General features: G+C 31.7%; 9 protein-coding genes across 17 annotated transcripts; 4 read left to right on the forward strand and 5 right to left on the reverse strand.

The window, feature by feature from the left end:
- The first annotated feature begins 22,078 nt into the window (after positions 1 to 22,078).
- Positions 22,079 to 25,692, forward strand: LOC134711314 (toll-like receptor 4). The gene is made up of 2 exons (XM_063571846.1): positions 22,079 to 22,149; positions 22,530 to 25,692. Exon 2 carries the CDS (start codon positions 22,546 to 22,548, stop codon positions 24,697 to 24,699), a length of 2,154 nt encoding a protein of 717 aa, XP_063427916.1. The 5' UTR covers positions 22,079 to 22,149; positions 22,530 to 22,545; the 3' UTR covers positions 24,700 to 25,692.
- Positions 25,693 to 29,792: 4,100 nt separating this feature from the next.
- On the reverse strand, positions 29,793 to 58,986 carry LOC134710711 (dermokine-like). The gene is made up of 9 exons (XM_063571103.1): positions 58,557 to 58,986; positions 41,665 to 41,712; positions 41,096 to 41,211; positions 39,289 to 39,470; positions 39,031 to 39,058; positions 36,995 to 37,133; positions 36,129 to 36,146; positions 35,345 to 35,398; positions 29,793 to 31,978 (listed from the first exon to the last, which is right to left on the reverse strand). The coding sequence occupies exons 1-9, from the start codon at positions 58,591 to 58,593 to the stop codon at positions 31,524 to 31,526; spliced, it is 1,077 nt and encodes a 358-aa protein (XP_063427173.1). The 5' UTR covers positions 58,594 to 58,986; the 3' UTR covers positions 29,793 to 31,523.
- A 4,351-nt stretch (positions 58,987 to 63,337) lies between these two features.
- LOC134710712 (uncharacterized) lies at positions 63,338 to 79,416 on the reverse strand. Its single transcript, XM_063571104.1, has 11 exons — positions 79,275 to 79,416; positions 72,365 to 72,412; positions 71,621 to 71,736; positions 70,616 to 70,797; positions 70,057 to 70,084; positions 69,243 to 69,381; positions 68,138 to 68,152; positions 66,662 to 66,724; positions 65,135 to 65,221; positions 63,520 to 63,777; positions 63,338 to 63,438 (listed from the first exon to the last, which is right to left on the reverse strand). The coding sequence occupies exons 1-11, from the start codon at positions 79,309 to 79,311 to the stop codon at positions 63,338 to 63,340; spliced, it is 1,074 nt and encodes a 357-aa protein (XP_063427174.1). The 5' UTR covers positions 79,312 to 79,416.
- A 4,943-nt stretch (positions 79,417 to 84,359) lies between these two features.
- LOC134711315 (neutral alpha-glucosidase AB-like) lies at positions 84,360 to 109,214 on the forward strand. Of its 3 annotated transcripts, none has more exons than XM_063571847.1 (21): positions 84,360 to 84,414; positions 86,721 to 86,822; positions 87,669 to 87,911; positions 88,435 to 88,602; positions 89,978 to 90,089; positions 90,574 to 90,688; positions 91,141 to 91,237; positions 91,461 to 91,562; positions 92,467 to 92,545; positions 93,325 to 93,498; positions 95,227 to 95,288; positions 95,626 to 95,703; positions 96,144 to 96,570; positions 100,763 to 100,859; positions 101,700 to 101,860; positions 102,450 to 102,699; positions 103,099 to 103,175; positions 103,781 to 103,969; positions 104,323 to 104,432; positions 105,005 to 105,105; positions 106,247 to 109,214. In XM_063571847.1, the coding sequence occupies exons 1-21, from the start codon at positions 84,395 to 84,397 to the stop codon at positions 106,354 to 106,356; spliced, it is 2,874 nt and encodes a 957-aa protein (XP_063427917.1). In that variant the 5' UTR covers positions 84,360 to 84,394; the 3' UTR covers positions 106,357 to 109,214. The 3 variants fall into 3 exon arrangements, with proteins under 3 accessions (XP_063427917.1, XP_063427920.1, XP_063427918.1); XM_063571850.1 differs by having other exon boundaries at positions 90,035 to 90,089; XM_063571848.1 differs by lacking the exon at positions 84,360 to 84,414 and adding an exon at positions 84,541 to 84,751.
- A 3,611-nt stretch (positions 109,215 to 112,825) lies between these two features.
- Positions 112,826 to 144,981, reverse strand: LOC134711317 (protein phosphatase 1 regulatory subunit 14B-like). 2 transcript variants are annotated; one of them, XM_063571852.1, is made up of 5 exons: positions 144,918 to 144,981; positions 138,439 to 138,766; positions 128,032 to 128,118; positions 116,414 to 116,455; positions 112,826 to 115,731 (listed from the first exon to the last, which is right to left on the reverse strand). In XM_063571852.1, coding segments are annotated over exons 1-5 (501 nt in total). In that variant the 5' UTR covers positions 144,920 to 144,981; the 3' UTR covers positions 112,826 to 115,689. The 2 variants fall into 2 exon arrangements, with proteins under 2 accessions (XP_063427922.1, XP_063427923.1); XM_063571853.1 differs by lacking the exon at positions 144,918 to 144,981 and adding an exon at positions 138,874 to 138,892.
- Positions 142,318 to 157,223, forward strand: LOC134711316 (probable WRKY transcription factor protein 1). 2 transcript variants are annotated; one of them, XR_010106165.1, is made up of 9 exons: positions 142,318 to 142,901; positions 143,505 to 143,724; positions 145,340 to 145,459; positions 145,959 to 146,108; positions 147,181 to 148,644; positions 150,383 to 150,424; positions 152,370 to 152,468; positions 153,866 to 157,008; positions 157,049 to 157,223. XR_010106165.1 is itself a non-coding variant. In XM_063571851.1 (8 exons), exons 1-8 carry the CDS (start codon positions 142,380 to 142,382, stop codon positions 154,243 to 154,245), a joined length of 2,997 nt encoding a protein of 998 aa, XP_063427921.1. In that variant the 5' UTR covers positions 142,318 to 142,379; the 3' UTR covers positions 154,246 to 157,223. The 2 variants fall into 2 exon arrangements, 1 of the variants encoding a protein (XP_063427921.1); XM_063571851.1 differs by having other exon boundaries at positions 153,866 to 157,223.
- A 4,332-nt stretch (positions 157,224 to 161,555) lies between these two features.
- On the reverse strand, positions 161,556 to 174,685 carry LOC134711318 (protein-L-isoaspartate(D-aspartate) O-methyltransferase-like). 2 transcript variants are annotated; one of them, XM_063571855.1, is made up of 6 exons: positions 174,354 to 174,685; positions 172,833 to 172,969; positions 172,306 to 172,410; positions 165,360 to 165,572; positions 164,256 to 164,468; positions 161,556 to 163,064 (listed from the first exon to the last, which is right to left on the reverse strand). In XM_063571855.1, exons 1-5 carry the CDS (start codon positions 174,493 to 174,495, stop codon positions 164,292 to 164,294), a joined length of 774 nt encoding a protein of 257 aa, XP_063427925.1. In that variant the 5' UTR covers positions 174,496 to 174,685; the 3' UTR covers positions 161,556 to 163,064; positions 164,256 to 164,291. The 2 variants fall into 2 exon arrangements, with proteins under 2 accessions (XP_063427925.1, XP_063427924.1); XM_063571854.1 differs by having other exon boundaries at positions 162,289 to 163,064; positions 164,299 to 164,468; positions 174,354 to 174,683.
- A 2,230-nt stretch (positions 174,686 to 176,915) lies between these two features.
- LOC134711327 (serine/threonine-protein kinase VRK1-like) lies at positions 176,916 to 196,221 on the reverse strand. 4 transcript variants are annotated; one of them, XM_063571869.1, is made up of 14 exons: positions 195,762 to 195,974; positions 194,190 to 194,220; positions 192,114 to 192,254; positions 188,504 to 188,550; positions 188,061 to 188,130; positions 187,281 to 187,477; positions 186,259 to 186,363; positions 185,131 to 185,263; positions 184,209 to 184,329; positions 183,541 to 183,599; positions 182,177 to 182,331; positions 179,892 to 180,069; positions 179,688 to 179,858; positions 176,917 to 178,558 (listed from the first exon to the last, which is right to left on the reverse strand). In XM_063571869.1, exons 2-14 carry the CDS (start codon positions 194,215 to 194,217, stop codon positions 178,452 to 178,454), a joined length of 1,512 nt encoding a protein of 503 aa, XP_063427939.1. In that variant the 5' UTR covers positions 194,218 to 194,220; positions 195,762 to 195,974; the 3' UTR covers positions 176,917 to 178,451. The 4 variants fall into 4 exon arrangements, with proteins under 4 accessions (XP_063427938.1, XP_063427939.1, XP_063427937.1 ...); XM_063571868.1 differs by lacking the exon at positions 195,762 to 195,974 and adding an exon at positions 196,165 to 196,221 and having other exon boundaries at positions 176,916 to 178,558; positions 179,688 to 180,069; XM_063571867.1 differs by having other exon boundaries at positions 179,688 to 180,069; positions 185,131 to 185,266; positions 186,262 to 186,363.
- Positions 195,966 to 240,008, forward strand: LOC134710713 (protein phosphatase 1 regulatory subunit 37-like). Its single transcript, XM_063571105.1, has 25 exons — positions 195,966 to 196,362; positions 197,845 to 197,942; positions 198,532 to 198,577; positions 198,893 to 198,993; positions 199,499 to 199,618; positions 200,156 to 200,306; positions 200,826 to 200,971; positions 212,903 to 213,028; positions 214,035 to 214,176; positions 215,108 to 215,274; positions 216,010 to 217,168; positions 217,609 to 217,689; positions 229,097 to 229,205; positions 230,430 to 230,502; positions 232,275 to 232,354; positions 232,777 to 232,885; positions 233,267 to 233,374; positions 233,909 to 233,976; positions 234,380 to 234,456; positions 234,864 to 234,899; positions 235,372 to 235,451; positions 236,242 to 236,315; positions 237,663 to 237,744; positions 238,431 to 238,632; positions 239,244 to 240,008. The coding sequence occupies exons 1-25, from the start codon at positions 196,080 to 196,082 to the stop codon at positions 239,354 to 239,356; spliced, it is 3,831 nt and encodes a 1,276-aa protein (XP_063427175.1). The 5' UTR covers positions 195,966 to 196,079; the 3' UTR covers positions 239,357 to 240,008.
- The last annotated feature ends 22,381 nt before the right edge of the window (positions 240,009 to 262,389 follow it).

Consider the following 262,389-nt stretch of genomic DNA (forward strand, 5'->3'; position numbering starts at 1 on the left):
ACGTTACAACTTTGATAAAGCTGTCGGAAAAAGTATAAAGAAAAAACAAAATATCTTATTAAATGTTAAGTGTATTCGAGAAGTCAGTTATTCAAAATATTGAGTGTTTCTATCCTTAATGGTGAAAATCTCGTTTTAGCTTAATAACATTAAAATGGCGAATTTATATTTGCACCTCGTACTCATTTCCACATTAAATGTCTCTTCTGTGCTACTTGAGGCCCTAGCATTAAAAAAAATCTTACACTTATTAAAAATTGAAGAGCTGATAAAAAAAAGTCTGAAACCTCTGAACATCTAACATACAGCATTTCACTTGGGTGAAAAAAAATAACAAGGTCACTGTTCAATTTCAATTACAAATTATGTATCATTTTTATGTGTTTGTTATTTCTACTGATTATTAGAAATATATTATACTATTTGAGGTCTCTAACTTAACATTCTATGGTAATTGTTGCTGATTAACATTTAATTTAAAACTTTGAGAAAGTTAACAATTTCTAACTATTTATATCTTTTATTAGAAGACAGATTATATGTTGACTGGGAAGTTTTGACTATATTAGTGTAGCCGAGGCTAGGGTGATTTGTTTTCGCTTTGCATATTGTAATCTTCCAGACTGTATGCAACTATTCATTATACAGTTTGAAACCCTACTTAAAAGGCTTGTGGTTGTATATTTAACGCATCAATGTAAATATAACGGAATTTGATGAGACTGTCATCAAAGTGAGAGGGTAAGCGCTATAGAACCAGGTTAAATCCACCTTTTTCTACATTTGAAAATGCCTGTGCCAAGTCAGGAATATGACAGTTCTTGTCCATTCGTTTTTGATGCGTTTTGTTATTTGATTTTGCCATGGGATTATGGATTTTCCGAATTGATTTTCCTCTAAGGTCAGTATTTTTGTGATTTTACCTTTTGCATCAGAACAATCAGTATAAGACAATATGATATTGACCATCATGACCTTTATTTAACTTCTTATCTCATGTAAAAATAATTACTTCTATTTATATGCCTTGGTCAGTAATGTATTATCTATTAGTGTATACCTTTTTGGGAAGTAGGTGCATCAACATATGTCATTGTTTAATAGACCAATAACCTCAGCACCAACAAATAACTGGTATCTATGATGAGTTTACTTAATCGTTGATTTAAAGTTCATTTTTTCAACTGAAATATCTGTTTTCACATGAGTTTACTCCCGGTTTTACGTGGAGTTCGTTTTGTTTCTTATTTGTTATTTTTAACTGTTGATGTAAATGTTCTTTGTTTTTTTGTATTTTTAGTCTTTGTGAACTCCTTGGTTTTGAGTGTTACTGTCTGTTGACATAGACTCATTTGCGTGGAGATTTAACACCGCTTCAATACGATTTGTCATATTTAAACATACTTAAAATTTGAGAATTGGCACCAAGGCCAAATTATTATCATATTTTTTTACATAGGGGCATGAGTCCAGAACTTAAGCTATTGGCGGAAACGTATGATTTTTTCCTTAAAAATGTATATTTTAACAAAACGCATTTGACTAACAGTCCGAACAACTGATGTTCTGAAACCCTGCTGACTGTCATTGGCGATTGCCAAATAAATTGATCATGAAATGTAACAAAATGGATCTTAATATTAGTTTAATACCAAACAGAAAACAATAATGTTGCAGAAAAGATGGTATGCCACAAACATAAGGTTTCAAAATGTGGTCACCATATCCAGATTTCGACAATTAATATCTCTTCAGTGATGTTACGGATCAAAACGGTATTTGGAAGGCCATAAGATTTACCTCAACTGCGGATACACTCTTGAATTTTAAAGAGTCGAAATAGAATGAACAGATCATATGTATTAACTCGAAAGAAAATTCAACACAAACACAAACGAAAAAAATTAAATAAGTCTAAATTCAAAACAACGTTCAAACCTATGTTGGCGTTGGTTAAAAACCGCAATTTGTACACGTGTACATGTGAAATAAGTTTCTTGGTAAAGATGTCGAACGCATTTGACAACAGATCGAAAAACGCATGTTCCTAAATCCTGCTGACTGCCATTGGCGATTTCCATATAGATATGTAAGTCATATAATTTGGACCTACATGTATGTACTAATATAATATGGTAATGTACGAATATGATGTTATAACATCGTGTTGATAAATGCATATATATATCACTGGTGGTAAGCGGATGGCCGTAACTAAAAGTTACGACCATCCCGATATGGGAGACAACTTTAGTGATAAGTTTTTCTTATCCGAATTTCACGCAGTAAAAGGTTTATTTGAGCAAAACCGCTTGTCCCATACATACTATTCGGCAGTTCGGTGATATTGATACCAAATTTGATGCATTTAGACATTCCAATTTTCATAAAATGGTCATTCAAAAATTCGAGCATGATGGTCGTTACTTAAAAAACAAAAATGATAAGGATGGTCGTAACGTAAAATTTTGATGGTCGTAACTCTGTTGTAAATAAGACCGAATAAGGTCAGTCAAGAGTTTTAAACGTGTCTTTTCTTATATGCACTATATTATACGATACATTTATGAAGATTGTTTTTATTTGTACATGCAACGTATAATAAAGCAATTTCAATCCGGGTCACAATTTTATTAAGTTTTCAAATATTAGTTTGGGGGGAATTTTGATTTAAAATTCTATTATTTTAAAAATGTTTTGGACCAAACAATGCAAGTAAAAAGTTTTAAACATTTCTTTTGTTCATTTTCATAGTACATGTACCTTCTGATATGTGTTTTTTTTTGTCTCTCAACATATATATATATGTCGTGTACAAGTTGTGATTTTGTACATGTTATAACCTGTACAAAATACTGCTTAAAAATGGTTTTAACTTGTACAAAGTTTAAGATAAATCTTAATGAAGTAAAATATACATTTAAATTCATCAAGGTATAAAGAACAAAAATAAATAGGCCAGAACGTGTCTTTTTCTTAAGAGGACAATGATCACAAAATTTAAGAAATACTAGTATATGTTTTATGACTTATGTTGACAAAATGTGTTTTCATGTAATTGTATGTTTGATGCAGTCCATCATGGCTTAAATAAGTGTGACACTATTTACTAAAAGCTTGCATTTCCTCAATGACAATTACATTAGATACTAGTAACAAAATTCATTTGTACATTTGTACATCAAAAGTACATGTTATAACCTGTACAAAATTGTAACTTGTCACGACATATATATTTCCTAATAATTTAGTCAACCATGTTCGTCAAAGTTTCATATAATTACTCGCCAAAACGTAATACTAAAAATAAATTAAAGACTGAAAGTATATATACATAATATTTATGTTATATGAATTTAAGGCGCAATTACTTCATAAGTAAGCCGCCTTCCAAAACCAATAACAACAATCTTTTGTTAGTTTTACAGATGTTTTAATAGAAGCTGCATGTGTAACAGCTTTTTTCGGGTTTTTAAGATGTGGTGAATTTTCTGTTCATGATATCAAAAAATTTGATCATGAATCAAATTTGTGTCTGAGTGATGTTCAAATATCAAATGATTGTATTTTTGTGCACCTTAAGAAATCTAAGACTGATCCTTTTAGGTATTGTATTACTATTCCTTTGTTCAAAAACTATACAGATATATGTCCTGTAGTTGTACTTCAAAAATACTATAGACTCAGAATGAGTATTTTTAGCAATTCTGAGTCCTTTTTTATTACTAATAAAGATGATTCTTTGTCAAGAATTTTTTTCATTTCTCATGTAAAATGTACATTAGACAAATTAGGATTATCCAGCAAAAAGTAAAATGTTCATTCATTCAGAAGTGGTGCTGCAACTACTGCACACAAAGCACGACTGGAAGATCATCTTATTCAAACTTTGGGACGATGGTCCTCAGATTGTTATACCAAATATATTCATACCTCTCCAGATGTACTTAGACAAGCTGAAATTCAAATGACCTCTACTTTGAACAATTAAAATTTGTACTGACAGCAAGGAGTGATTTGATTTTTATCCTTCCCATTATTTCAACTTGGGGCTACAGCTGCAAGCATCTGTATTTGGCTATTTCGATACAAAATTTTTAGTCAATCTATGAAAAATTATCTCAATTCCAAGTTTCAAGATTTAGTTAGAGTTATCTCCCTTTGCATATGGAGATAGAACATTATACAATATTGGTTTTTAATTGCTGTATAAGTCCCCAGTTGCCATATTGTAAATAAATGCATATACTTTAAGATTCTTGAATAAATAATAGTTTAGTACTTAGTTTATATGTATATTAATATACTTCTCATCACACTTACAGTTTATTACAAACTTCAGACATTTGTCCTTTAGAAATTGAGGATTGGGTTTATGCTTATGAGACAACAACTCAAGGCATTATTATCATTTCTGTGTTAAAGAGTGTATGGGTGAACAAATAGACAATAATTGGTATTAGATATAACCACTGATAATAAATCAAGAACAAGTGAAGTCATAAATTAAATTTAACCAAGAGGCAAATAGTTGAATTAATGTAAGCGGTTGAATTCATTAACAATGTTAATTTCTCAAAAGTGGAGAATTCATTTTAAAACAAGAACACAGCTCTCTCTGGTTGTGACAATTCTTAGCTAGAAATAAAAAGCACGAAATGTATCAAATCATGTGTTAGTTACAAAATAAATGATTAGATTTTACATTTATTGAAAAGATAAACGTTTTTAAAACTTTTTGAGGATGTACCTACAAGGTGGATTTTTTTGAAAATCTACAATTTAAAATTGATACATTGAGTCGAAAATTCATTAGTAAGGAGTCAAAATAATCCAAAAATATTGATAGGTTATGACGGTCGTTATCGAGAGTAGACCATACCCGCAAATTCGGAGGTCCGTACCTGATTTAAAGAACATAAGCTTTATCTTAAGCCTGGATTTTTAGAAGACTTATTGTTTCTCAATTTTATTATTGTGGTTTGGTTAAATCAAGCTGATAATAAGGTGCACATTTATTTCCAATGACGAAGTCCATAAGTAGCCTGTAGCCATTCATACAATATAAATTTATAACATACACATAATTTTCAACCTGCATACCGGGGTATGTATGTGATAGTTGCCGCAGTATATTTAGTTCTACCTAATTCCTTGTAATATGATCCTTGCTACACGCTTAAGCCTTACTACAACAAGCATTTGGTTTTACTCTAAAGCGTGTAACAGTGTAAAATCTATATCAAAAAGATTCCTACTTTCGAAGTTAATACAATGTTCATTGCGACTCGAAAAATTCAGTGTTCATTCCGAACCAATACTTAGAACTAATATCAATGATATACTGCTATATAATCGTCATGTAATCAATGAAAAATAAAGACAACACTTTAAAAAATCCAGGACTCCGAGGTGCATTTGTGAATATAATTCCTCATGAATGACCAAAAGCCGAATATGTGAAGGCCAATAGTATATATAAGAACTGCAATAGCTGATCAAAAGATGAAGATGATTGTTCAGAATTGTACGTTTTATTATTTCATGTGCCGACATGATTGCAGATAATGAAAAAAAAAAAACAACTAAAACAAATATGAAGGAATACATGTGCAGTAAATCATTTTACGCCTTAACGTAAAGTAAAAAATGTATTGAAACTCAACCCTAACATACTTTTTGGCTTAATGCGAGTTGATAAGTTTTCACTGTTGCTCCTAAATGATGAGCGTTTGGAATACATCAGAACTGTCTATGTTTAATAATTCTTTAACTTAATTTCTGCATACCATTATCAGAGTAAAAAATAATATTGTTTGTAGCAAATCATATATGACATCTGAGTATATTACTTTTACTTTTAAAATACTTTAATAAACATTTGTCTAAATACTAGAGTTACGGTCATCTTTCAAAGTTACGACCATATTGTGTCGGTTACAAACATCATCCAAAATACTATAGTTGAATTTACGACCATCATGCTCGAATTTTTGTACGACTGTTTAACGAAAATCAGAATGATTTTATCTAACAAATTTGATTTCAATATCAACGCACTCACGATAAGTGTATATAAGACAAGCAGTTTTGCTCAAGTGAACTTTTTACTACACGGAAAATCGGAAAAGAAAAACTTATCCCTAGAGTTGTCTCCCATCTCCGGATGGTCGTAACTTTTAGTTACGACCATCCGCTTACCACAAGTGATATATATATGTATATATTTAAAATGAACGAATAAATAGTCAACGAATCATAAAGGGCGATGGTTTATGTAATATGATTCTGTACACTACCAAATATAATATATAACAAGTCAAAAAGAGTACAACATCACCATTTAATAACTATAAAATTAACAAATATTAGATATTTCAGATAACAGATATCCTTCTTCGGTAATAGCACGATGTCAAATGCAGCATGTCAATATATTCAAATTGAGACAATATATATATTATCGCTATATATGAATGTATTAAATACAATCATTACCTTGTTGACAGTTGGTGTTACAGCAAATGCTATGAGTTGGTAGGTAAAGACTTAAATATTTTGTTAGCTTGCTTGCCGATTGAACCACGAAGTTATCAAAATTAAGGTTTATTACCCTTCATCAAGAGTAGACTAGTCCGACAGATAACCAATATATACTGAGCCAAAAAGGTTTAGCAACACTTTTTTTTTATATATTTTTTTTATTGTTTTTGGAAAAAAATTATTCAAACATCATTGATATAATCCTTAGTTTTACCTGTAAATTAAAACAGTCGTACTTTTTTCCTGCTGTTTGATTTCGCGCCATTTCAGCTTTGCACGTGTAAATGATGTTTTATCTTCTGTGTCTGTACTTTTAAAACAATATTAAAAATTTCTTTTTCACTAACGTTCAGAAACACACCATTGGTAAGAAAAACACAAACACCTTTGAAAAAATTGCATGGGGAGTCAACCAGGCCTCCCCGAAAATGACAGTCAGAAAGGTCTTGAAATGGTTGATGCCGGAATGAGGTTTGCTGACATTATGGCTCGATATTATGTGCAAAAGGCAACAGTTTAGAGTCTAACACACAGATATCAACAAATTACAACTGCACAGGATAGGTCGATATCTCGTAGACAAAAAAAAACTATCGTCAAGGGAGGAGCGATTCCTTCGCTTTAAATCAACACGTGACAAGGTTTTTCCGGCTAAAAAAGTAGTGCATTGACTAAGGGAAGCTGCTAGTGTGCCTGCCAATCATTCATTGGTGCACTTAGGGCATGACTCAAAAAAATGATTTTGAGAAACACTTTACTCATTTACGCATTTTGACCCTCCCGCGCTCCATACAAAGAAAATCCTAATGAATGTGAGTGATAAACATTCATGTTGCTTCTGACATATCATAATTTCATTTTTTTATTATTTGATTTATGTGTTATCATGATTTTGTAATAAAATAAAATTTCACATTTTTGTTGCTCTCGGTATATATGTCTGTAGGAATAGGCTACTCCGAAGGGTAGTTTAGTTAACCTTTTAAAAAATAACTTTACGGTTCAGCTAACAAGCAAGCTAGACAAAAATAGTACCTTTACCTACACACTCAATGATGTAACCGTAAAGACAATTAATAACTTATTCGATATTTTGACACTTAGGTGAAACATCAGTAGCTTAAATATGACATACTATACACAGTCTACATTGTTATTAGAAACTGTCGACCTTATTCCTTTTTCATACAGCCATTATTGCAACAAATTTATGTTTTAGTTGGATAATGCAATAATAGTTTCCTTGATCAAATAATTTCCTTGGTTTCAATGACACCGAACAATGAATATCTGACAGATATTTGTAAATTATCAAAATAAAAAAAACTAATTTGCATGTAATTTATAATTTTGTGTTAGTCGTTAGTCTAATATGTGAGTAAATAATTCTAATATTTCGTCAACAGCGGTAAGAACTATCTGCATGCACTTTACATTTCATAAGTTGAGGACCTGGTTGTGCCATACCTTGTACATGTATATAGAAGACTTGTTTTAAGAAAAATTCGTCAGCCAAATAAGTTCGGATGATAGAAAAACTATTGAATACACAATCAATATTTATCAGTCAATGTATTGTGTCTCAGGAAATTCCTATCAAATAAAATGAAGCCAACTGAGAAATATTGTATAAATGTATGTATTTTAAATTTACTAAGGCATATTAACTGATAAAAACGACGTTCCCATGCTTTTCAAAATCTAATAAAACAAATACGTTTCCTAATATTCTCTCAATGATAGGAAGAAGGAAAAATAAACTATTATCGTTTCCGTGTATTTAAATGCAAAATGCGATTAGTACTTAAAATCAGTCGACGAATTTATCAGGTGAGTGTATCTTAAGGGGTTTTTGGTTGCTTTTTGCATGTTTGATAAATTCTAACGTTTAATTGTGAAAATATTAATATCTTTTTACTTCACAGTATATCATAATTACTTATTTGATTCAGTGACAAAAGATAATACCACATTTTAATCATTTTACAGACATGTTTCTCTCAAAATTATACGACTGGGAATACAAAATGAAAACAGACACAGGAAAAGTTATCCACTTGAGCATAAGGTTGTTTTCGGAGTTTTTAATTTCGTTTTTCTGTGTTTGCTGCATTACTGTTTGTTTTTGTTGCACTTCCTTTTTTGCTTTTCCTTATTTTTTTCTTATAATTGATGTGTTTTCCGCGTTTTCAGTTTGTAACCCGTCAATCCATTTATGACTTTTGAATAACGGTATACTACTGTTGTCGTTATTAAATACCTCAAAATGTAAAGCGTAAGTTCTAGTGGATAATGTAACTTGTAAAAAGTATTATAAACTTGTTAAATAGAATCCCAATGTTCATAAGACATAACTCTGTCTATCATTAGTATTTATATTTTTATGAATTTTGACCAACATATTTTAAAAATAATTTTTTTTTGGACTTCACACTTTTTGGATTTATTATTTAGTGAAAACTCCTATATATAGCCCTATTTGAGATAGTGACATCGTTATTTGGATATGAGAAAAGGCTCTCCCAAAAAATATGCTTGCTACAAGATTTATTTTACCAATATGTGAAATATATATTTGTGATTTGCTCATACGTATTCTGACCAAAATCTATCGCAGGTGCTTTTGATACTGACCTACTTGCATGGACCTCTTTTCTATATATTATTTTTTTCGGGTTATTTTTGTTAAAGTACATTTTCTTGAATAATTTCTATTTCAATAAGAATAGGTTTTTTTTTCTATTGTGCCCTCTATTTAAAAAAATCTCCACGTGAACAATAAGAATAGTTGGACGTCATTTATAAAACTACTGTTATTGTTATATCATATGTGTAATAGCCAAAACACATTAACGGTTAAGAACTATTACAGATTATTGTTGATCTTCTCAACGAGATTGATTTTCTCGCTTGAACCGGTACGGCTTAAGCGAGAAAAGCAATAAAGTTCAGATGACCAGTGATTATCTGTTTATTGCTATTGTACCTTTGACGAGGTTGTCAATTTCATATCAATTTCATTAGCAACGCCACGTGCTACATGAGTTTCAAGCGATAACTTTCATACCACTGGACTCAGCTGAGAAAGGAAATTATCAGTCAGCAAAGGAAAATTTTATAAACTAGCAATTATAAGAAATATCAAAGAATATAACAAAAGAAAACAAAACAAGAGCAAAAAAGAAATCTATAGAAAATAGAAGGCCCATTCCCCAAGAGCATGAGAAAACATGTGTTAAAAAATTGAACTTTATGTCATATCTAACAATTCTGACATGTTTATAACACGAAAGTGACACCACATGTTTCTCCTCTTTGTACCAATTGTCAAGATAATATCAAACGTATCATATGAAAATGAATACCTTATTTTGAAAGGCTTGAATTATTCAGAACATGTTAAAACAAAACACTCTTACACCAACTATTCAATAAAACTTTCCAGAATTAGTCATGCATGTGTACAATAACCAAAGATAGTCTTTTTGCATTTTTTTGTGTTGTTGTATTAAATTTTAAAGTTTCTATCATATTTTTTCGGATGTTTGCTTGATTCATAGAGTCATTCTGGTTCATTTTGACTATTCAGTTAGTTTACTAGTATATAATTTTACGTGTATCAAAGAATAAATAACGTATCGCTTATTGTGTGCAATCCTATGACTGTCCATACTCTTGAATTACTTTCTATTCAAGTGTTTACATTATTACATATATCCAAGGGACAACTGCCGTCAAACTGATGTAGGTGCCTGTACATAACCAATAACACGAGAAATAATTCTATAGAAATTAAGCCTACATGTTGCGGGTGTAATATACACATAACTTAGAATAAGGCCATTGTATACAAGTTTCATAACAACAAAAAACAAGTCGTCGAACCCTTTTTTGAACATGGTATTATATGTAACAAATGCAGTCAACAACAATTTTGTCGCACAATCACAAACTGTAAAGATACTAGTACTGAAATGTTTACCACCGTATATACACGTATATTCAATCGTGATTGTAGGTAAAACATTAAGAAGTTGTTGCATCTGTATCAAAACGAAGGGCCGATTTTAAAATTACAGAAAAGGCAATAAAACATGCAGTAGTAACACATGGTGATCTATGACCAGCTGATGTAAGATGTTCTCCGGTTATAATATATACATGTACATGTATTTTCTTGTCTTATCTTATAGACGATAAAACCTTAAAAGTCCAGGACAAATACTGTGTAACAGGTATACATATTCAGAATGAGAAAATCACGATTTGAATTAGTTCGATATTATTTGGCTCCTTGACAAGTTACATGGTATGGCACCTTGCATAAAGAATGTTAATGATAAAATAAAATCAATATCAAAACATCAATAGTCATGGCCTTGCTTTTGTAGGAATACCTGTTCAAGGTATGAAAATAAATGATGTGACGTATTTTTATTTACTATAATTAGCATCTATCGGGCTATTTAAAACATGATTTACCTATCTTATCGAATGAAACAAATTGCCGGCAAATTGTCCCTACCTCTTTTGTCGGAGTCCCGTTTACAATTGTGTTGTTCAAACCTGAAATGCCAGTGAACCGTGACGCCTAGATTTCACTGAATGAGGATCAAAGGATTAGAATTACATTATGCTAATCTTTTAATTACCTTGAGTTAACCTACGCATTCAAAATTCTTTAGGTGTCACAAAACAATACACATTTTATTTCCACCGTACAAGCAAGTGAAAATTTTTGCTGTAATGAAGCAAAAACGTCAGAATACAAACATGTATTTTTAATACACTATTGATCATGTCAATTTCATATGTTTGTTTAAAGTATTTGTACAAAACAAATCATAAAAATGTTCTATGTATGAATTAATTTTATTATTAAAATTCGTTTTAAAATATCCACACGATCTAATTTTAAAAGTTGCATGGCTATCACTTATTTTTCGTTGGTTAATAGCTACACCAAAAGTCGTCGATGCGCTTTAAATCGCGTAAATAGATTGTTAACGAACAAGACTTAAATGAGATATTTTCACTCCCGGCATGCATCAAAGACTTAAACTACGTCACATAAGTCAGGAAGCTTCAAGAAATAAAATTAATAATTCCCAATTTTCTTCTTTATTAGATTTCATATCAAAATAAAACTTGAATATGTTTTTTATGGTATTATGAACATAATAAGATGAAAAGTGAAAAATCGCGAATTATCCCTTTAAGTAATTAAATATAAAATGGTTTACGCATGATCTTAGAACTACTAAAATTCCTATATTTTTGTATAGTGCTTTAAGGAAAATTGAAATACAAACATTTAAACAGATTTGTGTAGGTCAATTTGGGCGAAAAAGAAAAAGAACATTAAAAAAAATCCAAAAAACAAACAAACTACCCCAAATTATAATATTCAATAAATACAGAGATTCATTTTAAGAACATGTTGAAATGGAAAAAGAAGTATAACAAAAATATAAAAGAACTCAAAAAATTATGTAATCTATAAAAACTGACAAAATCAAAAGTTATGAACCAACGTAACAAGTGTAAACTAATTGTCACATTCCTAACATGGTACACACATTCACCGAGGTATGTCATGGTTTGTATGTTATTTATTCATGACCAAGACAAATGTTTACATACCATTACCATATTTCATAAATTTAATATACCCAATTTAATTTAATGAGGAAAAATAATAAGCATATTTAAGCCATTGCACTTTAATGTTTTCAATGACTACTTTTGCCAAGTAGGATACGTAATTGTTAATAAATAAATGGATGATCAGTGGACATCAATAAAATTAATTTGAGGTTGCTCTTAGAAGGCTTTCATAACGTTACATTTGGAACATATTTTTTAATGTGTACATTCTTTTCTTTTCAGATCATCGAAAATGCAGTCTTTTCTAAGAATAATACGTATTTTGTTATACACATATATATGCTTACAAATTGGACTAACAGCTCCGTGCAAATTTGACGAGCGATGTCAGTGTAGTAAGACGAAAGATGGATATGTAGATGTGGATTGTTCGTGGAAAAACATAACAAAAATTCCAAATTTACCTGAGTCTACCGTATTTTTAAACGTATCACACAATTTGATTGAACGCATTAGCAAAGTTACATTCGAAGCTGCTAACCATCTCTTGACACTAGACTTGTCATTTTATAGATTGTCATCTATAAACCTCACAACATTTGCTGACCTCAAGAGATTACGTTACCTTTCTCTAGACAATAATGAACTTGTTTACAGCAACCGCACTTTTCCAGCAGGAATCTTTAAACACTTGAAATCTCTTTCACATTTAAGTTTGAAAAATAACAATCTTTGGTCTTCATGCTGTAACAGTTTTCCAGATAAAACAATTTCAGATTTATCTGATCTAGAAACACTGGAATTAGATGTACCTCCAATTAAAGTGAACAATACTTTCGGGATAGGATATAGTAACCTAACTAAACTGAAATCGTTGGTATTAGGGAACAATCTTCTCTTTGACATGACAAAAACCACATTCAGAAATACCAGATATCTGCAAAATATTTCACTTCATGGGATTTCCGGAATATCATTTTTAAATGGAACATTCCGAAGTTTAAGATACCTTAAGCATCTCGAAATTACGTTCGATTCAAAAGTAGTAGATGGAATAAAGTCGCCGATAGAGAATATGGCGGAAGATCTACCATACACCTCAATCGAAACGTTAAAACTGGGCCGGTCATTACTACCTTTGAGCAAATTTCCTTTGTGTATTCTTAATAAAAAATTGTATACTACAAACATAACTGAAATATACATCACAGACAACGTAGAATCCGCAGGATACTCTAAGAATTGTTTTGATGCTCCGTCGCCAAGTCTAAAAATTTTAGATTTAACAAACAATGGTCTTAATCAATTTATATTTGATATAAGAACCATTACTCGACTCAACTTAAAACAAAATTTACTAGGTGCATTTTTATCGAAGCATACTTATTATGGTTATAAAAGGAAATCTTCCAGCATTGAGTATATTGATATATCTCAAAACGATATAAAAGAACTTTCACCTTTCACTTTTGATAATCAGCCATCTTTAAAACATATTGATTTAAGTAACAACAAAATACAACACATCACATTTAGATTGTCCCATTTGGAGGAACTCCAATTTCTGAATCTCTCTTGTAATGAAATCAAGAATTTTGATACGAGAACTATGCGTGTTATGAACAAATTATTTGTAAACAAACCGCTTACTATAGACCTTTCTAAAAATACATTGCAATGTACATGCAAGACCATTTCTTTTTTACGGTGGATGATAGAAAGTAATGTTATATTTTTTGACCTTCAAGAATCTACCTGTACTTTAGAGGATAGTAGCATAATAAGGATGAATCCGTTTCAACACAAAGTCCTTCAGTTAGAGAAATCGTGTAAATCGTACTTAGGACTGATAATTGGTGTATCAATGGCACTCATAGCTGCTATTATGACTGTCATAACAAGTTTAGTGTATCGATATCGTTGGAAAATACGTTACATGTATTATATGACAAAAGGAAAGTACAGTTATCAGAAAATAATGCCCGATGATGACGGTGAATATACGTATGACGCATTTATATCATACTCCGATGATGACTGAAGCTTCGTCCTTAAAGACTGCCTTGCTAAACTTGAAAAAGAAGAAAACTTCAGGCTATGCATACATCAACGTGATTTTATGCCCGGACAAGACATCACTGTTAACATAACAAATTGCATCCACACTAGCAGAACAACGGTTTGTCTTATAACAAGAAAGTTTCTCGAGTCATATTACTGCATGTTTGAATTCAACATGGCACGCATGGAAAGTATTTATTCACGAAATGGAAGGAATATTTTATTTCTTGTATTTTTTTAACAGCTAGAACCTAAAGAACTTCCACTTGTCATGCTAGAACTAGTCCAGAAAGAGTCTTACATTGAATACCCTAATGACGAACAAGGAAATGTTGTTTTCTGGGAGAAAATTAAAGAAACGTTGAGGACAAACGTTCGGGCATGAGTTAAGCGACATATGCGAACAGCAAGGTTCATGTTTCATTTTGCTATCAATTGATTAAGTCATCGTCTCGTTCAGATTTATTGTTTTGTTCTTTTCTTCTAAGTTATGTAAATTGCACTCTGTTTAGAAGGTGTTTATTTGGATTTTTATTTTTGTAAAATATTATCTTTTTTTCTCCTCTTATTCAACTGTATGATACCAGTAGTTTATTATGACAAGACAACAAAGCCAAATATAAGTATGAACTAAAATTAACACCAACACAGGATGCATAGACTAATGATTTAGTTTTACTGTGTATGTATAATGTAAGTTGGTAGTCGCAAAGAAAAGAATAATCGTACAGATTACATTGAAAGTTAAAGTTGTAGCTATATGTTCAATTGTTTTTCATATATTTTTTTGGTACGTTCATTGAAGTGTTATTTATTTATCTTTTTTTATGAGAAATGTTTAATTTGGATCTTTCTATTCAAACTTTACAAATCCTGTAAATAAAGGTCTGAGTAAAATGACTTTTCTACCAAGAATTTCAGACATTTGTTCGAATATTCCTTATTTACTATTTAACCAAATGGTTGTATTGATAGTTTTTGTGATAAATATCGATTCGTTAAAACAATGTACATAGTTTTAAAAAAAATGTTGGTTTTTGTTTTTCTGCATTAAAATTCGTTATAAAACAGAAGATTGAAGGTTATTGATATGGATAACTTTGTTGTATATTTAAAGAACAAACATAATTAAAAGACTGTCTAATAATCAAAAGCTATCCCTCAGATGAACAACCTGGCTTCAGACAAGAAAGAATATACCATATTTACTATTTGACCGAACCATTCACCGTTACAACTGGGGTACGTCAAGGTTGTTGTCTCTCTCCTGTCTTTTTTTCTAAAAGTAGTTGAGTGCGTTGGTAAATCAGCCTTCAAAGATCCGAAAGACATTAGATGAACTCTCACAACACATCTTGAAGACCTACAATTTGCTGATGACATTTGTACTTATCCCAGGAATAGATTACCTTAGCTGTATTTGCCACAACTTTTTGAATTTGGAGTCCTCAAAGCTCTTCAACTGTGTACTTGTTTGGCTTTATAACTATTTTGATCTCAGCGTCACTGATATGTTTTATGTAGACGAAACGCGCGTTTAGCGTATTAAGTTTTAATCCTGGTACCTTTGATAACTATTGTGCACTATCCCATCGCTTTCAAGATGCAAAACATCAGACTAAAAGTCTTAAAACAGTAGCAAAACAAACAGGCCTATACATGAACGCTCAGGAAACTAAATCAATGAGGTTTAATATAAACTAGCAAGATTGACTTAAGATCGACGACTCTTATGTTGAAGATGTACAACAATTCACTTACCTTGGAAGTCTTATCAGCACACCAGGAAATACAGACGAAGACATATTAGCGATAAAAATGAAGGAAGCACAACAGGTATTTTCCATGCTTAAACCTGTTTAGAGGAGTAATGCTTTAAGAACTAGCACAAAAGAACAATCTGTTCACAATAAACAATAATTTAATCATAAACAGTAAATTTTTTAAAAACAATTGTATTGTTCCTATTGAAATTTTTATTTTTTTTATTTTTTGTATAGTTGATGATATCTTTTAAGAAGGCCTTAATATAAACAACGCCATTTTAGGGTTTTTCGATAAAGCACACACAAAAATATTTTGAATTAGGAACAATGTTGAAAAATTTGTAAATCAACTTTTATTAATGTTTGAATCACTGTTTACATTCAACAGATTGAATATATATTATTGATATTGAACAAATACCAACTCAGGCAGGTTTTTTTTAATCTTAAACATGTTATTTCTATCTATTTAGCAGATATTTTTTACTGAAATTATATCAATGATTAATATATTTCTCTTAGAAGAAATTTAAAGGTCCCAGTGAATAAATAACACAGAGAACAATTTGGATATTCACCTTTTCAACGGGCAATGATTGTATATTGTATTTGTTCGATGGGACAAAATAACTGCCACAAGTTTTAATGGACAAGTAACTATCAAGTGAATCTTTGGAAAAATGTCATTGGGTTCGCAATAGTAATTTTATGTTTGCTTCGTCAGCAAGAATGCTAACTCGTTAATCACCCAAATTACTAAAAAGGTTCAAACTAGTCATCAAAAAGAACAATGTGAATATTAGGTGTCCATTATCGATAAAAACAACAAACAACTGAGTCATTATTGTTAAAATTATATCTTCTTTGGTCTTCCTGTTTTTGGCAAAGGTCTAAAGGAATTTCTGTGAATAAACTTAGCTTCAAAGATCTGCTTCGTTTTGAAATACACTTGTTTGAATAAATAAAATTTGTATTATGAAAAGGAAGTATCTCCGTATATCTACCAAAAAAAGGTAAACAAATAAGGTAAAGCTGTCTGAAAAGGTTATAAAGGAAAAACAAGAAATTTCAGATTGATTTTATTGGAAGTTTATTAGAGGTCTAAGTTGATTTTTGTACGCTTAACATACTTTTTCCATGCGCAATTCAATTAACATTACTCCCGCGTCTTATAAATTTGTTGTTAAACATCTATGGTGTATGTTTGCTAAGTACAGACTGTGACTATTCCTGAATATGGCTGTTTTACCGAGGGTTAAATGATTAAAGAATCATGCCCTTAAAATGAAGATTTGAGAATAACGGGGAAAAAATGAAGATTATAGAAAAAAGGGGTTAATTTTTTGAAGATTAGAGAAAAAGGGATTATTTTTTTTAAGATAAGGGATAAAATGGGTGAAAACTGAATGTTTACCGAATAATGTGTTGGTGTTTGTTTTTGTTGCAAATCGATGTTTATGTTGTTCCTCTGACGTTAAGAAGAAACCGCCTTAATAGGATATATTTGGTGTTACTTTTAGTCCGTCTGTTCAATCTAATTTTATTAAGAAATTAACTTAAAAACATGAACGTTGCTATTTTTTTATCAAGCTGATTGATTTTATGGTAACTTTAGCAATGTTGTCATGATTAGTTTTATTAAGTCAAGGGTTTGATGAATTACTTATTGTTATGTGTTTTTTGCTTTCACACAATTGTGTAATACTGTTAATTATAAAACTATGATAATTTTACTCGGAACAATCACCATGAGACCATCATGACAGACACTTGATTTTTTTATCTCAATTTCAGATTATTAAATGTTTACAGGAAAACTGCCATTAAAATTAGATAATACGTAACATTTGATGACCTAACCCATCCATATTACTGTTGATAACGTTTATACTTATTGCTTCCTCCTACAGTCGTACCTGTCACTAAATATTTTAGTTGACTAATGCACTAACAGTTTCCTTTTTGAGGAAGTGAAACACATTGCAACATGTGAAATCATTTTCCTTGTTTTGTTTGAAATAAATATTGAAAATCAAATAATTTGTGACAATTTATAAAAAAATCATTTTTTTCTCGCATTTGTTTTCTAAGAGCTTACATTTTTGTTTGTCGAAAATTTGACTAAAATCAAAAATTAAAAATACTATCTTTGTTAAGAGTACAAGAGAGTTTTCTGGCACTGGTTACTCGCGGAATGGTATTTTGGATTCTAAAAGAAAACGCTGAAAATGTATCAATGAAAACGGCATTTTGTTGATAGTGAACTTGAGGGTAACACCTACTACACAGAGGAATAAGTGATCAGTTTGCTTGAGTTTCTGATTGACAACATATTTGTTTAATTGTACAGATAAGCTTGTATTGTATACAATGGGTTTCCTTCTGACCAACCTTCATTATGCTTGATTTTTCCCTAGCAAATAGTATAGGGGTCTTCGTAATCTCGGAAGGTCTTTAACATTGTTCGTTGTCTGATTTTTATTCTCAAAACGACTTATTGTGGATGGTGATGACCAACAATACGTGCAATTGCCCCAGCGACATACCTGCTTTTCTCATACTGATAATCTGCCATCTTGCTGCAAGTGTTGAAACCAATAAGGATTAAACATCTGTTTTGTTGTTTACGGGTACAGGAGTCGCATGTGCAGATAAGAAATTATCGAGTCGATAGTGATTGATAAAACTCAGGTGATATTTAGATAATGTTTAACCATTTCTATTTCAACAAAAATGAGTGTTTTTTTTAACTTGAATTTCAATTTGGTGTTGCAATACTTTTTGTCCATGTGTATATAAGTATCACTTTCGGTGACAATGAATAACAGCAGCATCAAATACGATCAAATGCGACGTTCTATTTTACCTATGTGACATATGAGCCAACGGAGTCAGTTGTCATTTGCGATGTTCCGTGGTGATTTTTTTAAAGGTACGACTCATTGGAGATTATTGAAAATCGTGCTACAAATATATCTGTTTGTTCAAAACTCAAAAATATTGATGTCTATCATTTTGATTTAATAATTGGTAGACAGTATTTGATTGTTATGGCGCTTGCCTAATTGCTTTGTATCCCAATGTGAATCGTTTAGTCTTAATCGATACCTTGCCATCTTATGAAATTATTACTAAGCTACAGTCAGTTGTTACTTGGTGTGACTTAGTATCTGTTGACTTGAATCAGTTATAGAGGTCGGGGTACGTCAGGAGAGGAGAAGAATCCTATACGGGTGGTCGGACAGTATTGGTATTCGAGACCCGATAGGATAAATATGTTGTTATAGGGATATTCGCTGATAATCAAAAATGATGCATTTGCAATTGAGCATTTGACATGCTTTTATCTGTATTTCACACAATAGGTTTTATTTCCATTACAGTCTTATAACGCTGCGTGACGTATGCTGTCAATATCGCATCATTAGTGTATATAATGAACGAACTTGATAGCAATGATCAAATATATACTGAACGACTTTAGAAACGCAACAATAGATTATTTAGTGTTATTTTTAATAAATGTGTCAACATCAAAAGCGATGACTGCCTGTTACTAACGCCAAAATTATTGTCAGAAAGGTCAACAAATTCTATCTGACATTTTTGGGGTTCTGTTTTACACCTTCTGATTTTGCATTTGTTCAACTCATTAATTGGTTTTGGCAATTATGCGGTTGGAACTTGAGGGCTTTACATGTTTTCCTTCAGTCAATTCTTTGGCAATGCAGTTCATGGGAAACATTTATGGCATGAATCTGTACTCAATGGCACTCGGTAGTTTGGTTAGCAGTTGACGTTGCGGCCGTAAACATAATTGGCAAATTACGTTGCATAATCAAATTCTGTTGATGTTTAATTGTCACTACACGTTGATCTGTTCATTGATGGCCAGCAACAAATCTTGTCTACTTGTATCGTTGTCGGAGGGACAGTAGAACGAGTTTCTGAAGTCATACGGTACAGTTGCAGCACATTTATGTTTTCATGTTTGCAGTATTCTTAAGGGCTAATTCAGTTCCTTGTTTTTTTTACTTCTCAGACTTGGCAAAATGGAGATGCAACATTTCAAAAAAAAGTAAGTAAGGCAAAGGATTGAAAGAACTGTTCTACAAAGCAAAAAAACTGAAACAATCTTTCATGGGACCAAAATTTCGCTTTAAGAAATTCGTGCGACTTCAAAAATTCGGTATGTTCAATAACCACAGGTAAGTCAGATTTTTATTTTTTGTAAGGAGAAAGAAGCATGATAAGCATGAAAAGTAGTTGTAAGAGAATCAAAAAAGATTTGTTAAAAAAAATCAACAAAATGAGTGTTGCGTTTCTAAAGTCGTTCAGTATATGTTTACTTGATGCTGACTAATATACAATTATAAGATATTCATTTGAAGTAGTTTCTTAAATTATTAGATTATAAAATTTGCAAAAATCTACGTTACAGTGTTCATTCGAACTGAAGGACTAATTTATGGGTTATTCACGCTGTGTACTTTTGAAAAGCGCGTCTATTGGATTAAACTGTAATCCAGGTACCTTTGACAGCTATTGATAAAATCAAGAAGATGCGAAATGACAACCTCCTTTGTTTGATGAATAATATGTTAGTTTAACTATTGAATGTGAAATATTTTACTTTTGCTCTTTTCACTTATGTGAGTGACCACCAGAAAGGAGCATATTGCCTACAAGGCCAAATTTTGCATCATATAAGAGATTTCTTTTTTGGACAAACATAAAACTCAAACGCGAAGTACTCCAAACCAAATTGGAAATGTTAACCATGGGAAAACGTGTAAAATTTGGTTATGGTAGGAGGTGAGCACTATATAAGTTATGTAGCATATCATTTAGAAGATTGCCAGGTAGCACCCCAATAGACCCTTAAAAGAACATGTAGTTTCAGGTGCATGCCGTAGGACGGAATGGTTTCCAAAAATATTTTTTTCAACCTAATTGCAGAATTGGAGAAAAAAATGAAAGCATAAAACGGCTGCATTTGAAAGCACGTTCTTACGAAAATCTGAAATAGTCAAACATGTATTCCTATGAACGCGTTTGTGTTAAGACTTGAAACGACAATTTTATACTATTCAGCACATAAAACAAGGTATATGAAAATATACTTGTGAACAAAAGAAACGATACACGACTTTGGGATAACAATTATCAAAAAGTTTAAAACATAAAAGAAAATAAGGTACCCTTTTTCGAAAGGCTTTCATTTGCAATGTAGGCACATATGATAATGAGAATCAGAACATGTCGGAAGGTAACTAAGTTCCGTGCATACGATTCATAGGGTGTAATTAAATTTTGCGGAAAGTTAAATGAAAAATTGACACACAATTTTCTAATTACTAAATGAATTTTCAAATTTGTTTTGAAATATTCAATATGCTTATCAAGTCATGTTTTTAGTTGTAACTAATAGGTTGACGTATTGTTTTTTTTTAATTTTTGGTAAACAAAATTGTTACATGTATTTGAAATCTCAAAAAATGTAAAAAAAAAATTTTTGGTTTTTGTTTCATATCAATACGTTAAATATGAAAACAACACACTATGAATTTGAAACCTTTCGGATAAGTTTTAAGATTGTTACCGTTTTTTTAATTTCACTTTACGCATACTGTCTATTATGGTAAATCAATTGATTATGCATACATTTTAATGATTTCTTGTGTGGCCGAACTTTGCTTTACAAATAAAAGAAGAAACTGTATGATTTTTTCAAAAAGAATTGATGGCAAACATTGTCTTTACCTTTAAATGAGAGATTGTCATCATTAGTTGGAATTTCTGTTTTAAAAATTGTCGTTTAATGTAAATTTTATCCAAAAAAAATAAAAATCGCCAAAAAACGTCATGAAAGCAAAATTTTTTTTTTCAAAACGGATTTATATTTCCATAGTTATTAAGTATTATTACCTTCAATATTGGTCCTATAAATTGAAAACTGAATCTTTAATTTAAAAAAAAAGTCGTGTTTTGTTTCTTTTGTTGACTAGTATAGTTTCCGTATTCAATTTTAAACAGGAAGACAGACACTTTAAGTAAATATTGTTTCCTTGTATGTAAAACTGTAATTTTCCCAGGGTAATATTGGATGGCCAATTAATCAGATGAGTGTATATAAAAGGTGTTGTGTTACTGTTGCTTGATAATTGTTAAGGTTAGTAAATGACAAAACACTTCAAAAACCAATTTTGATACTTTGATGTTAAACTGTGAATGAATATTTATCATTATTCGTAATCGATTAAATGGAAGATACAAAGCTGTGCATGTTATTATAATATGACTATTAAGACAAATGTTTATGCACAATAATCATATTTCATGTGTTTGATATAACTAATTAAGGATAGGTTAAAAAAATATTTGAGCCAGTGCACTATCGTGGTTGCAAAGTTCAGTTTTGTTCATAGGGAATGAAGCTTTTGAAATTGGAACTTCAGTAAACATTATCTAAATGAATTTTCGATTTGCTTTATAAGAGGCTTAAATTTGGAAGTTTTTTTGTTTTTTTTAAATATGTTCGTATTTTTTCAGATTACAAACCAAAAAAATGTTGTTTTTATTAAGAGCTATGTGTGCTTTGTTATACATACATTTAAACTTACAAATTGGACAAACATCTCCGTGTAAATTTGACGAGCGATGTCAGTGTAGCAAAACGATTAAAGGATATGTAGCTGTGGATTGTTCGTGGAAAAACATAACAAAAATCCAGAATTTACCGGAGTCTATCGTATTTCTAAACGTATCACATAATTTGATCAAACGCATCAGCAAAGGAACATTCGAAGCAGCTAAACATCTCTTAACACTAGACTTGTCATTCAATAGATTGTCATCAATAACTGTCGATACATTCAATGGCCTCATGAAATTACGCTACCTTTCTCTTGACAATAATAAACTGATTTACAGCAACCGTACTTTTCCTACAAAAATCTTTAGTCAAGTGGAATTTCTTTCCCATTTAAGTTTGAAAAATAACAATAATAGGTCTTCATCTTGTAAAAGTTTTCCGGATAAAACAATTGAAGATTTGCTTTTTCTAAAAACGCTGGAATTAGATGCAAGTGAATGTGGAAACAATTTTCTCGGAAAAGGATTTCGTGCCCTGCTGAAATTAAATTCATTGGTATTAGGGAACAGTTTACGCTTTTCAATGTCAAAATTCACATTCATGAATACTAAGTATTTGCAAAATATTGTACTGCATTCGATCGATGAAATATCATTTAAAAGAAAAACATTCCGAAAATTATATCACCTCAAGCACCTGGAATTTTCTGTCGATTCAAAAAAAGGTGGAATAATGTCACCATTTGAGAGACTGGCGAGTGATTTAAGATTCACTTCAATTGAAACTTTAAAACTGGGTCACTCGACAATGGATTTACAAACATTCCCTTTGTACATTTTTAATAGTGAACTGTATACAAAAAATATTACTGAAATATACCTAACAGACAACTCGGGCAATGCAGGACACTTTCCAGTATCTATTGGTGCTCCACCACCAACTCTTCATATTTTGGATTTATCAAACAACAGACTAACTCGATTTATACTTGATATAAAAAATATTACTCGTCTTATTCTAAAACAAAATGTATTAGGGGATTTCTTATCGACGAAATCATATTTTGAAAAGAAAACTGAAGAGTATTTCAGTGTGATTGAAATTATTGATATATCTCAAAATGACATAAAAGAACTTGCACCATTCACCTTTTATTCTCAACCCTTATTATATCATATTGATTTAAGTAACAATAAAATACAAGACATCACATTCGATTTGTCCTGTTTGTTGGCACTCGATTTTCTGAATCTATCGAATAATAGAATCAAGTATTTTAATGAAAGTGTTATGCGCACTATCAACACAATAGTGATTAACAAACAGCTTACTATAGATCTTTCTAAAAATGTATTGGAATGCACATGCAAGACAATCCCCTTTTTACGATGGATGATCGAAAGTAATGTCTTATTTGTTAACCTTCATGAGTACAGCTGTACATCAGAGGATGGTAGCATAACAAGCATGGATCCGTTCGAATACAAAGTCCTTCAGTTAGAAAAAAACTGCAAATCGTACCTCGGAATAATAATAGGTGTATCGTTGGCACTATTAGTTGTTATTATGACTGTTATCACAAGTTTAGTGTATCGATATCGGTGGAAAATACGATACATGTATTATATGACAAAAGGAAAGTACAGCTATCAGAAAATATCGCCCGATGATGACGATGAATATACGTATGACGCATTTATATCATACTCTAGTGGTGATAGAAGATTTGTCTTTAAAGACTGCATTGACAAACTTGAAAAAGAAGAAAACTTAAAGCTATGCATACATCAACGTAATTTTATGCCTGGACAAGACATCACTGTAAACATAACAAATTGCATCCACACAAGTAGAACCACAGTTTGTCTTATAACAAGAAAGTTTCTCGAGTCATATTACTGCATGTTCGAATTCAACATGGCACGCATGGAAAGTATCTATTCACGAAATGGAAGGAATATTTTATTTCTTGTATTTTACGAACAGCTAGAACCTAAAGAACTTCCACTTGTCATGCTAGAACTAGTCCAAAAAGAGTCTTACATTGAATACCCTAATGACGAACAAGGAAATGTTGTATTCTGGGAGAAAATGAAAGAAACGTTGAGGACAAATGTTCGGGCATGAGTTTTGCGACAAATGAAAAGAGCAAGATTCGTGTTTCATTTTGCTATCAATTGAATGCGTCATCGTCTCGTTAAGATTTATTGTTTTGTTCTAAGTTATGTAAACTGAATTCTGGTAAGAAGGTGTTTATTTGTGTTTTTATTATTGTAAAAAATTATTGTTTTTTTTTTAAATTGTTAGTTTTACTTGTATAATACCAGTGGTTTTTAATGACTAGGCAACAAAGCCAGGGTCATATACGCCAAATATTAGTACGAACTAAAATTAACCTCGTCGATTTTTTTTAGTCCACAGAATTTAAATTAAGAAAATATCTACACCGAATGCCTAGGCTATTGCTTTTATGTTTGCCAAAGAAGAAAAACGACGTATGTATAATGCAATTTGGTAGTCGCGAAGTTAAGAAAAAATTGTAGCGATTACAATAGAAGTAAACGTTGTAGCTATAAATTCAATGTTTGTTGTATTTTCCGTTTATTTAAGTGTTATTTCTATCTATTGTTTAAAACAAATGTATTGGTTTTTTTTCGATTTTTGCAAAGAGTGTAAATTAAGGTGTGAATGAAATAATTTGTCTAACAAAACTTTAAGACTTATGTAGCAATATGTTCGAATATTCATTATTTTGTAAGAGGGAGAAAAGAATAGTAATTATGAAAATGCATAACCATATTTCGAATAACGGCTCAATGGACAGGCGTTAGTTCTTTAACAGGATACAACTTGCCATCAGGGTTTATGGTATCTTTTTGTGTTTGCTGCTTTTGAAGTTCGGCTTTCTTTCCGTTGTTGTCCTTTTATATAGTTAATGTGTTTCCCTCAGATTTGGGTTGCTTAATCCAATTATGAATATTCAATAGCGGTAAAGTACTACAGTTTTATATATACCTGTATATAGTCTGTATTTAAGTGTCCTTCGGCTGTTTAGTAATACTTTGATCGGGTTGTTGTCTCTTTGACACATTCCCTATATCTATTTTCAATTTCAGTACATTAAATAGAGTGGTGAGAATATTATAAAATATTTGTATTTGAAATGTTTTTATCTTCTATCATAGAGAAATGTTAAGAAAGGTAAAATTTCGTCTAAAAGGTTGCTAAACTTTCCCCGTGTAATCAAATGGTCTTCATTTGTAATTTTTGTGAATAAATATTAGTATTAAATATCTTATCAATAGTTTAAATAAATATTTGTTTCTGTTGTTTTTTTGCATTGAAATATGTTATTCAAACATAAGTTATTGTTGCAGATAACTTTGTTGTATAGATAAAGATAATCAAAAGCCATTCCTCAGTTAAACATTGATAAACGAGCCAACCAAAATCTTAGCTATTAAATATGAATATATTTCTAGTCCTTAACGCTTTTTTTCTACTGTAAACGATTGCCTCTACAAATATTTTCGAATAAGTTCAATTTGTAAAAAGTTAAAAAAAATCACTTTTTGTTCTTCGGAACTCTACACGGATACTTACCATGCAGAATTAAAGGATCGACAACTTCGTCTCATGAAACACAGCAATTTCTACAAAAGTAAATATTCATTTCTCCGAAGATGATGTTATCAACATTTATTTGACAACATAATAGTTGAGCTAAAAGAATATCAATGGTATCACCAGCCCAGTATTCAGCACTTCGGTGTTGGCATGAATATCAATTACATGGTGATTTTTTTTATATAAATTTCATGTTTACAAAACTTTGAATTTTTCAAAAAACTAAGCATTTTCTTATCCCAGGCATAGATTTAATACCTTAGACGTATTTGACTCAATATTTTGGAATTTTTTATCCTCAATGCTCTTCAACTTTGTACTTGTTTGGTCTTATACACATTTTGAAATGAGCGTCAATGATGATTCCCATGCAGACAAAACGCGTGTCTGGCGTATAAAATTATAATCATGGAACTATTTACACCACTGGGTCGATGCCAATGCTTGTGGAAGTTTTGACCCCGAGGGTATCACCAGCCCAGTTGTCAGCACTTCGGTGTTGACATAATATCAATTATATGGTCAGTTTTTTTTTATAAATTTCCTGTTTACAAAACATTGAATTTTTTGAAAAACTAAGGATTTTCTTATCCCAGGCATAGATTACCTTAGCCGTATTTGGCACAACTTTTTGGAATTTTGGATCATCAATGCTCTTCAACTTGGTATTTGTGTGGCTTTATAAATATTTTGATATGAGCGTCACTAATGAGTCTTATGTAGACGAAACGCGCGTCTGGCGTAATAAATTATAATCCTGGTACCTTTGATAACTATTTACACCACTGGGTCGATGCCACTGCTGGTGGACGTTTCGTCCCCGAGGGTATCACCAGCCCAGTAGTCAAAACTTCGGTGTTGACATGAATATCAATTACATGGTCATTATCGAATTATGAATATTTAAAAGCGGTAAAGTACCACAGTTCTATATATACCAGTCTGTATATAAGTGGCCTTCGGCTGTTTATTAATAGTTTGATCGGGTTGTTATCTCTTTGGCACATTCCCTATATCTATGCTCAATTTCAGTACATTAAATGTTTAGCTCATAATTCTTTTAAGAGTTGCTCTCATTGTTTTAAATTATAATCGTGATTACATCAAGTAATGTATAAAGTTGTGTAAATAGAGTGGTGAGATTATTATAAAATATTTGTATTTGCAATGTTATTATCTTCTTTCATAGAGAAATGATGGGGAAGGTAAAATTTCGTTTAAAAGGTTGCTAAACTTTCCCCGTGTAATCAAATGGTCTTCATTGGTAATTTTTGTGATGAATATCAAATCCCTAATCCATAGTTTATTAAAACACTGTTTGTGTTTTTTATTATTTTTTTTGCATTGAAATTCCTTTAACAAACATTTAAAAAAAAAGTAAATGTACTCAAACACATCAAACAAATGAATAACAAATGTAATATTCCTGACATGGTACGAGCACTTTCTTATGTAGATAATCGGGATTAAACCTGGTTTTATAGCTAGCTAAATCTTTCGATTGTATGACAGTTGCATAACATTCCATTTTATTGACAAAAATGTGTGAACAAACAAATCAGACATAATCGGTAAAAATATCAAAATAGAGGTATAGTTGTCAGCATTGTGTAACTATCTTTATCACTACATAAACAAACAAATATGTACCAAAGCAGCACAAATAGGCATATAGATAAAGCACATTAGCAAAAATGAAAGACAAGAATATAAAAAATACCATAGCACAATAACACAATGACGGGATGTATAAGTACAGAGCCACGCCGTATGTAAAAAAAAAAAGAAACACAAAAAGGCATATAGACAATATACATTAGTAAAAATGAAAGATAATATTACAAAAATGTTTAACATAGAACAAGGACGGGATGAAAGTTATTGCTACAGATAACTTTGTTGTATCGTTAAAGAATAAATAGAATTAAAAGATTGTCTAATAACCAAACACTATTCCTCAGTGTTCTATTGATAAACTAATCAACCACTATCTTAATTGTTCAATATGAATATAATTTTAGTCCTTTACACTATTTTTCTGCTGTAAAAGATGGCCTCTTAAAATATTTTCGAATGAGTTAAAATCATCTATTGGGTAAAATTCAGATTTGGATTCTAAAAAAGTAAATCTACCCCAAAATCTCCAATTACCAACTTTTCAATTTTGCAGTAAATAAACGCTTCATAGGCACGATACCAGGATTTAATTTTTTATTTGCAAGGTGTAATGTCAAATTGTTTTATTTTCTGAACTCTACACTGATACTCCCCATGCAGAATTAAAAGATCGATAACATCGTCTCATGAAACATAGCATGTATTTCACCGAAGATGATGTTATCAAAATTTAATTGAAATTAACAACATAATCATTGAGCTTAGAGGATTGATAGTTGAAAAATAGACGGTATTCTAATAAGTACTATTGTTACGCCCTCTGTTTTTTTTTTTGCACCGATACGAAGCAAAATGAATACAGGGCCTTCTCAAAGAAAAAAAAATCTTGTAAAGTTCTTTAAAATCACTATATAACTATATAAACCATATTTCAGAGATATTCTACATCTCATAAATCCTAGTGAACTTGAAATTAAGGAGAGTACAGTAACTAGAAGATCGGCTTTATATCTGGATATTGCCTTCGAAATTGAACCAGATAGACGACTTCAAATTAGAATCTATTACAAAAGTGCTGATTTCACCTTTCACTTTATCAGCTTCCCATGTCATAACATTGAAATACCTTCTGCGTTTATCCTATAGCATTTACATAGCTCATTTGAAACGCTACGCTCATGCATGTTCACAGTATACGGATATCAATAACAATTCAATTCTTTATTTACACTCAGACACAAAATATGTGTTACATGAGGACAAATTACAAATCAAATACAATAAATTACAGAATAGAAAGGTAACTATTAACAAAAGTGTAATTTCTAAAGATAATAAAACTTCTAAGATACATGCATCTTTCTAAATGAAGGTAGACAGCTTCTTGATAAATATAGCTAGATTATACAATAACTGACAGTGACACAATGACAGCATATTTTGCATTTTCAGTACAGATGGGTATCTATAATATTAAAATTACGAGGTCCAATTTGTCAGCCGTCATCACGTAAAAACGATGAATCACAGAATTCAACTTTATATATAACTAATATAGTACAAAGGTGTTGATTAAAAATTACGAGGTCCAATTTGTCAGCCGTCATCACGTAAAAACGATGAATCACAGAATTCAACTTTATATATAACTAATATAGTACAAAGGTGTTGATTAAAAATTACACCACTCCAGGCCCCTTTGTTTTCCACATAATTAATATTGCCAATAATTAAGAAGTTCCGGATCGAGTCCGACACCGATACCAATAGTATATTCACCTGTTACCTGTTACCTTATCTGTACGTTCCACATCTGACAGGCGCACCACCAAACGGCGTATTTAGAATTTTGCTGTATACTGTTGAGTAAAAAATAATCCATTCCAGGCCCTTTTGTTTTCCAAATTATAAATTTTACCAATAATTGATAGGTTCCAGGTCGACGGGTTCAAACAGAAAGATTTTGAAAGCAGAGAAAACTGTGCGTCTTTTATACCAATACTAAAATAAGGCATACGCTTAGTTATATACATTAATTCAGTCACGGACCCGCGATATCACGGGTGTGTTCTAGTGTTGTATAATATTTCGGTACATATTTCTTCCGAAGTTCAGTAATAGTACTATTATTACATACATATAAATAATGATATTCATCACCAATACATGATTCATTACATAAGGTACATATGCGATCTGTTCTAGCGATGCTGTACCATCTGCCAGTTTCCATAGGAATGTTTAGGTTACATGTTCTCAGTTATCAAATCCAGATTCTTTTATCCTCTGGAAGACGTAATAGATAATTTTCCAGGCCAAACTGAGATTTAAATAACTTATAACATTCGCCACGAGACGAGTTATCGATATTACTGAACCACTTTTGAAGAAACTGATCTTGAAAAATCTGTTTTATAACGGGTTTGATAGTTGAATAATCAATGTATTGGTTGAAAAACATATAACCTATTCCTGAGTTGTCAAATATAGATTTTACAAATGACACCCATTTAAATTCACAAATACCATCATCATGTAATTTGAAAATAAGCTTATACATAGAACTACTAAGTTTGTTTTCATTTTTAGCCATTCTGCTCATTCTAGTTATAAATGCAACACTAAAAAAATTTAAAAACAAAATAAAACAGCAAAAATTAAATTTGAATAAACACAACCAAAATTAAATTAAAACCCCCGATATACATTAAAAACCAAGTATTTACTTGAGCAAACAATCTTAAATAATATCCATGGCATATTTCACTCTGTTCATTATAGGTACCACAAAAAACATCAGAAAATAATAAATACTATTCTACATCAACGTTGATCAATGTAAAGTGTTAGTTGATATAAAATATAAATGTAACTAAATTAGAGACGGATTTCATTACTTATATAACAACTGTAATGGCAGACATTTCCCCAAATGAAATAGAAGAAACACACGATATTGTCTAGCATATAACATTGAAAAACCAATAAAAATATTTGAGATAAAAATATATTTCAGTTAAACAGTACATTTATAAACCTCAAGATGGAACATACTAAAAAATATATTTAAGTTAAACAGTACATTTATAAACCTCAAAATGGAACATATTAAAACTGTATAGATTATGTTTGTCTCGTAGACAATAAGCGGTTTGTCTCGTAGACAATAAGCGATTTGTCTCGTAGACAATAAGCGGTTTGTCTCGTAGACAATAAGCGGTTTGTCTCGTAGACAATAAGCGGAAATGAGACAGTCTTAAAGTTGATATTTAAGCAAGTTTTAGAATCTTAATGTCATACTAAATAGAAAGTTTCATTTTAAGCTTTTAGCGACTTATTTAAAACCTGAGTGAAAAGCCTGTTTTCATTTATATCACAATAAAATAATATAAAAACGAAAAGCTCGTTTTTGTGAATTCATGACGTGTGTATTTCAAGTTTATGCCCAAAATATCCACATAGACTTATTTCTGTCGTTGATTCATTACAAAAAGGCACAAAAAAATCTTACATTAGGCAGACCTGTTGCCTTTTGTTGTTTGAAAGACATACAAAAGACAAAATCACGAAAAACCAATAAATGTGTGCCATTCTACATTTAATCTAAGTACATTTATGTATATAGTACTATGTTTAAAATTGTTACAATATCTTAAAAAAAATACAAAATAAAATCCTTCAAATGCTTTGCACAACAGAGGGAACATCTATCCTCCACAACCTCCGCATCCCCCTCCACATCCACCGCCATCACCACCATCACCACCGCCACCATCCCCACCAAAATAACCACCCCCGTCACCTTCATTGCCCCCATCACCTTCATTGCTCCCATCACCTTCATTGCCCCCATCATCACCTCCATATCCTCCACCACCCATAGTCCCCATCATCACCGCCCCAACCAAAGTCTCCACCATCCCCATTCTCTCTTCTTCAAAATCTCCAACATCATTGTCATCATATCCGTAATCTTCATTGTCATGATCACAGTCATAGTAATTATTGTCTATGTTCATGTCACCTCCATGACTTCCAAAACTGCTCCAACTTCCCCAGTATCCACCATAAGGATGTGGTCCCCAGCCCCAACCATATCCCCATCCATAGCCTGGACCGTATTTACTGAGACCATTGCCTAGTGCACCTCTTAAAATTATTCCTGAAATATAATGTGAAATCAAAACGAGTTTAATCAAACGTTTTCAATGATGCCTTTGTATACTACTAAAGTAGTATGTTTTATAATACAATAACGACATATATTACGATTGACAGTGTTTGTAAATGTATCACTTTGTTCCTATAATTTATCACGAAAAAGAATTATAAGAAAACATTTAAACATCTTTCTTGTTTGGATCGGACTATTGTCACAATTATAATCACAATGAATGTACATTATGTTATAAAAACGTTTATACTAAAGTATAAAAAATATATCCTTCAAAAGATACCAGGTATAATTGACCTGACAAGTGCAGTTGTTAAGGAATAAACGTACTCCCTTATTAAAACATTTAACGGACTACCTACTAATAATGAGATAAAAAGGCCATTTGACACATTTTCAAATAGATATATATATATATATCCCAAAACTAATCTGCATACACAACATTGTTGACTTATCATATATATAGCCACTGAGGGACATAATTTTATACTGTAACCTTGATCTGACCACTAGATCATGAAAACTAGAGCCTGCATTGCTAACCTTGGTCTATATGCATATCTAACAAAGGACACTCTCCAACATTGTAGACGAGAATAGACTTCATGCCAAAAATCTCTATTTTGTTGATCTTGTATTACTGATCTTTTAGTCTGTCAAGTTTCTCTCTATCTACTTTAGTTTTTGCTCAAAACACAAAAGAGGGTAAAACATCCTCATTTAAGGACAATCACTCCTATGAAGAGTGAGAGTCTAATAACTATATAAGCAAAATTACTTTTTAATAGATCTTGCCTTGCTGATAATTTTTTTTATTTAAAGTGTCTATTTTTCTATTATAACTTAAATCATGTCAGGCATAACGGAAAAAAGTTTCTCTTTAAATATCATAGTTTTCATGATAAAAGGCAAAATGACAAAAAAATGGTAAAAGGAGTAGGGGCAATAAGGCCCTTATTTGGCCCAAAAATTACTGCAAATTCAAAAGTTATCATACATATTCTTAAATAACTGAAAACTAGACTAAGGTATAAGGTACTAAGAAAAACAAAACAAATTTGTCATCGAACAAGTTACCATGGCAACAAATCATGACTAAATTTGCATATTGTGTTAAATTTCGTGATTTTCTATGTTTTTTCATTAAATTTTAAGTATATTTTAGATTGAAAAAGTATGTGCGCACCCAAGAAACAACTTTATATTTGGTAAGATTATGCTAATAAAACTTCTGTTTAATTGTTGTGTTGTTTCTTGGCTGCGCAGGATGTTTCCACAACGGAAATAAAGATAGTAAACTGCATAAATTCTATATTTTTCATCGTTTTTGTGAAAACAGTACATATAATGACGTAATTGTGACGTCATCAGATAAAAATCTTTACATTTTTCATCTATATTTCTTGTCCCGATGCATTTCTAAACATTATGTGCCAATTTGAAATGGTTATCAAACATTTTATTTTCTTGGGCAAAAAATAGGCCTTAATGCCCCTACTCCTTTGTCATTTATGGGCAATAACTCCAATACAAATTTGTCTGACAGTTTTGACGTATATGGACAATTGGAAGAGCTCATCATTTTGAACATTTTTGCTCCTTTTAAATTTTCTCTATTTATAATGGTTCACAAAAAAATTACTATAAAGGGCAACTCATTAAGGGGTCAATTGACCATATGATCATATTGACTTATTTGTAGATCTTACTTTGTGGAAGATTATTGCTGTATACAGTTTATCTCTATCTATAATAATATTCAAGATAATAACCATTTCATTAAAATTACCGATTCAGAGGCAGTAACCCATCTACGGGTTGTCCTATTTGACTGAAAATTTCTAGACAGATAGATCTTAACCTGAGAAACATTTGTACCCCGTCAGATTTGATCTAAATGTTTTAGTTTCAGAGATATAAGCCAAAACCTGCATTTTACCCCTATGTTTTATTTTTAGCCATGTCGGCCATGTTGGTAGGTATGCGGGGTCATTGAACTCATTTTCAAACAAGATACCCTAATTATGATTGTGGCCAAGTTTGGTTAAATTTGGCCCACTAGTTTCAGAGGAGAAGATTTTTGTAAAAGATTACAAAAAATTGCGTACTTTAAAGGACAAGAACTCCTTAAAGGGTCAATTAAAAAATTTGGCCATTTGACTTATTTGTAGATCTTACTTTGCTTAACATTTTTTGCTGTTTACAATTTATCTCTATCTATCATAATATTCAAGATAATATCGAAAAACTGCAAAATTTCCTTAAAATTACCAATTTTGGGGCAGCAACTCTACAAGGGGTCGTCTGATTCGTCTGAAAATTACCTGGCAAATAGATTTTTACTTAATGAACATATGACTGCTGTCAAGTTTGCTCTAAATGCTTTTGTTTCTGATATATAAGCCAAAATCTATATTTTACCCCCTATGTTCTATTTTTAGCCATGGCTGCCATCTTGGTTGGTAGGCGGGGTCGTCGGACAATTTTTTTAAAGTAGACACCCCAATACTGATTGTGGCCAAGTTTAGTTAAATTTGGCCTAGTAGTTTCAGAGAATATTTTTGTAAAAGTTGACGGACGACGGACGCCAAGTGATGAGAAAAGCTCACTTGGCCCATTGGACCAGGTGAGCTTAAAATGAATAGATGCAATATGCATGTAAGAGGGGGAAAATACTCACCACAGCCAACCCATATACTATACATTGTTGAACGGTCACGCCTAGTATTAAAGATCATAATTTTATGATTTTTCATGTTCTATATAGTCGATGACAATAAAAAAATTTACCATTGTCTTTGGCCAAAAGAAAAATGACAAACGGATTAAACAGTTAACAAAGCACTACACAGAAAATTAAAGATGGAACAACACGAACCCCCGCAAAAGTAGGAGAGATCGTCTACTCATTTCTATATTCATATTCGTGAAAAGAGGACAGGATTGTGGATATAACAGAAAGATTTCCATGGTCATCTGTGACACATTTATTCTATAATGGTCAACCAAATCACGATGACTTACATTAACTTTTGGAAGGGTGATTCCATTACACGTTTTTGATTAATCATATAGTTACAATCTAAATGCAGAAAAAAATCACTTTTCAAGTATTTTTTTTAATCACATTTCTGATTAAGTTAGCCTGGGAACCTGGCTCACTTGACGAAAAAGCTGTCCCAGATCCTTGGCTATGAATAAGACTAACTGTATCCACAATACATTGTTAAAAATAAAATCATTTTACTGCACTTCAATCATTCAATAGTTGAAACGGTCCCTAACAACCAATAAGTTTTTTAATTAATTATTTTTTTTGCATTAATATTTTTTTTATGTTTTTTTTCTTACCTTTCTGTCTTGTTTGCCGGTTTGGTGGATAGCCATTATTTGTTGGTGGGTAAGCTAAAAATGCAGATAGTATCAGAGCAGAAAATATTTTGATATCATTTATCATCTATACTTTCTATGACGGGAGGTTATTTGCAATTCAAGCATTGCATAGAATAAATATGTATAATCTTAGTTATGCAAATGATGATTTTTACCCATGTTAGCATTTTTTATGAAAACTATAGGAGATAGAAAAAAATGTATCATACTGTCTTTTAATACTTATTTTCGGCCAATGTTTGTGTGTTTACATAATATATTGAAAGCTATGGTAGATAGACTGGACCTTTAAACGGCAAAAATGATGAGCTATATAGATCTACAAATCAAGATATATACAAGATAATACGAATGTAATTGTCAATAAACTCCTTATTGTAGCTGTTGGTCCAAAATTCAATTACAACCCATAGTTTCATTTTTTTTCATAGTATTTTCTTGAACACTATATCGGATGGACGATACTTGCTCCATAAAAAATATCAACCAGACAAGATTTTCACCCACACAGTTTCTATTAATGACAATTATTCTTCTTGCATTGTATCAGTGTTATGCAAGAATTCCATGTGAGCGATACAGTGTCATTGAAGTCGCTAGTTGGTTTATACTTCAAAATGTTCATAAAGTGTATGCAACATTTGATTTGCATTCAAAGTCTAATCCAGCTTCAAATATAGGATATTTTAATATAATACAGTGATACATTTAAAAACAAACGTTTCAAAAATAGTTGACTTACCAGGATTGGTTTTAGCAGCTGCAATAGAAAAAAATTGAATTAGATTGCAGTGTATACAAAATAGTTTATAAAAAAGAGACGAAAGATACCAGAGGGACAGTCAAACTCGAAAATAAACTGACAACACCATGGCTAAAAACGAAAAAGACAAACAATAGTACACATGACACAACATAAAATACTGAAGAATAAGCAACACGAACCCCACCAAAAACTAGGGGTGATCTCAGGTGGTCTGGAAGGGTAAGCAGATCCTGCTCCACATGTGGCACCCGTCGTGTTGCTCATGTTTTAACAAATCCGGTAAATAGTCTAATAGTATAAATGATGACACCTAACTGTCATAGCCACACTCCTGTCCTCTCTTCTTATTTTGTGACAACGCGACTGTAACATATCACCGAATTTTTACTTTCAATGAGCAACAAACAAATGAACTCATCATAGATAACAGGATCAAAAATTTATATTTACGCCAGACGCGCGTTTCGTCTACAAAAGACTCACCAGTGACGCTCGAATCAAAAATTGTTTAAAAGGCCAAATGACAATAGTAGAGCAGGATTTTTTCTATTTTCTATAGCACCTGAATATACCCTCCGTTCATTTCGGTTATTGTTGTTCAATAGTTAGTTTTCTGTGTAGAAGGTTGTTTTTTTACTGTTTTGTTGATTTTCCTTGATTATCATGTTGATTTTTTCTCTTTCACTTGTTATGTTCCTTTTTTTATCTTATCTAAGTTAAACAGTTCATCATTTTTTTTAATTCACTTGAAGTTCAACATCAACAAGTTCTATGCAAAATCTTACAAAAATTAATGACATTACAAATTACTCTTGCAAGATTTGTTTCCTCTTCATACTTACGATTCACAACGTTAGAATTGAATCGATATGGTGGTGGTTGTCCATTTTTTCGTGGATGACCATTCTTTTTTGAGTGACCCTTCTGCTTTGCATGGTGAGAATGAGGCGGTCGTTTTGGTCTTGTCGGAGGTGGAGGTAGCTAAAATAAGATATATCACTTTAATCAATGAAAAGTCTTACAAAATCAATTTATGTATACAACTGCAATTGCTAAACACATTAATGAATTGCATTTAAACGCCAAGAAGGACACCAAATCTCAATTAATTCTCAATGTGTCTCAATGAATGTATTATAAATTATTGGGAAATCACATTTTTTACAGAAAATACAAGAAAGCATTGAAACTTATAGAAAATAAAAGGATTTGGAGTAAATGTGCATGGGACAAAATCGCACACAATACATAGAAAAAAAAAATTATAAATGAACAGGGCTTTTGTTCCTGTTCTTCATCTAGACAGTTGAGGTAGGGTCTTCAATAATGAACGAATCATTTATACCCTACAAAAAGGTCAAGACGGTCCCTAGCGTCGCCTTAAGCGGTACTATTGATAAAAATAAACTGTTATCACAGAGATATGTCTCGCCTTTTTGTAATTTTGATAATGCAAATATTGAAATTAAAATAGCTATACTTTAACATGTAAGTTTTGCAAATATTCAAAGTCAATGAACCATGAATGAGGTACATGGGTAAACAATCTCTATGGAAATGAGATGTGCAAATGCTAATATAACTGCACACCAAATACTATTGACTTATTATAAGTTGTTCCCCTAAAACAAACCTAATGACAAACATTAACTTGTAAACTATGTAAAAGTTTTAAAGTCAATAAACAATGCAAATGGAGTGGGACTATATAATGTCCATGGAAACGATACTTGCGAATGCCAATAAATTTGCATACCAAATATCATTGACTTAACATTAACAGTTCATCTCAAACTGATCAAATCACAATAACAAGTAAACTAAGCGAAAGTTTTAAAGTCGATAGACCATGACTGAGGAGGCGGGCCAAATATTCTCTATGTAAATGAGATGTGCTTATACTTTTACAACTGAATACCAATTAACATTGGCCTACCACTAGTGGATCCCTTTAAACCGACCTAATCACAAACTAATACATGTTAACTAAGCAAAATTTCAAAGTCAATATACCATGACTAAGGGGGCAAGGCCAAATAATCTCCATGGAAATGAGATGTGCCAATGCTAATACAACTGCAGACCAAATATGATTGAACTACTACTTGTGGTTCACCATAAACTAGACCTAATCACAAACTAATACATGGTTGACGCCGCCGCCGCCAACGCCGGAAACAGCATACCTATGTCTCGCTTTTTGACTCAGTCAAGGCGAGACAATAAACCACAGTTCACCTTCTTGCTCCCCACCTGTCTCAGAATGCCAACTTGTGCGATGCTTGTGACGGTTCTCCACTCGAAAGCACCAGGGGTACAAGAAAAGTGCAGTTATTTTGAAAGACATCGATCGCCGCTAAAATATGCTTTGAAGTTACACATTTTACACATGTCGGGAGCGGTCAATGAATTACATAATTACATAAAGCTACATTCATAGGTTTTGGATTTTCAAATATTTTGATCTCGAGCATCACTAATGAGACAGTAACTGCCGAAATGCGTATCCGGTGCAGTAAAACTGATGCCATTAATGTTGTTACTTCCACTGTGCTGATACCTCTGCTGGTGGATTGCCAGTCACCGAGAGTAACCCTAGCCCAATAGTCAGTACTGGGTACTGACATGAAAATACTCTAATTGTTTCATTGAAATTGGCTGTTATGAAATTTTTTAAATCATGTTAAGTCAACGAATGTATCTCCCTCAAATAAAGCTCCGATTCCATGTCCGGGTTGGCTTTCTTTTTTTTTACCTTTGTTTGTATTTTATCAGCTGTACAACGTTTATATTAGGTTTTGAATTTTTCAATATTATGGTGGTGGTCATCACTGAAGAAAAAACAATTGTACTGTTAATGTTATTATCTCATACTTACTGTTGGTTTTATAACATCGAGCCAAGACCTGTAAATAAGGTACATACATATTAGTGTAAAAATATATTGTGCGATATCTTTAAAATGAACAAACACAAAACAATATCCTTCCCATTACTTTTTACAATTTTTTTTCTAAGTTTATAGAAGATAAGTTGGGAGAATATTTTGCAGTACGTATGATACAAATTTAAGTGCGTACATGTTTCTGGATTAACTGGTTTTCCTTCACATCATTCTGTCAGAAGTTAAACTCACTTCATTTCATCATCTCCTCCATCAAATAATATCCAGTTCATGACAATATTTAGTTTTTTCGTTCCTTTCTTGAAAATATTAGGTATACCCATCATATGGATTGCCAATCTGCCTTTGGGAAGCTCTGGTCTCCCAGTTATATGAAGGCACATTGGTCCTACTGCCATATAGTTTGCTACCATCTGAAATCAACAACTGCTATGTTAGTTTAAATATAATCAAAGAGGGACATAAATCGTGTTTCTTTACCATCAAAACACGTAAGAAATAAAGGGATATAATTAAACAGCAGGGCAATATTTTTACTAGCTCAATCTTGACAGGCAGAGTTTATAAAAAGTCAAGTGTCAATGATTAATTATATATTATATGCACGTTTGAAGATAAATTGAAAGCTATGATTTTGGCGCCCGCTTTAAGATAAATTCAGCGAACGAAATAATCTTATGTTTTAATATATGTGTTTTCGACAGTAAAACAAAGATTCTGTTTTGATTGTCGAATGCCTAATGTAAACATGCAGTTGATGAATGCTGTATACCTTATAAGAATCTTACATATCTCAATTGATACGTTATACACGTGTATGTTCACTCTATACTGACTACAAATACAGGAGAGTTATGAGGAGGAAAGATTAAAAATGACACTTCGTAAATTTATGGACACCATCACAAATTGGTTTATCCATACGATGTGTCTTTGTCTAAACTCACTAATGACATTTTTACCACGTCATAGATGGTTTTACATCTAAGTCGTCTGTCTGCTAAGTACCAAACGTGACCTATTCCCAAATATGACTGTTATACCGAGTATATTGTGCGTTTTTCTGTAATGCGTGTGTTTGTTCTGTATTTCTGTCACATAGTGTTGTCATTTTAGCGATATTATTTAACATTGTCATATAAGCGGGAGGTTTGGCTTACCATAAAACCGGTTCAACTAGCATTTTTTTTAATTTAAAATGTCCTGTAACAAGTAAGGAATATGGCAGTTGTTATCAAATAGTTCGTTTCTATGTATGTTGGCGTAAGAACTTTCTTATCCCAGGGATAGATTATCTTAGCCGTATTTGGCACAACTTTTTGGAATTTTGGATCCCCGATGCTCTTCAATTTTTTAATAGTTTGGCTTTATAAATATTTTGATATGAGGATCACTGATGAGTCTTATGCAGACGAAACGCGCGTCTGGCGTACTAAATTATAATCCTGGTAATTTTGATAACTATTTGTTGCAATTCAGTGTTCCAGTTGTTCTTTTGTTTTCCTCTTATAGTTGATGTGTTTCCCTTGGTTTTAGTTTGTAATCCGGATTTGTTTTCTCGCGATCGATTTATGACTTTTGAACACCGGTATACTACTGTTGCCTTTATTTAAGTAACATCAATAACAGATGGGTATGTCGTATCATAAGTTTAAATGTGATGTGGTTATATGGTGAACGTCTGTGCGTGTGGGTTTTTTCTCGTAACATTTAAATATGTAAGGTCTTAAGGATAAGAAGGACAAGATTCTCCTACATAATTAGAATTTAAGTTCACTCATACAAGCTTAATGGTTTTCTACCCAGGAATAAATAAGCTCAGCCGTAATTGGCAAAATCTTTCGAATTTTGGTTCCTCAATGCTTTTCAACTTCGTACTTAAATTGGTCTTTTAACGGTTTTTTCTTCGAGGGTCACCAAAGTGTCCCTTGTAGATAAAACGCGCTGTCTGGCGAAAAAAATATTAGCCTGGTATTTTTGATGATTTTTTTCACAATTAAATGACTTTAATATAAAACACAAAAAAAATAAAAGTCACCTTCAGTTTAACACCACCACTGTGCTGGTAACTGCTGTCGTCGGGGTACCATATTAGACTGCTGTCTTGATACAATACAAAATATCGAGACTTCCAACCTTTGCAAATGCACCCCTCTGTGAACAAATATATATTGATATTAATAATTATAAACCTTCATGTTAGAAATAAAATACAGACATTATCTATTATTGAAAGAAGCTTCAAAATGCATGTTTGTCTTCTATTATTTAATTGTATTTTAATTTAGAACGGGATGTTCTTAAATAAGATTTGTTATTTTTTTTATTTTTTTTCCCAATTTACTGGGTGATGCTCCATTAGTAAGACATCTTAACCACATATAAATGAAAAGTCACAATTTACAAATATTTTTCTCATTAAAATAGTTATACCAAGTTAAATAAAATTATCGCACCAAAAAGAGTGACGTCATTGCGCTAGTTTCTGTAATGTTTATGAAATTAATATCCTTAACCTAACAGTAAATTGTTATTTTCGTTCATGATACTATTAACCTTATTTTTGCCAAGCTTTCGTCCTTAATGTTGATTGATTTTCATACGTACTTTCGTAAATCTTCAGATAGCCTGTCTTTACCACAGGTTCAGTTGGCTCTACAAAAAATGCATGTTCAATGTACATGTATGTTAACAAGAAAATGTTTTTTTAACATCAGAGACAGATTTTCATTAAATTTTATATCGTCATTTGATGTAATTGTTTAAGTAAGAATCTTTACCTACCAGTTTATTTAATTGTACTATCAGAAATTCTCCGGCATCCTCTTTGGCAACAAAACTGGTCACCTATTGCAAGACTTTAGTTAGGTTTGTTAAAAAAATTCCAATGATGGCTGAAAACTAATGAACGTTCGATGAAAAAAACTGTGACTTTTCATTATCAATGAAAATTTGAAAAAAAAACGGTGTGATTTATACACGTAAACCATTGCATTTCGTTGTGCCACTTTTCCCTTCTACCACTTTCTGAACAATAATCGAAAAGTTTATGCTGTCAGCTCGTTACACTTCTTTCAATGATTATGTTAAGCATACTTGGCAGCTAGATTTTAAATTTCAATCATTATTCAAAAGTTAAAGTAGGGAGCAGGTTTCCAAGATTTTAAGTAATAACAAACATGCGAGAGTTTTTTTTCAAATTTGTTTCCTAATCCCATATTTGAACTTAATGTAACATTGCACTACTTCCTAAATAAATACTATTAATGCAAAAGTGAAAAAACTTTCTATGTTCATTTCGTTTTGTTCCCCCAGTTTCGATATATTGCAATTTCCCAAGGTTGACGTCATACCAGCATTTAAAAAAAAACCGGAAATACTTGTTATATATTTTGGTTATGTTTCGTTTCTTAAAAATTTCTTTAATTAACGCAGTATGTTCTTGCTAAAAGGCTTCTGTATCAAAATACATGACTTTTTTGGTGGTTGAAATGGCTAATTTCATGCAAAACACGGATATTTGGAAACGTTTGAATGATCATTCCACTTGCATGAATTTGATAACAAAAATACTTCTTTTTTTTTTAATTTAGTTTTGATAGGACACACAATCATGAGTTCTACGATTTTCATGACGTCATGACGTCGTTTAAAGACGACTACCTGGTAGTAAAGAGGTCGACATTTTAGAATAATAATGCATAAAACGTTGGATCAACACATTGCTAAGTGGGCAAATTCAGCCAGTTTAAAACAAGTGCGAACACATTTTGATACATTGTTACATTTACACATTCTTGCTCCATTGAGCAAATTTAATCTCATTTTAAGACTTGGAATATGATAAAGGGACTTTTCCTTTTAGAATTTTCCTTAGAGTTGGGTACTTTTGTTATTTTACTTATACGGCGATTAAAATAATTAATATGTAACATGAAATTTGTGTCAAAAAGTAAAGCATTATAATTTTTCTATATATGTATGATTAATTCCAAATATTTTTTTATCCAAATTTTTGTCAATAACTTTTCGAAAATATCTATACTGCAAAAAGGGAAAGGCAAATGAAAACAGGTTTTGTGTAAACTCCTATGTTGGGTTCTTGTTGCTCAGTATAAAGTTTTCTATGTTGTATCTCGTGTACTGCTGTTCGTCTTTTTGGTCGTTTTGTTTTTTGCCAAGACATTGGCAGTTTGTTTTCGAATTATTGGTTTCAATACACCTTTGGCATCTTTTGCCTCTCATCAATGTGTATAAATAATTAACTCCATAGGTTGGCTAGGGTATTGAAAGATGGTCATCCTAGACTTGTATAAATTCGAGGCAAGGTCCAGTCAGAATGGGGACGTTAAATCTTGTCTCGTGTAGGGAGTGTCATGTTAAAGACCCCTTGCAACAACTTTCGGAGGGGTATCTTGTTGGTCTGTTACAAGTCAACATTTCTGCACTTATCCAACATACCCAAATAGGGAGAACAAATTGTGCGCCTCTCCTTGTCGACCTCTTCTTATTTCCATATGAGTCGGAGTTCCTTCAGACACTTGTCAAAAACAATAAGATCAAAGAAGCCAGATCATTTAATTCCACATTCAGATATATTGATGATGTTCTCTTCATTAACAATCCAAACTTTTCTGATTGGGTTCCATTAATATATTCTCCAGGGCTGATATGAATAAAACTACATAAGTTAAGGTTTGTTCCGAACGGAAGGATTTTTCTACATGTCCTACGATAAATTAGTACTACGATTGTTTTTTATGCATATCAGCCCAGAACTAGAAATTAAAGAAATAACAGACACGTCTTCCTTCGTCTCATTTTTAGACATAAGCGGTTATCTCAGTACCAGAATCTATTACAAACGAGACGATTTTAATTGTGAATTTATAAATTTCCACAACCTTAGCAGCAATACACCAACTTCACCAATATATCGGATAAACATTTCCCAACTCAATCGCTATGAGCTTGTACTTGATATTCTTACTTTATAAAACGTCACCAGTGTCTGGGCAGAAAGTTTATGAACCAATATTACGTCACAGAACGTCTCGTCCTTTTTCCAAAAAAAAAAAAAAAAAAGCTCATCGGAAGATACCAAGAGCTTGTTCATAAATATTGCGTATCAACTTTACAAATAATACATGAGGGTCTTGAAGTATAGATTCTATGTACTGACGATGTTTGTCATCTGATAACGTGTTATAATGTTCTTTCAACTTGTCTTTTATATTTTGAACCTTACTGTTTAGTACATTTTTGGTAATATCCTCTTTGCGTGACTTGGTATTTATACATCCCGCCATTGCATTAGTGTGCTATGGTAATTTTTTTTGTATTCTTGTCTTTCGTTTTTACTTATGTGTTTTGTCTATAGAGTGTCTATTTCCCGCTAATCACCCAGGTCGCCCTATCTTGCAAAACCTACACAATAGCCATACATTGAAATTTACTGTTATAACATTTTGTATAGCATTTTAAATGAAGGAATGCATCTACCTCGTGGAACTTTTGATCCTGTTTGGTTTTATTGGCTCTTCAACGTGCAATTATTTTGTACCGTTAATGTTATTAAGAATTTTTTTTTCTCGTCCTGTATTGAAATATATTGTCACTGGACGTACAGAAATTAACAGTTATTCAATCAAACTGTTAGTACTTTATGATTTTTTTTCTACTGAAAGTGGAATAATTCCTTCACAAACATGTAGTAAGAGACGTTTACACTGTCGAAAAATTAAATCTCACTCCGTTTGAACGTTTTTTACGCCCATTTCACGTGTTTGTTGAACATAGAAATGTGATAGGGGGAATTCAGTATATTATCATTCAGGTTAGAGTTTTTGGTTAAGTAGTTTAACGTAAAGGTGGGGTCACTTCAACTTGAAACTTAGTACATACGTTCACATGATCTGACCTATTTTAATTAAAATCAAAATTAGGAATTTGACCCCAATTTTACGGTTAACTGAACATTGAAATGTATTGCGAGAGGCGCAAGGTTGTCATTTGGGCACAGATTCTTGTTTCTCTTCGTTTGTAATTCAAAATGAATTTACGTGTTTTGAACATCTATGTACCATTGTTGCATCTTACATACTTAGATGTAGCAGTATTTTTCCTAATGCTTATAATAAATGCCTCTCAGAATAGTTCTTTATGTGCATTCTCCTATACATCTGTTGTTGCTCACCAACTATATTAATGCGTCTGTCTGTTTAATGTCAGTAACCTTGTCGCTGTTGTACTTATGTATCGTGTCACTGTGTGTTCGTATGCAGGATATTGCCTATAATACTGGTAGGTATATAGTTATCAAAAGTACCAGGACTACAATTTTATACGCCAGACGCGTGACTGTATGTTAGTCTCTTTATGTCTATTATATTTTGTCGTATTGTAGGGTTATGGTTTTTAAGAATTACTATATTCATTTCACATTGTAGCCTTATTGAATAAAGTTTAATGCTTTTTTCGACCAAATTCAATATTTTTTTTCCGTTTAGTATCAATCGTTGAAATAGCAAGTAAGAAGCATTTACATTAAGTGTTATTTTCTCCCTATATTTTCAAGCTTTTCGTAGCATGTAAAATTACCATACAAGGTTAAACTATGTATCATCAACGATCCATTGAATGCACGCTATGGAACGCCACAGCTGTCTTCTGTGGAACTCTGATATTACTTTATCATTACTTAATGATATTTTGTCTTTACTTACTATGGTTTTGACGTTACGTAATGATGTTTTTATATAACTCAATATGGAATAGTCATTACTTAATGATATTTCGATATTACACGATATGGTTTCGCAATGACTTGATATCGTTTTGTCATTACTCAATATGGTTTTGTTATTACTCAATATGGTTTCACCATTATTTAATATGGTTGTGTCATTAGTCAATGTGGTTTTAACATTACTTGATGTGTATGTGACTTAACGTAATGTAGTTGTTTCATTACATAATGTGGTTTTGTTATTTCGTAATGATGATTTGTCTATTCTTTATATGGTTTTAACATAACGTAATGAGGTTTCAAAATTTGACGATTTTCCCCTTCTTGATGTGTTTGTTTCATTATTTGATGTGGTCTTGTCATTCTTTGATATGGTCTTGTCATTCTTTGATGTGGTCTTGTCATTCTTTGATGTGGTCTTGTCATTCTTTGATGTGGTCTTGTCATTCTTTGATGTGGTCCTGTCATTCTATGATGTGGTTATTCCATTACTTGATGAGGTAAAACCACGTGACCAATTCGGAAAGAACTGTTCTATTTTTAGATAGATTTCCATGTTGTATGTGCCTTGAGGTTTCAAAATTTGACGATTTTCCCCTTCTTGATGTGTTTGTTTCATTATTTGATGTGGTCTTGTCATTCTTTGATATGGTCTTGTCATTCTTTGATGTGGTCTTGTCATTCTTTGATGTGGTCTTGTCATTCTTTGATGTGGTCCTGTCATTCTATGATGTGGTTATTCCATTACTTGATGAGGTAAAACCACGTGACCAATTCGGAAAGAACTGTTCTATTTTTAGATAGATTTCCATGTTGTATGTGCCTTGAATGCGTGTGGCCATCCATCTAATAAATGTTCAAATTAAAGTTCGGGTTACTGTTGAAATTCGAGCTATTTTATATGTCTTTTTGAGTTCGTAATTAAATTTGCTATAGCAGAACAAGGGATTTTGCTCGGGCTTCCGAAAAGAGGGCTCCGGGATATGCGTACTAAATAAACGATGTTGCAGTATACAAAACGCTACATAGGAGTTAGATGTGGTGTGATTGCCAATGAGACAACTATCCACCAAAGTTTAAATGCAGTGGATGTAAGAAATCATATATAGGCAACCGTACAGCCTTCAACACTCCGTATAATCAGCTACTGAGGGCCACCATGCACTATGTGAACAAAAATCTGTTTTTTTTACAGATTTCAATATGTCGTTTGTTTAATGTGGTTTGGATGGGTATCGCCAAAGTTAAAGTTCAAATTAAAGTTCGAGTGGTTGTTCAGATTTATTTGGAATGAAAACGGGGAACGGCAGACAATAATAAAAAAAAAAATCCTAAAAATTTTACATAATTTCGGACATAATTAGGATATCCCCAAAACCACTAGGTCCTGTTACTAAAATATTTGATCCGAAGTTCTCAAATAGTAGCAGTATTATAACAAATTTGTAAAATACTCCACGGAACGCTTGGTCTCGCCTGATGTTGCTGCTTTCAGTGTAAAAGCGTATTATGCTGATCAGCTGTACATCCATCCAAATAAAAAAAGGGTTTTTTCTGTAAATACTTTTTCTTGATATTGAGGAAAAACTCCTATACAAGTTTTAAAACACTTCATGGAGGTAATAAATTTATCATGTCAAAACAGTTTAATTCGGTTTTATTTAACTAAAACAAAACTGTATGGTTTTCAATAATGAGCAAAACCCATGCCCCATAGTAAGCTATAAAAGGTCCCGAAATGACGTCACTTTCGACGACGTTGTTGTGTCTCACTGCTGCTACATTGATGTCGCAGTCTCGACACAAATCAAAAGACTAATACTTTATTGTTAACAAATGAGACATTTCAAATCATCTCACACTTAAGTTCTCCGATTTTTTTTTGGCGTGAATGATCATTTGAACATATATACGAATATCAATCTTTGACTTTTAATCAATTGAATTCTCTGATCTTCCTCGCACTAATTGAAAAATAAACATTTTGGAATATCTGTTTCACATGTGACGACGAACATGTTCCAGTTGTCGTTATCATAATACTTTCATCTTTTACTCGAATGTGAACTTTCAAATAAAACCAAATCACTAGGTTTGTAATTTCGCGAACAACACGACGGGTGCCACACGTTGAGCAGAATCTCCTTACCTCTCTGGGAAACCCGAGATCACCTGGTCCCCGATGGATATTAATTACCCAGCCATACCGATCTATTGAGTCGGCCATTTGAAACTTTTTTTATAAGCCACTGCAACTTTAGTGTTTAACCTCTATCCGTCCGTCCGTCTTTCCGTCCCATTATGGGTATATAGTTATTCCGCATAACTACGAAGTTTTCTCTTTACTGTCTGTTTGTACATATATTGAAGGTGTGCTGCATGTGGTCTGTCAGGGTTTAATTTTTATTACTATGTGCTCTTTTGGGAGAAAGTTGAACTTTGTCATTTTTGGGAAATTTACTTGCATAAGTAGGTCGTTTCCAGATAACTCCTCCTACAGTTTGAATGCTAGGAATTTATCACTCTGCTAGCTGTTTGTACATTTATTGAAGGTGTCATGTGGTCAGGGTTTTTTCTTTTTATTATTTATTATTTTTCCTCTTTTTGGAGAAAAAATTGAACTTTGTCCTTTTTGGGGTATAAGCGATTAAATGAGTGGAGTGCGGTGCATCACTTTGTCTAGTTTACATTTTTTTCTTGTGTTGTGCTGTGTAACTGTTACAGTCCGATGTTTGCTCACATACATGTTAAACTCCGCCTCTAGCACTTTATTCATGTACCTGCCCAAGTGAGGAGCATCAATTTCAATTTTTGTCATTGTACATACATATGTGTCATATTTGTTTTTTGGTAAAATAGTCCGTTAGTTTTTTTTCACATAGTGCATGGTGGCCTTTTGTAGCTGATTATACGGAGTGTTGAATGCTGTACGGTTGCCTATATGATTTCTTACATCCACTGCATTTAAACTCTGGTGATAGTTGTCTCATTGGCCATCACACCACATCTAACTTTATTGCCTATTTAGTACGTATATCCCGGAACCCTCTTTTCGGAAGCCCGAGCAAAAGCCGTTGTTTCGCTATAGAAAATTTAATTACGAACTCAAAAAGACATATAAAATAGCTCGAATTTCAACTCGAAATCTTAATTTATCTAAATGATACTTAAATTCGAATATTACTCAAACTCTACCTCAAGAAGTGACTCAAATTCAAAGTTGTAACTAGAACTATGCCTTTAAATGTGACTCAAACTCGAAGTCAAACCCGAAACTCAATGCTAACTAGAACTTCAATTCTAAGCATGACTTGAATTTGAAAACTGACTCAAAGTTTAACTAAAATAGTAACCTGAACTTTAATTTGAACACTAATTAGATGGATGGCCACACGCATTCAAGGCACATACACACATGCACTCGTCTCAGAAATATTTTGTCCTATATACCTTTATATAAACGTATATAGGAAAAACATTCTGAGACGAGTGCCTGTGCACATACAACATGAAATCTATCTAAAAATAGAACAGTTTTTTTCCGAATTGGTCACGTGGTTTTACCTCATTAAGAAATGGGATAACCACATCATAGAATGACAGGACCACATCGAAGAATGACAAGACCACATCAAATAATGAAACAAACACATCAAGTAGGGGGAAATCGTCAAATTTTGAAACATCATTAGTACATAATGTTAAAACCATATAAAGAATAAACAAATCATCATTACGAAATAACAAAACCACATCATGTAATGAAACAACTACATTACGTTAAGTCACATACACATCAAGTAATGTTAAAACCACATTGACTAATGACGCAACCATATCAAATAATGGTGAAACCACATCGAGTAATGAAAAATACATATTGAGTAATGACATAACTATATCAAGTCATTACGAAACCATATCGTGTAATATCGAAATATCAGTAAGCAATGACTATTCCATATTGAGTTATATTAGAGGTTTCTTACAAATTGACGAAAGGTACGTATGCTTGACGAATCATACGTAAAACTCGTTTTAGGGATCCTTTATGTTGACATATTTAAATAGTCTTGGAACTTTGGACAATTATCCTACATGCAATTTGAATTTTCTTGAGATATATTAAGGATTTCGGGACGTACGATCGGTTAAAATATGATAACACTAGGTTGGAGGAAATAACACTACAAAATATCCTAAATATAGAGTAGTCGGACTGGAAAAATGTCCTAAAAGTCTAAAAACCGGCCCCTCCCCCACTCTTTAATATTACAATGTTGCACTGTTTAACCTAAGAAAATGTCAAAGTAAATACATTGTCGTCTTCCCTTATAGAAATATAAGAAAAATCAAAACACAAATACTTCCTTGATTCAAAATTTGCAACGGTCAAAATAATAAAATGAAAATGAAGAAAAAAGACGATCTTTATACTATGCCATATGCTGTTGCTCGTTTATTAACTTTTGAATCCTCGCCTCTCCTCTGGTAATATTCATTGCCCCCACCCCCCCCCCCCACCCCACCCCCACCTAATGTATATATATGATACACCGGAGCAATTGAACGGTCATTTTAGCGTATATTTGCGTTTTGCCTATAGTCCTGAAAATTCATAAAATATTCGCCACTGGACGATAAGTGACAACTTCGCGTCTATCTTCCAAACATGGGTACTGTTAAATCATCATTATAAAATCCACAACATATATGATGCAAAATTGTAAATCTATTTTCTTGATATACAAAATCTGTTTTTCTAGATTTATTCACCATTACTTTTTAAAAACATTTTTAAATTAGCATCATTTTCAAGCAAATCTCGATATTCCACTTTGACAATTTGCTAAAAGTGTACTATAAAAAATAAAAATAAATGTGAATCTTGTCGTTAGATTTAGATTAACGTACTTTAATAATGCCATTGAAATGTTAATCGTGAAACTCGTGCTTAAAAATGTCCCGCGGAAATTTGTGTTCTCGTGGTTTACGTAAGTAATGTATCACGACGTAAGTGTATTTGACACTATTTTTCTCTGTTTGATTATATTAAAATCGTGTATTATTTGCGATATTAATATTTTTGAAAAATAAACTTGATTTAGAAAAGAATGCTGTTTTGTTGGATAAAACAAAGACTCTTTTAACTGTTATTGTGGAAATGTAATACGTGCTCCCTTTACGTTCGTTCGTACCTTTCGTCAATTTGTAAAAAAGCTCTATTAAAACATCATTACGTAATGTCCAAACCATAATAAGTAAAGACAAAATATCCTTAAGTAATGATAAAACAACATAAAGTAATATCAGAGTTCCAAATATTAAAGACAGCTGTGGCGTTCCATAGCACGATGTTGTTGTTGCAAATTAATTGATATGGTTTAGCTAGGAAGTTTCTGACGTAATTAAGATTTTCAATTGAGTTTTAATCGTGTAATCAATATGACATTTCTAAAGAAAAATAATGCTCTATTATTCAATGGGAATAAGAATAATTTAAGACTTTGTGACTGCTCTCGATATCATCCAATTGAAAGATGACAGTTTACAGGAAACTTTGTTGAAGTTCTCAGCTGTAATGGAATGTAGGTTACACTGTTCCGTTAAAGTCCAATGTCTTATTAGGAGGAAAAAATGCTGTGCTTTCAAAAAGGTAATACAAAAAATACCAAACTTCAAGGAAAGTTCATAAAGGGGAAGTCCATAAAAGCTGACAAATCAATAGTTTCACTTTATCAACCAACTTTATCCAAGTTATAATCAAATGAGAAAACTGATCTGTTTATTTTTTTTTTAATTTCCGCTTTTTTCGCCCTCAGTCAGTCGCTATCCACATATACCGCTTTTCATTCTGGACGGTCTATCTTGCAGAACCTACATGTTGTATAATTATAATACAATGTACTTGAATTTCTCGTCCTAAATATGAATAATTCTCGTTTCTCGATTTTTTACTTAGATTAGACCGTTGGTTTTCCCGTTTGAATGGTTTTACACTTGTAATTTTGAGGCCCTTTCTAGCTTGTTGTTCGGTGTGAGACAAGTCTCCTTGTAGAAGGCCGTACCTTGACCTATAATGGTTTACTTTTATAAATTGTTATTTGGATGGAGAGTTGTCTCATTGGCAGTCATACCACATCTTCCAATACCTATATACTGGACATTCCCGATTTAATATTTCGTCTAAACTTCCACTACCCACTTGTTTTAAAAATAACTATATTTTAAAAAAACATGACACAATGCATTTGCTATAAACAGTCAAAAGACACTCTTAAAAATGAGTCAAGAATTCAAATATATCGTGCCATCATTATCTTAAGTTGGAGCGACATAAACACAACATTAATAAGAGACCAACATAAACTTATAAATTTGGTGCGTCCCATAAAACTTTCTTTGACAGAGACTACCAAAGACCTGCAATCGACATCACATTACAAACCAATCAGATATTCAACTCCCCTTTTCCCAAATTGCGTAATGCATCCTCCACCTGATCGTAGATTACGGTTCCCCTGCCAATAATACCAGAAACAACGAAAATCGTTCATAGAAAATTATGCAATACCACTTATAATATAACAATATTTTGAAACACAGTGGGCAGATTTGGTTTTTAGCATTATATTTCCTTAAACAATATAAAAATAAGAAGATGTGGTATGATTGCCAATGAGACAACTCTACACCAGAGACCAAATGACGTAGAAGTTTACAACTATTAGTTTGTTTTGTAACTCGAAACCCACCTGTTTCCTCTTAATATAATTTCTGTCTGCATTTCTTTATCTTAGGCAGGGTTCAAATAATCAGAAAATAATCATTTGCTGATAGTTGGAATTGTATATAGTCCTATTATGTATGACCTCGGGGATTTATTTCTATAACTGTTTATTTCTGATATTTTCTTTTCCTTTTTTTTGCTTTTTATTATTTTTTTTTTTTATTTTTTTTTACTATCAATGTGCCACATTTTGATGCATTAAAAAATGAAAATATCAGCATAAAAACGTTTATAAATAACGAAAACATAATGCTATTACTAGAATTATATAGTAACCCTTTCTTACAGCAGAATTAACAATAAGTTTGTCAGTATTTATTCTGCTGGCTGTATGGTGATCGACTTTCATTGTTAAAGAGACAACCCCTATATAATTTGCATGTATTTGATTTCAAGACAAAATCAATGCAGAAATTGAAAAAATTCTATAAATTTATAAAAATCTATCATAATCAAATCAAATTGATAAAGTATATGAAATTGTTTCAAGCAGAATATACCTTTTAAGAGAGTTAATACATTTCTTTACCATTTATTGCTCTTATTGTTTTTTACAATTACTAAATATTACCAATGATTGACTACGTATACGTACTGTTGTACAGTGTTGGGCCTTACAACAAACTATGTAACGGTTAGTCAACGGAAAAAAGTGAAATAACAAAAATACCGAACTCCGAGGAAAACTCTAAACGGAAAGTTCCTTCGCAAATGGCAAAATCAAAAGCTCAAACACATCAAACGAATGGATAACAACTGCCATATTCCTGACTTGGTACAGGTATTTTCTTATTTAGTTTGGTTGGAATTGGTTCAGTAGTTTCAGAGGAAAAGACTTTCTAAAGTTGGAAACGTAAACAAATTGTGTAAAATTGTCCTTAAAGGGCTATAACTCTTTGAGGGGTCAATGACAATTTTGGTCATATAAACTTATTTGTAGATCTTACTTTGTTGAACATTTTTGCTGTTTACAGTTTATCTTTATCATTAATAATATACAAGATAATAACCAAAAATTGCAAAATTTCCTTAAAATTACCAATTTAGTGGCAGCAACCTAACAAAGGGATGTTAGATTCATCTGAAAATTTCATGGTTGATAGAATTTTACCTAATGAACATGTTTGCATCACATCAGAATTGCTCTTAATGAATTAGTGTTTTAGATATAAGCCAAAATCTGCATTTTACCCCTATGTTCTATTTTTAGCCATGGCGGCCATGTTTTTTGACGAAACAGAAAATAAAAATACAAACTTTATTCTAGATACCCTAAGGCTATGTTCATTACTGAATTAAAAAAAGAATCTAAAGATGTTTGTGGTATATATCATCTGATCATCTACGTTTATATAATATTCGCTCAGGTCAACGACCGATCAGGGCGTCTTCGTCTTCTGATTTTTTTAAAGAACATTTAATTACCTCAGTCTTATTATCTGGAAAAATTTGCCAAATTGATATATTTCGATTTTTTAAGATCATGTGTTCAAACTATATTTTAACTTTACAGAATGAATAGACCTGAAGTGAATTACACATACTCCTATCGAATATCAATTGCCTATTCAATATTTACGCTACATTATATCTATATATATTTTGTTATTTGTTTGTATGTATTTTCTTTTTTATGAAGACCTCAATGTTATATGTCAAATGAGTTAACTTTGTAAAATAAAGAATATTATTAGCATTAAAATATAAAAGGTTACTGAGACGAGGTTCTAATGAGAGTGTGCATTATAAGATCTTATAACTGTAAAAACACTGTGCAATGGATAATTCAAAATCATTGTATATCTGTTTTCCACGGGAAAGATAACTAAATAACATTTATGTTGTCCATAATTATTTCACGTGTGCTTTATTTGTATGCAAAAGAGGAAAATTGATCTGAATGAAAATCTTACAACTACCCATCAAAGACCCCAGGACAACGATGTCAATAACTACATGTAAACGTCATCGTACAAACTTCATCAATGAGCAAAACACATACTGTAAATATAGCAGGCTATAAAAATTCCCGGTATATAAAAATGTAAAAAAAAAAATGAAAAAATGAATGGCCTATTTCAAACTGATTACATAAAACGATTGCGACAGATCGATGTCATTCAACGACTTCGAATTGACAGCTGGTTTTTGGCTTGGGACAAGCACATCGAGAATGTGGCGGGTTAGAACGTCTTTGTGAGCGCTCAACCCATCCCTAACCTGGAAAAGTGTTGTATCAGTACAACATTCCAACAGTAAGTACTCATCATTGCTCCGGTCATAGTATAAGTGTAATGTTGACGTTAGTGTAATGTTGACGTTAGTGTAATGTTGACGTTAGTGTAATGTTGACGGCAAACAGCCAGAAATAAAATACACAATAATGAATTTTAAAAAAATATTACTATTTTTTCTACATATGCTAGTTCTTGGTCTGAGTAAAGGTTTATGACCGAAAGTTCTGGATTCTGTCTTCTGATCGAAAACACGTGTCGAATCAATTTACGTAAAATTCTATGAAAGTTTGACAAACTTATTGATAACTGAAAAACTTTAACCTTAGACTGTAAATGTTACCTGCAAAAATATTTATCAGTAAAATACGGGAAAATTAGACACAAATATATTTTTCAAAATTTCACTTTGGATTCTGGGTTTTTTTTTTTATCATAAAGAATTTTCTTTCCAAATTTCATAAAATTCCATGAAGGTTTGACAAAGTTGTTGATGCACAGGACTTGTTTCTGTCAATTTGGGAGGAGGGTTACTATCCACACGTGTACGAAAAATCACGTATCACGTATTGCTCTAACATTCAAATGTATTTTATAATTGAAAGACATTCTAAATTAATTTAGTCCTGGTATCTATGATGAGTTTATTTACTAAAATAGTTACTTCTTGTAACTTTCACTCCATTTGGTCCCTGATCGAGTGTTGACTTACTGGCAACAACACCACACCATCTTACTTTTTCAACGAAAAAATATTCTTCCGCGGATCGAAATTTTATCATAAAAGATTACTCAGATAGGCAAGAGATAAATTGTACTGAATCTGCAAAGTGAAAAATAACTGGCTTTTAAGAATCTCCCTGTGTTCATCTAATACATAAAGATACACAATGGACTGAACAATTCAATTGAAAATATTTTATTTTTCAAATATCAACGTACATTAAAACAAAGGGATGGACAAAAAGCAAAGTCTGTACAAATCCCTTTACAATACAAAATGGATTGAATAATCTGATGGTATATAATATATTTCTTATTATTATTTCATATGACAGATTTATGAAAAAGCAGAATTAGTAACTGAGTTAAAGAAAATAGTTTATTAGAACGTTTTTCTTGGTATTATGACCGAACGAAAAACATGTCAATTATATATATTGGGACTTTAATATTTCGGACTTTAGTAATTTTATGTTTTAATCGTCCTCTTTAGCTCAAATTTTCCCACATAAATATCTTTTGAATTAAAATATATGTTTCTATTTATTCGAATAGGGACTTCATATCTACGTATCAAACAATGTTTAGTAGATTATCTTAACAATGGACAATAATTGCTTAATCCATGGTTACAGGCCTAGGTATTCCTTTATTATTATGTTTATTAAATACATTTATTCTTAAAAATAATTCATGTTCAGTTTTGGAAAGATTCAAACCGTAAAAACCGGACTCAATATTGTAAGATCGTTTATATTCTTGTTGGATTGTTAATTAAATTGTTAAACTTTATACCGACTTGAATCTTTATTTGATAACCAGCAAATAGTCATAGTATGATACAGTATTCAGTAAATAATATACAACTTTGGCTCATAACCGGGAAATTAGATAAAAATTTGTAAGGGTTCCGCGGAACCCAGTGTCTCGCCTACTCTTTCTGTTTATCGCAAGTTCAACAAAAATGAGGAAACAAATCAATAAAATATTCCTGTTGATACTATCTTTTGATTGTAAGAAGCTTCTGTCCAAATTTGGTAAAAATTTGTAAGGGTTCCGCGGAACCCAGTGTCTCGCCTACTTTTGCTGTAAATCGCAGGCTCAACAAAAATGAGGAAAAAAATGAATAAAAATATTCCTCTTGATACTATCTTATGATTGTAAGAAGCTTCTGTCCAAGTTTGGTAAAAATTTAGAATAGTTAATGAATCTGGTAAATGTTTTGAAAACTTTAACTGCAGACTGTATGTAATGTTAACTGAAAGAAAATCTAAGTCCATTTAAAAATAAAATACAGAAAAAATAGTTATCTTTTAACAAAATTTACTTCTGGACGTTTCTGTCGAAGGCTCGACAAAAATCCAGGATAGTTTATGTAATAAATGTTTAAAAAATTTAACTGCACACTGAATGTAATGTTAACTAGAAGAAAACAAAATTTCCTTCTAGATACTAGCTTTGGATCATAAACAAGCTTCTTTCCAAGTTTGGTACAAATCCAAAATAGTATAAGAAAGTTATTAAAATTTTAAAAAGTTAAACCACAGAGTGAATGTGTTGTTTCGCAGCAAACCTAAGTCACTTTAAAAGTAAAATACAAAAAAATAGATTTATTTTTTTACAAAATTTCCTTCTAGATACTAGCTTTTGATCATAAACAAGCTTCTGTCCAAGTTTGGTACAAATCCAAAATAGTATAAGAAAGTTATTTAAATTTAAAAAAGTTTAACCACAGAGTGAATGTATTGTTTCCTGGCAGAAAATCTAAGTCCATTTAAAAGTAAAATACAGAAAAATGGATTTATTTTTTTTACAAAATTTACTTCTGCATACTATCTTTTGATCATAAACAATCTTCTGTCCAAGTTTGGTACCAACCCAGGATAGTTAAAGTTATTAAAATTTTAAAAACTTTAACCACAGAGTGAATGTAATATTTCCCGGCAGAAAAACTAAGTCTATTTAAAAGTAAAATACGGAACAAATGGAATTTTATTTTTACAAAATTTACTTCTGGATACTATCTTTTGATCAAAAACAAGCTTCTGTCCAAGTTTGGTAGAAATCCAGGATCGTTTGAGAAAGTTATTCAAATTTCAAAAACTTTAACCACAGAGTGAATATTTGTGGACGCCGCCGACGACGACGACGACGACGGAATGTAGGATCGCTTAGTCTCGCTTTTTCGACTTAAGTCGAAGGCTCGACAAAAACCCAAAGCAGTTAGAAAAAAATATCAGTGTCGGTGACTTTTTATTTCAATAACAAAAAAAATCATAGTCTTAGTCAAGATATTGCATTTAACTTCACTGAAAAAAAGTTTTTTGTATTTTAATTTTTTATTATTACATGTAACTGAACAAAGTTACGCAGATGATTACCTAGAACATCGTCAAACCTATCTAGTGTGTCAAATATTAGTCTACTATATTTTATTGGCTGTAAGGGTGTGGAACAGGGTAAACTAATTTCTTAAAATGTTGGTACAATTATCATGATTATATATGAAAACGTCCATTAAATTCAAATGCATGGATACATATTTATCCACTATCACTGATACATAAAAATTAAAGTAAAAATCCAAGATCAATTTGACCGTCCGTTTGCAAATCTAATGTATATAACAACAGAGACATATCTATTACAATTGTATTGTTACTTTGTATCATGTGTCTCTGATAACACAAAGGATAACGTCCTATATATGAGCTTACTCGAAATAATGTTGACTAAAATCATTTCATGACAATTGTCTATTTTTTTTTTTCATATAATAGTTAAATCATGAAGAAAGTTTTCTTGCTTATTAAATAATTGATCTACTTGACAAGAAAGGATTTGTTGGCTATTTCCGACCCAAAATATTACATATTACGCTCGTATTGGTAATCATCCATTTGGAAATATAATATCTGATTAAGATCTGAACACATCTATTGTGTTTAATTCCATAACCTAGATTGGTGATCGAAATAGTTTTTTAACAAAATTTACGACTTACTTTTAATTCGTATCGCATTTGGGCCGCAACAAGCCATTTGCTGTCCAGGATATCGGTATTTACAAAATAGCCATACGTCAAATCAAGCGAAGAGTTGGCAATGTAAACAAATTTAACCGGAAATAAAAAGTCCCGACTGGTTCAAAGTGGATCATATTCTCAAGTCATATGGATTGCCCTCTCCGCATGAGATAGTCTTAAATCCAAACAAAAACTGGAAAAGATTGACCCATGATATGATAGATTCAACATGGAAAACAAAATGGTCTGAGATAGCTGAAACAAAATCGTCATCAAATCATATGGAAATAAGCAAATGGAATTTCCGAAGTCCTAATAAGTGTTGGAGCAGTGTCAGAGACAACAAGAGAGATGTTGCTAAAGGCATAATTAAATCCATAATACTTACTGGAACGTATAAAACTCAAAGTATAAACAACCTCTTTGATTCAACAACATCTGCACAGTGCAAACTATGTATGGAAGAAACAGAAGACTATAATAAATTGTTCAAATAAGGCCTTCGAAAATAGTGGAATAAATTACTTTTGGAGTGTCAAGAACTCGTTGGAAGTACTTGATAAATTGCATGCTTATATTGGTGATTTTGAATCTGTTCAAAGTTTTGATTTTTCAACCCTGTATACCACATTGCTTCACATTCTCATTAAGAAAAAATTCACACACCTAATTAAATGGGCATTCAAAAAATCAGAATGTGAATATATATGTTCAAACTCTTTTATGTCATTTTTTAGTAGCAATAAACAAAAAAACTATGTTAATTGGACATGCTTTGATACTATATATGCCCTTGAATTTTTACTAGATAACATTTTTGTTCGCTTTGGGGATTCCGTATATCGTCAGATTATCGGAATTCCAATGGGGACTAACTGTGCACCACTTATTGCGGACCTCTTTTTGTATTGTTATGAGTTACAATTTATGACAAAAATAAGCAAAGACCCATCAAAACAACATCTGATAAACAAATTTAATAATACTTTTAGATATTTGGATGATATTTTGGCTCCCAATAATGACGACTTCAGTATGTATATTAATGAAATTTATCCTGCTGAACTTACTTTAAATAAAGCTAATACTAACAATGACCACTGCCATTTCCTCGATCTTGATATCTAATTTTTTATGGAAATATTCTTTATAAAGCACAAAGGTGTCAGTATTCACCTCAGAAACTTACAAAACCTTTGAATAGACTTATTAAGAAGGGATATAATTACGATACTGTTGTCAAGTCATTAAAGATTGCATATTTTGGCGTTAATATTGAGTCACTGATAAGGTCTTTGCGTCGGAACTAAACACATTTATTCTAAAAACAGTTGATGGCATGACACAGGTTATGTTCTTCTCATATATGTTATGATGGTATGATACTAAACCCCTAACGGGAAGGATTGTGCCTGATGTTCATATGATGAAATCATAATCTTTCAGTCAGTTTAATTGAAGTCTGGAGCTGGCATGTCAGATAACTGCTAGTAGTCTGTTGTTATTTATGTATAATGGTCATTTTGTTTATTTTCTTTGGTTACATCTTCTGACATCAGACTCGGACTTCTCTTGAACTGAATTTTAATGCGCGTATTGTTATGCGTTTACTTTTCTACATTGGTTAGAGGTATAGGGGGAGGGTTGAGATCTCACAAACATGTTTAACCCCGCCGCATTTTTGCGCCTGTCCCAAGTCAGGAGCATCTGGCCTTTGTTAGTCTTATATTATTTTAATTTTAGTTTCTTGTGTACAATTTGGAAAATAGTATGGCGTTCATTATCACTGAACTAGTATATATTTGTTTAGGGGACAGCTGAAGGACGCCTCCGGGTGCGGGAATTTCTCGCTACATCGAAGACCTGTTGGTGACCTTCGGCTGTTGTTTTTTTATTTGGTCGGGTTGTTGTCTCTTTAACACATTCCCCATTTCCATTCTCAATTTTATAAACATTTTCTTGTGAACTGCAAAAACTTGAACGTGTTCGTTATGTCCGTGTGTGTACTGATGTCATAGATTCTATCGAACGTAATCAATGCATCACTGGTAAATTATTAAGTCAGTGATTTTGTTACCATAAATTGCTTAAAACTTTTACTAAATTCTTTCATAGATACAAAGATTTGATTAGTAAATTTGGCTTTCGATACTTTCATTTCAGGCAATACACAAGTCATGTCTTCTTTGACTGTCCATGACGTTAAAATACTAAATCCCTTAGTCTCTGATGCATGATTTTTTTTTATAATTAATTGCTTTTAACTAGCTGTCAGTAACTGCGAGGACTCTCAAATCGTACTTTCTTGTAAATTTGACCTGTTGATACTATTTGTTATGCTTTTTTGTTATTTAATGTTTACTTAATTATTCAGGGTTATATCTCGTCTATATACCAGTTTTACTAAGTGTTTGGTAAGACTATAAATTTTCACTTCTTCGTACTATGAACAATAAAATTATCTATTTTGTAAAAAAATAATTCCTTTCTCCATTTTAACGGTACACCTTACAACAAAATTATTTTCATTTACCTGTGTATATTTTTGTATTTAGCGGCTTTTTGTTCAAGGTTATTGTTGTTTTATTTCTATGTTGTGATGTTACACGATTGTTTCAAATAAGGGTGAAGGTAGGTACCTTTTAAAACGTTTAAACCTGCTGCATTTGTTTGCACCTGTCCTAAGTCAGGAATCTGATGTTCAGTAGTTGTCGTTTGTGGATGTGGTTCATAAGTTTTCTCGTTTCTCGTTTTTTATGTAGTGTAGACCGTTGGTTTTCCCATTTGAATGGTTTTACACTAGTCATTTTTGTGGCCCTTTATAGCTTGCTGTTCGGGGTGAGCCAAAGCTCCGTGTTGAAGACCGTACTTTGACCATTATTGTTTACTTTTACAAATTGTGACTTGGATGGAGAGTTGTCTCATTGGCTCTCATACCACATCTTCTTATATCTATGAAGCAAATAGAAATTCTTGACATATATCTTCATGCATGATCTGTATGTTTTCTACATGCAATAAAGATAAGTTTGTACATTTTTTCAGTACAATCGCTCAACTAATTACACTTTGTATGCCACAGAAAATAGTATTGATGCAAATGTTTGAAAACTTATGTATTAAGATAATATGAGCATTCTTGGTAAAAGATAAATCAAGAAAAGCTTTTCGTATGCAAGAAATTTATAGAGTATTATTCTCATCATATCATAGACAGAATGCATAAAAATAGTTATAAATGCAAGAATATTTTTTTTAAAACAAAACAAAACAGCAAAAATTGAATTTAAATAAACACAACCAAAATGAGATAAAAAACCCTATATACATCTAAACACAAGTACTTACTTAAGCAAAACAGCTTAAATAACATCTATGACATATTTCACTCTGGTCAGTATATGTACCACAAAAACGTCATAAAACTATAAATACTATTCTACATCAATGAAAAGGGGTATTTCATATCAAATATAAATGTAACTAAATTAAGGACGGACTTCATTACTTATATCACAACTGTTATTAATGACTACGTATATCACATCTAAAATGACAAATATTTTCCCCAAATGAAATAGAAGAAACAATTGATACTTTCTAGAATGTTAACATTGAAATACCAATGAAAATATTTGCAGTAAAATTATATGTCAGTTAAACCGTACATTTATGAAAAATAATATGGTGCATATTAAAATTAAAATTGTCTAAATTATGTTTGTCTCATAGACAAAAAGCGGTAATGAGACAATCCTAAAGTTGATATTCGTAATGTCAAACTAAATAGAAAGTTTACTTTTAAGCTTATTGCGACTTATAACCAGGTGCTCCGCAGGGCGCAGCTTTAAACGACCGCAGAGGTCGAACCCTGAACAGTTGGGGCAAGTATGGACACAACATTCAAGCTTGATACAGCTCTGAATTTGGATTGTGGTCAAATTATTGACATAATATGAGTTTCTGATACAAAAAATGTCAAGATCTTACAAATCTATTGCCGATATTGTGCAATTAAAGATTTCTTCTTCAAACTTTTAAAAAATGTTGGGAAAAAAATTGAAAACTGCTACCCTCTTTTTTTTTGCAATTAGTCCAAAACCTGACATTTCTTTATACATAATTTACAAGAAGTGTAAGGTAGGTAAATCAGAACATACCCAACATTGTATGTTAAATGTTTTTGAATTACCTTCCTTACACTGCTTTTAAATTGTCATAATTGTCCATTGACCAGAAAAAAAAACTATTTTTAAAATTATAGAGATCCATTCACTTAAACAAAAGTTATTGAAAAAAACGAAATGTGTCTTCGGACGACGACGCAGACACAGACGACATGATACCATTATACGACGCAAAATAAATTTTTGCGGTCGAATAAAAAAACCTGAGTTCAAAAAGTCTGTTTCCATTTATATCACAATAGAATAATACATAAAAACGAAAAGCTCATCTTTGTGGATACATGACCTGTGTTTTTCAAATTTATGCCCAAGATAACCACAAAGACTTATCTCTGTCATTGATTCATTACAAAATGGCACAAAGTTTCTTAAATTAGGCAGACCTGCTGCCTTTTGTTGGTTGAAAGACATGCAAAAGACTAAAACACGAAAAATCAATAAATGTGTGTCATACTACATTTGATCTTAATACATTTACGTATAAAGTACTTTGTTTTGCAATTACGATAATATCTTATATAAAGTATACAAAAAAAATCCTTCAAATGTTTTGCAATACAGAGGCGACATCTATTATCCACCACACCCTCCGCCGCATCCTCCTCCACATCCACCACCATCACCACCGCCGCCACCATCCCCACCCCCGCAACCGCCCCCATCACCTCCATCACCTCCATAGCCCCCATCACCTCCGTAATCCCCACCATCACCTCCGTAGCCCCCATCATCACCTCCATAACCCCCACCATCACCAAAGTCTCCACCATCCCCATTATCTCCGGCTTCAAAATCCCCGACATCATTGTCATCATATCCGTAATCTTCATTGTCGTGATCACAGTCATAGTAATTATTCTCTATGTTCATGTCACCTCCATGACTTCCAAAACTACCATGACTTCCCCAGTATCCACCATACGGGTGCGGTCCCCAGCCCCAACCATATCCCCATCCATAGCCTGGACCGTATCCACCGAGACCATAGCCTAGTGCACCTCCTAAAAGCATTCCTGAAATATAATGTGAAATTAAAACTAGTTTTATCAAACGTGTTTCAATGATTCCTTTGTTTAACAACATATTAATGACACATACGACGATTAAAATAGAAGTGTGTGTAAATGAATAACTATGTTCCTATAATATTTCACGATTTATTTTTTATAAGGAAACCTTTCAATATCTTCAATGTTTAAATCAGAACTTTTGTCACAATTATAATCACAATGAATGTGTATTATGTTATCAAAACGTTTATTTCAAAGTATAAAAAAATGTATTCCGAAAAAGATACAAGATATGGCTGACATAGCATGTTATTTCCTAAGGAATAAACATACTCCGTCTTTAACACATCTAACCGACTAACTACTATTATAATGAGGCCATATGACATAATTTCAGACAGACAGACGGACACATATGTCACAAAACCAATCTGCATACAAAACATTGTCGACCAGTCATATATAGTCGATAATGTTTGGTTTGAAAAAAAATTAAAGAGTATAAAAAAACAGTGTTCTATGCACCACAAAGATATTTCTTTATTTCTACCATTGCTTGTTACATTTTCATCTGCAAGATCAATTTTGAGCTACTTATAAAGTATAAATACAAATTCACAATTAGCTTGAAATAATACATATTATTGTATAGCAATATAATATTTCCCACAGAAAGTAACCAAAAGTTAGCGTGCAATAAATTCCAATATTGCACTAGTGCAATAAATCTTCAAAATTCATGACGTCATCAGCGACAAAATATTAGTTTAAACCAATTTTTACTTTCAAATATTATATTGCTATACAATAAAAGGGTTATTGCATGAATATTGTGAAATATTGTCCCTCGTAGAACAAATATTGCACTCGCAAGCTCGTGCAATATAAAATTCTACTCGGGACAATATTCCCCAATATTCATGCAATAACCCTATAATATAACATCAATCTAATAGTTTTTTATTATAAATCTAACTTATTCTAACTCTTTCGTGTAACGCATCCTTTTTGTAGAAACAGTTTTTGTATTTGCAAGGCCCTTTTTGCTTATAACATATAATGATCTGTTCATACATTTATAGCGTTTGAGGCCCATGGCAATGACATTCCAGGTAAAATCATTATAATTTAGTCCAAAAAGCAGAAATAGTTATCAAAAGTACCAGGATTATAATATTATTTATTTTTGATTGTATGGATTTTGTAAACTTAAAAGAGATGTCCATATCCCAACCATTGACAGAAAAAAAATCCTAGGTATATAGAAACAATCATGTCAAATATCGATTCTTAATGAATATTGTTAAAGCTCTACAATTGATTATTCACCAAAACCAGTTCCTGCTTCTCTTGAACTTACCAGTTGCAAAGTCATTATTGTCACGATGTCCCCCTCCTCCTCCTCCACCATTCTGTACTACAACAGTTGTATGACCACCTCCGTGACCTTATTTGGTAATATATCAAGAAATAATTGAATTCATTAGTCTTATATAAATTTATTTTTGATGTCACAAGTCTTCTGATTGGCTAGAAAAATATTCTATCAGCTCTTTGGCCGTTATATATCAATAAATAAATGAATTTATTATTCTTTGAGATGTAAAAAGTCTTCTGATTGGCTGAAAGTGTTTTGTCTATCAGCTCATAGACATAATTTAGTCATCTGGCATTGTGATCATCAACGTTTTTTATGATTTACTCCTTCAAGTGGATTTTTGAAATAATTGTAAGGAACGATGTAATATTTTTTCTGTTTATTCGAAAAAAAACTAAAAAATGTGTATCACTCTTTTAAATAACAAGCTATACGGGTTCTTTAGTGTGCATCACAATTTTGTTGTTATTTCTTCATAAACAGAAAAGAGTATTATAGTCATTCCTTAAATTATATTATTTAAGCGTCATTTTGAACGTGGTGTACTTAATATTTGGGGATCTTTTGAATATTAAAAACATTTGACAGCATTTCACTTGAATCAATTTAGTACTGCCACTTTAATTTAATAATTTGGTAATTTTTTATATTTATATAAACATCATCTCGACTTATCATATAGTTACTTCATGTCCAGCAAATGAACAAAAAAATATCACTCTATACATAAATGAGGTGAAAAGATATCAAAAGGACCATTAAAATTCAATCATTGTCTTTGAACAATAAGAAAAATGCCGAAGAGATAAACAGTCAATAAAGAGCGGCACAGAAAATTAAAAATGGAACAACAAGAATCTACGCAAAAGCCGGGGAGATCTTCTTCTCGTTTATATGTTCAGAAAAAGAGATCAAGATTCTGGTTATATCAGAAGGATTTCCATGGTCATATGTGACACATTTATTCTCTATAACGGTCATCCTAATCATGATGACGTACATACACTTTTGGAAGGGTGACTGTCATCCAAGTGAGAGGTTTAGCTAGCTATTAAATCAGGTTTAATCAACCATTTTCGACATAAGAAAATGTCTGTACTAAGTCAGGAATGTGACATTTGTTATCTTTAATTGGATGTGGTTGAGATTTGATTTTGCCATTTGATTGCATACTTTCTCTTTTGAATTATCCTCGGAGTTCGGTATATTTTGTTATTTTACTTTTCATAACAAGTTTTTGATTAATCAAATAGTTGCAATCTAAATGCAGAATAAAACACTTTTCAAGTATTTTGTTTTAATTATATTTCTGAGAACCAGGTTCACTTAACAAAAAGCTGAAATTAGACAAGGATCCCAGATCTCCGACTGTATCCCCAATGTATTACTTAAAGTAAACTTATTTAACTGGACTTCAATCATTCAATAGTTGAAACATACCCCATCAACCAATAGTTTATATATTTAAATTTGTTTTTCTGCATTATAGCTTTTGTTTATTTTACTTACCGTTCTGTCTTTGCTGGTTAGGTTGCTGGTTAGGTGGATATCCATTATTTGTTGGTGGGTAAGCTAAAAATGAAGTCAGTATCATAGCAATGAATATCTTAAAATAATTTATAATTTATAACGGGATTCAATTTACAATTAAAGCATTGCATGGAATGGAAATTTATATTAATGATAATTTTTATCCACACTTGCATGTTTATGTTTTTTGAAAAGTATAGAAGATAGAGAAAGAATGTAACTGATAGTAGTCCGTTGTTATTTATGTATTTTTGTCATTTTGTTTATTTTCCTTTGTTACATCTTCTGACATCAGACTCGGACTTCTTTTGAACTGAATTTTAATGTGCGTATTGTTATGCGTTTACTTTGTACATTGGCTAGAGGTATAGGGGGAGGGTTGAGATCTCATAAACATGTTTAACCCCGCCGCATTTTACGCCTGTCCCAAGTCAGGAGCCTCTCTCCTTTGTTAGTCTTGTATTTTTTTTAAATTAAGTTTCTTGTGTACAATTTGGAGTTTAGTATGGCGTTCATTATTACTGAACTAGTATATATATATATATGTGTTTGGAGTCCGGCTGAAGGACGCCTCCGGGTGCGGGAATTTCTTGCTGCATTGAAGACCTGTTAGTGACCTTCTGCTGTTATTTGTTCTATGGTCAGGTTGTTGTCTCTTTGACACATTCCCCATTTCCATTCTCAATTTTAAATAACTGTTCTTATTCAGTCATTTTCGACAAATGCTTTGACATAATACCAGGTATATTGAAAGCTATGATAGATATACTTAATCTTTAAGCAGAAAACATTGTGAGCATTATAGATCTACAAATCAGCAGATAATACGAATGATAATGTAAAAACGTTTTCCAGCAGCTGAAGTGTCTAAATGACAATTACGAACTTTTCTATGCCCCATTTATGGGCATTATGTTTTCTGGTCTGTGCGTCCGTCCGTCCGTCTGTTCGTTCGATCGTCTGTTCGTCCGTCCGTTTGTCCCACTTCAGGTTAAAGTTTTTGGGCGAGGTAGTTTTTGATGAAGTTGAGGTCCAATCAACTTGAAACTTAGTAAACATGTTCCCTATGATATGATCTTTCTTATTTTAATGCCAAATAAGAGATTTCACCGCATTTTCACGGTCCACTGAACATTTGTGTTTCAAATATTTTAGCATTTTCTTAAACACAGTTACGGATTGACAATACTCGGTCCATAAATTAATATCAGCCAGATAAGATTATCACCACACAGTTGTCTTTATTCTTGTTGCATTGTATTATTGTCAGATTGTTATGCAAAAATACCAGGTGAGCAATACATTGTCATTGGAGTTTGCTTATATTTCAAAATATTTATTAAGTGTAAGTAACATTCGTTTTGCAAACAGTCCAACCCAGCATCTAATATAGTATCTAATAATTTGAATAGAAGACAGTGATTTTTTAAAACTTATTAAAGATACCAGACTTACCAGCATTGTTAGCAGCTGCAAAAGACAAAAAGTAAATCAGTTTATGCAAAGTAGCACATATATCAAAGTTTATAAATTATGCATGACCTAGCATGTTTTGTTCTGAATTTTAATGTATTGGTCTTTTGATCAAAATATGCTCATGATATAACAGCTTGGTCCATCAAATGTCACTTTTCCCCGAGTGAGTTGGATTCTTTTTTCCATCCAAAAATGTATGCTGTCACACTTTTACTCTTATAAAAAAAACCACGAATATCATTTTTTCGTGATATATATTTATATGAATAGTCTTGAAATAGGTAGATGTCAGTCCGATTAGAAAACAAGTGAAATCGACGAAAACCCATTTTCATTTTCTCAATGAACAATTCATAGATTTTCAAAATAATGTGAAACATTGCTGTAAGATAAAGTTTCGTTTCACTAATGAGAATAATCATAGGATCACCGACTTTATTTTTTGTTTGTTTTTACTTTCTGTTACTACTGTATATTCTAAGAGAAAAACACCCAAAATGAAGTTTGGAGAACACTTCTTTGAATGGTTGTTATGCAAGTTAATATTGTTGTTGACTCTTTGGTCATATTCAAACAAACAAAACTCTGAAACAATATCAAGATAATTGATTTCTTGATCGGCAACATATTTGTTAGGTATGAAGACTGGTTTCTCAACAATACTTGGCATTCCCATGGGAACCAAGTGTGCTACTCTTCGTACTGACTTGTTCCTTTATTCGTAGAGAGCTTTCTTTATATAGACACTTCTAATGCAGAATAAAACATCTTGTAGTATCATTTAACTTCACGTACCACTATATAGTTGATAAAATCTCTCTAAATAATTCAGAGTTTGGGGATTATGTTTAAAAGCAAATATCCTATCGAACTTGAAATAAGGATTCAATGAATACATTTATTTCTGTCTGCTATCGTGACTTACATCATGATTTTATTCACTAAGACGGCAATAGATATGTTAAGTTTAACAGTTCATCATCATTGTTTTGTAGTCACTTGAAGTTCTATGCAAAAACATTATGACATTGAAATATTACTCTTTCTTGGCTTTAAGATTTGCATTTTCTTTCTACACACTTACGATGCACAACATTAGGATTGAATCCATATGGCGGTGGTTGTCCATTTTGTTGTGGTTGACCATTCTGTTGGGGATGACCATTCTGCTTTGCATAGTGAGAATGAGGCGGTCGTTCTGGTCTGGGAGGAGGTGGAGGTAGCTTAAATAAAATAGACCACTTTAATCAATGAAAATCCGGAGAAAATTTCAGTTTATAAAAAAACAACTTCCATTGATAAAATGTCATTACTGTTTTGCATATTTATCATACAGAAAGGAAAACAAAATTCTGTCCTCTTATATATGTCTCGATGAATATTTTAAAATATACAAGTGGGCAATCACTTGTCTTACAGAAACATAACAAAGATGATACAAGTGTCTAAACTAATGCTACATCTATAAATTTGAAATTTTCATTGAACTAAACCTCAAGCGATTTTAATTGTCGAAATGCGCAGTAAATTGGTACCGTTAATGTTTACTACCACTGGGTCGATACCTAAGGGGGACGCAAGTCGCCGAGGGTAACACCAGTTCAATAATTAGCACCGAGTACTGACATGGGAATACTAGTACACACATTGATTCATTGAAATTTTCGAAATCATATAAAATCAAGGAATGTATCCCTCTCATAAAAAGCTCTGATTCCTTGTCCGGGTTTGGTTTGCTTTTTTCCTTTTTTTGTTTTTAACAGCTCTTGTTTTAGGTTTTTTATTTTTCAAATAATATATATTACGGCTGTGATCGACATTGTAGATACACATATTACCGAACTACACAGCTGGTCAGAAAATAATATTTACTGTTAATGTTATTGTCTTTTACTTACTGTTGGTTGTATAGCATCTAGCCAAGCCCTGTAAAATGTAATATATAAAATAAAATATATAAAAGAGTAAAATAATAATACCAGATCTATACAGCCGTATTTGGCACAACTTTTTGGAATTTTGGATCCTCAATGCTCTTCAACCTTGTACTTTATAAATATTCTGATATGAGCGTCACTGATGAGTCTTATTTAGACGAAACGCGCGTCTGTCGTACTAAATTATAATCCTGGTACCTTTGATAACTATACACGCTTGGTTAAGAGTAAATTTTCCAAGTCATTTTCATATATGTATATAAATATTAGTGTAAACATTTTGTGTGATATCTTGAAATGATCAAATGAAGAACAAACAAAAAACAATTTCCTTTCCATTACTTTTTACAGATTCTTTTCAAAGTGTTTACTCAAGGCAAATAAAGAGCATATTTTAGGTAATAATAAACAATGCAGAGCACATTTGATACAGATTTGAGTGCGGACATGTTTCTGATATAATTGGCGGTCCTCAGGTTTTCAGGATAAATTATACATATTGATCTGAAATTAAACTCACTTCATTTCCTCGTCTCCGCCATCAAACAATATCCAGTTCATTACAATATTTTGTTTCTTTGTTCCTTTCTTGAAAATATTAGGTATACCCATCATATGTGTTGCCAATCTGCCTTTGGGAAGATCTGGTCTCCCTGTTATATGAAGGCACATTGGTCCGACTGCCATATAATTTGCTACCATCTGAAATCAACAACTGGCATTTAAGTTTAAAAGTAATCAAAGAGGGATGTAAATCGTGTTTCCATACCATCAAAATAGAAAAGAAACAGGAAAACAATATTCTGGCTAGCTTAATCTTGACAGGGAGATTTTATAAACACTCAGGGATCAATGAATTATTATATATATTTATGTATTTTTGAAGATAAATTGAAAGCAATAATTTGGTCGCCTGCTTTTTCAATATATGTGTTTTCGACAGTAAAACGAAGATTCTGTTTTGATTGTCGAATGCCTAATGTAAACCTGAAGTTGATGAATAAGGTATACCTTATAAGCATCTCAAGTTACATCAATAACTATTTTTTTGTTATATAATCAGTAAAACATCACAGCACACCTTAGAGATGTGTATGTCATATCATAGGTTTATATGTGTTGTGGTAATATGGTAAAACGTCTCTGTATGTGTGGGTCTTTTTTCTGGTAACATATAAAACGAAAGGTCTTAATGAGTAGAGGGAAAATATTTTCCTTTATAATAAGGGTTAAAGTTATGCCTTCCAAATGTAAGTTCATTCATACAATCTTAAGGATTTCCTACCTCAGGAATGAATAAGCTACGCTGTTTTTGGCAAAAACGTTCAGAAATTTGGTTCCTCATAGCTCTTCAACTTCGTACTTTAATTGGCCCTGTGGCGTCTGTTTTATTAGAGGTTCATGCAACGATGAGTCTCTTGTAGATAAAACGCGAGTCTGGCGAACAAAAATATAAGCCAGAGATCTTAAATGATTTTTTCTCAATCAAATGACGATATTTAAATTTAATATATAAAAAAGTCACCTTTAGTTTGACACCACCACTGTGCTGGTAGCTGCTGTGGTCGGGGAACCATATTAGACTGCTGTCTTGATACAGTACAAAATATCGAGATTTCCAGCCTTTGCTGAAGAATCCCTCTGTGAACAAATGTATATTGATATTTATTATAAACCTTCATATTACAAATAAACTACAGACAAAAGCTCTATTTATGTGATGTTAATGGGAAAAAAACAAAAATACCGAAATCCAAAGAAAATTCAAAACGGAAAGTCTTTATCAAATAGCAAAATCAAACACATCAAACGAATGGAAAACAGTATCATATTCCTGACTTCGTAGACATTATCTTATCTTGAAAATAGTAAATAGTATTATATATAATTGCAAGAAGCTTCAATATTTATGTATGTTTGGTTTCTTTACATTAAATGTTAATGTTAGAACGGAATATTCACAAAATACGTTATGTAATAGTTTTTTTTTTCAATTTACTACACGATGTGCCATTAATAAGATATCTTAACCACATATAAATGGAAAATCGCAACAAACTATTTTTTTTTTCTCTCGTTGATTTAGTTATAGCGAGTTTGATAAGATTGTCGCATCAAAAAGAGTGGCTTCATTGCACTATTTGCTGTTATATCCATTACTCTCAGCTATGAAATTAATATCCTTAACCTGTCAAAAAGTGCTATTTTCTTTCATGATACTATTATCCTTATTTCTGTCAAACTTTTTTTGACTATTTTTCATACGTACTTTCATAAATCTTCAGATAGCCTGTCTTTACTACAGGTGCAGTTGGCTCTACAAAAAAGCCAAAGTTCAATGTACATGTTTTCTTAACATCATAGACATATTTTTGGTCAATTTTTTCACCGTCATTAGATGTAATTTTAAAAAAAATACCTGTTCATTGTATCTTCTTTACTTTTCCTACCACAGCTTTGGCAACAAAAAATGTAATCCGTGCTAGACTTTTATTATGTTCGTTTATCATCCTCAACATTGAAATTCAAGCTAAACCCAGAGATACTCGATAAATAATAACTGCGACTATTCATTTAGCAATGAAAATGCGAAGAGAAAATGTGATTAAAACAAAAAGTAAAATCATAAAAATACTGAAATGTCCCAAATCAAACGGCAAATCAAAACCTCAAACACATCAAACGAATGGACAACGATAAACCATTGGGTTGCATTGTGCTACTTTTCATTTTTACAAGAGTTACTGTCAAATCATTCCACTATTTTCAATAAGAATTTTATGCATGCTTGGCATCTTAATTCAAAATGTCCTAAAACTGAGTAATGCGCAATTTCCTTGTACAAATATCCCCCTACCAAGAAAGAAACCTTTATGTAAAACTGTCGTGCTAATATTTTTTTTCTATACATTTTCTTTATTACAATTTCTCAAGGTTTATTTCATACCAGCATATATATGACAAGCGGGAGGACTTGCATTTTTTCACTGTCATTTTCTTGAACTTATTTCAAATTGACGTTTTACTAGTTTGAGGCGGAATGGTAGCTGCAGCACAATTTAAATTACCATTTTTTGAGACTAGAAATTGATACTTCGAAAAGATTTCCTCAGTCGTATTTGACACAACTTTTTGGAATTTTGGGTCCTCAATGCTCTTCAACTTTATACGTGTTTGGCTTTATGACTAGTTTGATCTGAGCGTCGCTGATAAGTCGTATGTAGACGAAACTCGCGGCTGGTGTATTTAATTGAAACCCTGGTACCTTTGATAACTACTTTCCTTCAAAACATGGATCTATTGAAAACGTGTGATTCCAGGTACAAATGTAGGCTTTTGGAAATCATTTGAAATGAAGGAATGTTTATCTTTCTTTTATAGCTCTGCTTCTTTGTCCGGTTGGCTGTTTGTATTTTTCGTTCTGTTTGATTTCGTTTGTTCTTTCTAATTTCATTGGTTCTTCATTGTTTGTACAAGGTTATGGGTTATTCCCTCTTTTGGCCTCGAGCAGCACTGTGTTACTGTAAATTTATGGTCGAAATGCGCACCAGGTGCAATAAATTTTGTACAGTTAATTTTATTTCAGATTATTATTCCAAATGTTTTTTCTTGTCCGTGGTATGTATAAAATCATGAATCTTATTATTTCAGATTATTATTCCAAATGTTTTTTCTTGTCCGTGGTATGTATAAAATCATGAATCTTATTATTTCAGATTATTATTCCAAATGTTTTTCTTGTCCGTGGTACACTGTATGCATGAAATCGTTAATTGTCACTGAACGTACAGCTATCAACAGTCATGCAATCAATGTGTTATTACTTTGGCTTATGTTTTTTTCTACTGGAAAGTGAATAATTCCTTCACAAAGATATAGTAGGAGACGTTTACGCTGTCGATGAATTAAATTTCCCTTCGTTTGGACTTAACAATTAAACCAAGTTTAAATGTTGCCTATATACGATAGTAAGATGCAATATATGTTTTCTGGTATGTGTAAAACGGAAAGTTATATGGTGAAATCAGTACCATCTCATACAGGTTATAGTTTTCGGGAAAGGTATTACAGTAAAGATGTGTTCACTTCAAATTTAAACTTTATAGTACACGTGTTTATCATGATGTGAACTACTCAAAATTATATTGAGAATTCGCAATTTTATCCAAATTTTACGATACGCTGAATAAATAGAAATATATAGAGAGCTGATCATGGTGTTTTATGGACACATATTCTTGTTTCTCTTCGTGTATATGCTCAAAACGGATGTGCGTGTTCTGTATATTGATAAACCTCTGTTGCATCTTATGTAATTAGATGTAGCAGTATGTTTCCTAATGCTTATAGTGAAAGCCTCTGAAAATAGTTCTAAATGTGCGTTCTTTTGTCATCTCTTGTTGCTCATCAACGTAAAAGAGAAAAACCAACTACTGATCACAAAATAAATAGCACCTCAATACGTCTATCCGAAATCATAACGCTGATATCATTAATTGTCGTGTCACTATGTGTGCGTACGAAGGCTGTTGCTAATAGTTGTTAGATGACGGTATGTTGATCTATAATCTCTTACGTTATTGTACTGTAGGGTTGATGTTCCGAAGGAATCTCTATTCATACATTTTATTCTATCACACTATAGCCTTATCGAACAACATTTAGTGCTTTTCGCGACCAAATGAAGCAATGTTTTGCAATGAGTATTAAACGACAATGAATTATGCATCTGGGTTTGGTAATGGATGAAGTAAAGTAAGCAACATCTAAATCTTGTATTTTCACTGAAGTATTTTCTCCCTCTTTTTCAAGCTTGTCGCAGTCTTTTCATGTTTTCACACCAGGCTTAACAATATATCACCAACGATGCATTGAATTCACGCTGTTGGTATGGGTTAGATAGAAAGTATATGACGTAGTTAACATTCTTTTCAAAAGAGTTAATCTTCCAATCAATATAAAACATATCTGATAAATATAATTGTATGTTATTCCAATGGGAATAGTATACGAATCAAATAAAAGCATAACTCTCTAACATTCAGATATCAATATCGTTCAATTCGTTAATAATTCTAAGAAAACTTTACGAAAATACGAAGTTGAAATGAAAAGTATGTAATCAATTAGAGATACACTGTTTCATAGCTTCATGCCTTATTTGGACAAAGGTATCAAAGTTACAAAACAAATGAGGAAATTGATACAGTTTTAACTCCCACTTTTAGTGCCCTCAGTGTCTATTCAAAACATCGGCCTTCCAATTATGACGGCGGACTACCTTGCAGAACCTATATATTGTTGGAGCGACATAACCACTACATTTACAAACTCCATCCATAAGCAAATTTACAAATTTGGTGCGTTCCAGATACTTTCTGAGTTAACCTTCATTGTTTTAAGCAGAATATACCTTTTAAGAGAGCTAATACATTTCTTCACCATTTATATGACTCTTTTTTTCTTTTTTTTTAGAATTACTGGTGTACATTATTGGGCATTTAAGTTACAACAAACTATGCATAACGGATAGTCGATGGAGATGATTCTTCAGTTCAAAAAAAATAATTAAGCACGATTAATTCTAAATGTGTCTTTTCATTTTTGTCTAGCTGTATTTAATTTTAAATTTACGAATGGTATATCATCTGCTTATCTACATTTATATAATATTAGCTAAAGTCAACAACCGATCAGGGCGTCTTCATGTACTAAGAGTAGACTGAATTCTGTTGGTTTTTTTAAAGAACATTTAAATGTTTTTGTCTTATGATCTGGAAAAAATTGCCAAATTGGTATATTTAGATTTTTAAAGTTCACGTGTTCAAACAATTTAAATTCTTACTTTAATGAATATATCTAAAATTAAATACACATACATGTAATTTATTTTCATATCGAATATCAATTGGTTATTCAATATTTATATACGCTACATTATATCTATATACCTTTTTGTTATTTGTTAGTATGTATTTGATTTTTGTATAATGGCCTCAATGTTATGTTAAATAAGTAAATTAACTTTGTTAAAGAAACAATTAAGAAATCAACGGTTACTTGCATGAGACCAATATGTTATTCACCATGACCTTAAAGAGCAATGAAATGACACTAACTTCAGAAAACTTTGACTATAAAATGATGATATATGTTTTCAGTTTATACAAAATTAACCATCTTGATGCATCCCTGGACTCACCAGTTTTAAAAATAGTGAGTCTGGAGAGTTTTTAATGAGGACTCGCCTAAGTGAGAACCATAGAGGCTCTGAGAAAAATGGATATTAGAAAATTATTCAAAATCATTGTCTACATCTGTTTTCCTCGGGAAAGATAAGTGAATAGCGTTCATGTTGTCCATAATTATTTCATATGTGCTTTATCTGTATACAAATCAGGAATTTTGATACGATTAAAAATGTTACAACTAACATCAAAAACCATAGGACAACTGAATCATTAATTACAGGTCATCGAACAACTTTAACAATGAGCGAAACACTAACTGTTATATAACACGCAATGTAAGATCCCAGTATACGAAAATGTGAAGGGGAAAAATCAAGAGAAAATAAATAGCATATCTTAAACTGATACAACGTCCTTGTGAGCGCTCAACCCATCCATAACCTTGAAAAGTAGCGAAACAGCACAACTTTGAAACCATCAGTAATTACTCAAAAAGGTTCCGCGGAATTATATGTCTCGCCTGCATGCGATTAATCCTTTCAGTGTAAAGTGTTATGTTGACGGTAAAAAGCAAGCAGCAAAATACAGATCCTTTGATAGAAGAAAAGTTTTATGACCGAAAGTACTGGATTCTGTCTTTTGATCATAAAAACGTATCTGATTAATTTATGTAAAAGTCCATGAAAATTTGATAACTGAAAAACTTTAACCTTAAAGAGGGACGAAAGATACCAGAGAAACAGCCAAACTCATAAATCGAAAATAAGCTGACAACGCCATGGCTAAAATTGAATGATAAAGACAAGCAGACAAACAAAAGTAGACATGACACAACATATACATGTACAACTAAATAACAAGCAACACGAACCCCACAAAAAAACTGGGGGTGATCTCAGGTGCTCCGGAAGGGTAAGCAGAGCCTGCTCCACATAACTGTGTATCTTTAATATTAACCGCAAAAACTCTTTATTAATAACATCGGGGAAATTAGGTAGAAAACATGTTTTCAAGATTTCGCTTTGAATACTGTCTTTCGGTTATAGAAAAGCTGTTGTCGGGTTTTCATTCAATTCCATGAAGGTTTGACAGTTATTGATGTCTAAAATAAATTATCAATCACATGTGGGTCAAAATGTGATACATTTATGAATGTCAATTATCATCTTTCGGAATATAATCATTATATCTTTTATTTGTCATCTATGGCTCAAATGTTCCCACCGTAATTAGCTTTTTGTTTAAAATGTCTGTTTCTATACTTATTCGAAAATGGACTTTGTATCTACGTATCAAAGACAGTTTTTAGCAGATTATCTCGAAATCACTCAACAATGGACAATAATTGCTTAATCCATGGTAACACGTATTTCTTTATTATCATGTTTTGTATACTTATAAAAAGTATACAAAACATGATAAGCGATCTTACAGTATTGATTCCTGTTTTAATGGTTATATATAGTTTCTTTCCAAGAAATTCTTCAGGAAAAATAACTCATGCACAGTTTTGGAAAGGAACTATAACCATAAATACCATAATCATGTTGTAAGAACGTTTATTTTCTTGTTGGATCGTTTAATAAATTATTAAACTTTATACTGACTCGAATATTCGTTTGATAACCAGCAAATATGAAAAGAAGATGTTGTGTGGTTCCCAATGAGACAACTCTCCACAATAGACAAAATGACACAGAAATTAGTCTGGTTATAACTTATAATACAGTATTAAGGAAATAAATAAATCACGGCTTTGGCTCAGAACATGGAAACTACATGTATTTGTAGACGAAAACTCACAGAAGTTAGCAATATTTAATCAGTGTCAGTGACTTTTGACTTCAATAAAAAAAAATCCTAAAGGGTTAGGCAAGAGATTTCATTTTTGGCTAAATGTACCATTTCTTACATTGAACATGTATCTTGCATATTCTCACAATGACAGAAAAATTTACTTCACTGAGAATTACATTTTTGTGTGTGTTTAAAATTCGTTTTTTTTTGTTTGTTCAGTTACATGTAACTATATAATAATATTATATAATTACATGTAACTGAACAAAAAAAAGTTACGATGATGATTGCCGAGAACCTTATCAAAAACCCATCAAGTGTGTCAAATATTAGTTTACTATAATATAGGTTAGTAGTTGTGCGTGCCTTTTAGGGTTTTGGGACAGGGTAAACTAATTTACTTATGATTTTGGTATAATTTTCATGATTACACATGTAGATGAAAAAGTCCATAAAATTCAAATGATGATTATATATATATTTATTCTCTATAACATACAAAAGTGATATACACTAGCAATTTAAATAAAAAAAAAAATACTGATCAATTTGGCTGTATGTCTGCAAATTGAATATAAGAACAGATACAATGTACATCATGTATGGGAGTATATATACATATATACTATGTCTCTGGTGATCCCTGATAACACGAAGGAAAACGCTGATGGAAAACATCATATATATACAATGTAAGCTCATTCGAAATTATGAAAGTAACTGTTGACTAAAATTATTTCATTAAAACTGTCTAATATTATATTTTTTTTTCATTTCTGACGAAACAGTGGATTTACAGCTAGTTATAGACGATTTGTGATGGTAGTACCTGGGACTATTATACTGGCTATTTCCAGTCCCGTTAGTACTGAAATAGTCCCAGGTGGTACCCAACGTTTCAATATAATTGTTTTAAATCATTAGAGAAGTATTCGTGCTAATAAAATAATTGATGTACGTTACAAGAAGGGGTTGGTTGTCTTTTTACGACTTTAAATATTTCATCCATAATCATCCAGGTGGAAATTTAAATATAGTACACATGGTACATTTATCAGAAATCATACGGCTAATTTAACTATATCTATGTCTATATAAATATTGATTAGATCTTATTAGCCAATATAGGTGTTCAGATCCAAAACTAAGGTTGGAGTTCAAAATAGTTTATTTACAAAGTGTACGACTTACTTTTAATTCGAATCGCTTCTGGCCCACAACAAGCCATTTTCCGTCCAGGATATCGGTATTTACGAAATATCCATACGTCAAATCAAGCGAAAAGAGTTGGCAATGTAAACAACTTTAACCGGAAATATATTGTCACGACTGGTTCCCATTCAATATTGCAAAATTAAAGACAGGTAGATCGTAGATCAGTCCTGTTGCTCATTATACAGGGTGAATTTAGTGCCAATTTATGAATATTTTAAAAGGTGGTATGAGACTCTTAATTAAAAATGATAGAATTTAAAAGAAGAAGAAGAAGAAGAAGTTAAGCATGTCTTTGACTCATCCAGTGTCAGCAGCAAATAGGAAAGTATTATGGTTTCCTTAAGGCATCTGACACAATGGGGTGGTACTAGTAAAATGTGTGTAAATGTCTTTTTCCTACCTGTAACAGGTTGTAACAAAATGACACCTTTTGTATGGATTATACAGGGAAAATAACATCATTATGTGATTAGAAGCTAAACTAAAGGATAGAATTGTAAAATAAAATATAAGTAGATATTATAGCTTCTAGAAAATGCTTTGAGAATATCAAAAGAAAATATAGGGTCAACCTTACGTTTTTCCGGCCAAAATACAAATTCAAAAAAAATCCATGTAGATAACGATTCCAGAGTTACCTCTCCTCAAAATGCCAATTCAAAGACATTAAAAATCAAGCAAAAAATAATCTAGACTTGTAAATAAATCAATAGTTAAAAGTTGTAATCTTGAATTTTTTTTTATAAAAATAAATTCACATTTAGTTATCTGCATTCCTGCATCAAATTTTGCTAAGTTAATTAAAAATATGGACATCAGATTCTCTGTTTTTTCAATCCAAGATGGCGAAAGACACCCATACCTCTTTAAGGACTTGATATCCTCATAAAACTTCACAAAAATATACTTTTTATTATTATTAGTGAACAAATTTCATCCGTACAATCGTAGATATAATGTAACCTCATGAATGCATAATGAAATTTCATGGACCACCATATTTCGATCTTGTAATTTTCATTAGTGTGTTGAAAACATTTAAAATTTTATTTGCTAAATAGATTTTATATTTAATAAAAAAAAAAAAATCCCAGTAAACCGCCTTTAACGGGATGGACACAAGTACCTGTGTTTTGTGGAGACATAGAGATGCAGCACCATTTGACAATAGTTTGATGAGTAGTTAGTTGACTAAACTAATCTTATTTGAATTTCGTTCTACATGATCAATTGTTGAGTCCGCTAAGAGGAAAATCAAACCTAAAGCATTTGATAATTTTGAAAGTGCAAATATAGTGACAAATTCAGTGAAGAACAATACGTGACGAAGGCACTGTAGACACTGTTATATACAGCAAAGGTCCATATAAGAATTATTTCTTTGTCAAAAGAACCAACTGGAAATAAACTCATTACAGATACCTTAATTAAAATTTAGTATATGCACCAAACGCGCGTTTCATCTACAAAAGACACATCAGTGACACTCTAATCAAAAATATGTTGAAGAGGCTGAAAAAGTATGAAGTTGAAAAGCATTGAAGATCGAAAATTTCTAAAAGTTTTGCCAAATACAGCTAATTTAGGTTATCTATTCCTGAGGTAGAAAAGCCTTAGTTTTCAAAAATTTAAAGTATTGTAAACAGCTAATTTATCGGCATTGTGACCATATCAATTATAATTCAGTCATGTTAACACAGAAGTGCTGACTACTGGGCTTGTGAAGACAGTATTGTTTGCATAAATACAGTTGAGGGCATCAAGGCAGCTTCCAACACCATAAAAAAAGTAAAATTTAAATCACAAAAATAATGAACTCCGAGAAAAATTCAAAACGGAAAGTGACTTAGTCCCTTATCAAATGGCAAAAATAGATTTCCCCCTCTTAACCGTTGAGTAAAAGCTAGAAATGGCATCTTTAATGTACACAAATTGATACAGATGAGGCCCACCCTAGGGGTGTCCAATGAATCATAGGCTGTGTCCAATATAATGACATAGATATTAACTTTTTTAAACAAGATAACCAAATAATCTTAAATTCAATCCTAGATTTTTATCACCAAAAAAAGTATTTGGTCCGGTAATCAGATAATCTCTCTAAAAACCACCAAGCAATAAACTTTGATAATAAAAAAACTTCATGAGGAGGCTCTCAAATGCTTACCGGCGCTGCTGGATAACTCGGACTAAAACAAAGTCGGACTATAACTAAATCGGACTATAACTAACTCGGACTATAACAAACTCGGCCTACCATTATTCATATGCAGAAATATATTGAACCAACTCGGACTACGATTAGAAGATTGTTTTTTTTTTACTGTTATAAAAAAAAATCTTATATTTTAAAATTAGATACGAATTTATGAGATTATAATGAATATTTTTGAAAAAAAAGATCGTATATAGAAAGGATTAATATTTGCTACATCAGTTGATTTAGATATGTTTAAATGAGGGTAATTAACGTATACTTGAAATATTATTGTGATTTATGATGTTTATTGACAAAAGAAACTTTAATGATTGGCGTGTGTTCGTGTTTTTATTCAGCAATTGAAAAGTAATTATATTCAAATGGTCACATCAAACAGATACAATGTTTTTCGAAAGGCAAGCCGAGGCAAACATTTATTATACATGTATCCAAAAATAGATTTGGAGTAAAATTAAAAAAAAGATTTCTTTGATCTTACCAAATACTTCTATAAAATAATCTGGGAAAAAAAATCCATTATCATTTTCAACATGGGTACCGACCACTGCGTATATATCAAATTTTCAATATATGAATATCAAAAAGATTTTTTTTGCGTTTTTATTTTTAAATATATCTTCTTAACGTATTTTTTTTTATCCCCTTCAAAAATGTTCAAAAATAAATTATTTAATAAATTGAAGATAAAAATTCACTTTAAATTAAGAATTGAAAATTAATTTCCAATAACAACAACAACCAACATTATACTTATATTCTTCTAGTACACCGTGTAGAACGCCACATGCGGGGTGTCGGCTATGTTTGACATGGGGTGGCAATTTTGAAGCGACAAAAAAGTAACAAGGTAAGTTCAAGCATCAAAATTTCTTATTTTAAGAACATTCAGTACCATATAATGCATTGCACGGAAGGAACCGCAACATAATCTATTTCCTGGAATCAGAAGCAGTCGTTTTCAGTGCTTAGTTTTCTCAAACACCTCGCCCTAGTTTTCCGTGTTTCAGATTTTGAGGCTTTATATGCAAATTTCGGTAAAAAAAACTCCTTTACACAACTACCCTCCGTATTATTTATCTACAATTGTATTCCTCTTATGGACTTCTACCAAATACCAGTTTCTTAGTTAAAATTAATTGGTTTTAAAACTAATATTCATCAAAATATAAAGTGTCGCTCGGGGTGTCAGATTTTGCATGTCAAGGGGTAGAGACTTACATTTTCTTATAAATTGGTCTCTGTCTGATACTTTTCAATTCAAACACACCTACACTGTTATGATGACAAATTACAAACTTAAGTATGTCATTTGGTCCATATTTTAGTCTTTTAAGTAGTTTGCATTTTTATTGATAAACATAGCAAATAGAGCCTCAAAGTAGAAAAATAATTGTATTTGAAGTGAAATGTCATATGTTTTATATTATACCTTTAAATAACAAATATATTGACAAATGCACGTAAGAATATGAATATTACACGTATAAATGAAGAAAGGTGTACCCAATTTATTATCAAATCATTAATGATTTAATAAAAGTTGCATAGGAATACAATTAATTTAATGCTTTGAACAAACCAATCTGATGTTATTCTATTCAACTTGAATATGACTGTTTCCAGGAAAAAATAAGCGAATTATTGTATAGAGGAAATGTATTTTCTTTTACTATTTAGATAAATAATAGAAATTCAGCAGCCAAATGAACTTTTTTTAAATTTTAATCGCTGTTTTGAAATCATTTACAATTGTAGTTTCATTGTCTTCAGGATTACTTGAAGTTGTGTTGTTATTCGATGAAAAAGATGCCGGTGAGTGTTTCTTTGGAGAGAGTATTCTCATTCTTTTTTTTGAGTGATGCACGAGTGCTTTTTAGATGAACCTGGTGATAAAGCGTGATGCAGTTTGGCTGGTGGAGGTTTTGGGCAGATCTTCTATTGAAAACTATTTTGTGATTTTCCACCAGGTTTAGGTTAATTGAGCCATAGCCTTGACTTTTGTCTGACCATGGTAAACTCAAAGGGAAAAGAAATCATTTATCAGAAGTACCCTTATTTTGTCATAGTATAGAAGTTGTGTTTGAAATAAAATGTATCATATGAAGACTAATTTACATGCAAATATATCTTTTTTATGACAAGCCTCTACCCCTTGACATGCAAAATCTGACACCCCGAGCGACACTTTATACTTTAATGAATAATAATTTTAAAACCAGTTAATTTTTACTAAGAAACTGGTATTTGGTAGAAGTCCATGAGAGGAATACAATTCTACATAAAAAATACGAAGGGTAGTTGTGTAAAGTAGATTTTTATACCGAAATTTGCATATAAAGCCTCAAAATCTGAAACACGGAAAACTAGGGCGAGGTGTTTGAGAAAACTAAGCACTGAAAACGGCTGCTTCTGCTTTCCCGGAATAGATTTAGTTGCAGTTCCTTCCGTGCAATACATTTTATGGTACTGAGAGTTCTTAAAATAAGAAATTTTGATGCTTGAACTTACCTTGTTACTTTTTTGTCGCTTCAAAATTGCCACCCCATGTCAAACATAGCCGACACCCCGCATGTGGCGTTCTACACGGTGTAGTAGTCCGAGTTTGGTATAGTCCGAGTTTGTTATAGGCCGAGATATCATGGATTCCTTACCGGTCTTCAACTTTGAACAAATCGTAAAAAGGACCAGTCGAAATACGAAAATAAACTTTATATAACATGTTTTTTTATTGTAGATATGTTGCCATGTGGACTGAGAAATAGGTCGAAGTTTTTAAATATATGAGACACTTCAGTTAATATAGGTTTTATTATTAAACATTTGTTTTCCGAAAACAAAATATGATTCAAACGCTCAATTATTCCAAATAACAAAGATGGAAACCCCCTCTTTGTGGTAGTTATTTGAGTTATTTCATTTATTGTCTCTTAAAATGATTTCATTCATATGTTTTGACAGAAGTATGAGAGTACACCAAAAACACAATTATATTTTTCTATATTTATTTATTTCATGTTGCCACAGCGTGTGGAATATAATATAGGACACTAGCACACACCGGGCACCTGAAAAATTGATCTAGGTCGTTTGCGTGGTTGAATCTGGTTGGTTGGCCACATCATCAATACATAATCGGAATCAGTTAAATGTTTGATACGTTAGGGCTATCTTGAACTCACACCTGCCTTTCTAACGTCTTCAGCTAAAGTGTATAACATAATATAAATGCAAGGTAATTTTAGTAATAATGAAACTCTTGTCATGCTCTGAATGGATTGGGAAATTGACTTTTGAGCTAGGTTGTACATGTAATTGGTTGATTCTGTTTAAAACTTTTTGTTTGTTGTAGTGAATATGTGTTCAGTCTTTTAATTTAAAAGTTGCAGTCAAATCCTAGAAAAACATTGACAATTTTAAGATAAAAAAATCTAATTAACCAGGTTTTGCCACTGATCTGTAATGTGACAACTTATACATGAGGGTAGTGCCCGTTATCGTCGGGTGTCAAACAGTCATTTGCAGCTACTGTTAGCATCAAATTGGTTAAAATTTTACCATGATTCGTCAGATTAACCTTATTGTGATTTGTCAGAGCTCTGACTCTCAAATAATTACCATCATGATCATAAATGTCATTTTTGGAAAAAAATTAACGAGATTCTTCAAAATCAGTCAATGTTTTAATTGTCTAAAAGAAAGTGTACATTTTATCGTCATTACACCAAGTTACAGATACATGTAACATCATTTGGCAAGAATTTTTACCTTTATTTGCCCTAAAGGTACCCCCATCACAAACCTTACAACCCTTACACATGTAATACAAAGTGATAACTGTGGAGTTCATTCCTGAGCCTGAGAAGGAAATCGTCATTTCAATTCAAAATATTTTACAATATGAAAGGTACAGTATGTAAGCAGTTGTATTTAGTCATTTTTAAAAGACAACAGTTTTGCAAATACCTACTAGTTCGAATAAAATTTCACTATGTTAGGGCATTGGAGTAGTGGCTGATAGTGCTGACTGAGTGGGCTGGAACCCTTTGACGCTCGAAGTTCAGAGACCTAAAACTTCAACAAATAGTGTAAACCTGTGGGCATATAACTGCTAATCATTTTCATTATTAAAATATGCATAGGAAACGACTACATCTGGGGGCAAGTTCAGTTTAAGTATAAAAACATCAACATCATCAAAAATAAGGGAAATTTCACTTTTTGTCCAAGTAACCTTTTTTTAGATTTCTGTACCCAGATCAGTTTCACTGCTGTGGTTAATGTGTTTGCTGTGGGTCCATTCTTCATGCTGTCTAGAGGAGGGGTCGTAGGGGTCATGATCCCAAAATTCCTGGCTTAAAAACATGAATTTACGTGGGTGAATTAAAAAAAAAGAAATCCCAGATTCCAAAAGGGTCAATCCCAAAATCACCTGATCCCGACGTCCTGAAAAAGGTCCTGCTCCCTCTGTCTACAGATGGATACATCTATCGGACAGCATTCCTTGGTCAACCAAGTCAAGAAATGAGATGAAATATCGTCAAAATTGACACTTATTGCACATGATGACCAACTATCTGGCATTCTGAGTCCAACTGTAAGAAGAATTTCATTACTAAATGTACATGTATATCATTTATCATTTCAGTCCTCTTGACAAAATAAGGAAATGTCATTAAGTTTTGATCATGTAAAACCTTTGTCATTAAGTGCTTAATTTGTATAACATTTTATAATTTTGATTCATCTTCGAACTCATCAGTTTAAACTTTTGAAAATTATAAGTCTAGGACTTATATACTAGTGAGAAAGAACCCCATTTGAGGAACCAGTTAAAAAAAGTTGCAGGAAGAAGTGTAAAAAAAAATCAAACTCAGTTTAATAAAACTACAATGTACCAAACAATGTATTTGACAGGTTTCCATTTACACATTATCTTAAATGAGTTATGCCCCTTGGAAAAAAATAATTATATCTTAAATGGCATTGCATTTGCTCTTCAGCCTGAGATATTTATAAATTGTTTTAATGATCAAAATTAAAGTGTTTCATTTGGAAATTGATCTTGTGCCTTGTATAAATAAAATATGTGCAATGCAGGGGTCATTGGTACTTAGTTCTTTTATTATAAAGGGTAAAAAACTTGTGGATTTTTTAAATTTTATTGAAAGATTATTTAAGAGTTTTTTTATTTTTGTTGACAGGGTTATGCAGCAGATTTTAGTAACATTGATTTTGCTGATCCAGTCATCTGTGGCTGTAAACAGAGATAATTTTAAGACATGTCAACAAAGTGGTTTCTGCAAGTAAGTACAAAGAGGCACAAAAACAATACATGATAGTGTAGCTAACAAATTCAAAGACTGGTATTTATAGAAATTGTTCATCATATGCAGTGTTGTAAACAATGGTCTTACAAACCTGAATGCATAGTTCCTGTGAAAAAAAAGAAACAATTTATCCGAAAACATGCTTGAAATTCATTTTATTACTGGAAATTGTCTTTACATTTCATTCTTAGCCTAACTTAAACTTCATGTTTCAACCTCTAAAAAACTGAAATAAAATGATTCAAATTAGCTTCAGTTATAGAAGGTAAACTCAAAGAAAAAAAATTTGAAAACTGGAGTTCATTTTTACTGGCTTACCATCATGACAATGTTTACCAGCAAATTCATGCATTTAAATTGTCAAGTTATGTAACACATTAACAAGATTGTTAGATTTTACTCTGATTTCTCATGTTTGAAGCATTTTGAAACACTTGTTAAGTATTGAATTTAGAAAAAAATGTATAACATAAAATTACAATAAACATGTAATTATTTCATACAAAATTGTTGCATTTCAGCATTTGCATTTATTGATCACGAGTCAGCCCTTAACATTTTTTTAATGTAAATTCTTACTGCTGATCTCTTCTTTATCACAAAATGGATATTGTCGTTCATGAATAGAGCAACAGTGCCTGTGGAACTTCAAACTATTTACCACCCAACTTTGTTTGGAAGCTTCTTAAACTGATCTGTCATACTCAATTGCCTGAAACTGCACCTCCAGAATTAAGGGAAACATTGTGCAAGAAAAGTGTCTTTAAAATGTCATTAACTTCATATGTTTAAAAATAAAATGCGTAATTTTTCTTCTGACAGGAGGCACAGGGCAATGACCCCAGGTCAAAGTGCATATGAAGTATTAACAGAAACAGTCAATGTACAGTCGACATCAGTCAATCTACAACTACTCAATACAGTCACTAATGTCAAACTTACATTAGAATTGTCAGGTCTGGAGAGAAGTACAGCAAGAATCAAAATCAATGAAGTGGAACCAATTAAACAAAGATATGAAATTCCTATTGGAGATGTGCTGGTGGAGGAACCAAAAAGACAAGGGTTTGTTTGTTTGTTTGTTTGTTTGTTTATTTGCTGACATAAGTTACATGGTGCATTTTGTTTTTACATCTTTATTAAAAAGAAAATGTGGTATGATTACCAATGAGACATCTCTTCACAAGAGACCAAAAGACACAGAAATTAACAACTTAAGGTCTCAGTATGGTCTTCAACAATAAGCAAAGCCCATACTGCATAGTCAACTATAAAAGGCCCCAAATGACAAATGTAATACAGATAACTTGCTCTGAGGGAGATCTAAGAATTAATCAAAGTGTATTAAAAAAACATGAAAGTTAAATCTGCTTAAGTCTCTAGAAAAAAACTCCCAAAAACTGCACTAATGAATTGCACAATCCCCTGGGTAAACTGGAAGTGTCTTCTGTTATTTTTGCTTGGTTTCGCAATGTTGTAAAGAAGGCAAGAAAAGCAAGTTATTATTTTAAATATACATGTACTATCAGACTAGACTAGTAAGAAAACAAAATTCTTTTATTTTAATAACAATTATTTATACTTTTAGATTGAAAAAGTTGGAACAGACTAGTCAAAGTTTAACATTAGGAATAGAGAAAAATAAAATAGTGATTAGTTTTAAACCTTTCCGTATAGACTTTTATACAGAAGATGAACCAGTTGTCAGTATAAATGCTCAAGGTCTACTCAAATTTGAACATTATAGACATAAGCAGTAAGTATGAATGTAGGAATACAGATGTTGTAGATATTGTTCAATACGATTGAGAATGGAAATGGGGAATGTGTCAAAGAGACAACAACCGGACAAAAGAGTGGAAAACAGTACAATGCAATGTTTGAATACAGAAAAGTAAGATTTGATAATAAGTTTTCACTCTCAACTTTTGCTCACATGCGAAATGACAAAAGAAATAAAATAAAAAGTTCATGATTTGGCTCTTTTACTGATTTTCCTATTTTGACTTCACTTCACTAAGAAATGAAATGGCCAGCAAGATTAGCAATTTAAAAGATTCTTTTGCAACTTAAATCTTCATTTCCCAGGCAAGATTAGGTTATGCTTGGTTGATAGGTGTACATAAAGTACAGATATTATTGCGTGCATTTATTATTGCGATTTTGTCATTTTAGACTTAAATGCGATTTTAATTTTTACGATTTTGAGAAAAATCCTGTTTAATTCATATGTATTATTTCAAAATGCGAGTTTTAATTATTGCAGTTACAACTCTATCGCATTTATCGCAATAATAAAAACCTCGCAATAATTTCTGAATTTACAGTATTGTCAATACTTTGCATTCAACTGAAACTTTATGGTAATACTTTTTCACTATGTAGAAAGTGATGGATTACACCTTGTTTTAAAGCTAGCTTAACCTCTCACTTGTATGTTAGTCACATCAAACACAATATCGGCTCAAAGTTTCTGTGAAAGCAACCTGACAACATAGATTTACAAAAAATAGATATCTCCAACTTCTAAGACTAGTATGAGGACTGAAAGATTGCAAACAATATAATTAGATTTCATTTTGTTTGTAACTTTCCCCTTTATTTATTTATTTATTTCTCTGATAGAAGCCAAAAGGTGTAAATATTGGTATGTAATAGTTGATATTATTCCTCCACTCAGATTCTAGATGTCAGGGCTCTATTGCAATCTATCACCATGCCTGTGTGTGTACTCTTCTGTTTTCCTAAAAGTTGCCAATCAATCATTTTCGCTGAAACTTCTAAAAAAATGACTTCATATTTGGTCAACCACTTTGACAGTGTTGAATTTTTAGCACTTTTTGGATCACAGATACCTAATTCTTGTTTACATATACTTCAATTCTGAAGTTGAATGAATTGAAAGTTTTTTGTCACATTTTCCTCAGAAATAGCTGCTCAGAAAGACTTTATTTTTGGTTATTTAAATTTTTATCACACACAGGAGACATGCATATAATTTTAGCACTGCTTTGTACTAAGAAATTAACATTTGGCTTGCTTTAAGGGAGATCTAATAAGGCATGCAGGCTATTTAAAGAGCAGAGAAAGATTTCTAATGGGATTTAGCCCTATATTATCTGATGTTTTAGGGGCTGGTTAAATAAGGCAGGTTCTTCTATATTCTCATGGTTTTCCGCACCTTTCAGAGAAGCCCAGCCAGAAGAAAACGTAGAAGAAGCTAAAGAAGGAGAAGAACCAAAGGTAAATAATAAACTACATAGCAAGCTACTTGGGTTGTTCTGAATGATTTGCTGATGGTGTTTAATGCATATGCCACTTTAAGCACTATTGTCCTAGAGCATACATTTGAGTCAAGCACAGTTCTCAGCCATTTTAATTTGGTATGAAAATAGATCACTCATTTTACAACGTTTATATGGAAATCTTCAATTTGCTACAGAGGATATAAAAGTGTACCATTAAAGTATTTTAAGACACTCCATCTAAAGGTTACTCATAGTACATTTTGTTTGAGAAAAACTTGCATCATGGATATTTAATTTCATGGTTTTGACAAAGGCTGCATACATTCCTTACGAAAAATATGTAATTTGTTGAACATTAGAATTCATGGTTCGCCTGTACCCACGAAATCCATGAAAATTAGTATAAATTTAGAATCCAACGAATATTGATAAATCTACAGTAGAAGCCAATATATTTTATATTTCATGTATGTTTACAGGAAGGAGATGAAAATGCTGAAGAAAAGCCTGCTGAGGAGGAACAAAAGAAGGACGAGGAGGAGCCAGATCTATGGGAGGAAACATTTAAATCATTTACTGATTCTAAGCCACATGGTAAATATGATGTACAAATTAAAAAAATCTAATACTTACAGAACATATGAAGTTATTTAGTTCAAGACTTTGCTAATGAAGTGAGAGAACGTAAAAGGAGAAATTGCTTGTGACGTATGGTGTAAACACACACATTTGTTTCTCATATAAAACCTATAGAATAGACAGATAAATTTTAAGAATTATTAATTCACATAGATAACTAAAGAATACTGTAAATTCAAAAATTATTGCATGTATTCATTATTGTGATTTTGTCATTTTTCGACTTATTGCAATATTGACAAAAATCCTGGTCAATTCACATAGAAATGATCAAAATGTGAGTTTAAATTATTGCGATTATAACCCTATCGTATTTTTCGCCAAAAATAAAAACACTGCAATAATTTCTGAATTTACAGTACTATTACTGTGTTGTGATAACTCAAGAATTTGAATTCTATTGACAGGGCCGAGTTCAGTTGGATTAGATGTATCCTTCCCAGGGTTTGAGAATGTTTATGGTATACCAGAACATGCTGATGATTTTTCCTTAAAAACTACAAAGTAAGTTCAACTTTTTTTCTACATTAAAACTTTTTAACTATGAGATTTCACTTTATCTAGTCCCATTTCAATCGTAGAGGGAAGTCTTAATTATTTTAAAAGGTTTTCGTGAATTTAAATGCAATATGGACATGAATATCACACTTATTACAATGGTATATATAAAAGTAAAACATGTTGTTATGCATGATTGTTACTAAAAGATTTTGTTTTATGTTTTCAGAGATACAGATCCCTATAGATTATTTAATTTAGATGTGTTTGAGTATGAACTATACAATCCTATGGCTTTGTATGGAGCTGTGCCAGTAATGATGGCTCACAAGTAAGTATGAATGTAGATTTATAAAAATAAGAAGATGTGGTAAGATTGCTAATGAGAAAAATCTCCACAAGAGACCAAATGACACAGAAATTAACAACTATAGGTCACCCTACAACCTTCAACAATGAGAAAAACCCATACTGCATAGTCAGCTCTAGAAAGCCCCAAAATGACAAATATAAACAATTCAAACAAGAAAACTAACAGCCTAATTTATGTTATTAAATAATGAAGGAAAAACAAAAATAGAATACACAGCAACAAACAACAACCACTGAATTACAGGCTACTGACTTGCTTCATGAATGTGAACTTGACTTCATATGGAGTGGTTCCTGTTATGATACATCACAAGAGGGTGATTAGACCTGCTTGAGTCAAAACTCTACTATCCTATAGATATACCCTCATAGGTTGTCAAGATCCTAAAACATCACATAGTATGCCTTATATGGAGGTACATTAATTATAGTAACTCATAACTATTGCACTGATTTCATCTGAATCCTTTGTCCATTATTCTATGTGAATCTTTGGATGTTTGTGAGAAGAATGTTCTATCTTATCTGAATCATGTAGCTGCACACTACTATGGCTGATAAGAATAGTCTTATCTCTGATTCCTCAAATATCATAAGATGCAATCTTAGGACTTTTGTATCCTCTGATTTGAGGTTTATGACCTTATTGAGCTTTTGTTCACAATTTTTATTCTCTGATAGTGCTTCCGTATTTATGCATTTTAGGTATATTGATTTCAGAACTTTTTATGCAGCATAAAACAAGGAAAATTTACAACATAATCAGGTATTTCATAATGCTTTGAATCATCTGTTAATTGATTTTTGTCTATTAAGGATAATTTTGATTCATTTAATTTTGATTTAATTTTTTTTTTATATAGTGAGAAAAATACAGTAGGAATATTTTGGCATAATGCAGCAGAAACCTGGATTGACATAAAATCAAATGTAGCAGATAAGGTAAGAATATACAAGTTAGAGGTCAAGAAAGTCAGTGTGGTCCATACACAGTTGCAATAATTTCATATTTTGATAAACTGAATGCAATAAAAAAAAAATGGTTTACTGCCATATGATACATATTTTTGTCTGAAGAAATCATTAATCTGCCATCTAGGACAATGATGTTTTTTGCCTCTTATTAATTATTCTAGTCTGAAAGTTATTTTCCTTGGAAAAGCATAAATATATAACATGTATAAATCCTAAGACTTTTATTACGATTCAGAAACAGGCAGTATCAGGTACTTTTACCCTTCATAACTATTAATCATTTGTTTTTAAATAAGGAATTGTTATATTTGGTATTCAAACAATGTATGGAGAATATTCTGGCAAATTGGAAGAGTGCAAGACCTTATTAATAGTAATGAATTTCTTAAATATGCATGCCTACAAACAATATTAATAATTGCACATACTGTGTATTCGTTTATTTTCGTGGGTACCAATTTTCGTGGATAGAGGAAGAATGACATATTCGTTGATATTTAATTTCGTGGTTTTGGCAAAGTCTGCATACAAACCTATAGAAAATATGTTATTCGTTGAACATTTAATTTTGTGGTTCACCTGTACCCACGAAATCCACGAAAATTGGTATCCAACGAATAATAATGAATCCACAGTATATCACTGAACTTGTACTTTGTATCGTCTTTTTGTCATCTATTTTCCTCTGCAATCTGACATTATTAAAGTAGTTGTTCTTCAAGATTTATGTATTATTATTTTTGCAGAATTTCTTCTCCAAGGTTGCAGACTTTTTCAAGCAAGATTCTGATATTCCCCAGACAGATACACATTGGTTTTCAGAAAGTGGTGTGATTGATTTGTTTGTAATGCTGGGACCAAAACCAAAAGATGTGTTTAAACAGTATGCTGTGTTAACAGGCACCACACCTGTTCCTCCAGTAAGTTGTACCCATTATTGTATACTGTAAATTTGAAATTATTGCATGCATTTATGATTGCAACTGTTGTATGAGTTTAATGCAATATCATGAAATGCTACATACAAACAATGCTTTCAAAATTCAGAATGTGTTTTTGTTATTTTTGGGACATCTAAATACATTTTTTGCAACAATAATTACATTGTAATTTATGTCACATTTTGTTATCAGATAGCACCATGTTTCTATATAAAGTCCTGAAAAGAAAACTGACACATTTCAAGTCTTTGCTAATATTATATTATGTCACTTGCTTCAACTTCTTTAAAGCTTACTGAATCTGTATGATCATGAAGAAATCTAACATGTTCTTGTTTTATGTCAGCAGTATTTATAATTACTGCAAATTCAGAAATTATTGCAATATTTGAAGACTGGACAAAAATACAAGTTTAAATATTATTATGGCGGGAGGAACTGCATACAGATGTACATGTTATCAAAATGCAAGTTCTAACAGTGATCTGGAAGGTTTTTTTCACTATGGGCCCAGGGCCCCTCAAAAATAAATTCAATGGGCCATTTTAAAAAATAATGGGCCATGTTGTCAAATGAGTGGGCCATTCGAATTGACTTCTGTAAAAAAAATAAAAAGAATCATTATTTTCTCATGTTTTGGAAAAGAGGTGTTGGTACAAGTTTACCTTCATGATTTTAAATAATATTGTTCCTGTGATTCTGTAATTTCAATGAATATAAAATAACTTCTTCCAAAACGGACAATATTAAAGATAAACCTTTATTTACAATGTTTAAACTGTTACTGTTGCCTTGGCTTGTTCATGTTCATGTTTTTTTTAACATTAAATTTGGGTCTTCGTCGATACCATACTCATTCCAGACGTTCCGTATTAGACGACATTTCAGGAACGTCCTCTGTACTTCTTGTATTATTATTATTACTTTATCAAGATGACATGAATAACAGTAGAGAGTACCATTAATTGATAGAACAAAACAATAATTCGCTGAAGTCATGTTTACAAAATGTCAAAACGAGCCAAAGACCAAAAAAAGACAAGGACAGTTAAGCGCCTTTTATGGAGACAAAAACTATATTTATAAAAAGGCTTCAGGGGTTTTCAATCGTAATAATAGCAAGCTAAACTAAATTAAAAGATTATTATTAAAGTTAAATCTCGTCTGTAATAGCCATTTCACAAATGTAAAGTTGTTTATAAAAAATTATGTCATGAATGATGGTTAATTACGTTTTTTGGGTTATCAGTTAAACCGCATGGTTCTATTATTACCATAGGAAAACACCGAGACGTTAAACCGCATGGTTCTATTACCATAGGAAAACACCAAAGACGTCCTAAAAATATATAGGTGCTCCTATGTTTGGAGGAACAATATACAGTTGTGTAAACACACATGGCGGCACGGAACACGATCGGAAATCTATTTGACGATATCTAAACGTTTCGAAACGATGTGGAAAAAAACATGCGCCATGTGGGCGCTTACATTTGTCACTCTATGCGCCATTTCTGGTGAATATGCGCTATAGGCGCAGGGCGCACGTCCTTCCCGATCACTGTTCTAAGTATTACCATACTCATTCGGTCACATTTATGAAAAAAATGCAATAATTTATAATTTATGTTACAAAATAGAACTCTCTGACATATTCCCAATTTTCATTCTCAATTCTCAATACAAATTTGTTTTCATTTATTTCAGTTGTTTTCAATAGCATATCATCAGTGTAGATGGAATTACAATGACCAAGATGATGTTAGAAAGTAAGACTTGCTCTAGACAGCTTAAAAATTTCAATGAAAAAGTTTTTGTTATCCACAAATTTTCTTCCTTAATTAGCCAATGTTAAAGGGTTTTGGCATTTAACCAATATAAAATAAATTTATATAAATAGCGGCCATTTTCTATTCAGTTGCAAGGATACTGTTTTCTTTCCTTTGTCTTTTGTATATAGTGAAAATTAACAATAGTTTATACCTTTTGATTCAAATAATATGTCTATGCAACTATATGTCAATTCCTGATTTCATGATTTACATTGGAATATAAAGTAGGCGCCAAGCAATTATTCTTAAGATGACAATCTGTGTATATTTGCAGTGTTGATGCCAATATGGACAAATTTGACATTCCATTTGATGTGATTTGGTTAGATATAGAACATACTGATGGTAAAAGGTAAGTTGTAACTTTAATGTAGAGTATCATTATTGTCAATTCCATGTTATTTGTTGGATACCAATTTAATGGAATTTTGTGGAAATAGTTGAACCATTTAAATTTTCACAGAAGTATATATTTTTGTTAAGGCTTTTTCAGAAAAAAATATATTGTGGTATAATTTAAATAAAATCCAATTCCATGTTTGCTTTTAAAAATATATAATAATAAGATTGAGAATGGAAATTGGGAATGTGTTAAAGAGACAACAACCTGACCGTAGAAAAAAACAACAGCAGAAGGTCACCAACAGGTCTTCAATGTAGCGAGAAATTCCCGCACTCTGAGGTGTCCTTCAGCTGGCCCTAAACAAATATATACTAGTTCATTCTAAGTATTCTTTTCATTTTCAACCAAATGCATCAGTAATTTGAACTTTTTTCATGTTTATATTGCAGATATTTTACATGGGATGGAAATAAGTTTTCACACTCAGTTGACATGATAAATAATGTAGCCTCTAAGGGTCGTAAAATGGTGACAATTGTTGATCCACATTTAAAGAAAGATGATAATTATAAGGTGTATGCTGATGCAAAAAGTAAAGATTTATTGGTCAAAAATAAAGATGGCAATGAATATGATGGATGGTGTTGGCCAGGATCCTCAGCATGGCCAGATTTTACTGACCCAGAGGTCAGAAAATGGTGGGAATCGAAGTTCTTGCTGTCAGAATATGAAGGTAGCACTAATGACCTACACACATGGAATGACATGAATGAACCATCTGTATTTAATGGTCCAGAAATCAGTTTTCATAGAGATGCCAAACATCACCATGGATGGGAGAATAGAGATGTACACAATATATACGGTCATTTAGTGGTAAGTAGTTGTAATTTATTCATTTTTAGCTCACCTGGCCCAAAGGGCCAAGTGAGCTTTTCTCATCACTTTGCGTCCGGCGTCCGTCGTCCGGCGTTAGCTTTTACAAAAATCTTCTCCTCTGAAACTACTGGGCCAAATCAAACCAAACTTGGCCACAATCATGATTGGGGTATCTTGTTTAAAAAATGTGTGGCGTGACCCGGTCAACCAACCAAGATGGCCGCCACGGATAAAAATAGAACATAGGGGTAAAATGCAGTTTTTGGCTTATAACTCAAAAACCAAAGCATTTAGAGCAAATCTGACATGGGGTAAAAATGTTTATCAGGTCAAGATCTATCTGCCCTGAAATTTTCAGATGAATCGGTCAATCGGTTGTTGGGTTGCTGCCCCTGAATTGGTAATTTTGAAGAAATTTTGCTGTTTTTATACGACCGCAAATTTTGAAAAAAATTTCGTCGTATATTGCTATCACGTTGGCGTCGTCGTCGTCGTCGTCGTCGTCGTCGTCGTCGTCGTCCGAATACTTTTAGTTTTCGCACTCTAACTTTAGTAAAAGTGAATAGAAATCTATGAAATTTTAACACAAGGTTTATGACCATAAAAGGAAGGCTGGTATTGATTTTGGGAGTTTTGGTCCCAACATTTTAGGAATTAGGGGCCAAAAAGGGCCCAAATAAGCATTTTCTTGGTTTTCGCACTATAACTTTAGTTTAAGTTAATAGAAATCTATGAAATTTTGACACAAGGTTGATGACCACAAAAGAAAGGTTGGGATTGATTTTGGGAGTTTTGGTTTTAACAGTTTTGGAATTAGGGGCCAAAAAAGGGCCCAAATAAGCATTATTCTGGGTTTTCGCACAATAACTTTAGTTTAAGTAAATAGAAATCAATGAAACTTAAACATAATGTTTATGACCACAAAAGAAAGATTGGTATTGATTTTGGGAGTTTAGGTCCCAACAGTTTAGGAATTAGGGGCCAAAAAGGGACCCAAATAAGCATTTTTCTTGGTTTTCGCACCATAACGTTAGTATAAGTAAATAGAAATCTATGAAATTTAAACACAAGGTTAATGATCATAAAAGGAAAGTTGGTATTGATTTTGGGAGTTTTGGTCCCAACAGTTTAGGAAAAAGGGGCCCAAAGGGTCCAAAATTAAACTTTGTTTGATTTCTTCAAAATTGAATAATTGGGGTTCTTTGATATGCCGAATCTAACTGTGTATGTAGATTCTTAACTTTTGGTCCCGTTTTCAAATTGGTCTACATTAAGGTCCAAAGGGTCCAAAATTAAACTTAGTTTGATTTTAACAAAAAATGAATCCTTGGGGTTCTTTGATATGCTGAATCTAAAAATGAACTTAGATTTTTTATTATTGGCCCAGTTTTCAAGTTGGCCCAAATCGGGGTCCAAAATTAAACTTTTTTGATTTCATCAAAAATTGAATAAATGGGGTTCTTTGATATGCCAAATCTAACTGTGTATGTAGATTCTTCATTTTTGGTCCCGTTTTCAAATTGGCCTACATTAAGGTCCAAAGAGTCCAAAATTAAACTAAGTTTGATTTAAAAAAAAATTAAATTCTTGGGCCTCTTTGATATGCTAAATCTAAACATGTACTTAGATTTTTGATTATGGGCCCAGTTTTCAAGTTGGTCCAAATCAGGATCTAAAATTATTATATTAAGTATTGTGGAATAGCAAGTATTTTCAATTGCACAGTATTGTGCAATGGCAAGAAATATCTAATTTCACAATATTGTGAAATAGCATTTTTTTTTTTAATTAAGAGTTATCTTTCTTTGTCCAAAATAGTAAGCAAGAAATATCTTATTGCAAGAATTTTTTTTAATTGGAGTTATCTTCCTTTGTCCAGAATCAACTTAAATCTTTGTTATATACAATATACAATGTATATTCACTTTTTACTACCCACTGATTAATTTAAATAATCTTTACCATTCAGTGATAACAAGCAGTTTTTTACATTTTATTTACAGTTTATTTTATGATGTATTTAAATGAGTAGTTATTGTTGCAAACTCCAGTAGTTATTGTTGCAAACTCCATTAGAATATTTTAATTGAGATTAGTTTTGGAATAAGGGAAAGGGGGATGTGATTAAAAAATTGGGTCCAATTTTTCTCATTTGAAATTTCATAAATAAAAAGAAAATTTCTTCAAACAATATTTTGAGAGGATTAATATTGAACAGCATAGTGAATTGCTCTAAGAGAAAACAAAAATTTTAAGTTCATTAGAACACATTCATTCTGTGTCAGAAACCTATGCTGTGTCAACTATTTAATCACAATCCAAATTTAGAGCTGAATCCAGCTTGAATGTTGTGTCCATACTTGCCCCAACCGTTCAGGGTTCAACCTCTGCGGTCGTATAAAGCTACGCCCTGCGAAGCATCTGGTTGGTTATTATCTTGAATATTATTATAGTTAGAGATAAATTGTAAACAGCAATAATGTTCAGCAAAGTAAGATCTACAAATAAGTCAACATGACCAAAATGGTCAGTTGACCCCTTTAGGAGTTATTGCCCTTTATAGTTTTTAACCATTTTTCGTTAATTAAAGTAATCTTTTACAAAAATCTTCTCCTCTGAAACTACTGGGCCAAATTAATCCAAACTTGGCCACAATCATCTTTGGGGTATCTAGTTTAAAAAATGTGTGGCGTGACCTTGTCAACCAACCAAGATGGCCGCCACAGCTAAAAATAGAACATAGGGGTAAAATGCAGTTTTTGGCTTATAACTCAAAAACCAAAGCATTTTGAGGAAATCTGACATGGGATAAAAATGTTTATCAGGTCAAGATCTATCTGCCCTGAAATTTTCAGATGAATCGGTCAATCGGTTGTTGGGTTGCTGCCCCTGAATTGGTAATTTTGAGGAAATTTTGCTGTTTTTGGTTATTATCTTGAATATTATTATAGATAGAGATAAATTGTAAACAGCAATAATGTTCAGCAAAGTAAGATCTACAAATAAGTCAACATGACCAAAATGGTCAGTTGACCCCTTTAGGAGTTATTGCCCTTTATAGTCAATCTTTAACCATTTTTCATAAATCTTAAGTAATCTTTTACAAAATCTCCACTGAAACTACTAGGCCACAATCATCTTTGGGGTATCTAGTTTTTTAAGCAGTTTTTTGCTTATAACTATGAAACCAAAGCATCTAGAGCAAATCTGACAAGAAGTTAAATTGTTAATCAAGTCAATATCTATCTGCCCTGAATTTTTCAGATGAATTGGACAACTGGTTGTTGGGTTGCTGCCCTCCAATTGGTAATTTTTAAAGAAATTTTGCCGTTTTTGGTTATCTTGAATACTATTATAGATAGCGATAAACTGTAAACAGCAATAATGTTCAGCAAAGTAAGATCTACAAATAAGTCAACATGACCTAAATGGTCAATTGACCCCTTAAGGAGTTATTTCCCTTTAAGGTCAATTTTTAACAATTTTCATTAATTTGGTAAATTTATGTAAATTTTTACCAAATATAGTTCTCTGTTACTAATGGGCAAAGTTCATGATAGATATAATTGTAAGAAGCAAAATCGTTCAGTAAAGTAAGAACTTCAAACACATCACCATCACCAAAATACAATTTTGTCATGAATCCATTTGTGTCCTTTGTTTAATATGCACATAGACCAAGGTGAGCGACACAGGCTCTTTAGAGCCTCTAGTTGTAATGTACTGTTTTATATGTGTGGATGTTTGCACTAACAAAACAAATAGTACCTTTACTACTGGTATGTAAAAACACAACATAATGTTTTGACACCATTCAAATATTATCGCCTAAAACATTATCACCTACAAACCTGGAAAACTACAGAGAAAATTTACAAGTTTACAAAACCAAAAAAATTATAATAAATGAAATGAAATTGATAAAGAATCAATGGTGAAGAGTACTTTTCTATGGGAAATATCATAGTAAGTCAGAAAATTGTCAAACCAGTTTCCCTACTGAGAAATTATGATAATAATTAAAACTTAGGTAAGTACCTGTCTTGTGTAATGTTTATGAATACCTGACTTTTTGTGTTCTGTACAACAATTTTTTATATACATATTTGATAGTGTTCCATGATTTAAACAGAAATTTTTTTAAATTACACTAATACTTACACAAATATATCTGTTTTCTTTTTTTCAGCAACAAGCAACAGCAGATGGATTGATATTAAGATCTGATCACAAAGAGAGACCTTTTGTTTTAACTAGATCTTTCTTTGCTGGTTCACAGAGAAATGGTAAGAATATTGCCATTAGAGAAATATTATTAGAATAAATAAAGTTATAACAGAAGAAACCTTGAATAAGTTGTAACAATGTAATTCTGTTAGCACAATATTATCAAGTTGTATATTGTGTTGATTGGAACATTTTCCCTTCTAAGCAGTTGATTGAAATCCTACATTATTTTTATGCCCCACCTACGATAGTAGAGGGGCATTATGTTTTCTGGTCTGTTCGTCCGTTCGTTTGTCCATTCGTCCGTCTGTCCCGCTTCAGGTTAAAGTTTTTGGTCAAGGTAGTTTTTGATGAAGTTGAACACCAATCGACTTCAAACTTGGTACACATGTTCCCTATGATATGATCTTTCTATTTTTAATGCCAAATTAGAGATTTTACCCCAATTTCAAGGTCCACTGAACATAGAAAATGATAGTGCGATTGGGGCATTTGTGTACTGAGGACACATTCTTGTTCAAAATCAATCTAACCTCCTCAATCAGTTGAAGGATATTGATGAAAATTTACACAGTGGTAGATCACTACCTGAGGATGTGCATGAAGGAATATAATTCTCAACCATATCAACATATAACAAATACTGTATGTTTTATTCGGGTTTTTTTTTCGTTCATTTTTTAATGGACAATGGACAAAAATTTGGGATTATTTGTAGTATTTTCAAGAAATATAGCATACAGATATTGCTATCAAAAGTTAAAACGTGAGTTTTTATTTTTGCAAAACTTATCCTATAGCAAGTTAGCATTAAAAAAAAATCATTAGAAATATTTCTGAATTTACAGTAATATTCCTATTGAGTGACCATAAGTGAACATGGTGTTTTGTTTTTTCAGGTGCTGTATGGACAGGAGACAATATAGGAGAATGGAGCCATCTCAAGGTGTCCAATCCTATGTTGTTATCATTAAATCTTGTTGGTATTACTTTTGCTGGAGCTGATGTGGGTGGCTTCTTCAAAAATCCTGATCCTGAGTTACTAACAAGATGGTGGCAAGTAAGTAGCTTGTAAACATACTTATAAAGAATAATTTGTTGCACACTCATCAACATGTCATAGAATTCTCTACTGCAACCGCCTTTGTTCTTTTAGCTTGAAAGTTATCCTCCTTTGCACATACATGTAGTTCTTTATATTAATGGCATAACTAATTTTTGCAACTTATTTATTTACTTTCATGCATAGGAAAATAATGCAAATATATATCAAACTTGGATCTATCCTTATATGAATTCACAAAAAGTTACAGAATTGCAAAAACGTATTTCTAAGAAGTTGGTTAAAAATAAATAAAATCAAGGAATAAGTATTTGGGAAATAGTGTTGTTCGCAGTATGACACGTAATAGTTGTAAGTTTGTTAATAAATGAAATTAAAACTTTATAAATTTCTCTGTGCATCCAAAGACTTTTTCTGGAATTTGCTTTATCAGGAACACTTTAAACTTCCTATCATTTCATGATAATGAACTTCTTTCAGGAATTAATGCAACTTAACTTAAAATCATGTATACCTTTAGGGTTTATGAATCATTTAAAATCTTTAAACAAATATGAACTTCACAGTATACCATTGACTTTTGCAGGCAGGTGCATTCCAGCCATTCTTCAGATCTCATGCTCATATTGATACAAAACGAAGAGAACCATACTTATTACCAGATAATAACATGAAGATTGTCAGGAATGCCATCAGAGCAAGATATACATTCTTACCCTACTGGTATACAGTTTTCTATAATACTTATAAAAATGGGGGACCAGTCATGCAGCCACTGTGGGCAGAATATCCAGAAGATAAATTAACATTTAAAATGGATGATCAATTTTTAATAGGTAAGTTGTTGCTTAGGTAAAAGAAAAAAGTACCTTTTAACTTTATTTTCAAATCAAGAAGACTTTTTTGTTGGTTTTGTGACAGGTAGTTTTAAAAAAAGTCAATTCTCCTGTCTCATCAAAAACATAACAAATGAAGCTGATAATATCTTTCGTATGGCTCATTGTTTCCTTATATATGATTGTAAAAGTATTTCATGGAGAGGTGACTATTTTTCTGTTTGTGAAAAAGTTCCAGGTTTCTGAAGATATAGTTGAAAAACTGCTAGTGGTTTAAATGTCAGCAAATTTTGTAAGATGATTATTTTCATTTTATATATTAAACAAGAAAATCACAAACCTTTAAATAGAGTGTTCTTTTTTTTCTTACGTTTTACTAAATGCATTATTATATTTAAGGTCCATCATTACTGGTTAAACCAATTACAGAACAAGGGGGTACTGGTACCAATGTATATTTCCCAGGAGCTAATGATGTGAGTAGCCTATATTTAATCAATTCAATGAAATGATTGGTGACCAGTCTGACATGATTGCTTTCTAATCCAAATAACTGTTCTTAAATAATGAATAACTTCCCTTTGCACCTAAAATATAATGACATGTCAGTGATAGTTTTAGCTGTAATTTGTTTTTATGGTTTTTGAAAGATCATGTTTATGTTATATTATGGAAAAATAAATGTTGTTTTTGAATGAACAATATTCTCTTCACACATTAAATTAAATTAAAAACAGTTATCTTTAGAGGCACTAACAGAAAAAAGTTTGTTCAAATTGTTTTATGTTAACTGTAAATTATTGTTATAATGAATCTGAATAATAGTTACTGTAAATTCAGAAATTATTGCGTGATTTTATTATTGCGATTTTGTCATTTTACACTTGAATGTGATTTTTATTTTTACGATTTTGAGAAAAGTCACGCTTAATTCAGTTAAAATATTACAAAATGCGAGTTTTAATTATTGCGTTTACAACTCAGTCGCATTATTCGCAATAATAAAAACCTCGCAATAATTTCTGAATTTACAGTACCTGAATTTCACTAAATAAATTTAATTTATTAACAATTTTTTTAGGTTTGGTATGATATTTTGACAGCAGAGAAATATTTGGGAGGAAAGTCTATTTATGTAAATGCACCTTTAGAAAAAATACCAGTATTCCAGAGAGGAGGTTCTGTCATACCAAGAAAAATGAGAGTGAGACGGTCGTCTGGGCTGATGCATGATGATCCAATCACATTGTTTATTTGTCTTGATAGACAGGTAATAATATAACACCTTATAGATCACAAAATAAAAGAATTCAGAGAACATTTTGCTAACATACTACAACCAATTCTGTTTTCTAGAGTTTAAAATTTTGTTCATATATTTTATAATCTGTTTGACATTATATTCCCATTTCAAATTAGATTTAATGAAAAAAAATGACTTCGACTTAGTAGGAGTTAGTTTTACTGGTAGAAAAGATTTAGACACATAGTAGTGTAAATATTAGATATATTCCTGTAACATTGAATTATGTTCTTTGTTAGATGATAAATATCTATTACATTGTATTTCGAACCAAATAATTGAATGGATGAATACTAAACTACAGTTTATTTTTTTCACAGGGTAAAGCTAGTGGTGATATGTATGCAGATGATTATCACACATTCCAATATCAAAAGGGAAAATATTTACATCGACAATTTACATTTTCTAATAATAAGTTAACTAATAGGTAAGATTTATTGTCATTTCTGTGGATTTATCTATTTTCTTGGTACCAATTTATGTGGATGAAGGCAAATTGTGTATTTTTCGTGGATATTTAATTTCATGGTTTTGCCAATGTTGGCATAAAGGCATACAAGCCTATAGAAAACATCAAACAAAAACACAGACATGACGTGGCAGGGTTTATAACCATTGCTCATCCCTAAAAACAATAACAACCACTGAGTACAGATCTGAGAGCACTCAAGGTTAGTTCTAAGCCAAAAATCATGTATCTTCGAGACTAAAATATCAATTAGTTCACATCCAACATTAAATGGATTTAGTGTAAAGACATCATTGCTATCCCGTACAACTATTTTACATATATTCCAACTTAGCCAAACCTGTATATAAAGGTCACACTTGGAACCTGGAAAAATTGACCTTTGAATTGCGGTTCAAAATGCAACCTATGGCGGTATAAAGAGGGTGACTTTTCCAAGACTGGTTTGCTCTCAATAAAGCAGGTTTTACTGTATGTTATATTCATCCTAAATTTCAGAGGATTTTATCTGTGTTCTTTTATATTTTTAGCAATGCAGATAAAAATGGTGTTTTTGAAACAAAAGAATGGATAGAGAGAATATTAATTTTAGGAGTTCTTAAAAAGCCAAACGGTGTTGCAATTAAAATAGGTTTGTATTACATTATACATGTATTGTAAAGATAGTTTAAAGGTTATATTTGATATGTGTGCAGTAAATTAAGGTTATAATGGTTTGTGACCTGGTAAAAAGAGGTTTCTAAAATCCGGTTTGCATTTTAAAAGTTAGTCATGGTTGTTTCTTTAACATTTTTATTCAAAGATATTGTTTAGATTAAATTGAATGTAAGCTACATTTTTGAAGCTTACTCTGTCACCTGTAATTTTTCACATTTTCCTGTTACCTTTAGGGATATTATATACTGCCAAAACATTACGTAATAATTGTAAAATAAAAAAAGATATTGCAAGTTGTAATGAACTTATAGAAATTACATGTACATACAAAATTAGGAGGTGAGCAGTTTATTACTTCTTTATCACTATTTTAGGATTTTTATGCCCAACCTACTATAGTAGAGGGTCATTATGTTTTCTGGTCTGTGTGTCCGTACGTCCGTCTGTTCGCCCGTCTGTCCCGCTTCAGGTTAAAATTTTTGGTCAAGGTAGTTTTTGATGAAGTTGAAGTCCAATCAACTTCAAACTTAGTACACATGTTCCCTATGATATGATCTTTCTAATTTTAATGCCAAAGTAGAGTTTTTACCCCAATGTCACGGTCCACTGAACATAGAAAATTATAGTGCAAGTGGTGCATTCGTGTACTGAGGACACATTCTTGTTTCCTTTGATCTTGCTGACTGATAATATCTTTTCTAGCGGAGACTAGTTATATGAAAGATTATCACTAGAAACTAAGGGGGCACATGGCATTGTCATTGAAATTGACAACGCCGTCATAGGTAAAATAGCGATAAACAGATTATCTTTGGTCATCTCAACTCGATTGCTTTTCTCACTTTCGCTGTATCTGCTCAAGCGAGAAAGTCAATTTGGTTGAAATGATCAACGATAACCTATAAATATCAAAACATTTACAATTATACCACATCTCCTTATTATTGTAGTGAATCTTTGTAAATAAGTTAAAATTGTCTTCTGTTATCTAAATTCAAAGTCCAATTATATCTAACATCAAATTCCTTTTTGAAAACTTTTTTGTATATGACTTAATATGTCCAAACCCTGTTTAAAGTAATATATTTTGACAAGTTTACGTTTGTATATTTCAGGAAATCAACAACAACAATTAGCTTTTGGATATGATCCTAATACATCACTTTTAGCAATTAAGAAACCAGGAACTAAATTGCAGGAAGATTTTGTCATCACACTTCTGTAATTAATGCTATAAATAGGATCTACTTACCATAACAATCAGTCATGTGATTATTGTGTTACTAAAAATATAGATGATGTAATATGGGTGTTAATGTGATCTCTAGATGAATAAGTGGTTGTATGTGTAAAGAATGATTGTTGTGGATGGTCTGGTGTGAAAGTTTTGATAGTGCTTAGTATACTGTATAACATGTTATAGGGTCACATTCTTACTTAATTACTGAAGTAAAATATTTGGGAGTTTTTCTTAAAAATATAACAGTATTATCACACATTGATTGGTTTGGACTTATCAAGCTGGTGTTAGATGGATTGTCTTTATAAGCTTGAAATAGTTTGATGGGAGGGAGGGGGGGGGGATAATCTGAATGTAATATCTAGGTTGTCAAGTCATATGCTTAAAGCAGAAGTTCAGGTGGATAATCTAGACATAAACTTTATAATCATGTAATTCCGATAGCAAATAAATGTCTCTACATGTTTTTTTCCACCTTTTTCTGTATTTTTATATACGTAATTTTTGTTCTTTGAATGTAGCATAAATACATTCCAATTCTGTTAATTTACAATTATGAAACATGGCCAGTTAAGCAATTTTCATAATCATTTATTTATAAATGTGTTGGGTACTTAATAACTAAATTCCCAATGTGCAATTTTTACGAAATATTCCATGATAAGGAAAATATTTCAAGATTTACATTCAAAATTGATTATTACGAGGAAGAATGAAAATATATCAAGTTCCATACCTCAAGATGCTTGTATATGAGGTTCAATAGTGCTAGAATGTAGTGTATATATGTTGGTGTTAGAAGGGGAGAAAAATTATCGGTGATTCTTGATGCATGTTTACAAATCAAAGTTTTTTTCTACAACTTCATCATATTTTATCATTGGTGCAATTGCTAGTCAGTTTCAAAGGTTATTTTAAAATTACATGTTTAAATACATGAGAGAACGCATCAATAGTGACAGAAAATTTTCAATTTTGCATTAATGAATATTTTTTTTCAGTTTGTGATTTATTGTGCAGGATTTTGAATATAAATTTGATATATTAAAAGTTATGTTGTTAATGATTTATAATTAGTTTGTATTCAATATATAGTGGGTTATTTAAATGGACAAAACATATTGCACTTAAACACATATAAATGTGCAAATTAACAAGTATTTAAGGGTAAGAATTTTGAAAATGTAAATTTGGGATTAAATGCATTGTTTAAGAATGTGACAGTGTGGACTTTACAATGTTAAAAAACATACATTTTACTTTCTGTATGTAATTTCTACCACATGTGATATTTTTCTTATGATTTGTATATTCACTCATTAATTTGCTAAAATGCACTTCAATTCTAATAATTTCACCTTATGCATCGTGTCATTCCATTAACTTGATGTTCTTTCTTTATTCATTATTGTGCATTTTGTATTTCACTATGTAAGGGACCGGGAAATGAATACACACATTTGTTCACTTGGCCCAAAGGTCATGTTTAACTACTGCCATCACTATGTGTATGTATGTTCATTGTCTTTAATGTTTTCCAATTATGTTGCTCAGCTAATTAAAAATAGCAGTGGTGGATCCAGAAATTTTCATAGATAGGGGGCCACTGACTACCTAAGATCATCCTTTGATGATTCCCTATATAATCAAACAATTTTTTCCTAGAAAAAGGGGGCCCGGGCCCCCTCACTTAATGCACCTCTAAATAGATTACCTGAATCATTCTCAGGATGCCCACTATTCAAAGTATGTCTGCTGACATACCTATAACCTAATGACCCAATTACTTACGACCTTTGGACGTGATTGAAAATGACTGCCTGCATCTTCATTGTCTGTCGTCAAAGTTGATATTTTAATGTTTAAAAATTAATGATCTACTGATTTTGATTTTTATACCAGAAACATTTATATCACTTTTGCCCTGATTTACCCTGTGTCATGTTGGAAATTTCATGAAAATGACATAAGTTTTGCTCATTGTTCTAATAACCATGGTTACACAAGGAATTGGAAATCCTTGCCCCATGTATTTTTAGTCCCCTACTGACGAAGTCGAAGGGTTCTTAAGGTTTGCAATCTGTCAGTTTGTCTAGCAAATCAGTTTTCCAGACTTTTTTGTTAGATCTTGTTTTAAATAATGATTAATATTGGTAACTGTTTGCAGTTTAATACAAATTATACATAAATATGTATGCATTGATCACAAGGTATTGAAAAGCTTATTTAGATCAAGATCACCATTTAGATAATGCAGCTAGTTGGCAATGCAGGCTTTGTGGGCATATATACCATGATTTATACCTCCAAACAAAAGTGAAATTTTTTATCCAAGAATATTCAATATACTTTATTACAGAATTTCCAATTCTAAAAGTACATGAAACACATATGTTTGTCATAACTTATTTGATGCAACTGAAAACATTTTATACAATTATGAATCAATTAGAATTTCATGTTTTAATTTAAGGGAAGAAAATGATCCATTATTGAAATATATTAAATACAGTCAAACAGATGCATACCTTAGTTTTATGTTTTGCCTTAAAGTGTCTTTTACGTTATGCAAAATTGTGTTATTACATTTGTTTTCCATTTAGAAATTCAGTAGTATTGTCATTTAAAAAATCTATTAAAGCAAAAGTCCTGTTATTTTTTCTATTTTTCAATTTTTAACTTAAATTTTAAGTGAAGTATACATTTTGTAGATTCAAACATTTGTTATTTAGTAAAGTCTTCAGGAGGAATGAATGCACTGTAAAAGTTAAATTTATTTGTTCAGTTATATGGATATTTTGTATGGAAAATAATGAAGACAATTAAAGTTTCTATTCTGTAAATTTTGTGTTGTTGTCAAACTTATTTTTGTCACTCTTCAACACTATTTAAAGGGGTACTAGCTACGAGATAGTTAAATCAATAATGAAAGTGAAATAGTGAAATAATAATTCGCTTTTAGCAGCCAAAATAGTTCAATTTTGTCAAATTAAGCGAAGAAACGTTGATATTTTCTAATTCACTTGCAAGTGAATCAGTCGACCTCATTAAATCCGTATTCATGTGAACTTAAGTTTAACCCCTAGCTAGAGATTGACAACGCATGCATTGTACGTGTACTGGTTATTTTTAAAGAAAACGAATGTCAACAATGAAAGTGAAACTACGGTAAACCATTTGATTACTTATTCGATCCATATAAAATCATTCTTGTATGGTTAAAAACAATGAGAAACATATATGTTGAATCTATAAAATAAAATCAAACAGACCTATAAAAATCCAATTGCACGTGTTGGTTTAATCTATTCATATCTTTATTTATGTTAACATCGCTTATATGGTCATCTGAGGTCAAATCGATAGTTAATTAGATGGCGTCTGGACTAAAATTCACACGAAACGAACCTACATATTATCTACCCTATGCTCTATAAACTGTTTCTTTTGGACTTTTGGTAGTTTGGATAAATGTTTGACATTGTTATAAATCAAATATGAGAATTTGAGTCGAATCGGTGACCATGAATTTGACAGCTAGTGCCCCTTTAAGGAAGTGAGTATTTGGTGTCTTCATCATTGACAATTAATTAATTATCATTATGTTACACAGGAGGGACATATATGTATCAACAGTTAGATTTACCCTGTTCGTGTCAAAACAAAGACTTTAAAATCAGTATTTGCTACTTCTCCTTAGCATGCAGCAAGAAGAAATAAGAACAAAGACTGTTTAACTGGGAGTCGGAAAAGTATATTCTGATAGAATGACAAGTCTTGCTGACTATTACCTTGTAAACTAGAATGCTTAAATCTGACCCAGCCTTCTGGTCTAGTACAAAGCCAGATTACTACTGGGTAATCATATTAACATGTTCTTGTTCTAAATATGCATATAATTTGCTGCTCGAAATTCCATCAGTACATCATCATTATTATTTCCCATGTTATTAAAAAGCAGTGGTTTTATTTTTCTCCTTCCTTAATCACAGAATGGATGCTAATTTGGCAGCTTATATTTCAAAGGTAGAGGACTTTTATATAAAAATAAGAAGTGGTTTGCTTGCCACTGAAACAACTCTCCACCAGAAACAAAATTATAAAGGTTAACTAATAGAGTCTCCTTATGGCATTCAAAAATTAAAATCATCCTTACTTCATATCTTGTTTACAGATGCCTTGTACAATAAAGTGTCTGTCTTTCATGTCAATTGTCCATGACCTCATTTTCAGGGTTCAGAGATATACACTTGTTTTTATGCCCCATTTATGGGCATTATGTTTTCTGATCTGTGTATCCGTTCATTTGTCCATTTGTTCGTCTCTTCCGCTTCAGGTTAAAATTTTTGGTTAAGGTAGTTTTTTTATCAAGTTGAAGTCCAATCAACTTGAAACTTCATACAAATATTCCCTATGATATGATCTTTCTAATTTTAATGCCAAATTAGATTTTTTACCACATTTACAGGGTCCACTGAACAAAGAAAAGGATAGTGCGGATGGGGCATCTGTGCTCCAGGGACACATTCTTGTTTAATCATGTAAAGTTCTTACTTATTATGATAAATAGGACACCAAATTTGATAGGATCCTTGCAGAGTCAACATGTCTTGTCAGACAGGGTTTACCTAACCTTCACTTCATTTCATTGATAAGTGATCAATGTTAAGTTTTGTGGTCAAATGCCCATCTCGGACACTATAAGCAATATGTCAACTACCGGTATATTAATTTAAGGTTTCATTTGATCATGTCCTCATTTTCATGGTTCATTGGTCAATATAGTTTTTGTGGTTTGATCTTTTTCTCTAATACTTTAATCAGTAGGTTAACTATTTATTGGATGATTGTAAGGTGAACTTGTCTGCCTGGCAGGCATAATGAATGATATATTCATGGTTCATTGGCCACATTTCCTTGGTTAGGTCCTTTTTGTCTTAAATGCTATAAACAAAAGGGAAACCATATTTGGTGTATGGAATAAAAGTAAGGTGTACATATGTATATATGTCTTGAGTACGTACACTGTCACCTTATTACATGAATTTTTATTTATTCAAAACTTATCTCTGTAGTAATAGACCACTTTTGAGTTCATCCATCACTGGCAAAAACTCGTCAATTATGCACGCCTTTATGACATCATTTACCAGATAGAGGGGGTCGCCTGTATCCCTGCACTGTTTACGTTCATCAAGTGTCTTAGCGATCATCATTGTGCAGGATAAACTAGAAATAATGGTTGTTCTGTAGGTACTTACTGGCAATTCCCTAATGACAGCAGTGTTGATTATCATTTTTGAGAATTCAATTTGCCGAATAATTTGTACAATATGGAACTATAGTTTTCAAACCACTCGCTCAGCATTGGAACGGAAGTGACGACGCCCCTAAACACACAAATGACGTTCACTAAAACCAGAGTTTTTGACAGAAATGCATCAAACTTGAAAGATGTCTATTGCTCAGTCTGAAGTTTTCTATGTTTTGTGGGTTTTTTTGCTGTTTTATTGTTTTGGCCATGGTGTTTGTTTAATTCTAGCATGAACTTTGAATACAGTATGCCTATTTTTCTGTATTAATTAAAATACTCCTTTCGTGATATCCTTGATAAAGGGTCGCTGCCTACATGGAATGCAATCCAACAAAAGGCTCTTAATTGGAAAATTGAAGTTTAACAGATAATATCAATAATTTAAGGGTTTATCAATATGTATGTCATTTAGTAACCTGGATACAAGTCTATTTGTTATGGTCACATGACTCACAACCTCTTGTATGTTTCCTATTTAATGCGATCACCAAATGTGACCTACTTATTACTGGATTTAAATTGAAAAGAGTATCAACAACAGCTGTCACTAGTGAAAAATGAACTGTTTAACCCATTTGAAGTTTGTTCTATTTATTTTTTTTCATTTCTCCGACATACCTAATCTTTATTTGTCTGTGGTGTTTTATGGACTTCTCTGTCTTGTTTTGTCTTTTTTTTGGGTCTTTTATTTGTCACCATTTGTCCTAATTCAGTATGTGCCTGTCACAAGTCAGGAGATAGTTATTCAGTGGTTGTATGTTTCTGTATATCATATTTGCTTTCTCAATAATTGTTCTTTACATAAATCAGGATGTTTGATTTCTTGTTTAAATGATTTATAGCTTGCTATGGGGGATTGGTTTTGCTCATTGTTGAAGACTGTTCAGCTGCTAACTTCTATGGAATTTATTTTTTTGGTAAAAGTTGTCTCATTGACAACCATTCAACATCTTCTTATTTTTAAATTGACTGCTTTTCATCAATTTTAGGTTTTGGCTGCCATCTTGATATCTTTTTTAACTTTTTTTATAAATGCATTCTGCTCTTGGAAAACTCATAAAAGTCTACCATAATGAAGGATAATGAATAACTTCCAGTAGGTATTTCAATAGATTAGAAATTATAAAATCAACTAACAAATTTGTGTTTGAGATGTTTAATAAAAATAATAATAAGTATTTACAGCAGTTTATATTTGTATTGCTTTAAACTGAAAACTCTTACAATGCTGACATTTAACCATGCTATGCCAAGAAACCCAATTTTAAACTTGTCAGACCTATGGTTTGACATTTTAAAAAAACACTAGGGTACAATCCATTCATATTTTAAAATGAAATTTTGTTTAACATTTAGTTTGAAATTTTAGTGCTATTGCATAATTAACATTTTTAATTTTGATTGTTTCAATTTTATTACAACATATAGAAGCATTTGCAATCTGTTGTGACTGATATTCTACATTAAAATTTAATTTGAAAGGAATGACTTGGTGTGTATAAGCAATTGAATGAAAAGTCTCAATTCTGAAAAAGTTCAGGGGTCATTAAGCTAAATATCTGATGGCAAAAGCAAAAGTGAAAAAAATGAAACCCCATAAGTGAATTTTGTAAAGAAAATTTAAAATGCACAATTAAGCTTTACAACCAATAAATTCAATAACCTTTATACATGTTGAAATTGTGGACAAAAATAATGATGAAAAAATCTGTAATAAACAAAAGTTTACCCATGACATTTTGGTTGTCATGGTGACTGCTGTCTATGGTCACTAGATTGAAATAAGCTGACTACATACAAAAAAGTTTCTTTAACACATTGAATTGGTATATTATGACATTTTTTACCTTTGGAATCTTAAGAAATGAAAAGTGTACAAACTAAATTATATATATATTAAAATGCTGTTATCCAAAACTCAAAATAATGAAATTATTTTCTTCTGGTTGAAGAATTACCTCCCTTTGCTCTGCTTCTATGATCAAATAAATAACCCACATGGTAAATAAAAACAAATTATAAACAAATTCCTTCTCCCTTTAATAAAAAAAACTGCAGCTGCAGTATTTATATTTAGCAATAAATGTGAACATTTCATGGATAAAAAATTCACAAAACTAGTTAATCTACATATCATACAATGTTCAAATGAATCGTCTATTTGTCACGCAAAACTAGTGACTAGAACACAATTCTAAACAACTCTAGCATTAAAATGGAACAAAATGTTCCTCTTCATCAATATCAAGGGAATCAATAAAATATTGCATAAATGTTGGTAATGGCATTAAAAAGAAGACCCAAAACTGAAAAATATAAACTTAGAATGCAAAACATTTAACACCAACACAAGTAATAAAATAAAGCTGAACAAATTAATAAGTTCTCCAGAACACTGTGTTTATAAGCATTATAAGGGAGATGAACAAATGCCACCCTTTGTAATTGCTTTTAATAGATCCAAGGGGACATAAATTCAATTATCTCCCCTTAGTACTTTTTAAGAGAACATATTGTCCTAATTTTCAAGTCCTTCATTTTCTAAATATATAGATTTCTATTTTTTGAATAATTGTCTCTAGCTGTTTGAAGTTGTTTAAGCAATCGCTAAATTTTCCTCAAACTGTTTCAATATGAGTGTTGTAGAATATTTGTGTAATCTTTCAATGCCAAAGAGTTGTTTACAGTGCTAAAAGCTTGTTTACCTGAGAGTTATCTAAACATATTACTGCTATAGAAAAACAAGGATTTCCTTCTGAAAACAAACACAAAAAAATAGAAGAAAAAATTTGGCACAAAACCCTATTTATATAAAACTATACGTTTAAAAGAAATAGAGTTCTTTTCTATCTAATAAAAAACACACAATACATATATTCACAGGTACGGTAATATGTTTACATGATGAAATGGAAAAAAAATATAATATAAACACCAAAAAATTGTTGCCATCTTTTTATTAATTACATTTTTTTCAAACACAAGCACTCTTTATATTCAAACACAGCCTAAATAACAAAAAAATAAAACATTTCATTATAAATTGGCACACATACTTCTTAGTAATAAACCCTATCTTCTTAGGATATACAATAGGACGGAGTGAGAATTTCTCATGTTTTTTTTAAACTCCTGAGTTTATAAAATGTTCAATTGAAAAGGATTTAGTGCTATTGAATAAAAGGTTCCCTTCCCATTCAACCTTAAAATTGTACTATTGAAAAGATGGGAATTATTTATTATTATGTACTATACATATTTAGTCAGTATAGAAACAAGACAATTTGGTTATTATCCCATCATTAAAATAAGGATTGAAGGATATTGAGTCTGATTTTAAAACTAAATAACCGATTTTTTGGCTTCAAAATGATTAGAAATTGGGAAAATGTTCAAAAATTTTTACAATCATCTTTATACTACATTTTCTAAATTTTATTTCTTGGACTTATTTTGTTTGTATGACCCTACATTTTCTTGTTTTATTACTTTCTTAAATAGAAATCTTAATGTTTTAAGATCTTTTAAAACTATCAAAACCTTGCGACTGATAATAAAAGTAATTTAGTTCAGGCATAAAGGAGCTACTTGTTAAATCTGAAAGATTTATAATTTTTTATGTGCACATTAATAAACTTTATAAAGAATTTGAACAAGGATCTTTTTGATCATATTTTACTATTTTTACTTCATGTAATTGTTTATACTAGTTAGCATGTATTAAAATCATAAAGAAGCTGTAAAAACTTCAGATAACACCACTAAATAAAAAAAATTGTCAGCTGTTCCAATCACATGATCATTCACACTCATCCACATTCATACTTGAAGAGATCATATGACATAATAAAATCTGCTTCTCAAATAATCCAGTCACATTTTCCTCAGACAAATGTACTGGTTCCAACACAATCCAGTCACATTTTCCTCAGATAATTGTACTGGTTCCCACACAATGCAGTCACACTCCCTCTGAGACATTTTTTTTATACACTGTCACATGTCTATAATGTAGAGGCTTTTTTCAGCAGTTCTTCTATAAATACCTGCAATTATAAAACACAGCCTATTAGTGTACTATACAGCTGTTTTAGTGATAAAAATCAAATCTATGCAATTTACACTGACGGAAAATAAGGTCAGGGTCACATTAAATGCATGCTGTTACACGATTTACATGCATAGTAAATTAAAGAACATGCCAGCACTATTAAATTTCTTATCTAAACAGAGATTATTTCTTGTTTTTTCTGGTGTTTTTTTTTTTTCTGTTTTACTGAATCCAAAACTATATATTCTGTACCTTATGTTACAAGTAAAGTATAGCAAAAGTTTAGACTTTTATTCCTGAGAACATTTTTGTTTCTGTAAATCTGTTTGATGAAATCTTTAATTACATGATAACTAATTTGGTTCCTCCAGACAAAAAGTTACTGCTTTGGAGATACTTGAATAAATCTGTGCTTATATTTACATGTATAATTATTTTTTTATTCTGTTTTGTCTTGATTACATTGGTTGGTTTTTAATGTATTTTAGCAGTCTGATGAAACTCTTTCAATGCTTGGTTGTTTTGTGATATTATTTCATATGTATTCTTCACAAGTACCCTTTTGTTATTTAGATAAAAAGATATGCAGTCATATTTGCAGTGTCTCATTTACATAAATCTTATTTCTCAATACGTCATGTAGTGTATTGATATACTTATCAATTCTATTAACTTACATTTATATCATCTTGCGACAGTTTTGGATTCTTTAATTCTTCCTGCAATACAATAATAAAATATTAGTCTACTTTGGATGCACAATAAAATTGTCTGGCAGGTTAAAGACCATTTAAAGCATGATAAGCATATTTTTATTTACAACTTTTACATATTTTCACACTTACGCAATACTTTTGAGATAACATTTATTATCTTCGATCTAAATTATCTGTATTAGCTCATTGTAAGGGATCTTAAGTTTTAAATTACCTAATAAAACTATTTACATTTCAAATCAATACCTTTTAAAATAAATCTGGTGTTAGTAATATCAAGGCTAACAAAGAAATTCAAGTTGGGTGCAAATATACATTTTATTAAAAAGAACAAGAGTCGTGTCCCTTTATACATCACAACATTTTCCTTTGTGTTGGATGACAAATTGTTTAAAATGCAAATTTCTTCCTTTTAAAGATTATTTAATGACATTCATCGAAAGTCAATAAACTTATAAAATGACAAATAAACGTAACAATGTCAGGTGATCGAGCTTTTGTTCTACAAATCAAAAGCAATAATATTCAGTTTTCCAGTCGAACCAATCAATTTTATAACACCGTTAGTTAATCAAAATTACACAACTTGTGCAGAATTTTTCCTTGGTAACATATGGTCTTACATTGATTTTAATATTACGATCAAGTTTTCTATTCTATGGATCACCCTTGTTATAACTGGGCGGGGTGCTCTAGTTTAATATAAGAACAGATGGGAATCCCTTTGACAATAACATTAAACAGTTGCCTAACAGTACTATAAATATGACACAAATCAATATAATGTATAATTCATAAGAAAACAAGATTTACGTAGAAGAACAAATAGGATCATATCAGTTATCGAAAGTAACAGTTTACGGTCAAAGTATGACTAAACAAATACAAAAGCAAAACGTGAGAAAATTTGATAAAATATAATAACAAAAAGTTAGGAAAAGGATGCACAGTTCATTATATTATTAATGTCAGCTTCCCTGTGAATTTTGTAATGAATGGATTATTTTGTACATATGGTAGATTTAAAGCTTGACATATTCTACATATTTGGACATCTTTCTATTGTTAGAGAAATTCATATGTTTCAAAATATCTAATAAAATAAATAAAGTGTCTTTTAAGCCGCAATTTCCCTTTCTGAGTAAGTGGTTAAATCTACCTTCCCATTTGAGTTAAGAACCATTTTCATTAATATGCAGCTCAATCAAACCTATGATAGAAGTGACATTCAATATATTGATCTCTGTTCTGTTTGCATGTCCCATTCAAAATGTCTATGACCTTTTAAATATTTCTCCATTTGACCTTCATAATGTCTATCCCTGTGACCTTTATTATTTCTATCCCTTTGACCTTCAAAAATATCTATCCCTGTGTCCTTCCAAATGTAACGTTAAGCTTTTCAGCATATCAAATATCTATCTACCTGTACCAATGCCATTCTAAACATTTTTTTACATAAATAAGGCCGTTAGTTTTCTCGTTTGAATTGTTTTACATTTATCTGGGCCTTTTATAGCAGACTATGCGGTATGGGCTTTGCTCATTGTTGAAGGCTGCACGGTTACCTATAGACGTTAATGTCATTTTGGTCTTTTGTGGATAGTTGTCTCATTTGCAAAAATACCACATCTTCTTTTTTTATATTTGCCCTATGACATTCAAACCATCTTCCCCAGTGCTTTTCAAAATAAGTTCTATACAAGTGCAGTTCAAAATATATACCCTAAGCCATTTAATTATCTATCCATGTGCCGTGCAAAATATTCATCTATACATGTGCTGTGCAAAATATTCATCCCTGTGCCATACTAAATATATAGGCCTATGTCATTCAAAATACCTATCAGTTTTATTCAAAACATCTATCAATGTTATTCATAAATTCAAAACTTATGTCATCAATATTGATTAAATATCTTTACTTCTAACCTTTTGTAAATAGTAAATAAAACTGTGACATGGAAAATCATTTACCACAGGCCTAAATAACACTATCCCTGAGTGGAAGCAATTTGATTAATTACTTTATAAAACCTTTTCCTTCTTAGATCAATCAATAAAATAACTTCTGTACTTTTATGTATAATCAATATATGTAACCCCTTGTCATATATAGTCATGTTAATGTTTTAATTCCTGTATAATTGAGTAATAAAACCTGGATAATTTCTATAATGCCTAACAATAAACCAGAAACTAATACCTAAAATAGGCATAAAACAAGAGATTAGTCTGCTTTTCATATTCAAAATACTGAACTTGTACAACTCTAACTCTATTTATGACTCAAATGTTAAAAATAGGAGACCTTTTGTTATAAAATAACATGTGGAGTATGCATTAAAGCAGCAACACTAAATACCCTAAAGACAAAGGCCAAAAAACAAATTCAACAAAAGACATCTAAATTTCAAAACAAATCTTCATTCAAAAAAACACTCAGGTGGACATACAATACAGTATGTCTTATTTTTAATAAATTGCCATGTTTCTAAAGTTGCACACAAATCTAACAGCTTTTCAAAGATAAGTCTTTTGATCTTGCATGAAATATTTGCCACTGGACATTAAGCAACCTATAATCAATCAATCAAAGAATCCTTACTAACCCAAAATTCACATAAAAAACTACTTGAAGTTCCTAGAATTATAGACAGCCAACATGCACATGTGGCAGCGTTGAACTGATTTCATAAAATCTCAATCCTTCCACTTTTTAATCTAAATCAAGATTTTTCTTCCATCCTGAAATTTATTAATTCTCATTACTAATTCTGATGGAATAATTTATGACTATGCTCTTTATTCTTTTCTGTAAGCAGATATACCTACTATATTTATAATATGTAGATCTACTTGATGTTCTGTATTACTATTTTATTACAGGAATTGTTTTGGTTCTCTTGAAAGAGTTTTTATGAAGATTTTCAAAGCTTTTAAAAAATGATTAATATATCAAGGTCATATCTAAATTTTTGCACTTCATTATCTTTCTAAAAGGTCACTGCCAGAGGTTACTGTCTCAGATAACTAACAAAAGCCCTTCTGGTATCTCATCTGCTTTCAATGAGTTTTTTTAAAAGCCTTTTAAGATTTGACATCTATCTAAAGTTTACATCTTAAGAAGCATCTAATTTAAACCAGAAGTTCTATCAAATATAAACATCTTAAAGATGTTCTGGAAATGATAATGGATATATCAGGCCCAAGACAAAGAACTATTTAATTTCTGTTAAATCAATTACTTGAATAAAAAAATACACCCCATGATTTGATTGAGAAAATGACAAGCACCTGCCGAAGAAATCATAGATATTTGTTCCCAAGAGGAGTTTTGTTTTCATAAATACTTGATGATCGGGAAAAATCACTACCTATCATGTCAGAAACTGTAGCGCTACCTAATTTTCCTTTTCCTCTATCTTTGTTTAAACACTGGCGAACTGATTAACCTAATGGTTTACTTAACATACAAACTGAACCAGGAAGCCACAAGATGAAAGGTTTGGTAAATATTAGACTTGGTACCAGTTCAGTAAACATCCTAAATTAAATCCTTTTGTGTGATAATGATTTTTTGTATCTCCTATTTTATAATATAGTGCAACAATCCTTAAGAATACTGATTTATAGTACTTCTTATATAAGAAACAAAGGAATAACTACCAAGACTTGGCATTTTTCCTCTCAAAAATATTAATTTAGTACAGAAATTTACTGTGGTTTCATTATTATTTGTTGGATACCAATATTCATTGACTTCATGGGAACATGTGAAACATAAAATTAAAAAAATCTTTGACCTTTTAATCCACGAAAATTGATACCCATGAAAATAAATAAATCCAGTTTTCCCAACTTGAGAATAGGACTGTTCAAAATGTAACAAATAAACTTTGACAACAATAAGCTTTATTATTTTTCCACCTTCTGAGCTCTGAAGTAACTATTTCAAAGTTTAATAAAGACAATAAATAGAATGTTTTGGAGATAAATGTGTACCAACCCCTCTACCTCTAGTTAGCACATATGCAATAAAATTTATAAATTATTGCACCATAAATAAAAAAATATGACCTTGGTGTGATTTAGTGTTTAAGTCTGCAATTATGACTGGACAATGATACATATGACTATATAATTTACATCTATAATCCATCATGAGAGCTAAGGATCAGTAGGGGGCCTGAGGGCAAGCAGTCACAAATATGATAAATTATGTCTGACCATATTAATGGTAAAAACATCCCCATTTTGTGTAAAAAGACTACTTAAAAATCCATCCTCTAATCTGTCAATAAACACAGAAAACAGAATGTGTTTGAAGAATATGAAAGAAGACATCAAGAAGCAATAAAAAAACACAAATTGAAGACAAACAGAAAAAAAATGGTTAAAAGAAAAAATTAAAAAAGACAAAGGCGGTTCACAAAACACCATACAGAAGATCAAAGACTTAACAAAACACATAATATTTCCTTTCTTTTCTCAAACAGAGTTTACAAAGACTGCCACCCACATTTTTCCCCGAATTAATATCAAAAGTAATAAAAGCTGAAGCCAACATGGCTTTTAAAATGGAGATTTTTTTAAACAACCTTCAAAAGTCAGAGTGATCTTTTGTCTTGGGCCAAGATATTGAACAGAAACTACATGTAAACAGTCAGTAAATCACATGATTTACATCTGATTTATGAGGTATAACATACTACCATGATGGTGACAACAAATAAGAATTTATCACCTTATAAATTTGAATAGGTCACAAAAAAATAATATCAAAAGGAGACAAATGAAGGCATGAATAAGCAATAAAACTTTTGACATAACCATATTTTATTATGATTTATGTAAAATGTGACTCTTTCTTAACGGAAAAATTTCCTTTTTGTAAAATGAAAATGCGATACATCATCTTACTAAAATGTCATTATCAATAAATTTCGGCACCAAATATGATATTGAAATTTAATATTCAAATCAAACTGTGCAATAATAATCAAATAACATAAATCTTAAAATAATTCCCATGTTTAATAATATATGTATGCATGAAATGTCAATTTTCATAAATATCATATATCATGGTTTATAATGAGCAAAAGTACTTTTAAATGCATAGAAATGTGGAAAATTGTAATGAAACTACAATCTCCATTACTCTCCCTTACACCGTTACTCTCCCTTACTCCGTTAGAATCAGAGTGATCTAATCCAAAAGTCAAAGATGACTTGATATAGATAAATAGATCTCCCTTTTTCAGCTGGAATTCTTATATAAATTTAATGTTTTAATGTCCAGCAGACCAAATCAACTAATTGAAAACAGCTGGCCGCCTTTGTTTAATTTAGTAATCTATTTAAATCAATCATGATTTAATTACTTACATGCTATATTGAACAGATTGAATTTATGACCCAGTAATTATTAATGACCTAATTTCAGTCTTTATATATGTCAGACAATAGGTGCAATATTTACACCCTATTTATTTTCTAAAATCAGTTCTACATAATTTAACACCTACTGTGTCAGTTTCTGTCAATTCATTATAACAGTGTATATATTCTTTGGTTCTTTTAGGATTTTTTTGGTTCTTGGTATGAATCTGATGAGTTAAGCCCTTTTCAACTGATTTTTATAGTTTCTAATCAATGTTCTTGTACTGTACTGTTACACTTACTATCACAGGTTGAAAAGGGGGGCACCAGTAATCATGTTCAACACTGTCACATTCTGAACATGCCTGTCCCAAGTTGGGAGCTTGCAATAAGTTTGTTGCTGAATATCTTATTTGTTTTTTCGTTTATTGTTTTGTTCATAAACTACCCCATTACTTTTCAAGTTTGAATTGTTTTATATAATTCATATGGGGGCCTTTTATAGCTTACTATTTGATATGTATTTAGCTCATTGCTGAAGAGTATATGGTGACCTATAGTTGTTATCCTCATTTAGTCTCTGGTTGAGAGTTGTCTCATTGGTTACAATAGGCTTCTATGCTGACTTTAACAAAATAAGTACTGGTATCGATGGAAATTACAATTTTAAATACAATTTCCCATCAATCCACAAAAATTGATATCCATGTATAAAACTGAATCCATAGTTTGACAACTAGTATTGGTATTAATTGTCCCTCCTAGTTTTATGGAGAATCAGTTATTATAATACTGCCTTAGGCTTAATACTCTGTAATTATCCCTTATTAAGCTTACATTCATCATATTTATAAGGAATTACATTGTCACTAAATCTTGTTTACAGTAGAAAGGTTTAGACCTGTTGTTCTGCACATGTCTTGTCATGACTGAGGTGACTGGCAATCTTTTTTTCTCAAATTTCTGCATGTCTAGGCAGATCCAGGATTTTTGATAGGGTGCGAGCTAAAAAATGTATATTGAGGGCCAAATTTTGGATGATTCTATGCTTAGATTTGAAATATTTTTCACTGGGGGTGTAAGCCTTCTAAGCAACCTTTTGAATCCGCCACTTCATGTGTCGACCAATGTTGATGTCAACACACCCCATAGTTGACCTGCTTTTCAGCATATGACCACTACTGGCAGCACCTTACTAAAATTCCCCTTTTTTCCCTGGAATCCATGAAAGTGATCAAATATCGGTGTTGCCACACCCCCTTTTGATCTACTTCCATGCATGTGACCATGAGTACTGGTATCAACAACTCCCTTTTTTTGGCCTGATTTTCATCATGTTATGACCAGTTATTGGGTTATCTAAAGTGACTTTAAAAGGAATGAGATTTATAGTGACTTATCATAATCTATGTTAACCCTTGTGTATATAATCCAGCATGTGAAAAGATTAACTCTTTAACCCATGTTTGGTGCTTTTCAATTATGTCAATATTTATGTATGTATACACAATTGTACCCAATTATGTTCTATTTTCAATGAGTTCACTTTATTTATAGAAGAGTTGAATAGAACCTACTTTTTCATAGTATTTTTGAAACCTACATCAGAGAACTTAACAATTTATGACCTGCATTATTTCATCTCAACTGCAAAAAGTTTTATTATTTACAATTTTGGTTCACACATTTACTTCTTTATTCAAAAGTCAATAACATTTTAACCTGTTTTCAAAAAAATTATACTGTAAAATTAATTTACAAAAAATATAATTCAAAAGTCAATTATAACTTCAACTGTTTTCAAATTATATTTTTACTACAAAGTTAATTTACAAAACTTTTAGTTTTAAGTCAATAGTAGCTTCAGCTGTTTTCAAAATTAGATTTATACTATTAAATTAATGATCAAAAGTTGAAATGAATTCAGACTCAGACTCAGTGTGAACACCACCTTATTGCACTAAAATTCAAATAGAAAGTCTTACAAAACAGCTTTGTTCAAACAATCAATTATATTTCAAGTCTACAAGAACATTCATATCTGCAAGTATATTATGTAATTACCAAAACCTATTGGAATTAATAGGTTAAAAGACCTCTTACATCAGTATTCTATATGTTTTTATAAGTGATATGTCGAAATTAATCTGAAGGAGGTTATAAATCTCCATATTTTAGATTGTGCTTCACTTAAATTTTGAATACATTTACTGTATATTAACTATACTTCTGTTTTAAAAAAGAATAAATGGGCAATGTGTACATGGGACACAGATGATGCCCCCTCTTGCATATAATGTTAATAAGGGACATAACTCAAGAACAGTAAAACAAACACTATCCAAATTCATACTTGATCTGAGTTTTGAGGTTATAAGCACTTTGTATAAGATTCATAACATTTGGTTGAGGCAGACTCAAGTAAGAGAATGAACACGAAAAATTCAACAACTTTTCCATTTGAAAAGGGGCATAACCCTAGAATAGTGAAATTTTCTTGGTAATAAGTGTTGTGTATAAGTTTCATAACATTTGGTTATGGCAAACTAAAATTAGAGAATGGAAACCAATTTTGAGATGTAAGGTGGGATAAGGGTAGAACTTAATCCCCCCTCCAAGACAGTAGGGGCATTAAAAGCTTGAATCTAAGGTGATTTCGGATCCCTTTATATAATCAAGAGATATTAAAGAGATTCACCAGTAATCAACAACATCCAGTGTGAAAAATAACCACAAAGAGCGAATTTTTTTTTAGAAAATCACTCTATGTGTACTTAAAAAATCAACATAAAGTGTGATTCCAAACTCAATCCCCTTGAAATATGTACACTAAATTGCACTCTCAATAACATTTAACCAACATCTTCTTCTATTCATATGTGTATGCTTTAATCAGATTTAACCAACATGTTCTTTTATTCATACATGTTAGATTCAATCGTGTGTCAATGACTTTTCCATACACATAAAACTAGGGCATACAATCCTTCATTTCATATCCTAGACTTAATACTGTTATTATGTCATAATGAGGGAAGGAGAAAAATAAGCTTCTTACTTACAATTCATTAAACATATTACAAACCAAGCTTTCTTTGAAAATGTTTGAATTTATGAGCAGTTACCGTATCTTTATTATTTTCTTAAATACTTTAATCATGAACATAATATTAAATTTTGCTATGAGATTGATGTCACGAATAATGTATGATACATCCATATGACATCCTGTTTTTAATTAATCTATTGAAAAATTTTTTTTATTTTTTATATACTATCAAACCATTATTTTCAATAAATTGAATGCGGTTTAGTTTATTCTTGTTGAAACTAAGATCATGGATATATTAATTCTATTACATGATTAATCTCCATCTTTTTACTAGGAAGTGATCCTACCCTTTCTAAAATATGAATAAATTGAAATGTGAGCCATCGCTGACTAACGATAGTATGATACCCCCCTCTGCTTTAAGAATTCTGTGAACAAAATGATGATGACCAATTTATAAAAGAAAAGGTATAACATGATAAACATGCTCAAAAGAAGCAGATATCAAATTCCAGGACACCAGATTTGTATTTCTGAGAAAAATGTGACAAAACTTTAAGATATAGCTATGCATTATGTATAAGAATATATAAGTACTAAACAATTATAGCTTGATGAGCAGGTATATGATAACCCACAACACCATTGGCGGATCCAGGGGCGGGGGGTTCTGGGGGTTGGAGCCCCCCCTTTTTTTGGCCGATCAATGCATTTGAATGGGAGCATATAGTTGGAACCCCCTTTACTCTGGGTTGGGAACCCCCCCCCTTTTTTTAAATGGCTGGATCCGCCCCTGAACACAATATAGTATGCTCACATAAAGCATGATTCCTAATATCAAGAAGCTCTGATCTGAAATTCCTGAGAAAATGTGAACCAGATGCTCCGCAGGGCGTAGCTTTATACGACCGCAGAGGTTGAACCCTGAAAGGTTGGGGCAAGTATGGACACAACATTCAAGCTGGATTCCGCTCTAAATTTGGATTGTGTTTAAATAGTTGACACAGCATAGGTTTCTGACACAGAATGAATGTATTCAAATGAACTTAAATTTTTTGTTTTCTCTTAGAGCAATTCACTATGCTGTTGAATATTAAATCTCTCAAAAAAATGTTTGAAGAAATTTTCTTTTTATTTATGAAATTTCAAATGAGAAAAATTGAACCCAATTTTTTAATCACATCCCCCTTTCCCTTATTCCAAAACTAATTTCAATTAAAATATTCTAATGGAGTTTGCAACAATTACTACTCATTTAAATACATCATAAAATATTAAGATGTAAAAAAACTGCTTGTTATCACTGAATGGTAAAGATTATTTAAATTTATCAGTTGGTAGTAAAAAGTGAATATACATTGTATATTGTATATAACAAAGATTTAAGTTGATTCTGGACAAAGAAAGATAACTCCAATTAAAAAAAATTCTTGCAGATATTTCTTGCTTACTATACTGGACAAAGAAAGATAACTCTTAATTAAAAAAAAAATTTGCTATTTCACAATATTGTGAAATTAGATATTTCTTGCCATTGCACAATACTGTGCAATTGAAAAGACTTGCTATTGCACAATACTTAATATAATAATTTTAGATCCTGATTTGGACCAACTTGAAAACTGGGCCCATAATCAAAAATCTAAGTACATGTTTAGATTCAGCATATAAAAGAGGCCCAAGAATTTAATTTTTGTTAAAATCAAACTTAGTTTAATTTTGGACCCTATGCACTTTAATTTAGACCAATTTTAAAACTGGACCAAAAATTAAGAATCTACATACACAGTTAGATTTGGCATATCAAAGAACCCCAATTATTCAGTTTTTGATGAAATCAAACAATGTTTAATTTTGGACCTCGATTTGGGCCAACTTGAAAACTGGGCCAATAATCAAAAATCTAAGTACATTTTTAGATTCAGCATATCAAAGAACCCCAAGGTTTCAATTTTTGTTAAAATCAAACTAAGTTTAATTTTGGACCCTTTGGACCTTAATGTAGACCAATTTGAAAACGGGACCAAAAATTAAGAATCTACATACACAGTTAGATTCGGCATATTAAAGAACCCCAATTATTCAATTTTGATGAAATCAAACAAAGTTTAATTTTGGACCCTTTGGGCCCCTTTTTCCTTAACTGTTGGGACCAAAACTCCCAAAATCAATACAAACCTTCCTTTTATAGTCATAAACCTTGTGTTTAAATTTCATAGATTTCTATTTACTTATACTAACGCTATGGTGCGAAAACCAAGAAAAATGCTTATTTGGGTCCCTTTTTGGCCCCTAATTCCTAAACTGTTGGGACCGAAAACTCCCAAAATCAATACCAACCTTCCTTTTGTGGTCATAAACATTGTGTTTAAATTTCATTGATTTCTATTTACTTTAACTAAAGTTATTGTGCGAAAACCAAGAATAATGCTTATTTGGGCCCTTTTTTGGCCCCTAATTCCTAAACTGTTGAAACCAAAACTCCCAAAATCAATCCCAACCTTTCTTTTGTGGTCATAAACCTTGTGTCAAAATTTCATAGATTTCTATTAACTTAAACTAAAGTTATAGTGCGAAAACCAAGAAAATGCTTATTTGGGCCCTTTTTGGCCCCTAATTCCTAAAATGTTGGGACCAAAACTCCCAAAATCAATACCAGCCTTCCTTTTATGGTCATAAACCTTGTGTTAAAATTTCATAGATTTCTATTCACTTTTACTAAAGTTAGAGTGCGAAAACTAAAAGTATTCGGACGACGACGACGACGACGACGACGACGACGACGACGACGCCAACGTGATAGCAATATACGACGAAATTTTTTTCAAAATTTGTGGTCGTATAAAAACTGAAAGACAGGGGTGAAGCAATAGAACACTTCTTTCAGGCAGGTGCACCATATATTGAATGATAAATGAGGACTACAACCAAGGCCTCTTTTAATCTTTATCATGAAATAACTTTAAAAAAAATTGTATTTATATCTATATGTCCAAGCTTTCAGTGAGACAACACATCTAAAGGTCAATGATTAATGGTAACTGTTTTTACAAGATGCAACTTCAAATTTTAAGCATGTGATTTTTTTTTCTGAACCGCAAGACAATATCTATGTGTCAAAAAGTGTTCTGGAAATGCTTACCTGAATATATTTAATTCTTTCTTGGTCTGTGTCTAAATTCAAAACTTCTTCTAAATCTAATTCACAATCATGGTCATCTGTATCAATCTGAAAAAAAACAAAAACATTTTTGATATCAAACTAGATAAATGTTTAAAACTTTTCTAATGATTTGCTGGTAAATGTATTGCTTTTGAAAGTATAATAAGAAAAATTGAATATCTATTCATATATTATAAGTAAATTAGCCAAATAGGAATATATATATTATCTAAGTTCATTTTTCACCAAGTTTTTCACCTTTTTCTGGCATTTTTCGTGATAATATATGTTGTGCCACTCCTCCCCCATGATGATTTTGGCTAAAAAGGAAAGAAACAGTTTTCTTATTGGCCATCATACCATTCCAATCATTCCAATTGATATTTTATAGTGCGTTTTTCTATGTTGTGATGTTATACTATTCTTTCAGAAAAAGGGAGAAGGTTTGGTACCATTAAAACGTTTAATCCCACTGCAATTGTTTGCACCTGTCTTAAATTAGGAATCTGATGTACAGTAGCTAGTTGTCGTTTGTTTATGTTATTTATATGAGTTTCTCCATACTCGCTTTTTATAAAGATTAGACAGTTGGTTTTCCAGTTTGATTGGTTTTACACTAGTAATTTTCTGGCCCTTTATAGTTTGTTGCTCTGTGTGAGCCAAGACTCTGTGTTTTCGGCCGTACATTGACCTACAATGGTTTATTTTTATAAATTGTTAAAATGTATTTGGATGGAGAGTTGTCTCATTGGCACTCACACCACATCTTCCTATATCTACAATGTATCATATCTCCTCATTTTGATATTGGTTTTGTTCAAGGTCTAATATTCCTTCAATATTTCCATAGTCATGATAGTTTAATCATTTATACAGTATATCATAGTTTTCACTATCTTTTTCAATTTAAACCATTGACGCATGTTATTAAAAGTAAAGAATTACAAAACACATGAAATAATGTGACCTCATTCCTCTTTTCAACATGTTATTCAATACATAACTAAATTGTCCCATTCAACTGTAAACTTGTACATCACATAAACACGAGAAATATGATCATAGGTTAGAAGTCTGCGCTTAATACTGAAAGCCATGACCCCCAAAACATGTTTTAGGACTTTTCATGTCCTATGGTATAAACCTTCAGTGTTATCAATGAATAATGGGCCTAAACTCAGTGTAAAACAAACTGACTAATTCTATATCCCACAACCATCAGCTATGTAGTATACTCACACCCAGTGATGTACTAAAGTACTGCAGATACTATACATGTTGTATTGCAATGGAAATTAAAATGGTAGACTAAAAGCTACTGTTCAAGATAGACAACCATGGTTTGAATGCATATGGCAATCAGCAGAACTGCAGACAAAACTCTACTGTTCAAGATAACAACTAAAATTGCTTTGTATGGCAATCAGAACGGCAGGCAAAACTCTACTGTTCATGATAGCAACGCAATTGTTTTGAACTGCAATGAGATCCAGACAAAAATCTGCTATACAAGATAGCAAATACAATTGTTTTTAAATGCATCAGGAAAACAGTTCCTATTGTTTCTAAAATGTATAAAATGTTATCAATAGATATAGTCTGATACAGATTTTTTGTAGGCAAAGCATTTTCAACTCAGGTATTACACAGAGGCTTCAAAAGGCATCATTATGGTTGAAAGGGTTAAATGGCAATCAAATGGCAGAAAAACAGATCTTATTCTATCTAAGATCATGAGAGCCAGTGTGATACAGGTCTATTTATAAATTGTCTAACAATAAAGAATATGATTTTTTTTGTTTTCCTTGTTTCATGTTTTATAAAAGTGTTTCCCTCTGTTTCATATGACTTTAACCACTTACGGTGCATTTCACTAACTAAATTATATTAACTTTCATAGTCATGCAGTTTTTTATTCCTTATTTCAATTATTATATGGATTTATTACTTAACATAACATGAACTTTTCACAAAACTATAAGGATATAAACAGTAACAGTAAAGCATCGCCTGTGTTTTTTCAATATATTTTATTCAAAATACATGTACACCTACAAAATGTTTTTTATGTATTTATCAGTCTTACTAAACATAAAGTGCACTACAGTTCACAAGCATCCTTTGTTATTTCAATAAGTGCACAAGCACTTGATATTTATTTTTGGTTAAAAAAGTGAAAAGCTACTTTAGTTCAAGGTTAATATGAGGATATGTCATACTGAAGTCTCAAGAAATAAATAACAGCTTTCAATTTCCTTGTGAAATAAAGTGTTCTTATACAAAACTTCATAGAATTTATAAATGAATTTCAAGGTCATGACTAAACATTAGCTAATGACTATGGCCTGAGACCTTGACAAAAATATTCGTCCTTCATATCTAAATACATATTTGACCCCAGATATACATGTATCAAGGGAATCCGAGGTCTTTCACTTCAATGATATAACTTGAACATCAATCAGGTCATTGTATTGTATGAAATGCTTTTCGATTGATGAAACTCTCTTAAACATTTCTAAAAAGCAGGGTATGTCATAGAATCTAAGACTTGTTTGACCTTGAGATATAGGCCATTGTGACCTTCTTTCTGTATGAGTTTACTGAGTGACACATTTACTTCTGGTTTTACTTGTATGTCTAAATATCAATATATCTTAGGTGAATTGCGAACATCATATAATATAATTATTTGACCTTTACGGCTCACTTTTTGTCCATCAATTTTTCACAAATGGGATTCAATCAACAATTTTCCTAAGGCAATTTGAAATATTTTTATACTGCATCATAGGAAGTTATAAGTTTGTGAAAAACTCGGTTAGGGAATGCAGGGTCAATGCTTTAACGGAAAATATACATCATGATCTATAAATACTTAATATCATACCTTTGAATTTTTAAAAATGTTCAACAAAGATATTAGGGTTAATACATGGACTTTGATTTTACTAAAGCCCTGCCTTTAAATACCTAAGCAAATAAAATGTTGTCTTTTCCGTAATAACGAAAATGCGTGTATCAGTACATGCACTTAGAACAATACTACAAAACAATACAGTCTCTTGATAAATTATCTATTAACCACATATGATCCGATAAAAGTTATCAACTTCTATTTTTTTCTCAAAGAATGTGACATATCGTTTCCTTTATATATATAAAGATGTCCTATATATCATCATTTTGGTACTAGTTAACCACTATTGACATAGTGTGATACTCCCCGTTACAAGGAAATCCATCACACAGGGTATATCCCGGAAACAAAAGTATGCTGGGATATTGTGGCAATTTGCCACTAGTATTTCCTTTAATAAAAGATAAGTAGACACAAGGGTGAGATATGGTAGCGGCCTATGTAAATATTATCATTTGTAAGATGACCATGTCATAACTGTAATTGGAGCCCCTACAAGGGTTATTCTTTTTACACATCTCACTAAAAAATCTGTAGAAATTATGTAATCATTCCTCTACGAAAAAAAAGATAAAGGTTTCATCTTCAAAAGCTCATTCTTTCTCTCATTTTTCCTTCCTTAAATTTCGTGCTAGTTAAAAATTGACATATCAGGTTTCACGCTTAAACCCTTTCACCCCCTGCTTATCTATAAATATTTGGCTACTATTTAGAAAACATTTATATTTACAGATTCATTGAAGAGGGTGGTCTATATTCCATGTCCATTTAGTTTGTATATGAAAGGTAAATAAGAATCATAACAGAAGAAAGTTCAAAGAATAGGGACTACATCTCAAGTGGAAATGGTCGTGTCAAAACAGAAGTTTAAATACACATCGATGTCAATTTGTAGAATAGGGAAAAATAACAAACTGTAATTTATAACTTAAATAAAAGACATGAAAGAAATGCATTATCTGAATGAACAGTTGGGGTTCCCAAGTAATGCAAAATGAACATAAGCATGTATGTTTCTTCTTTCAGAATGTACATGTAAGCCTTTTAACAGCATACTGCTCCTTTCAAATGATATAATAATATGCATGGGATGGGAGTGAGGATTTCAAGTTGTTGGTTGAATCTGTTGAATTCATTGAAAATGTTCTTCTATGAAAGCAATTTAGGGTTTTCCATAAAGGTATGGGTATTTGTTCATAACTAGTGTCCATTATTTGGTCCACTTTTGATCACATGGTTTTAAAAGTAAAAGTACTTCAAATATTAAAAAACCTCTTTTTTTATAGCTGATTTTTTTCGTTTTTTCTTCTAAAAATTAAGCCTTGAAACCTTAGCTATGCATTGCATGCCTAACCCTCTTTAGTTTGATTAACTTAGTTTTCATCAAACATTCATCATCAATTTTTCAGATTTCAAAATTATTCCAGATTCCAATATTTCCTTGTTGTGATTATATTCCTGATTGTCTTTGTAGTTTGAAGGTTTTCATTTAATTGGTGTTGTGATCATGAGTTATGAAATTTTCATCCTTTGTATTTTAAGCAATTACGTAAAAGACTACAGCTTCCTGGTTACTTTCTCCTTTCAAGTAATTTGTTTTGAAATTGTACCGTGTAATTACATGCAGATATTCCAGGTATAGTAGGTCTGTGCTTTGGGCAGGTAAATCCCATATACTATGCTATCCATCTGGTTTATGTTAAGTCATGTCCTCAAGTCAGGTTATATTTGTTTATTGTCATAAATCTTTTATTATCTACATATTTGTACAATTACATATGCTCCATCATTCATCCCTAATAATTCTACAAATCAAAATATACATCAATAGGTCATTTATGTCCAAATCTGACAAATCATTGGGCTTTTCTAGCTGGTAATAATCCATCCATGATCGGTTTTGGTGGTCCATACTAGTACTCCATTTATAAGTAGAAATTGCTCTTTTCAATTTTCTTTTTAAAACTGACTTCCTATTTCTTCTTTCAAGGAAAATGAGCTTAAACCATAAGTACTCAATAGTTTGCCCAGGAAGTGTTTTACATAGAAAAGTGTTTAAGGATAGGCAGGGGGATTGACTGAAAGGATGATTTTTATAAATTGTGAAAAATAGCTATATGGGACTTAATGTCGAATAATATGGAATTTTAAATATTAAAGGATGTTTAGTCTTAATTAATGTCTGGGGTCCTTATTTGAATAAACGGTCCCTCTATGAAAAGTTAACATTAAGTCTTGCAGGCTAATAATCATGGCAAAAGGTGCTATTGTCTTCTAGGGGCAAGATTGCAAGCTTACACTTGCCAATTTATGAATCATCTGACATCTTAGCAGTTGCAGAAAAGATTTCTTTGTGGTGTTGCATGCAGTCAGTAGACAATTACGGTAATTGAATTTGATGAAGTTGATGTGACTGTCATACAAGTGAGAGGTTTGGCTAGCTATAAAACCAGGTTCAATCCACCATGTACCAAATCAGGAATATGACAGTTGTTAACCATTGTTTGATGTGTTTGAACTTTTGAATTTACCATTTGATTTGAGACTTTCCTTTTCAAATTTTTCTCAGAGTTCAGTATTTTTGTGTTTTTACTTTTTACATTGATTTAGACAAGATTTTATAGTTCAGGAAGTCAGTTGTACATGTTGAATATGAAATTATACCATCTACAGAAATAAGTAAATTCTAAACAGATATTTCATTTTCAGCAATAAATGTGTATGGTAAATACAATGACAAAGGGGTTATGTAACAAAAGTACATCCTTAAGGATATACCGCCTGTAATGGTGAAATATGAACTAAATTCATCTGATAACAGAAAACACATGAAATACTAGCTTTCAACTAATCAAAAGCCAGGATTCTTAAATAAGGTAGTAAGAAAATTGCAGAGTAAATCAAAGTTTAAGATTTGTCATACATGTATAACAGCCTGACATTGGAACTAGGCAGAGTCCACTAACATCTTAATCCTCTAAACACCTTTAATTCCTAAACTGCTTGTAACAAAACTTGTGTATCTCTGTATTCCATAGTTTTAATTCCTCAAATCTGGTTTGGTTGATTAAGAGTAAAATATTTAATGTATTCAAATCCTACTAATTTGTATTTACATCTACAGGTAAACAGTTCCCTGTATTGCAATGACTTTCACTTTTCCAAGTTCAAAAGACCATCTTTTATCATCTTATAATCCTTTAAATAAGTGCTTTTCACATTTATTTCATTAAATGCAGATACAACGTTGTGTTTACATAAAAAAAGTGTTGCACACCCAGAAATTGAAGTGGTAGTTTAATGCATTTATTTGAAAAAACTAAATAATAATGTAAGGGCAGAACGGAACAATGATGAATTAAAGCTATATAAGAAATACAGAAAGTTTTGTTTATCAATTGAATGTAAAACGTGTGCATGTACTTGAAGGGGGTCTAAATGGGTACTATTGAACCTCTTGGACTTGTCAATTATTTAATGTGGCATAGAAAATATATGCTTGTTTCTTATCTCCTATTTTATGAATGCTCACACATTGTTTAGGTCTCTTATAATCATACATGTATCTAGAATAAATTAGCATAGAGAACAAAGACTTTACTGACCAAGCACATTTCTTATATCATTTCTAAATATTCCTTCTAATTAGTTGTTTCGACATCACATCCAAATGAAAATCATGTGTATATATAGCATGTGTCTATGCATATGGAGACCATCATGATAGTTTAGAAGGATTTTATATGTATATTACATCATGAATATAAAACTAAAGACAGTAATGTCTGTTTACCAACATCTAACGTGTCATGTACTCTCAGAAATCATGATTTTAGCTGCGTAATACAGAAATCGACCGCATGCAAATGAACACCACTACATCTGTTTACTGATTTCATACAAAACAAAATTCGTCTTTAATTTCGTATTTGAATATTTCAAAATCAATCAAAGTCTTCTACAGTATACATGCACTTGCATACATTTGAAAGCTAGATTTCTATTAGATACTGCTCATTAGTTGAGAAATTGAAAGTTTAATGTATTTTAAGCATGCAGAATTAAATCTAAAATTTAAGTACTTAAATTAAACAGTCCACTGCTCGCTGTTTGAATGGTTATTAAGCCATGAAATGACAGTAAACGCAGGAACAATGATTTCTTACATAATTTTGAATATTTGACTGCACATGCTGATAAATAAAGGCAACAGCAGTATACCACTGTTTTGAAATTCATAAATTGATTGAGAAAAAAACAAATCTGGGTTACAAACTAAAACTGAGGGAAACGCATCAAATATAAGAGAACTATACGACACAACAGAAACACAACATTAAAATGTAACACACACAGAAACGAACTATAAAATAACAATGGCCATTTTCCTGACTTGGTACAGGACATTTGAAGAAAAAAATGGTGGGTTGAACCTGGTTTTGTGGCAGAAAAAGTTGTACAGATGTCATTTGGTCTATGGTGAAGAGTTGTCACATTGGCAATCAAACCTTAATCAATTCATAGCTGCCAACTTTTGAAAATGCCCATGGGGGTTTTGCATGCAAGATGGCTGCCATAGTCCTAAAAAACCTTCAAGGGGGCCTTCAAATACATTTTAAGGTTGTTTTTTGGCTTCTTCTTGCTTTTTTAAGCCTAGAGTAATTGTAAATTTACTGTTTTGTTTAAAATTGTGGACAAAATTGCTCTTTCAATATTTCAATTTGGGAGCCTCCATGGGGGAAATCCCCCACAAATAGTGACAGTTGGCAGGTATGAATCATTGTCAATGTCATATTTTTATAGATAAACAGTTAACGCATTTCTATGATTTACAGATTATCTTTCTGGCAAAAATATCATTTTGCAGAAGAAAATGTACACAGTTTAATTTTCCAGCAGAGCAGTTCTTAAAAGGGAATAAACTCTTGTGTATACATATACATTCTACCTAAAACTTGTTTCAATTTGTCACTCACTCACAGCTTAGCTATCACTTTACATATATATATTGAATTCTGGTATAAAGGCTTCATATATAAAACAAATAATCTACAAACTAAGACCATTCAAATTTAAATCTAGGGCGAATAATTTGTGAACTGGTTCACAATAAATTGAAGGACAAATTCAATTTAAACTGACATATTGGTAAACAAATCAAATTCTTTGAAGTTGACAGATGTTTTTATGAGACTGAGATCTAAATAATGATTACAATTTTCTGATTGAAAATCGAATAACTGGCAACCTCCCAATGAAAAGATTGTCGTAAAATGTCAGACTATAGGGTATAACAAATTGTCTGCTTTTATTATTTGTGCATGTAACATGCAGTCTTCACACTTAACCACAAGTCCTACTGCATTGGTTTGTAAAATTGCTCTCAGGCTTGTAAAATTCTTCTCTACAGAATCTGACAAAAAAAATTACAAAATTGAGCATCTGGCTTGTGGACTCAAAAGCGTGAAGGCTGAACATGTTCTGTGTTTCCCTTTTAGGAATTGTACTGCAGTGCTTGTTGGTTCTTAAAAAGGTCCAGGGACAGGTCTACATTTTTTTTTTATTAAAAGGGAAGAATATACAAAGGGGCAATACAAATCCAGAAAGCCAGTCAAAAGACTGCAGACAATGCCAGATAAAAATGTCCAAAGGGCAAACCACTGTCCACAATAATATTACACAAAATTAAATAAGATTGCGCAATACTAGCGACAACAAAACTTAAGAGGTGACCACACTTTTTTCAGAAGATTGTGATGATTGTGCATTTATCATGTTAATAATGCTACGGCTCAACAAGGGTATGATGTCTTGGTATTTTTTTTTGGTGGAATGTTGACTCATTGATATTTACAGAAATTTCCCTTTATTAATGTATAATTTCCTTAATGCTTCTTTTGATTCAGTCCAATCTTTACATTCAAAGTTCTACAAAATTATAACATGTACATTTTGTAATTATAATTGGCTCTATTTTGTGAATAAAAATAGTAGCCAATTAGTTCCACCACAGAATGGAATCAGAAACTGACTGCATAAATCTGTACATGTATGAGGATAATGTTATTACTTTTGGATAATATCATGGCTAATCTTTTTTTTTTCCCCTTTAAATGTTTCGATAAAAAGTGGTCTATTTATTGACTGTGAACTTTTTGAAGATTTCCAGATTTGGTTTACCTCAAATCTTTCTGGTTATAACGAACTTTATAATATGACGAATATTTGGGATTTTACCATCTTACAGTGATAAAAATAACAATGTGTGTGGTTTTGATTTCACAGAAAATAAAATTCAAATAAACACCTTTCTGTTAAATACATAAGATTTTATTACTTTTTTATTTCAGGAAACATAAATTTTGAACAATCATATAAATTTTAAAACCTTTTATCATTTCCTGTGTATTGTGCCGAATTTAAATCCGATTTTTACCTGTTATCTGATTTATGTTAAGTAATCGATACATTAGCAAACAAAGATGATAAATTTATTTGTATTATCAAAATAACCAATACAAAAAAAGTATGATTTATCTTAATCTCAGGACCTGTTTAAGTCAAATGTCAAATAGGAACTGTTTAAATCTGTTTTTTACAAGGTAGTTTAAAAATTAATGGCCAGCTTTTTCAGAGGGTCTTTTTAATATAACTGCCTTTGTTTGCAATTTTAAGGCAGATAATTATGTTCTGCTGTTAGACATGTTAAATGTCACATTCTGGATGCATAAATCTGTTTTCTCAGGGGAGAAATATTAAAGGGGATCACTACAACTTGTCTTAATGAGGTCCTGGACACTTCTTTTTCATAAGAAACTCATAATCCAAGTTTCTTTGATGCAGTTGTTGTTAGGTACAAATGTTCAACTCTCTAAAGAGAACAGTAATTATTCTTCTAAAGGGTGCTATTCTTTTCAGTGTTAAAAACTTTTTTTGTACTAAGTAAATATTTTAAATTGAAAACATTCTGTTACAAAATACAAACACATACTTTAAATAATAATAAAATATAATCCTTAGTATACATGTATGTTGGCATAAAACCTTGTAAAAAGTAAGTTTTCATATATAACATATATTTTTTTTCTCAACTGAGTAGTCTTTTAATTGTATTTTCATAGTTGGATTGCTGTTTCTTTAATGTTAACCACAAATCTTTGTTTACATGAAATAGTATTTTAAGAAAAAGTTTGCATTATTATCATGATTATTTTTTTTTTTAATAAATATGTGTCTTTTTGCAGGGGAACCAACAAATAAAACCCGACTTTATTACATTTATTCTTTTGACATCTAATATTTATTCATGAGTTGGATAAAATATCAATTTGTATCCACAATTTAGCATAAAAGATCACAAGGAATTCAATAACAACGGGCACCTGCTATTCAGCTTAAAAGTTAAAATTATCATAATATGCATGCATACAATAAAACTGTATGCATCTAAACAACAAGACTCTTACCTTACAATCATGTAATGTCCTTAATTTTTCATACAACCAATCTTCAACTGCTAAACGTTTTCTAATCAACGTCATTTGGTGTTGTCCGTAACGTGCCGTTAAATATTTTTGACGTTTTTCTTTTTCTTCATCTCGGTGATGTGTAAATCCAACATGTCCCCGCGGTGAATCTGATCCTGAGGAAGTCTGTCTTTTTGTTTCACATTTCGGAGACTGTCCATTTGTTCTAAAATTATCCATTTGTGATGGATAAGTAGCAGTTGTGTACGTAGCCATCACAGTGTGGAATCCTACAGATCGGGACTTTCCGTTTACTTTAGCTTTAGACCTTGGAATCAAATCGAATTAGGAAATCAATATAATGCAATAGTAAAATGTGTACAAATAAACATGTGGCTATCATCAACACATATGATTAAATGAATACCAACTAACTATTATCTCTGTTCATGAAGTAATATTAGAATTACTTTGGTCAAATCACTTATATCCTTGCGCAGTGTTTATCTTGGTAAATTGATATGTAAAATCGTTGTACAAAACGAAAGATGGGAAAGGTTAAGATGAATGTTTGTATCAATAAAACCGAAAAGCGTTTTAAAAATAACAAATGCAAAAAAATGCAGTATAAATTTCAATTACTTTTTTCTATTTAAAAGTCGTTTAAGTTTTTTTATAATCTACATTATTACCAAAGTAATCATTTTTTCCCACATTGAATCCTTCGTCTATCCGATCATGTTTCTATTCAGGTATAGAAAGTCCCTGTTTTTTTCCACCTGATATGTTCTAGGCATATCCTAAGTCAGGAACTCAGCCAGTCGACGTAATTTTATTGTATATGTGCTTTTTTGTTTTTCTTTGTGTGATTAAGATCATGACCGCACGGTGAACATGTTGACTGCTTTACCATTTTTTTTTTACCATTTCTACCTTTTGTATTTTTAAAAGAAGATGTAGTATGACAGTCAGTGAGACCACTCTCCACTGTTGCAAAAGACCAAATGACATGAAATTTAACAACTATAGACCAGTCCAGTGGCGTATGTCTGTTGTTTTTTCTATAAACACCATGTTGCCGGATTATAAGTCGAATCATATGCGACTGCCATTCAAGTGAGCGGCTTAGTTAGCTATAAAACCAGGTTTTTTATCGTGATAAGAAAATGCATTTACCAAACAGGCGCGGATCTAGGGGGTCCGGGGGTTGAAACCCACCTTTTTGGGGGGACGATCAATGCATTTGAATGGGGACATGTAGTTGCATGGTGACCCCCCTTTTTTGTCCTGGCCGGTGAGGACCCCTTTTGAAAGGGCTGCATGGATCCGCCTCTGCCAAGTCAGTTTAAAAATACAACAGCTGTTTTGCATTCTTTTTATGTATATTGGTTCTATAATTTGCCATTTGAAAAGGGATTTCCGTTTTGAACTTTTTTGGTTGTAGTTCGGTATTTTTGTTATTGTACTTTGTATTTTGATAACCCTTGGCGGGCGACTATAATGATGGTGCTCAACATATTGTAGAGACGATTGTACATGCATGGTTCAAAGTACATCTATATAGATATAAGGGGGGAATACCTTTTTATATTAACCTGTTTTGACCTTTTTCATGGTGTTGTTGACTGTTATCTGAGATTAATTTAAACTGATAACTGTTATCTGAGATTAATTTAAACTGATAACTGTTATCTGAGATTAATTTAAACTGATAACTGTTTTCAACCCACTCCCCCCTCATAAAAGAAGATGTGGTATGAGTGGCTGTGCCAATGTGACAACTTGTCACAATTTGTAAAAAGTAAACCATTATAGGTCAAAGTAGGGGCTTCAACATAGAGCATTGAGCTATAAAGGGCCCAAACTGAAAGGCTAGAGTAAAACAACTCAAACAGGAAAAACAACGCCTGATATAATCTTTATTAAAAACGAGTAACACATAACAAAACAACACTGTGCTGGTTACATGAGGTCATGTCCATATCAGACGATTAACTTGAGGGGTCACCGTCAGTAAGATCGACCTGAAATATTTATCAAATTGTTATTTATATTTTCCTTACACAATTTTAATTTATTTACAAGAGCTACTACGCATTTCAGTAACACTGATGTCCCACTGATACCTTTCGACGTCGAGTCAGTTATAGTTGTCTAGATTGAGGGGCCTGATGGGTTATTATCGTTCCTCGTGATCGGCGTATTTTCGCTATCGTGATCCGTTTTTCTACAGATTTTTTTGGTATATTTTCGTGATCCGTGATCATGGAAATTTATTTCTGTTAATCATCATTGACAAAAAAAAATCAACTCGTGGATTGTGATGAGGCCCCTCTAGATTGATCTAGAGACATATATATGTCTGTGATTGATCTGAAATTCAATTTGTATTAATTTGTTAAATTATACTGAAGGATTCCTTTATAATTTGAACTTCTATATATTCATTTCTGTAATTAAATTGTCTCTTAATTCGATATGCCGATATGTCCGTCGATATACAGAAAAGTATAAGAGCGTCAGATAGTTTAACTTTTTTTAATTCCATTTACATTAATTTAATTTAAAACAGCTCCCCGTGACACAGCTCAATGCATTGGTCTATTGGACAGTATGAATGATGTACCAAGAATTTGTATAGTTAGTCTAACTTTACAAATCTTTGATTTATTCTAACTATACAAATCCTTCAGTGATTTATTCTAACTATAAAAATCCTTGATTTATTCTAACTACAACAAATGGAAGTTTTTAACGACCTTGACTGGCTATACAGCCCTTGCACGGTCGGTATTATAACTATACAAATCCTTGATTTATTCTAACTATACACATCCTTGATTTATTCTAACTATACAAATCCTTGATTTATTGTAACTATAAAAATCCTTGATTTATTCTAACTATACAAATCCTTGATTTATTCTAACTATACAAATCCTTGATTTATTCTAACTATACAAATCCTTGGATGTACTAAAGCTGAGACTACTATAAATATGTGTGAGGTATATAGGGATCATTACAACCCCTTCCCAGCAAGACGAGACCTGGCTTACTTTGTACTGAGAATTCGGATTAAATACGGTCCGATATTTATAGATTATCGATGATCATCTCAACGAGATTGATTTTCTCGCTTGAGCCGGGACGGCGAAAGCGAGAAAGGCAATCGAGTTGAGATGAACAATGATAATCTTTTTATCGCTATTTAACCTATGACCACGTTGTTAATTTCATGTCACTTACATGTCAATTTCGTTAGCAACGCCACGTGCATGCTTAGTTTCTAGTGATAATTTTTCATCTCAAGCGAGTAGCATGATATGAAAATTATCACAAAAAAAGATCAAAGGAAAAATGCACAAAATAGCGATAATGACTTTTAAAAAGACAATTCGAGTTACAGTTCAAGTCGACTTGTCCGTCGGTCCGAATTGACTTTATATTTCAGTGTGGGTCCGAATTGACTTATTTAAGTATCGTTTCAAATTGACTATAAATTAAGTTCCAAATCGAAAAAATGTTCTAAAATATTATCTCCACTGGAATAGATATTACAGTGAATTAACGGAATAAATGGATTAGAATATGTGTTCCAAGAGGAACAGATAGCATGACGTTGTTTATAACAAAGTTTCAATTGGAACTTCAGTAAAAGATTAGTGGAACAAATCTATGTTGACAATCTGTCGTTCCGATTCAAGCTTGAACATTGATTTAAAGGCATGAATTTAAAACTATAAGTAAAAGTTTGGTGAAACACAAATAATGAACGTCAATCCGTTTGTATTTCCCAAAATGCACCCATTTATAATAAGATTGTTATTAAACAAAGTTTCGTTTTGTGGAACAATCTGTTATTTTCTTCTTCTTTTTTACATATCCTTACGCACTAACCGGAAGTGATGTCAACACATAAACACAGGGCCTAGAAGTAGATGCACAAAATGGTTAAAATTCTGTGGATTATTTCCCTCCTTGTCATAGCTCACGCAAGCAAAGAGAAACTCCAAGATTTGGACCAACTTCTTGACGACCCGAACATATGGCAGTATATCGAGAAGCGTGTTGAACAAGAGAAGAAAGACGATATTCCCATAGAAAACGATAACAACAACGACGACGGTGACGTTGATCCTCCGAAAAAGAAAATCGAATTGCAAAACAGACACCAAAACTTTCGACAGCCAGACAGGGCCAGTGAAAATGAGCGTCATTATCCTAACTATAGAAACCAGCACAACTTTCACGAAACGAATCCTTATGGCCTAAAAACATTGTCTGATAGCTCAGGCAATGCCTGCAGTTACAACCTCAATTCCAGCGTAATAATAAAATCCAAGTCATCTTTAGATAATGGTGCAGCTTATTTAAAGAATGCTTTTAATTTGAGCGCAAAGGAATGTGCCAAGAAATGTTGTTACACACAAAATTGTAACCTAGCAGTATATGAGGAGAAGGTACATTCTTTTTTCTCTTTGACCACTAAGTGTTGAGTCAGGAGTGCAGAGAATAGTCACACTAGAAAAACCAAAGAGCTCAGGTTGCCTCATTTTATATTAAGCCAGTTACATTCTCGGTAATGTAACAGATAAAACATGTGAATTTTTTTGGAATTGTTTGTTTAAGGTTTGGCATTGTCTGTACATTATACTTGCATTCATGTACAATACTTTCATACAACAGTTTGTTATGGTTAGGGTTTGTACATCAATCATTAGTTAATCGTATAATGGTATGGTATCGCTTAGTGTTTCATCTATAATATTTTATAATGTATTGTATAGCGTATGACATCATATATTATGATGACTTAAAGGGGTATTAGCTGGCAATTAGAAATCAAAATAAAATAGAAGTCTTTTAGATTTGTCTTTGGTAGGTTTTAAATTAAATTAGTCAAAAGAAGATTGGAAACATTCTAAATGTGATATTGAATTATATTTGTCAATTAGTTTGTTTATGATTTTTAACTACATGTACAAAGACGAAAAGGACATTTAAAATTACTATTCTCATGATCATCATGTACAATGTACATTGTCCACATATTTCTATTTTAGGAAGAACATAGCTGCTATCTTTTTGACTGTGGTACACCATCAAAATGTGTATTTGCTCATCATGGCAACTACAGTGTGATGTCATTCCAAATCAATGACTTTATGCCTAGTGCTCATCAACAGTACCATGAGAATGAATTAGAAAACCTTGGTAAAGCCACTCCATCGCCACCAGCACCAACTACGCACACACCAACACCATATCCACAAAGAGCTAAAGGTATGTTATCTTCAACATAAAACCTTGTGAATTGGTTTAACAATACTTCCAACTTCATTATTAAAACACACACTCCAACACATTATGCAGCCAGAGTTAAAGGTCCAAAATGAATGTTATATTCCACATGATACCTTGTTTTATCAAAAACTCAAACTCAATCCGTAACCACTAGACCCAAAACACAATTAGAAACACATTATCCAGCCAGAGTTACAGGTTCAAACTGAATGTTGTCTTCCACATAAAACTTTGGTAAACAATAACTCCAACTCAATCCCTAACAGCTAGATACAAAGCACACACACCAATACATCATGCAGCCAGAGTTACAGGTTCAAAATGTAAGATATATTCAACATCATAACTTGGTAAATAAAACACTCCAACTTTAATAAACCACCTTAAGCAACTTGAGTAAAAAGCTTGTTATCAGTGCTCTTGTTACAAAATGAAAGGGCTGGGCACTAGTTGAGGTTGAGTCAGTTGTCAATTTAACTGTTTAATTTTCTTTGCATATTTTCATTGTGGATATCTAGATAGAATTTATTATACACAAGAATCAACTTCAGATAATCAGATTATTCCTAATGCTTGCAAAGTAAAACTTTGGTTGGCTTGCTTGCTTTGAATAATTGTTTATACAGGCTTCGTGAATAAGATTGACATCTTTAAACAATATATATATAGCCATAGTTTAACCTGTATCATATGTATATTATATCTGAATTTAATTGGGTGTTATCATAATGTGATTGTACAATACACAAACAAAGTAAGCAAGCTAACCAAAGTTTTGCTCTACATGCATTAGGAAATTAGCTGTAATGAGATGATAACACTTGCAATGGCTTGTCTTTGGAGAGATTATGGTAAAATCATGAAAATGAGAAGCTGTTTTAAGAAGACTTACCTTTGTCATGGGATATCCACACAATGGGGGATTTATCTCCTTTTTGGAAAGGGTGACTCAATATATATTTGTAAGGTTGATCAACAATGAATTATCACAAATTTAACTAAATTTTCGCTGACATTGTTCCACAACAGTTACAATTTGTAAATTACTTATTGCTAAAGATTGCTGTTTCTTAATCTCCAGTGGCACTAAAACTCTGAAAGACTATAGATGTAGCTAAACATTGAATTTTTATATATAATTAAAATATTTACAAAGTTGTTTAAATACTTACATGATGAAGAGTCAGTTGGTTAACTATGTAATAACTAACACATATATATAACAGGAAGTTAAAAGGAAGGAAGGAACTGATTTTTATATATTTTACAAACCATTGAGTATTTTTAATGTAATTAACATGGGGAAGGTCATACATGAATTTACAACCTTAATTACTGACATTATGATACACAATAGTTTCTTGTTCTTGACAGAACATGACAACATCGATAAATCTTTGTGTTCCAGTTTTTCTTGGTTTGCAAAGTAACAAGCTTGATAACAAAAAAAATCAACTTCGTAAAAACTCATAGTCATAGAAATATTGCTTAACAATGGATTAGATCATACAGTGTTCTAACATACATGTCATGCATGTAGCGCAATAGTGCAAATTTAATTTACATATTTATATATCAAATGTTATATTTTCAGTACCATTGTATGGAGATTGTGATATAGATTGGGACGAACAGTGTGTTGATAGAAATGCTGAATGTCGTGACGAACAATGTAAATGTAAAAAAGGTTACCATGCCATCTATGCTATATGCAGTAAGTAATCCTTATTTCTTGATCCAATTAATATATTTCCAATGTTGTGAAGATGAATTATATTTCTTTATCTGTTTGCTGATAAATAAGACATAATGGAATTGTAAAGGAGTATCAGTTAAAAAAATATTTTTTAAGACTAATTGAAATTTATTGAAATGAGGTTAAATAATGTTTTAAACACAAAATTTAAAAGACTTGTACCTGTTTACTGACTGTAAAAGATAATTTCACCATGGCTGAAACAACATTAAGGCCATTTGCCAACTAATGATATATTTTCTAATTTGATTTTTCAATAAAAGTTCAATAGGCGTTATCTGGGTTTATTGTTTGATATTTTTCTTGAAAATCCAAATATAATGTTATTATTTTAGAGAAACCATGCTAGATTTGAAAACCCATAATAATTCTTTGAAATACTGGGGAAACAAATCTTGTAAATTAAAAGTAGACGACTTAATGTAACATTTAAACCATGATGAAATTGATTTTACAGGAGAAGTTTGTAATGAAGATGAATTTCAATGTAAAAACAAAGGACAAGATTTTGATGTACCTGATTGTATAGATAGTAAACATAGATGTGATGGAGTTCCACAATGTGCTGATGGTAGTGATGAAGAAAAATGTCCCAAAAAGCCTGAGGGTAGGTTACTTCCGCTTATAGATAATTTTCTCCCTTGACTAGATAAATATATTGTAAGTGGTCTGAGTGCTGACGGCAGTAATTGGGAAAACTGTCCTCTAAAAGCCTGAAGGTAGGTTACTACCCCATATAGTTAATTATCTCCCTTAACTAGACAAGTATGTTGTAAGTGGTCTTGTGTGCTGATGGCAGTAATGAGGAAGAAAGTCCTAAAAAGCCTGAAGGTAGGTTACTTCCCCTTATAGTTTATTATCTCCCTTGACTTGAGATAAATGTGTTGAAATGGTCTGTACGGATGGCTTTGATGGAGGAAACTGTCCTAAAAAGCCTGAAGGTAGATTACTTCCCCTTATAGTTAATTATCTCCTTTGACTAGAGATAAATGTGTTGAAATGGTCTGTACGGATGGCTTTGGTGGAGGAAACTGACCTAGAAGGCCTGAAGGTAGGTTACTTCCCCTTATAGCTAACTATATCCCAAGACTATAGAAAAGTAATAAAGTATATTATACATGGTCTGTGCTGATGGCAGTCAATGATGGAAGAAAACTGTCCTGGAAAGTCTGAAGGTATTAAAGTTACTTCCCCTTCTTTTCAATTATCCCTCTTGACTACGGATAGAAAGATCAGTATATTGTAATTGATCAGTCTGCTAATGACTGTGATGATGAAAAATGTCATAAAAAGTTTTAAGGTAGGTTATTTCCCCTTGTAGTCACTTTACTATAGATAAGTACAAACAAAATGTATGTTGTAAGTGATAAGTTTGCTAATTTCTGTTAATTTAGTTAGTTATTTAGATAATTATATTGAAAGTGTTGAATGTGTTGAAAGCCTAATAGTAAGGAGAGTTCTGAAAATATGCATATCAGGATATTGCACAAAAGGCATGTGGTTGGTTCACATATCTACTAATAAAAACTGTTACGAGATAACTAATAATTTTAGAGTGTATTATTGTATTATTTAATAATTAAGATTTATTACATGTATTTTTTTTTCATTTTCATTATGTGCTAAGAGTTGTTTATGTTATACTAATATCTAACCATTATATAATTTGAATTCATTAGAAAATATAGACAGTAAAACCAAAGTGAAAGGAAATCAAGGGACAATTGCAGAAAATGGTGGTTTACCTAGCCTTTCTAATAAAATTGCAAGTAAAGCCATACAAAATCCTGTGCCTAAGAACCAGTCGCCATTACTGCCAAACAGTGATAAAATATCTGGGAACCAGTTTTATGGACAGGTACCAGATAAAACTGGATTTGTCAATCCAAACTTGTATGGAAGCAATAACCCATTGCTACCCCAACAAATGCAGGATTACTATTGGCCACCACAGCAGGGTTTATTGAATAACCCACAGCAGTACCAGTCACCCTACTCAGATTACCCACAATTCCAAGGTCAGCAAATAGGTCAAGGTTATCTGAATCCTCTTGGATATGGAGGACAGAAATTCAACAATCCATTTAATCCTGGACTAAAGAATGATAATACCAATCTCAATTCAAAAATTTATGGTGCATATGGACCAAACCAAAATGTGCCATTGCAGAAATATCCATTAAATCAAGTGTATGATAAAAATGCTGGAAACGATATGAATCAAAATTATCAAGACTCCGTCAAACCACTGTATGGTGATCTGAATGTATATCCAAACTATAACAATCTTCCAAGAAATAGACAACCTAGTCTGCCACATGAGGGCAGGAGAAATAATAAGACAAATGTAAATAAACAGCCTGTACTTCAGCCAACTTCAACTAGTACAACAAAAACATCTACGACTTCTACAACGACCACAACAACAACTGCCTCACCTGTTGTTATGACAACTAGAAAATCAGTCATGAATGATAATTCATACATTGATGAAAACTATTATCCAGGTTGGTCAGAAAATGATGATAGCTATTACCATAACAATCGTCAGCATAAAAATCGGGAATCTACTAAACATAAATCTCAAAAAGGTCAACAAAATTTCAAGGATTCAGATGACAACAGGTCTTACCAAGATTCAGATAATAACAAACAGTTTGAAGATTCAGGCAACAATAAACATTTTGCAGATTCAGATAACAACAAACATTTTGATGATTCAGGTAACAATAAACATTTTGATGATTCAGGCAACAATAAACATTTTGCGGATTTAGATAACAACAAACATTTTGAAGATTCAGGCAACAATAAACATTTTGAGGATTCAGATAACAACAACAAACATTACATAGACTCAGGAGACAACAGGAATTACAAAGAATCCCATAACAACAGAAATCCCAAAGTTTCCCATGACAACAAGCATTATAAAACTAAGGTAGATAACTCAGGAAATGAAAATTTCCGTAATAGATATCCATACAGATTTAGACAGAAAGGAAAATATTCTGATTACGATGACAACACAAGATACAACAACTGGCCAGAATATTATGACGATGGCTCTGATTATTCTGATTTCCGTCAACAACAAAATCATAGACCAGGCAAGGATTACTATGAGAATATATTTGCACCAGGTAGTTGAGTGTTGTACCTCACCACATAGATGTCATAGAAACTGTCAAAATGTTGCATGGTTGTCGTACATTGCAGAATGCATTAAATTTTATTTTCACCTGTTATAGTTGTGTAGCATCTCTTAATTTTGTTTTTGTTTCTACACGCAATCTTTTTCTTTTGTTGATGGTGTACCCTGTAATTGTTTACTTTATTATTGTAGTGTTTCTTTCAGCTGTCCAGAAGAGCAGGCTTTATTTGTGACATCCTAAGATTCATGCTCATTTTTTTTTGACAAAATGTTACATGTTCTAGTTAATTGATAAAATGATAAAGTGTTACTGAAAGAAAGTTAAAAAATTGGAGATGTTTTCGAAACAATGTAGAACCCAAAGGGCAAACAAGCCTCATTTGTGAAAATAAGATTGAAAAGTGGAAAACATTAGATTTTTTTTATTCACCGATAATGATTTTTAGAGTTTTACCTATTTCATTCATGTACCTAAAATTATTAGCTTTTTTTAAAGTATTTATGTGCATCAGTGTTGTTTGTGTAGATGTGTGCACATGAATTGATTCTACACCAATATTCTTAAAAGTGTTTACTAATTTTGTACATGTACAATTTGATTGAAATCAATATAGCTCAGGAGTTTTTTCTATGATATTTAGCTTCAACATCACAATTTTTCTACAACATTTGTTCATAAAATTGATTAAACATAGATTGAACCCTGGCATGAAAATTTGTCAACACTTATATGAATTTGGTAGTATGAATTGGGATTAAAAATTGCATATTTCATATCATAAATAACTGCAATTTATAGTAACATAGATTTTTTATTTGCAGATGTTTTATTTACCATATTTCAAGCGTGTGTTATCATTAATTATTTGCAATTGAATTATATTTAAAAAGGTGTATATTTCTTTGAATTTCAGGAATAAGAAAGACAAAACATCATAAACATAAGGGTATACTATGGCCACATTCATGGGGTAAAATACAGTTTTCTTCTAGAAAAATATAACATTCACATTCTGAACTACACTAATTACTTCTTTATTCACTATTCCTTGAGCTATAAAGATATGGGTAATAAAGTGACATTGAGTGTACACTTCTGATGAATCGCTTTTGAAAATATTACCCAGCTTTCATAAGATTCTGAATTCTAAACTTTTAAAATTCTTCAGGTCCATTTAACAAAAAACACTGTGTAGATTACAACTTATCTTTTGCACAGGTACCCAGATACCATTACACCATTGGCTTTTTTTTTTTACGAAAAATAAATGTTGATTTTAAGTAGATTGCCATGACATTTCAAAATTTGGATTTTTTTCAAATTACAAGTTGAGTTTTAACAACATGAACATGTTAGATGTTGAAATCTGAATGAATTTGGTTAACCCTTGCACCCAAACACAAACAGTTTAGTTCACATGTTTGAATGGGATAATTTTAAATGTTGCACATATTGTTTGCTATGCTGTGTATAATTATAAATATTAAATAATTCATCAGTGACTTTAAAACATAATCCAACCTTAAAGTTATACTTTTCATATAGACTAGATTAGAAATTGAGATTTTGTTGATAGTAAAATATATGTAGTTCTACAGCCGTAGTTATTTGTTTAGGAAGTAAATGGTGAACAATTTATTTAAAGAGAGGGCAGTTTATTTTCTTTATCAGTTATTGGAATTTATTGTTGAAAAATGATTTTATAATTGTTTTATCATTTTTGCAGATAAACAGTCCAATGACAAAGATGAAATTCATGAAGACAAAGGTTTGTTTTGATTCATATCCATGTTATTATTATACATGTACGTATAACAACTAAATTTATAAAATTGAGAATGGAAGCTCTGTTCACAAGGCGTTTTGACACCAATCTTAATTGACTACAATGACAGTTGACCTGCTTCTGGTCGGTGGATTTCTCGGCTTCTGGTCGGTGGATTTCATAGCTTCTGGTCTGTGGATTTCTCGGCTGCCTCCACCACTAAAAACTGGATGCCATGATATAGCCATGTTTGTTGATTTTGATGTTTTAACACAAACAATCAATTAAAATATCATCTCTAGTGAAAAAACAACAATAACAGTTTGAACTAAACAATGTCCACACTAAGTTTGAACTAAACAATGTCCACACTAAGATTAAGGGTATCTAGAATCAGTTGTGTGGTCTTATCTTTTATATGTATTTATGAAAGTTTTCGCTAAAATATTACAATTCAGATACTCTTGCTAAATTTTACAATGAATAACCAAACCATATTATATGGAATATTGATTCAATGATTATTGGTGTTTGAATGCCACTTTGAAGTGCCACTTTTGGGCAGTTTTTATGTGTGCAGGAAGCCAGAGTGACTGGAGAAAACCACTGATCTCTAATAGGAAACTGATAATCCTAGTCAATTAAGATTGCAGTTCAGTGCGTTATAGAAGATGGTAAAATCTTTAAAGGGGTACTAGCTACGAGATTTATAAAAAATCTAAAGTAAGATTTTTATAAAAAATCTACAGTAAGATTTTTTTGTTAAATCAATAATGAAAGTGAAATAGTGAAATAATAATTCGCTTTTGGCAGCCAAAATAGTTCAATTTTGTCAAATTAAGCAAAGAAACATTGATATCTGCTAATTCACGTGCAAGTGAAACAGTCAACCTCATTAAATCTGTATTCATGTGAACTTCAACTAACCCCTAGCTAGAGATTGACAACGCATGCATTGTACATGTTCTGGTTATTATACCCCCGCTTTAAAAAAAAGGGGGGGGGTATACTGTTTTACCTCTGTCTGTCCTTCTGTCAGTCCGTCCGTCCAATAAATATTTTTCATCACATTTTTCTCAGGAACGACAATACAGGGATTTCTGAAATTTTGTTTCAGGGTTTATTTAAGTCAGCTATACCGTGTGATGCGTTTTCAGATTGATCACTCGACAACTTCCTGTTTACTGAACACTTGTATGATTTTACACATGATAGCCAAGTTGAAAATTTTCGTCACATTTTTCTCAGGAACTACAATACAAGGATTTCTGAAATTTGGTTTCATGATTTATATAAGTCAGCTATACCGTGTGATACGTTTCAGATTCATCACTCGACAACTTCCTGTTTACCGAAAACTTGCATATTTTTACACTATTAATATTATCCACTTGCGGCGAGGGTATCATCAGTGAGCAGTAGCTCGCAGTTTCACTTGTTTTTAAAGAAAAAGAATTCAACAATGAAAGTGAAACTACAGTAAACCATTTGATCACTTATTCGATCCATATGAAATTATTCTTATACGGTTGAAAACAATGTGAAACATATATGTTGAATCTATAAAATAAAATCAGATGGCATCTGTACTAAAATTCACACAAAACGAACCTACATAGTATCTACACCATGCGCTATAAACTGTTTCTTTTGGACTTGGTAGTTGGGATAAATGTTTTACATTGTTATAAATCAAATATGAGAATTTTAGTCAAATCGGTGACCATGAATTTGACAGCTAGTGCCCCTTGAATCTTAGCAAGTATAATTTTCAAACTACATCATAAAACTGTTGCATTTTACCTTTAACACTGTTTTAAGCCATTAGAATAAAAGAAGAGAATAGCGAAGTAGAAAGTTATAGGTAGTATTGGTTGTACAAAATATGTTTATAAGTCAGTCAAAGAGTTCAAAGTTTTTAACAATGCACTGCACTGTCTCTTTACAGTAAACACTCCGGACCCACCTAAACCAGTGGTTGACCAGCCAGAGGAGAAACAACCTGATGTACCAGATGAATCTGATAAAGATATACCACTAAAGACAGGTATGTTCATGAAACAGTATATAGAGAATAATACATGGCAAAATCTGTATCATCCGGAGACATCAATATCATCCCAAGAGATGATATTGGTTGAGGGTGATACAGCATGTGATACGATTTTGCCATGTATTATACGCTTTATCATATATTTCAACAGAAGAGCATTATATTAAATGAACTATTTTCTGATCCGTAGCACTGGGTTACCTTCGGTTCTACTTTTGTCTTGTTTCAAAGGCCTTTAAAGAACTGCTTAATTACTTATCCGAAGCACCTGGGTTACCTTACAATTTGCGTGCTGTTGTTTTAAAAATATTTTGTTTATTTTTGTATTTATTTGTGAGTTTTGTATTTTTTTATAGTTGCATTTAGTGAGACAAAAAATATGAAAATATGACGTTCGTGACGTCTCATACCAAACAATGACGTCATTCCAAAAATTGACCTATTTTGAGGAAAAAAATTCTTAAGCCAAAAAAATACAAAACTGACTTTATGTAAAGTAGGGGTGTGATTAAGGGTATGTGATAAAGGGTGCACATTAAAGTTGCGCGATATGGATTAAACAGCAGGCTATTTATCAAATATGCAAAACTACTGTATTTACTACTAAACATATGAAAATATAGGGTTATTGCATGAATATTGGGGAATATTGTTCCGAGTAGAATTTTATATTGCACGAGCTTGCGAGTGCAATATATGTTCTACGAGGGACAATATTTCACAATATTCATGCAATAACCCTTTTATTGTATAGCATATAATATTTGAAAGTAAAAATTGGTTTAAACTAATATTTTGTCGTTGATGACGTCATGAATTTTGAAGATTTATTGCACTAGTGCAATATTGGAATTTATTGCACGCTAACTTTTGGTTACTTTCTGTGGGAAATATTATATTGCTTTACAATAAATGTTGTTATCTTCTGCTTTTTATTATGCCCCATATAGGGTCATTATGTTTTTCAGTCTAGTATGTACATCCATCTGTCCTGCTTCAGTTTAAGTTTTTTGTCAAGATAGGTTTTTGATGAAGTTATATAAATCCATCTAACTTGAAATTAGTACACATGTTCCCTATGATAATTAAATTAAAATCTTCTTGCGCAGCAAATTGTAAGACTCCATTTTAGAAATTGACAATTCATGGCTATCATTTTGTATGTATTATGCTGTCATGGCAATATGCTGTATGATTAGGCAAATTGTGAAGGAAGCTTCTGCAAATAGTACAAATTCAAACTTTAAGTTCAAATTTTGTTTGTCCTTAATTTAATTATTTTCTCTATGAAAGATGTTTTTTTTGTCATTGTGAAATATTGAAAACTGAACCAAGAATGACAAAGCAACATTTTGATGAACATATAATAAACAAATTGACTTATTTTATAGATGTTAAGGATGAAGACAAAGAACAACAGAGCAAAGCTGATTTAAAGGAAAAGGAACCAGTAGATCAGAAACCAGATGAGAAACCAGATGATAAACCAGAAACTGCAACAAAGTCTACTACAACTATGTCAGAATCTCCTAAAGACCTAACAGATACAGAGAAAAATGTGGGCTTGGAAACACCAAAAAAAGTTGTTATAAAAAGTCCAACAGACAATAATCAAGGCCCAATTGTGGCCCTGGCATTAGGACTTGGTATTTGTCTGATGTTACTTATATTTGTGGGCTGTCGATTACGGACAGTTAAGCGAAAAATAAGACGAGGAAAAAGTTTGCATTCAAATGAAGCCGATTATTTGATAAATGGCATGTACCTTTGAAATGCATATTGTTTACATAGGGGTCAGGGTTTTTATATCTAAAAAATGAAAAAGGTTCTATGATGGGATCATACTTTTTGTCTCACTTTCTTCTCCCGATTTATAGTAATCTTTTTTTTTTTTATTTTGTATATTGCAAAATTTGTATTAAACTAGAAATTTGGTCAAATATCTTATTTGAATTTTGAATTCTTAACATAATTGAAATAAAATTGTGAATTAATGAACAAAAAACAAAAGCAAAGTAATTTCTTATTCCTTGTTATTACAAATTGGATGTTAAATATTTTTCAGTTGGAATCTATATATTTTTATTATAGAATTATAAGTGAGTTACCAAAAAGATATTAGGTCACATATTTGATGATTTAGGCAAATACAACTTAAATGTTTATTGTCCATTTACTTTTCTATTTTTAAAATAATTAGAATAGCATGCTACATGTAGTTTAGATGTATAAGCTGGTTTTCTACATTATTATTTTCTTTTATGCCTATCTTTCATGCACAATCATATCAGTGTTCTTTATAATATAGTTTCTTAAATATGTTGACTATAATCAAAGTAATATTTGCCTTATATTTGTGAGGAGTTGGATCTGTTAAAAGTTTTGAGTAAGGTTCTTACACTATTAAAGTGAATGCCTTTGCACAATTAGAGATAATTAGATTATTTTTCTTGACATTTTGAAATTATTATAACAGCTTAGCTATTTAAATGTGTTAAGTTCTATAAAATCAGATTTTTCAGAGTACCAAGAAAATGGTTTTACATTCATACTTTGAAAACTAAATAATGAAATAGCTTGAGAGAAGCTTTTTTCCTACAATATAGGTAGTGCACACACTATTTGTTCACCACTGGACGTTAAGCAACCAACAATCAATCAATCAATCACTATTTGTTTACAGTTCAAACTGGTGAAGTTAAAAAAATAATAGAAAAATTGTTATGAAAACAGCCAATAAAACAATACAAACAAAGAGATGAATTTATGTTCGATAAATTCCGGAAATGGTATATTATATCTTTGCTTTAATAAATCATGGGTATTGAATGTTAATCGAGTTGTGAACATGTGCAATATGTGTAAAATTGTATTGAAGTATATTTATATGCAACGTTTGTGATGTACTATTGTGTAATTTTCCTTAGAGATACAGTGAGACCTGTCCAATTAGAACCCTTTGAAATTTACAGCCTGTCTGAATTATTTCCCAATGTCAAGTCCTGAACATGCATGCAATATTGGCCACTGGAGGTTTAGCAACCAACAATCATTCAAAACATACAATGATTATTCTTTGATAATTTGTAATAAGTTTATTTAACTTTGAAAATAATATCAATTGTTGGGTTTGGTTAAGACAGGTTTCACTGTATATGATGTCTGTGAATTATAAATTGACCTTGTTAAAATCTTTTCAGGTACATGTATCATAATGAAACATTTTGGAATATAACTGTTATACATGCATATAAGTTCCTGTTGAAATTTTAATGAGATCAATATCTGTAAGCCTTGTATCATATAACCGGTTGTGTAATCTTTCTTTTATATGTTAAGTTTATCCATTCATAAATTTATTATTTCATTTATTATATATATATAGTAAGTAACATTTAGTTTAGTTTATAGTTTATAGATATACTTGTAACAATGCTTTATTAATTTCATTAGTCTATGAGAAATTTGTTTACAGTTTGTGTTTTAAACGGAGAGATAGATGTGTTAGAAATGTCTTTCTAAAGTTGATGATGAAAAAGGTCAAAATAGATGAATAAAGAATCTCGAATTTATATTAGACAAACTTTTCCATTTCCGTATTGAAATAATGTTATGGAATTATTATTTCTAATATAAAAAAGATGAGAGAAGAATTGTTCTTAAATTATTTGAGACATATTTTCTATATTGAAATAATGTTTTAAGGAATAATTATTTTGTAATATTTCAAAATATCAAATATGGATGGGTTAATGTCATCCTTTCACTTTCTTTTTAAAATCCTACAAATGTTGTCTCAATGTATAATCTCAACAAAGTGTATTTTCATGCTTCAAATGAGAAAAACAAAAATTGGACACATTTGCTGGTTTAATTGTTCCCAAATACTAAAAATTTTGGTGTAACTCCATTCATAGAACTTTTTAAAATTGAGTATTGGGACATATCTTTTTGAAGTTTCACTATCAACCAACCTCAATGATATGAGTTCCAAAATTTCCATAATAATAAATTGTTTACTATCTTCCATTATTAAGTTAAATATAATCCCTATATGTCAACATCCATTATTATATGGTACATGTATCCCAATTTAATCAGTGTTATGAGAAAACAAAGTTTTTTTCACACAAAGTTTCTAGAAGTTAAAAATGTTACGTTATAAAAAAAATTATTACAACTATTAACCAGATTTGTAAATTAGTTGGGTTTGTTTTTTTGAAGGACAAGCATCTCTTTATCTTTTCATTATATAAATAATCTCAGGAGTTGGTAGATCTGATTCATTTTCAATCTTAATCCCACCAAACTTTGTATGTTTGTATGTTTTGTAATTTTCTACAATTGAATCAAAATTTGACAGAAGTGTATAAATTTCTGTTTGATATTCAGATGAAATCAGCTTTCGTTTAAAGGGTAAAAAGTGATATTTTGTTTTTTATCATTCCACTTTCTTCTGAGATGAATAAATATGATTTGAAAATCTAGTTTAAAGGAATCCACCTGATATTTTTGTATTCATTAAATGTACATAGTTTATTTTTGAGCTCATGTACAGAATTCCAAAGGGAGAGGTTTATTTTTGAGCTCATGTACAGAATTCCAAAGGGAGAGGTTTATTTTTGAGCCAATGTAAAAGAATTCCAAAGAAGGAACATTCCGAAGAGAGATATGTTAGCATGTTTCTGTTGTATTTTATACATTGTTTATGTTAGATTGTTTACTAAATAAATTTTGATAGAAAAGTTGTGCTTGTGTTAATTCTGTATAACTCTGACAGACCATCAATGCTTTGACCTGATTGCATCTGATTACTTTGTAATCATTCTACAATAGGGATCTACTCAAAATTCAAACAAAAGTCTGATCACACTCATCAAAAAACAAAAAAATAGTGACATTAATGTGTTTCAATTTGATAACATTCATGAATCAACTTTAGTCATGAATATGACAGTTCTTGTCCATTCGTTTTTGATGCGTTTAGTTATTTGATTTTGCCATGTGATTATGGACTTTCCAAATTGATTTTCCTATAAGTTCAGTATTTTTGTGATTCTACTTTTTTGACACTATGATACATGAAATAACAGTTGATTACATCCTCAACAATCAACAAAAGTTTACACTATCATAAATCCAAGAATAGTTGACAACACTTGTCAATCATCAACAGTTGACACTATCATAAATTCAAGAAGTTGATTATATCCTCATCAATCAACAAAAGTTGACACTATCATAAATCCAAGAAAATTTGACAACACTTGTAAATCAACAAAAGTTGACACTATCATAATTTCAAGAAGTTGAATATATTCTCCAATCTGCAATAGTTTACACTATCATATCTGCAACAAAAGTGTATAACATTCACAATTTCTCTGCAATCAACAGACATTGAAACCAGTATAAATTAATTTCTCACTTATCAACAGTAGCTGACACTATCAAGTTTTCAACAAAAAATCATAATATTCTCTTCAACAAAAATTACCACTATCATTACATCAACAACATTTTATTACATTCTAATGAATCAACAAAAGTTGACACTTTCACAATCTTATCAAAAGTTGCCAACAATCATCAATTAACAAAAGTTGACAATGTCATAACTTCAACAAAACATGATTATTCCTATTTCCAACAGAAGTTGAAACACTGTCATTACTTCAACAAAAGTTGAAACACTGTCATTACTTCAACAAAAGTTGAAACACTGTCATTACTTCAACAAATGTTGACACTAAAAACTTCCAACAAATCCAGAACATTTTCATCATTAATAAAAAAAAACTTGATTTTACTGTCATGTTGACCATAACCAATTACTGACTAACATAAAGCTACTGATGCACTTCCTTCACTTAAACTAAATTGATAACGACTTTCCATCATACTTGAAGATTTAGATATTAAAAATACCACATGGATTAATATTATTATTGATGAAATTATTGAACAGGAAGTTGAATAGCATTTGATGTGAAAAAACATCTCAGTATAGCATGACCAATCTAATATATAAAAATAAGATGTGGTATGATTGCCAATGAGACAACTTTCCACCAGACTAAATGACATCATCAGTCACTGTATAACCTTCAACAATGAGTAACCAGATGCTCTGCGGGGTGCAGCTTTATACAACAACAGAAGTGAAACCCTGAACAGTTGGGGAAGTATGGACACTACATTTCAGCTTGATACAGCTCTGAATTTGGATTGTGATTAAATAGTTGAAACTACATAGGTTTCTGACACAGAATGAATGTGGTTTAGTTTAAACATATTTATTTATAGTGGATTGGGAAACAAGTTTTGCAACTTATATTAATCCCTTTCCACTTTGCGGGTGCGAGTGCTGCCTTGTAGCGGCATTAGCCTACTCTTTTTCGAAATCTACAAGGGTGTCTTTAACGTGCAAGAGATATGTCTCTCTCTTAACACGGGTCAGCCATTTATCGTCCCCGTCCGACGGACTATCATCGTTTCCTCAAGACCATACTCGCAAATGAATGTGGTTAAGAAATTAAACTTATAAACTTAAAATTTTTAAATTGGACATTTACCTATTATGGTCCAATATCCAAAATCTAAATACATGGTTAGATTCAGCATATCATAGAGCCCCAAGAATTCAACTTTTGATGAAATCAAACAATGTTCAATTTTAGACCCTTCAGACCTCAATAAGGACAAATTTGATAACCGGGCCCAAATACTAAAAATCTAAATACATGGTTAGATTCAGCATATTGAAGAACCCCATATATTCAATTTTTGTTGAAATCAAACAAAGTTTAATGTTGAACCCCGATTTGGACCAACTTGAAAACTGAGCCCATAATCAAAAATCTAAGTACATGTTTAGATTCAGCATATCAAAGAACCCCAAGAATGCAATTTTTGTTAAAGTCAAACAAAAGTTTAATTTTGGACCCTTTGGACCTAAATGTAGACCAATTTGAAAACAGGACCAAAAATTAACAATCCAAATACATGGTTAGATTTGGCATATCAAAGAACCCCAATAATTCATCAAACAAAGTTTAAATTTGGACCCTTTTGGACCCTTATTCCTAAACTGTTGGGACCAAAACTCCCAAAATTAATCCCAACCTTTCTTTTGTGGTCATAAACCTTGTGCTAAAGTTTCATAGATTTCTATTTTCTTATACTAAAGTTATTGTGCAAAAAACAAGAAAAAAATGCTTATTTTGGCCTTTCATTTGTGGTCATAAACCTTATGTTAAAATTTCATAGATTTCTATTTACTTATACTAAAGTTATAGTGCAAAAACAAAAAGTCTTTGGACGACGCCAACGTCATACCAATATACTACCAAAATTTTTTCAAATTTTGCGTTAGTATAAAAACCATACTGCATATTAATCTGTAGCAGACCCCGAAATTATAAGTTTTTAACAGGTCAATGAGAAAAAGCATGGTAACAATAGACAACTTTCGAGTTCGATGCATTTCCGTCAAAAACTCTGGTTTAAGGGAACGTCATTTGTGCGTTTAGGGGCGTCGTCACTTCCGTTCCAATGTTGAGCGAGTGGTTGGAAAACTATAATTCTATATTGTATGAATTATTCGGCAAATTGAATTCTCAAAATTGACAATCAGCACTGCTGTCATTAGGGAATTTTTATTAAGTACCTACGGAATAACAATTATTTCTAGTTTATCCTGCACAATGACGATCACTAAGACGCTTGATGAATAATATTGCAGGGATACAGGCGACCACCTCTGTCTGGTAAATGACGTCATAAAGGCGTGTATAATTGCCAATTTTTTCTGGTGGCGGATGAACTTGAAAGTGGTCTATTTCAGGGTACTCTGATGCATAGATGCTGGGCAAATTGTGACCAATTATTTCTATATCTTGGAGGTGTTAACTATTTGTTTAAAGGTTTATATTTTAGAAGGTTAAAGACGTGAATGCTTCATATCTTGTCTGCAGAAACCTTATGATATTAAATTTCTGTCTGTGAAATGTCTATTTTACATCATTTTCCTGGTTGGCTAGTTTGGGCTTCATGTTGAATTTGTTTTCTTGTCATGTAAAATACTCACTTACTGTGACTTAGTATGAATAATAGGATATTTAACAATATTTGGTATTAAAAGATCATAAAAGAAGACCTTACATTGTTCCTGTCGAGTTAGTTTATAATAGGTCAATTGATTTCGGAAAAGATGAAAGAGAAAGGCTTCAGGAGAAAGATCAAAGTAATGGCTAAAGATGTGAACTGTTGACCTCACATTTGTTTTTGGGTTGAAAATCCACTAGGCCTGGACACAGGTGAGCTAGATATACTCCTATTCTAAAAACTTTCATTAAATAATCAAACAAACTTTATTAAGCATTATTCATTTATTTATTTCAATAACATTCCTAAATAATACAACAGTTACACTTTTAAAGACTACACAATAGTCCATAAAATGTTAAAAGTTTTAAGCATTCAATGTTATAACATATAGCCATTCTAAACACTAGCACTTCTCAAATAAATCTCATCCTATCAAATATTTTGTCATCAAATAAAACCAAATCACCGGTCACAGTATCTAGTAGCACTTTTTTTTTTACAGCTGTGTATTTGTTATAAGATTATACATTTAAATACTTATTTTGTAGATACTTACGGATCTTTTTATATCTAGGATTGATAAGAGACTATAAATTGTACTGATAGCACTTAAAAATTCATTTACCCTTCCAATCAGCAATCTTTAAAATTAAGATTTCTCACAAAAAAATATCATGTGCATGATCCTTTTCAAAACTTTTATGAATCGTACATTTCTCTATCTTAAAAAGTTTTGTTTAGTTAAATTTTGTTTTTTTCCCCAAATATAAAATAATGACAGAATGCATGTTAAATTTCATAAGTTCCCCTCTAATCATATTTATTGACTATATATTTTTTCATCACAATATGCATTTATAAGAAAAATTATTTTTTATTAATTTCATTTATCATTTTTTATAAACCTATTTAGGTTCATAAGTTGAAAAAGTTTTTCCTGGCAAAAGACACTGACGTTTTTACTCCTTCTTTTTATGCATGCGATAAAATATTTATATGAGTACAATTAAACGTAATAAATATTCATGTATACAATTAATGAATTATTTACATATCACAGTATACAAATAATAAATTATTCATGAAACTTTCTACATGTAATCATATATGTAATTTAAAGCATAAAGGTTAACAAAAACAGTACCTTTGAGAAATGTACAAAATATTTACAACTGTTATACATGTATATAGTATTATCTGCCATGCAGTGCGAACTTGAAAAATTATGAAATTTTAAAAACTAACATAATAAGATTTGAAATGAAATCACATTCTGGAAATTAAAGTGCCCCAGAAATAAAAAAATATTAATAAGAAATCAAGAATATGAAACTTTCTTTAAAAAGTAAGAAAACAAAATTCTGTTATCTAGAGTGAGAAAAACTTTCCCTCTTAATATGACATTTCATTTGATTCCCAAGATAGCATTTTATGAATTTTATTCTGTAAATAAATAAATAAATGTGTCTTTTTAAAATTTCGAAATCATAATGCAATGGGAATAAAAGAAGTTCTCAGCGAAGCTTAAATTTAATCAGTTAATGGGCAATAACAAAGCAATTATCCACATAATTCAGTGGCGGATCCAGCACTTTCCATAAGGGGGGGGGCCCTTTGACTGACCTAAGGGGGGGCCCCGCTCCAGTCATGCTTCAGTGATTCACTTTTATGCAACCAAATTTTACCCACGAAAAGGGGGGGGGGGGCAGGCCACCCAGCCCCCCCTGGATCCTCCTATGTAATTAACATTTTTAAGGGGCATAATTATGCAAACAAAAATTGACACACATGGTGACATCAACTGGCCATTACAAAAAATTCATAAACAAGAATGCTGCAAGTCAAATGTACACTAAGTCTTCATATCTCATTTAAACACTATTATAGGGGTTTTACGAGTTCATTTTACTGTAAAATTTGTAATAAATAAAAAAAAAAAACACTTAACACCCGTTCAACCTGTACAGTGAAACACACATTAATGAGGACAAAAATGCTGCATGCCAGGAAAAAAAACAACAATACTGCAACCATGTTTATTTAGGGTAGGTTTATTTTTGTAATTAAAAGAAAAAAATATAGTAGTAGCTAGGGATAGAAAAAAAAATACAAATATACTTTTATATAACCAATATTGATATCACATTAAGGATTTTTCATCAGTGGAAATTGACTGTACTGAACATTGCATAAATTGGAAGCATGTGTCAAATAAATTCTTGTACCAATAAGGACGTATATAGTGAAATTCCATAGTAATGTAGCCTATTGTAACACCTGTCTAACCACAGTTCCAAATGGGTTTGATCTAAGCTGGCATCACTGTAAATAACATTCTGGAACTTGTGAATGATACCTCATATTGAGTATTTGTATAAATGTCTGAACGAAAGTGTCAGGGAATATCTGGATACAGCTAACATAGCTAACACTTGTTTTATGGAAGATAGCATTGTCATCAGCTACAACTCATCTTTACTGCTGCAAAATAAAAGAAATCAAAATATAACAACCAAGAATGTGTCTGCAGTACATGGATGCCCCATCCTCACTATCATTTTCTATGTTCAGTGGATCATAAAAATGGGGGAAAATCTCTAATTTGCCATTAAAATTAGAAAGATCATATCATAGGGAACATGTTTACTAAGTTTCAAGTTGATTGGACTTCAACTTCATTAAAAACTACTTCAACCAAAAACTTTAACCTGAAGCGGTATGAACGGACAGATGGATGGACAAATGAACAGAGGCACAGACCAGAAAACATAATGTCAATAAATGGTCATAAAAGTTTAATTTGTTACTGTTAAATAGCATATACAATTCACATAACAGCTTATTTTGTGTGTTCTTCCATTCCCCCAAAATGAGGGAGGGTAGGAGGGGTCCTGATCCCGAAATACAGGGCTTTAAAACACTAAATCCCGGGCTTAAAAACACGAAATCCTGAGGTCCCGTGATTAAAAAAAGAATTCTCGATCCAGAAAGTGTCAATCCCGAAATCCCAAGCTTAAAAATATCCAATCCTGGAGTCCCGATAAAGGTCCTATCCTCCTCCAAAATAAAATAAAATTGGAAAGTGTACCTGTAGTATTAAATTATATCACAATAGTCTTTCACACAGATTTTCAATGTTTCTGTCTCTCACAGCATTTCAAGAGTTATGTTCGTATGTACAATCTTTCGGAATAGTTGAATTTTCAATATAAAAAAAAAAACCAAAAAAAACTTTACATTTGGAATCCACAGTTTTGTAAAATATTTTTGTTTGTGATGGTAAATAGGTGATGAGTGAAATGAGAAAGCATGATACACACTGTGCACCTTAATAACAATAGTATTCTAAACATACAAAACAATAAGGCTACAAAATTTCATTTCACCGATAGTTTTCATGCAACTTTGGAAATTTAAGACCTTCTTTATTATAAAATAATTTCAATTTACTTGATTTTATTTTTTTAAGTTATGTATGTTTTGATTTGACTTTTAAAATTGAGGCTCTCAAGGGTGTGTGTTGCTCACTTGCATCTTTAACAATGGACAGTTTTTTTTCTACATCATGTCAATTCATATAATTGTTTTAATGCAATGAAAATATGCAGTAAGTAAACAAGCAGTCAAACAAAATGGAATGATGAAATAACTAAGCACCAAAAGAATAATAACCACATGTAACAAAGGGAAGATCCAACATGCATATTATTAAAACCTTGGCCACTGTTTGTCTTTGCTTGTTAACGGAACATAGATAACACCCATTAAGTTCTGCTTTGTAATGGTTCCATCTTGGTTCTTATCCACTTGTAATAGATGCTGGTGTTCTCCTTGTGGACCTACGGGGACAATTAATCTTCCACCAGGCTTCAACTGCTCAACTAACTGTAAATACAATAGTACTTAATTAATAAATCAGCATATGAACAAAACTCACTTCTTATTTCTTTGAATCAAACCAATAAATTCACTAAATTACTTTAATGAAATTTGCACAAATCATCTAAGAAATATTTGGAAGCTCTTGTGATATTTGTGATAATTTTTCATTTCATAAACTTTGCATGATACATGCAAAATCTTAAAAACTACCCAATTACAATTACTTACCCTTATTGGTGAACGTTTTCCATCTTTAAAAAAATTAATGATACAAGACATTAAGAAAAAATATTGAAAAAAAATCTGCAATTTACAACATGATCAACAGAACCCATACACTAATTACTTCAAAGGAGTATGTCCCAGAGAGACAGTACTGACAGTGGCGGATCCAGAAATTGTATAAGAGGGCCCACTCTCGACATGCTTCAGTGATTCCCTATATAATCAACCAATTTTTTCCCACTAAAGGGGGACCTCTGAAAAACCCTCTAAATCCACTTTTGACTGGCCTAATAATTCTGTGAAATCTAAGTTCAGTAGTTGTTATAAACGTTTGGCAATAATATGTTAAAGATTAAAGCAAATACATAATTCTGAAGCTCTTGAGACATTCCATTAATACCAACTGTTTTCAACATAGTGTACTCTTGTGATGAATTCATAATTATGGCTACCAGTAATCTTTTTTGTTTTATAATTTTCACTTTCTGAATTGTTCAATTTAATGGACCAAGTCAACTTTCAGTTAAGATGAGTATCTCTCCCATTGACATCTTTTAATTACCAATGTAGTTTGGTAGAAGGCTGCACCCAATGTCATTATAAAAATAGCTTTTCAGACCATACCAATAGAAACCTTTTAATTAACCTCACTTCTAAAAATCAACTTACAGCCTCAGGTAATTGTGGTGCTGCTGCTCCAACATGGATGGCATCATATGGGGCCTCAGTAGGGTAACCTTTTCTGCCATCACCAGCCACTAAAACCATCCTACCAGATTCCATTAGCTGTTTTGTAAGTGTATTTTTCTTCATATTTTTAACGGACTCATCCACCAGTTCTGGAATATGATCAATGCCAATAGCTTTCCCAGTTTCTCCAAGCTAAAATAATAAGTATATATATTTGAGAAGAGAAAAATACTGTCAATTTCTAGAAATTACTACTGCAGCAGATTTCAGTCAGTATGTAGCTAATGGTAATATCTTTGGTTAGCTTGCTTCTTAGCTGAACCGTGAAGTCATTGTTAGGTAAGGTATACTACCCTCCTTTTAAAGTAGCTTAGACCTACAGAGAGATAGATTGGTTATCTGTTAGGCTAGTCTACTATTAAAGGAGGCTAGTTTACCTAACCTAACAAGAAGAAGATCCAGATGTGAAAAAAACCCACAGGAGACACACAACCATCAACCAGATAAGCTAAAACCTTACCATTATAGCCATACAAGCTGTTAAATAACCACTTCCTGATCCTACATCTAAAACCTTACCATTATAGCCATACAAGCTGTTAAATAACCACTTCCTGATCCTACATCTAAAACCTTACCATTATAGCCATACAAGCTGTTAAATAACCACTTCCTGATCCTACATCTAAAACCTTACCATTATAGCCATACAAGCTGTTAAATAACCACTTCCTGATCCTACATCTAAAACCTTACCATTATAGCCATACAAGCTGTTAAATAACCACTTCCTGATCCTACATCTAAAGCCTTACCATTATAGCCATACCAGCTGTTAAATAACCACTTCCTGATCCTACATCTAAAACCTTACCATTATAGCCATACAAGCTGTTAAATAACCACTGCCTGATCCTACATCTAAAACCTTACCATTATAGCCATACAAGCTGTTAAATAACCACTTCCTGATCCTACATCTAAAACCTTACCGTTAAAGCCATACAAGCTGTTAAATAACCACTTCCTGATCCTACATCTCAAACCTTACCATTATAGCCATACAAGCTGTTAAATAACCACTTCCTGATCCTACATCTAAAACCTTACCTTTATAGCCATACAAGCTGTTAAATAACCACTTCCTGATCCTACATCTCAAACCTTACCATTATAGCCATACAAGCTGTTAAATAACCACTTCCTGATCCTACATCTAAAACCTTACCATTATAGCCATACAAGCTGTTAAATAACCACTTACTGATCCGACATCTAAAACCTTACCATTATAGCCATACAAGCTGTTAAATAACCACTGTCTGATTCTCTCAAACCTTACCATTATAGCCATACAAGCTGTTAAATAACCACTTCCTGATCCTACATCTAAAGCCTTACCTTTATAGCCATACAAGCTGTTAAATAACCACTTCCTGATCCTACATCTAAAACCTTACCATTATAGCCATACAAGCTGTTAAATAACCACTTCCTGATCCTACATCTAAAACCTTACCATTATAGCCATACAAGCTGTTAAATAACCACTTCCTGATCCTACATCTAAAACCTTACCATAATAGCCATACAAGCTGTTAAATAACCACTTCCTGATCCTACATCTAAAGCCTTACCTTTATAGCCATACAAGCTGTTAAATAACCACTTCCTGATCCTACATCTCAACCTTACCATTATAGCCATACAAGCTGTTAAATAACCACTTCCTGATCCTACATCTAAAACCTTACCATTATAGCCATACAAGCTGTTAAATAACCACTTCCTGATCCTACATCTAAAACCTTACCATTATAGCCATACAAGCTGTTAAATAACCACTTCCTGATCCTACATCTAAAACCTTACCATTATAGCCATACAAGCTGTTAAATAACCACTTCCTGATCCTACATCTAAAACCTTACCATTATAGCCATACAAGCTGTTAAATAACCACTTCCTGATCCTACATCTAAAACCTTACCATTATAGCCATACAAGCTGTTAAATAACCACTTCCTGATCCTACATCTAAAGCCTTACCATTATAGCCATACAAGCTGTTAAATAACCACTTCCCGAATCCTACATCTAAAACCTTACCATTTTAGCCATACCAGCTGTTAAATAACCACTTCCTGATCCTACATCTAAAGCCTTACCATTATAGCCATACAAGCTGTTAAATAACCACTTCCTGATCCTACATCTAAAACCTTACCATCATAGCCATACAAGCTGTTAAATAACCACTGCCTGATCCTAAATCTAAAACCTTACCATTATAGCCATACAAGCTGTTAAATAACCACTTCCTGATCCTACATCTCAAACCTTACCATTATAGCCATACAAGCTGTTAAATAACCACTACCTGATCCTACATCTAAAACCTTACCTTTGTAGCCATACAAGCTGTTAAATAACCACTTCCTGATCCTACATCTCAAACCTTACCATTATAGCCATACAAGCTGTTAAATAACCACTTCCTGATCCTACATCTAAAACCTTACCAATATAGCAATACAAGCTGTTAAATAACCACTTCCTGATCCTACATCTAAAACCTTACCATTATAGCCATACAAGCTGTTAAATAACCACTGTCTGACTCTACATCTCAAACCTTACTATTATAGCCATACAAGCTGTTAAATAACCACTTCCTGATCCTACATCTAAAGCCTTACCTTTATAGCCATACAAGCTGTTAAATAACCACTTCCTGATCCTACATCTAAAACCTTACCATTATAGCCATACAAGCTGTTAAATAACCACTTCCTGATCCTACATCTAAAACCTTACCATTATAGCCATACAAGCCATTATAGCCATACAAGCTGTTAAATAACCACTTCCTGATCCTACATCTAAAACCTTACCATTATAGCCATACAAGCTGTTAAATAACCACTTCCTGATCCTACATCTAAAACCTTGCCATTATAGCCATACAAGCTGTTAAATAACCACTTCCTGATCCTACATCTAAAACCTTACCATTATAGCCATACAAGCTGTTAAATAACCACTTCCTGATCCTACATCTAAAGCCTTACCTTTATAGCCATACAAGCTATTAAATAACCACTTCCTGATCCTACATCTCAAACCTTACCATTATAGCCATACAAGCTGTTAAATAACCACTTCCTGATCCTACATCTAAAACCTTACCATTATAGCCATACAAGCTGTTAAATAACCACTTCCTGATCCTACATCTAAAACCTTACCATTATAGCCATACAAGCTGTTAAATAACCACTTCCTGATCCTACATCTAAAACCTTACCATTATAGCCATACAAGCTGTTAAATAACCACTTCCTGATCCTACATCTAAAACCTTACCATTATAGCCATACAAGCTGTTAAATAACCACTTCCTGATCCTACATCTAAAGCCTTACCATTATAGCCATACAAGCTGTTAAATAACCACTTCCGAATCCTACATCTAAAACCTTACCATTTTAGCCATACCAGCTGTTAAATAACCACTTCCTGATCCTACATCTAAAGCCTTACCATTATAGCCATACAAGCTGTTAAATAACCACTTCCTGATCCTACATCTAAAACCTTACCATTATAGCCATACAAGCTGTTAAATAACCACTGCCTGATCCTAAATCTAAAACCTTACCATTATAGCCATACAAGCTGTTAAATAACCACTTCCTGATCCTACATCTCAAACCTTACCATTATAGCCATACAAGCTGTTAAATAACCACTTCCTGATCCTACATCAAAAACCTTACCATTATAGCCATACAAGCTGTTAAATAACCACTTCCTGATCCTACATCTAAAACCTTGCCATTATAGCCATACAAGCTGTTAAATAACCACTTCCTGATCCTACATCTAAAACCTTACCATTATAGCCATACAACCTGTTAAATAACCACTTCCTGATCCTACATCTAAAACCTTACCATTATAGCCATACAAGCTGTTAAATAACCACTTACTGATCCGACATCTAAAACCTTACCATTATAGCCATACAAGCTGTTAAATAACCACTGTCTGATTCTACATCTTAAACCTTACTATTATAGCCATACAAGCTGTTAAATAACCACTTCCTGATCCTACATCTAAAACCTTACCATTATAGCCATACAAGCTGTTAAATAACCACTTCCTGATCCTACATCTAAAACCTTACCATTATAGCCATACAAGCTGTTAAATAACCACTTCCTGATCCTACATCTAAAACCTTACCATTATAGCCATACAAGCTGTTAAATAACCACTTCCTGATCCTACATCTAAAGCCTTACCATTATAGCCATACAAGCTGTTAAATAACCACTTCCCGAATCCTACATCTAAAACCTTACCATTTTAGCCATACCAGCTGTTAAATAACCACTTCCTGATCCTACATCTAAAGCCTTACCATTATAGCCATACAAGCTGTTAAATAACCACTTCCTGATCCTACATCTAAAACCTTACCATCATAGCCATACAAGCTGTTAAATAACCACTGCCTGATCCTAAATCTAAAACCTTACCATTATAGCCATACAAGCTGTTAAATAACCACTTCCTGATCCTACATCTCAAACCTTACCATTATAGCCATACAAGCTGTTAAATAACCACTACCTGATCCTACATTTAAAACCTTACCTTTGTAGCCATACAAGCTGTTAAATAACCACTTCCTGATCCTACATCTCAAACCTTACCATTATAGCCATACAAGCTGTTAAATAACCACTTCCTGATCCTACATCTAAAACCTTACCAATATAGCAATACAAGCTGTTAAATAACCACTTCCTGATCCTACATCTAAAACCTTACCATTATAGCCATACAAGCTGTTAAATAACCACTGTCTGACTCTACATCTCAAACCTTACTATTATAGCCATACAAGCTGTTAAATAACCACTTCCTGATCCTACATCTAAAGCCTTACCTTTATAGCCATACAAGCTGTTAAATAACCACTTCCTGATCCTACATCTAAAACCTTACCATTATAGCCATACAAGCTGTTAAATAACCACTTCCTGATCCTACATCTAAAACCTTACCATTATAGCCATACAAGCCATTATAGCCATACAAGCTGTTAAATAACCACTTCCTGATCCTACATCTAAAACCTTACCATTATAGCCATACAAGCTGTTAAATAACCACTTCCTGATCCTACATCTAAAACCTTGCCATTATAGCCATACAAGCTGTTAAATAACCACTTCCTGATCCTACATCTAAAACCTTACCATTATAGCCATACAAGCTGTTAAATAACCACTTCCTGATCCTACATCTAAAGCCTTACCTTTATAGCCATACAAGCTGTTAAATAACCACTTCCTGATCCTACATCTCAAACCTTACCATTATAGCCATACAAGCTGTTAAATAACCACTTCCTGATCCTACATCTAAAACCTTACCATTATAGCCATACAAGCTGTTAAATAACCACTTCCTGATCCTACATCTAAAACCTTACCATTATAGCCATACAAGCTGTTAAATAACCACTTCCTGATCCTACATCTAAAACCTTACCATTATAGCCATACAAGCTGTTAAATAACCACTTCCTGATCCTACATCTAAAACCTTACCATTATAGCCATACAAGCTGTTAAATAACCACTTCCTGATCCTACATCTAAAGCCTTACCATTATAGCCATACAAGCTGTTAAATAACCACTTCCGAATCCTACATCTAAAACCTTACCATTTTAGCCATACCAGCTGTTAAATAACCACTTCCTGATCCTACATCTAAAGCCTTACCATTATAGCCATACAAGCTGTTAAATAACCACTTCCTGATCCTACATCTAAAACCTTACCATTATAGCCATACAAGCTGTTAAATAACCACTGCCTGATCCTAAATCTAAAACCTTACCATTATAGCCATACAAGCTGTTAAATAACCACTTCCTGATCCTACATCTCAAACCTTACCATTATAGCCATACAAGCTGTTAAATAACCACTTCCTGATCCTACATCAAAAACCTTACCATTATAGCCATACAAGCTGTTAAATAACCACTTCCTGATCCTACATCTAAAACCTTGCCATTATAGCCATACAAGCTGTTAAATAACCACTTCCTGATCCTACATCTAAAACCTTACCATTATAGCCATACAACCTGTTAAATAACCACTTCCTGATCCTACATCTAAAACCTTACCATTATAGCCATACAAGCTGTTAAATAACCACTTACTGATCCGACATCTAAAACCTTACCATTATAGCCATACAAGCTGTTAAATAACCACTGTCTGATTCTACATCTTAAACCTTACTATTATAGCCATACAAGCTGTTAAATAACCACTTCCTGATCCTACATCTAAAGCCTTACCTTTATAGCCATACAAGCTGTTAAATAACCACTTCCTGATCCTACATCTAAAACCTTACCATTATAGCCATACAAGCTGTTAAATAACCACTTCCTGATCCTACATCTAAAACCTTACCATTATAGCCATACAAGCTGTTAAATAACCACTTCCTGATCCTACATCTTAAACCTTACCATTATAGCCATACAAGCTGTTAAATAACCACTTCCTGATCCTACATCTAAAGCCTTACCATTATAGCCATACAAGCTGTTAAATAATCACTTCCTGATCCTATATCTAAAACCTTACCATTAAAGCCATACAAGCTGTTAAATAACCACTTCCTGATCCTACATCTAAAACCTTACCATTTTAGCCATACAAGCTGCTAAATAACCACTTCCTGATCCTACATCTAAAACCTTACCTTTATAGCCATACAAGCTGTTAAATAACCACTTCCTGATCCTACATCTCAAACCTTACCATTATAGCCATACAAGCTGTTAAATAACCACTGCCTGATCCTAAATCTAAAACCTTACCATTATAGCCATACAAGCTGTTAAATAACCACTTCCTGATCCTACATCTAATGCTCTTTTACCTTCTGTCAAGTGATTGGCTAATATCTCTAAGGCATGTGCATGCTGAAATGAAGGTCAATTTTTACATTATTAATTTGTACAAATCCATAAAATTCACAGAGTAACAACAATCATACAATACCTGTGTCTATAAATGCTTCAAAACCATATGGCAATTTTTTTTGCAACCTTTGTTCATCAGCAAAGTCAAGATTGGAAACAAAAACTAAAGTTTAAATCAGATTTGTTTAAAATATCCAAATTCACAAATATCCAATTCTGTTTTGTAAGAAGATTTTTTTTTAAATGATACGAAAAAAGAAAATATGGGTGTGAATGTAATTTTTACAAATAGCACTTGCATGTTCATCTTAATTACTGTGAAGAAGAAAAAAATACTTATACAAAGTGACTACATAGTGTACTACCATAATTTATTGTCAACCAAGGGAGATAATTTGAGTTAATGAACTTATAGTATTTACCATATGAGGGGCACTAATAGTAACTGCATATCCAATGGATTGAGGGGAATCTGCATATGCATTATATTTAGCAAAGCTTCCTCTGTCCACTTGTTTCATAGCCTCAATAACTCCTGGCGTTTTTAAAATTCCATTTCCTAAAAAAGATACAAAATACTTGACCAATTAAGTCTTCCATTCATTTTGTAAAAGTGTATAAAGTTAATACAGAATCCCCATCAAATAAAAGAAGATACAACTTTCAATTTGTTGATTTGTCAATATATTTTGGTCTGCTTACCACTCATTTATTCTATTAATTCTGAATAAACAATAAATTCTGAGAAAACTGATAAATGTGTTACTTCTTCACAGTCAAAGAGATTTATAAATGCTGTATTCCATTCTATATCCTGGTCTCATGTTTTTTTGTATTAATCAAAATGTATTGTGATGTCACAATCTCCATTGAAAAAGCATACATAGTACGAATATATATATATATGTAGAATGTACGAAAACTTATAATTTGGCCATATACAAACGTACATGTCTCTGACTACTTTAACTTTAAAATACCAAATGCATTCTAAGTTTACAATGAATTCATCCAATTAAATAATTAATAATACATAATGCTTCAGAAATGGGTACAATTAAGTTGTTTGAAGTATGAGTTGGTTGACAAGGTTGAGCAAGAGTTTTTAAATTTTAAACACCTTAACACTAATTGTCCTTCATAACTGATCATGAACTTCACAGAATTTATGGTAAATTTTGACATCACAAGAGAAAATGTCTAACAGCACAATGGATTATTTGGTTAAGTGTCACAGACCACCAATTAGCAATAAGGTCTAACTGTCAACGTATATTTGTTCCACCTAACAGAAGTTCCAGTGGAAACTTTATTATAAACAATGTCATAATACCTGTACCTGTTGGAACAAATATTCTATACTATTTATTCCGTTAGGAACATCTACTGTAATATTTATTCCTGTGGAAATAATATTCCAGAATAGTTTTTCCATTTGGAACATATATTATGAAGGAACTTCTATTCCGTGACATAACAAGGGAGGTAAATTTTAGTTAAACTAATTTTCCTTATAGTTGCTCAATTCCGATAATTATTTAGGGGGTCTCATTACATGCATTGTGGGGTTCTGATCCCTGATCCTGCTTACTGTTTTGTCAGATTCCTGTATCCTGCTTACACTATGTACGTAAGGAATTCTCCTTTTTTTTGTTCATTTCCCGTTTCCCGCAAGACAACATTTCCTGTTTTCACGACACAATATTTTGACTTTCACGTGTCATGATTACAAAAAAATTGGCAATCCCCATCACGTTTAGACCCCCTATTAATGTTCTGCATGTTTTAAACTGCTTGTCACTAGTTAACCGTGTTTGTAGGTATTTTTCAGCAGGATTAAACTTCCTTTAAATAAATGTCAGAGTTTTTTTTATGATAGAATGTTGGGACGAGTAGGTCAGTGACGATTTAGTAATGGCTGAAGTTGTCTGTACTTAGGTTACCTTTCAAGTTGTTAATCAAGTCAGTGTTATTGTTGCCACTCGAACGCCATGCCATGACTGGAAATCTTGTAAAAAAGGACCGAATACCAATAAAGATTAATAGATTTGAAACAAACTTTTGGCACAGTTGCCGCAACACCATTTGCAATCAGTCTACAAAAGTTTCACGTTTCTTGACGGAACGCTTATATGCATTCAACTGCTTATAATTCCATGTAAAAGTTTTGATTTTGCACCAATATGAAACATGCACTGATATATAATGCAAATATTCAAATGCCAGGAGGTTGTTTTTTTATGTCGCAGAAAACCGCAAAAAAAATCATTCACGCTGTAAACAACAATCTAGAGAGAACCGAAGGTTAACATGTTTTTCTTTTGTGTAGTGATCATTTAAGGCTATTGTATGGCAACATTGTTAAAAGGATGTAAACTAATTTAGCATTGTAAGTATTAAAAGCATTTCAATTGAGATATGTTTTTTCGAATTATTAATAAAAGAACAATTTTAGTACTTTTTGTGGACATTTTGAATAAATGTTATCCTTTCGTAATCTTAGAAAAAAATATTACTAGGACTAGAACACAGTCACAGTGTCTTGCCTCTTGGTTAGCAGATTTTATTTTTTTAATCAATATTGCTATCGATATTTTTGGATTATATCCATTAGTTGATTTGTTTTGCTGATCATTTTGTTATTTTCAGCTTCTATGTATTATATTTCTGCAAAAAATGAAAAAAAAACACTTGACATATTTACCCCAAAATTGTTATAACCAATCTTTCAGGGGCAATAACTTCTATAGGGGTCATCAGTACATTTTGGCCAAATATTAGTCCAAATAATCTGAATTGATCTCGAAGCAATTTATAGGTCACTGTACAGCCATCTACTATCAGTATAAACAATACCTTATAGTAAACTATCAATGGCTTTGACATAAAAAAAAATATGAAACAATATTTAATTCATAAAATAAAACACAACAAAATAATAATGTTAAAACAAATAACAAAAAAACACATATAACAGAAAACAACCAAGGACAACCATGGAGTTACAAGCTCCTGATTCGTACGGCTGATTAATTTTGCCGTTTATGGTTTGCAAAATCATACCACCAAAATGGGTATATCATCTTTCAAGAACAATTACTCCTCTCCTTAAAGAACTATACTGACAATATTGCTAGCTTTTGTCATGCTGAACATGTTTAGCCATCAGTTTCTCTCTTTCTTATATAATTCCTGCAGAAAAGAAAATACTTTGCTGAGCACAGCCTGATAAAACCACAGAGGTCAAACCCTGAATCGCTCAAGCAAATTTGGACATAATATTCAAGCTTGATATTGTCTGAATTTTGATTGTGATAAATTTTTTTACATCATATAGGTTTCTGAAACAAAATAAATCTGGTTGAAGATCTGAAAAATCTATACAACAATACTGTGCATTTATAGATTTCTTTTTGAAACTATGAAATTTGAAATATTTTAAGAAAGAAAAGATGAAACCCGTAAACAATTGGACCTCTCCCCTCTTTTGGAACAATTACCCCAAACTCAATTCCAGCCTTCACTTTGTATTATATGGAACCTTGTAGTACAATTTTAGATAGATCCATAAAGTAAAACACAAGTTATTGTTTGGAAACTAAAAAAATACTTGTTTTGGACCCTTTTTTCCCCCTGATTCTTGCATGAATGGGGCATTTAACCCCAAATTTAATCCTTTCCTTTGTGATATGGAACCTTGTTGTACAATGTCATAAAGATCCATACACTTATACACAAATTATTGTCTGGAAACTACAAAATGCTTGTTTTTGGCCACTAGTTCCTAAACTGTTGGTACAATAACCCCAAACTAAATCCCAACCTTCCTTTTGTGGTATTGAACCTTCTTGTAAAATTTCATAGAGATCCATTCACTTAAACTCAAGTTATAGTCCCGAAACCAAATTTGTCTTTGGATGACAACATCATAGCATTATATATACCAAAAAAATGTTTGCTGTGGTAATAAAAATCATGTCAGCTAAAATAAAGATGCAGGATCATTGTCAAATCTGTCTGTGTTAAGAACTTGTTTAAACTTGTCAGTTATCTTCTTTTCAATTTTATATTTAAGTTTCATTCTGATTTGTCTATTTTTTTACATTTTCATAGATGGCAACTGCTCCCATGGTCATTGCACAAATATGCAGAAAAAATCAACAACAAAAATCTTGTTAATAACTTTATTCACTTATTATCTTACAATTATAACATGTTGTTCCAGATATAATTTTACATTCAGTTAAGTAAAAGAATCAAGTATACATGTTTATGTGTAACAACATTTTGTGGTTTCAAAATAAAAATTTGTTACAGTAACAAAGTAGATTAAGATTATACACAAATCAAATTTGATATTCCCATACAACAAATATTTTTGCATTTAATTTTATTCTATTTATACCAAAATTGGTAGGAATTTGATAAAAATATTTAAAGATGAAAAATAAACCCAAAATATCAAAGAAAAATTTGAGAAATAATGGAAATGAGAATACAAAAATAAATTTTATGTGGCCTTATGATACAGATAATTATATTGAGTGTGAAATAAGTATGGTTTTAATATATGTACAAGAAAAGGATTTTACAATTAATGAATGAAAACCTATTAAAATTATATTCCCACTCTTAAATCAAGTGATTTCTGAGATAATGAATATTTTCCATAATTTTTTAAAATACAAAAGCTGTACTGTTATCACAGATTCAAAAACACACGAACCAATGATGTTTTCATAATGAACAATGAAAATTGAATCTGACATCAAGTATAAATCATATGTTTACATTCAGTGTTATAAAATGTATCTTAGATGATGGATTATCTTTCTTTTACAGATGAATAATGCAAATATTTGATAATGATTTAATGATAAAAATAATAAGTTGATGAAGTGAGACAAGATCAGACAAAGATATAAATACAAAAAAATGTATACATAACTTGAGCTTACATTTTTCTTTACAATCTGACAAATATTTTTGGAAAGACTGTAATATTTTTTCTGCCTATGAAGAAATAACAAAAAAATATTTGGTACACACTGAATAATGCGCGTAGCGTGTTATTTAACAGTGTGTACCACATTTTTTTATGTTATTTCGAATAGACAGATAAAATATTACAGTTATTTCTTATAATTTAATTCTAAATTCCATTTTAAACCTAAGAAAACTATGAAAAAACGTTGATGACGTCAGTCATATGACTAAATTATGTCCATGGGCTCATAACAAAATAAGTCAGCCTATCAGAAGACGTGTTAGATCCAAAATTTAATTATTTTAAAATGAAGAGTAGGTTCGATAAGGCCCAATGTGGTCCCTGTATCTATCTAAAATTCCAGTCAAAATACATCATCTCGAAATAAACACTTAGTATTGGGGACCAAATAGTGTTCTTATTGCACCTTCTCCTTTTATTATTAAGAATCAGTTGATATTCCCATTATCATTTCCAATAATTGATCAAATTTATTAAAATTATTGTTAAAATGGCAAACAATATTATAATTTCTTGGCAATTATAAGTCGAAAACTGCCTACAAGCATAACATTTATGGTGGTCAAATAGGATGGTAGGAAGAAATTACAAAAATATACAAAAAAAACCAACATACTTTCTATGGGTAATATTGCATACATCAAACAGAAATACATCATTAATGACTAACCATTCTGATTCATGTCCAAGTATGAAAATTCCACCCACATTTATTTTACATGCATAATAGCTAGTTATTTTTGCAAGTCAAAGATACATTTACTGAATATAACATTAGAAGCAGTGATTGAACTAGACACATTTACTCAACCTCTCTCTGATAATCAATTTAGTCAGCTTCTAAGGAAATTTTGTAAGAATTGACTACCTAAATCACTGAAGAATTGGTCAAATAGTGTCCCCCTGAGTGACTTAACTCAACAAGCATTACTATAATGATACTCTGACTTATCTAGTGTCTTCTAAATGTTCTTTCAAATATAAAGTTAACAAACATTTAGTTGCAAGTTGTTAAAATTGGTCCCTTGTGAAGTCAACCAGACCCTGAGGAAAATCCTGGTGATGTCTGCATAGACGCATCTGATGTTTGAACGGCTTTTCGTCTCTTTACCCTTCTTTTAGTACTCTTTTTGGGACTACCTACAATTTAAATTGGCATGTCAATTATATCCAAATATCAATGTTTTTTGCTGCTATTACGAAGCACTTTTTGAAGACTGTGGTGTTAAAAGGTCAACATCATCATTAAAATCAATAAATTAATCTGGAAGAGTATGTCAGAATTTGACATGGGTACCATGTGCAGTTTATGGAAAAACCCTGACCATTATTAAAAGGTTAAAACCCCAATACTAAAATTTTGATAAAAGACAAAATGGCAGCTTGAAATACAAAACCAATATCTTCAATCACATGCAATTTGAAACAAGACAATTATACCTATTGGCTTTAGTTTGAGTCAATTATGGCATAAATCCACCAAAAGATGTTTATTACTTTAGTACATTATACAAACAACATAGCATCACAAGAAAAAGTCCACAATAAATATTAAATATAAGGCTGCCATTCATTGTAATAAGCATATAATTGTTTCATAAAAAATTTCAGTCTTTAAAAATCATCAGAATTAAATTTGAAAATCTTGCAACCTCACTCTTAACGTGAAAGTTTGGATTTAAGTTAAAGGGCACATAAAATAATATGAAAAGGTCCAACGTACAGTTTTATGCAATGTAATGTTAAATGATACATAACAAGAATGTGTCCCCAGCACACAGATGCCCCACTTGCACTATCATTTTCTATGTTCAGTGGACCATGCAATTAGGGTCAGAACTCTAATTTGACATTAGTATTAGAAAGATCATATCATAAGGAACATATAGACTAAGTTTCAGGTTGATTGGAATTCAACTTCATCAAAAACTACCTTAACCAAAAACTTTAACCTGAAACTGGACAGACAAACGAACGAACTAACAAACAGATGGACGAACGGACGCACAGACCAGAAAAAATAATGCCCCTCTACTATCGTAGGTGGGGCATAATACAAAGTTAAAACAGCAATATTGATGCTAACCATTAAACTTTGATGGCTAAACTATTGTACTTTCATAATGAGTAGGTCGTAAATATTCTATAATAATCAATTCTTCTGCAAAAATTGTAACAACATTTCTAAATCATGAAATAATACAACTACTTTTTGAAGATGACTTATCATCACTTTCTGAATGTTTAGAACTGTAAGCATTGTTTTCACCTTTCTTTACTTTTGATGCTGGTGCTGGTGACCTAGATCTTGACCTTTTTCTTCCTGCAAGTGTTAATTTTGGCGTTCCATGTCTAGAAGCAGGTTTTCCAGGAACTCTTGGTGTGGCAACCTTTGACACAGTGGCTCTAGGAGATGTAATATGTTTGGGAGTATTGACAGGTGATTTAATTTGTCTTGGAGTGCTAGCAGCAGGTGATTTAATTTGTCTTGGTGTGCTAGCAGAAGGTGATTTTATATTTTTCACTGTCTTTTTAACAGCTTTCGGCTTTGGAGTAGATTCCTTATCTTTTTTGGAAACTTTTGCTGCAGATTTTACTTTTTTCTCAGCTGGAGAAAATGGTTCTTCTGCACTCTTTCTCTTTTGTGCTGTCTGAAAATGAAATATAAAAGGTAAAAAGGGCAATTCAAACAATGAATACAACTTTTAGTGTTATTCTTTTGTTGTTTAATTTTCATTTCCAATAATATCCGATATCAAATTAATTATTTTCAGTCTTTGCATCTCAACTTGTGTTCTTAAATAAAGTCCTGTAAAATTGTGTCCAATTCTTTTAAAACTGGTCAAAGCTAGTAATAAATTCATTTGAATGCAAGTTTTTATCTGTAATTGACCCCGTTAAAAAGATAATTTTAATATAAAGACAAGAGTGCACACACTGAAATGTCTCGCCTTCTTTACTAATCCTTGATACTATCTTGATAGACCTAAATATAAAGCTTTATTACAACTGTCACATAAACTCAACATTAACCAAGAAAATGAAACATTGATCAATGAACTATGAAAATGAGGTCAAGGTCAGATGAACCATGCCAGGTAGACATGTACAGTTCTTCAATACAATAAATATAGTTGACTTATTGCTTATAAATAAGGAAAAACAGACCAAATCACAAACACTTAAAACTTAGCAATGGACCGTGAAAATGAGGTCAAGGTCAAATAAAACCTATGTAACTGACATATAGATCATAAAATATTTCCATACACCAAATATAGTTGACCTAATGTATAAAGTATTAAAAAAAATAGACCACAACTAAAAAACTTAACTTTGACCACTGAACCATGAAAATGAGGTCAAGGTCAAATGACACCTGTCAGCTAGACATGCACACCTTACAATCATTCCATACACCAATTATAGTAGACCTATTGCATATAGTATAAGAAAAACAGACCAAAACACAAAAACTTAACTATAACCACTGAACCATGAAAATGAGGTCAAGGTCAGATGACACCTGCCAGTTGGACATGTACACCTTACAGTCCTTCCATACACCGAATATACTAGGCCTATTGCTTATAGTATCTGAGATATGGACTTGACCACGAAAACTTAACCTTGTTCACTGATCCATGAAATGAGGTCGAGGTCAAGTAAAAACGGTCTGACAGACATGAGGACCTTGCAAGGTACGCACATACCAAATATAGTTATCCAATTAATTATAATAAGAGAGAATTTAACATTACAAAAAATCTGAACTTTTTTTTCAAGTAGTCACTGAACAATGAAAATGAGGTCAAGGACATTGGACATGTGACTGATGGAAAGTTCGTAACATGAGGCATCTATATACAAAGTATGAAGCATCCAGGTCTTCTTCCTTCTAAAATATAAAGTTTTTAAGAAGTGAGCTAACACTGCCGCCGCCGCCGTAGACGGATCACTATCCCTATGTCGAGCTTTCTGCAACAAAAGTTGCAGGCTCGACAAAAAACTAATACTGTGGATTCATTCAAATTCCACAGGTACCAATTTTCATAGAGTATGAAAACTTGCATGTTTGTGGATATTCAATGTCGCAGTTTTGTCAAATTCTGCATACAAGCCTTATATGTTATTTCTCTGACCATTTAATTTCGTGGTTAACTTTTACCAGCGAAATCTACAAAAAATTAGTATTCAACAAATAATAACGAATCCACATTTAATCTTAGCTTCTTGAATTTTTGTTGGAAACCATTGCTACTTTCTTGACTTTATGTGGCCAAGTTTAAGTGCTTGATGTTGTTATAGTAATGTGACATGGAGTGATAATCAGTTTTATATACAACTAAAGTAATACTGTATTACCAACTTATAATGAAGTGGTTAAAATAAATTCCTATTGAGGAAATCTGCTATTATATAAAAGATATAAATTTACAGGCACACAGGAAGTAGAATAATGAAAAAACTGTAAACATATCACAGAATGGCAAAACCAGAGAAAACTTTATACCATGTATCAAGTAGCTATGACTTTTAGTTGCTAGGAAATATGAGACAAAGGGTAGTACAGATAAACAAAAAGAAGGAGGGAAATTAGTATATCCACCATTTGAAGCAAGGGTATGAAAGTAAGACAGATTATGTAAATTCAAACTTTTGTTTCAAAAGTAGTGGACAAATAAATCTCAGATCTTATAAAAGTGGTTTCCACAAACTAAACTGCTACCTTAGTAACTTATTGGATATATAACTAACCTTCTTTGATGAGCTTGCTACACTGAGTGGTAAATCTATTTTCCATTCATCTTTCCCAGAAATTCCTCCCCAAAATATACTTCTGAGTTTATTGTAGTCTGGAACATCTTCATATTTCATTTTTGATACATATATTAAGTATTTAGATATTTCATCTGTAAACATAAAATAAATGATTACTGTGAAAGTACTTTAATTCGTGGGTATCAATTTTCGTGGATTGAGCAATATTTACATGTTCGTCTGTTTTTAAATTTGTGGATTTTAGTTTTCCCAAAAAAAAATCAAAGCCATTCGAAACGAAAGGTTACAAAAAGTCTGGATTGAAGGAAATTGCAAAGTAAACATTGACCTGTGTAAATCATAGTGATAACACTGATTAACCCATGATAAAGTGATCAACAGATTAAAGAAAATAGTAACACAAACAAATGCTATAAATGTATCTTGAATTGTCAAATAATTCATATCAAAATCAAGTCCAACATGAAATCATTATTTCCCATATGTACGAGAACTATGAGAATATAAAATGAACACTTTATCATACAATCATTTCATTACTGGAAATCGTACTTCCATCGATCAAAAATATTGTTTATGAGAATTAAAAGATCAAAAGCTGTGCAGTTTAGGTTATTAAAGATTTAATGTGTATATTCCTGCATGCGGTTGCAGTTCTGTGACTGCTATTAAAGTATTGTCAGATTTGATGTTATTCAATATATTCTCTAGGTTATATCAGTAGTCAAACATACCAATGGGGATCTTTCCATGTTTTGATTTGGACAATGGTTGTTATTTCGCTGTACACTTACTTTATCCACGAAAACCATGAAAATTGGTACCCCACGAATAAAAGTACTTTCACAGTATCATATTTAAATTCATACACATGCATAATTTTTTTCCTGATTTTTCTTTAACCTATATAATGTATTGTAAAGTTCAATAAACTAGTAAAGATCATTCATCCTTGATTATTGAATATTTTGCAGGTTCTTTAAAATCTAGTGAATTTTTAATTGATTGATTGTTGCTTGCTTGCTTAACTTCCCGTCGCAAATATTTAATGCACATTCAAGAAGGGAACAAAGCAACGAAACAATAGGCAGGTCTTGCAGAATAAATGAGAGGAAATTTGGCTTCCACTAGAAAATGAGATTTGTTTGGATAGACAGAAATTGAACATTTGCCACAAGCCATGTGCATACAGGCTTCTTAGAGAGCTGTTTCAATGGTACAGAGAGTAAGACAGTATGACACTTACTGTACATAGGACATTAGATTCGGTGTTCGTCCATTTCAGACAGGATTTTTTAATTAAAAAGTTGTTATTTTTGCTTATTTTAAAAAGAAATTACCTGGATGGGAACCAGAAGGAAAACATGCCTTTATCAAACCTGGTATATCTTTCATATATCTGAAGAAAAAAAATATGCAAAAATAAAAAGAAGGTGTACAATATAATGATATTTGCGCGAACATAATATGAAGAATTTAACAAAGATTTTTTTTTAAATTTTCATTCCTTTTTATTACAATTAACGATACTTACACCAAGATGTTGGTAAATGAAATTTGATATCTTGTTTTTTATCATGCTTTTCAATAACATGTGGAGGACTCATTCCTAAATTATTTTAAAAAAACTATCATTCTGCATCGACAACAATATCTTAGTGTATATTAGATACACCCATTTCGGCTAACATCTTCACGGTGTAACTAATACATTAATTCTCTTCATGTCACCTTTCCCTTTTTAATATGAATAAAGCTCCTTAAATCAATGTAGTAATTATTTTCCAGTAGCTTTTATTATCATTTTGTAACCACTGAAGTTTCTGTTCAAAGCTTTGAGAATCCAAGTATTTGATTTGCTCTATCAATGCACACATAATATCTTGACAGTAAAATTTGCCAATTCACAAATAGAACCAATAATAATGTTTTACACTGGAAATTGGAATGATTAGAATAGGCTTTATAAGTGATAAATTATATCTCTACTCAAAATAATCAAGCTTACTTTATTTTGGAATCTCTAACATAATCTTTATTTTCTAAATTATTCTCCCAGGGAAGTCGTGAACATAGCCACTGTAACAAACAGAATCCTAAGATCTCCATATCACCTCTTCTAGATGCAGCTAATGGAAATAAACAATAAAGTTTTGCAATTAATCATGCCTTCATAAGTTTGGGACAGAATATCAAATAATACAATAAAATAGGAGCAGAGTAATATACACACAACAAGAATGTGTCCACAGTACACAGATGCCCCACAAGCACTATCATTTTCTATGTTCAGTGCACTGTGAAATTGTGGCCAAAACTGTAATTTGGCATTTAAATTATATAAAGAACATATCATAGGGATCATGTGTACTAAGTCTCAAGTTGATCAAAAACTACCTCAACCAAAAACTTCAACCTAGTGCAGGACAGACGGACGTCACGGAGACCAGAAAACATAATGCCCATACATGGGGCATAAAAAAACATCAAGCACAGTGAGTAAATGGATGTAAAGGATTCTTGTACTACTATAAAGATATCTTAGATGAATAATTTTAATACACATAAAGTACTATTTACAACTTTGTTTAGCCTCAGCATGATTTTGAGCTGACATTTGTACAGACACATCTTTTGTTGATCTCCAGATTATGTTTTTTTTGTATTTGGTTTGCTGTTGCATATCTTTTTATTTCTTTCATTCCTGCTGAAATATAACAATGACCTCTACATTGTTTGTTTTTTTAAGTTGGTTTGCTGTCGCATATCTTTTTATTCCTTTTATTCCTTCTATCTGATGATTATGACAATCTAACTGATATGTGAAGAATAATATGCCATTGTAGAACTAGATGTAGTACAGAATTATATGTAGTGCCTGGATAATATTTGATGACATAGTGTTAGCTACCCTTTTAATTAATACTGACCTACTCCTTTGTGAGCATCTGTACTTGTGAATTCTACTGTGCCATCATGGCATCGTTTAGGATCCTCTTTATATTCTTTATGAACACCATCACAGTAAAATTTATATGCTAATCCAAAATCTACTAGATATACCTGGTCAAAAGAAATTAGTAAATGAAAACGATCTTTAAATCTGCATTCTATAAATTTGTAGAAAGATTCAAAGTAAGTGTACCAAAAAAATCAGTATTAAAATATTAAATATTATTAATTTTTAGCATAAAATACAAGTAAATGCCACTAAAAGTTAATCAAGCAAAAGTAAATTAATCATTTAGAGTTGTGGTCCAATTGAGGTAATGATGTATTTCAAAACTGATGTCCGATCAAAAAGAAATTAGAAAAGCTTAGTCTTGTTGATATTAATCATTGTCTTTCAGTTTCATATGAGCAAAGTTAAGAATAAGGGCTATTCCATGAAAACAAGTGAAACTGCGAGCTACTGCTCACTGATGATACCCCCGCCGCAGGTGGATAATATTAATAGTGTAAAAATATGCAAGTGTTTTCGGTAAACAGGAAGTTGTCGTGATGATGAATCTGAAAACGCATCACACGGTATAGCTGACTTATATAAATCCTGAAACCAAATTTTAGAAATCCTTGTATTGTAGTTCCTGAGAAAAATATGACGAAAGTTTCATGGGATGGACTGACTGACGGACGGACGGACTGACTGACAGACAGAGGTAAAACAGTATACCCCCCTTTTTTCAAAGCGGGGGTATAATTAATGAGGAAGGGTAGAAATGGATCTCCAAAATCCCTCCCCAACTATTTTTTTTGCAGCGTTTTATTTTATTTATTAAATCAATAATAAAACTATAAATCAATAATGATGATGACCCATGACTAAAAGTAAAACTCTCTTTTCTATCCCACCGCATTCTTTTAAATGGAATAGCCGTAAAGAAAAATATAAATTTGCTGTCAGAATACATTCAAAACACAATACATTACAATCTGATTCATTAGAAAAAGTTAGTGGGATTTTTTAAATTCAAAGTGAGTGCATGAGATTCAAGCCTCCAGTTCTATTCTCAAAACTGTATAATGATTTACAGAACTTAAGATTATACTATATTTACTTTGTTTGGTTGTTCTTTTCCATGACTGAAGCCTGTCAGTAAATTAGCAGCTTTTATATCAGCATGTGCGTAACCTTTATTATGTAAATATTCTAATGTATCTAACTGAAACAAGAAAGACACAAAAGAATCATATTTTTGCATGTAAAATCTATAGAGCAATAACACATGTAAAAAACACCCAAAAAACACACATAAGACATCTAGAGGTCAACATAGTTTTCAATAGACAAATGTCTTTACCATGTGTCAAACATGTAGTTTCCCAGAGTAAAGACAACTTGTGAAAACAGGGACAAAACAGATTCAAATTCTTCAAAAAAAATATATAAACCAAGATATTATCAGAGATGGCAGGACATTAACATGAGGTGAGGTTAAACTAGTTTGACACTGCAAAAAAAACTAGTTTAACCTTACCTCATGTTAATGTCCTGTCATTCATCTCTGATAATATCTTGGTTAATATATTTTTTTCGTGGAGTCACACATTTGGAATATTTATCAAGTAAACTGATTGTAACACTTGATAAATATTCCAAATGTGTATCTCCACGATAACTTGAATTCTGAGAAAATATTGTTCAGCTTTCATCCTTGTCATATTTATAAATAATACATTTATAGATTGTGTTAAAATTTGTTTTTATATATTACACTGGTCACAATTAAACATAAATAAATGTCTTCCCCATTTTAAAATAAGTTTATAAAATGGTGTTCATATTATAAGTTTTGTCTTGTACTGTAAATTCAGAAAATATTGTGTGCATTTATTATTGTGATTTTGCCATTTTAGACTTAAATGCGATTTTAATTTTTGGGATATTGAGAAAAATCCTATTTAAGTCTAATAAAAAATTTCAAAATTCCAGTTTAAATTATTGGGATTATAACCCTGTCACAATTTTCGCAATAATAAAAACATTGCAATAATTTCTGAATTTACAGTATTTAAAAGTTTATTAATTATTCATTCATTACCAATTAATACCAAAACAAAATTATATAGATTAAATTACCAATCTAAGAGCCAATGCACACACAGTATGCCTGGAAAATGTCTTTCCACTCTTTTCAAATATTTTTTGTATATCTGTACCAAATCTTTCCATCACCATAAACCTAAATGTCTCTTTCCCTCGTGTATGTGTTCCACTGCTGATATACTTAGGTACACCTAAATATTTCATCTTTTTTGCTTTACACCATTCATCAACTGAAATATGATCGATTTTTATTTGTTATCCTTATAACCAAATCATTTAAAATTTTGCACCATTCTGAAAAGTATTCTAGTTTTTCTAATGTTTAAGTATATTTTTAAATTGTTAATTTAGGTGGTACCCAACACCTTGACTAAAATTAATTTTGCTAATTTAATTTTCTTATAATTTTGACAAAATATTAGTTTTGACGCTATGATGAAAATATAAAAATTTCAAAAAAATTGAACCCACGCCTTCTCAGTAAAATCTCATTGGATATATAGCAGTTTGACATACACTAATTTTGATCATTGAGAAGCTTAATATTCCCTTAACAATACGTTATTAAAACGTTTAGCTGATTTAACAGAGTTATCTCCCTGAAGTGTGAGGTATCACTTTAAAATACTGAAGAATAATAACAATTGAATGCTTTGGTCTGGAATACTTTCGTTCTTTTACTCCGTTTTTAATATTGGCTCTGACTTCTGTTCTTTCTCCAACAAATGATTTATTTCCACACACCTCATTCCATGGCTTCTTTTTCATTTTTTTATAAAGTTGATTGACTATTATAATTTCCTCTATACTCACCCATTTCTGGTTTAGCTACTCTCTGATACACATGGAGTTCACAGAACAATGGTCCATTAGCTATCGGTTCCTGAAAGATCAGATTATGTTTACATGAATGCAAAAATGCCCATACAGCAACAACAAAATAGTGTTATTAGGTGTGAAATTCCATTTGTAAATTGTTATCAAATTCATGCAGGTGGAATCATATTTACACAATCAATCCTTAAATTTGTAAAATATTATTAACTAAGTTTTAACATTTATGTTATTCATTATAAAAATTATTTTAAAAATTTCTATATAAACACCTGACCAATCAAACAATGAAAAAAGTCAGTTAAGGTTTCACATTTCAAAGAATTAAATATAACATTTTCAAGTCAACAAACACATTAACTTAACAGTCAGCCACCTCTTTGTTTTTTCAAATACTGTTTTTTTTCTAAATATAGACTTACAATTTTAACAACATAAGTTTCATCTTTTGCACCATCTACTTGGGTAGCTGAAATGAAGAAAAAAACCTTTAAAAATACATTCCATTATGAGGATATCCATCATATACATTGTACAATATGTGGCCAATAACAGACAGTATGCACAGCTTAGGAAAACTTTACTGACAAATCTATTTCGATGCTATGTTCTTGAAAAGTAGTGGTCCCTAAGGCTTTGACCACAAAAATTTCCAAAGGACTACTACCATTTTGGTATTTTGCAATAGAAACAATAGATTTTTTTCAGGGACCACTAGGAAAAGAAAGATTTCTAGAACATGTAGAACTCTGCAATGGTTTGTAGAATTACTGACACCAGGTTTTAGCTTTAAAAGTATATGATCAGGTACATGTAGCTTTGATAATATATATTTTTAACAGATGAAGTCATTTTATTTCAATAATTTGAGTGATTCTTTTACTGTTAATTCAAAAAATATTGCATACATCTATTATTGCGACTTTTGAAGAAAGGACATAGACATAGATGCAAGATTAAATTTTGTGATTTCAGGAAAAGCTTCATACAGATATATATTCATCAGATATCAGAATGTGAGTTTTTATCATTGTGATTCTCACCAATTCACATGAATAACATGAATAAAACCTTGCAATAATTTGAATTTAGTACCCTTGTTTTGAAACTATGAGGTAGCTAACCCTAATGGACTTTGTGATTACTTTAGTAAATATAGATTATATAAAATGAACCTTATTGCTTCAAAAATGAAAGTAAATGCACTTTTCACAAAAATCATAAATCACACCAGTGGTCCTTAACAGATTAATTTTACAGTTTTAGCAATTTTCTTTCCTTCATAGGATTCATCAACATTACTACATGTATATTAACTATGTTGCAATTTCTTACTTTCCCTTTAATGAATTGTATCATAATAACTACCATAACTCTTTTGTAATTAATTTCTAACAATAAATGAGATCCATAAAAATGTATACTGAATTCAAGGTATTGAGAGTAATTATATTAAGTAAACAACAAGTTAAACTGCGAGCTACTGCTCACTGATGATACCCCCGCCGCAAGTGGATAATATTAATAGTGTAAAAATATGCAAGTGTTCGGTAAACAGGAAGTTGTCGAGTGATGAATCTGAAAATGCATCACACAGTATAGCTGACTTATATAAATCCTGAAACCAAATTTCAGAAATCCTTGTATTGTAGTTCCTGAGAAAAATGTGACGAAAATTTTCAACTTGGCTATCATGTGTAAAATCATACAAGTGTTTGGTAAACAGGAAGTTGTCAAGTGATTAATCTGAAAACGCATCACACGGTATAGCTGACTTAGATAAACCCTGAAACCAAATTTCAGAAATCCTTGTATTGTAGTTCCTGAGAAAAATGCGACGAAAAATATTCATGGGACGAACGGACTAACGGAAGGACAGACAGAGGTAAAACAGTATACCCCCCTTTTTTAAAGTGGGGGTATAAATATGCCAATACACATATGAATTATATATGTTGTCTATGTCACATTTATCTCTTTGCTTTCTGTTATAATTATACAAACATTTATTTTCATCAAAGATGATTCATTACTAATGATCCCAACAAAAACCAGATGCTCCGCAGGGCGTAGCTTTATACGACCGCAGAGGTTGAACCCTGAACGGTTGGGGCAAGTATGGACACAACATTCAAGCTGGATTCAGCTCTAAATTTGGATTGTGATTAAATAGTTGACACAGCATAGGTTTCTGACACAGAATGAATGTGTTCTAATGAACTTAAAATTTTTGTTTTCTCTTAGAGCAATTCACTATGCTGTTGAATATTAATCCTCTCAAAAAAATGTTTGAAGAAATTTTCTTTTTATTTATGAAATTTCAAATGAGAAAAATTGAACCCAATTTTTTAATCACATCCCCCTTTCCCTTATTCCAAAACTAATCTCAATTAAAATATTCTAATGGAGTTTGCAACAATAACTACTCATTTAAATACATCATAAAATATTAAGATGTAAAAAAAAACTGCTTGTTATCACTGAATGGTAAAGATTATTTAAATTTATCAGTTGGTAGTAAAAAGTGAATATACATTGTATATTGTATATAACAAAGATTTAAGTTGATTCTGGACAAAGAAAGATAACTCCAATTAAAAAAAAATCTTGCTATTGCACAATAATGTGCAATAAGATATTTCTTGCTTACTATTCTGGACAAAGAAAGATAACTCTAATTAAAAACAAAATTGATATTTCACAATATTGTGAAATTAGATATTTCTTGCCATTGCACAATACTGTGCAATTGAAAAGACTTGCTATTGCACAATACTTAATATAATAATTTTAGATCCTGATTTGGACCAACTTGAAAACTGGGCCAATAATCAAAAATCTAAATACATGTTAGATTCAGCATATCAAAGAGGCCCAAGAATTTAATTTTTGTTAAAATCAAACTTAGTTTAATTTTGGACCCTTTGGACCTTAATGTAGGCCAATTTGAAAACGGGACCAAAAATGAAGAATCTACATACACAGTTAGATTTGGCATATCAAAGAACCCCATTTACTCAATTTTTGATGAAATCAAATAAAGTTTAATTTTGGACCCAGATTTGGACCAACTTGAAAACTGGGCCAATAATCAAGAATCTAAGTACATTTTTAGATTCAACATGTCAAAGAACCCAACCGATTCATTTTTTGTCAAAATCAAACTAAGTTTAATTTTGGACCCTTTTGACCTTAATGTAGACCAATTTGAAAACATGACCAAAAGTTAAGAATCCACATGCACAGTTAGATTCGGCATATCAAAGAACCCCAATTATTCAATTTTGATGAAATCAAACAAAGTTGAATTTTGGACCCTTTGGGCCCCTTTTTCCTAAACTGTTGGGACCAAAACTCCCAAAATCAATACCAACCTTCCTTTTATGGTCATAAACCTTGTGTTTAAATTTCATAGATTTCTATTTACTTATACTAACGTTATGGTGGGAAAACCAAGAAAAATGCTTATTTGGGTCCCTTTTTGGCCCCTAATTCCTAAACTCCCAAAATCAATACCAATCTTCTTTTTGTGGTCATAAACATTGTGTTTAAATTTCATTGATTTCTATTTACTTAAACTAAAGTTATTGTGCGAAAACCCAGAATAATGCTTATTTGGGCCCTTTTTTGGCCCCTAATTCCTAAACTGTTGAAACCAAAACTCCCAAAATCAATCCCAACCTTTCTTTTGTGGTCATAAACCTTGTGCCAAAATTTCATAGATTTCTATTAACTTAAACTAAAGTTATAGTGCGAAAACCAAGAAAATGCTTATTTGGGCCCTTTTTGGCCCCTAATTCCTAAAATGTTGGGACCAAAACTCCCAAAATCAATACCAACCTTCCTTTTATGGTCATAAACCTTGTGTTAAAATTTCATAGATTTCTCTTCACTTTTACTAAAGTTAGAGTGCGAAAACTAAAAGTATTCGGACGACGACGACGACGCCAACATGATAGCAATATACGACCAAATTTTTTTCAAAATTTGCGGTCGTATAAAAACTGAACAAACAATAATGTAAAATCTTACCTAAATATATAAGTCCAAATCCTCCCTGGCCAATCACTTCTCCAAGACGCCAATGTTTTTTCCCATAATCCTTCAGTAATTCTCCTTTTGGAAATGGGTCTGGTAATTTATGTGCTTTTGGAGCTCTGGATTTCTTTTGAGCTAAAAATAAAATCTTTGCTATACAAGACTCTAAAAGCGTACAAGTGGACCTTGACATGAAACCCTGCTTTTAATGTGCTTTTATAGAAAAATTTAAAACATTTTAACAGCACTTTTTAACAGTATCTGACATCATAGGACTTAACAAATTATTCTTATTTTCAAATGTGAAGTATACTAGTTAATACAGGTTCAAAACTAAATTATACTGAAGTAACTTAAAGGGCTATAATTTGAACACCTGCACAGGGGTCCAATTTAAGCTTTTTTGTGTACTGGCCCGCCGGACCAGTGGACTGAAAACTCTACTGGTCCGGCTCCCAATCTACTGGTCCTGCAAAAATGACATTACACTAATATAAATGACAGATGTTTAATTTTATTTTGATGCTTTCGTTTACATAAGTTAGACAGTAACAAAGGAATAGTACTCATTCTGATTTTGATAAAGGCTTGGTAATCTCAATGATTTTCTTTATCAAAATCAGGATCAAGGACAGAAAAAGTATCAACATTGTCTTCCACGTCATCGCAATCCTCACGACGACCATAGGGTGTCCGACTATGTCGTCTGGAGCGCTGTCTAGAAATATTCCACATTTCAATAGCCGGGACCCTGTCAAATGAATCTTATCTGAAATTGGACGATCCAGTTACGAAAATATATTTCCCATCTAAATCTGTCACTGCAAATTTTTCACATATTGTACATTAAATTCCGATCTACTATATAATGCAACCATTCACGATCTTTTTCCCATGATTTTTGGTATTTGCGTGTCCTTTTGTCACTTTCGTATACTTTATTTCGATCTTCCTTTTGATTTTCAGTTATCTCAATTTTTTTGTCCAGCGGTTAAACTCCTTCCAAAAATTTCCACATTTTATATTCTGAAGGACGCTCACCCGAGATATTAATTAACTTGATCAAATGTAATACCCCCAGTACCGTGTAATTGATTTCACAGATAAATTGTTTTGTAAACAAACAGAGATTGCGATGTGTCCACAGTACACGGATGCCCCACTCGCACTATCATTTTCCATGTTTAGTGGACCGTGAAATTCGAATAAATTCTCTAATTTGGCATTAAAAGTAGAATGATCTTATCAAAGGGAACATGAATACTAAGTTTCTAGTTGATAGGACTTTTACTTTATCAAAAACTACCTTGACCAAAAACTTTAACCTGAAATTTGCACTATCATTTTCTATGTTCAGTGAAACGTTAAATTGGGGTCAAAACTCTAATTTGGCATTAAAATTTAGAAAGATCATATCATAGGGCACATGTATACATGTACTAAGTTTCAAGTTGATTGAACTTCAACTTCTTCAAAAACTACCTTGACCAAAAACTTTAACCTGAAGCAGGACAGACGGACAAACAAACGGACGGACGGACGCACAGACGAACGGACGCACAGAACAGAAAACATAATGCCCCTCTACTAATGTAGGTGGGGCAAAAAAAGAGGTCCTAAGGAGCCTGTGTTGCTCACTTTGGTCTATGTGAATATTAAACAAAGGATGCAGATGGGTTCATGACAAAATTGTGTTTTGGTGATGATGATGTGTTTATACATCTTACTTAATACTGAACATTCTTGCTGCTAACAGTTTGGTTTAATTTGGCCCGGTAGTTTCAGAGGAGAAGATTTTTGTAAAAGTTAACGACGACGGACGCCAAGTGATGAGGCCAGGGGAGCCAAAAAAGCGGGTTTTGGTGTATGTTTTGTAGACAACTGTTTGCAACTAGGGCATTTCATAAGTTATAATTCATGATGAATGATGACTGTCCACTCAAAATGTTTTCCTACTTCATACCAAAGTTGGGCTGGAACCTTCACTTTATTTCTCACTTCTACAACATATAAATATGGTTCTCTTTAATTTATGCATACGATTTTAATGTTGTTTCTAATTACACTTACCAGAGCCTGCCTTTGCCTTGGGCGGCATTATCTGAAGGATAACAAATTAATTCATTATTATATTATATTTAAATTCTAACTATTTAAAGTAAAAAAATAATCTGAATATAAAGTCAAAATGAAAGTTGTATTGTGTTGAAATATACTAATTACACTTTCATCCCTTTTTACACATATGACCTACTCAATTTCAATCAGACTATTCACCAGGTTTGTAATAATATGAGCAACACAACAGGTGCCTCATGTGGAACCGGATCTGCTTACCCTCATGGAGCACCTGAGATCACTCCCAGTTTTTGGTTGTGCTGCTTAGTCTTTTCTACAAAATATAGTGTGTCTTGTGTACTTTTTATTGTCTGTTTGTCTTTTCTTTTTTAGCCATGCCGGCATTGTCAGTTTATTTTTGATTAGTGAGTTTGAACAGTAGCAGGTCAGAGTTCAGGGGGTTTGAACACCCCCCCCCCCCCTTTTTTTTGACGATCAATGCATTTAAATGGGGACATATAGTTGGAACCCCCCTTTATAAAATGACTGGATCCGCCCCGGAGTTTGAATGTTCCTCTGGCATGTCTGGTTTCTATTACAACCAGAAAATCAGAAATTGTCAAAATCTTACAACTTTGTGATTGACTCTCAAATAATTAACAATGCATGTTATTGTTAGTGTTCTTAGCAAGAATGGAGTAAATATACAAGGGAATAAAAAAGTGATTGTTGTATATCCTCAATCAGTTCATGATGCAAATTTGAAGAGGAAGAGCAAATGGCATATTTATAAAAAGATTTAGCATAATTTTCACACAATTTAAATGGACATTTTTAAGAAGGAAAAAAAATGTAGTTCACACAATTTCTCACAACAATAAGGTTTCTTGTTTCATATTTTGTCATCCTGCAGTCATTTAATCACGTTTGAAAAACCAGTTGGTGTCATACATTTGTAAATTTAGAGTTTTTCTATCATATTTTTTTAAGGAACCTGTTTGAGGATACATTCTTCAGGATTCAAATGGTAACCAAAAGTTTGTCTTATTAAAACTCTCATGGGCGTAAACAGGGCATACATGTATCTGCACACAAGAACTTGAAGTAAAATTGCATGCCTTTTCACATTGAAAGAACAATTATAATTTCTTGCACGTTGATCTTTTTACCAATCTCATGAAACACGATAAATAACGAACCTTTTTAATCATGTTAATAGCTGCATGTCATGCATGTGAAATAAAATGTCAGAACACGTTGCAAGAAAAATAACCCTTTACCACTCTCAAAATAGCCTCATCTAGATCTGTGTTCTTGAGGCCTAGTTACGGATGTTTATACTCAGTTTACAGACCATATGTGTTAGTGAACTGTTGAAGGATGTATGACAACTTGTAATTAATCACGTCATCATCATTTGGTCTCTGGATGAAGATGATATAAACATGCATGTATTTTAAGTTATAATTTATAGTACAAATAGAAACAATAGAATACTAAATATTTTCATTTCTTCATTTTTAAAATCAGATTTCCAAATTGAATAAACATTTTCAGCTCTTTATTTTTTGGCTTATAAATCACCTGATGTGTTTGATTGTTGAGTTACAAAGTATTATGTTCTTAGATTTCTATAAAGCACTAAGTTTCCAGCATTTCTGGTACTCTTGTCCTCTCTTCGAACAGAAAGTAGAAATATCAAATATTCCGCCAAAGACAGAAATGAACCAGGTTAATTGATTGGCTAATGAAAATACGGATGTCCAATCAATAAAAGTTTTACAAAAGTCAGTTGATTGATTGCGTGTAATGAAAATGGAGAATGTTTTCATAAAATTGAATTATTTATTTCGTCATTCAATCCTACAAAAAGAGTCGATAACATGACATAACACTGGAAAAATGTCAGAAATAGAAATTACAACCACTGCTAACTCAGAAAATAACAATGACAATACAGAAAAAGTGGAAGAAACAGAACCGTCACCTGTTGGTGATTCTAAATGTGATATGCAGGAAGTAAACAATGCATCTCGAGATGAATCGGAAGCTGATTTATCGAATACAAAAGAAAATAACACTTCAGAAAATCAAGATAAGAAAAGCCCATTGAAAAGAAATGTGAAATTTTGTGGTGATAAACCTGTGTCCGGTTATCTTGAACCTCCAGATCCTTGGAAAAATGGTGTGTAAAGTTTTGGAGTAAAAAGCTCATTTTAGCTTATCACATGTGTATTCTAGATAAATAATTACGCAATAATGTTATACCATAATAGTGGCGCCAAAATAGTCTGTGTTTGTCAGATATGATCTTATTTTACACATATACCTTGTATACAATGTACAAATGTCACCTGAAAACGACACAAATCTGTACAGAATTGGGAATAACACAATGCACCTACATGTATCTATAGCTTTCGCCATTACTGGACTTCAAAATGGTTATCGTTAAAATTTTGACTTTTAAAAAGAAAATATCTGTAGCCACAATCATGGCTCCATAATGGAAAAAGTGATTGTCATGATTGTTGCATGATATACGTCAATAATTCAAGGGTCGCAGAATTCAAAAGTGATAAGGTTGATGATGTCCACAGTCTGCATGAAATTTAAACCTCTTGGTGATGTTCTTTTACAATAAATAGGATTTTACCAGGTCTAGTCTAATAATTATAATTATATACAAATGTATATACCATACCCGTAGCTAGGGGGGGTTCGGACGAACCCCCCCTTGAAAAAAAATAAGCACTGTTAAAGTCAATGTTCTGTTGGAATTGTGACTGTTAAAGTCGAGTTTGTGAGTCCAACGAACCCCCCTTTGGAAATTCCTGGCTACAGGCCTGAATATACATAATGTGAACGTCATAATCAGCTTAAGCTGAATTAATGTGTCACCGTGGAAAAAAAGTAGGCAGATGCTTACATGTACACTTAAACCTACATGTATCTGGGACCCAGATTCTGGGTTCCCAACTTACAACAAACTCTTAACAACCTTTCCATAATTATAAACATGATAAATCATAAAATGAACACTGAATGTACTGTAAACTGCAACAACCAATAGCTTAAGTAAAAGGTCTGATTGTTTTTAACTGCATGATGAAACAGCCACTGTCTTAGAACTACAATGTATTAAAGTACAGATATATATATATTTATATATTCATATCAATCTATTGCCTTAAATTAGTATGAATAATTATGCAGCACATGTATAAACCATGTATGTTGATTTTGATTTCTGTAGAATTTCTCAAGACTATTATGTATTATATACATGTACTAGAAAACATAAGCATACAGTACATTAATTCACTCTCTGACATGTGCTCTATGTTTAAACATGTTTCCAATGTCAGTATCATCAACAGAAACTGGCAAATGACAGGATTAATTGAAACCGTAGCTACCTGATTTTAAGTGATACCTGCAGGATTGAAATGCAAAATAGGAATAAGTATGTTGATCGAGGATCAAATAGATATATATATATTCACCTGATACTTACTTAAAATATTGTTACAAAAATTGACACTAAGCTTTTGTATTAAAAACCTTATCAAAAAAGGGATATGGTTTAAAGCACTTTCATAAATATTATTATGCCATCGATCTAATAAAAAATACTTCTTTATAGTTTATATGATATATTTTTCAGCACCAAGTTGGACTTCAGCAGATCTAATTAATTCATACAAAGAAAGCTGTAACAAGCACAACACCAGGCCTATTCCCACTATACTAAATCAGTTACAGGTAAGCACAAGGAATTATTTGATTCTGCAATAATTTTGAATTCTGGAAAATTTATCATGTTTATAAAAAATGTGTAATGTAAACTTTCTTAGTTAAAGAGGGTTATCCATGGCTAAGGTTCAGGTAACTTTCACTGATATTTCAGCGTGAACTAACTAACCCCTTAACAATGACCATGTAATCATGGCTATATCTCCTTAATTGGGTTAGTTTTCATCATACATTTAGAAATTTTCTATAATTCAAATAATTTTTGGGTAAATAAATTACTAGATTATTAAATTGTGGTTTTACCGTTTACGGAGCCAGAAGTTCTAAAATAGAATCCCTTCTTGTACAGTTGTAATTTTGGAAATAAGATATTGCTCTCCAGTTTTCACTTGACTGAAAAAAAAACACTGCATACAGTGTATGAATAAAATTTTATCCAAGTCTGCCATACTAACATGTATATAGAATTCTTTACAAACTGCAACAACTGTGCAAGAAATATCTATGTATGGTAAAATCTTTTTAAACAGAACTAATTTACTTAAATTTTCAGCAACTGAAATAGTCTGTATCTTATACTCTGTCATTATTTTTTCAGGGAATAGAAAATGTTGGTGAACGCTATGCAATCCTGAGTTTGAAAGGTTAGAAATATTTTTAAACAGCTACCTGATATGTAAATGCCTGTTCTTTCTACAACATATTTCACACATAACTTTGATAAAATATTTTTGACACAGTTGATTGTAAAATCTGCATGATTTATTTAGGCATCTATTTATAGGGATAAATCCCTGTTTTCTTACCGTTTGTTTCAGAATAACCTTAAAAAAATACTGAAAGAATCAATTTAGTTATATTACAGAGATTACATACATGTATTTAAAATAGACTTTATCATAAATTTATCTGATACTTTGTGAAATAATGATATCAGTTATATTTGTTTCTTTTCACAGGTGAAAAACTTGACATGAAGAATGTGGAAACTTTGGAAGAAATTTTTAAGTTTGTTCAATTTCATTGTGTTGATTTGGAGGGAACACATTTAGATGAGGAGGTATTTAAGTTTGAAAGTAACTTTTAGCTTGTTTAGTAAATGACAATTCCAAAATTGATTAACCTAGATAAAAAAAAATTAAAGTCAAAATGAAATTTAGTCTTTAAAAAAAAAACTGATTGATCTGGCTTCATCAAATTTATATACCCAATCAATCACACAACTGCAAGAGAACATTTATGACACATTTTATATCTTTCATTGTCTTTTATGACATAAAAACAAAATTGGAGAATTTACTTAATTTCTTTGTTTTCTCATTATAACATTTGATAGCATATATCTTTTTCTCACCTTCAGTAATTTTAAGTCTGTTTATCTGGATGCCAAAGTTGCAAATCAAAATAATCTCTGATCCCTCAGCCCCCAATCCATTCAATTTTAATGGATAAATTAATTAATTGTTGAACTTATTTTAAAACATTCCAAATATGTATGAATTTTTTTGTAACTAAATATGCAGTTACAAACTGTCAATCACTTCAGTCATGAATTTGTTTTGCAGACGTCTGTAGCAATATTTGAGATGATAGAATATTATGAGAGTGCTTGTAAAGTTAATGTTTCCTTCAACAAAGGTATATCAATAAGAGGCTGGCAGTCCTGTGCTAAAATGGTCAGAAAGGTAGTTATATGTTTGTTTTCTCATTTTTATGCGCCATGCTAAGAAGAAAAAACAATATATATAGATTGTTTGTGAGTTTTGTCAGACATTCTTTAATTCATACTGGTTTGCAGATGGTAAATCAAATACTTGAAATTCATACAATATTGCAACCTTTCCTGTGTAAATTGAACAGAGATTTTATTCATTTTGAAAGCATTATGTCCATAATTAATTCGAAGTTACTGAAATAAACCAAAATTTGACAGGAAAGTGGTTTATGTCTAAATCAAATACTTTATATCAGATTGCAGTCTTACCTGTATATATGGTCTGACATACATTTTTACTATAATATCAACTGCTAAAACCTAAAAATAATCTAATGACACCCCTATCAAAAAATTTGAAAAGTTGTAGCTTCATGGTACCATAAGGAGTATTTGTTGCTATTGGTAAGTGATACAATAACTGATGCATGTTATGATCCATATTATTGTTTCAATAATGAAGAAAATTTCAAAATATGTGTGAATTCAATCAAACTTTTTATTGTAGACTCCTGCTTTAACATTCCTAGATGCCAGAAGCTGTGATATCAATGAAAGATCATTACCTATTATGGGGAGAGCCCTCAGAATGGGTTGTTTCCTGAAAATACTCCATTTAGAAAATACTTATTTGTCTGGCCGATCTCTGGTCATACTTGGTAAGTTTAATCAATGAGCTGTAAAATTGAGAATGGAAATGGGGAATGTGTCAAAGTCACAACAACACGACCAAAGAGCAGAAAACAGTTAAATGCGTCCAATGGGTCTCTAACCCTGCGAGAAAATCCAGAACCTGGATGTTCTTCAGCTGGCCCTTAAAAAAAATGTGTACTAGTTCATTGAAAATAGACATTATACTAAACTTCGAAATATATAAATGAACTAAAATAAAAATCATATACAAGACTAACAAAGGCTAAAGGCTTCTGACTTGGGACATGTGCATAAATTTGACGGAGTTTAACATCTTTTGTTAGATCTCAATCGTCTATTCCTCTAGCTAATGTAGAAAAAACAAACACACAGCAATATGCACAGTAAAACTCAGTTTGAAAGAAGTCTAAGAGCTATGGAAATTTGTATTGACTACAGCTGTCATAGTTTGCAAGCTGGTCAACATGGATTTCTTTAATATCTCAATGTTTCATATACCTCTATTTTGTTGTTGTTTTTTTCAGTTGCAGCTATAAAGATGAACGACGTTCTTAAAGAACTATTTTTAGCTGACAACAAGTTAATGCCTACAGATGGAATACAAATAGGAAGTCTACTAAAGTATAATCATGTATTAGAGTTACTGGATCTTAGAAATAATCCTTTACAGGTTAGTTCTATGGGAAATACATAGCACAGGTTAACAGATCAGACTTAACCTGTGCATTTTCTATCTGGTTAAGTTATGAAATTACAAAACATGATGACAACTTAATTCATTCAGAGACATTTTTGTCATTAAAAAACAAAAAGACAGAGGGGAAAATTAAAGCAAGATACATGTAACCATTAAAGAAAAAAAATCTTTAGTGTTATTGAAACAACTATACAATAAAATGAGATAAGCGATGTGCTTCAGTAGACAGCAATTCAACAATAAATAAAAATATATCTTGAAATTAATATTCAGCTTAATAGTATTGTTTTTGTATTGTATCAGATATGTCATTATTTCAATCTTTCAAAAGTCCTCATAAATTTAGATTGTATTACTATAGACTACAAATACATTGCTATTAACACTTAAGATCGTTATAAACATTAAAAACAACAGTTAAATATATAAAACAACAATAGCCACTGATAATGTTTAGCCTTTTCTGCATTATCCATAATTATCGGTAATTCATATATTTTCCCTTTGATCTTACTGCCTAATATTTTTGAGTATCAACGTACTGTATCACTGAAAATTTTAGGCAATACATTGCGTGACGTCATAATATTACGTGACGTCATAATTAGCGATAACAGAATAATAGGTAGTTGAGTTTTTGATACTGACTATATCATATAGAATATCTTAACTCATCCTATCGGGCTCGTCCAGATATTCCACATGATATAGTCAGTATCAAAAACTCAACTACCTATTATTTTATATGTATGTTGTGTGTCAAACTGCTACATGGAAAGCATGAATTGATAGTGTCCATACTAATTTATAATAACGAGCATTGATTCACTTATCATTTTCAAAGAAAGGTTTTTCAATAAAAAAAGTGGATTGGTTTTACTTATATATCATAACAAAGAGGTAGGGCCAATATGCCAAGGATTTTTTTCACAGAAGGGCCAATTTCAAAAAGTGCCAACAGAGTAAAATTTCCTATAAAAACCAAAAATAAAAATGCTTTTTGATCTATATATCGATTTACATATAGTATGATATGTGTGATCAATAGTTAATTCAACCCTAAAAAAGGATGAAAGTCCAATATCCAGATTTTTGGGTGTTTTTATGTGGAAAAAACAGGGAATCCCTAAGAAGGACATTTCAAACCAAAGAAAAGTTATGCTTTTTATGACTGTTGTTATTCATACTACTTTTTACTTCAAAAATGAAATTGGTTTAGTGTGTCCTTATTACATAAAAAAAACAACTTTTTAAACATCGATAAATTGTACCAATATAGCTTCTAAATAAGAGCCATAATGATAAGAATCGCCGTAGCTCCACCAGTAGAGCACAGAACTACTAATAAATGACGGTTTTGAAGAAAGGGTTCGAACCTCGCTCAGAACTTTTGCATTTTTTTGTGTTGTTATATTAAATTTTAAAGTTTCTATCATATTTTTTCGGTTGTTTGCTTGATTCATAGAGTCATTTTGGTTCATTTTGACTATTCAGTTAGTGTACTAGTAAATAATTTTACGTGTATCAAAGAAAAAACAATGTATCGCTTATTGTGTGCAATCCTATGACTATCCATACTCTTTCTATTCATGTGTTTACGTTATTACATATATCCAAGGGACAACTGCCGTCAAACTGATGTAGGTGCCTGTTCATAACCAATAACACGAGAATTAATTCTATAGAAATTAAGCCTACATGTTGCGGGTGTAATATACACATAACTTAAAATAAGGCCATTGTATACAATGTTCATAACAACAAAACACATTTCGTCGAAACCTTTTTTGAACATGGTATTATATGTAACAAATGCAGTCAACAACAATTTTGTCGCCAAATCACAAACTGTAAAGATACTAGTACTGAAATTTTTACCACCGTCTATACACGGGTACATAACTCATCAGAAAAATAAAACAACATAACAGAAAAAATCAATTACACTACAAATAGTGTAGGTAAAACATCAAGAAGCTGTTGCATCTGTATCACAACGAAGGGCCGATTTGTTAAAATTACAGAAAAGGCAATACAACATGAAGTAGTAACACAGGGTGATCTATGACCAACTGATGTAAGATGTTCTCCGGTTAAAATATATACATGTACATGTATTTTCTTGTCTAATCTTATAGATGATAAAACCTTAAAAGACCAGGACAAATACTGTGTAACAGATATACATATTCAGAATGAGAAAATCATGATTTGAATTAGTTCGATATTATTTGGCTCCTTGAGAAGTTACATGGTATGGCACCTTGCATAAAGGATGTTAATAATAAAATAAAATCAATATTAAAAAATCAATAGTCATGGCCTTGTTTTTGTAGGAATACCTGTTCAAGGTATGAAAATAAATGATGTGACATATTTTTATGTACTATAAATAGCATCATCGGGCTATTTAAAACATGATTTACCTATCTTATCGAATGAAACAAATTGCCGACAAATTGTCCCTATTTAGGAGATACAGTACTGTTCAAAAATATCGATTCGATAACTTTTTTCTCCGATTTCCGATTTTCTCGGAATCACACCGAGTACCGCGGATTTCACTCCTAAAATCCTCCAAAGATTCTCTCCCAACACCGCGTGGCTGTTAATTGGTTTATTGCCCATCGGATGTCCTTCAAATTAACGACGCGTGACAACATAATTGGATTACCCAGATAATTTACCTTTGAACATTTAATCGATCTTGGTTGCACAGGTGTGCTTTAAAATCACGGTATTATAAATTTAACAAATGTTTTCCATTCTTTGACAGATAAAGATGTGACAATATCATTTAGAATAAGATAATTATTATCTTTTATATTTGTGTCTTATGCCGTTATCTTTAAAATAGAACGTACATACGAAAAAGTATGAAGAAAATTGTTATTTTGTGTTTCTATTACAGTCCGGTCAGGTCATACATTGTGTTCTTTCAGCAAGGACGATTTTGCCACAATTAGTTTCTTTTATAACTTATTCAATAAGCAATATCAGCGCATTAATTGTTCATTATTAAAAAATCAACTGGCTAATAAAATCATGTTTTTTTTCGGTAACCCGATTCATCGGATCATCAAGTAAACTTAATTTATTCACTCTAACACACAGCCTCAAGTTTGTCGCTCAGCTCGAGCGTTGTTTCATGTAGTATAATGTTTCTCAATTAGGGGATTTGACATACAACATTGACAGCTTCAATTATCTTTATCATTTAAATTACATGATAAGCCAAATAGTATGAAAACATAGTTTCTGGTCATACACATTTATGTATACATGAGTCAGATGTAAACAATTAGATACATATAGAAACAGGAAATGGAAGATGTAAAAATGAAGAAAAGAAAAAAGAAAAAAAAACATTTATATTTGTGAGTATTCTGATTGAAAATTATTTATATCAATACATAAGCATTTGTTCTATTTTGAAGATTTTTTTAATATATATACAAATGTACATCTGTATACCTTGAACATTACATGTTTCCATTGCCTATATATATTGATCAGTGAAAATGAAAGAAAAAAAATAATGCAATAATACTTGTACATGTGAAAGAGGGACGAACGATACCAGATGGACAGTCAAACTCATAAATCGAAAATAAACTGACAACGCCTGTAAACCTATTTTTTTCTGGTGGGTAAAGATATGAATAAGATGAGATTTTCCACAAAGACAAGATTGAAGAACGATATTAACATGTTGTAATAATTAAAGCACTACCAAAACAATAAAAACATGTAGAGGTATTAATTAGATCTAGAATGAGGGAGATTTTTATTCTAGATATTTGATTTATATATAAACAGGGAAAATACTTGTTGATTATTAGTTTTGTTAAAATACTTCATTCAACAGTAAACCCCTCCCCCTTTTTTAAACCTAGTATGATTAAAAAAGAACTTTTGAAAACATACTAACAAATGTTCCGCTATAAAACATATACAATATCCAAATACTCAGGTATGCCATACAAATATTAACTGTTACTGCTTGAATACGTAATATACATCAATCATACCTATTATTACATTGTAATATTCTCCGCTGTGATTGCAATAAAAGAACAATATATCAGAATCCAAATGATGTAGATGTCACCAACTATAGATTGGAATGGGGTATCCATCAATGATACTAGTAATAAATCAGTACATGCACAGCATAATTCACATAATAAAAGGAACAGCGGTTGTATTGCTGTTCTTTATCTCAAAGTCCCAGTGAGGACTTCAACAGGGAACTGAAATAAAACTCTTACCAAAGCATCTTCAGAAAATGGTATCAGTAAATTCAATTCAATCATAATGTACAAATTTAAAACCTGCTTCGACTTAATCCAATTTAATTTTTAAGATTATATATATCGGCAATTTTTAGGTAACACAAATACATAGAGACAAAGATGTTTGAAAATGTGCCTTTGTTAAAATGTTTTCCGTGCATACAGTTTGAAGATGACAGCAACAAATGGATAAGGTTTCAAGCCATAGTAGATTTTCTAAGGAAGCATCATCTTGAAACTGATTCCATCAAAGAAATTAAAAGGCACAACTTGTTACGGGAAATGAAATCGTATAAAAACAGCATAAGAGAGACTGACAGTGAAATATATGTAAATCTAAGTACCTTCATTCGCTATATCTTTCATCACTGTGACCAGCTGAAAATATGCTTACACATAGTTCATCAAATAGAAGCAGCTATGCATTCTAGACCAAAAAAGCAACAGCATTCAATACAAGTTTACAGTGTTGAGGAACTGTATAAAAATATAGCAACCAAACAATTCAGACTTCCTGCAATTGACAACATCTCAAAAAAGGACCAGAGTATAGATAATTACTGTACACCCTGTTTATTTCAAAACTATAAAGGTCAATTTACAGACAACGAATGGCAGAAAATATGCTTTTTTGAATATCATTTCTCTAAATCAAACCAGGAAGCTGAATTTAAAGATTATGATCAACAATTGGACCTTAAATGGCAGTTTCTTAGGCAAGTTGATAATGTAGCTGTTGTGGCAAAGTCCATCAAAAAGTCATCAAACAATATCATCAAATATCGCAATGAAAGAAAACATATTGCAGAAACAGATGAAAAAATACTTTTATATGCCAGTAAAATTCATATCGCAGCTAGAATAGAAAACGAACTTTGCACTGCAGCTTCTGAAGATGTAGAGAATGTTCTTCTTTTTGATTGTGTTTCATCATGCACGCATGGAATGAAAATTCATATATTTGCAGAAGTTAAATCAGAAAGACTTTTCCAAATGGCAGATGTAATAAGTACATTTAAATTTCATCTAATGAACAGACATAATCTACTCATGCACTCTATTATTTTCTTGATGCCAAATACTTTAACACCGATCTCAGAAGGCACTGATATGTCCAGATTTGAAATCAGAGACCTGTATATGTTGAACAAACTTGATGAAAATATTATAACAGAACATATTCTCGAAGATGATCAAGAAGTTGAAAGTGCAGAGGAAGAAGGAAAATGTGACAGATGCTTTCAGAACCAAATGATTAAACCACTACATTGGAAATCATTCAATATTATACAAGAATGGACAATGGATGTACCTTTAGATGTTCAAATTTTGCTTGAAACATTTTTAAATCAGAACAGTCTTAATCGTTCAAACGAACTAGAGACTCTTATAACATCAAAGCTAAAGAAGCTCTATGGCATATATGATACATTATTAAATGTTTTCAACAGAAACTACTGTGGTATTCTTCAAGAGCTCAATACCCAAGAACTGTCAATGAACTATCAATCTATTGGCACTGCATTTTCTATTGCTTCAAGTTCTGGTGCCACACTCAGCTTAAATGCAGCAGAAAAGAGAATTAAAGAGAAAGCGTCTTTGGAGATGTGTTATTTCAATACTTACGTGAGAAGATACCAGTTAGAATACAACACTGTGGCCGGCTACGTTACAAATAATGTAAGTCTACGCCAATGCCTGTTAGTTTTAATGATGGATAACTTAGTCAGACTTAAATACCATACAGATCCAAATCCTGGTGAATCTCGCTCCATGCAAATATGTACATTACCAATTACTCTACGTGGTGTTCCAAAAGACCATATAGATGTTCAACAGACATGGCATACTGATCATCAATGTGACCAGTCTGATGATTGCAAATGTAGGCAAGAAACTAATCTCCACAAAGAAGATGTGCATACTAGTCTTTTATCCTTATCGACAGAAGAAGAAACATGTATGAATCAGTTTCGATCAATGATGACTTGGGGATTAGATGATCTGTGGAGAAATATTATGAATGGTATGTTTATCTATAGGGCTTTTACACAGGCGATTTTCTTAAAAAGACTAATTGTTCATCGAATATAAATTAAAAAAAGAATATGTGGGATGATTGCCAGTCCGATAACTTCTTTTATGCAGATTATCTTTGCATATTTAAAACAATATCTAATAACATAAATGGCTTCTTCTAGAAAATATATGTACTTTAATGAAATGTATTAAATATTGAGATGGATTGTAATAAATATCATATATAAACACAGGAACAATTATTATTAAAAAAAAGTACTGATATTTAAGTGGAAGAAAAAATATCAGTTATTTTGTTTAATCCTTATTTGGCATATTACCAAACTATCTTTTGTTATTATCAGAAAACAAGCACCTATTAGTCTGTGGTCAAGAGGACTCAACACAAAATTCAGATATAGCTCTTGAAGTTCAAAAAACAAGAGATTACAGAAACAGGGAGAAGCATTGAATGACAATACTCTTGGGATGGCTATGAATGACAAAGATTTCAATTACATTATAAGAATTTCCAGTTTGATATTGCGCCAGGGTGGTTTGTCAACAAAGAAGGACGATAGAATTTTAAATGTTTATTCTCACCCAACAGTTGTCTTGCCAGAAGCGATATTAGATGCTAACACAAAGGATGTTGGCCAATATCTAATATGGAAATATATAAGCACTCAGGGATTATTTAACCTTTCAAAAGACGACTGCCCTGATGTAGAAAAAATTGATGGACCTAAAGAAATTATTAGAAAACTTAAAACATCTAAAGGTACAACAATTCAACGAGTAGGAAAAAAACTGAAAGATGTTACAAAGAAGGAAAGGGACACAAAAGAGATCCAAAGAAAGAAACTTGTAGCAAAACAGACAAAATTGGCAGATCAAAAAAGTTCAGAAATGAATGCATGTCAAGCCATATTAAAGCCTGATTGTTCTAAACCAAAAGTTCAAAAATCTACAGGTATCCAGAAAGCACTGCTTCACTTGTTAAAAGAAGCAATTGAAAAACTGGACGAAGTTGATGGGAATGAAAGCATGAATATGGACAAGTATTTCTTATTTGGACAAAAGACCTTACCAGCGTATATTGTGACCTTGATATCCCATGTGACGGTTGAATTTGCTGGTGTCAAGTTCAAAACTCGGGCACACGATGGAAAACATTATTTAAAGTTTGTTGAAGATTCCATTATAAATAAAACAATCAGCCTGATGCCAAAAGTAAAACAAATGGTAATATGTGAAGAAAAGTATAGCTTTACACCAGACCACTTTAAAGCAGCAACAAGAACACAACGGCAAGTCAACAAGCCGTTGTTTCCTATTACACATTTAAAGACCAATGAAGAAATCTTAAGTTCCACCACCTTTGACAAAACATCGCTTGTCACAACAATGGAAGGTAAAAGCCTAATAAGTACTTTCATAGCTAGAAACATCGAGCAACTTAAATTCAAACGTGATATTATAATTGATATTGACAGTGAATACATAATGGAACATGAAACAGACTGTCCTTTAGGGGTACAATGCCTTTGCGAAAAATACACAACCCCAATTAGATACAAATTCAATCACTCACCATTATCCCGGAACAAAATTGAGAAACTCCCATGCATAAAACAACGCAAAGGAGAAGCAGAAATGGCGCAGGTGGATTGGCTGGTAGAATATGTATCAGACATGGAAGAAGGAACAGCATGTGCCAGTATAGTAACATCAGGAGACATTGATGCTGTTACCATACACATGTTTGCATTGTGCCATTTATGGCCTAGAAACGATGACAACACTTACAAGCATCCAGTATATATTATCTTACAAAAATCAGGAAGCACTATGGATGTTTATAATGTTACTGCTATTTTGCAACTATTAGAAAGGAGGTGGAATGATAGATATATTGGGATAAAAATTGCAATATTTCTATGTTTAGGGGGTAATGATTTTTTACCAAAATTTTATAACATAAGTCATTTAAATGTAGTCAGTACTATAGTTGCTACAGATCATATCTTTCAAAATTTAGTCAGAGCAGAGGAAAATGAAATGGATCAACAAACATTTTTGAATGTCACTTTCAGTCAAGAATCATATAGAGAACTGATTAAGTTGTTATATTGTCCAAAGACCCTTGATTCAACAATGCTGTCATTTGAGGAAATCAGACAACTAACTGTGAAAGCTCCTACTGCTAAGATCAGTGATCCACCTAGAAACTATGCATTGTGGATGCCAGCAGCATCAGTTCTCAATAAATTATCTTTGAATATTAATTGTCTAATCAAATATTATATATCTGCTGGACAACACACAGCTTTCTTGCCAAATTTTCTTCAAGACGGATGTCTTTTGAAATTATCATCGGGAGAAATTGAGTACAATCTAGGCAGTGAAGCATCAGTTGATAGTGAAAGTGAAATTTTGATTTACCCACCAAAAGAACTGGCCTCTAAATTGAAAAACTGTCAGTTAAAAAGAAAGAAACAGATTAACAAAAAAAGCGGTATGAAAAGGAGACCAGAGGACACTCCACAAAAAGGAGCTAGGAAAAAAATTCAACAAACTTCTACACCAAAGAAGTAATTATAAAGAATGGTCAAGGACTAATATTACATTCAGAAATATGATTAGTTGTGTTTTAGTTGACTAAAGTATCTATAATTTGTCTACATTTTTAAATACAATTTACTCTGCTTTTATTAATGAATTTGTTGTTTGGTTTTATTGAAAAAATTTGGATGAACATTATTCTCTTTCACACCAATGATAATGTCATTATGCTTTGTAAATCTGACAAGAGGTGGCATTAAAACCTTCATTTTATTTACAAAAGAAATTAATATTTTCAAATAAAAGAAAATACTACTGAATCAAAACTATTTAGATAGATATAATGTAAAGAGACAAAATTGAAGGGAAATTGTGCTTTATTTCAAGAAAAACAATCGTCTGAATTTGCAACATGTAGGGTTCATTCTTGCAAACTCTGTAAAATAAATTGAGAATGGAAATATGTACATTGAACCTTGTGAATTCAGTTTTGTACTTTATTAAAAAAAGATGATTCTCCCATTTTATGTATATATAGTAAATTCAGTATGTTGCATTGTTTGAACATGTAAAAATATTTAAGTTTTTATCCTTTATAATGTTAAAAAAAGTCAAATGCAAAATCATTGTGTTAACTGTTATATTAACCTTTATCAATAATCTGACATTATATATATAATGAATAAATATTTAGATGTTTTATCATTTTCATATTCTTTGTGACCAGGTATCACTTTCAATGAAAGATAATTTGAATGTCATGAAGTGTGTGTGTACACATGTTTGCATTCTTTCACTATCAAATGTCAGAAGGTTCTTAATTATAAATGACAGATTTTATTAGCTTGGCAAGAAATAAAAACAAATCCAGTAGTTCATTACTGATAACAAAATTTTAGTTGTAACGGGCTGTGTGTTAGAGTGTATTGAGCAATGTAAAATATGATGTTTCACCACCTCGGTACATTTATAATACAGACTTGAATAATTCAAATTACGAACAGAAACTGTTAAATGACAACTCTGTTGACAAAGGAAATAATTTCAAGTGATATTGATAGTGCTCGTCATTTTCGCATTTTACGGAACGGTTTTCAAATTGACGAAAGTATTTATATCAATTTCGTCATTTGAATTTGGAAAGTGAAAAATATTTTCACATTAATTATATTATAAATGTACTATAATTCTACCGGTGTTTGACAAGTTTATGACGCTCAATCATTTTACGTTTACAAAAGATGTTAAAAGTTGTGATGATAAGTAATCCGCTTATCGCTATCCGATAGGTCACTAATCCTTTAATTATTAATAAAATTTATCAAACCTCATAATTGCCCATCATAATATTCTATTCCAGTTAAATCAGTCATCATTTTATTTTCAAAATTTCCCAACCGCCTACAATTGGCATTTCTTTATCGTATTAATATCATGATTATTGTCATTTGAATACAATCAGTCACCCCGGACAATTTTCATCATAATTTCAATTATTACATCACCAACTGTAAATCTATATTATTGACCATGGACATATAACTAATAATGAAAGATAAAACATTAAAATTCAAATAGTTAAAAATGTGTTCACGTTTATTCGGATAAGAATTATATTTTCCCGATAAATCAATTGTAAAAGGACCTTCTGGAGCCTCAATACGATTGCACAAAAATGTCGTTCTGCAACTTTAGAAACCTTGAATGGACTTTCCCACGGTCGGCCAGAAAGGTCACCTGAGTTTACTAGTACGCAATATTTTTTCCCGCCCTTTAAAAAACTCGTGCTGTGGATAACATTGATGTTAACTATTTTTAGCATTTAACATTGTTAAGTAAGTCAAGTTCAAGTTCAACCCAAACTGTTGATAACTGAGATGTGTATCGTGGAATTGTCTTCGCACGGCAAATAATTGTTTTTAAAATCTTTTGTTGAAAATACACAAATTTACATTCATTGTGCGAAAGTTAATATTAAACAAAGACGAATTAATGCAGCTGGAAGTATTCCTGTTGTAACGGAAATGTATTATTATTCTGCTGTACTGCCAACAAATCGTAAAACGAAAATGCCGTAATTGTTAAGCATAACGAATGGTGAATAATATTTTCCTTTTAACTTGAATATACACGTAATTTTATTTAACTGCTCAGATTAATTTAGCGAAAGTTTCCGGTTATTTTTACACAAGTATGCTCATTTCGTAAATAAAATATTAATTTACTGGTGAAGACATCGAGGTCAAAATTAAGTAGTTTTCATTTTTTTATAAAACTTAAATACAATTGAAAGAATTAACAACAACATTTTGCTTTTAAATCTTTTATTCATTCCAGCAATTAGATAATCGTAAAAAGAAAATGCCGTAGATTTACACAATTAATACGGGGCAATCAATTGGTCTAATGAATGGTGAATACATTTTTCTTTTTACTTGCATATATAAAACTTTTAGACTTATAATTTTTAAATGAAGACTTTAACTTTGAAGTAGAATATTTTGTTTTTCACATATTCCGCTATATTTTAAAATCGGTTTTTTTTTTAAAGCAAGTACATTAAGGTTAAGATATTTTTAGATGGGCTAACAAAAAATACGAAAATATTTTGACTTTAGTTTTTATTACCACAAATGAAATTTAATTAGTATAAAAGACATTTAAAAATTATACACCTGTTTGACACTTAAACTGGTACAGTAGACCGGAAATATAACTCTTTATTACTTCAACCTTTACTTGTCAGGTAATCCAATTACCCATTCAGTCTTGTGCCGGTATAGATCAAAGTAGGATAAGGGCAATTAATTCCTCGGTGTAGAGAGTGAGCTCGTTATCACAATAAACATTTACCTGATTTTGGGAGAGATTACTCCCAAATTCCTCCCAACATTTTGGGAGGAATCTCGGAGTTTGTCGGAGTGGCTCCGACATTTTCCTCGGTGTAGGGTGTGGGAGAGTTGGTACTCTTGAACTGTACTGTAGTTGATTTCACTGGAAACATGGTTTTAATTTTTCATTTCAGGATATAGGCATTACACATGTGTGTGATGGTTTATATGAACAGAATTTAGACCAAGGTTTAAATACTCTGGTTCTGTGGAATAATCAGCTTACCTATCAAGGCATGGCAGCCATAGCTAAAGCTCTTGTATGTAGACTTAATCATACTGTAAATTCAGAAATAAATGCGAGGATTTTATTATTGCAAAAAATGCGACAGAGTTGCAAACTCAATAATTTAAACTCGCATTTTGAAATGTTTTATATGAATTAAACAGGATTTTTTCTCAAAATCGTAAAAATAAAAATCGCACTTAGGTCTAAAATGACAAAATCGCAATTATAAATGCACGCAATAATTTCTAATTAATACAGTAATTGATAAAGAAAAACAGAAATGATACAATCTTCAATATAATCATGATAATGGTTTCAAAAAAAAAAAGAATCATTTTTAACTCATAATTCTTACTGTTAAGAAATACAATATGATAAAAGAGTTTTATAATTTTGTACAAATCTGGAATGTGTTCATAGAAAAGTTACATTAGGAGTACCAACATATTTTGTTCAAATATATATACTACTAGATATTACTATTCTCCAATGCATGAGCGATATCATATGAATTTGATCATGAAATTGTGAAATGAATATTTAGAATTTTAAAAGGTGTTTGGAACTCTCAGCACACGCTCTCTACATGAAGTTTAGTGAAAATATTACTCTGTATTCTATACAATAATTTGAAGCACCATCACCAATATATCATCCAACTTTAGTGGCTTCACCCATCAACACCTAATCCCTGTAACTTTTTTCTAATATCACTTGTAGAATTGATCAATCTAAGAAGATTAGGTATGAGTCAGTGCCAATGAGACATCTCTTTCATCCAAATTACAATTTGTAAAAGTAAACCAGCATAGGTCAAAGTATAGTCTTTAACCTGAAGCCTTGGCTCACACCGAACAGCAAGCTTTAAAGAGCCCCCAAAATGGTGTGTAAAACCAATCAAACGGAAAAAACAGCTGTCTAATTTTAAAACATTTGTATAGGTACCAACTTTCACCCTTACATGAAACAATAGTGTAACATCACAACATGAATGAACTAACAAGATTTTAAGATGTATTATTTGTGTGTTATTTCAGACCTCTACCCAATGTCTAGAGACTTTAAATTTAGGACACAATAATATAACAAACGAAGGAATTCATCAAATGAAGGAGGGACTTCTACAGAACAAATCTTTATTACGTCTTGGTCTACAGGGAACTAAAGTCACTTGTGAAGGTATGAAGGAAATGATGTTTATATTGTAAACCAACCTATTTTTGCAAATACTTTATTTCGCATTTTAAGATTTCTAGTTCACTTCGCGGCTACTTAATTTAGCGATTTTCTTATCTACTTGATGTAGTTTGATAAGTAAAGATCCAAGTTAATCCTATTCACGACGATTTATATTCGCGTTATATTTCTACTCGCAAATGTCGTGAAAATAAATCACTCGTGAAAATAAGTTGGTTTACAGTATTTAAGTACTTTTTCCTAGTCATTTATGTGTTTACTTTGATCATTCCTTTCATCATCCCCATAGCTTAACTTTTATATGAACTGATTGTGCTGTTCAGTTGATAGCTATGCATAGATGTACTTTAATATTTTGAATCATATTTTTGTGGTGTCAAATTTTATTACCTGTCTGAGAAAATACAGATCAACATTTCTTCAAATTCCAGAAAGCTGATATTTGAAATAGTTTCAGGATTTTCAAATGCAACAAATTTTTTACTGTAACCACCAGAGTATTCTCAATTTTTTCTTGCTCTTGAGAAATGATTTAAAGTATCTCCCTTCACATATATAGTTTGTAAAAAGTGAATACTGTGGATTTATTAATATTCTTTGGAAACCAATTTTTGTGGATTTCGGGAGTACAGGGGAACCACAAATTTATATATTCAACCAATAGCAAATTTTCTAAAGGAATGTAGACAGATTTTGCCAAATCTACAAAATGGAATATCTACAAATATGTAAGTTGTCCTCAAACCCAAACCCTTGAAAATGAATGAATCCACAGTAGTTTTAATGTAAGTGAGGAAATGTGACCCTTCAAGAAAATTTTATGGATTAAAGTTGTAAAAATATCCTCTATTACAATAACCTTTCATCTATTAAAATTATACAATAATATATCATTCAACTTTCTTTAATATAGGAGCAGTAGCATTAGCAGAAGTAATAGCAGACAGTCAGAATTTTTTACGAATTGATTTACGCGAGAATGAGATAAAAACAGCTGGATTGATGGCATTATCATTATCACTTAAAGTCAACGATATTTTACATCGACTGGACTTGGATAAAGACCTAAAGAAAGAAACTGTAAGACTCTATTAATAGAGATTTGTCAACATATTTTATTACAAGTTTAAAACTGTACACTTAATGTAAAGCCCTAAACACCATTCAATTAAAAAAAGGAAACAACATAATATTCCATAGCAAAACAAGTCCATTACACAAACAAAACGCATAATCTGCATTACTATTAAAGTTGCTTAAGATTAGATTTTAAAGGATTTTACCAATGATGATTTCTAAACTTTGTTTTGTGTCTATAAAAACAGGACTTATTGACTTTTAAAGATTTAACCAACTATTGAATCCACTTTTTTTTAAATTGTGCAAAGTCAACACTTTACAATTAAATAAAAACTACAAAACATATGTCATTCAATACTTTGAAAATTATAAATTCTTTAAACAACTACAGAAACCAATAAAATGCACACTTCTTGGTAAACACTGAGTAGTGTTTATATGAACAGTACATACAAATTTAGTGAAAGTTGTCTTGGTAAATATGACAGTGTCCAATAATTGTTTAGTCAAGCAACATCAAAATTTAAACTGTCAACCAGAATGCATGAATAAGTTCAAATTTGTATCTAATGTGATTATAGCTTCATAATAGATATAGGAAGATGTGGTGTGAGTGCCAATGAGAAGACCCTCCATCCAAATAGCAATTTAAAAAAAAAAGTAAACCATTTTAGGTCAATGTACAGCCTTCAACACGGAGCATAAGTATTTATTTAGCTCTGGTGTTTTTTACAGGGAATAAAAGACTATGCAGATCAACAGAAAAGATTGCTGCATGACATTAACAAAAAGTTGGAGGACAATCGAGAAATGTTTTATAAATTGGAAAGAGAGAAAAATTTAGAGAAGGCCAAACAGGCTAAAGAACATGATGAGGAGGAATCAGAGATGACATATTTTGAGCATTGTGATAAAGTGAGACGGCCTAGTTTATTATGTATGCCAGACTGTCCTCGTGAAGTCACTTTAGATTCTCCCCGTTGTATAGAAGAACCTGTTGATTACATTCCATTTTCAGCTCCAAACTCTGTTATTACAACACCCCCTGGGGAATTACTTCTGTCCCCACAGTTCTGTCCCTCTGTGAAAGCTCGTAAAATATTCACAGTCACGAAATGTGCTCCCCATCCTTCTGGTTTAAGTATACCTTCTATACGACCACCAGCAGGGGAACATCCAATAGCACTATCTTCCTCTGCATCAGTGTTACCGTTACAGCCAGTGCTAATAAACTCATCCAGTGACATTCCAAATAATTCAGATATAATGAACAGTGATGGTGATAAAATCACTATAACATCAATTCCAAAAATAGAACCGTTGACTGTTTCTGATGTTACTATTGCTCTTGTAAATGAAAGTGTAAACCAATTTCTTAACCAAATTATCTGTGATGACTCTACAAAAACTGGTTCTACAAAAGACATGGATGTATCAGAGTCTACAGACACAAAATTAAGTAATGCTAGTGTTGTGACTACTGACATGGATGCAAATGGCGATCATAGTGAAATAAATGTGCAATCAAACAATGACGAAAATCCTCTACCAAAGATATCAGATTCTGAAGAAAAGAGCAATAAAAATGATTTACAGAATTCTGAATTATCTAATGTTGTGATAAACAATAGACAATTAGAACTAATAGCTAATAGGGAAACTGACTCTGGCGTGGGGAGCTACGATTCTGAACAGTGGACAAATGTTGAAGATGCTGTTGTCAAACCTAATTTCCAAACTTCACTGACATTAAATGGACTTACACAAGAATTAGCTAATGCTATTGAAGGACTAGAAGTCGTTCCTGATAATTCACAATCATCTTGTAATGGTCTGACAGAAGAATTAGCCAGTACCATGGATGGATTGAATGTTCCAGCTAACCAATCAGAAGGTACTGTAATTATTATTTGTAATACATGTATCTAGTAATATCCAGATGTTTTAAAAGATATTTTTTACAAAAACATAACAAAAGAAGATATATAGGCCTATGAACAAAGATCGAGATTAGAAAGATCAAGATAACACACACCAATACAAACATTATATTTCTTGGTTTTGTACATGCACATTCAAATGTATAATATTAACTGTATTTTACCTTCAGCACCCCATGTACTAGTACAGTCAATGGCAAAAAGAACCAAAAATATTGTTCATTCTTACTGTGTCTAAAAATTACCTTTTTATATAGGATTTAGTTCTGTTTTCCTCTGTTGTGTTTTTGTTTTATGTTTATTGGTTGAACTGTTTTAACATCAGTATAAAAGCCAATTTATTTGTGCATATGTGTATATCATGTATATAAGAATTATCTTTTGATTTTGATAGGTGATGTAAGTCCTGATGATTTTGAAAGAGAATTGGATGAAATGTTAGCAAATGTTAAAATGACATCTAACATAATCCCTGGTAAGTATAATGTGCTTATTTCAGATATGGACAAATAATTGTTTATTTTAAGGGTTCTTTTATAAAGAAAGAAGAAGCTTTACATTCAACTTATCATTCTTTTTATACATGACAACACATATAAATTACATGATAGTAATTGCAAAGATGGGTTTGTACAACATGTACAATAGTCTTAGAAATGTTTATCTGGCCTTAATTACAAATCTGTTGAAATTCTAAATATTATGCAAGGCTTTAAACATAAAATTTGATCACAATCAGTTAAGAAAGGGTTAAATTTCAGTATTTCTCTTCTTATCAATTGTGTTTAATTACCTTATGCAATGCTTTAAATACAGACAAAATGCTATTCCAGTATTTTTTGATTAGCATACTGCAGATTCGTTGTTATTTGTGAGAGACCAATTTCTGTTGATATCATAGGTAAATGTCAAATTTAAATGTTCAAGAAAGTGAAAATTTTCTATAGGATTGCTCGTAGACTTTGGCATGATCATATATCCACAAAAAAAATACAATTTTTCTCAGTCATGAAAATTGTTACCCATGAAAATAAATGAACCACAATAAGAATAAAAGTACATACAATAAGTTCAGAAATTAATTTGAGTTTCATATGGTTTAATTTGATCAGATGGAAACCTGCATCTTAATTTTCTGATTATTTAATTGATTTGCATTTACTTTTCAGGGTTTTCCATTCATTTTGGCCTAACAGGCCAAAATGAATAAGTAGGCGGTCACCGGATAATAGGGGTGGTCCGGGGGGGCTTGCCCCCCCGAAAAATTTTTGAAATCTAGATTCAAAATCCTGGCATCTGACGAATTTTAAGACAATATTTCATGCTTGTTAAATGGGCATATTATTAGCAGAATTTTTTTCTAAAAATTTTGTCTGCACAATTTTAAGACTTTGAATACTACTATAATTTAAACGTCATGAACGTTGACAAAATTAAGCAAATTATTGTGCACATATTTGATTTGTAAATATTCCTTTATCGTAGGAATTTTTCCGTATTTGTTTGAAGTGTTGTGCACATTTAACGCGTGAAAGATAATTTATAAAAGGCATATTTTATTAAAGATGTAAATCAAACATTATTATGATAGTTAAAGTTAACTATATTTCTTTTACTATAAAATAGTTATCAACCATTAAACAGTGTGATGCTAGTGTACTGTATATATCAGTGTATTTATCATCATACTTTTCCTCTTGTTTACAGAAGTTATTGCATGTAGTTATCATATCAATGTTGAAGAAAAGGTAGTGATCATAATCTGTCAGACGTTTAAAAAAGTATAAAGATAAAAAATAATTTGCAAAATATTTATCTCTGCAAGTTCAAAATAAATTTCTGATCACTAAATATGCATAATTATGCAATTTCTTATTAAATTCATGTTGCATGTAGTTATCATATCAATGTTGAAGAAAAGGTAGTGATCATAATCTGTCAGACGTTTAAAAAAGTATAAAGATAAAAAATAATTTGCAAAATATTTATCTCTGCAAGTTCAAAATAAATTTCTGATCACTAAATATGCATAATTATGCAATTTCTTATTAAATTCATGTTTATTTCAATTTTTAATAGTAAATAACATTTGAAGGATAATAAATTTGATTGAAGCTAAACAAGGGGAAAATAACTGAGAAAATATATTTACAAACGCTTCAAATTCGCCAAATTCGCGGATAATTTATGACCTAAAGCTCAGGTAATAAATGTTAATTAACAGTTTGTTAGACACACAAGCTGTCAAGTGAAGTCAGTAGGTTGTCAATTTAACTTGCAGGTATTAATTACCTTGATTAATGATGAAAATCGATATTAATTATAGGGTCAACAAAGAAATGAAATCAAACACCATCGATCTCTAAAAGGGCAGGACGCCTAGAAAAAGGCACAGGGCGCCCCGAAATCGTCAAAAAGGGCACGGGCGCAACTGAAAAAAGGGTGGGCGCCGCGCCCTCTGAAACGACCTAGCTGGAACACTGCTATGTCATCGATTCATTCGCGATTTAAACTATCCGTTTATAAACACAACAGAACAAATTGAAAAACAATGCATGCAAACTTTATAAATTGTATTATCATAAAAATCCACACCTTTGTGTCGCTTTGAGGGGAACAAATCTGTAATGGAACGTTTCATCTTCAACAACAAACGAAAGTTTTTAACGACCTTGACATGGCATGACTTGCATAAATACTCGATATCTCTAGGGAGTTTCTCTTTCGATGGATAACGGCCGTGTGTTCCGATAGAAATACAAACCGGAACTCTCAAACGTAAATAAAACTTCAAGAAATGAAGATCATAATAAAGATCAATAAAGTTACGAAATGTAAAATAGTCGTATAAGTAAAATATGCACCCAAATTTTTTAGACTGATGACGATTGAACCGGCCAAATAATTGCTTGAACCGGTCAATTTGGCCGGCGGCCGGTTCTTATGGAAAACCCTGCTTTTACTCTTTTTTTTTATTCCAAAGGTATACAGGAAACAGAAGTCTTCCAAGACAGTCAAGTGCAGTAAAATGAGAAGGAGGAAAACTGCAAAATTTCTATTACACACAGACAGTTAGATAGAAATAAATCATCATTAGTTTTGTTTTATAAGTTTCAGATAGCAATAGCACCTTTGTTTTGTGATTATTTTTTTTTACATTTATGCTTGATATTTAAAATTTATGGACACATTAGATGATTATTCTCTTAAAGTGTGAGTAGTATCCTCTTCTAAAGAATCCCTCTTTAAATCACAAGTTGTCTTCATAAACAGTTGATATTCTCTGTACAAGAAAAGTTACATGTGTTATTTCAATATCATTTCAATCATATTTGTCTTTAAAACAAAAGAATGATTCAAAGATTAAGTAGGGACACTAGCCAGAGTTTTCCTAAACATTGTTATATTTTGCACACATGGAATGTTCTATTTCACTGGCCTTTTTATTTGGTCCCAAGGGATTAGTTATTTTATAGACATCTTTGTGACACTGGCTTCATTGCATACTATAAACCAATATTTTTTTTTAAAGATTGTCATGATAAATGATTATGGGAATTAGTTTTGGTGTGTTTGATTTGTTTCACTAAGTTAAGAGTTACAGTTAGCAAATGCATAACCCTATGAGTGTTGATAGGCGTCAAATCTGTAATGTTAATTTTTCAGGAAATCAGTAAAGTTGCATGAAATGTAACTTTCTTTTGTAGACTCCCATCTATGGTTTAGTTTTAAGGAATCCATCTAGTCTTTAGTTTTTATTTTGGTAATAAGATTATTTTCAGCTTCTGGAAATACTTTACAAACTTTGTAGTTTTTATTTGAATATTTTACAAGTGAGAAGTAGTTATTAATATAATTGTTGCTAATTAGGTACAATCAGTAAATGAAAGATCTCCCTGTTTTATGCAATTATATTGCAACTATATTGCTGTAAGATTTGTATTAGTTAGAAATCAGATATATATCTGTTCACCTTATAAAGGTAATTTTGTACTGTTTAGCATTAGATATGTATTATTTTTATAATTAAAAACTAAAGTGTAGTCTTAAATTTCAATAAGTTATTTATGTTTAAACATTAATATACGGTATTTAAACCCTTTCAACAGAATACTTATAAAGTGAATGTTTTCATTTTACATAGGGTAAAGATGTTACATTTTGTAATTAAAGTGTGACCATTGGTCAAAACAGCTGCTGCCGCTCATTTTCTGCAGCTTTCTTTGTCTTCAGTTTTGCAACCTCAGCTAATCCTTTAAGGGATATAGGATTTCATCAATTTGTCACTGTTTCCTCCAATGTTACATTCCAGAATGAAGCAACCTTTATTCATAAAGGATTGTTATTTGTTTAGTAATAACATCTGGGATTTGTTCATTTTTATACTAAATTGTGTAACCTTGACCTACATTTTAATGAATGAAGGTCAATGGTATAGTTTGATGGTTTGAATTTAAAATGTTAGCAGCTGCAAGGTAAATTACTAAAGTACCAGTAGACATTATTTTGATAATAGATAGTTCATACAAAATAAAAGTTCACCCTGGCAGTTTACATATGATCTAGTATGTAGTTAAGTGTTTTATTAAGGTCAAAGAAGATAATTTTTGAAACACATTTGGATAGAAATATAAATATTCATAGACATGATCTTTGTTTTATATTTGACCAAGTCAAATTAAAAAAAATATTAAAAGACTTCTAAGGGATTACAGAGAGCTGTAGCTGGTGAGTGTTTTATTTCTTTATTGAAATAGTGATGAATTATTTTGGAGGTGTAAGTTCAGGTGGCATTATGCTTGGAAGAAACCAAAAATATATTCTTAAACAGGCATAGCAATTGATTTGTTTTGATTTGAATAACAATACTCAGGAGAAATATTGTGCTCATTCCTTTTAATTGTTAACATTGTTATGTTTACAATGTTATAAGAAGCAATTTCATATGTTTTATGTTTTGGTCTTATAACCTTTCCTCATAAGTTTGACAGATTTTTGTGCATAATTTTTCATGCAAATTGGTACGCCAAAGCCTCATGATACTGCCTGAAATCGAATTTCAAAATTTATTTGTTGTTGGGTTACAGAAAATAGTGTCCATTGGATTCTGGTTTTGTATTAAATTCATATAAATTGATTTTAAATATTTGCAATCAGCAAAATTAAAATAAAAATTAACTTGAAAATCACTATAGAATATGCATAATTTATTTGGAATATTTATCAATTATGGCACAGAGGAACTACACATTTATGTCACTTTTTAAAAATCCTTGATTTGCCCCTGATATCAGACATTTCTAGTGGTGACTACAGTGTATATATGCAGAAAAGGGGTTACATTAAGGGAGCTGAAAGGGACACAGTTCATATTACAATAAAGTGTGTTTATGGAAGAAATGATAAAATAATCAACATTTATGCCGTCAACTTCACTTTTAGAACATATATAAATGTTTTCTATCAATACAATACTCATTTTAGATAGATTGATGAATGACACACACAAAAGTATCAACTAAAAAACTAGATCATCCAAAAAAAATTTCTCTTTTTTTTTTATTAATTTTAATATAATTTTCTGGATTATTTATTGTGATGGTAATAGAAATGAATTGATTTGATTTAATGTTATAAGATTTTATAACTTTAAAAGGGGTGCTGTTTGATTAATGATTGCTGTTTCTTAATATTTCATGGCATTGATTTTTATCCATCCACATATCATTTTTTATATTTAGATGCTTGAAATTAATATTATTTATCCATTTTGTTTAATTATATGCATCCAAATTTAATATTGAAAATACTAGTATATAAGGAGTAAACATTTTCTAATCAATTAAAACTGGGAATAAATCACAGTATGATTTCAAAGAGAATACAGGGACAATATTTTTATTACTGGTAGGAGTATGTAACATTTTTGAAGGCGAGAATAAATTTATAAAAACAAATATCAAAGTTCTACTTATTTCTTTCTATGTTCAATAACCATACTGCTTATTTAACCATTATAATGGGAAAGTTGATATGCATAAATATGGAAAGTTTTGTTCATTTCATCATATGTAGGTTAAACCTCAGAGTATAGACAAACATATTTGATAATTTATGAAGCATAATCTCAAAAGAAAAGTGCTATGTTCATGAGAATTTCTTGGGGGTTGGTGCAGTGCTGATGGTTGTGAAGTTTTGTACCTCTGAATTTTATAAATATATTTATAGATTTGTTTGCAAGATTTTGTATCATTGATTGTAAGGTGATATCTTTTCACCAGATTTTGTTTTAAGTCCTTCAAAAGGTTACTGTCATATCTGATAACTGTAAATTCAGATATTATTTTAAGGTTTTATTAATTCAAATAAAGCAACTGGGTGATTATAGCAATAACAAGAACTCACATTCTGCCATGTATATTTTTTATGCAGATTTTTCTGAAATCACAATACATATAATTAATTTTGTATTTTTGTCTCATTAAAAATTATTTTCTGAATTTACAATAAATTAGTACGAAATAAATCCAATTAAATGATCATTGAGAAAGAAGGAAATCGTTCAATCATCTGGGATTGCAGAGCACATCCTTGTGGGTTAACTAGGATTTTACACACTCAAACTATACATGTGTGATATCCAATTTTAATCACTGGTAAAAAAAAATAATAGCATTGGAATTTATGATTAATACATATATTGTTTATGCATACATTATTTATCTCTTATAAACATACATTTTATGTTTCTAAATAAGCAAACCATGACAAAAAGGAATATATCAGGTATATTCTATAAAGAGTATAAATATAGATGTACATGTATAAGATTTGTGTAAATGCATTTTCAAGTATGTACATTTATTAACCATTAAGACAAATGTAACTTTATGCATGCAAAGCCATCCTTTCTCTTAGTGGACACACTTTAGTATCTTGAGAACCAGCTTATCCATACATCTTATTTATCTGTAGTTGGCAATAACCTGTCTAATCAGGGGTCGAATTTAAGCTTTTTTGTGTACTGGCCAGCCGGACCAGTGGACTGAAAACTCTGCTGGTCCGGTTCCAAATCTACTGGTCCTGCAAAAATGACATTAATTTGACAAACACTAATATAAATGACAGATGTTTAATTTTGATGCTTTCGTTTACATAAGTTAGACAGTAACAAAGGAATAGTCTTTATTCTGATTTTGATAAAGGCTTTGGTAATCTCAATGATTTTCTTTATCAAAATCAGGATCAAGGACAGAAAAAAATATCAACATTGTCTTCCATGTCATCGCAATCCTCACGACGACCATAAGGGGTGCTTGACTAGGTCGTCTGGGGCGTATTTCACATTTCAATAGCCGGGACTGGATCAAATGATGCTATATCTTCAATGAGAAACATAATGAATAAAAGACAGTTGGAAGCAATTTTGATCGCCAATCATTCTTTTCAAGTTTCATCTCAGAAAACCCCCTTTCTGCATCAGCAGAATGAGCAGAAAGGGACACTGAGGATTAAATTATCTTATTTTTTTATGTCCGGCGGTTTAACTCCTTCCAAAAATTTCCAAATTTTATATTGTTGAGAAGGACGCTCATCCGAGATATTAATTAACTTGATCAATTGTAATACCCCCAAGTACCGTGTAATTGATTTCACAGGTAAATTGTGTAAACAAATGGAGATTGCAATGCAATCAGTGATTTTTATCGACAAATTTCTACTGGTCTGCCGGACCACCAGCTGACAAAATCTACTGGTCCGACGCAAATTTTACTAGTCCCGGACTACCGGACTAGCACTAATTTCGACCCCTGTGTCTAATATAAATTCTAGACAGAATGGAATATTACAATGTGTATGTTTTTCCATCTGCTTGCATTTGTCTTCTTGTTTTCAATGACTGCATTTGCATAGATAGAATATGTGTATCAATTAGTTTTAATGTGCATGATTTAAGGGAACAAATGTTTCAGAAGTGATACATGTACTAGAAAATATTGTTTAAGTAAGTAGAAATAAACCCATAGTTGTCTTCTTTTATTCCTTTGTTCAGTAAAGAATGTTAATTGTTACTCCCCTCAGTAAGGGAGACAAATGGTAACATTTTTCTTGATTTATTTAGTCTCCGCAGGGGACCCAGCTTTAAAAACTTAATATTCTCCCTTTAATCTTTTATAGGACAATAGAGAGGGTAGGTATTATCCCAACTAAGTATTTTAGTAAAGGGTTGATAAGTGACTTATGTCAATTAATATTAACCTAACTGTCTATTGTCTATTTGTTCATGAACTTATTTTCTCAGGGAATATGGGTAAACACAACATTTCAGCAATTAATACATGGGAAAATTTAACATTTGTGTTTTAAAACATATCATCATTTCTTTTTGGCACTGCAAAACATGAAAGTTAACTACCTTCAGTATGGTTGATGGTAAATGTTAGGACCATAATTCATATTATGATAAATTAAAACACATACCATAATTATGGATGATATATCATACATTTTTACATTTTCCATTGGAGTTCCCAGTTTTAGTTTTATTCGTGTAGATTTCCATTTTTGTTTGATAATTTGCTTGTGTAAGGAAGTTTATAGTATTTGCATTTTGATAAGTTAATACTAGGACTAATATATTATGTTATAGTCCCAGGAAAATAGTTCTAATGTCATGAATGTTATGAAGGTTGAATAGCTGGTCTATCAGATGAACATTTCAAGGTCAAGGTTTATATTATGTTGACATAAAACATGTTTTTTATACTGCCAGACATGTACTGTGTACATTTATAATTATTTATAAAATATTAGGAGTAAATATGTTGAAAATTTGTTTTATATATAATTTATTATTGAAAGAAAGAAACACCTAAACTAGAAATGTTGTTTGCTTGCTTTGAAAAGATTTATGCATGGGCATTTATGCCTTTGAATAACATATCAATATATGAATTTATGAATTCTACCACTTTGATAAGTTATTGAAATGTATTTTCAGTACAACTACAAACATAATTATGATAGGGAAAAAATGATACAAAATTACAAATTTTCTGTGCTGTCTGAATTCATCTAAAGACATGCTATGCATATTTATCAACAGAATTTGTGATTGAAATAAATTGAGAAAAAAAACACAAATAATTAAATATTTGATATATTTGTGAATTATTAAGTGAAGGATACGGTAGTGGATACCATAAGGGTGTTCAAAACACACACAGGTTTGTGCCAAATATGGATATTTGTTTGAATTAGAAGCATCATGGTGTCTTATGAACTTTTTATTGTTATGTATTTAATTTATGTAAACTTGAATGAAATAGATTATTACAGTAATAAAAAAATGGTATTATATTTAATTGACTGGTTAGTTTCACAATGCATTGTTTAGAATTTATTTTGTCATTATTTGAAACCATTGATTACTTTATGTTAATAATGTTATGAAATAAAAATGTAATAAAATATTAACTTGTTAAGAATTAATTATGTCCCAACTGTGTTTTAACTATTTGGAGACATTTCAAAAGGTACCAGACTACCAATAAACAAAATTAAGAAACATGAAAAATGCCTATATCACCCTCCTTAGTTGTTCCTTAATTTGTGTATCACATCTTTGAAACATAAGTAGAAATTACCAGTGATGTCACAATCATCATCTACATCTGGTCGTTGGTTTTCCTGTTTGAAGGGTTTTACACAAGTCATTTTTGGTGTCCTTTTGCTGTTAGTTGTTAGCCTAGGATCCTTTTTGAAGACCGTACTTTGACCTATATTGGTTAACTTTTACAAAATTGTGGCTAGGATGGAGAGTTGTCTCAATGGCACTCATACCACATCTTCTTATATCTATTATTATTGTCCATCAACATTTCCCTACGTGGGCGCCAAATGTAATAGCCATTTGTTGTACTGTGAACTATCTATGACATTTGATCTGGTGGAGAGATGTCTCATTGGCAATTACACCACATCTTATTTTCATATAATATGTTTGATACAAAAAAAAGCATTCAAGGGTTGCTACTCTAGAGATGCGGTAAGATGGTACTTAACACTACAGGGGGATCACTCTGTAAAATCAGCTAAACGTTTTAAAAACATTGTTTTGTTAAAGGAACATATTAAGCTTCTCAATGATCAAAATTAGTGTTTGTCAAACTGCTATATAACCAGCATAATGTTTCCTGATAAAATGGTTGGTTCAAATTTTTTGATTTTTTTTATATTTTTGTCAAAGGGTCAAAGTAAATACTTTGTCATTATTTTATGAAAATTAAACAAGCCAAATTAATTTTAGTGAAAGTGTTGGGTACCACCTTGAATATCCTGTCACCTGATTTTATTATGCCCACCTACAATGGTAGAGGGGCATTATGTTTTCTGGTCTGTGTGTCAGTCCATCTGTCTGTTTGTCTGTCCCACTCTAGGTAACAGTTTTTTTGTTTTAAAATTCTAAAAAAATGCCAAATTAGAGTTTTAACCCCAATTTCAAGGTCTATTGAACATAGAAAATAAAAAATGGTAATGTGGATGGGGCATTCATGTACTAGGGACACTTTCTTGTTTGCAGTTATTTTTGTTTTATTTCTTCTTTATCTTTATTGGTTTTTTTTGTTGTATTTGCTTGGAATGGTTTAAAAATAGCTTTGATATGAACCAAAGGGTGATGCTCTAGGATTCAGAGCTTAAAAGCTCTACATTCCACCTACAATCAGACGCAGAGAAACAAGCATAAAGGTAACAAAAATGCAATTTAATGATAAAACCAAAAACACAATCAATCAATCATCATCATTGTAAGTAACTGTTGATCACTTTAACAATGAAAAACCCATACTGCATAGTAAGTTATAGAATTTCATTTATAAAACAACAAAGTTTCTGTTGTTATATAGTAACAACATATAAATTTACTCAAAGTATCTGTATCTATATCATAACATCGAATGGTATCAATTCTGTCGACTCGACTGGTAATAAAAATTATTCTGTTTTAATCAAAGTTATCCAGCAGCCATAAAAATAAGGTATCGGGACCATTCGCCCTAGTAACATGTTCGCCCTGGGTCCGTTTGCCCTACTAAAAATATTAATATTCAGGCATTGAAGTTGAATAAACTTAATCAGATATATTTCTATGGTATATATCATGGAAACATGGAAATATCTAAAAGTTTATGGCTTGTTAAGGATCATTAATTTATTGTTTTATGACAAAATAATTCGGATCACTGCTTATTGTGATACCTGTCTTTTGATGGATTAATAATATTATAAAAACAAATTTGTTTTGATAATATATTCAGCTTGAAATTAGTTTTTTTTAAATGTACGAACTGTAAAACAGATTTACAAGTTCATTCATTATAATACTCTGAGACTAGTCTCAGTTATACTGCATACATTAGTGAATGACTGAATACAATTATTTTGTTAACTAATATCAATAAAGATAAATACATTGTATTCGGTGAATTTTTCAACAAACTTCAACATATTTTGTTCAAATACTTAAAATTATGCCACTAGACAACAATTAGAAAAAAATAATAATCAGGGCCAATGGACCCTGGGCGAACAGGTATCAGGGCGAACAGGTACTAGGGCGAACGTGAATCAGGGCGTACGGACCCGGATTCTAAAAATAAGGGGTTAAAATACCAAATTGGTCCTGTTAATGAAAGCTTAGTTAGAATGTAATCTTCTTTTTTTATTTTTATCAAGTATTGTTATATTCAACTCTTTAATTAAAAATTATGTTGTCTTCTTTTTAAATCAGTCCGTTATTATGTATAAATATTTAAATCATCTTTCGGTAATAACTTCTACCATGTCGAGTTATCGAACTTTAATATATTTCCGGTAATGAAAAATCCGATTTCTGAACATATATTTGGTGGAAATGCCGCTGTTTGAAGCTTTAAGTTACAGCAGTGATAAAAATGTTGTTATTTTAGACATCGGAGCTGTATATACAAAGTAAGAACTGAGTATGAAATAGTTATATGCAGTGTGCAACTAAAAATCCTATCCAATTTCCACATAATCGACTCGTAAAAAAAGTATTTTACCTATATTATATATTTTCGGAAATTTTTATGTGGACATCTCGGCGTGTATGACAAGAGGGTCCAAGTCAACTTTTACTGTCTATGAAGCCAACTCACACTGTCAATAAGCCAACTAGGACTATCTATAATGACAGTTAAAAGCTACTTTTCTCATTGAATTTTGCTTATATTATATCTTCGGAGTGCTCATAAAATTATTATGATTCCATATAACAATACCACAGGTATTTTATAGGCGGACTAAAAAAGATCACATGCCGAAAATTTATTGACACATCTTGTGTATATACATTATTGCTATTTGTCTGCCATTACTGGATATCACACAAGTACCCGTAAAATAAAATATCAGATTCAATGGAAAAGAGATTGTTGTATGCATCAAGTGGCTGGGGTTTGCAAAATAGCCGTCCCAGACGTCATAATTATTTGGACTAGTCCTGATCCTGAAATCTTGGGCTGAAAAACACCAAATTTTGAGGTTCGGAGTTTAAATATATTTAAATCCTTGTATCCCGAAATCGAACAGAGAATTCCTGGATCCAGATAGTGTTAATCCCGAAATCCTGAGCTTGAAAACACCAAATCCCAGAGTCCTGTTAAAGGCTAACGTTCTACCCACCTCATTGGAGGTAAGGGGTACTCTAAGGGTAAATACAATACACCTTATTGCTAATGCCGGCTGACTTGGCCGTTTGAAGTTTTGACGCCAACAACAATTGTTTTCTATTGTGGCGTAAGATATTTTGTATTGTGACGTCAAAATATACGGGAAACTGTGTGATATCCAATAATGGCGGACAAATAGTAATAAGGTGTATGCATACCATTGGAAAGAAAAACTTTTTAATAATCGAATGGTTTACGGAACATTTGGGAATGAATTGACAGCAACATAAGGGTTTGAAGCAGAGAGGTGAAAAATGTAGTTTCTTCTCATAAATATACGTTGACATGATAGTAGATCTTCCCATGGATAGAAACAAGTGCCTATAATAAATACTGCATAGGTTTTCTTTGAAGGAATGTATGGACCTGTAGTCATAATAAATAAACTGCAAATAAAATTGCATTGGTAAAACTGTATAGCTCTAGGCATTGTACAAAAAATGTATCTTTTTTTTTGTTGCAGATGTGGTTTAGCAGGTGAAACTGGACCAAGATGTATTATTCCTTCTGTAGTGAAGAATGAAAAAACTGAAAAGGTATACATCATGTTAATGTATTTTTGAATATATGTAAAAAATAATGCTTACAGTAGAGAAGTTGAAGTTATTAGATTTTTCCATTTAAACATTTTGTAATTTAATGATTAATTCATTACATTCATTGACATTGCTGTATTGGATAAATAAGGAGGTAGACCTCGGTTAAGGGAAATAACCCTTAAAATCATCAGTACGTTTGTGTCAACCATTTTCACAAATATATTCTAAGCTTCTAGGTAACCGTAACAGATTATTTCCAATCTGTTTCAGGTAAATGCTTAAAATACATTGATGAGACTTGACTTTTACAAACGTATAACTGACTTAAAGTGTTGTCTCCCTGAACAAAGGTCTACCCCCTTAAAATGAGACATAAATAGGTGCTGTATAAAAGTGTTTAAAACTTTGCTCACCTACTACTTGAATACTTCTACAGTACATGTATCTTGACAGTGATAGCAATTGATGTTGATGACTCATGTTTTATCTGTTTAAGAACTTATGGAGTTACCTGTATATGAATTTTAGAGATATTTGAAACTACAGTTACCTGTTGTTAGGCCCAATAGACCACTTTCGAGTTCATCCGTCACTGGTAAAAACTCGTCAATTATGCACACCTTTATGACGTCATTAACCAGATAGAGGGGGTCGCCTGTATCCCTGCACTATTTACGTTCATCAAGCGTCTTAGTGATCGTCTTTTTGCAGGATAAAGTAGAAATAATGGTTGCTCTGTAGGTACTTACTGACAATTCCCTAATGACAGCAGTGTTGATTGTCAATTTTGAGAATTCAGTTTGCCGAATAATTCGTATAATATAGAATTATAGTTTTCCAACCACTCGCTCAACATGGGAAGAGAAGTGACGACGCCCCTAAACGCACAAATGACGAAGATAAAAGCGTGTATAATTGACGAGTTTTTTCTGGTGACAGATGAACTCGAAAGTGGTCTATTTTTGTTTATCTTACCTGATTCACCTTGTATTTCGATGCCAGTAAAAGAAAATCCTCCTCAATTAAGGTCCAAGTAGAACACACATTGCTACAAGCAGGGTTTTAACAAGAGTAGTCAGTAATGATCGGCTAGTGATCGAGGAAACAAACTACTGACATGTAGACCACTTTTCCTATGAGGACCAAAAAGGGGTAAAAAAGAATTTATCTGTGAAAGTGTGCCATGATTTCCAGAGACTTTAATAGACCACTATTCCAATGAGGACCAGAAGGGAAAAAAAAAGAATTTATCTGTGAAAGTGTGCCATGATTTCCAGAGACTTTAATAGACCACTTTTCCAATGAGAACCAGAAGGGGATAAAAAATAATTTATCTGTGAAAGTGTGCCATGATTTCCAGAGACTTTAATAGACCACTATTCCAATGAGAACCAGAAGGGGATAAAAAAGAGTTTATCTGTGAAAGTGTGCCATGATTTCCAGAGACTTTAATAGACCACTTTTCCAATGAGAACCAGAAGGGGATAAAAAAGAATTTATCTGTTAAAGTGTGCAATGATTTCCAGAGACTTTAATAGACCACTTTTCCAATGAGAACCAGAAGGGGATAAAAAAGAATTTATCTGTGAAAGTGTGCAATGATTTCCAGAGATTTCAATTGCTTGAATGGCACTCCAATTCCATCTGGCAGTGAATTTGATTGTCAAGTAATGGAAATGCATGAATACATATATGTGCAATTAATGCCAACAAATAACAAGATTGTAAATAACAAATAACATAGATTCATTCCTTTATATCTGTTACAGGTTGTGAAAATATGGGAGTTTAGCAGTACAGAAGAATTATATGAGAATCTCAAAAATTTTCTATTTCAATTATTTTTCAGGTAAGTTTTATATAAAGAAATTAAACAAATTATTAAAAGGATATTATTCTCAAACACAAAATTTATATGAAAAAACAATATTAAGTCATATGTGATACATAGTATAACCTTGATGCCTCCAAGTGCGGGAGTTTCTCGTTGCATTGAAGACCTGTTGGTGACCTTCTGCTGTTGTTTGTTCAATGGTCGGGTTGTTGTCTCTTTGACATATTCCCCTTTTCCATTCTCAATTTCATTGATTGTTATCAGACCTTCTAAATATTAGAATGAGCTGAAAAAATAAAAAAATAAAACCATGTCTCCACAGACTTCTTTTAAATAAAGGTATTTGACAACACTGATAATTAAACTACAAATTATCAATGATTAAGCTGTAATGAAAAATGTAGTAAAACTTTTACAAAAAAGTTGGCTTTTTTCAGGAGTTTATTGGTAAATGCTAAAGACAGAAGACTGGTTGTGTGTGAATCTATACTATGTCCTTCCCAAGTGAGAGAAACCCTAGCCAAAGTTCTCTTTATACATTTTGAGGTATGTATCATGTATTGTATAAGTATTACATTTTCGTAGATGAATTGAAGATTTTTTGAAGAATTAAGATTTATCACAACATGGCACTTAAAAGTGTTTACAAGCAAATTATATTAGTTATTTGCAAATACACTTCTTAAAACTCAGAAATTATTGCGAAAAAATGTGACAAGGTTATAATCGCAATAATTTAATCTCGCATTTCAAAAATTTTATTTCAATTGAACAGGCTTTTTCTCAATATTGCAAAAATTATAATCGCATTTTATTCTTAAATAACAAAATCACATTAATAAATGCATACACCAATTTCTGAATTTACAGTATTTCATTATAGCTGTAATGTCATTATTCTAAACATGTCATTGATATATATTTCAGGTGTCATCTGTTATGTTTGGAGCTGGTCACCTATTGTCTATGTTGACCTTGGGTACCAACACTGGTTTAGTTATTGACCTTGGATACTCAGAAACAGTTGTTGTACCTGTATCCTTAGACCATGTCAAAAATAAATCATGTAGAAATCTTAATTTCTTTTATTACCTAACAAAGCTTAATCTAGAGTACAGTATCATTTGTATGTTTAACATGTGGTTTTCAACTTTTTGTAAACTTGAAATTTAATTCATGAAAATTGGACAAATACATATGAATCCACAGTAACTATAAAATATTTGCTAGTGTCTGGTAGGCAACTACATAGGTAGCACTAATTTCGACCATGCTTGTATGTAATAAATGAAATAGCGAAGCTCCTTTCAATTTCTACAAATACCTTGCTTAGCCATACAAGTTATATGTTAAGACTTATTTTATATAGATATAGGTACGGTCTTCAAAAGGAGCCTAGGCTCTCACTGAACAGCAAGCTATAAAAGGCCCCAAAAATTACTAGTGTAAAACCATTCAAACTGGAAAACCAACAGTCTAAACTATATAAGAAAATGCATATTTGAAGTGTTTTCAAGAAACTACATTGACTCACTGGAATTCCAAAGATTTTCCTTAACTTGTATGAAGGTATATGAAGGCATTCCAGTTATGAAAGCTTTACAGGCTATACCTATAGCTGGAAAGGCAGTACATAGGTAAGGTTTATACATTGGATAGCAAAAGAAACAGGGATGCATTTTTAAACTTACTCAAAAGATCAAATTGAATCAAATAATCAAAATGTTAGATAATCAAAACACTTTCAAATTTGAACATGCCTGTTAAAACAAAGTTTATTTTATTAGACTAATCTGTGCCACATTACATTGTATCTCATTTTCTGAAAATGATAACTTTCAATTTGAAGAAGTTTAAGCATTTAACTTCTGTAGATTAGATAACATGAAACAAAACTCTAGCATTAATAATTTATGTCCAGTAAACGCGAAAATATGAAATTCAAATTTTCAAAGAAAATGCAAGCATACACTATATCAGTACAGTATTCATATATGTTAATGACTGATAGTAATTTAAAAAAAATAACATTGATTATAGGAAGATAGAAGATCTGCTAAAGGACACTGCTAAAATAACTGAAGATGGAGAGGATAAACCTGTTTCAGAAGTTCCAGGTAAGAAATAAAAACAATATTAGCATAAGAAGGTCTGGAAATACCATTTGAAAAGTAGTTGTTTATGACAGGTACCTTGTAAAATAAAATTTAAAAAAAAAATATTTTGGTTTTTCAAAATTTTGCACCTCACTTTATTGCAGTTCTGCATCTAATGATATTTCGGCCTTCAAAATATATCAAAATTTCATACTTTACTCCAATTTCAAGACAGCCCTTTATTGAAATAGAATTTTTTGTAAGATATTGATAGCTACACATCTGGCAGTCAAGAACAAAGATGCAGGTTAATATTAATATCTATCAATATTATTAGACACAAACATCATACCATACTGTGTTAAGAACTGTAAATGCATCTTTTGGAAAATCAAACCACTAGTTTTAAATTCTTGTCTCTGTTATAGATTGCTTGACTGAAGAACTTCTGGAAGACATCAAAGGTAAGTCATACTGCAGACATTTTTTTTACTTCGTCTAAAACAAACAGGGCTAATTATATGTCAACTGAAAACAAATAATTTTATTAATTAATGCAAACATTATACATGTATATCATATTGAATCTTAGTATGGGATAATTGTTTCATGATTGAATGCTTACTTGTATGTAAAAGTCAGGTTAAAGTTATATACTGATGATTCATTTATTTTCATGATTACCAGTTTTCATGGATAGAAGGAACATGGTATTTTTGCAGATATTTGATTTCATGGTATTGAAGAAGTCAGCTTACTAGCTCATGGAGAATTTCTCTCTCAAGAACATTTAAATTCATGGTTCACCTTTTTAAATCACAAAATATACGAAAAATTGATATCCAACAAATAAAAATAAATCCACATTAGGTTTATTACAGATAACTTCAAATTTGTGATACATGTAGGTCAATCATTTAATGGTCTATTTTGTAGTTCGCTGTTGTTTTGTGACAAATTTAAAAAGAGCTAAGGAGATACATGAAGTAACAGTGAAGGGAGAAAGTAAAGACAAGGTAGATATTGTTATTATATATTAACTATTTATTCCTCACATATGTCATTTCATGAAAAACAATAATATTTGAATAATTGATAAATTGTAGTCTTCTAAATGTTCCAGTGACAAATATTTCATGCACATTTAGATAAAATTAGCAATTAGTATAAAAGGTAAATTCTGCAGGAAGGTTTATTGAAATGAAAAATTTGGAACTTCATCGGAAAATAAGGATCTGTTAGACAGGCAGAATTATGTGCTTTGCACGAAGCAACCTTCTTTCCTCTTAAAGTTTTTTTTTGCAATGCTTCTTTAAAGCGCAGAGATCATTGCACTTGCACTAAACTACGAGAGTGAAGATTCCCCAGATTACACTTCCCCATTCAGAGGTTGCATATTTATACATCATAATTTAGCAAAGGTTCACTGCCAGATAGAATAAGTCCAGGAAAGACTATATCTACACTGATGTCAACCTTTTGGGTTTGTATAATTGATACTTGTTACAATGAAAAATACAGAATAGGATTTCAAAAACTACTTCAATAATATAGCCAAGATCATGTTATGCTAGCTTTTTGTTTCAATCTACATGCAAAACAAATATTTGCTATACATAATACAATAAAGATATTTACTATACAACATTAATTACAACAAAGATATTTACTTTACAACTACAACATTAATTACAACAAAGATATTTACTATACAACATTTATTACAACAAAGATATTTACTTTTGAACCATCAGATTATGAATAATAATGTTTTCGGTCTTGGATATTATAATTTTTATATTACAGTTACCAACTCCACCTCCCAGTGTAGAATATCCCCTGGACGGAGGTAAAATTCTACATATTTCTGGAGAAATTAGGTATGTTTTATTTACCTAATTCATGTCTTTTATCCTGTGAAAATGAAGGTAAACAAAATACTGTTGGTAAACAAGTTCAAACGTAGATACACCTTTCAATAGTGCTGAATATTCTTTAAGGTGGTACCCAACACTTTAACTATAATTAATTTGGCTCGTTTAATTTGCATAAAATTTTGACAGAGTATTTACTTTGACTCTTTGACAAAAATATAAAAATTTCAAAAAATTTGAACCAACCGTTATATCAGAAAAATTACACTGGTTATATAGCAGTTGGACAAACACTTATTTTGATCATTGAGAAGCTTAAAATACCCTTAACAACACAACGTAATTAAAACATTTAGCTGATTTTACATAGTTATCTCCCTGTAGTGTTAGGTACCACCTTAAATAGAAATAAGATAATATAATTCTGGTAAATTATACACTTAAAAATATACACCTTTTTTCCTTGTTGGCAGCTTCTAATGCCACCTGCAGACATTAAACTTAAAAAGGATTATTTTTCAATATGGGCAACTGTTTTTAAAGTGGAGCTGTATGATTGTTTAATTTCAAACAATCAGAATAGTTGGCAGGTCTGAATTTGATTAAGGTGATACCCAACACTACAGGGAGATAACTCTGTAAAATCAGCTAAACATTTTAATTACGTTTTGTTGTTAAGGGAACATCAAGCTTCTCAATGATCAAAATAAGTGTTTGTCAAACTGCTATATAACCAGTGTAATTTTTCTGATAAAATAGTTGGTTCCAATTTTTTCAATTTTTTATATTTTTGTCAAAGGTTCAAAGTAAATACTTTGTCAAAATTTTAAGAAAATTAAACGAGCCAAATTAATTTTAGTTAAAGTGTTGGGTACCACCTCAATTGGTGTTTAATGTCACTTTCAGCACTATTGTGTTATTACGTGTTGTTTAGTTTTTGTTGGTGGTGGAGAAGGGTGGAGTGCTCAGAGAGATTTACTGGCCTTGCTTGGAAAACGGACAACACTTCGTCAATTTAGCTATATGTCTCTGGCTGAAAACAAATTTAAAGGCCTTATAAAAAATATTCTTTGTGATTCTACATGCTCTTTTTAATTCTTCTATACAAAATTGAAAAGAATATTAAGAGTACATCAGGCATTCAAGACAAACAACCATGTAATTTATGTAAGTGCATCTTGGAGAGGCTGACCTAGACCTTTTGCCATGAGTTGAAGGACATTTGACCAATATTTCACAATTCTGTCGTTTCTATTCATATATTGTTTCAAATGAAAATCAGGCCTTATTGTCAAACAAGACACCCTTTTTGCTCTTTACATCTGTTGCAAATTCTTCATTTTTTATATACAGAGAGCACAGTTGTGAAGTTTTGTTTGAACAAGATAATGAAGAAGTCTCAGTATCAACACTTATATTAGATGCCATTATACAGGTAATTATTGTTGGACATAATCAAATCATTTTAATGTAATTAGTGAGCAGGAATTTAAAAAATTATGATTTATAAAAGTCATCCTCCTTCCTGGAAAATACAATAAGTTTGCTGCAATGACGAGGAATGGTGAGAAATAGAATTCAAGTTGTTATTGATATACAAATATTTTAGCAATGTTTAGAAGTAAAAAATAATTTGGTAGTACTTATGGAAAAGGATAGAAACCAAAAATTGGTTTGGAGTAAGCAGTTTATATCTACTTCAAATTCAGGTTTACAAAGATGGGGGTCTCATTGGGGGGTTCCGATCCGTGATCCCGCTTACTGTTTTGTCAGATTCCCCTATCCCACTTACACTATATAAGTAAGCAATTCTCATTTTTTGTCATTTCCCGGGTCCAGCAAGACCTCATTTCCCATTTTCACGCCACAATAATTTGACTTTCACGTGTCACGCTTACAAAATATCGGCAATCCCGCATCACGCTTAGACCCCAATGAGACCCACAAAGATGGCAAGTTATGTCAATAAAAACAAGAAAACTAACTGCCTGATTTATGATTGAATTTGAATGAGATTGAAAAAGGATTACTATAAAGGAATATAAAAACAATATTTAGAGCAGTCAGAGTTCTTATAATAACTATAATTAGATTCATTTTATTTCATGGTTTTACTTTCAGTGTCCCATAGATATGAGGAAAGTATTATCAGAGAACATAGTTATAATTGGTGGGACATCGATGTTAGCTGGCTTTCACCACAGACTTAGAGCAGAACTTTATGATTTGTTAGAGAAACCAAAGTACAAGAATAGTCTAGCCATAAAAGAATTTAGATTTCATCAAATGCCTGCAAAACAAAACTATGCTGCTTGGCTTGGAGGTAAAATTATATCATAGCAAAGAAATCTTCATTGTTTAACTGGAGATAGCCTTTATATTTAGTTCGTTTCTTGCTTGTCTAGGTAAACCAACTTCAGGCAGTATCAAATAGAATTTTCATTTTAAAAAGCAAAGATCTGAAAACTGTTAATTCAAAAATTATTGCATACATTTATTACTGGGATTTTGAAGAATGAACAAAATGCATGGAACATTTGTCCAATTGGGATTTGTCCTGAATCTAAGATTTAGATATAAACTCATTTAGACACATTAAATATCACTAAAAGTAGCATAAACTTCTACAAAAGAGTATTCTGAGGGTCTGCATGGAGTTCACAAAATAGATAATAATGGGCCATTACTACAGACAAATGAGACAAAAAAAATGGGAAAAATAGGCAAAACATTTAATAAGAATGAAGATTAATGTAGTGCTTAGATAAGAAGAACAAAATAGGGAATGCTGGGGTGCTAAAAGATGAATATCAGAGAACACTGTACAAACAATATAAGGAAAGAGAAACAATACTTAATAAATTTAAGAAAACTAAAATTATGAACCCCTATCATGACACCCTTGTCTCTTTCATTTATCTGTTTATATTGTAGGTGCCATGATGGGAGCATTAGAGACTCTACCCAGTAAATCAGTCACCAGAGATCTGTATATTATAAATGGACATTTAACAGACTGGTGTTCTATATCATCAGAAAAACAATGATTTATGTAGATTATCCCTATTCGATATTAGTGCAATATTTTGGTGGTTGTTAATGGTACATTGTTGCTAACTGTTTATTATTTATTCGACCAACTAAATCATGTGTCAGACATGAAGAAAACTGCTTATTTATCATTTGAAGCTGTATTATTAGTATTGTATTTGGTACTTTTATTTATGACATATAATATGGTAATAATGGTACACTTTTACAAATTGCGAGTTGGATAGAAATCGTAATTGGTATTCATACCACATCAGTGGCGGATTCAGGGGGAGGGTTCCGGGTTGGAACCCCCCTTTTTTTTAGCCGATCAATGCATTTAAATGGGGACATATGGTTGGAACCCCCCTTTTTTTTGGCCAATCAATGCATTTGAACGGGGACATATGGTTGGAACCCCCTTTTATCCTATATTGGGAACCCCCTTTTTAAAATGACTGGATCCGCCCCTGCACATCTTCTTATATCTAGATATGGAATTGAAAGTGTATGTGGCAACTGGAATGTAAAATAAACAAAAAATGTGTTAAGATTTGAATTTGTTCAAAAGATTGATAAACTGTTTATCCCTCTGCTTCACATAGCACAGATAGTCTGGTGTTTTATATCTTGGGTCAGTCCCCATGTAAAAAGGTGTGCTAAATATTTAGCTTATTTAGCTTACCTGGATACTGTACTCAAAAGACTTGTGTGTATGACTTAAAAATGAAAAGAATAGTAGTGACACTGGGAACCAAAACAATTTTGATGATTTCAACCAAGGGCACAGGCGCACAACATTTTACATTAAAGTCAATGGCAATTGTAAAATTTAGATGTCTTTGACATGTTTGAAGAACCCATTCAATTGACCAAAAGCACAATTTCCTTGCCCTATGTGCCATATGGCATAGTAAGGACTAAGTAAGTAAGTAAAAGCACAATTATTATTTGGCAGACAAGACTATAAATTTGAAGGACTTCATTAGAAATTTTTACATTGAGAAAATAATCGTTCTTAGAATATTTTTTTTTACATGGAAACTGATTTAGAAGAGACAGTCCTTTCTCATCTTTAAAAACATGTTTTGAATTATTTGGTGTATTTTTATCAGGAAAAAACAAAGCATATTTATTGTATACTTTTCATCTGTACTTTCTGCATTAAGTTTATCTTTGCATAGCTGTAAGGCTCGTCATAAGTCTTACTAATAAAAATATATAATAGACTTTATACATGTGTTGTTACTTCAATGTGTGAGATGATTGCTGAATTACAATTTAAAGCTGCATGTCATACACAGTGGAACTGGTTATAACATGCCCCTTCTGAATTGCTTATTACTGCAATGATGTTAGATTTTAAAATCAACACAGGAATTCACTTGAATAATAAGGGCAGATACTTATCTTATGCCTTAGCGTCCTGTAATACCAGCATTGACTATTTTCATATAGATTTAAGTAGCTGCTGTCATGAAGAGAGATTCCACTGCAATTGGTATTGTATTACCTTCAGTGATAAGGATGACTATATGTCATACAAAATGTAGTCACAAAGTTTTCACAGCCAAAGTTTGCATAGACATGGATTAAATAATATATAACAGCCCCCCCCCCCCCCCCAAAAAAAAAGATCACCACAACAAATAGACAAAAATACAGATATATGTAGAAATTTTAAATGACAACCAAAACATAACTAAGATACTGATAATCCTGCTAAAATAAACAATAAAAGATGGACACAGATACAGCTAAATGGTGACAAAGCTACCAGTATTTGAGTGATGCCATATAATATAGTCTGCTTTAAAAGGACCTGACAAGAAAAATGCGAAAAAAACAACAGCCCTAATTATAACAATACAATTTAAATTCATAACCACTGAATTAAAGGTTCCTGACTGGATGGGCACATTCAGAATATGGTGGGGGTACACATTGTTGTGACTCCTCAACCCTCCACTAATTTGAGAATGTAGTGTAACAGCAAAACTAGAGGCTCACATGTGTCTATATCACTTAACATGTGAAAAAAATCACCGTATTGCTTATAAGACTTTTATGTGCACATACTATATTCTTTTTGTGCTGCTTGCCATTTTTGATTACAGGATTAATCTCTTATAGTTTTCTAGATAACAGCGAAAATGAAAAAACTACAGGAAAAATCTACAGTTCAGACTTTCAAAGAAGATAAATCCTTTTATGCTGAATAATTTTGCAAAAAAAATAATATTTCAGGGGCAATAACTCCTCAACAGTTCATAGATTTTTTTCTTCTATTTTCAGGGTAGATAGATCTTGTTGATCCTTCATTTGATTTACAATTTTAACCAAATTTCTTTATTTTTCATAGTAACACCCATTAACTGCTAAAAATTGAAAAATCAATATTTTTGGGGCATCAACTCAAAATTTTTTCAGAATGGATACAGCTGTCCTGTTGATTTTTTTACAACTTACACTTTTAAGGTAGCTCCTAAACATTTGAAGCAATGGCAAAGAAATGCCAAAAAGGTTTTAAAAAAACAGCATTTCAGAAGAAATAATTAGGGCCTCGTCCAAATGTTGGCTCTATATCTAGAGAACCTTTATGATTTCAAAGATCATTCTTCACATGTATATTAACGATCATTTACCAACACCAGAGGGTGTGGTACAATTTATTTGCAACTTCCTAGGTCAAAGGACAAGGTAACAAACTTTGATTTCAGTTGACAACCCCATGTCCTATGGTAAAGAAAGTGCCTGCTCTTGATCTTGAGAACCATTATGATTTTGACATGTATATAAACCAACACCAGAGGGTGTGTCACAATTTATATAGAGCTTCCAATAGATATAGGAAGATGTGGTGTGAGTGCCAATGAGACAACTCTCCTTCCAAATAACAATTTAAAAATTAAACCATTATAGGTTAAAGTACGGCCTTCAACACGGAGCCTTGGCTCACACCGAACAACAAGCTATAAAGGGCCCCGAAATTACTAATGTAAAACCATTCAAACGGGAAAACCAACGGTATAATGTCAATTATCAAGTTCAAAAACTTCAGTATCAGTGGACATCACCACTGATAGAATTTTATAACCACGCTTGATTCACAGCAAGGACCACAGAGATAGCTCCCATCTCAATGATGTCTAGTTTTACCTAGAAATTCATGCAAGATAGACTTATTGTACTGACCATTTTTACCTTGTTTTTATAGCTTTAGTTTTGGAAATATTAACGGAAACTTATCCCTTTATTCTTTTTTAAACATGGTGGTCACGTTTGTTGATCAACCTGGACAAAAGAAATAATGTTATTCAGTCAAAAAACAACAATATGTGTTGAATTGAATATGTAAGGGCCAAATTTTTATCTTTAATTAAAATAATTTTTGCTGCAAAGAGTTTCTGTTTATGATATATATTTCAGTTTTCTAGATACTAGGCAAAAATAACAAAACTAGGTTTAAATAGACTTCTTTACAGGGTCAATCATCATAATAGAAGGAAAATATTCGTATAGGGCATCAACTGATGATTTTCGCCATTTTGACATCACGCAGGCCGAGACCTGACGATCGTACCGCAATTTTTAAATCCATATTATAGGACTAGGGTAGAGCTTGTGTCATTGGTAATCATACCACATTTCCTTATTTTTAAAATGTTAATTAAAACAAACAAAAAACGCTATTGGAAATGATTTTTTTTTTCAATCTAACGCTGACATAACCTTGTCCATATATAGTGGCACACAAGATACATGACATACATAGTTGCCACTTAAAATTTTCGAGCCTTACTAATACTACCATGATCATCTCTTTTTGAAACAGAATTTGGTTTCTGTTTATTTATACTGTCTCAATGATGTGGCACTCTCTTAATTCTCAGTATTTTGTTACCCAACGATGCCCGGTGAAGATAAGCAACCGTAGTGAATCTTCAGGTTCATTGTCTTTTTTAACAGGTCCTCTGGGTATGATCGGTACATATGATTGTTGATACATGTTCTAAAATTAAAATCAACGCGGTATTTGCAAGCAAGACTGAATCAATTTGTTATATGAGCTGCATCAGTTATAATTCGAACTTTTGTACATGAATATATCAATACATCACTCAACCTTGGCATTTGAATTTTGCCATGTCATTATGGACTTTCCTTAATATTTTTCCTCTAAGTTCAATATTTTTGTGATTTTACTTTTTCTAGCTGGACGTTGGGCTTTTTGACTTTGGTCATTTCGCACCGGCTTGATTGGTTTGATTGTCAGGAGTCTGGTCCGGTCCCCGTTTTAGAACATATAGTTTGATTGATTGTTGCCTGCGTTATATCCAGTGGCAAATATTTCATGCAGATATTATAACTAAATGTATAGGATAACTGTAACAATTCACAGAAGTAATCAACATGAAATCAGAATGATTGTTCTTGTCTCACCCTTGTTATTAAATGTTTCAAGCCGATTTCTTTCAAATTATTTTAATCAACTACAAAGAAAATTCCTACCTGCATTACCATCATAAAATATAACATCCCCAGGGACAATTGATGTTTTTTAGAATATATCCCTATAAATGTCATGTTAATGCAACCTGCAACTTTTGCTCATAAGTAATAACGCTTCTTCGAAGGTGATAACAGAATTTGATATATATGATCTGCGTCGCACAGAAATCGGCCTCATGCAATAACAAGTATGCATATAAGACTTAGGTCGATTTTTTAACTTTCAAATACGAAAGAAAAGATGAAATTTGGTCTGTTATGTAGGGTTTTTATGTCAACCCAATTTCCAAACCGTAACAGCTTTTGCATGAACTTTATTAAAATACAACACGCATCGAAAACGAGTAGACAAGAACTGTCATATTCCTGACTTGGTACAGGCATTTTCAAATGTAGAAAATGGTGGATTAAACCTGGTTCTATAGCGCTAACTCTCTCACTTTGATGACAGTCTCATCAAATTCCGTTATATTTACAATGATGCGTTAACTAAACAGAAACAATAAATACAATAGTCAAAATACGGGAACAGCTGCGTCTGTTTGAACTAAGAGATAAAGCGAAGTTAAGTATTTGCGAAAAAAATATTTACATATTGGATTCTCTATTAGTTTTCCCGAGGTACAATTAGGATAATTGTAAAAACATTTAGGCACAAGAGACGCGTTAAGTTAAACCAAACTCAGTACCTTTTTGTGACTATATGCATTGGACTATTCAGAGCTTATAGTGATGTTGAAAACATTTGTCTATTGTTTGTCAGACTGTAAGCCTATCTGTCGTCCTCCTCGTGACTTTTGTCGTTAGTTTACTGTCTTTTTGATATATGCATCACACACCTACTCTTATTTATACACTGTATAGAGAGATTATTATCATTGAGACATTGTCTTTTTTCCAACATTGTCTGTAACTGTTGCAGAAGTAACGACAACAATTGTTTATAAAACATTATCTTCATTTTATTCATTGAAATACCAGCAACTTATATTTTATTTTTTAACAATTCTTTTAAAAGATTTAATTGAATAGATTGTGAATATGTAATAAGTCTTCTAAATCAAAATCGGAGAATTTTTAAGTTTTCAATAATTTCGTGTATCTTCAGTAAAAATATCTTCATTACGAAGGTCAAGAACATCTCTCTGGACAACTGTACCTTTAACATTGTAACTGTATGATGTAGAGAATCTTGACCTATCGTAACTATCACTATTTAAAACGCTTTCTCTTGGTTTCATGCGAACTAATTTTGGCCGAGTATATGGAAACGGCGTTGTATTTACAAATCGTGTCTCCTTCTTTTTGTACAAATATTTCGGTCCTTTTCCCGCCGATCTTCGAGCATGCGTCTTTTCTGTGTAACACTTCTTTGCGGATTTCTTCCTTTCTTTTATTGAAATACCACTACCAACTCGTTTTCCAGAAAGTTCAGTTTCTCTGCGTAATAGTTCCGTGCTGCTTGATAAGCACTGTGATGCTGATGCGCTTTTATTTTGTTCTGTGGATTCAAGACTGCATTTGCCAGATGCAGACCCCATTGTAGATAGCGCGCCTTTCTCCTTGACAAATCCTGTAACAAAGATCTGACAATGAAATGACGTATACCGGCGTTATAGGAACCGTTGGGGGACAACGTGGTGAGAGGAAGTTGTATGGTCTGCGCTATGGGCGTCAATGTAAGTACGACTCAGGAAAGACCGATCATTAAGTCTAAAAATAGTGAAAACCTAATATTAGTTGAGAGCTTTCACACATTTTCATCAATTAATGCCGAAAGCAGTTCTATCAGCACTGGTAGTTTGTCAAGTCTCAGTGATGAAGAAACACCTTTGATCGAAATAATCAACGACAACCCAAACAAATCTGCCAACCATGGAACTAAAGGCATGAACAAAAAGTTACAGGAGGACATACAACCTGAAAACATGGTTCAACCATTTACCAATCTAACTAACTCTACAGCGACAGATCAGAGTATTCATTCTGATACAGCATCTGGCAAAGGGAAGAATATATTTCAATCTGTTAGCGATGCGGAAAAACGCCTCTGCATGTATGGGGATGAAACGAAAAGATCAAAGATACCTGAAAACTCAGAAATCTTGCATAACAGTCAAGATATAAAGGAAGACAATGTTAAAGAGACACGACATATTGGTGTAGAAAAAGATTCAACTCGACCAAATCAAACACGACCTCATTTGTTCTTGAAAAATGACGACATCTTAAGAGTTCGTAGAACTAATGTTTTTGCCGATGAGCCATTTGATACTTTAAACCCAGTAGCTTCCAAGAGGCCAGGTCAGAATGATATATTATATCAACTTGGAAAAGAAGGTATTGTAAGACCGAAGACAGTGGAAGAACAAACTATTGGTGAACTGAGATCATTAGGAATATTGAAACCGACAGCTGAGGAGAATGCGTCTAAACGAGTTGGTATCCCAAGGCTTGCTCCATTGAAAGTTGAAAGTGTTTGGGCTAAAGTACCCGAAGCAGAATTGACAGCACCTCCATGGGAGAGAAAACGTCTGCTGAAGAAAGTCAATACACAAGACCTGACTCCAGCAGATTGTATTCCTTCTCTTCGAACAGACGATGGGAAAACGTGGAGTGGTGTGCCTTTTGATGGAGCAACTGATGAATCTACAAAAATAAAGCTTAAAATGATGGACATCGATTTGCTTTAAGCTAGAACTCAGGAAAAACAACTTGAAATTAATGATGGAATAAATGATAAATTTTTGATTGACTTGTCATTTCAATTATTTTATAGTCGTAACATTTATCATACTAGTGCCTTTGTAATCATTATCATATACATTCTTGCTTAAGCTAAAGCTGCATACAATTTTTGTTAGAACGCTCATGATTATCATTACACAACCGTGAACAATATACATGTATAAGTCTATAGTTCAACTTATAACTCTCGTTTGTGAAATAATAACAAAACACCAAAAAAAAAAAAGAAGAGAAAACTAAATTTTGATAAACTTTGTTACTAGTACGATGAAAGTCTCTAAAACTCCTTGTATGTTTGAAAAATTATGCCAGTTTCTACCCCAAAATGTGGAATGTCATTTACAATGTAAAAACGAAGACCACCAACTAGTAAAATACTGATATATGGGGTGTCAAGATTTTATTCTACATGGTATCTCTTGTTTTTGCAAATGAAATTTTCGTGACATTTCCTTCAGATGCTATTTTTCATCATAAAAAATGGTCAGCTTGAAAGCTTGACAAAAGAGGGCGACCCTTAAAATATTAGTATTTAGGTTCATAAAGTCTTTACCTTCTCGAATTTCGTGACAGGCATGCCAAAATACACATGCACAAGTTTAAAAGCAGTGCAGTTTAAAAAGAGTTCTCATTTACTGAGAGTAAACAAAAGGTACCTAATCTACCGATATGAACTCATCCCGTGCTATTCTGTTTTATTGGGGACAGAAGTATTCAGAAGATTTCACACTGCAACACCAAATAAAGTACAGGCAGACACGAATTGTACATTCCCATGATAAATTAGTATTTTAATACCGAAAAAAACCCGCTTTTTATAATGCTTAAAACTATATGAATTTACATAGTTTATTCGCATCAAAACTTGGTATCAAACGTAATGAATGAAACAATTATTATTTGTTTAACCAAAATGAATTTAATATCCACAAAACAATTCACAAACTGTTTGTCTTGATGATAGTGTTTCCATAAAATCATACACGTTCGAAGTACAACTTTAAATTACTAATAAATTCTTGAAAGTTGATTCTTTCCTTCTTCATTAAAACGAAAACGATGCCAAAGGTACCCTGGAGAAAAGAAAATCAGGTAAACAATACACTTGCCAAAAAAGAATAAAACCAAGCAGACAAATAGTATAACAAAGAAGATGTGGTATGATTGCCAATAAGACAACTATCCACAAAAGACCAAAATGACACAAACATTAACAACTATAGGTCACCGTACGGCCTTCAACAATGAGCAAAGCCCACACCGCATAGTAAGCTATAAAAGGCCCCGATAAGACCATGTAAAAAAACGAGAAAATTAACGGCCTTATTTATGTAAAAAAATGAACGAAATACAAATATGTAACACATAAACAAACGACAACCACAGACACACAAAACGGTACAAAAACTTAACATATGGTATGTGTTTTGCTCCTGGTTGAAGCTACGCTGTCATTTGGTCTCTGTATGGTTTAGGGTTGTCTAATTGACAATCATTTCACGTCTGATTATATACATATCAACATTTCCAAGTCCACTGGTGAAAATTATTGTACTCATTACCTAATTCACAAACAGTCCGTTCATTTGTATACTAGTTGAAGGCCGTACTTTAACCTATAATGGTTTACTTTTTAAATTGTTATTTGGATGGAGAGTTGTCTCATTGGCACTCACACCACATCTTCCTATATCTAGTACTACAACCATAACAAATGAGCAAATGTTAAAATTTGAAATAAATACAAAATATTAGAAAGGTTTGCGGAACAAAAGAAAAACAAGACTTCAACCGAAAGGAACAATTCACACATTGAAAAAAAAGAGTATTTAAAACATACTACACAGAAAATTTAAACAAATTCATTAAGTTAGCACTGGGCCTCTGGAAGAATAGCAGCTCTTGTTTCACTAGTAATCCAGTGAAATATGATGATGTTATATATAGATGAGGAGTATATGACGGGATAATGACTTCAACAATTGGTACATATAAAAAAAGAATATGTGGTATTATTGCCAATGTCATTTTGAGACAACTATCCACAAAAGACCAAAATGACACAAACATTAACAACTCTAGGTAACTGTACGGCCTTCAAAAATGAGCAAAGCCCACACCGCATAGTCCGCTATAAAGGGCCCCGATAAGAAAATGTAAAACAATTCAAACGAGAAAACTAACGGCCTTATCAGTGTAAAAAAATGAACGAAAAACAAATATGTAACGCATAAACAAAAGACAACCACTGAATTGCAGGCTCCTGACTTGGGACAGGCACATAAATAAATAATAAATATGCATGTTCATTGCATAGAAGAATGCCAGAAAGCTTTCGAAACGTTGAAAGGAAAGTTTATTAAAGCACCCATTCTCGCTCATCCCGACTTATCTAGACCCTTTATCCTATGTACTGACGCGAGTAATAACGCGATCGAAGCCGTCATATCACAGAAAATTGATGGCAAAGAGAGAGTCATTGCTTTTGGAAGTAAAACCCATCAAAAACAGAACGAAAATATTGTGTCACCAGAAAAGAACTTTATCAGTGGTAAACTTTGTCAAAAAATTTCGTCATTTTCTGTATGACCTAACATTCATCGTTCGAACCGACTACAGCTCATTGCAATGGTTGAGAAACTTCAAAAACGCAAAGGGACAATTAACACGATGGCTTGATGTGTTGAGTACGTATGACATGAAAATAAAACACTAACCCGAAGTAACAGTTGTTTCATGATATTAATATTTGTGGTTTTTAATGATATGGCTCGAGGCAATACCCGGGCGGATAGAGTTTGGGACTGAAAAAGATCCACTTGTTTCAGTCACCCTGGTTGATCTAGCTATACAACCAGCCTTAATCCACCAATTTTCTACCAAAGGAAATGCCTGTACCAAGTTAGGAATATGACAGCTTTTCCGGTTTGAGGTTTTTTTAATTATTGATATTCTCCACTAGTATCACATGTTTTGGAAATAATTCCAGAACGAGACTGAAACGTCAGAAAAAATACATCCTTAATTATGTATTTTAACTACTAAAATTACTAAATAAAATACGAAGATCTGTTAAATGAATGTATGGAATACATATAATATTAGCAGTATAACTAAGAAACTACTTTATATGAAGAATAAATCACTAGATAAAAATAAATTCTGAAGTTCACTTATTGCCTAAAGTTATTTTCGGCAATAGGCTGAATAATCATCATCAGATTTCAGGTAATAAGCTTAATGCCTGAAAATTTCAGGCATTAACTTAATGCCTAGGCGTTAGCTTATTGCCTAGAATTTAAGCTTAAAGCCTAATTTCACTTATTGCCGCTAACATATATATATGAACTTTTGGTTTTGCCATTTGATAATGGACTTTCCGTTTTCAATTTTCATTGTAGTTTGGTATTTTTGTTTTTTTCTATATACAGATGATCACAGATATGCCCTTACCAAAATATAAATGGTGTTTTTATATTCAAAAACATGTCTCTTACTCAATAAGGGGGCGACCATCTGGTTTTCTTTTTTTGTTTTTTTACTTTGATTTTTAGTTGTATTCGTGACTGTTCATCTTATATTGAAAGTTATATATATGCATATTTTGGAGCACAGGCGATGCACTATTCCAATGTAGTTCACTCACACTTTAGTGTTTTATTTTGTTTGTGATTTTCGAGAGCAGCACATAAAACGTGGAATATTTAATGAAAAATAAAAACAACACTTTATAAATGTCATGCGTCCAAAGCCCTTTTCTTGATGTAATTTCATTCAGAATGCTCAAAGTCGACTATTTGAAAGCCAAGGATGTATAAGAACCGAAACATTTGAATAACTATATATGACAAAAAGACCTAAAATAATAGTCCAATCCTTCCAAGGTCAACTTTGTCTGATGGAGTTGAAACCTTAGTTTCTTTATAATGTTTAAATTGGGGATGGCAACGAGTACTCGAGTACTCGCTCAGAAGGCCGAGTACTCGAGTACTGCTTTAGTACTCGGATACTCGTTTGCTGTTATACATCTTGAGATATGTATCTGCTTATTTCTACTCTCTTTAGTTCCGTTGAAATATCCCCTTCGTTACTATACTATATATAAAAATATTAATTTTCGCGAACCATTTAGGTCACGGAAATTCCAAAATATGGCATCAGTAAGGAGAGTTGTGCAAATAATGTGAATACACAGAACCCCCATCCAAATTATCTTTAGCTAAAAGTATTCATCATTTTCTATTTTATATGTACCAGCAACATTCCATTTTTCGATAATTTCGATTGAAATATTCCAAAATCTGAGTTAAAATCGATCGAATGCCCCAAATAAACATTGTCTGATTGGTTGAAGTACTGTGGCGTCAATGATAAGAATAATAAGCCTCGATGTAAAGAATAAGCCTCGATGTAAAGCACACGCTTCACATGAATAAGGAGAGTTTTACAAATAATGTGAATACACAGATCCTCCATCCTATTTATATTTTGCTGGAAATGTTGCAGTGTTCATCATTTCTGTTTTGATTCTGCTCACAACATTCCATTTTTTCTATAATTCCGATTTAAATATGTGGAACCCGCAATAAAAATAGATGGCCTCAATCATCTAATAGCAACGCAAAAAATTCCGTTACCCCGAGTTCTACGATGTTTCATTAGCCTGGGATCCGGCCCAATCTAGCTGCGCGTCGTAAGGTCAAGATTAGCCAGGATCCCAGTCTAAATTATGTTACATAAACCAACCAAATCACACATTTGTACAGAACTTTGCGCTCAAATGTAATTCTTGGTGAAGTATACGGGTAACTTCGTTTACGAAAATTTATACACACTTTATCAGTAACATATTACCTGGCTTTTGCATATGCACGTTTTTTAATCTGAACTGTAGTCGAATTCAATTCTATACATTTTTTTTTACATGAAGCAATAGGAGTAAGAATATTTATTTAGCGCCAATTTACCAGCATCACAACAAAATTATTTAACGGTATTTTTGTGAAATTTCAGTTCTATAGGTTATCAATTAGAGAAATGTTGGTAAGTATTACTTATTTACGTTAAGATTCTACTGATGTGCTTCTCTAGACCTTTTTGACGGTCCGTTTTATCCCATTTATCTCAATACTATCTCCGATGACAGGAATGTCAACTCGACCTATTCGTGTCGAAAGTGAAAATCCAATCTATTTGATGAAATAATTTCTTCTTCAACGGTTCATGCATTATTTTTGTATTATTTGATAACCATTCACGTTGCATGTTTGCATGAAAATGGTTATGTACATGTATTAGTGAATTGTAAGGGCGATGCAGCATGCGAGGTCAGTTCGCGATCACGTGACATTATTATTTGTAAACAAACATGCTCCCCGTGTAACACGTCACGTGTCTGAATTATCCTTTCAAAGTGTTATGAATCTTTCAATCACTATTTTATGATATTTTTGTTTTTGGAAAATAGGTTTGCATATCAGTAGTCCAAGTGAATTAGAAATAGTTTCGAGTTGTGGTTTTTTTTTTAATAGTCTATAGAATTAGAAGGTAAGTCTACATAAGTTATATTTACATGTAACTAAAGTCCAAAAAGATGACTCCACTTTCCCTCTATATTTAAAACCCGCCTACCAATTTAAACAGCATAAATTTGCTCCCCTTGAAAGCTAATTTGCCCCTTCCCCGTCATTTCCCTTTAAATTTGCTCTAAAGTCATACTTATAGTCCATTTACATTAACGGCTGATTTGTGATTTTACCATCTTAACTGAAATTTTCATATTGAACACATTTGACCATTCAGTATGAGTTCCCATGTTTTTTGTCTTATATGAAGGAGGTTTTAGGTCATGTTTTCCTAAACACCTTATTGCTATTTGTCTGTCTGGATTGTTAAAACCACAAAATCAGATAGGGATGAATATGCAAGTTTTCAACAATCCCGGAAATTACACTTTATTTAATTTTCGCTATTTAGTCCAATCTGGGAAAAACAGTCATACACTGTATGTACAACTTTGTGTTTGGGTCATGCGACTGAAAATAAAGGTTTTTTTACTAGAGAGCTGAGGGAGGAAAAACTTTAGAAAGCGATCATCAAGAAAATTTAATAGAGTATGATCCACTATTTTTCGAAATTGAAAATTGAAGTAAAAAATTATTTTGTTTAAAGTATTTACAATAAGTTAAAACGTGTCTCATTAAAAAGTATTGTGCATGGTGAATTGTTTCAACGGCCCCCAGATAGCTTCAACTGGATGAAAAAGTTGTGTAATTTTAGAATTTATCCGGTATGGAATAAATAGCGATTAGGTGTATTGACATCCACGAAAAAATATAGGAAGTAAGATACATGTAACTCCCCTTTAGGTTTTGATAAATATTGGATATGACATTAAGAAGTTATAAAACTTTATTCTTTGAATATGTTTCTAGCGTAACATGCACGCTTAGTACAGCTTTTTATACGTCTGTCAAAGACGGGACGTATTATGGAATACAAATGTCAGGTGTCCGTCTGTCTGTCCAGCGTAAACATGTGGCACCATAACTTGAGAACAACTTACCAAAATTTCATGAAACTTAATATAGTTGTTTCTTATGATGGTCACATGATCTATACTTTTTGGTAAAAATAAGATTAAAACTTTTTGAGTTACGGCACATTGTAACTTAAACAGGGGGGTGTTTTTTTCACATGTCACACCGTATCTCAAAAACAATTCTTGATAATGGCTTCAAACTTTAAACACTTCTTAGTTACATTAATCTTAATATCTAGATCTGTATACTTTTTGGTGATGATTCAAAATTTCATATTTGAGTTATTGAGTATTTATCATGTTTTTTCCAAGTCCGGATCCATAATTAGTTTCAAAAACGGGAAGTGTGCCATTTGGCCACAGACCACAATTAATTTCTCTATCATTTCTTTAGAACATTTTGTATCATTAAAAAAATTGCACCATGCACTTTTGTCAAATTTTTTGTGTGTCTTATGTATAGCACTAGTCCAAAAATATATTCAATATTCAGAAAGATTGAAGCAATCACTTTTACAAATTTAGCCAATATACATCCATACCCCTATGGACAAGTCAAGAGATGTTCCGAAAACTGTAAATATGAGCTTTTTGCACTTGGCCTAATCACTCATTCCATATCAAAATGAGTTTAAATACAACATCCAAAAAATTATTTTACCTCTCATCTTTCATTTCCACCGAATAAAATCTTAAGAAATGAGTGGAGAAGGGAAAGAAAAAAATTAAGGAAAAATACACTAATTAAAAGGAACTACATTCGTGAACAACGAAAAGCGGGGTCATTAATTGTGGTCTTGGGCCATTTGCAATGTTTTTGAAGCACCTGCTGTGCAAATTTCTTGGATTTTAACCTATTTGGAATACCTTTTGACATTAATAAAATGTTTTACTGGCTTTCTATGCAAGAGGAAGCAAGAGAGAAAAAATATTATGTCATTTATCAGAAGCCTGTGTCAAAAACAGGGTCGGTTGATAATTTTTTTTTTTTTTTTTTTTTTTTGAAAGATCCAAATAAAAAGTTAGGGCTGGGCTAAAAAACAGGGTCGGTCAGGTTACCTGAAACACGGATCTTTTCTTTCTCTGCCCAAGGAGAGTTGTTCAAATAATGTGAATACACAGAACCCCCATCCAATTACGGTTATTTTTGGAAAACAAATAGTGTGATTTGTCAAATTCAGCTGATTTTTTAATCGTCTTGAAAAAAGTGTACATTTTATGAGGGGGGATAATCCCGAGCTTAAAAACACCCGATCCCGGAGTCCCAATAAAGGTCCTATCCCCCCTCTTTTATGGTCATGTCTAAGAATTACTGTGTAATCTTCATTTGGCAAGAATACTTCAATAAGATACCCCCATTTCTACCCTCATACATGTATATGGACAGATCATATGTTATCCTATGTCATTTGAAATTGTGACGCCAGAATGCATTCCCCCCACCACCCCCCCCCCCCTCCCTTTCTTCATAACCACCATCTTGACCATCTTAAATGAAAAAGTTGAGACGTAAAACTATGCTTGAAACACGCGTGTCACTCAAACGACTTTAAAGTAGTCTCCCTGATCAATTACTTACATCAAAGTCAAAGGATAATTCAAGTTTGAAATCGGAGATTTTTTCTTGCCCTTTAACATTTATTGTCACAACAACAGCTTTCTTTTCTAAACTATCTTTACATGGAGAGGAGACGTCAAAAGAGTTCTTCAAACACGTGAGTCGAAAAGTGGTAAATAACTCCTGTATGTGACATTTAGTGGAAGCCATTCAACCATATCATTTTGTCAAACAATTCAATCAACACCTTTATTAATTAGTCCTTCGTTGTCGATAGCTGTAAATTGCAATCAGCTGATAATTGATTTTCTGTCAAAATCTTAATGAGGTCAAGGTGAATTCCGAGTATTGTCTGATAAGTTAAAGTCAGAGAAACTCGAAAAAAGTAAATAAACAAGAAGGAGGAAAATAAATCTTTCTATATATTTTTATCGCCACAAGTATTATTTTTTCGCAAATTGGGAAAATGGGGACCGCCAGCGGAAACATTGTGTGAGGACACCCTATCAAGCTTGTGCTCGTGTTGTGTTAAAACATTTTTAGTATGCTGAAAAATACCAACATTAGAAAAATAAACAAATAATCGATATTGTAAAATATCATTGGTTGAAGAGCCAATGATTTACATACATGTATATACATAAATATATCATCCATAAAATACAACTAATTTAATTTACACCACAACTGTTGGAAAAAACCTTTATGTCTATCATGTATATAACTTATCTCATTCTAGTCCATTCAACTGACAGAATCAGTGTAAATTTCATGATTTCTTTAATATCATGAACATGTATAATCAAGGACTATTCTTTTATATAGCAATATCTGTTAGCCATTTAGAGGTCTTATGCATTTAAAGTTCAGTTTAAGTGGGCTTATTTTGGGAAAACGAAGTCAATTTCCAGATCATAGTTTACATTTTCTTTATATTTTGCTGTGTCAAAATAACCTCAATATCAAGGACAATATATAGACCCAAAAACTGTTTATCACATTCTACACATGAGATTTTAGCAGGAAAGACTGTGATTGGAGTATTTTAGGTGTCAGACCACCAATTACTCCCTCAAATTTAGAACGTATGTAAAAGTAGGCCTACTCGGGACAAAAAATAGTGCATTTGATGTCATTGTTTACTTAAACTACCCAACAAATTTGCAGAAATGAAACTTTTGGTGAAAGAGAAATATATTTAGACCATTTTGAGCCCAAATTTACTTGTCTATGACTTGAAATTAAAAATTGAGGATTAATGTGCTCCATAGTATACTAATTTAAGATTTCAAGAACACCAGAGGTTATTTTTAGTGGTACATCCATTCGGAAGGTCTCTTCTTTCTTATATGGCTTTAAAGGTATGTCGAAAATTGGCATGAAGAAAGGTGATACCTGTACGATTCAGGACATACCTGGTTTGTAAGAGCCCGTAAAGAGGTTAAACTTAAGATAAAAAATTTAGAAAGCTATGAAAATTGCAAAATTTGGTTGAACAGATAGGGACTTTTAATTGGTGGTCTGACACCTTTAAAGAAAATGCGGTGAAACCTCAAATTCAGAAAACAATTGAATTTTTTTACTTAACTGATCATATGAAGTGATAGTAGTCACATTTCAATCTTTTTGGGGTCAAAAAGTCACATATTGCAAACTTAGAGCCTTAAACTTGAATTTGTGCTATTTTTAGCTTTTCCCACCCTGACAATATGCTTTACACAAAAAAAAATGTCCCAAATTGTTATAAATGCACAGTAAGTTGTTTCTGTGGTATTAACATTAAAACATGGTTATTTTACTACCAAAAAAAGTCGTTGTCATCAAGATTTAATGAAATTATTTGATTTTTATCCCTTATATCATTGCGTCATAGCATGTATTTGGGAGATAACATAGCCTGATGTAAACATTGCAAAAACTCACAAAAATCCCATTTTTTATCTCAAATGAAAGTTTTATACCTTAAGTTGTATCAACTGATAGTAAATAAAACAGTTAAATGACCATGACTGCACTTTTGATCATTTAATAGTTCCATTACTTACACCAGGTGTAAAAAAGGGGGGTCAATATTCCTTGACTCTTCAATACCTTGGATTTTTTACTTAACCCATGTTAAAAATTGTGGAAAGTCTTTTAAGTAGTAGAACAAACAAGAAAAAAATCAACAAAACTGATCTTGATATTGAAAGTTTATGTTCCTGTAGCCCAAAATGAAATTTTCAAGTATTTTCTATCAAAGTCATATATTACAGTCAGTTTAAATTGAGCTGTGAAATTTGTAATATAAGTCACATTATGCTCAGATAAGCTGTTTCTGACTTCAAATTGACTAAGGATTAAGAATAAAGCAAAGCAAAGATTTCTGAGCAACTTTTTTGGCTCTTTAGGTGTCAGACCACCAATTACTCCCTCAAATTTAGAACGTATGTAAAAGTAGGCCTACTCGGGACAAAAAATAGTGCATTTGATGTCATTGTTTACTTAAACTACCCAACAAATTTGCAGAAATGAAACTTTTGGTGAAAGAGAAATATATTTAGACCATTTTGAGCCCAAATTTACTTGTCTATGACTTGAAATTAAAAATTGAGGATTAATGTGCTCCATAGTATACTAATTTAAGATTTCAAGAAAACCAGAGGTTATTTTTAGTGGTACATCCATTCGGAAGGTCTCTTCTTTCTTATATGGCTTTAAAGGTATGTCGAAAATTGGCATGAAGAAAGATGATACCTGTACGATTCAGGACATACCTGGTTTGTAAGAGGTTAAACTTAAGATAAAAAATTTAGAAAGCTATGAAAATTGCAAAATTTGGTTGAACAGATAGGGACTTTTAATTGGTGGTCTGACACCTTTAACCATTGCAACTTTTTAATTTGATCCTCCACTAATTGAATTAGAATATTTAATGAAGGTGTGTCCACAATTTAGAATATGTTTATATATGTATAGAAATGATGTTGAACCTGTTTTATAAATTGAAAAGGTTACATTTTCCGCCTTATTTCAAAATCTAAGCTTGAACCTCTGAGGTCTTACAAAGTTGCCCCCTGCCGGGAATCTGGTTGTAACATGTACAACAATCAAAGATCAACCCACACTAAACTGAATGTAATTGAAAGACATCTAGAGGTTGATATCAGAGGCAGATTTAGGGGGCGGGGGCTGCTTTTTGAGAAAAAATTTGGTTGCTTATATAGGGAATCACTGAATCATGACTTGAGAGAGCCCCCTCTTAGGTCATTCAGTGGGCCCCCACTTAAGAAAATTTCTGGATCCGCCACTGGATATACAGTATCTAACAGAAGATGAAAAAGGGAACAATATGGTGAATTTTAGAGATTTATATTATTTCATGTACATGCATTTGAAATATATCAGATATATTGTTTGATTTTTTTAGTTCTAAGTTCCATGGTGACCTAGCTTCCATTTTAGAAATCAGATTTAAATGCTAGTCTATCAGAGGGATTTTTCCTTTTAATTGGTTGTAGATATGGAATCTTATTTTACCATGAAGTCAGATTTGAAAATGACTTTGGGAATGAAGATGTTGTAAAGACTGAATGTCAGTTTTAGTCTTATATACAAACATGTATGTACTTTATAATTTTAGTCTTGCATGTATATAATTATGTGTACAATACATATATCACTGATTCAGTGGCAATGGTAAATAGACACTGACAAGTCTTAGATCTATAATATTTTATAGTTTTGAATGTTTTGTCCATTGACTAAAACTAGGTGGAGGTTTGTGTGTTCTTATTTCCAACAGAGGTACACTCAACATATATCAATATGTGCATTAAACAAATTGATAGTTGCTAGATACGGAATGATTATACAACAAAAAAGTTTTAACCTGTGTATATATATACTTAAAATATGTTAAAAAAAATCATGTCTTTTTCAGGACTTCCGAATCCAACCATGTAGTATGGAATGTCGTTGAGATATGGTTTTGGTCAATGGATGTTAATGAAGGACCTGTAGTACAAAGTATATCACTGGATTTAGCTCTTTGTCTAAGTGTATTATTAAAGTACTTTGCTTTGAGCTCAGTTCATTGTTATGCAATTCATTCTTTGTGAAATAAAGATTTGACAGAAAACTCTCATGTACAAGGATTTGTCAAAGTAGTACCACCTCTATTTACAATGTAAGTATTGGGGAGATAAAAGCATTCTATTTTGATTTGAACCAAACATATTATAAAAAAAAAAAGAACAAATTTACCTGAGAATGCTACTCCCACTACTAGCAATATGATGCTAGGTTGTTTTAATACATCTGTAGACTGTACTGCCTACTTATGACTCGGTCCTGAGTGTAAATGGTCCTTCAACTATGTGGGAAAAAAATTATAAGGCCTATCTAGGCATATCAATTTTGAAACTATATTTCATTGTACATATTTGAAATTTTTATACAACCACAGAAATTTTTGCAGTTGAAATACATGTAGGTATCCTGTCGTCGTCTTCCCAAGACGGATGGTTTCCAGATAATAACTTCAGTATAAGTAAAAAGGAAGCCATTAAATTATAACATAATATTTATAATCATAAAAGGAAGCTTGGGATTGTTTTGGGGCGGTTATATATATATAGTCCTTAAGGTTTATGAATAAGGGTTCTAAAGGTGCCCAAAACAAGCATTAATCTTGTGTCAGTACAAAAAGTTGTGTATAAGTATTTCAATTGTTCTGAAACTGTACCATAATATTTAATACCATAAGTAGAAGTTTGGGGTCTATTTTGTGGGTTATGGGGCAAACAGTCGAGGAATTGAGGGCCAAAAACAAACATTTTTGTAGATTCAAGACAATAAATTGGAGTTATCTTTCTTTGTCCAGAATGGTTGTTGAATTAATATTACCTAAAACCGTTGCTTTATGAAATCTTCTTTGAAAATTGGAGTTATCTTTCTCTGTCCAGAATAGTAGTTGAATCGACTTAAAATAATGCTATATATACAATATACAATGCAAAATTCACTTTACTACCAACTGATAAATTTAAGCAGTCTTTAATAGCCATTCAGTGATTACAAGCACTTTGATTATCATTCTAGGGTTATCCCCTTTCACAAATGGAAAAATTTCTCAAGTTTGTCTCGACTAAATTTAGTGAAATGTGTATACAATGCTTATTACCGGTACCTCTAAACTTGGTTTAAGTTCAATTTTTAGCAGCTTCACTTTTACAGTTCTTGATTTATGTACCTTTATACAGTACATTATATGCTAGGGGAGGCATCATCACCATGACTGCATGACATTTACACTTTAAATTTTAATACTTTATGATGTATTAAAATGAGTAGTTGAATAATTACTGTTGCAAACTCCATTAAAAATTTGATTTGACATCATTTTTATACAACCGCAAAAGTTGAAAACTTTTTGGTTGTACATTGGTATCACGTTGGCATCATCGTCTTCATCCAAAGATATTCGGTTTTCGCACTCTAACTTCAGTAAAAGTAAAATGGAAATATATGATATTTAGACAAAAGATTTATGACCATGAAAGGAAGGGTGGGATTGATTTGGGGTATTTTGGTCTCAACAGTTTAGGAATAAGGGGTAAAATTAGCATTGTTTTTGGTTTTTGCTCTATAACTTAAGTATCGGTAAACAGAAATCTATGATATTTTAACATAAGGTCTATGGCCACATAAGGAGGGATGGGATAGATTTTGGTAATTTTAGTTCCAACAGTGTAGGATTTAGGGGCCAAAAACAGGCCCCAAATAAGCATTTTTCTTGGTTTTTGAACAATAACTTTAGTATAAGTTAATAGAAATCTATAAAGGTTTATGACCACAAAAGGAAGGTTTGGATTAATTTTGGAGTTTTGGTCCCAAGGAATAAGGGGCCAAAATTAAACTTTGTTTGATTTCATCAAAAAAATGAATTACGGTATTGTGCTTCTTTGATATGCCAAATCTAACCATGTCCAAATTCTTAATTTTAGGTTCTGTTTTCTAATTAGTCTACATTAAAGTCCAAAGGGTCCAAAATTAAAATAAGCTTGATTTTATTAAAAATTGAATTCTTGGGGTTCTTTGATATGGTGAGTCTTAACATGTACTTAGATTTTGATAATGGGCCCAGTTTTCAAGTTGGTCCAAATCGGTTCAAAAATTATTATACTAAGTATTGTGCAATAGCAAGAAATTTTCAATTGTGCAGTATTCTGCAATAGCAAGAAATGTTCAATTGCACAGTATTGTTCAATAGCAAGAAATGTTCAATTGCACAGTATTGCACAACAGCAAGAAATTTCCAATTGCACAGTATTGTGCAATAGCAAGAAATTTTTAATTGCACAGTATTGCACAATAGCAAAAAATATTCAATTGCACAGGATTGTCCCTTTTTCAAATTGGTCTACATTAAGATCCAAAGGGTCAAAAATTGAACTTTGTTTCATTTCAACAAAAATTGAATTCTTCGGATTCAAACGCATTGATCTCAGGAATTTCTTCACTGTCGTTCCCTCAATAACTGTTAAACAGTTTCTAATCATTATTCATTCAAAACCATTTTATTATACCAATGTCTCACTCTCAAGAACATTTGTTGAAATGTTTATATCTATTGACATAAGCTCCACATCGATTTTATAAATTTTAGAATTTTCATTTCCATGTTATGAAGAGAGATTTTATCCTTAAAAAAGAGACAATTTTCCAATTTTGAACAATAACACAAAAATGCATCTATCACCTTTAATTAAAGTTTGGTGAATTGTTTACACTATTGACCTTAGGTCCCTTTTGATTGTAATAAATTTCAGATTATACATTTCTGTGTTATGAATTTTTATATATGCTAAAAAAAAGAAGGGATTTTATAGTTTTTGGACACCTATAAGTGCAGGAGTTTCTGGCTACATTGAAAACCCATTGGAGGCCTTCAGCTGTTGTCTACTCTATGGTTGGGTTGTTGTCACTTTGACACTTTCCTCATTTCCCATCTCAATTATTCACATAAACACTTCCACATCATTTTATAAAACTTGGGTGAATTGTCTATGTCTGTTGACTTCAGCTACATTCCAAAATTTAAAACAAGATTAACAACTACAGGTCCCCAAATAGCCTTCAACAATGACAAAAGCTCATACAGCACAGTCAGCTATAAAAGACCTTAAAATGACAAATATAAAACAAATGAAATGAGAAAACAAATAGACTAATAATTGTACAAAACAAAATAGTTCAACCTTTAAGCAAGCTTAAAAGGAATCAAGACATAGCATGCGCTTACAGTGCAGCTATTTATTAACAAACTCCATATTCAAACACTCAAACAACTAATCCACAGATAGGGGTGGAAGTTGAAGCCCCCCTTTTATCAGTCAATGCATTTGAATGAAGACATGTACACATCAACTCAATTTGTTAATACACATTTCCAGTCTAGCTTTCAATACATTTGTAACGACCTTTAACCCCACTGATAATTTGCGTCTGTGTCCATACTTGTTATACTAAATAAAATAATTCTACACCATATATATGTTAGTCCATTAACTTAGTTTTCTATTTGTTAATTGTTTAAACTTTAAATTGATAAGCATACAATTTCAGATGATTGATTGTCGGTTGGAAATAGTTCATGCATGTTCAAGACAAGAACCAACTGTAAATAATATATCCAAATTTACAAAATA

The sequence above is a fragment of the Mytilus trossulus genome, chromosome 3, assembly GCF_036588685.1.
Source record: "Mytilus trossulus isolate FHL-02 chromosome 3, PNRI_Mtr1.1.1.hap1, whole genome shotgun sequence".
Taxonomy (NCBI): Eukaryota; Metazoa; Mollusca; class Bivalvia; order Mytilida; family Mytilidae; genus Mytilus; species Mytilus trossulus.

Excerpts from the sequence above, each read along its gene's own strand:
- LOC134710712 (XM_063571104.1), bottom strand. The coding sequence starts at position 79,311 with ATGGCTTGTTGTGGGCCAGAAGCGATTCGAATTAAAA. Across the intron at positions 72,413-79,274 it reads AGAAGCGATTCGAATTAAAA|AGCCAACTGCACCTGTAGTA; the intron begins GTAAGTCGTACA and ends GCTTTTTTGTAG. Across the intron at positions 69,382-70,056 it reads TAGATGCTATACAACCAACA|CTACCTCCACCTCCTCCCAG; the intron begins GTAAGTAAAAGA and ends ATTTTATTTAAG.
- LOC134711316 (XM_063571851.1), top strand. The coding sequence starts at position 142,380 with ATGCACAAAATGGTTAAAATTCTGTGGATTATTTCCCTCCTTGTCATA. Across the intron at positions 148,645-150,382 it reads TGAGAATATATTTGCACCAG|ATAAACAGTCCAATGACAAA; the intron begins GTAGTTGAGTGT and ends TCATTTTTGCAG. Across the intron at positions 150,425-152,369 it reads TGAAATTCATGAAGACAAAG|TAAACACTCCGGACCCACCT; the intron begins GTTTGTTTTGAT and ends GTCTCTTTACAG.
- LOC134710711 (XM_063571103.1), bottom strand. The coding sequence starts at position 58,593 with ATGGCTTGTTGCGGCCCAAATGCGATACGAATTAAAA. Across the intron at positions 39,471-41,095 it reads GTGGTGGTGTTAAACTGAAG|ATGGTAGCAAACTATATGGC; the intron begins GTGACTTTTATT and ends TGTTGATTTCAG. Across the intron at positions 37,134-39,030 it reads TCGATGTTATAAAACCAACA|CTACCTCCACCTCCGACAAG; the intron begins GTAAGTATGAGA and ends ATCTTATTTTAG.
- LOC134711318 (XM_063571854.1), bottom strand. The coding sequence starts at position 174,495 with ATGGTGTTGCGGCAACTGTGCCAAAAGTTTGTTTCAAATCTATTAATC. Across the intron at positions 172,970-174,353 it reads CTTGATTAACAACTTGAAAG|GAAATGGAATTTTAAAAACG; the intron begins GTAACCTAAGTA and ends TATCTTTTTTAG. Across the intron at positions 172,411-172,832 it reads CTATTAGTGCCCCTCATATG|CATGCACATGCCTTAGAGAT; the intron begins GTAAATACTATA and ends CCTTCATTTCAG.
- LOC134711314 (XM_063571846.1), top strand. The coding sequence starts at position 22,546 with ATGTTGTTTTTATTAAGAGCTATGTGTGCTTTGTTATACATACATTTA.
- LOC134710713 (XM_063571105.1), top strand. The coding sequence starts at position 196,080 with ATGTCAGAAATAGAAATTACAACCACTGCTAACTCAGAAAATAACAAT. Across the intron at positions 197,943-198,531 it reads CTATACTAAATCAGTTACAG|GGAATAGAAAATGTTGGTGA; the intron begins GTAAGCACAAGG and ends TTATTTTTTCAG. Across the intron at positions 215,275-216,009 it reads AAGACCTAAAGAAAGAAACT|GGAATAAAAGACTATGCAGA; the intron begins GTAAGACTCTAT and ends TGTTTTTTACAG.
- LOC134711315 (XM_063571847.1), top strand. The coding sequence starts at position 84,395 with ATGGAAACCCCCTCTTTGTG. Across the intron at positions 95,704-96,143 it reads GAACATACTGATGGTAAAAG|ATATTTTACATGGGATGGAA; the intron begins GTAAGTTGTAAC and ends TTTATATTGCAG. Across the intron at positions 101,861-102,449 it reads TACTAACAAGATGGTGGCAA|GCAGGTGCATTCCAGCCATT; the intron begins GTAAGTAGCTTG and ends TGACTTTTGCAG.
- LOC134711317 (XM_063571852.1), bottom strand. Across the intron at positions 128,119-138,438 it reads GGACATTACATGATTGTAAG|ATTGATACAGATGACCATGA; the intron begins GTAAGAGTCTTG and ends GTTTTTTTTCAG. Across the intron at positions 115,732-116,413 it reads TGTCGCAAGATGATATAAAT|GTATTTATAGAAGAACTGCT; the intron begins GTAAGTTAATAG and ends TTATAATTGCAG.
- LOC134711327 (XM_063571868.1), bottom strand. The coding sequence starts at position 194,217 with ATGCCGCCCAAGGCAAAGGCAGGCTCTG. Across the intron at positions 188,551-192,113 it reads ATTTGGACTTATATATTTAG|CTACCCAAGTAGATGGTGCA; the intron begins GTAAGATTTTAC and ends TCTTCATTTCAG. Across the intron at positions 184,330-185,130 it reads AGATGCTCACAAAGGAGTAG|CTGCATCTAGAAGAGGTGAT; the intron begins GTCAGTATTAAT and ends TATTTCCATTAG.